General features: G+C 38.5%; 8 protein-coding genes and 1 pseudogene across 11 annotated transcripts; 4 read left to right on the top strand and 5 right to left on the bottom strand.

The window, feature by feature from the left end:
• Positions 1 to 5,361: 5,361 nt before the first annotated feature.
• Positions 5,362 to 24,008, bottom strand: LOC139724797 (ribosome biogenesis protein BRX1 homolog). Its single transcript, XM_071635914.1, has 10 exons — positions 23,862 to 24,008; positions 19,397 to 19,496; positions 18,508 to 18,619; positions 16,604 to 16,647; positions 15,931 to 16,001; positions 15,195 to 15,244; positions 14,402 to 14,526; positions 8,153 to 8,254; positions 7,283 to 7,411; positions 5,362 to 6,117 (listed from the first exon to the last, which is right to left on the bottom strand). The coding sequence occupies exons 1-10, from the start codon at positions 23,999 to 24,001 to the stop codon at positions 5,935 to 5,937; spliced, it is 1,056 nt and encodes a 351-aa protein (XP_071492015.1). The 5' UTR covers positions 24,002 to 24,008; the 3' UTR covers positions 5,362 to 5,934.
• A 25,064-nt stretch (positions 24,009 to 49,072) lies between these two features.
• On the bottom strand, positions 49,073 to 70,856 carry LOC139724793 (small glutamine-rich tetratricopeptide repeat-containing protein alpha-like). 2 transcript variants are annotated; one of them, XM_071635910.1, is made up of 11 exons: positions 70,805 to 70,856; positions 67,895 to 68,061; positions 65,110 to 65,231; positions 63,909 to 64,029; positions 62,319 to 62,523; positions 59,819 to 59,957; positions 59,057 to 59,164; positions 57,080 to 57,117; positions 55,308 to 55,388; positions 52,295 to 52,474; positions 49,073 to 51,057 (listed from the first exon to the last, which is right to left on the bottom strand). In XM_071635910.1, the coding sequence occupies exons 2-10, from the start codon at positions 67,992 to 67,994 to the stop codon at positions 52,318 to 52,320; spliced, it is 1,071 nt and encodes a 356-aa protein (XP_071492011.1). In that variant the 5' UTR covers positions 67,995 to 68,061; positions 70,805 to 70,856; the 3' UTR covers positions 49,073 to 51,057; positions 52,295 to 52,317. The 2 variants fall into 2 exon arrangements, with proteins under 2 accessions (XP_071492011.1, XP_071492012.1); XM_071635911.1 differs by having other exon boundaries at positions 52,299 to 52,474.
• Positions 70,857 to 76,586: 5,730 nt separating this feature from the next.
• LOC139724796 (ATP-dependent Clp protease proteolytic subunit-like) lies at positions 76,587 to 93,316 on the top strand. Its single transcript, XM_071635913.1, has 7 exons — positions 76,587 to 76,701; positions 85,910 to 86,020; positions 86,478 to 86,549; positions 89,503 to 89,599; positions 90,479 to 90,666; positions 91,608 to 91,713; positions 93,189 to 93,316. The coding sequence occupies exons 1-7, from the start codon at positions 76,684 to 76,686 to the stop codon at positions 93,314 to 93,316; spliced, it is 720 nt and encodes a 239-aa protein (XP_071492014.1). The 5' UTR covers positions 76,587 to 76,683.
• A 5,268-nt stretch (positions 93,317 to 98,584) lies between these two features.
• Positions 98,585 to 115,170, bottom strand: LOC139724792 (leucine-rich repeat-containing protein 40-like; annotated as a pseudogene).
• A 15,024-nt stretch (positions 115,171 to 130,194) lies between these two features.
• Positions 130,195 to 151,326, top strand: LOC139724791 (small glutamine-rich tetratricopeptide repeat-containing protein alpha-like). 2 transcript variants are annotated; one of them, XM_071635909.1, is made up of 11 exons: positions 130,195 to 130,246; positions 132,988 to 133,154; positions 135,818 to 135,939; positions 137,012 to 137,132; positions 138,518 to 138,722; positions 140,440 to 140,578; positions 141,233 to 141,340; positions 143,282 to 143,319; positions 145,011 to 145,091; positions 147,925 to 148,100; positions 149,342 to 151,326. In XM_071635909.1, exons 2-10 carry the CDS (start codon positions 133,055 to 133,057, stop codon positions 148,079 to 148,081), a joined length of 1,071 nt encoding a protein of 356 aa, XP_071492010.1. In that variant the 5' UTR covers positions 130,195 to 130,246; positions 132,988 to 133,054; the 3' UTR covers positions 148,082 to 148,100; positions 149,342 to 151,326. The 2 variants fall into 2 exon arrangements, with proteins under 2 accessions (XP_071492010.1, XP_071492009.1); XM_071635908.1 differs by having other exon boundaries at positions 147,925 to 148,104.
• A 4,925-nt stretch (positions 151,327 to 156,251) lies between these two features.
• Positions 156,252 to 158,265, top strand: LOC139724794 (E3 ubiquitin-protein ligase TRIM33-like). The gene is made up of 2 exons (XM_071635912.1): positions 156,252 to 157,828; positions 158,181 to 158,265. Exons 1-2 carry the CDS (start codon positions 156,396 to 156,398, stop codon positions 158,263 to 158,265), a joined length of 1,518 nt encoding a protein of 505 aa, XP_071492013.1. The 5' UTR covers positions 156,252 to 156,395.
• A 10,959-nt stretch (positions 158,266 to 169,224) lies between these two features.
• LOC139724790 (ribosome biogenesis protein BRX1 homolog) lies at positions 169,225 to 184,551 on the top strand. Its single transcript, XM_071635907.1, has 9 exons — positions 169,225 to 169,370; positions 176,853 to 176,964; positions 178,817 to 178,860; positions 179,469 to 179,539; positions 180,225 to 180,274; positions 180,932 to 181,056; positions 181,960 to 182,061; positions 182,805 to 182,933; positions 184,101 to 184,551. The coding sequence occupies exons 1-9, from the start codon at positions 169,260 to 169,262 to the stop codon at positions 184,281 to 184,283; spliced, it is 927 nt and encodes a 308-aa protein (XP_071492008.1). The 5' UTR covers positions 169,225 to 169,259; the 3' UTR covers positions 184,284 to 184,551.
• A 7,725-nt stretch (positions 184,552 to 192,276) lies between these two features.
• On the bottom strand, positions 192,277 to 216,120 carry LOC139724800 (UMP-CMP kinase-like). Of its 2 annotated transcripts, none has more exons than XM_071635919.1 (7): positions 216,022 to 216,120; positions 203,051 to 203,173; positions 201,319 to 201,462; positions 198,905 to 199,042; positions 196,920 to 196,996; positions 194,644 to 194,740; positions 192,277 to 193,894 (listed from the first exon to the last, which is right to left on the bottom strand). In XM_071635919.1, exons 1-7 carry the CDS (start codon positions 216,055 to 216,057, stop codon positions 193,850 to 193,852), a joined length of 660 nt encoding a protein of 219 aa, XP_071492020.1. In that variant the 5' UTR covers positions 216,058 to 216,120; the 3' UTR covers positions 192,277 to 193,849. The 2 variants fall into 2 exon arrangements, with proteins under 2 accessions (XP_071492020.1, XP_071492019.1); XM_071635918.1 differs by lacking the exon at positions 216,022 to 216,120 and adding an exon at positions 208,319 to 208,475.
• A 4,573-nt stretch (positions 216,121 to 220,693) lies between these two features.
• Positions 220,694 to 230,143, bottom strand: LOC139724789 (UMP-CMP kinase-like). The gene is made up of 8 exons (XM_071635906.1): positions 230,021 to 230,143; positions 229,774 to 229,832; positions 227,423 to 227,497; positions 225,539 to 225,682; positions 223,288 to 223,422; positions 222,014 to 222,090; positions 221,345 to 221,441; positions 220,694 to 220,867 (listed from the first exon to the last, which is right to left on the bottom strand). Exons 1-8 carry the CDS (start codon positions 230,067 to 230,069, stop codon positions 220,805 to 220,807), a joined length of 699 nt encoding a protein of 232 aa, XP_071492007.1. The 5' UTR covers positions 230,070 to 230,143; the 3' UTR covers positions 220,694 to 220,804.
• Positions 230,144 to 232,260: the final 2,117 nt, after the last annotated feature.

Genomic DNA, 232,260 nt, shown 5'->3' with positions numbered 1-232,260 from the left:
TGTGTCATAAATTTATATAGATTGTCAATGTATTGTAGAATTAACAAATAATAAAGATCTTCAAGGTTCCTGTTCACAGCCACTCATGATAACTGATTTCCATGACATGGTCTCGTGTCATTTACTGTGTCAAAGGCTTGAAAGTTAACATGTGCAATCACTCAACCATTTGGTGTCTGTTTTGCATTTAATGCATAAATGTTTCCCAACTTTCATTTCCTCTTTTTCATGAAATGCAAGTGTGCATTTCAAGCAAACATAAGAATCATGCATCAGGAAATAGGAGATTTCCCTGTTTGTTCCATTTTGTGTGTGTCTTTGACTCCCAAGATGGCCCCAGGCATTGGGCACCAGGAACAAAGTATTGCTATGAGCCAATGGTCTAGATACCAGTGGAGGCAAATTTGGATGGTGCACAAGTGCCTTAGTGGATCAGGGCCCTGTTTTATGAAGAGTTATTATTGATTATATACACGCTTTAGCTGATTTCTATGTTAAGTCTATGGCAGCCGGTGTGGTAAGGAAATTTATAATCGATCAGATCTTTTGATAAAACGGGGCCCAGGAATGGTTTGCAAGGGCAGGTACCCAATTGCAAAACATGACTTTTATCAAGATTTCCACCATGGGTAGTCATCTTTGGATGCAAGTCTTTCTTATATCCAGGCCCAGGACATATACTGTACTGTCAACCCTTCAATAGCTGTAGTCGCGTAAGGTGAATTTTGTGTCGGTCAAAGTAAATGTTCAACGAAATATGATCAGTTAACGTTAATTGCTTCATGAAAGTCATATATACATACATTATATTCCCTGAAGTCAAAGCTTGTTTTCTCCAGTGTCGTTAGGTTTGACCTGTGCAAAGCTGACTGGAAATTATCTTCCATGAAACTATCATAGGCCTACATGTACTTGTATACTACAAATATAGTTCACATGTGGTAACTGTAGTATGGTGCTTCGGAAGTAATATTGTACTGCTCAGGTGAGCACAGGATCCTCTGGGCCTCATGTGTACTCTACTGTAGAATGGGATACACTAGATACTGTGTAAAAAAAAAAAAAAAAAAAAAAAAAAATCACCTCTATACAATTGTAAACCACTTTGATTGGATAGATTCAAACTTATATTGAATGGGGTCCTCAAAAGGTACTTGCCATAGAGAACATATTCACTTTCATCACTAGTGTGTGTGAAGATGTTGCTTGAATATCTTTGGGTGGTCTTTTTATGTCATCATTATTTCACCCCTACTACATGTCCTGGTGACCAAAGTATTAACATGTACTCGTAACACATGTTTTGCAGTATGTACTGTCCAATACCATTGTGACTGTATGCTTGTTTTACATTCCTATAGCTGTGAAGAGAAGTTTCTTACAAATGGGTTTATGTTCAAGCTTTCTTTCTTCCTTCTGATTTTCATGTTCAGTTTGGATAGAACACTTTTAGTGCAGATTTGAAATAAGTGAAATTGTATCAGCCTTTTGTATCAGTATCAAGAAAGGGTATTGAAAGACATACTTGGCAACAGGAATACATGTACATGCATGGTTATATTTTGCCACAGCCCAGTGTTGAAACAAGAGGAGACTTTGGGGTATGAAGTTTGGAGAAAGTCTGGAGAGAAATATTGATTGCTTTTTCCTACTGCATGTCTTGGCATAAGAGAAATGCTCTGTTCCCACAGAGTTTGTTTGTTTTGTTTTGTTTTTTTTTCCAGTTCACTGTTGTGGGTTGATCAGTGAAATGATGTTGATGTCAAGGTTCATAGTTGGTACGAACTGGAAGCTCCCACAAAAACAATACATTAGCAAGACTGGGTATCTAGCCTTGCCAGTATCAGAATATTCAAAATGATAACATTTCGGCACTATCTGATTTTTTTAAATTGAATAATTGTTTGGATGGCATTTGTACCTTTAAGGGATGGTACAGTTTTGGTTGAGATGGGGTTTGATTCAGGTTTTCACATTTTGTGAGAGAAGTAGAAACCACTTATATGAACCTTTAAAGAACATGCAATTCTAAGAGGAATTTAAAGTTTAGTTGATGAAAATTGGCTTTTAAATGGCAGAGATATCCAAAACCAAAGTGAAACAAAGTGGTCCTAATAAAAGGCAGGGATGCCAAATTCAAAAAAATTTTATGAGTGAGATTTTCATGACTCGGCATCTTGGCATGCGAATGTGCGTGCGAGCGAGGGTGTGGGAGGGTTTTTTCCCCCCTTTGGCCTCTACGGTAGGGAGCTTTTTAAATTTTTTGACGAAAGGGAAATATACCTTCAATTGCAACTATCTCTTTAATCTTTTGAGCTATTACGCTCATTATTATAGGCCCAAGTTGCAGACTTCGCCCGATGCGTGAGAAAAATGGGTGCCATGCGTGAGATCGTGAGATGGCCCCTAAATGCTTGAGTCTCACGCAGAATGCGTGAGACTTGGTAGCTCTGAAAAGGCAGAAACCACCTTTCATTAGGAACTCTTTGTTTTTTGGATATCTCAGCTATTTCAAAACTGAATTTCATCAAATAAACTTTAACCCATTGAGGACGGGCTGATTTTGCTACAACACGCATTTCCCATAGATACTTGCCCGAGTATATTTGGGACTCATCCTAAACGGATTAAATTCCTCTTTAACATTTCATAACATGGTTTCTAATTATCTCGCAAAAAGTTAAGAGCTGAATTCCCATCTCAACCAAAACTACAATTCCTGGAATGCATATGTAATTCACAGTGCTGCATCAAGTATGAAGTCCAATGTATGTAGTTGATTACATCTCTGCCTTCCTCTATTTCTACCGACTGTAGAACACATACATGTTCAATATAAATAGTGCAGTATTTTTTTTTTTTTAACCATTTCTGTTTATGGTCCTGCACGTGGATTACTAAATTGAGTTGTGGTTATCATGCATGCTTGCTTATTGTAACTCGCCGACTGGACAATGATAGAAACTAGCTCATTATGTTGTGTTTGTATGGTTTAAAATGATGTACATGTACTTGTTACAGTGTGTAGCATTGGCATTCACCTGTGTTTTAAAAAGCTGTATAATAATTACTTTCATCACATGTGATTGACCTGTATGAATGTCCAGAAATTTCTTCATGTGGAAAAAAAAAGTATGAATAAACATGAATAGTTAAAAATGAAACATTGTGCTTCATGTGTTGTCCATGAAAATCTATTGGTATTTGTATCTTTGCGCTACAATGTGGGTCTCAGTTGCAGTAAGTTATGGGAATGATTACTGATACAGTTGCATCCCTTGTGTTCTGGTCAAGGCAGCAACAAAATGTTGTACACGCTATTACACCTCTTTATTTCCTGCTGTGTTTTATGCGCATCAGAGTTCCATACACGTAACATATGCAATGCAAACTCACAGCACACCCTTGTGTTAAAAAAAAAAAAATCAATTCATGTTTAATTATCTAGCACTGCTAGGTAGGTTCTAGTGTGTTATAACATGGTGTCTTAGTGGCAAGAAAGTCTATCAGACAAAATAAACCTTGGGATGTTTTTACATATACAGTGTATGTGTACTATTAACAAAGAATATTTGGCATTGTGGACAATTCTGCAAGCTCAACTACGTACAGTCAACCTTGCCCAAGTCGAATCTATTTCAACAGGAGAAAAAGCTTCGACTATGAAAAAATTAGACTTATGAGGAATTAAAATCAATAGAATATAAAGAGAAGAAAACTTGACAAGATCTTCGACTTAGGCAATTATTCAACTTATGCGAGGTTGACTTAATGCCAAGGTTGATTGCATTTTATCAACTATTAAACAACTACGAAAAAGAGAACATATAAAAGTTATTGGAGGTACAATTTGTATAATTAAGATAACTTCATTGAGAATGACCAATGACCAAAAAAAAAACCAACAAATAAAATAATAATAATAATATCACTATTTTTCCACTTGTACAGTAAACCATGTACATAGATATTAATGCACCATTTCTGTTTTTCCCTTCACACGAACATCCACACATATAATGCACTACCAGGATAAAAATTATTGTTAAGCCTTCTCCAGTATGGCAACTCAAGAACTACCACTCATTATTACAGGAATATCATCATTCTATCCTCCACGCAGACACACTAACCCACACCACAAATGCTTGGATTTACTTTATAGCTTACCACTTCTGTTTTCAGTACAGTAGAATAAATAATATGCACTTGCCAATACATCTATGCACAAGATATACTTTTTTTTATTGAAACATCCTTCCCAAAGCTGAGAGCAAGCTGTATACAAATGATGCACAGGACAGTGTGGATTGGCGAGAATTGGATGCCCGAGTTTAACTTTGGATATGTTTAAACCACGAGCGCAGCAAGTGGGTTATAGACAGTTTCCAAAGTTAAACGAGCATCCAAATCTCATTGATCAACAAAACAGGCCTTCGCATCATTTGTTTTATAAAATGGGCCCATAAATACATGAAATTCAATTTTTTTGCCTCATAATGTGAAAACCTTCGGATTTTACTGGACGCATGGAACAGTAAAAATCAATGCATGATAAGTGACCAATCAGATTGCAGAGATTCTAAAGCCCATTTTACAATAGGGTAAGATGAATGGCACACCCCAACACTGCCTCGTACTAATAACTTGAAGCTGAGTCATGATCTTCATGGGCCCACGACATTGTGCATAAAAGCAAATAATGTATTCACTTTGGAAAGTTTGTAAACATGTGAAGTCAGGCTATTCATTGTATAACACCTCTTCCAAACCATACAAGACTTTATGTAATCTGGGCTACAGCCTAGACTTGTCTTTGGAACCATTACATGTGTTTCCACAAATCATTTATGCTGTAATTGGTGGAAATTTGGGATAGATATTTTATTGTAAGTTGCATGAGAAGTAAACAGCTCATTGCAATTAATATGGGCCAAAGGGGGGGGGGGGCATAGAGTAACACATTCTAAGCTGGCTCTATACTTGAGAATCATTACATCACAGACACCACGCACGAATATGATTTTCTCTTCGGTGAGAATCATGGTTAAAATTCACTCTATGTATGCATACATGTATGAACACACACTGATGCATAAACAGTGATGATCTTGCAGAAGTGAAGAACTCGTCATATACCTACATGTGATGTCAGTTAGCTAACATCCCAGGCAGTCTACAGGTGGTAAAATATATTAGTTTGACAAATAAGGGATTTTGAAGAGCTGAGTGACTCTGGCTTGTTGAGCACGAGGGAAGATACTGTAAAACGAGAAATTTTCGCGTGCATTTTAATTTCGCGTGCATTTTAATTTCGCGAATTTCGCGAGCGCCAAAATTCGCGAAATTAAAATGCACGCGAAAGTTTTTGTCTACACTACATGCATTGAACGCCAGTGGCAATTCGCGAAAATTTCATGCCGCGAAAAAGGCTGTCAGCTCCAATTCGCGAAAATTTCATGCCGCGAATATTTCATGTTTTACAGTAATTTAGAAAATATGCTGAGCTTTGGTCCATATCAAGTTCTCATTGACACCCATTGGATTTCTTGTGCACACATCGTCCATCACAGACTTCAAAACAAAATATGTGATTTGTCTCACTCAAACATAAGTCTAGGAGCAAGTGATTCCTGTATGAGGAAAAAGAATGTCATAGTCCTATGTGACATGCCCTATCAGGGTAGTAACATGTCTAAAGTACTTTGTCCAGGAGAGACTTTCTGATGTCAAGACGCTAGAGTTGTCTCACTTTGGTGGGTATGCGACTGTGCCTTCATTCTCATCAGAGGACGGGCTAAGACCACACAACGCTGAATGCCGACTTCACATTCCCCTTCACGCAGTCCTATGATTGTTGTTGACACTGTCCATTTGAGAGTGCACTTGGTCCTTTTCCACAAGCAGCAGGCGAATACACCTCCATCTTCGGATTCATTTTCGGAAGAAGGTCATCTTCTCAGCTCCTTGTGCATCTTCTGGTCTGATGGTGTGGAAGACCTCCTCCAGGGTGTCCATCTTGTAGGTCTCTGTCTCACGCCTCTCCTCTCTACCCATCCTGGCTTCCACCCTGTTCTGGTACTTCAGTGATGCTTGCTTCTTCAACAGACTCCGATGCTGTCATTTGTGGACAAATCACAAAGAGGAGCTTCAATGATTGGGTGCTCATTGAAGCAGAACAAAAGGAGAAAGCATGCATAAATTCTACACAGGTGAATTTGTTAAGCATGGGGTATTGTGATGGAATTACTATGCTTTATTACTAGAATATATGAGCCTCTATGTCCTCCATGTTCAGAGTAATTTGTTTTTGGTTTCTTAAACTATTGATTTATCTGTTCAAATACCACAATATATCCCACAAATCTATATACAGTTGAACCTCTCTTATCCGGCCTCCCTTTATCCGGATCTCTCTATTATACGGACGCAATCTCGCCGTGATTTTTTTTTTTTTTTTAATTACGGGAGGAAAGGGGGATTCCCAACTCCTTGAGAACTCCTACACAACACACATGAATTACATATACTTGATACATTTCTTAATAATCATTTAGGTAAATCATCCCAAGAATTTATAAAAGAAAATGATTTCATTCTTGCAAACACAAACCTCTATTTTGGGGTCTGTTACTGAGTGTAACAATGAAAAGGTTGCAGGATGCACATTACTACATGTGGTACTACAACGGGCTACATCAGTACATGTGTATGTATGTACATGTATAAAGCATCGAGTCTCCCGTATCCGGCCAAATCCCTTATCCGGATGAGCCCCGCTCCCGACTTGTCCGGATACGAGAGGTTCAACTGTACATGTATGGCACTATTGATTTATGTACTACATGATGTAAAATTATGAAAATCGTCTGTTGCAAAACTTTGTGAGAGAGAATCTAGGATACAAATGGTTTAATGCAGTTGAACGGCACCCAATATTTATTTTGAAGATAAGACAACATCAAATTCTCGTTTGACAATCTACTTGTGTATAAATGCTATTCTGCCATACACTGATACAAATGTAGTGTAGACTTGTTTCAGGGACAATAGGAGACTTTTAATGCAATGGCACCATCACTTTCTCTAATTTGAAAATGATATACACAGGAGTTGGACATATATTGCTGTTATGTAGCAATGTGAAACTTTCCAAACATCTTTACCTAATGCGTTTAATAATCCAATGACAGTCTAATTGCCCTCTTTCCCTGATTTACCCTCTTTCCCCAAGTCGTACTGAATAAGGACTTGTACATCACTGTATAATTTATCAACATACCTGATTGGGTGAGACGTAGTGAGGATTTTCATAGAGTGTAGGACCTACAAAGCTGCCACCAAAGACCTTGATGAGATTGAGAACAAGACGAGGACCAATCTCAGCCAGAGAGCCATCTTCTTCCACTATCTGTAAAACCACAAGCAACAGTAGAAAATAAGCCAGATTACCTTTAGAAGAAAGTATTGAGATTATTGGTATGTGCAATTCTTTAATAGATACATCGTATCTCACAGGGCTGCACAATACCTCAGGTAACCCATTTTTTTTTTCTACACGTTCAACATGTCCCTGTCGGACCATTAGATACCAAGTTTTTCCTTTCTTTACTGGTCCAAAGCTAAAATTTATTGGTCTTGGTTCTTTTTCGAATGGCCCCACCAATGTATTTTCATTTATTTTTTTTTTTTAAACCGGTCATGTCAACCAGTAAATTTTGCAATTCCTAAAAAGTTACTGGCTGGACAGTTATTTTTACTAGTCAGGGACCATTGGACCTGCACCAGTTTTAAAAAGCATTGCCTTACAATCCTCAAATCTTATGATTCATTCAGCTATGTGTGTATCAATGTTGGTATGCATTCATGCATGACAAAAGCAATGACAAAAGTACCATTACTAATTATCTTAGAAAATCTTCTGATGAAAGATGATGGATGAATCCATTGTGGAATCAAGACTTCTGAGGGAAAAACCTTAACAAATTTATGGTGACTGAATTTTTGTTTTCTGGCTGTCTCTATCACCACATATCAAAGCTTTTGATGTGGTGCAACATGAATGCTTTATCATATCTGTTATGTTCTAACCAGAATTTACAATAGCATGATGAACGACAGAATACTTCAGCATGAACTATTTCATATTTACCTGGTAATTTCTAAACCATATTCTGTTGTCTAGAATGGTGAAGGTGTACACATTGTCAGTGAAGGGTTGGCTCTTTGGGTGTAGGTGAGGTGTGCTGAAAATCTGCAACAAGAGAAACAAAAAGCCCCCATTTATTGTCCTCTAATCTACATGAAGCTGTCACCTCCATCAAGATTGTCTCTTTGTATACAAATATCTACTGCAGATTGAACGAGAAATATCACTGATGATGATTAATGAACCACCAGCATCATCATATCACTTTGTACACTATGTGAAGAACAATCATAGCTATATAGCATTGCTGCTATGATAATACCTTGCACTACACACATGAAAAGTATGTCTTCCACCACCCACTCCGTGTGTATTAGGTTTAATCTCAACTGCTAAAAATGAAAACCAAAGAGAAAAAAAGTTTGAGTAAATTGATTAATACGATTTAAAGCAATAAATCATGGTTGACATGGCAAACATCATGTCTAACTTTCATGGAAAATAAATAAATTAAACGAGAACTTACCTGTTTGAAGTTTGATATTTATTATTTGAGTAATAGGAGTGTGAGTTAATATGAGATCCCACTCGTACGCATGCGCAGTCAATATTCGTCGCCCAGGCAAATCTCCACCTAAGCAATCAGACTGTCTTCCGACGTCTAATACATAATGTCAACTTAGGTGAGAGAACTGAACCAAAGACCCAACTGGGTCAAGTGAGATTTGCCTGATCCATGAGGAAATGCGACCACTGTCACAATCCCACAATCTGGAATACACTGTAAATTGACGGAGTAAGAACATTACCTTGAAGTTTGAATTGAGGGTGGGAGTGGAGGGCATATTAACTCACACTCCTATTACTCAAATAATAAAAATCAAACTTCAAACAGGTAAGTTCTCGTTTAATTTATTTATTATTTTTCGTAATCTCCGTTGTTCGTTAATATGAGATTTTGAAGCAAGTGGTCGCATTTCTGCAAAAACCAAGCAATGTATGGTGATAAGAATGACATAGTAGCTCACCAATAATACTCTTTCTCTTCAATGATTATCCAGTACCGCCATGGAGAACCTACATGTAGGTCCTGCCCTGATCGACGGCTTATCATAGAACCTGTTGAAGGTTTCCTCATTAGACCATCCGGCCTGTTTCAGAATGTCCGCTATGGGCACATCTGCTGTCTTTGCAGTAGAGACTGCTGCAGCCCTTGTAGAATGCGGTTTGAAAATTCTAGTGTCGATACCCGCCGCACTCATTGTCTCCTTTATCCACCTGGAGATGGTTTGCTTACTGGCTCGTTTGTGAGGTTTCCTATGACATATGAACAGGTGCCTTTCCGTATTCCTCATCACTTTTGTACGCTCAATGTACTTTTTCAGGTAGCGTACCACACAGAGTCTCTTCTCTGAAGGATACTCTTCAATTGTAGTCGTACTCCCTACTCTGTCGGAGGTCTTGTTCTGTTTTACCAAGTCACTGACATGAATCTCTACGCTATTATCCTTCCAAACCAGGCCATCAATATGAATGTAGAACAAAGTCTGTGCCCTTTGTGCCGAAGTGAGTGCGAGCAACATACACAGCTTATGAGTAAGTTCACACAAAGATAGCTTACTGGCTGGTGACATTTTGCGGAGATGATCTAACACGATTTTAACGTCCCAGATATGGTTGTACCGTGGCAGCGGAGTTCGTAAATGAAATACACCTTTCATGAATCTTGTCACCAAAGGATGTGTACTAATTGTACAGTTGCTGTTCTCCAACAGCACCACCGAGGCCAAAGCACTTCTGGCACAGTTAATAGCACTGTAACTCAACTTATGTACATGAAACAGATAACTCAAAATTCTATAACACTTTCTACAGCAGTGCAGTGACTGTTCAAAGTTTCCTGTCTGCAATACTCTTGCCATTTCTTAATGTAAGTTCCATATTGTGTGCGTGTAGACAGTCTCCAAGATGCACACAACACGTCCACAGTCCTGTCCTGTAGTCCCTTTATCTCGAACTGTGAACGCCAATCCTGCAACAAAGAAGATCGAGTTTAGTGCAGAGTGGGTGGGTAGCCTTAGATACTGGTTGTGTCAGCAAGGATTTGCTTCTTTTCAAGATCAAAGGTTCTTCACTCATCATACTTGTCAAGAGAGGGAACCAGGCCTGTGTAGGCCAATTTGGTACCACAAGCAGGCCATGTGCATTGTCTTCTTGTATTTTCTGTAGGCATTTTGCTACCAAACAGAAAGGAGGGAAGGCATAAAAGAGTGCAAATTTTCCCCAGTCTAGTGTGAATGCATCAACTGACTCTGCATTGGGATCTGGCAACCATGAAATGTACCTAGGTAGCTGAGCATTTAGTCTGGATGCAAACAAATCAATTACTGGTGTACCATACTTAGCCACAATCTTCTCAAAGCTATTCTTATCTAGCATCCACTCTGTTCTGTCATTAAAGTGTCTAGACATGAAGTCTGCCTCGTTGTTCTGGCACCCAGGTAAGTGAGCTGCTGACAGCCATATATTGCGTTCTATACACCAATGCCAGATGTCTAACACTACCTGATTGCACGTTTCTGATTTCAGCCCTCCCATGTTATTAAGGTAGGCAACAGCCGTAGTGTTATCAATCCTCAATAGGACATGTACATTTCTCTTATCTGCACAGAAGGATTTCAGAGCCAGTCCAGCTGCCAGTGTTTCTAGGTAATTAATACCCGATGTTTGAGCTGAATGTACTTCCTCTGTGGTCCACCTGCCACCTGTGTGAGAGGTTAAGTCTGTAGCACCCCATCCCTCTGCACTGGCATCTGTACGTAGCTCCAAATTGACCTTTTGTCTGACAACATGATTAAATGACTCATGAATATGTTCTTTCCACCATATCAATTCATGTCGTGCCTCCATGGAAAGAGTCATGGGCCTATCAAAATGACCACAAGCTGCCTTAAGGGCCTGTACCTTGTCTCTCTCTAGATATCTGTAATGCAGTGGGCCATACTGTACTGCAGGGAACGTGGCAACTATTTTCCCTATGACCCTAGCAACCTTTTGAATGGATGGGGTGGCAAGGGATAAGAGGGAGGTGCAAACCTCATAAATGTCATCTTGTTTTTCCCTTGGCAAAGTAATGTGCATTGACCTAGTATTCAAATGAAACCCAAGGAACTCTAGGTCTAGGCCTGGGCTAAGTACTGACTTCTCAGGATGAATTAAGAACCCCAGCTCTGTTAGAAGCTTAGTGGTAGCTGAAACAGCCCTTTGGGTAGCATCCTTAGATCTCCCAATTATCAAAGTGTCATCAAGATAACCCATAACTACATGTCCTTCTGTTCTAAGCTGGGCAAACACTGGCTTCAGCATTTTTGTAAACAGTCTGGGAGCCGAGCTGAGACCATTAGGTAAGGCCTTGTATTGGTACAGTTTACTTTGCCAATAGAAACGCAAATACTTTCTCGATGATGGATGGACGGGAACTGAATAGTATGCATCTTGTAAATCAATAGATGCAATGTAGCAATTTGGGCTGAGCAGTGACAAGGCTGTATGTATGTTGTCCATTTTGAAATGCTGATAAAGGATGCCTGTATTAAGATCAGAAAGATCAAGGATAACTCGTAAGGAACCATTCTTTTTGGGTCTCGTGAAAATATTGGAGATGAATTCTCCATTCTCATGTTCGCAAAGTTCAATCACATTTTTAGCTAAGAGGCGAGAAATCTCTTCCTCTATTTGACTGTTAAGCTCTGAACTGCGAGATAAATTATACAACTCTTTCCCTCTTACAGTAGGGAATTCATTAGGATCAAATTCGAGTTTGTATCCTTTGACAGCATTCAAAATGTATGGATCTGAAGTCAGGCTTCTCCATTTGTCATAGAAATTTTTCAGTCGTCCACCCACCATTGAACAAGCAAGATTTATGAGAGGGCATGTACTCACCTCTGCAGAGGATGAGGAGACTGTTGGTTTAACATGCTCAGTTACTTGCGGGCCCCCGCAAACCCCCGGTATTGAGGGCTCTGTCGGCCGCTGCCCTTGTTGGGTCTGGTCATCGGGGTGGCAGTGTGTGGCTTCCACGAACGCTGGCCTAAAAAAGGCTGCTGTACCGACCCAGCCTGTACGGTTGGCGTGGTCCACCCCGCTGATCTCATTCTACGGTAATTAGCTTCCGTCTGTCGGCGGTAAGGGTGATAATGAGACTGTGACTGCGAATATGGACGCTGACGGGAGTTACCTGTTGAGAAAGGTTTTGAGCCTTTCACAACACCGGCTGCTGCTCTTTGTTCTTCCTGGATGTCTTTGACTTTCTTTCCTAAGTCATCACCAAACAGCTGTTTGGTCACAGGGTTCTGAGGCTTGCACAAGTGTGCAAATTTTGCATTCAAGCCAGGTTTAATGAGGTCCTTCCTCAAGGCGTTTAGCTCAAAATTAGAGCTACACAGGAGTCCGAGAGCGTCCTGCTGTTTTTCTGACAGCTCCGAAACAGAAAGGGTCTGCGCAAAAGCAGTGATGCCTTTTACAAGAGCGCTCTGAATACGCTGTAGCTTCAGGTCCCTAGCCCGGGTAGTAGGGTTGAGATTCTCCCAAATTGTCAAGCTGACTTTGGGCACGTCAAGTAGTGGACAGTTTTCTGGGCTAGTGTACTTCTTACCAGTCTCCTCTAGGGCAGCCTGTTCAAGAGTGTGGCTGACAAGGTAGGATACCGACCCAGCAATATTCTCATCTAAGGGTTTCCCCACGCTGAGAGGCACTGCGAATTTTGCTGCGATAGCTGGGATGGCTACATTCTTGCCAGAGGCAGGAGTAGCATTACTATCTTCAGTGCTTGTTTCAGCACTGAAATCAGAAGTCTGTGAGTCAGACGTTGGTGTAAGTTTACAGCCAAAAGGCCCATCATCTTGATCGCAGTCATACTCATAGTCAGATAAAGGGAGATTATCATCCTCATCTCCGAGACTTCTCGTGTCATGACTACTACGAGTCTGTGGATGAGAAAGTGGCAACTGATCCACCAATTTTCCCAGCATCTCTTCCAGTTTATTCAGACGATGTTCAAAATTTGAGCCACCAACACTAGTGCTTGGTCCCGACTTCGAGGTCGTGGTCTGTGGAGGCTCTGCACGAATGCAGGCCTGACTGTCCTTCTTTGAAATAGGATCTGCACGAATGCAGTCCTGGACAGCCCGAGAATCTTTGGCTAATATCTCAGAGTCAATCATGATCGAGGGCTTCTTAATCAAAAGGTCTGAGACCTCAGAGGTAGCAGCCGACTTGGCGAACTTCCGTGCAATCACGGGAGGAGGAGAAGTAATCTTCGCCGGTGCTTTGCCTTTGGCTTTCCCCGTGCCTTTACCACCGCGGCTAGCCGAGCTCGCCGCTGCCGTCTTACCCTTTCCCCCCGGATCGCTGCCGGGGGAGGGACCCGCTCGCGGTCCGCTGGCGATGCTGGTGGAACCCGCATCGCGAACCAGCTTCTCGTGCGGGAAATTCGGCTTCGTGGAAGAACCCGAATTCGCTTCCATCACTCTCCAAAAATACTACCAAACGATCGGGGAGGTAAAATAACCTATTAAACCCCGAAAACTAGAACGCGAAAGATCGCAAAGTGAAAGAAAATCGGCGAAATTTAGAGCTCAAAATGGCGACTTGACCGCTAAGAAACACACGCTACGAATGAATTGTCTGCGCATGCGTACGAGTGGGATCTCATATTAACGAACAACGGAGATTACGAAAAATAATAAATTTTGCCAATCTATACCTCAATGTCATTTTGTAAAACCAAGTTTAGTCTAAGTAACTCAAAATAAGCTGCCAAAGCAGTTTGTTCTACAAGATTTTTGTAACAAAACATAGAGCAACCAACTAGCCCTACACTGACTCTTACATACAACTGTATACCCCTTCATTTTTTTTTTTTTTGCATGGTGGGAATGCAATATCTAGATGAACAGAACAAATAATTACAGCAGTCACATCTGTAAAGATACATTGTAGGTTTATCCCTCTGGATACAGAATTAATACATACGTGTACATAAATGCGCACGCAAATTGATCTAATTCAATATATGCTGTACTTTTAACACATGTATACATTTCTTCCGAAAATTTCACAACATTGAAGAAAAAGGCTATTCACGGACTATGGTATGTTGATGACTAAGAAATCATCATAAATGCGATCTCTTGTTGTTCTGTAAAACACTTGCCACTTCTATATTATTGTGAGTAAAGCATCACCAACCTGTGTGAAGAGCTCCTTCAAGAGTCTGTGATGAGCTGTCTCATCAAACTTTGGATCGAAGGAGAGAAGGGGTCGTGACCCCTTCAGACAGTTTCCTGTCAGCTTCAGTTCTGCCATGGTGTGAACTATATGCAAGGGGGGCGAGAAGAGAGAAAAGATTAGGACATTGGAAAGCTCTTTGGATGAGGAAAGAGCATCTTTCACACATCACTTCATCTTTCATACCCTGTGCAGGGAGCTGAATGGCTGAAGTTGTAGTCCATGCTGGCCAAAGCACTGAAACTGCCTGGTATTCAATATCACACGGTTCTGCTGATGGCAAGCATCAGTGACTTTTTCTTTCTTCTTAAAATTAGAAAGGCCTCATGGCTGGACAAATGAACAGATGCCCAACCAGAGAATCCCAATGCCTCAAGCACATATGCAGAGGTGGCATAGAACAGTCAAAAACAGTAAATTTGCTATAACAGGCATTTTCCCCGAGTATTCCCCGAGTATACTCGGGACTCGTCCTCAACAGAATAAATTCTCAGAGAGGGGGAAAACACTGAAGGAAATCTACTGCCAATGAAATTCACAAATGCCTTTGAAAATCGTACATGGACTGTGAACAAAGAGCAAAGGAAAATCTACACATACAGGACAACAATATTTATACAATTTTACACATATCGATAATATGAATTTTGAAGGGGAAGGTTAACAGAAGAAAAAGGCACACTAAGTGATTAATAGGATCAGAGTTTCCTTGGCAGGAATCAAGGAAGTACAGGTAAAAATGGATGAAACTTACTGTTTTCTACCAGAAACTTTGCTGATGGTCCATGTGGTATATTTGCAAACCTGTTTGAAAGAAATATGAAGGACCACTTCACTGTAACTTAATACATACTGTAGAAGATGGGAGATGGCAAGCACCAATTCATGAGTGTTTACAGCAAATACTGTATGACATTTCTTTCTTGAATCGAAAAAAACAAACAAACAATAATCTTGTATCATCTTTTACAGCTGTAAGGAATAAATGCCATTTAGTGGGATGAATTGAGCCTTTCTCTTCTTTGCTACCTTACAGAAATTACTTTTCTCTTGCTATCATAGAATTAAATCTATGCCTGATCATAATGTATCAACTCGTCTTAAGCATAAAATCTTACAGTATTTAACCTATCCAAAGAAAGTAATGAAGAATACAGCTGTATATATACATTAGCATATTGCTGTTGGTCAACATTAGGCAAAACATACCACATTGCTTATAGGACTAACGATACATGAACTCTCACAGCGCTTTGAAAAGGTACGCACCATCAGTACATCCTTATACTCGTCAAAGCTCATTCAAATTGTAAAGGCAAGGCTAAAACTCCCTTGTAGTCACAGGGTACAGCAACTGCAGGATTCTCTGATTATATCACTGATGAAGTTCTTGCTTGCCTGAAATACTAACAACTACTAATAGTAAGGCTTGAAAGTATCCTGCAGTAGGCACCATTTCACTATCAAACATGATAAACAATATAACTTACCAAAGATACAGGTCCATCTTCTTCCTTGCTTCAAAGAAGATGCACTTATTGCAGTTTCTCATCTCACAAATCTATAGGAGTAGACACATCAAAAATACATATTTCTTTTTGTAAGTATGACAGCGTACTACAGGTCGGGGTCTCATGGCCATCATCTCAAAGACATTTAATCTGTTTGTGTATCTGAGTTTAGAGGACTATTTGCAACTGAAGCGTTGAACCTAATTAAGTTGAGCAGAACTATGCTCCTCACAGTAAAGAGAGAGAGAGAGAGGACAAAGAAAACATTTTAAATATATAATGACTGCACAATAGCAACATTTACACATACAGAAAAAAAAAACTACACCTCAAACATTGTGGAAAAGACTTAAGAACTAATACTGAATTCTGCACAAGTTGTATCTGAATCAAAAGGGATACAGAGGAAAACTCAACCCTGTTTCAACCTATCAGGAAACATCTTTGAGACTCTGATAGACAATGACACATTGTACTTGTGCTGCAGAAGTTGGTGCCAACGATATCATGATCAGTCTTTTGTTGTTATCAGAGCTATGTCCAGTGTCCAGATGACAGTTAGCATTACTTCACTCACTTTCATATCATTTTATGAAGGTCTACTCATATGATTACAGAGAAAGAAAGAGAAGCTATTAGCAATTTCACTCACCTCATTTATCAAAAAGAAATTGTCCTTCCTATCCATCTTGGAATCTGTGAAAAACAAAAGAATCAAGTGTACCATTGAATACATGAAATGAGAAGGGTAGCAAAGTGATTCCTGAATGCTAAGATATATGAGCACTCTCTACACATAAAACTTGAGATAAAGTCAATCATATCTTATGATATGGGCAAATTGATACTGGGCTATCTAGTAAACATGACCAATTCGAGGTACTGCAAATATGCAAAGCATCATTATACAGCCCTGTCAAAAATGTGCTCTGGGTTAGCACAAGTAGCACTGTCACTTGTGGTTGTCTAGCCTATGTCTTCATCCATATACGCTGCAATGCTATCAAAGCATGCATTTTGTTCATCACTACTCTTTACCCCAGTTTGATTTCGGCGAAAAAAAAAAAAGTCAGAGGAGTCACTGGGTCATCAAGCTGCAATACTGCTGCAATGTGCCGGTAACACTATGATGAACAAGAAATTTTTATAAATACCCTTGGATGACAGATGTGATCTGGGTTGGTTGGTTGGCAAGCTTTACATGTTTCTTTCCAAACTCATCTCAGTCAAAGGGCTCTTTACTAATCAAAGCCGTACTAGCATGTTTCTGCTGCTTTCACAACCAGTGATATAAGATCACACTTGTGTACACAAGTCACAAATGGAATCATAGAAATTAAAACAACAAGGAAAAGTAGAAATTACGCGGTGCGTAACATATGTCCCCGCCGGAAGTAGCATTTAGTGACAAAATGTACAATACAGGTAAAAAATCAAGGTCAAAGGTCAAAGAAGTCAAAGGTCAAAATTCTGTGTAGAAGTTTTGAAGCCCTCACCTAGTGCCATCACATAAAGCAAACGGAATCAAAATCGGGTTAGAAATGGCGAAGGAGTAGCATTTTGTAGCAAAATGTACAATATAGGTCAAAAATCAAGGTCAAAGGTCAAAGAAGTCAAAGGTCAAAATTCTGTGTTGAAGTTTTGAAGCCCTCACCTAGTGCCATCACATAAAGCAAACAGAATCGAAATCGGGTTAGAAATGGCGAAGGAGTACAGAATTTTGAAGCAAAATGTATAATATAGGTAAAAAAATCAAGGTCAAAGATCAAAGAAGTCAAAGGTCAAAATTCTGTGTAGAAGTTTTGAAGCCCTCACCTAGTGCCATCACATAAAGCAAACGGAATCGAAATCGGGTAAGAAATGGCGAAGGAGTAGCATTTTGTAGCAAAATGTACAATATAGGTAAAAAATCAAGGTCAAAGGTCAAAGAAGTCAAAGGTCAAAATTCCGTGTACCAGTTTTGAAGCCCTCACCTAGTGCCATCACATAAAGCAAACAGAACCGAAATCAGGTTAGAAATGGCGAAGGAGTAGCATTTTGAAGCAAAATGTACAATATAGGTCAAAGGTCAAGGTCAAAGGTCACAACTGAAATTCTGTGTACACTTGTAGAAGTTTCAAAGCTCCCATGTAGTGCTATCATATAAAGCAAACAGAATCAAAATTGGCTCATAAATGACAGAGAAGTAGCAAATTGAACATTTTGATCACACACGGACGCACAGACGGACGGACACACACACGTACGGAGCCCGTTTCATAGTCCCCTGCTCGAACTCGTTCGGCGGGGACAATTAAGCGATGGCTGACAAAACAAAAGTTCTAAGGAAATGCTATTTGTACTAATGTAGCCTACATATTTTGTACATTGCAATCATGACACAGTATGCAAATTACACCAGACCCAAAGTTTTGCATCAGCATGGTGCTAGCACATGCAACTGTTCAGTTGTGAAGGTTTGGTGGTAGAGGTGGAAATTAGAGTTTGGTGGAGGTAGGTGTGGAAATAAAGGTTACTTATTGTTGTACAAGTAACATACAAATGTAGTCCACTTACCTGCTCTTGAATGTGGCATTAGTGTTCGCAGGTCATTCATCAGATGTCGCCCCCTGTATGACACCCCCCTCGAAGCAAATACCAATACCCTCTCCTTGTTGGTCCATTTTCCCTGAAAGAAGCAACATCATTCACGAGTTTATTGCCAAGGCCAGAGAAAAAACAAAAACAAATGTGAGGCATAATGGGGTATTTGTTCCAAGTTCATCATGTCACTATTAAGCAATGACTGCAACTTATTCTGTTCTACTGTGCCTCTTCTGCATGCTGCCCAAGCTAGCTACCAAGGCATTACTGCAATACTGTATGTCCTGAGGGGTGGCAGGTTAAATCAAAGCTGGTTCTTTCTTTTTGACCTGGCCTGTATAGAACATGCAATCCTAAATGTTAGTGAGCATCAAATCAAAAACACCTCATTGCCTACTCTCTCTGCTCTGCATAGTTCTATTAGTATAAACATCATAGTCTAGACCTCTATGTGACTTTAGATGCTTTTTAAATGTTTGAATGGTTTCTGCTGATAGGATCCTCAGATATGTCTCAAATGGCAATGCTTTAGATCTACTGTTTACTATACTACATTACCCTAAAGTTACTAGTATTCTAGTACCTATACACAGCCCAGTCGCTGTATTGGGCTTCGCATGGTGTCTGGTCAGGCTAGTATTCTAGCAGGCTATGACACGCTTTGGCCAATCATATCTACAGTTGTTGTTGTTGTTGAGTTTTTTAGGCACTTTTCAGTCAAACTTGACTATTTACGTCACTCTGTACGGTGCATTTGTTGTGCTTGTACAGTGGCCTGGTCGTTACCGCCTGGCTTGGTCTCTCGTTAATTGTTGGTTTATTATTCCTTTTCTTTTGTTTAATTAGCTTATTGCACACTGACTGGGCTGAGGCGGGTTGTATGGATTGGCTTGTCGAGTCTGGCACCATGGTTCATGTGTGTCACGTCCTCACTGTGCTGGTTGATGTCGTTTGATGGCGCTCTTTAGTCGGGGTCCTCGCGCAGCAGCTCCCGGCGAATATATAAAATGGTTTTTTGTTTTTTTTTTCTGCATAAATAACTTGAGTTTTTGTGGTTGATTAAAACAATTTATCAACCTCTAACAAATTTTGGTTTTGAACCATACACACTGGGCACTACTCTAATCTACATTAAACTGTTATCTTACTTATAACATTCATTTAATTTACATAAAAATCAAATAAGAAAACCTACAAACAACAAAAGATATATAAATATCATACGCATTATGTATACGATAAACAATAATAAAACATAACAATTTTACCTTTTATCATTATACATACTATTCAATAAACTTGTATCATCATGCTATAATATCAATACAAATTACAGTGTAGATCTATATCAAATATTTACCAGTGCATTTAACAAAACAAATAATACACTTTTGTTGAGGATGATGCAATATACTACTTATACTAAGATTAGTTACTCCAAGATAATATTGTAACTGGTTTCTGTATTCTTTGTAACCCGGACATTCTAAGAGGAAATGTTGCACCGTTTTTGATATACTGCACTGAGAACATTTACCATCAATATGTTTTCCTAATTCAAAAGTTTCATTCAGTAAACAACTTCCTACTCTTATGATCTGTGAAGTATATTCTCATCACGTCTGCAATATAGATTGCTTTTTAGTTTTACATGTCTGCTTTATGTTTGGCTGTATGTGAAAAAAAAAATCGACCTCTTTCAGAGTTTTCCCATTGTAGTTGCCACTGTTTCATATAACTTAATGGTTAAATACAGTATAATGGCATTCATCTCACTTAAGCTGCTACGGACTTGTTTCCCCAAGTGTTTTTCAGCAAGTTTTTTGCTAACGTGTCGACTTTGTCATTCCCTCTGATATCACAGTGGGAGGGGATCCATTCAAAATTACCATATCTGACGGTTTCATGAAATTTCATAGTCAATTACAGAAGAAAAGTAGCTAATTTTGACTCAAAAGTACGCTGATCGACGGCTGTGTCAGCGTACAGAATGGATGATCGATTATGTGGAAGAGCGATATAACGATGATAATCGATTGTTTTAGTCTGTGATAAGCCGCTTGTTTGGTGTTTAGCCACAATAATTATGTCGGCTCGACAGTAAAATGTGGAAGAAAGAATGTGATCTTGATGCGTCTGTTTATCGTTTTAGTTAATTTTCTCCATGCGTGTGACTGTATATCTATCAACATTTTTTGCTGACTAAGTGATGGATGGATAACATGTGTACAAAACAGTAAAAGATATATGAAAAATGGAAATCATCCATCATGAATATTGCACAATAAAATGGATTTTTACTACAAAACAAAAGCAAATACTGGGGTTGCAGTTTTTGTATACATGACTTTAAAAATGAAATGAAAAAATAAATACTATCATAAAAACAATTACTTTCTACTATAAGTTGAACTTATCAATTAAAAACATATTACCATTTCAATTTCAATATTCTGTTTCTTTTTAGGCAAAATGAGCACTTTATGAGAAGTCCACGATATTAGTACATGAATGTATAACACAATTTTTGTAATACTATTCTCATTAATTTATTGAATTAGGCCTATGAATTATGTAGATTACTAGAAACAAATCCCCTTTGAATTCAACTTCCAGCTCATCTTCTTTTCTCTCTCTTTCTCTCTCCCTCCTAATAGCCTAACCTTTTTCTTCCACTTTTCCTTCAACCTCATTCTATTCCCTTCAACACTATTCAAATTAGATTATAATATTATTATCAGCTTTTCTTGATCTTGATCTTGATGGTGTACGTTGATCAGCCCTGGTAGAGCAACACTCAACTTTGGTTCATAGGTCATGGTAGAAGGGACATTACTCAAAATGTTTGAATAATGTATCTTTAAATGAACGTGGATCAGCTATATTGGTTATTGCTTGTGGTAAGGAATTCCAGTATCTGGTGGTTCTTGGGAAGAATGAGTATAGATGGAGATCAGTTCTGGAAGTAGGGAGCTTGATTTGAAGAGGCTTCCAACTCCTGGTCCTTCTAAGTGGTTCAGGGTTGAATTCACCATGTCTTTCGAGGGGCAAATCAACCAGGCCATAGATTATTTTATGCATGGATATGATACTGTTCATGTGATGCCTATGTTCCAGGGTAGGTAGTTTGATATTCTGGAGCATGGTTGTTACAGAGCTTCCATAATTGTAATCGTTGGTTATGAAACGGGCAGCTTTCCTTTGTATAGCCTCTACTTTTTGGATAAGCCTCAAAGTGTGCGGGTCCCAAACAGGGCTACAGTACTCCAGGTGAGGGCGGACTAAACTCTTATATGCTTGTACTTTGACATTAAGAGGGGCTCTATGGAGGTTACGCCGTAGAAATCCGAGCATACTGCTTGCTTTGTTGGTGATGTTGTCAATATGTGTATTCCAATATGTGTATTTGTCATGATAAAATCAATACTTGCCACAATTTTTAAAGAAAGGATCAATGCCTAATGCACTTGTCAATGTAATGACTCACCCCACTACCCCTGGACATGGGTGCGTCATTTCCTCGTTTGGTCCGTCAAATTTGTGACCCAGGTGTGCGTCATTTTACCAGCTATGTCCGTCAAATTTTTGACCGAGAGGTGCGTCAAAATCCCATCATTGTCGTCAAATTTTTGACCGAGGGGTGCGTCATGGTACGTCACTTGGCTATGGAAAATAACACGCATTATTCTGAACCGAGGGGTGCGTCATGGTATGCACTTGGCTATGGAAAACTGCACGCATTTTTGCACGCTACCAGTACCGGATACACGTACGTACCGCGAGTGAATTTACAGTGAGCGCTTTCCCGCGGCAAGTGAAAATCAAAGTCAGGAAGCGTTTTGGAGTAGGCCTAAGAGGGAAAAATGCTTGCCCAAATCTCGCAAGCAAATGATTTTAAAGCCACCCTTTCTCCTCACATTTTCTTTCCAACAAACTCATGAAATCACGCATACTCAATCTCAAGCCAGACGGACTGTTTAGCGATATAACGATTTCAACCTCACAGTACTAAATAGTAAAATCAAAGATCGTATACGGAATTCCGTATACGATCTTTGGTATACCGTTGCGTGGTGCGTACTGCGCGTACCTGCAGTATAGTAGCAGGCAAGTCGAGTGTTAGTGGTGCGCGACTCGCTCGCTAATGCTGTGCAATTCGCAAGTGAGCAGCGTGCTCGTTATTCCTCATCGAACGTACATCGTCCATGTGTTGCATTCAACCGGACTAGAAATGGCCGCGCACATACAGCGCACCTGCAGACAAGTCATGGCCAGGTGACTATGGATTGCATGCACATACATTCGGAATATCGTAGCAGCAGAGTGATGTACGGTGAATGACGGTACGGTGCTTACAGGGCGCGGGTAAGGGAAACTTGCCGAAACTTTGACAAATTGTGTTTACGAACCGAAAGAAAATGAAATTGCGTGAATAAAGCGTATGCAAAAATCCTTTCAGTATTTACGGGGTGCGTCAAATGTACCGAGGATGTCCGTCAAGAAAGTGACCTAGGTGTTCGTCAAAAACCCCGTGTTGTCCGTCAAAAAAGTGACTGTGGTGTTCGTCAAAAACCCCCTGTGGTCCGTCAAAAAGTGACTGTGGGGGTGCGTCAAAAACCCCGTGTGGTCAGTCAAAAAATGACCATGACGCACCCATGTCCGGGGGTAGTGGGGTGCGTCATTACATTGACAAGTGCATAAATCCTGGTATGAATAATCTGTATCAATAATTTGAATAGTGATAATCATGATGGTGGCAATGAAAACAAAGAACTATCACAATAGCTCACTTGAGCCTTCGACTCCAGCTCCGGTGAGTTAACAATAAGAAAAAAAAATACGAAAAAGAAAGTAGGGGCTACACATATTGCACGAGTCAAGTTCGACATAATGTTAGCAAGCTGCTAACTAGAGACTACCAGAATCGATTATAATCGTTGACATCGTTCTCTGCGAAATCAGTGCACCACTTTACGTCGGAGACTATGTTCGCGACCGACGTACTTTTCAACTCCGATTTCTCATTTTTCTTCCCTTTTCGGCTTTCTAATTCCATGAAAACTCTCCGATATGGTTCAATTTAGCATCTCCAATAGCTGCTCAAAATTTGATTTACAAACGGCGATGTGAACGGTAGGTGTGCATTTCTACATGGTTACCACAATTTCTGTCTTATCTCAATAGTAAAATGGGATGTAATTTTATTTAAATCTTTCAAATCACACAGAATCATATCTAACTACTGTTGTTACAGTCTCACCAACATCATTATAAGCATATGGGACTATCTAAAAATCAAATAACGTCCGTCTATCTGCCTACACTACAAAGGAAAAATATCAGCAAAGTCTTTTACCGGAACTTTCTTATTCGAGATGTCACTCTCACAGGGTTCACTTCCTTCAGAATCCGCTTTCTTTTTCCTCTTGTTCTCCAAAATTTGTTGCAAGTATTTTCTTTTCCCCATTTTCTTTTCTGTTCGGTGGGCTTTTCGACTCTTACAAGAAGTACAGCATGATGTAGTGTATTTAGTCCCTTCAACACGTGGTGCAGCAGCAGTGCATCATGCGATGCACGCGCGACGCTCACGTACCGTGTGCGTACGTACCGGTGCACAGTGGCCAGAATGAGCTCAAAGTGCGCCAAAATTATATTCAGTGGTTTCTTTTTACCCAAATTTGGTGTCTTAGGGTAATTAGGGGCGTAGAATTGATTGAACATAATTTCAAACTCATATGACGTCACTGTGATGCTGTTTTTTCATTGGCTACCAAAAATCTGTCTGTAAATGACGAATAAAGCAATGCAAATCTTAGGCTGTTATTTTTTTCTTTAAACATTAATTTATCTTTTCACCTTCACTGACACTGCTTATCTACTACCATTGAATACACGACGCTTACATGTCAAAGAAAGTGTATAAACATTCGGGTTTCGTTAAAAGAATCGAATTTATGCTGAAAGTTCCATATTACACACGTACTGCAAAATGATACTGTTGTCCGTGTAAACTAATTAGAATATAAGTTTATGACGTACGCTGTACGTTTGGGTGAATTTATTCACTTTATTCTATAGCAGGACATAAATGCGCGATATAAAATCAATCTCCGATATAGTTCTTATCTCTCTACTTCATATATAACCTTAGGCCTATGCCATATCAATTCATACAAGCGCAAAAACCATTTTGTCTAATTTAAATGGAAGGATAACAAATTGTGAAGTCAGTAATCAGGAAAATGAAAGGTTATGACTTAGCAGCTAAGAATGAGTCTGCCGTGTATGAAAGTTTACTTGGAAAAGCTAGAATAATAAGATTTTTTTTTAATGAAAAATTTATCGAAATCACAATCATATGAAATTATAAATTCATCCACGTTCCACAGTGATTTTTTTTTCTCATCAGACGTCGGAAGCAAAGTTTTTTTGCTTCCGACAACCCACAAAGTGTATGGGATCACAGTCTGATGAATCCGACTTGTATTGGTCGCCTATCAGGTCAATGTCAGACATGTCAGGCATGATCCGATGAGGCAAGATCGTCCGATGAGGATCACGCGAGCAATGTCTGACATTGACCTGCAATCGGATTCACAAACTGCGATACTATACACTTTGCTGAGCGGCCGGAAAGCAACAGTCTTTGCTTCCAACGAGCAGCCGATGAGAATAAAATCTCTGTGTTTTGGTGTTTAACGGTTTATCTGCATATGTCAAGAGTAGCATCGAAGTACATGTATTTAGGTGTCCATAAAATATGTATCGCAGTGGGAATAGCTATGTTTACAGTAGTGGCTATGACAATTATGGACAATATGGCTACATGGCCTTGGCTATGTGCAATTATGTACTCTTTTATCTTCGGAGGAGGGGTCTTTTAGGTGCCGGACTAGCCCTATACATGTATTTTATAACTCTGTTTGCCTCTTATTCAGTGTTATTCATGTTTCTGTGTCTTTAACGTGCGAGAAAAAAATAAATGAATAAAAAAAAATGCCGCCCTCATGCGGCCCCGTATGATATAACAGCATTCCTAAGCGGCTGCAAGGTCCAAAATAGGCGTAATGTGTCGCGGAAAATCGGCTCTAACACAAAAAGTGGCAAAAGGTGGCAGCCAAATCTGGTATCAGCTTAAAGCTGAGACATCAGGGAATGTGGTGGTAATAAAATTTAGTTGGAAATCCGTGGCAATCTAAACTTTTCATTAGGATATATTAAAAAAGACAAATAATTAGCCTCTTTTCCAGGATATTTAGCGTAAAATGTTCATGAACATTAAGTTTCTTTGCATTTTTATGGCATTCATAACGTAAAATGAACTCTAAGAAATATGTGGGAGAAATTACAGGTTGATATCTCAAAAACTACATGTTGAAATTATTTATTTATTAAAGAGGTTACAATTTGCTTTGAAACTCTTAAAATATTGTATTTTGCTACTTCAGGTAGGAAATATACCCCTTTAAAGTACATACCTGATTCAAATATTTTAATGATATATTCTTCAAAGCATTACCTCTCAAGAGCGCATGTCAAAAATTAAAAAATCCCAAGTGCCCAAAGTGACTTTTGGCGCACTTTGGTATCTCTCTGGCCCACTGTGCGATGGTACGTACGTACGTCGCAGAATTAACTCTGAGCCGACCTACCACCGAGCAAGTAGCAGCCGCTACCACAGAACTCAGCATACTACCCGTGGTCCTCAGGCGCTGGGCCTCGTAAATGGCGTGGCGATAGCCTCGATAGGGATATGGTACAATGTATCTTGAAAATGTCCTAACGAAGAAGAAGAAGAAGAAGAAGAAGAAATAGAAGAAGGAGGAGGAGGAGGAGGAGAAGAAGAAGCGCTTGGCGAAACTATGTACGCTTTCATGAAATGTACTGAGGAACAAACTTCCTTACTTGTATCTTCCATGAACTACATCTTTTTTTTTTTCTTAGCATAAGATTCTTCATCCCCGTACACCTAGCTTATTCTTAGGCGTTATCCAGTATGATAATCGAGTCATGTCTAACAAAAATGTGAAAGTGTCTTTTTGAATACAGCTTAAGTCAAATAAAACTTTTTGTCGACATTTTTGACATAATTTCGAAAGAGCAAATATTGCCCTTTCGTGATGTGATGTGGCAACAGCGACGTCCGGATTGAATGAGATCCTAGGTAAGTCAACGTGCATATGGACAGTGCAATACAAATTGTTCCTTTAATGCCCATCAAGAAGACCTTTCGCATCTTGGGAATGTTTCTCTTTGTTTGTTTTTTGTTTTGTTTTGTTTTGTTTTTGTTTTGTTTTTGTTTTTTTGTCAGTCGAATAACCCGGAAGTGGCACCAAAAAAGGTTAAGTCCCTTTTCTTCTTCGTTCTTGTTTTAGTTTTGTTTGGTTTTGTTTGTTTGTTGTTGTTGTTGTTATTGTTTTGTGTGTGTGTGTGTGTGTGTGTTTGTTTGTGTGGTTTTTTTTGTTTTTTTGTTTTTTTGCTCGTCAGCCGATTTTGGGACACATTTATCCGTCATCCAAAATGTCTCCCACTTCATCCTCACAATGAATCGACGTCCCTGTTCAAACTGGAACTCCTCACTTTTAAAAACGCAGCGCCGACGCTGCGTGGCGTTATAAGTTATCGTCATTGTGGGCGGCTGAATACCAGGGCGACTGTATGAAAAAAAGGGAGACTCCAAGTATCATATCGAGAGAATACTTTTAACGGAATCTTCTTTTCTACAAAATACTCAATATTATAGGAAGTATTAGAAGATGATTTCAAGTCCTTTGATGAATAAAAGACAAATAAAATGAATCTAATACATCTATATTGCCAAATTTTATAACTGTTTAAATGATACCTCCCGGATTTTAGATTATAGTGATCCCAATGAGTGTTACAACTGTTTTATTGATCAAGTTTTTATGATATATACAATGATTGCACTGCAAGAAGTGTCCCGGAAGCAAAAAGCAATAATTAATAAACCATCAATTACTAAAGCGTTGTCGAAAATAATCAGAAAGAAATGGCAACTGTATAAGAAATATGTGAAAAAACCCCACTGATTATAGGAAAATCACCATGTTTATAAGAAATACAGAAATATGGTTAATAATAAGATCAAACAAACTCACACTTTCAGAATTATTTTGAAGTACTAAATCTGAGTTTTTGTTTCACCTGCAAATAGCAAATAATGCCTTGAATACTTTTTGCCGACGACACAGCGTGTTCATGACTATTGTCAAACAGCGATATAACAATTCCTTTAATGAGGAATTGAGAAAATTGAATAAACGGGTGGTTAATAATAGATTAGTTTTGAATAGCAAAAAAAAAAAACCCACCGAAATATATGTTATTCACGAACAAAAAGGTAAATATCGATAGTATAACCATTAATTTTAATTAATTTTAATTAATTTTAATGTTTCTATAAAGTTTTTAGGTGTATATATTGATAATAAATTAACATGGCGAAAACACGTTGGTGCCGTCTGCAACCGCGTAGCAAAATGTATTAATGTGCTGTATCATCTTAGACATTTTCAATAAAGCATTTTGATTATAATATATTATGCTTTGATATTTTCTCACATCAATTGCTGTAATGTAGCGTGGTCTAATTGTTCTGATTCTGTCATATGAAAAGGTTATCTGTATTCCAAAAAAAAGGAGTTCGATTAATTTCGAATGCCCCGTTTAATGCCCATACATTGCCAATTATCCGTGAATAACCATTATTAAATGTAAATGAAAAACACGGCCATGTTTATATGTGTACTTGTGTTCCACAGGTTTACTACCTGTAATTATGTTATAGGAAAGTTTAAGATGATTAATAATTTTCATGATTATCAATATACCCGAAACTGCGGTCATATCACCTTCCTTTCGTCGTGGAACAAACGCTTATAGAATCACTATCTTTTTTTAAAGGTCCAATCCTTTGGAATGGTTTACCGCTCGTTCTTCAAAATATCCCATTCCTTAATGGTTTCAAGCCTGCATAATATAGATCATGTTATGAGTTTGTATTCTTCCCGTTACTGATTATTGATTTTGTTTGAATGTTACTTTTGTAATGGTATCTACTTCCAATGTTCGTACGGATGTGTCTGTGTTTTGTGTCGTTCTTAATGTCTTATTATTTTTGTACTTCTGGGGTTAACGTGTCATAAGACTTTGACGTTCTTTTTGTTGATCCCCATTCACATGAAATAAACTCAACTGAACTAAATATCCACTTTGACTGACTGCGGTTCACATTCGCAGATATCGCCATCGATCACGCATCACGCACTCATGGACTCACACCAGTGACACACACGCACATACACACACACACACACACTTAGATCTATTCTCCAGTCGTTTTCAGTAACACTCGACGGTGCAGTTTTTATTTCCATTTCGTTTATGTTACTTCTTTTTTTTAATTGAGATCGGCCATAGAGATGACAACACGGCTGTATATTGTTATGGAATATAATTTATTTCGGTCTATCACTGAAACGGAAACACGCCTGTCTCTTAGTCGTATGGAATGTAGTGCATTTCTATCTGCCATTGAAAAGGCAACACGTCTTTCTCTTGTGAAATACAATATTACTATAGATTTGTTATTAAGGTGGCTGTCTCTAATGGAATATACTTATATGTCACTATGAGATGGCAGCACGGCTGTCTCTTAAGGAATACAATGTATTTCTAAATGTTATTCAGATGGCAACCCGGCTATCTCTTATGCAATATGTACTTATCTGTCATTACGCAATGATAACATGGCTGTCTCCCATGAAATACAATGCATAAGATGATGGCAACACGGCTATCTCTTATGAAATGAAACGACTGTCTCTTGTGGAATATACTTAATTCTCTGTCGTTATGAGATGACAACACGGCAGTCTTATGTATATGCAATATACATCGTCTCTGTCATTATGAGATAGCAACACGGCTGTCTCTGTATCTGTGAAGGCAACACTGTTGTCTCATATGAAATACTGTATACATTGCATAATCGTTAATGGCATTACGGTTTTCTCTGACGGAATACACTTATATACTCCTCTGTCTTCTTTTAATGGCAACAGGGTTGTCTCTTGTGAAAAAGAACTAATTCTGCACATCACTTAGATGATAACACGGCTGTCTCATGAAGTATTAGGCTGATCATGCGTTGAAATTTAAATGAACCATGCATGAACAGAACAGCGAGAGTGCTAACCTCTAAGTGAACCTTCAATCAGATGACACAGGTAACACGGATAGGCCTATAGGACTTTATTGTGACGACGTGTACCACTGAAGTAGTTCATTGCCTAAGTTGAACGAAAAACAAACAAAACAAAAACAAAACACAACACAACAAAACACGGTCGATCGCGGAAAATCTGAGCGATAAATTATCTATATTGAGGAGAGCAATGGACTTTGGCAGTTTTTTAAACAAACAATAATATTATAGCATCCGTATTCCGTCCCGTAGAACTCAACTCCAACTGCCAGTCCATGCATGGGTCTTTCCCTTAGAAGCCTGCAAAATGCCGAAGTCTGTTAATTTGTATTGTATATACTCCAGGGGATATCCCATTGCGTATTGGTATTATAGAAGTAGATTCACAGGAAGAAGGCCAACTTCAGTTTTTAGGATCATGGATATTTTTCAGTGGGAAATCTATATAATGAAGTCTTTGATTATGTACAAAATAAAATCAGTGAAAAAAATGCAGAACATCGACCGATTATTGGTCCGTCTGGCGTACAAAGTTTCCATGCATGTCTGATATCTGTTACCTGCCATGAGATTCAAGATAAGTCTTCATACACTGAATAAATCAAAACTCGATGTATTATAGACACTATGACAGACAGAATCATATTAAGCCGAGGGTCACACATTGCAGCCGTATACATCTACCGCAAAGAGATGGTCACCTCGCGTTTTTCCCACATTTATTGGGAAGCCAATATTGTTCAGCTTATACCAGATCAAGACTATCGCTGGTGACTAACCACGCCCTTGACTCCACGTTAGAACGCGAGTCGAAGTGGACAACAAAAACTGAACCAGTCCACTGTATATAACCGTCTGCCATAACCAGTGACCATGAGAAAGCCGTAAGTAAGCTTCGAGTCCAGATCAATTGCTCATCTACTCATGGACTACAATGAAGAAAACAACACAAAAAGTATTAAAAGATGATGTTGTAAAATGTAGGAAGGATTCAAAGATAGAGCCACTCCTTTGCCAAATATATTTTTCAGTTATTTCTGCTTGAGAAAGGAAATCTCACATGGAGATCAATTATGTTTAATCTCCCTCGAAATGTCCTAAAAGTTGTATGAATATATACACGTATATATATATTTTTGGTTTATAGAATAATAATTTTCATAATGATTGTTAGTGTTAAATATTATTGTTGATGTCGCAATAATTTCACGGACGTCATTTGTAGTGTATGTTCGTAAAATTGTGATTTTTCAACATTCTATGTATACCTGCAATTATCTGAATGGATAATTGACATTGTTATGTAACTGTGTTTAAAGTTTTCTACAGTATAAAGGAATGATTCATTTTTTTTTTTTAAAGTAGTTTTACGTACGTAATGTGCCGGGCTCTCCGCGTGCTCGCAAATAGAGCAAATCGCATGGAACCACGATTGAACAAATTATGAAGTTATAGTAAAAAAAAAAATAGTGACCAATATCAAACAACCAATTAATGACAGGGATCTATTCAGGTGCTGTACGACTGGCGGTATAGCGGACAATATTTAATACTTTGCAATATGGCAAGCCAAAAATCCCATTATTCGAATACGTGGTTTATCGAATACCAAATAGTAAACTGGGTTTATTGAGAGAAACTCCGTTTATCGAGCGAAAAGCTAAGTTTATCATGATAGATTTTGCTTTCACTTGATAAATTTAGTTTATCAAGTGAAAAACTTGGTTCATTGACCGATCTTTAAGTTGTTGGTTTTTTTTTTTTCGGCGAAAAACTTAGTTCAGTGATATCGACAGATTTTTATGAAAGGTATGTTGGTGCGAGAAAATCGGATTGTGTAGGGTGACCTTTGTCGTCGTGACCAGGCTATCCAACAAGTAGTCATGTTGAAGGTCATGAACCATAATAAATAAGAGAAAACCCTTAACACAAACCTGCAGTCTTGTATAGGCTGACCTGCTTATTTGACCACTTTCATTGACAGGTCTCATCCATTATCAGTGAGATGCTCAGTGTTACTTCATGATTACGCTCAAACTTGGAAAAAGCGCGACTTGTCATTGTTGTCTTCAAAGTTACTTTGCTCAGTCATGCGTGACATTTGTCGACATGATTGGGTTTTATATTAAAGGCTAGTAATGATCAGTGGGAATGCTGGGGGATGATTGTTCGAATCCTTGTGGGATTCATTTAAGAGTACATTATATATTTATTGTTGTGTGAAAATTATTTGCTTCAGAATAGTCTCATATTCAAGTAATGGGCAGTTCAATGTTTCCAGGTTAGCATGCCTGTATAATAACAGCGACCCGACACTGTACAGGCATGCTAACCTGGAAACATTGAACTGCACATTACTTGAATATGAGACCATTCTGAAGCAAATAATTTTCACACAACAATAGATATATAATGTACTCTTACATGAATCCCACAAGGATTCGAACAATCATCCCCCAGCATTCCCACTGATCAGTTACAGTACTAGCCATCCCCTTTAATAGTCCGGGAGCCAGCGGGGGTCAGCCTAGCTGAAAAGGTTACCAATTTTTATGTGTATAGCAATTTAGTACATATGCCCCTGAGTATGGAAATGCACGTCTGGCTGGTCATTGGTGGTGGGTGTGGCCAGGAGGGCCACAAAAAGGACCCCCCAAAATTAGGCTAGCCTAGCTGGAAAAGTAACCCCATGAAAACAACTGGAACTTGTTCGTTACACTTACAGGATAAATGAATGACCATTGCCAGACGTTTTAAGTGGTGGGGGGTAGCCGCCAGACGCTCTTAAAGGCCCAACTCCAGCTAGGCTAGCCTAGCTGAAAAAGTAACCTCATGAAAACCACTGGAACTTGTTCGTTACACTTACAGGATAAATGAATGACCATTGCCAGACGTTTTAAGTGGTGGGGGGTAGCCGCCAGACGCCCTTAAAGGCCCAAATTTTTCCAGCTAGGCTAGCCTAGCTGAAAAAGTAACCTCATGAAACCCACTGGAACTTGTTCGTTACACTTACAGGATAAATGAATGACCATTGCCAGACGTTTTAAGTGGTGGGGGGTAGCCGCCAGACGCCCTTAAAGACCCAAATTTTTCCAGCTAGGCTAGCCTAGCTGAAAAAGTAACCTAATGTAACCCACTGGAACTTGTTCGTTACACTTACAGGATAAATGGATGACCATTGCCAGACGTTTTAAGTGGTGGGGGGTAGCCGCCAGACGCCCTTAAAGACCAAACTTTTTTCCAGCTAGGCTTGCCTAGCTGAACAAGTAACCTTGTGAAACCCACTGGAACTTGTTCTTGTGATACACTCAAAGGATAATTGAATGATTGTTGCCAGACAATAGCCGCCAGACGCCGCAAAGACCAAACTCTTACCAGCTAGGCTAGTCTAGCTGAAAATTAGGAAAGTAACCCCATGAAACCCACTGGAACTTGTTCTTACACTTACAGAATACATGCATGACCGTTGCCAGACGCTGTAAGTGGTGAGGCGTAGCCCCCAGACGCTCTCAAAGACCCAATTTTACCAGCTATAAAGTTCAAATATTTCAGAAATGATAGCAGTGTAATTCCATAACAATACCGCTTGCTTGCGAGTTCACCAGTCTATAATCTATGCATGCCTTATTCTTTTGTTCTGCTTCCTTGACCCCCACCTCATGCATTCTTATGGTGACTCTCCCATGTCATCATCCTTTTTCATTGCAATTTGTTCTATTTTTTGAAAATATTCTTATTCTTCATCCCAATTATCACAAATTCTGAAACTCTGTCCTCAGTATAACTAATTCATAGTTGTACAAATGTAAAAATCTGAGAATCACCCGGAGGTCTCCTTTAATGGGGGAGTTTCTTGAGCGCACAGGGAAACATGCTTTGAAATATCAATAGGGCAAGTGTTGAGACGAAATACTGTAGAAATATGAGAATATACAGTGCTGTGGTTTTGGTAGAAGAAAAAGGGTATCTGTATTTGTCCTCAGTGATAACCAAAAAACTTATTTGGAAAAAATAATAGACATAAAAAAATTGCCCCAATCAAACATGTCGGGATTTTTCTCAAACATCAGTGTTCTCATTTTCTTTGCAGTGTAAAAAAACAACAACAAAAAAACAAAAAAACAAAAACAGGGCCGGATACAGTTATATCCGGATGGAAATTGGTGGGATGGGCGTAAACCCGCGGGTATTATAACATACTGACGTGAAAAAAAAAAAAGACCAAAAACTACTTTCTTTCTGTGCCCTGGGGAGAAATATTAATCAATTGCATTTTGGAAATGTTGAAAATCACAACTTTTGATGAAATTGTCAGTATCTCTTCTTATATGAAGGCTTTTTTTATAATTAAGTTTCTTTCCTCTATGACCATGATAAAACAAACCCCTGATGATTAAAACAAAAGACAATTAAACTTTGCAAATGAACTCTTTGGACATTAGCAAAAGGGAATACATTAACAGTTTTTGCAAACACTTTATACAATTGTCTAATACTCCATGAAGCTCATAAAAAATACAATTCTACTGCAACAAGAAATCCATTCAGTGAGACTCGTCCTCGGTGTACATAGCTTAAAATGCCAACTTTTTAAAAATAATGCCCCAGCTCTTAAATTTACTTTAAAAAGGGGAAGTAAAGCTCAACACCTTTGGCCTATGACTTTTTAGGTACCGTATCACCTTACGGTTGAGGAGATGGGTAAAGAAAAATTATTAACGAAATAAAACTTATAGGAACATGCTTCACATGACCTCACCGTTTTCTTCTCTTAAGAAAGAAACGAAATCTGAAAATTGTTTAAGAGTGTTTTTGAACATAGTACATTGCAAAAGCAGAAAAAATCAGTGTTTTTAAGAAACATAACTCACAACAACAAGGAATTCCTGTCGTATCTAGTATTGCACGTTTTGGGTTTGGAGGGTTTTGGATGCTAATATTTCAAGACAAGTTTATGCTCCGGCACTTCAATAAACTTAAATGTAAACTAATGATCAACCTCTCTTGCCAATAAACTCAACATTTGCTGTTCTTCAGTAAAGCATATGACAGAAACATATGAGAAACATGTCTAAAATTCATATGAATAAGCTCACAGCAACAACAAAAATATTATGTTATCTATAAACTAATACTGCATGTACTTGGTTTCGAGGGATTAAGATGCAAAATGTTATGACAAAAGCCCCTACGTGGCTACCAGCAATTAAACATCCTTCAACTTCTTTAGCAAATGAGCTCATGTGTATCATCTTCTTGTTGAGAAGACGAAGATGAGTATTGATAAAATAACCAAACTATCAACTTTCCTTAACATGTTTTACATGAAATCATTATTGCCTTCTCGTAACGAAATTGAAAAAACCAGAACATCTGAAATTGTTCAAAATCGCTTCTTGATAACGAGGAAAGCAAAGGAAACTTCGTGTTTGTAACCACTATGACACGTGTCTACAGATCTGTCATGCTCATAAGAAACGTAACTCACAGGAATATAATTTTATACAGTAAGTACTTGGTTTGGAGGACATTTAGATGCCAACTTTTCAAGAATAATACACCAGCACTGACATTAACAGATGAAAAAAAAAAAGCCAATGCTCAGCTTCTTTATCCAATTAGCTCATAGGTAATTCCTTATAGTTGAAACAAAACGAGTACACATAAAAATATAGACTTCCCGTAACATGTATCACAGGTCATGATCTCCACATTTGCTCCTCTTAACTTAAAAGAAATAAATATATATTTAGATTTGTTTTAAATGACCTTTAAACAATATGAAGAAAAAATTCTGTGTCTGCAAAGGCTTGACACGTGTCTAATGCTGGGTCACGCTCATATTAAACGTAGCTCACAGGAACAAGGAAATCACGTGTGTATAAAATAATACTGCAGAGAGGGTGCAAAGTTGAACCCTTTATTGAGGGTGCGAAAATGTTCCCTTGGGTACATCTTTCCACCCACACTAAGTGGTGCTAGATTGCACCTCTTCTTGAGGGTGCATCTTTCCACCCACACTAAGTGGTGCTAAGTTGCACCTTTCTTGAGGGTGCGATCTTGCACCCTTTACCTTTCGGCGCACCTTTACACCCCGTGTAGCCTTTACATCTTGGTGCAACTTTACATCCTTTCGTGAGGGTGCAAGGAAACACCCAAAGTTCAAAGATTGTGCCTTGTTTTGAGGGTGCAATCTTGGAACTGTGGGTGCTACTTTGTACCCGCAAGAAAGGGTGAAAGTTACACCCTCGGGAGCAACTTTGCCCCCTTGAAAAAGGCGCAACCTCGTACCTTTAGGTGCAACTTTTCGCCCGAAGGATGCAAGAATGTACCCTCTCTTGAGGGTGCATTCTTGTGCCTTATTGGTATGATGTTGCACCTATGTGGTGCTTATTTGCTCTATGACTGCTGCAAAATTGCTCCTTTAAAGAAGCAAGTCAGTGTCAATGCCTGCTCCTTTATAGGGACAATATTGCCCATCATCTCAAGGTGCAACTGAGCATCACATAATCGGGTACGATTTAGTTCCTTAACTACTCTAAACCTTGAATAGTGCGAACTGATGTAAGCCTATTTGCTCAGTATATAACTTATTTTGTTGTTGCACTCTGCAAAGTAACTAGGATTAGTGTAACTTGGATCTTGTGAATCATGAAACTGTGTGCGTGTGGAATTTGTGAGTTGTGAAAATGTTGATGTAAAAGTTAACTTAGTTGTGTTTGAATATTATACTGAAACCAAAAATTTTACCCAATTACCTTTTCAATAAGGTGAGCATTATATCTATCAAACAGTTAACCTTCTCGGCAAGAGTATACATCTGCATGAAGGAAGAGGTGAAAATATGATATGCAGTTGTCTGGATACGTTTTATTCAAAACGTTCTTGAATGCGTAATTATTCATTCACATAATATATAAGAATAACATATGCTTCTTACCAGTACTCAAAGCCTCTAAAACAAGAGCATGCTTCTTACACTTCTAAAGTATACACCATATCTTAAAAACAAAATGTAAGAGGATTTAAGAAGCTGTTTGTACGCATTCAAACGAATCCATATTTCTATCTAAAATCTGAAACGTGTCTTGTAAAATGGGAATTCGTTTTATAATGACGATGCCAATTGTCTTAAAGTCCTTATCACGACATGTCTTGGAGTTCACGCTTATTGAAAACATGAGATTCTTGGCACGTAGATTACAACTATGGTTTAAAGAGTTAACTGAGATACGCATACCGTATACGGGCATTTAAATACAAGTTACTGTAAATAATATGAAAATCAAACTTGATACCAGCCCTTATCGGCAACCAATACAGACTATGGAGGACTGCAGTTACAATTGTGTTCAGATATTGTTTTGGGTGATACACGCATGCCGACTGATTTGGGATCAATTCGAGTCCCTCGAGCTGAGATTCCGGAACTGCAATGAGCAAACCATCATTATGCATAACAAAGTGACTGAGAATAATGCATGCACCAGTTTCTGTTTCGTTGTTCTATACACAGAAAGTTGTTTCGTTTTCCAATCCTGTGCAGGCACACAGAGATTTACAGAATTCAATCATCTTTGGCTATAACGCCATGGTCGCGTGCAAAATGAATGCAGCTTATCTAACTTAACCTGTAGTTACTGAATAGGGGACTACTGTATATTCAATTTATACACTACAATGTATTGATCGGATGATAGAACCTGTCAAAGAGTAAATTGCGGATATCATATGCCATTGTCAAATTCACTTTCTGTTCTATACATAGTATCAATGGAATGTTATGAACCACTTCAGCATTACCAATCATCATAATTATTTCCCTGAAACGGCTGCATTTGTATGAGCGGGAAGAGTTTGGCATCATACATAGCAAGAGTCGTGACTACAAAACTAAATAGGGCCTACATGTATTATACAAGGTTTTAGGACACTTTGAATCATGCCCCCCCCCCCAAAAAAAAAACAAAAAAAACAAAAAAAACAAAAAAACAACAACAACAACTTAGTGAAATGTTGTACAATGTATGCCCTACTTCCATTAACCTATGATCTTTGACCTTTGAATACATGACCCGCATTTTTTCAATAGGCATTTGGATGCAACGTAGGTATTATATAAAAGAAAAAAAAATGTTTTAGGAAAATACATTTAACCACTTCAGAAATAATTATGAAACAAATAGCAAAATATTGACACGTTTACTTCTTCCGTAATGACATGACAGAAAACTTTCCTCACCGAATCGTTCTGCCGTAATTCATGAGCAAGTCATGGATATATACTTAGTTCGATTAAAAGTATACATTGAGTCATTGCAAAAGCATTTAATGAAAAGTATGCTTCAGAACTACATCATTGTCATTTATTCTATAACACTGATAATATAGAGCTATTGGTCCGCCATATTGCCTAACAGGTCGTTGTCCTCCTACCACATTAATTGTTTAGCAAATAAGGCACAGAATTTAATCTTGCACTTGTTGCCAAAGACTCTAATCTTCTTTACCGCTATTCTCAGACATGTATGCTGGTGCTGTATGAATTAGAAACGGAAGCTTACAAATATTCACCATCTAACAAGGCAAAAGCGAAGTGATGTCTCATCCACGTATCGACTTTGTGATTACAGAGATTTTCAAATGGCATAGGCCTAGTTCATTGACTTTTTGACTGTTGTCGTAGTCGGACTTCACCAATATTAACACTTGACAGCAATCATTAGATGATCTGAGGAGTGAATTTGGTGGTCATATAGCTCAAAAGTGTGGAAAGTTATTGAAAGAACACCAGAATACTATGTCGACAGTGTTTATCAGGTGAGATACAAACATAGAACAAGTTCCAGTGGGTTTCAGGAGGTTACTTTTCCAGCCTAGGCTAGTCTAGCTGATAAAACTGGGTCTTTGAAGGCATCTGGCGGCTACCCCCACCACTTAAAACGTCTGGCAACGGCCATGCATTTATCCTGTAAGTGTAACAAGTTCCAGTGGGTTTCATTAGGTTATATTTTCAGCTATAGGCTAGCCTAGCTGGAAAAAGTTGGGTCTTTAAGGGCGTCTGGCGGCTACCCCCCACCACTTAAAACGTCTGGCAATGGTCATTCATTTATCCTGTAAGTGTAACGAACAAGTTCCAGTTGGTTTCATGAGGTTACTTTTTCAGCTAGGCTAGCCTAGCTGGAAAAATTTGGGTCTTTAAGGGCGTCTGGCGGCTACCCCCCACCACTTAAAACGTCTGGCAATGGTCATTCATTTATCCTTTAAGTGTAACGAACAAGTTCCAGTGGTTTTCATGAGGTTACTTTTTCAGCTAGGCTAGCCTAGCTGGAGTTGGGCCTTTACGAGCGTCTGGCGGCTACCCCCCACCACTTAAAACGTCTGGCAATGGTCATTCATTTATCCTGCTAGTGTAACGAACAAGTTCCAGTTGTTTTCATGGGGTTACTTTTCCAGCTAGGCTAGCCTAATTTTGAGGGGTCCTTTTTTTTGGCCCTCCTGGCCACACCCACCACCGATGACCAGCCAGACGTGCATTTCCATACTTAGGGGCATATGTACTAAATTACTGTATACATAAAAATTGGTAACCTTTTCAGCTAGGCTGACCCCCGCTGGCTCCCGGACTATAAGGCAAAGAGGGAGAGTTCTCCTCTCCTCTCAAATAACATTGCGCTCTCTAGATATATAGTTTACTCATACAGTATATAGGTGGATTACCTTTTTTCTCTTTTTTTTAAATGCACTGTATATAACATGGTGGCTGCCATTGACCCTGTAAACGCAACATCGGGGGCAAGCAATCCCATAATAGGGGTTCAGATTTGACGTTTACGTTAAACTCATGTCCAAAACTCGAGAAAAAAAAATATATCGGCAAGAAGTGTGGGTAGTATAGAGCACACATAATCAGACCCTAGAAATCAACCTTACTGCGTACAAGCGAGGGCACTTGCACTTTAAAGTTTTAGGCAGCCAGATGTTCTTGATGATACACCTCCACACCGAATTTGACCGTAACTCGTAAAGAAACGCGGCCAGTATCGCGAAAAAAAAAAAGGCGCGGGGTGGCGGCGGCACCGCGTAAAGATCTCGGAACACCGAGCACGGTAATGGGCTCACACCTGTAAATAAAATGGAATGTCCCAGACCCCTTCACAAATTCGTACCAAAGAAACCAAAATGAATGAAGAAAAAAAAATCAATTAAAAATCAATAATGCAGTTTGGTACAAAACTCAATAGCTGCAGATATTGAGTATGAATTCCTCTACAAACTGCATTTTGGTTTGAAGATGAAAGCTTTTCTCATGGAATTTGAAGGGACTATATTTCATTGGCTGCATGTACAGAAAATATGTGATTTTTTTGAGTGAAAAGAACTCCTAGTCTGGATTTGCGGACTCTTTGACAGAGTTTGAGCTGAAGAATCCGCCTTGGAAATTTGATGGATGACAGGGTATAGCTCACTTATCCAGGTTAGTGACGATGAAACACCTCATTTCTCCCAGCTATTTTACAGAATTTTTTGAATTTTGAATTTTAACCACGTCTCTACGGGGAATTATTTACCCGTGTGAGCCCTAATGGCATCGGTCCAGTTGTTTGCTATGGTGCGCCAAAAGGAACCATGTCTGGCTCTGTTAAAAAAAACAAAAAAAAAACAAAAAAAAAAAGATAAAGATACAACAACAAAATAATTCGGTACAAAATCACCCAAAATTGCATTTTTATGTCAAAATCAAGAGCAACAAAATAACCAGTTGAAGATTTATTTGTAACAAAATTATTAACGGGGAAGTAATATTGTAACAGAACCAGCCATGGTTCCTACTGGAGCACCATAGTAAAAAGACAAAAACAAAAACAAAAAACAAAAAAACAAAACGGACCGTTGCCGTTACCGTTACCGTGCTCGGTGTGCCGAGGCCTTAATACTGCTGAAACCAAAGTATCTCCCTGTACACTTACCGGGGGATTTACACCTTTTACTTATAACAAACTGTATCCTGTGCAAATGCACTATTTGAACTATTTGTTATGTACACAAATATCCCCAATTGACCCCCATACGATCATACATTCCCCTTGGAATCGCAATTAATTGACTTTGGCCCAAGCACGTACGGAATTGAGGTTCATAGTCAAGGTCTATTCTATTGGATTTGAAGCCGTTATAAAGATAACAATAATATTCATATCTATAGGGCTGTTTTCATGTACATCATACCATGTTCAACTAGTATGCGCTTTACAACGGAATCATTAGACCACTATACTTCAATAAAGCATAATTCTTTCTTAGCGTCACTGATCTGCATTCCAGTCATGTACGTGATACATGTAGATGTTCAAATTTCAAAGTGTGTCAGCGTGTATCATCTGCAGAAGTACAGACGTTTTGATGGCATGGTCAAAACCAAAACCACGTAATTTTTCAGCTAGGTGATAAATTGCACCTTTCATTATACGCTGCATCCCGCAGTAGCTTAACGGTTTCTGTGTCAGCCTGAAAATGGCACATCACACGGTAAAAAAGAGAGAAAAAAAAAGAATTAAGAAGACCCGTATGCACGCATATCACATTTGAGAGTAATGAAGGCAAAACAACATTAACATTTTGCATGAGAGCAGCAATCTTTGTCTTTCTTGAAGACTATGAACAATATTCAAACCTTCGCTCATGGACACAAAACATTTCAAGGAGTGACAACTTCATTATCATATTTCTGCTTACTGCTTCTTAGAACAAACCCCAGTTCCACGACGTTTCATCAAACTGAATAATCACGTATCAGGGTGAAATGGGGATTACACTGTACTGGGTTAAATCTTCGGCGAATTCTCGGTAAATACCAAACAGGTGACATTACTAGGACAACTAGATAGAGGACGAATGTGTACTGACATGGAGCTTCGTCCGCCATTTTGTAAAGGGGCACCCAAATCGCCCGGCGCTGTGCCGATTATGAACTGTTCTTGGACTGGAGGGGGGAAACACTATACTGCACTTAGATGTGTATTTGCAACAAAAATTCGTTTAATGCAGAAGTTGCACAGAGTATCAAAAATTATTCATCAAACTGATAGGAATATAATGCAAAAAATGTATCGAGTCGAAATATAATTATTTGAGACTTTGTATACCACAAAAGTACACTGTAATTATGGCACATACATCTTCATGGTAAATACGGATTGCGTGTGTATACATATTTTTCTATCATCTCTGACAAAAGATCGTAAATGGTACCCTGAAATCACGAACGGATATCGACAAACGCACCCTAAGTTGTCGCGTAATTTTGTGCAGTAAGATTACGAAATCTATAGTCTAGTACATGCATCTCATTCTTTATTCATTACAGGTCAATGACGTCCTTGGAGTTGTCATTAACTTCAGCTCGAATACTGATAGCATTGCGTCCGTACAGATGACAATCTTTCCTGGAGGCATAAAGGCAATATGACGGACAGGATCACCTGTGATCGGAAGTTCTTGGGAATCGCAGACTTTGCCGTTGGTCAAGAAGTATCGCGTAAGCACAGCATAGTGGGATGCACGCTTAGACACCAAAATATAGAGTATACCGCCATAAACGTCGACTGTAGTGTGAATGATTCCCTTCTTAAGACTCCAGATTTCTGAATCATTACCAGTAAGGACAGACACACGCTGAGAGGATGAAACCACAAAGTTGGAGTCTGTTGCATGGATTCGAAGAGGGGGAAACTTCGTTGTTATGGTATATATTGGCTTTCCACCCTCAGGCCTGAACACATGAACGGAGTTAACGAACATTTCTCCCACGTAGATATTGTTCGTCGAATCTGCATCTAAAGCCCAAGCCTTGGAAGGTATGACGAATTGAGCTTCACTGGGATTGCCGTCGAAATTGTACAGGCGAACTTGGCCATCTTTATCTACAATAATAACCCTGCCATCATTCATAACAGAAAGTCTCGTCACTCCAGCACGAGAGATCGCTGGTAAGAATGGAACATACTCGCATGACTCGTATATTCCAAGGGCCTGGTTGCTCCAAAAGCCTACAACGATACACCCAGACGAGAGAACAGATAGAGATGTTGGGTCGTGGTAAGGTAAGGCAATCACGTATGCACTACAGTCAGATATGTCAAGTTTAGACCACTTGACATCAAGTTCACTTTGCAGGTTGGGTGTCGGCTCCATTTCTACTTTACTTACAAATTCTGACTTGGGTTCATCATATCGACTGATTTGCTTTCTGTCTGTCAACTGGTCTGGAAGATTTGATGTCGGTTTGCTACGTACAGTGACAATTTTCCCTATTTCTAGACCATCCAGACTCCGCTCAAATTCGACATTCTTCGCAATGAAACTCACACTTGTGACTGTCTCTCTTGATGAGGGCAAAATGGCATCGTGCTCCAATATCGTTTGTAACTGATTGTAGAAGTAACAATGTACTCTATAGCTGGCTTCATCCTGGGCACTTTGCTTCCCGTGTTCGACAAGCTTCGAGGAACTGGCGAGACGATGTGAGGTTTCGATAAGATCTCCTTTGATAAAGTCTAATTTTAAGTCAAAGTCATTCTGTGATTGAAGAAGAGTATCAAAAAGAGTATCTCTTCTCTTTTCAAGGCGCGACATTAACTCTTTGTATGCATGAAATATATCGCATCGCGTTTTATCGTAAAAATCCCGTACACAGTTTCTTTCTTTCTCAATTTGACTAATTAGACGTTCGATGCCTCGCTTCTTGTCAGTGGCTTCTGTTAGAAGTTTGTTAACTTTCTCCATCAGTTCTCGCTGGAACTCGCGTCGATCATTGAAAACATGGTCAGGACCTTCGTGACTGCTCAAGACACATGTTCTACACACAAACATCTTACATGTACAGCAGTACATATCGCTATTTTCCGTCCGGTGATCTTTGCACTTTTCAACTTTCAACCCATCCATCACCCCAGTACTGGTCTTGGCCCCAAACTCGATGAGGAAATGGCGAGCAAAGACTTTACTCATGCGTTTGTGACCCGCTAGGCAGAGATCACACATGTATTCATTGCAGTCTCTGCAGAACGACACAGCATTCTCAGAATCAGAACACATGGAACATTTGATTTGAAGTTCAAATAGACGTCGAAAGCCGTACTCATCCTCGGACTCGTGTGCGTCGTCAAAAGGAGAATCTACGATATCTACAGACGGCAAGCCTCGAGTTCGATGAAGGTCTAGTGTAGTCATTTCTTCACACAGTGGACAAACCAGATGTTTAATACATGAACTTGCAACATCATAGTGTTCCAGGCATGTATGGCAGAAAGTACAACCACATGAGAGTTGTTTAAGATCGTGCTGCGGTTGCAGGCAACACAGACATCTCGGATAATCCTGTGCATTGCCCTGTGCCATTTTGATTCTGTAGCCCATTACAGCAGAATGAATTGCGTCTGACAGCACGGAATCGAAAGCAAGCTGGCATCAAGTCTCATATCATCCACAGAAGTTATACTGGTTAACAGGAAGACCAAGCATGTATACACGACCACAAATAGGAAGTGGGATGAAAGTCACATAATATGACAATCGTGATTCGATGCATTAATGGCCCCATGCCAGAAGCAGGGGTAGCGATATGTTTGTTAGTGTGTGTATTTGTTTGCTTGTTTGTGTGTGTGTGTGTGTGTGTGTGTGTGTGCGTGCGTGCGTGCGTGCGTGTGTGTGTGAGTGAGTGTGTGTGTAAAATCGACTGGGAGAATGTCGGGAGGAACCCTCGAAAGTCAATAAATTTCCTCCTTTTTTTCGTTTTCGTTTTCGTTAATTTGTTTTCCTCTTTGTATAGGTCTATAGAATCAGGACTATTTACGTGGTGGGATCTGAACGAATAATATTTGGTCGATGATTAGATTTGGCGGCATGCAGGTAGTGAATTGAGCCTTTTCACTGCAGGCATGATGCATCTCAAGAGATATCTACATGTATATAACTGAGTTTGGATTAGTCGACCAGAGACTCGGTGGTATAGCGCTCATTCGAATATCACTAAATAAAGCTTTAAAAAGGCATATTTTTGGTGTACATTTTTTATTGTTCTTTTAGTTAATTTAAGTGGAATAAATGATTTATCAAAAGTTATGTCTTAATTATTTATTGGGTTTTTTTTTTAAGGGATCGTACAATTTTGGTTGAGACCTAATTTCGGGTTTCTAACATTTTTTTTTGGTGAAATAATGAGAAACCTCTTATGAAATATGAAAGAGCATGTAATTCTATGAGGAATTCAATGTTTATTTGATGAAAATTGGTTTTGAAATGGCTGAGATATCCAAAAAAGAGCGATTCTAATAAAGTGTGGGACCCACACTTGATTACGATCACTTTGTTTTACTTTGTTCTTGGATGTTTCAGTCATTCCAAACCCGATTTTCATCAAATAAACTTTGAATTCCTCATAGAATGGTATCCTTCGTGTTATATCATAAGTGTTTTCTTGGTATCTCGCAAAAAGTTAAAAGCCCAATTTTCATCTCCACTAATACTGTACCATCCCTTTAATCTCCTACTTTTCGACCACTTGTTTTTTTTTTTATTGTTTTTTCGATAAGATTTATCGGCGTCAGTTCTGAGTATGAAAATATTAATTGATTTTTATCAAAAAAGGAAAAAAATAATCATGCTTATGAAGTTTGAATGTAAGCACAGCTGGCATTGAAATTGTAGGCCTACATGAATTTCACAGTTTTGAGCAATTATTAGTCCAACATGCATGTACTTTATGCGAAACTTCGGAATCGCGTGCCTGGGCGTCACAAATTTGGTGTCAAAAGATGCGACAGGCTCGAGAGAAGTCATGAAACATCACTGCGATAGCTTTTTGTGATGACAACATCTAGCGCGGAATGTTGGGGGGGGGGGGGGGGCTCCCAGCTGCCACCCCCCACCCCCACCCCGTTAAGATTAACTTGTTTCACTGTCATTCTATATCATTCAACAACTGTTTTTCATTCATCTACTATTGTCTACATCAATTCAATGGCATGTCATGAGATAAAAAACGACCACAGGTACCCATATTCAAATTTTCCCAGATACTTGTTAATATGTACAGCATACTGTACACACACATTTTATTTATGAAATCATGTCTGAGACACTGTCGAGACACATCGATAAGTTGCAGTCTGAAATATTTTCTCCAACATATGAGTGGATGCACTCCAGGGGGGCATTTCATGAAGCATTTTGTCCGACAAAGTTGTCAGACAAATTTGCTCTCAGCCAATCAGATGCAAAGATTTCAGTAGCTTGTAACAGTTTGTCAAAAAAATATCCGACCAAAATGCTTCATGAATTGCCCCCCTGATATCAAAGTAACTATTAATACAAAGCAATACATAAACACCAGATACTGTAGCTGGGATGTTTGCATCTTACACAGATGTAATAAGTATTGATCTGACCAAAATGACAAATGTACAGATAAAATAGAAATGTCACCATAGCGACTGGTATGCTTCCACCATATAGCATGGTTCTCCCAATAGGTCAATAATACATCTTTACAATTTAAGACAAATTTTACATGACTGGCAACCCCCCTCCCCCCCCCAAAAAAAAAGAAAAACAACAACAACAACAACAAAACGTCATATTTGAAAGTTTGGCACAACCACAAATGTGCTGAGTGTTTACATTCGTTGAACCAGGTTTCATTTGGATGACTAAATTGTTTCAAAAAGTGAGTATTTGGGACGTTGGGCCTTTACACTTGACCTTTGACCCTTGCCTTTGACCCTATGGCCCACAATTTTCTACAAATACATTGTAATCACTTACTGGTAAGTTCTAATTTTCACGTTATTTGAGCTATGCATTTTCAAATGTGGGAAAACTATGACATTTTAAGATTTTCACTTGACCTTTGACCCAATGCCCCAAATCTTTCCCTACAGAATCATTGTGCAGTAATGCAAATTCATGTACACACATAATGCCTATAGTTCAATTAAGTGTATGCATTGGGTTTTAACATCTTCATTGAATGGAGAAAATAGTGTAATTTCAGCATCAAAAAGAATTTTTGCATTCTAACCTGAACTTTGACCCTTGACCCAAAAATTCCAAAGAGAATTATTGTCAGGCAGTACATGCATATGTTCGAAGTTTCATGACAAGACTTTTGGTCGTTGTCAAGATATGGAGAAAAGAGTGAAATTTTAGCATTTTCTCTTAACCTTTATCCTTTAACCTTTGACTCCATGGCCCCAAACTTTCCCTACAGAATCTTTATCTGGTATGCACACACCAAGTTTCATGAAAACACCACCAGGCATTACAGAAATATGGGGGGAATAGTGGAAATTTTAAGAATTTGAGCTTGACCTTTGACCTTGAGCATGTGCAACAGAAAGTTGATAGGCACAACTTTGTCCCCTCAAACACACATACCCAAGTTTCTGTTGGATACCCTTAACAATTACACTATTCACAAAATTGATAACGGATGAATGGACAGGACAGACGGACAACCTGAAAACATAATGCCTCTGGCAACACTTTGTCATCGAGACATAATGCACCTTTGTTTGGTGCAGTTTTCAATGTGGAACATTGCAGCCACATGGGGAAAAATAGATTCACCATTTGTCAAGAAAACATCTATAATGCATTTGCACACATATGTTTCCCATTGAAGTTGAGACTTTACACATTGCATCCTACAAAACTCAAATTAGATTGATTTATCATACCTAAAGCTTGTATCACATTGTAACACAATCATCATTTCTTGTGTGCTGTACAAACATAACAACAACATTACATTAAGAAACAAATGATGTCTGAATGTCTATGTAGAGTAGTCTATGTTAAAGTGCTCGAATCCAATCAAGCAAGCAACATTCTTCAATCAGCACTGCTTGTGTTATTTTAGGCTCACATAGGCACAGTGGCGAACTTCAAACTAATTTCCAAGCATCAAAAATAAAACAACAAACACAAGATCTTTCATACTTCTTTATTTTCAGCGTACTTGTCATGCTTTTAGTTTTTAAAGTGAAGGCATTATAAAATTTGGAGCCACATTACCATTGAGCAGCAACCCATAAAATTTTTCTAATTCTAGAACCAAAAAAAAAGATATTGAAACAATAATATCAATTTAATCACTTAATTCCTAACATTGAGATGTTTCATGAAATGCTGGAATGATTTTCTGCACTTTATTCAGAATTTGAAGAAAAATTATATGAACACAACAACAACATGAAGTTTAGTTACATTTCAAAATGGAACGCTAGTGCATGTATCTGCTTCACAGATCAAAGGATAGATGATGCAGCCTTCCAGCTGCATGTAGTTATGTAATTGACCACTCCATTGGACACTAGTCATCACGAAGTAATATACTCATGTGGAGTTCCTTGTCCAATTCCAGCACCAACAAACTGTGGCATGCAACCACAACATTTATAAAACTCTTGACTTCCACCTCCGACAACATACATGTATTATGGACAATATATTGCAATGCTGAACTTCCTGTAAAAAGGATTTCTATACACATACATGTACACAAAGTCCCCACTCAGGTTCAGTGTACAACTGTTTTTGGATGCCATGAAAGACACAATGATAAACAACACTGATGAATTACTGTCCTCACAACACTACGCATCCACTGGCAAAGGGTTAAATGGCCTCCAGCCTTTTGAATTTAAGGTCAAACTATGAAGAATTTATCCCTCAATGATCTTGGCAAGGGGAGATCACTGATCCATCTATACATTCACAATGCATAATTAAGTAATCTAAACATTTTCGACATTTACAGAAAATCACACTACATGTATATTCTAAAACAAGCAGAAAAATGCTTATTTAAATGGAAATTAACAGGACAAGATACCCTTTCTTAATTACATTTCCCTTTATAATGATTTCCCTTTATTATGATGTGCAAAGTGAAAATTTTGAGATAACAAACATTAAAAATGAAAACAATATCTTTTGCTCTTGAACATATAAATAAAGTAAAAGTATTTCATTACAATATCATATGTCGTTCAGCATCATGCCTTATTTCATTTTCCTGCAACCTGACAGCCACATGCTTGAATAAGCAGCCAGACACACTTTTCTTTCACAGTCTGGTACTGTAAAATGAGGAATGTTCACGTGCATTTTAATTTTGCGAATATCGCAAGCGGCAACATTCGCGAAATTAAAATGCAGGCGAAAGTTCTTGCCTGCACAATATGCATTGGATGTCAGTGGCAAGTTGTGAAAATTTCATGCTGCCAGAAAGGCCATCAGCTCCCATTCACGAAATTTTCATGCCAAGAATATATCGTGTTTCACAGTATTCAAGCCACACACTACCATAGATTATTTGAAATGCATACTGTTTTTGGAAAATACTGTGAGAGCTCTTCTATTGATTTGCACTCCTCAAAATCTTTTTTTCTTCCTCACATTTATACCAAAGCTGTAAGTTTAACAAAGCTTGTAAAATAACCTGCAACTTGGATATTGTAGTTACAATCTTGAGACTTGAAACTAGGAGGAAAATCCATTCAACAATAAGAAAAGATGTTCAACTTACGAAACATAATTACAGAGCTCCAGACTTGCAATCATATCCCCTATTTATTGGTGGGAAATGCATGACAAAAATGGAGCAGTTAAACAGTTGTGACACAGTCAACAGGTATGCCTCAACTTCTCAGGCAATCATTATATTTACCATCAGGACATGGCCCTTGTTTACATTTTGACTTTTTGTCGCCTTAATAATCATTTGTGTTATTTCTATCGCTCTTCAAAAATATCACCAATGAATATTCTTAGCTAAAGCTATAGCTTAGAAAAGGCATTTTCAACAAATTTAAAGTGACATTTGATCTTTACCTGTCACCCCGTTTACATTCAAGCATTAGTAATTTTCAATTCACTTCTACAGTGTCCACTGACTAACCTCATGGAAACTCATAACTGAATTAATGAATTGAACTATTTTTTTCCTCTGGCAAAAGTACAGTGGCCTTTGGGTTTACAGCACTAATACTTCATGGAAATAACCCTCTTCTTATGCTCACTCTTCCTCCCAAACTCACCTTGATATTCTTTAATGAAATTTTAGCAAAAAAAAAAGAAAAAAGAAAAAAAGAAAGAAAAATCAGTTTCTCTTGACCTTCGACCTTGTCTGGTATTATCTACACCTCATATAGCATACCTGGGCCAGGTACCTGAAAATCTATATTGTTTGTAAACAAGATGTTCAGCCTTCTCTAGTCAAGGGATTTTTTTTTTTAATCTATATGTATCCATTATCATTATTGGACCCACAAGTGGAATTTATGACCAGAAAATGACATTGCAGCCACAGTTTGATGACATTTAACCTTTGACCTCTGATCTCATCTTGTCACTTCAGTCAACAGATTGCTTATTCATGTCTATCCTTCTTGCCAGATATTGTTGATACTGGATGACTGTCTAAAATCATAGCTGGAGAATGACATTTTCAATGGATGATTTCTTTGACTTTGACTTGTGATCCATCACTATTATGTTCATGCAAATACTTGTCAATTCATTTCAACCCTGTGTACTAGCATATCAACTGGACGATCTTAGTTGAAGCACTGACTAGAGATGACTTTAAAAAATAGTGTCCTTTGACCTTAACCTTCTACCTTTTACCACTATCATTTGAAGGAATTTCTATGTATATTCATTTATCTATACCTGTCCTACTATGATTACCACTAGACATTGCTGTACTATGTGATGCTACTGCAAAATGTAATTTTGACCAAAATTCAGTGATCTTTGGCCTCAACAGATTTGGCCTAAAACATATACACGAAACTGGAGCATGCACACCTCAAATAGCATACCTGGGCCTTGTACCACAAGGCCTTATGCTCCTTTCCTGAAACTCGTGGACGGACAACCCCAAAACATAATGCTTCCAGTACCATGTGGGGCAGAACCGAAAACTCCTTTGTCTGTGCCATTTCCTCATAACTATTTCACATACTCTGATTTCAGTGGCATCTGAACAATTATATCTTATATTATGCAGTTAACAACACCAGAGTAATCACTGTGTACTCTATAACACTTACTTTAAACTTTGCAGGCATATACATGTTATTCACCAAGACTTAGGGAGCACATCCAGGGCATGCCATGGTTTTCCCCATGTCATCATAATACTTGCTGGAGAAGGCGCAGTGGACTGTGATCTTGATGGAAATAGAAGTCTCTGGCTGTTGTTACTCAAGAGCCACAAAGATAGTCTGCACAATTTAGAAAGATAATAATGAGATAGTGCTCTTTCACATTCATATCAAGGTATTGTCACTCTCAGAGCAAAAAATGCAACAGACTTGTCTTACAATTCAGAGACTGTCCTTAATTTATTTTTGAGAGGGTAGATTTAGAAAGCACTGCCTTTCATGGTAACCACAAAGAACATAATGCTATATCCCTGTATACACTTACAAACCATTACTGTATCAGGGTAGTTTAAAATGGACATATGAATGTATCTAGTCATTATTACGATATGATGTGTATTAGTTACAAATTGTTGACACACACAAACTTGCACATATTCTGGTAATAGAAAGGTACAAAAATTGAAATTCAGGAAAACAATCAAAGATTGAATTCAAATAGTGAGAGAGAAAAAATCATCTCATCGACCTGTCTTCCAGCTGTCTTAATCATACAGGAATCTCATGTGTCAGAGTGGCCCTAAGCGTCAAGCTTCCAACACAGGCAGTCCGATTATTTGCATGTTAAAACGTGTCCCTGACTTCATGAACTACCCATGATATTTCAAAGTTAGATTTATGAAAAGACTGAAAACCCATGCCAATGTAACAAGCAGTCATACCTACAGCCAGACAACAGTCAATCAAATTATAGCCAGGCAACCAGCCATCAATCCTATAGCCACATAGCAAGCAATCACGAACACAACCAAGCAACAATCAATCACACATTCAGTCAGACAACATGCAATCACAGCTACATGTAGAGAAGTAATCATACCTAAAGTCAGACAAGCAATTTTACCTACAGTCAGAAAACAAGAAATCATAGCTACAGTTGGACAATCACACCTAATCAGATAGCAAGCAATCACACCTTCAGTCAGGCAAGCAATCATAATTGCAGTCAGACATCAAGTAATCATCCCCAGTCAGATGAGCAATCACAACTACACAACAAGCAATCATACAAACAGTCACACATCAAGCCTCAATCATACCTATAGGCCTACTCAGACAAGCAAAAATACCTTCAGTTGGACAAGCAACCATACTTACAGCAGACTACACTTGCAGTCAGACAAGCTTTCATAGCTATAACTTAACAACAAGCAATCATACCAACAGTTGGATAAGCAATCACACCTACAGAGACTGTACAGCCAGATAGCATGCAATCATATAAATGTACCTCGAGTCAGACAACAAGCAATCATACCTATGGATAGATGACAAGCAACCACAGCTTCTTTCATACCTACTGATCTCTTGGCATCAGTCTCATTGTGAAGGTGACGACCCATCCTGGTTCCCACCTGTAGACCCATCCTGGTTGTTATTTGAAGCATTCGGGTCATTCCCACGATTCCTCATCTGGCGAACTTGCTCGACCAACTCTGGGTTTGTAGCCTGCATCTGAGAAGCTATTTGCTGTCCTCTGTTGGGAAGATATGGGAGACAGTACTCCATTAGATCCCCTTACAGTAAAAAGAATACATTAACATAAGACAAATGGACAACATGACAAGCAATAGATCAACGACCTTGTGCTACTTCATATTTAACTAAGGGAGCAAAGACACAAAAATGGCTTTCTATACAGTGCAACTTCACCACTCTCCCCTGATATCAACAATCTTAAGTATGGTGAACGAGAAAAAAAAGGACAATATTCATAAACAAGGTGATTTATACATTTCTTGAAACCTTAAGTCTCTAGGAATATGAATAATCAACTTTCAGAAGGTAAAAACGTCTCTAGAACGATGGAGAGATGGTGTTTTGAGACCCTTTTTAGACCACCTGATCCCGATCTGACAGTGAAATTATGACGTCACGAAATGAACGAATCAGCCCTGCGCTGATGCGCTGTGCTACGCACTCCATCCACACAGTGGGCTCCGTCTATGGAAGGCCGTTGCGGACATAATTCGTTTGGGGCATAAGTATGGAAACGGGCATACGTATGCAATTGCCTTTAGCAAACATTTGCTAATTGACCAATCAGCGAGTGTTGTTTGGCAAACGTTTGCACGGTGTCATAGCATACGTTTGCAAGTTTTTTTGTTAGCAAACGGATGCCGTTTTTATACGTATGCGCAGAATGCCAGTAAATTGATTTTCAAGGCAACCAGTTAGCTGTTAGAACCAGCTGATCACCTCAGTACGGCTCAGTACTGCTCAGATCAGCTCAATATGGCCAACAAAACTCAAGTGGAAAAGAACTGCGGTAAGTGCAAAAGTTTCCAAAAAAAATCTTCAGCTCACTGAAGAAGGCAGATTTAACCATGTTCCAGCTGAGGAACTAACAAGGTACCCTGTGCTCAGATCGGGCGTGAGTACCTACCGTGCACACAATATACACACATATACAAATGCATATTAAACGAAGTACCTGATTGGTCGATCAACTGCATACATATGCGCAGTAAATTAACATACGTATGGAATGGGGCATACATATAATAGATAACATGCAAACGTTTGCTAAACACCGCACAAACGTTTGCCAAACAACACTCGTTGATTGATCAATTAGCAAACGTTTGGTAAAGGCAGTTGCATACGTATGCCCGTTTCCATACGTATGCCCCAACGAATTATGTGCGCAACGGCCTTCCATATCCATCGCCTTTCCCTCGCTTCTTCTACCACCCCGACTTTGCCACTGTCATTATCAGTGTCATTGTCACTGTCATCACTCAATTCACTCTCGATGTCAAACTCAAAGTCTTTCCGCACAATATAAGGTAAAAATTGGACGTTTTAATGTCTCAGCCGAGAAAGCAGATGCGACTTAAGACAGGCCAGATATTGCATCCGCTCACCAAGAAATATGCGCTTTATGAATGGCGGCCTCGATGTCCCGCTGTATTCGTAAAGGGTTTTGTTCATTTCATGACGTCACATTTTAGGGCTTGAAAAAGACGGAGCGAAAATCGGCGAAGTAAATCAGTCAGTTTGAACTCGAGATTTCTCAGTGGCACAAATATCATTTAATAAGTCACAATAAAAATCTGTTTTAGGAGACATTTCCCTCTGCTTTGACACCTTCTTTTAAATGATTTTCTTGATTTTAATGTCTTGTTCACCATACTTTAAAGGCATAGTGTAGAACAGTGTTTTTATGTTCTGCTGAACCTACTTGCACATAAGTACTGCAAAAAGTTTTCAGTATTTTGCATTTTAAAAACTTCCAAAATAGAATTAAAATAGAATTAAATTAAATTTTGAAATTCATTGAAATCACAAAATACATAAATGCAGTTGTATTGAATTAATTAATGTACTATTGATGTGCTTATATTTGAGGATGGGGAGGATTGGGCTTTTAACTTTTTTTTTGCAAAATATCAAGAAACCACCTATGAAATGGTATAGAGCATACCAGTCTAAGAAGATTTCAAAGTTTATTTGATGGAAATCGGTTTTGGAATAGCTGAGACACCCAGAAACAATGTAAAACAAAGTAATTGTAAGAAAGGGTGGGTCCCTCCTTTTATTAGCATAACTCTGTTTTGGATATCTAAGCCATTTCAAAACCAATATTCATCAAATAAACATTGGATTCCTCTTGGAATTAGATGTTCTTCCACATGTCATAAGAGGTTTCTCATTATCTCACCAAAAAATGTCAGAAACCCTAAGTTAGGTCTCAAACAAAAGAATATGATCCCTTTAAGGTCACACAAAATAGCTAGGGCCTATTACATTAAGATCTATAGATCTTGTAAATAGAGGATTATTCTCTTCTGTTGCAAAATGTAAAACTTATATTCAAGGCAAATTAAAAGAAATATAATGATTATGTCAAGGGAGCTCGGCCTTAAAAGGTTTGTTGTTGTTGTTGTTGTTGTTGTGTAGATATATGCATCTAACATTTAATGTCTGAATGTGACCTACAGCCTCTACACATATGCAACCTCCGACCCTAGACATGATCAAATCTAGATTTTAAATCAAAATATCAAACTGTGTAAGCATCAAGTCTTCAGTTAAGTTTGCACAAATGAACTGCCATTCCTTATTATCATTAATTCCATCAAACCCCAAGTTAAACTTAAAACATATTCAAACTTAACAATTCATGTCACGTTGAAAAATGTGCCAAAATGCTGGCAAGTAATTTGATACAGGTTTTCCAAACTCTCACAGGGCCAGGGGATAGACGTTCATGGTAAGAAAGGAGACAGGTGCAAAAACAATGACTCTGTGGTCACATGACTCAAGGTGAGGTAGAATGATATAAATATGATGAAAGCAAGTCTTACACTGAGAGGAGGTTAGCCATACTGGATGGTTGGTCTGATTGGCCTCCAGACTGCATTGCTTGACCCATAAATGACTGCATCCTGTAAACAGACCACATCAGAGACAAGATAAACCTTCTTACATCCAATGCTCTGTATACACAGACATGAATGGTAATAAGACTGCCTGCTGCGTATGAAAAGTAAAAAGAATAAGATACTACTTGCTCTCTTCTCGCCCCCAAACATACTGCATGTAACATTTACCTGAGTGCATACACACTTCTCACTAACACCATCAACTGAAATGGCTGCACTCTACATATGATAAATGGATGCTTAGAAGAACGCTACACCCTCTACGAAGATGAATCAAAGATGTAGTGAAAATGCTTCTTACACACATAAAAGGATGATGACTCAAAGTGTGTGAAAGAAAGACAGTCTCATTTGGCATTCCACCTGAGATAAAGCCGTACGGCACACTAAGAATTAAAGGTCCAGCTAGAATCCAGTGGACTAACCTTTGACCCAAACCCCACATATTCTGAGTCTGGTATTGGACTGCAGTGTCACTTCATACAAAAGTACTGTATATACGCCATATATTTTTAGCGAGTCTAAATTTTCGTGAATGGGGACTTCCTGAAGACTTTGCAAGTGGTTAAATTCACGATTGTGGAGTGCTGTACTGAAAGGAGAAATGTACACGCGCACATCACACGAGAAAATTACCCATTCTATAAATCAGATGACGCACATGTCTTTTCGTGCGTCAGTCGGAATATAGTGTGCATGCGGTAACTATGGAATTTAGCCTAAACCCACTCGGCTTCGCCTCGTGGGTTAAGCATTCCATAGTTACCTTATGCACACAATTCCGACTGACGCACTCAGACCTGTGCGTCATTTGTATACTGACAAACATGTTATTGATGATTGTCAGGTGACATGTGCTCCTAGGACCCTGGTCTCTCACTGAACTTGGCACTGCTCAATAGGTGACCAACATGTCGCAATACAGTCTACTTTGTTACACTACCAAGATGGCTGTGCAGCATTTCAGTAAGTTCAGTAAATACATTTAACGACTGCGAGTTTTTACATTATGAGGTACATACATGTATAAGGGTACTCCCATCACAATGAGCACAGTTGTAATGACATTTTGATATAAAACAAGGAAACTGCCAGTCTCAAGGACTTTATTATAATGGCAGTCACCTGTATTATGTATATGCATACATTCAGACGGATACACAAGTGGTGAGTAAGACTGTCTGTAGCTCGCTAATATGAAAACAAACTGATGAAGCTCTGTACACTATGCATCAATACGGATAAGATTAATTACATTTTTAAATACATGCAGTGAAAAGAACTCGTCAAAGACAAGGTACCTGTAAAACCTGACTGCATTACACCTATAGACATGACGGTATGTTCTTGGTATTAGACCATGTGATTATAATAAACCCTACAGACAACTGACTGTGATTATCCTACACCACACAAACATTATGAGCCTTTAGGCAATATTCCAACATCATCCCAAGAAACATGTCAACATTTCCTGTCATTCTTTAATAATTGTATCTATTTTATTTTTCCAGAAAGGAGACTGGAAAAAAAATTATGTTACTTTTGGCTCTTTCCTAGTTCTTCAGATCAAACCATACACCATGAGATTTCCCTCATCACTGCAGACACAGTAAATACTGTATGTTGAACATCTCCTTTAATATCAACTTGCATAAAATTAAGTGCACTTTGGTGCAAAATGCGATACTCACATTTGCTGCATTTGAGGGTTCTGAAGAAACTGAGTTGCCTGTGAAGTGTACAAGGTACAAAGAGAATGTTGCCATTGCATTCCATTCCTTCGATGCATCATGCATTGTAACATAGCACATGAAATATTGTTTCATCCATTTCTCTGTAATAACGCCAACCACAGCTGCCATCAAAGTACCCCTCTAGTATCCCCACTCCAGAGATTTTTTTTTTCTCATCGGTCACTCGTTGGAAGCAAAGTTTTTTTTTGCATTCAGCCACCGACTGGAGTGTAACAGATCACAGTCTAATGAATCCAACTTGTGTTTCATACAAGATGTAGTTGACCATCAGGTCAGTGTCAGATATGTGACACGTGATCTGATGAGGCATAATCATCTGATGAGGATCATGAGCAACATGTCTGACACTGACCTGATAGTCAACCAACAGAAGTTGGATTCTTCAGACTGCGATATGATACGTACACTCCGGTGGGTGGCCAAGAGCAAAAACTGCTTCTAACAAATGACCAATGACAAAAAGTCTCTGTGGAATGGGGGCATAATGCTGGTCATACAATGCTATAAGCTACACTTCATTGTGTATGCTCGAGTGCATGCTCGAGTGCATCCTCATTAGCACATGCATGCACAATCCAGCATCACATGCACTTCACCACAATTAAGAACTTCAAACAGCATTTATGATTCATACAGCCCTCTTGGACGTGAATGTTATATAAGGCCTGGCCATTCCTTCAAGCTATGCTGGCATGTGGTACCCATCTGCACTTTCCAGCTATCATTAGTGATACCCAAGTTCCCACATAATGCAAGATCGAAGTCTATTTACATATATTCAGCTCAAGTCTTTTTACATAATATATCAACTCAAGTCTATTCATATATTATATGTCAACTCAAGTCTATATATATATTTTTGTTTTGAGTTACTGTTATTTCTGCACTTTATTGCATTTGTCTCCTCCTGCTGTTAATGAACTCTATATTGTAAAATGTTGTAGAATATGAATCATTATGTACTGAAAGTGCAGTAATATAGTCCTTCCTAGAAAAAGGAAACAAACCAATGAGTCAGTTTACATAGTGTGTGATTGTTTTGTACCTTACAGGAGTGAATGCGTATAACATGAAGTTTATTTAACCAACCACATGAGAATCACATCCTACATTCTCCTATCAATATTCATGTTCTTTCTAACCTGGCGCTTCTTCTCAACCATTGCCATGGACACTCAAAACATGCTTGGTGTCTCATACAACAGTGCCCCCAGTCAGAGAGTAGAAATACAGTCACATAGTATGGACATACAGACTCTTTAACAAGCTTCTTTGAGTAAAGTCCATTTTCTACAAAAATAGAAACATTCATCCCTCCACACTCTAACCTATGATATAATTAGGCAGTATTCTTCAAAAATGAATTAAATGGAGCAAGATTTAAACACAAGACTATGACCTAGATATCAAGGCATATGTAAAAAATCACTTGCTGCAAAAGCTGTCATTTTGCGGACATATCTTCACGAATGAGGAGGTCACAGCCATTTTTCGCAAGATGTTGTTTTCACGATTTGACTTTCATAAGTACACTAATGCCTATCCATAAATTCGGATGGCACTATTTTTGCATTTCGCAAGTTTGCGGTCATGTAGTGATTCATAATATTTGCGAAAATTACACCTCTGCAAAAATAGTTAGCTTTTGCAGGATTAAAGCTACCATTTAGTAATAATTTGGCATACCTTTGTTATCTCTTGAAAATAATTGCCATCTATTCACACTATTAGAATAGTAAAACAAACTCTTCAATAGAAAAAGAAAGGTCTTATAATCCTGTAGAAAGACCAACATTAGGCACGCTATACATGTACAAGTATGTGTGCAGTGGTCACAGCACGGCAGGTGTAATCTAATTTGCTTTAGATTGCATAAGTCAGGGTGTAGTATTTGATTTATAATTCCACACTTACAGCATTCATGATTGCAGGATTGTTGAGGAGCTGTGAGACATCCATCCCTCCCAAGGAGGGGCCCATTCCACCCACGTTTGGCACTCCTCCTGGTCCTCCTACCCCACCCTGTAAGAAACAAGCAACATGTTAGCTCATCTCCCTTAGCGGGGCAAAGAATCTCACAACAGCTCACAATGATTCTAGTACAAATATATATACAGTAGTCCACATCTCTCAGGAGACTTTCCTGAAAACTGAGACTGGTCACAAGCAATCTTCTGCTGCAAGCATCATAGGATAGAGAAGCAAAGACAATCAAGAAAGCCAGCATTTTTGTGGGACACGAACCTCCGGAAAAATTCAATAGTCAGCAATATTCATCATACAAATACACTGCATGACTCTGCTCATGAAAATGAGCAGAACTCTGATCTGGTCCTTCATCCTTTCTTTCCTTCTCATTTTAACCAAATATATACATAATATGTCTTATGACATCTGGCAGAGAAAAAAACAATGTGGGCAAAATCTTCATGGAGCAGACAATTCTTAACAAGAGAATTTCACTGTGCTGATGTCTTCCTGCATCCTTTCACAAGAGTTTATCAAAGTACATCCATACTTGTTTTGCAATTTGATGATCAATCACCGCTTTTTACCTATTTGATCCCTCACGTAAAATCAGACAGTCCAACTGTTCATTGGTTTTATGATGCAGGGTCACATTCACAGATTAGCAAATCGATTTAATATCACAGGCACATTGATAACTCAACTCACCCCAAGACTTGCTTCTCGTAGCTTCTGTTCTGCAATCTCCAAATTTGTTTGATATGTGGCATTTCCTGGCTCTAGATCTACTGCTCGTGTATATGCCTCACATGCCCTCTGAAATTCATTCATACTGGAATATGCCAACCTGTAGAACATATAGCAAATACATCCAGATGAGTATACAGCTATCTTTCTCTCACAAAAGCCTTTTATGAAGTTCTTTCCATCAAAAGCAGTCTTACTTTGTTGGCTGGCAAAGTAAGGGTTCAAGTTTGCGACTAACCACATTAAAAAAAAAATCTAAAGGAGGGTTAATTACACCCCCCTCCCCCCGCCAAAACTTGGTCTCAAATATCCAGCTAGAATAGGGTTGACTGCATGAAAATCACACTGTCAGAAGTAATGTAACATCTTGAATGAATGCACTGCAATGGTAATCATGACATAATTTGGAACTTGGATGGTATGAATTATCATTACTTTTATCACTTTTTGAGTGTATTAGTGAGACTTGAATCTCTTGATTGAATCTATAACGATGGAATTAGTGACGCATATATGATACATTTCAATAAGACCAACTGGGACAGACAACACCTGTTGAATGAAAATATGATTGTGAAAATTGGCTTTGCACTAGTAGTAAACATAAAATGAGCAAAGAAGCTGAGTATGTGATGTTTCTTGAAGACAATTTGCAAAATATGTTGTAAATGTTTGACCAATGAAGGAGTATGCACTGGTAAAATGTCTGAAGATCTGATCAGGAGGTCAGTGAAAGTACGCCGGGGAAATTTCTAACAATTCTGGTTGTTGTTTTTTTCTTTCTTTTCCAGTGCCTGTCCATCATATCACTGGTCTAAAATTGCTTCTGTGAAATGAATAAATTGAATACTATCCTCTGGAGGCTTTAAATGCATATCTTACACACAACAAGGCAATCGCCAAATTGTGTCTCGCCCATTCGCGCACAAGGAATTAATATTTTTTATAACTCCCAGAAGTTAATTGACCTGCTTATGACCTTTGACCTTGTGGTGACCTTGAACACCCTAAGGGACATTTACCATCCAAGTTTGGTCACAAACGGACAAAGGGATCAAAAGTAATGAGCCGTAATCGAAACGCGCCATAAAAACTTAACATCGGGCCCTAAAAATTTATTGACCCCTTTCTGTGACCTTTGACCTTGTGATAACCTTTAACTCCCCAAGGGACATCTACTGTCCAAGTTTGGTCACAAACGGACATAGGGATCAAAAGTTATGAGCCACAATCAAAACGTGCCCTAAAAACATAACATTGGGCCCTAAAAGTTTGTTGACCCCTGTCTGTGACCTTTGGGACATCTTCCATCCAAGTTTGGTCACAAACGGACAAAGGGATCAAAAGTTATGAGCCATAAACGAAATGCGCCCTAAAAACTTAACATTGGGCCCTAAAAGTTCGTTGACCCCTGTCTGTAACCTTTGACCTTGTGGTTACCTTCAACTTCCCAAGAGACATCTACCATCACCCAAGTTTGATTGCCATTGTAGCAACATGTGCTGAGTTACGTGTGATAAGAGTCTTGCAAGTAAACTTTAACGTATGACCTCAAATGACCTTTGACCTTATCATGTGACCTCTTACGGCACCATAACATGAAGGTACCCCCAGTGCATCCATCACCCAAGTTTGATTGCCATTGTAGCAACATGTGTCGAGTTACATGTGATAAGAGAGTCTTGCAAGTAAACTTTAACGTATGACCTCAAATGACCTTTGACCTTATCCGGTGACCTCCAACGGCACCATAACATGAAGGTACCCCCAGTGCATCCATCACCCAAGTTTGATTGCCATTGTAGCAACATGTGTCGAGTTACATGTGATAAGAGAGTCTTGCAAGTAAACTTTAACGTATGACCTCAAATGACCTTTGACCTTATCCGGTGACCTCCAACGGCACCATAACATGAAGGTACCCCCAGTGCATCTATGACCCAAGTTAGGTTGTAATCCAAGCAACTTATGTGAAGTTATTTGTCAAAAGAGAGTCTTGCAGGTAAACTTTAACGTAGAAAAGAGAGTCTTGCACATACTCTTTAATATATGACCTCAAATGACCTTTGACATCATCACATGACCTCTGACAACACCATAACATGAAGATACCCCTAGTGCTTCTATCACCCAAGTGTGGCTGCCATTGCTGTAACAGTTGCCAAGTTATGCATCATAAGAGAGTCTTGCAGGTAAACTTTAACATTTGTGACGGACGACGGACGGACGACGGACGACGGACGGACGACGGACGGACGACGGACGGACGACGGACGGACGACGGACGGACGCCATTTGGATCCCTTAGTCTCGCCTTCACCTCCGGTGGGCGAGACAAAAAGGAAAGTTGCAATATTTATTTCAACTGTTCACTTCCTTTGCTGTTCATTCATCTGTGTTTCTTCCACCTGTTTGTGTTTTTCATCACACAAGATGACACGAATGACTTGAGAACCCTTACCCCATCCGGCCGTATGCCTTGCTGTAGGTTGGGTCTATGCTGACAGCTTTCTGACAATCTTCCAAGGCCTTCTCATGGTTCTCCAGCTTGCTGTAAGCTGCTGCACGGTTGCTGTAATAGACTGCTTTGTGTGGGTTCAGGTTGATAGCTTTGGTGTACAACTCCATGGCTTCACTGTATTGGTCTTTCCTCATTAATTCATTTCCTGAGGAATAACAGAGATACAACTAGTACCTGGAAGCTGCTTGATTGCACAAGGCAAAACGATGAATACTAAGCCTCATGCAATTGCAACAAGGCAAGTGGCAAAATGTGTCTTGCCCACAAATGTACCACAACACATTTGTAAAATCTAACTTTGATTGTTATAAAGTGGAATCAAGGCAAAGTGTTAGTACAACGAGAGCTTTGTAACTTAACATTGGCCCCTAAAAGTTTGTTGACCCCTATTTGTGACCTTTGACTTTGTAATGATCTTCAGATCTTCATCTCCCAAACCACCAAAGTTTGGTCGCAAACAGTCATACCGAGCAAAAGTTTTAAGCCATAATCGAAACGCGACGTAAAAACTTAACATTGGCCCCTAAAAGTTTGTTGACCCGTCTGTGACCTTTGACCTTAAAGGACAAGTTCACCTTCATAAACATAAGGATTGAGAAAATGCAACAATATTAGTAGAACACATCAGTGAAAGTTTGAGGAAAACTGCACAATCGATGCAAAAGTTAGGAATTTTTTAAATTTTTGTGTTGGAACCGCTGGATGAGGAGACTACTACAGCTTGTGAGTCATATGCGTACAACAGTATAAAGAAAATGTAAAAAAAAATTCAACATATTTTCACTTTTTGGGCATAATAAAAGTGCACTTGACTTGCCTCTTTCTAAAGGCAGGGGGATTAATATTACCCATAACATTTGTCGGTAACGAGTCAGGGGAATGTGTACTTTTTTCAAAAGATGGAATTTTGTGAAATTCTCTTTATATTTTCCTTATATTGTTGTACGCATGTGACATCTAAGTTATTCATACACTGCAGTAGTCTTCTCATCCAGCGGGTACTGCACAAAAACTTCAAAAATTCATAACTTTTGAACGGATTGTCTGATTTTCCTCAAACTTTCAATGATGTGTTCTACTAATATTGCTACATTCTCTCAATCCTTATGTTTATGAAGGTGAACTTGTCCTTTAAGGTGACCTTCCTGTTTGTTAACATGTGTAACTTTGCATAAACACTCTTCATTCCAAGTTTGATTGACATTGAAGCACTCAGTACAAAGTAATTGAAGTTTTTGTAGCATTATAAGATTACGGACAGACGACGGACGGACAGACGCCGCAGGCGAGACCTCTAATAGTCTCCCCTCACCTCCGGTGGGCTCCACAAAAACTGGGCACAGAGGATCTGCCTCAGCATGTTTATATCTGCTGTGCTATATAACGGGATTCATCTTTATCTGCCATGTGCTGTCAGCAGTCATAATCTGCACATTTCTACCTAAATTTATGACAGGAAATTACCTTCAAAATATTTCATAAGTAATAGCTTTTAAAGGAATGCAGCGAAGGGTACAATGATTACTCTACCTTCATTTTTTAGTTTCTCGGCAAGATCCTTGTCAGCTTGTGGAGGTTCTGCGCAAGCTCCCTGGGGAACACCAGTCGCTGGCTCATCTGAAGATGGGCGGCTTCCCTGTGTCACGTCAGGCTGTATGTAGCAGAAGAATATAATAAATTCCTTTGCATTATTTTAGAGCAAACCAGGCTGTCACTTTCAGGCATTCAGTTATAATTCTGCAAGGCTTGGTCCTGGCCCCCATCACAGACATCCAGAGAACATTGTTATGGTACTGTAGTAGAGCTACAGTACCAAGACAACCTCTCCCTCTTGTACTCTTGACAGGTCCTGGTCAAATGTTAAGAAAGCACTTACCTCTGAAATGGCACAATTAGTAACCTACCTCAGAACCTTGGGACTTGACCCCAAAAGGGCCAACGTTTCGCGCAATAATTCTGCAACGCGAAAAGATCTCGTCGTGAGGCTTCTTGATTTTTTCTTAAAGTCTCGCGCAACTTTTGAAACCAAATCGGCAACGTCCGTGGGTACCATTATGAAGTCACGCCCATTTCTATAAAGGCATGTCACCCCAAAACAGGCACAATTTTGTGATTTTGTGTTACATTTCCTTTGGAAAACAGTGCTCTGCCATGAAACTCATAGAAACCTGACAATTTTTACTATTCATCACTTTGATTGATTAATTTCATGTTAAATACAGTAGAAAAGTGATCCATGACAATTTCCATTGGAAAAAACAAAGGAAAAACAAAAGTCATAAACAAAGAAATACACAAGAAATTCAGAAATTCAATGCAAAATAATGAAATGGATGCTTTCCCAAGTGTTAACTGAAGATGTAGCATTTAATACTGTTCAGATGGAATATTTTGTAGGCTCTCTCCCACAACATTCATCATCTGTATATCAGGGTGTATTTAAGCGCATCTACATCACTTCATCCAAACAGAAGGTGACAAAATTTGCCCAGTCTTGAGACCACTCTATCCATGGCAATGGCAGAAAAGAAAGTAATCAAGATAGCTTTTTTTTTTTTTTTTTTTTTTTTTTTTTTTTTTTTGGGGGGGGTCTTTGTTCTCAACCCCAATGTCATCTCATAACCTGGAAACTGAATGACTCATTGATATACACAAGCCTACAAGAAATGAAAACGTCTTCAGGAACACAGCCACTGAGAGAGTTCAGCGCATGTCTGTACATGGCACTTACCTGAGATTCTCCAACAGCTCCTGTGAATATTTCCAAAAGAGATCTGTCAGTTCGAAGCTGGCCAGCAATTAAGTCATCTTCTAGGTTGATGCCATATGCTGTCTGAATGCACTGCAGCCCAACTAATCGGGGAAAAAGGAAAAGAGTGCATGATGGCCAGAAGTCTATTCAATATATTTAGCTTGGTGTTTGAAAATTAACTTGATGCATTTCAATTGTAATACTGACTGGCAGATTGAGTTAATTCAATGCTTTTTTCATTGTAGTCTTCTGATCCACAGATGATATACAAATAGTGAATGGTCACGAGTGCAATGGTACAAGATTTCGCACGAAGTGAAAGATAGAGGCGCTCTATTCAACGAGGCGAAGTTGAGTTGAATAGTGTGCCTCATCTTTCACCGAGTGCGAAATCTGGTTCCATTGCACGAGTAAAGACCATACACTATTTGTTTTACACAACACCTTGAACGTCAACAGATTTGGTACTCACAGATTCTTGAATTTACTGTAAAAGTGGTTTCTTTCGCAGTGGTTTTATTTTCGCGCTTTTCGCGCTTTGAGGTTGAACCGCGAATTTAACATCACGCGAAAATGTTTTGAACTCGTTGCTTGTTACAACGCTATCATTACCGACCGCGAATTTAAACACACGCGATAAAGTCGGCACCGATGGAAACCGCGAAAGTTTCTGTACGCGAAAGATACCACTTTTACAGTAGCACAAAAATGGCAACCATTTTCCGTGAAAGACGAATGAGTAGCCTCACAGTCGCAGTCACCATGTATGTACATGTGTACGTACGTATATGATGCAATATTTGGTACCCTGGGGTACCAAATGAAAATTCGCCATTTTGTTGAATTAATTATTTTTTTTTTGTCAAAATATTTTTTAGTATTATTATGCACAAAAATGTTTTCTTATTTGTGATTATGCAACAATTAATGCATGCAACTGATAATTATTTTCTGCTCTGTTATAATCTTAATTGTTTGATATTATTGTACATATTATTGTTAGTACTGATTTTAAATTATGTTGAATTTGAATGAGATTGGAAAGTAAATTTTGTTTATGATCCAAGACAGTGTCAATTTGATTCATTAATGTTCTTGCATTGAGTGAATGAATGATCAAGTGTGTTTTTATTAAGAGAGCATAAAACATCTTACATACAAGAAAGAAACACAATGCTCTTATTGAATTTGAATCGAAGCAATGTTATTGTGGGCTAAATTTCTTCACTTTCAATTATGATCTCACAAATTTGGCATGACACAATTTTCTCAAAAACTTCTTTCACAGTAACGTTTCAGTAACAGGATGAATAAGAATGTATGCTTTAACACAGCTCTTCAATTGAAATAAATATATCAAATTATGAATAATAAAATTATGAATATCAAATATGAATACAAAATGAAATAAGAAAATCATTTAAATTAAATATTTTTAATGATAACATTAGAAATCCACGTAAGTATTCTATTAATCTAAGAAATAAATTCCAATTATTTAATTTAAACCTTTTTCTTTCGCATTTCATCTCTTATTATCGACCATTCACGCACGCGTAGAAGATTATAAAGATGGCAGCCCCCATGATCAAATTTTGAAGAAATACAGTCGATTTTGGGGTGAATTTTCTGGGCTTTCGGTGATTATTTTTTTTTCTGAAAATAAAAGTTATGGTAGATGATGTTTACAAAACGGTGCGGTGCTAGAAATTACTTCGAAAAACACCTATGGTGCTAGTTCATTGCGACGACTTTGCCGTATCCGAATTCGGAATCGGCGTATCTGAATTCGGATACGTATTATAAACAATGGGCATGAGATGGCGCTATACAACGCGGTACCCCGGGTTACAACGGTACCCCGGGTTACAACGGTACCCCGGTGTACGGCGTGCCGAATCATATAAGTAATCAATGCGAAACGAAGTTGTTTACAAAAATGAGTGACAAAAGTACGCTCTTGTAAGCGCGCTTGTAATTGTTGAGTGCGCGCGGCACATGTTTGTTTATTGTGACATCAGAGCGCATGCAATAAAACATTTTGGTCAAACAAAATTGCACTGCTGATACAGCCAGAGCGTGCAACGGAACTTTTCACAAAATGTCACTTGATGGGCAATCGACCAATTGGATAGCTACATTCTAAATACGTGTTATATAAAAGGAGATATTTCACATACAGTTAATTCATCTTGATTCTATTTCTTCTTCTTCTTTTTGTACTTACCATATGTTGCTCCAGTGTAATCCCATTACACTGAATGCACTCAACAAAGATAGGTTTGTTTTTTCACCAAAGTCTAACTTTTGAATATCAAAACTCTCTTGGTAATATAACTTCCTTTTCGAGCCAAATTTTTGTGTCATTCTCTGCAATGGGCATGGCAGAAACACAATGTGACAGTGAGAAAGGTGTAGGTAAACACCATGACTGCACACAGGGCTAGATAGAAACATGAATGATAGAGGATATGGATTGGAGGAGCTCTAGGAGAGAGGCTGTGATGTATGGAAAATGCTATGAAGGTGGGTGTGGTGTAGGTAAGTACAATAATGTATGGTAAGAATGAGCTGGATAAAGGGTAACAATACAGTGTTAAAGTGGGTGGGTAGGGGACCCATGAAGCTGAATCGGGTAATTAGGAAACCTTGGGCAAATGGGCAGGGTATAGATATAGACTGTAATAGTTGGCAAGGTATAGTGACAAACAATGATAAACGGGCAGGGTATGTAATACACATGTTCCACTAATCATAGGTCTACCTTCTAAGCTCTCGAGAGCTTCTCCTGACACTGCATTGGAGCGAACCTGATGATCCAGAAACTCCACTATGGCAAACACAAGACGATTCACTTGTGACATCCTGGATGGACTGAGTTAGTTCGTTCTTTCCGCAATCCTCGACTGGTGAACTTCCCTTTCTGAGCAACTGTTATAAATCATTAAAACAGAGAAAAATTATGCTATGACATGACATTCAACAGAAATAAATTTCAGTTACCCTGCACATAAAGCCAGCAAACAGTTTAATATCATCCAATTCGACAGACATATCGAGATAAATCATAGCAGCATGTAAGAAACAATATCCACAACACATTATAACAGAATGGTGTACACCATATATGCCATATATTTTGCAATTGATGTTCTTCTGAAATATTGTGAACTTTGCAAGTCAACTCATATAAATAAGAGTAGAATCACAGGAAGCAATCACCTCCTGTGACAAGAAATATAATGTACTGTATGTCAGCTCCACGAGGGAAGTAAGGATAGTGTCTACAGACAATAGTTGTTTCTCATGTTGTTGCCTTGGTTCTTGTTTACAAAGTCAAGAACATATGAAGCCATCTTAAATGTCCTGATTTGCAGGATATAGCATACGTTATCTACGCTTAGCTGCTGGGAATAAAAATTACCGACAAAACTATTGAAGGTTGGTAAATGTGGCTTAGAAACATTGGGTGATTTCAAGTACGGTGCTAGTGCTAGTGCTAGTGCTATCTCAGCACTAGCACCAGCGATAAAACCGAACTTGAAATCACGTCGGTGTTGGGATTTGACCTCAAAATTATGACGTATTTCCGGTTGCTGGTGCTGGGCTCGGTGTTGAATGTCATCTGCTGAACCAAGCTACGCCGTTTGTGCTAGCGATTTACGTGCTTTTTCGCCATTGACCAACACTAGCCCCTAGGGATTAACATTTTCGTCATTTCAAGTTCGGTGCTGGTTTTAGCGTTGCCAGTGCGAGACTCTTATTCACGTCCGTAATAGATGCACGTTTTACGTGCAAAGCCTATGCTAATGCAGTGGTCGCCCACGTAACGTACACGAACACTCTCGACATGGCTCTACAAATCTGAGCCTAAGAGCAAAATAAGGATAATTGTGATTTAAAGAAGTGATGAAATTTGTGGCATTTTAATCCATCCTCCTCACTATATGTCTAAAACTGAGCAATTTTAGCTACATTTTTTAGGATTTGACTGTAATGACACGCCATCACTTTTTTCGTTGCGCAATTCCCGCAGAGCTCGCGGTGCTGCGATTCCAACAACTGTGACCTAGTGCTGGTGATCGATAATTTTGATCGGTATCGCCTCGTTAATCTGACCGTCGGTGTTGGAGCTCAATTCAACGCTGTAATTTGGGAGCTAGCACTAGCACCGAACTTGAAATCACCCATTGAAGATTCAAGTAAGCCCTAGCATGTCAGTATAACTTTATTCTAGAGTTTGCTAGTTCTAATGACAGTACTCTCTTGTTAGATGCCTGATCCCAGCATAATCTGAGAGGATTATTTTGAAGCACAAAATGTAGTAAGACATATTTTCAAGCTCTACATTTAATCCCTTTTTTTTTCTAGCATTATGTGTCCAGCAAGATATACCGCATTTCACTTGCATATCAACGGATAACATGAGACTTAGATACACAAATCAGGGCCCTCTGTATCAAAGGCTGTTCAATCAATAACAAAATGTAAACCGAGCATGCTTACAGCTGTAGATGCTATGCGAGTATGCCATTGCTACTAGATCCTGATTGCTTAAAAAAGTCAAGTCAGCAATCAAACTGGAAATTCTAGTAACTTCTTCAATTTCATCTTTTTCCTCTTTTAATTCCATCTGGACACTGCAAGCCGAGAGAAATTCACTTATGAATGATGAATGAGAGGATGACTGAGCAGATTTAGAGAGTCAAGAAAGAACAATACACAAACTACAATTTACACTAATGGTACTACTGTCCTGATTTGGAAATTGTACTGTTGTACCAGGCCTAAGGACCAGCACCTCTCTTTCATTATAAATATCAAAATTTCATTAAAACCAAACAATCAAAAAATAGAATCTAGATCCTGCATGTATCTAGACCTAATAATTCCAGGACCTGAATTTGTACTTTGTCAAATAATGAAATTTTGTTATAAAAGCACGTTCATTCAGCACCCTGAAGTGTACAGACAGATAATTTACTAATATACTAATCTAGCATGTCAAATGCACTGTATTTGCAAGCCAGAGCAAGCCCTTGCACCTTCATGAAAATTTACCATGTGATATTAAAAGCTCAATGCTACAGATCTAGAGAGGTCGTCTCATGCAAAAATCCATCTTGTTTATTTCTATATGTACTGAAGTTGCATGCATATTGCTATGACCAGCAATGCAGCATGTCTGTCATCCGATTTTGCTCTGCTTTTTTCCCCATCTTTTTTGCTATGAGATGGATGGCATGGCGGTTGGTTATGCATAGTTCTACCAGTATTTTCATTATTCTTTTTCTTTCATGCTATAGAATTTGCCTAAATCGTACTTATTCTCTGATCTCTCTTCTGTTGGTTGCTGATGTTGAGTGATATTTTCTGATGATTGCAGTTCAGCAGCTTTTGGAGGCGGGAGGGCCCTGCGCTGACAAAATGTACGCCTGACGTTGCGGCCTGCGACATCAGCGCAGCTACGGCCACGGCCCCTGTAGCTGCCCTAGCTATAGTAGGCCTCGTCGAGACTAACCCTACAGTGACACGACTTACCACTCATTGTTCCAAAGCTCATCTAACGACTACTATAGCCAACATATATTATCAAAGTCTCAGACCTTCGACGCATACATAGAGGGCATCAATTCTATGATAATTCCACATTAGTACAATATGTGCCACTTACAAATTCGTCAAATTTTCCAGGCTGCCGGTAAAAAGAATGATCTCTTTGACTTGAGCAGTATACGCGATACTGTACGTGATCAGCGTTGCCAGGTCCCAACAGAGCAAAATCACCAAAAGGCTTGTAAAAAATCACCAAAAGCCATCAAAAATCACCAAATTTGGAAAAGCGTAGGTAAAGCTTCAATTTCAAGACAAAATTATATCAATAAACCTTTATCAAACACTGCGCCAGTCTCGGTGCAATTTTCGGCGCACCGTAGTCACACACACTAAGTGCAAAATGTGTACGATGTGTATGGATATTTGACTATGAGTGTTTGTGTGTGTCGCTGTGACCAAAAAAAAAAAAAAAAAAGGGGGGGGGGGCACATGTTATGTTTCTGCAGGAAATGAGGGGAAAACTTTGGGCAAAATGCATTTTCCTTTTCAATTAGTGTGATTATTTTTCATGGGTCTAAAAATCACCAAAAAGTTACCAAAAATCACCAAATTTTGATTTGGTTACCAGGCTAAAATTTTGTCACCAAACAACTTCAAAAATCACCAAATTTCACCCTTTTTGGTTCCCGAAATCACCATCTGGCAACACTGTACGTGATCCTACATGAGTAGTATATCGCCCTCTACGTTGACGTACTCACAGTGGTATGATTAATACACGTGTAGCAAGCGTAGAGTTCAGTGGTAGCTGTAAGCAAGGCCCAACGTTGCTGTACAGTGGGATAGGGTTTGACTTTTTCTTGTTTCGTCAGCAGCCGATGTTGGGTGTTTTAGAGGAGGGGTATCAAAAATTGTGAATCTTGTCAGCCGATGTTGGTAGGGAAATGTCATCTAATTTGAAGTGCGAAGCCTTTTTTCCCCCTTTTTTAAACCCCGGAAGTTGTACCAGAAGATGTTTTTGTCAGCCGATTTCGGGACACAACTAACTGTCATCCAAACTGTATTTCCCCCCCCCCCCCCCCCCCATCCTCGAAATGAATCGGGGTCCCTGTAGCTGTTCCCATAAACTGGGCCCCCTCACTTTTAAACGTAGAGCCGGCCTTGATGGGATTAACGAATCTTCGGAAAAATGAACCTCATTTATCTTAGTTGGAAATTGCACATTCGTAATCTTTTAAAGCTGTTGTCTAGAAATACAAGTGTAATATACAAATTGAAGTTTTATCTTCCAAAAAGCATTTTTAAAAATGTATATTCAACTTTAATCCTCCCATATCTCAATTATGGCATTCTTGCCTGGGGAAACCCACTTAAAACAGAGACAAGAAAAATATTTTTGGTTCAGAAGCGAGTTATTAGAATGAGTAGAATCATTAATAAATGCAGCACATAATGAAAACCTCCTTTATCAAAGTAATCTCCTTAATTATACAACTATCACATGGGCATTATAATGTATGAGTTAAATGCCGACCTTCTTCCCAAGGCGCTTTGTGCAATGTTCAAGAAAAACAACCAAATTCATGGATATTCTATTAGACAAGCATCTTCTTACCATTTGCCTTCTGTCAGAACGAAGGTTGCTTCTATTCTTTAATTTTCACTGGTCCAAAATTTTGGAATTCTCTTGATTCTGTATTTAGAGAGGCAGGCAGTCTGTCAGCATTCAAACGTAAACTAAAATATTGTCTTTTGAATAAATATTTTGTTGAGTCATGATATTTTCACTGTTTTTTTATGTTTAACCTGAATAACCTCTCCTGATTTCACTTATGCAGGACTTCAACTTTATATTTAAATTTATAAAGTCTACGTACATGCATGTAAACGATGGATAATGCTTATACAGTATTTCTTATGCTCATGATATGACCTCTGTAAATATTTTCATTAGTCTAAAGTCTTACTCCTTTGTAATCTCTATTTCATCTCTTCTTTTTTCACTTTCTATATTTTCCTTTTTAGGCTTTCTTATACTACTAGTATTGCTTTTTTTTTTTAAATATACAGTGTATATGTTTTATGTTTAAGCAGATCTATACTCTCTAAAAAAAATCGAGTGAAATTTTTCACTCTTGAAGGAGTGAATACAAAAAAGAGTGAATTTAGAGTGAAATTGGAGTAAATTTCGAGTGAAAATTTTCATTTTCAATCGTTTTAGAGTGACGTCAGGGATCACTCCAACATTTTCGAGAGATCCCTGAGGTCACTCCAAAGTGAGTGAAAATGAACGTTTTCACTCGAAATTCACTCCAATTTCACTCTAAATTCACTCTTTTCTTGTATTTGCACTCCTTCAAGAGTGAATATTTTCACTCGATTTTTTTTTACTGAGTAGGGCCTAGTGTTTGTAGTGTGTAGATTGCTTATTTAAGTCAATTTTATACTGTTGCCTATTTGAACTGATTATGTACTATGATAAGCAGTATTCTTTATCTATTTATCTATGTTCGGTTTGTTTTTTAGTTAAACCACTAATTTAAAATCATATACCTCTTATTTTTCAGAGGAGCCTTACAATACAAGCTCTGCTTCAACCAAGGCTGCATCGTCTCTCTTTCCTCTCAAACTCTACTCTGCCACATTCTTGTTTATTTTTGTTTAATTTCTGTATTGTGCATTGATTTCTTTTGCAAGAATATGTGTATTCTTTGTTGATATATCTTGAAGAGAGACAATAAATGAACTTGAACTTGACTTGACTGGTGTTTTCGGATTAACCCGAACCTTCGGAATAACGAACCCTGCTCATTAATGTAATAATGCCTCTCCCGTGTTAATACAGGTGAGTTGCTTTCCTGACAAGTGTCGACATATTGGAGATACCGTCCCAGATATTAAACATGAAAGCTATAGGTCTGTGAGGTCATACAATAATGCTATCAATATCTTTTTTTTTATAATAATACACTGCCATGGGCACGCATGATTTTCTGACAACAAAATTATATTCATAGATCTTATAGCGACTCCTGATAAGGCCTAGACCTCCTTCATCATTATGAAGAGTTTGTTTGCAAAAACCGATAAGTCCATATTTGCCAAATGGAGATATTTGCGATTAAAGGTCTAGAAAAATAAAGAGAATAATAAGAAAATGTTTGCTTCTTTTGACCATAACTTAAAAAAATGTACCTTCATATAGTGACCGATATATCAAAAAAGGTATTGTTTTGTACTTTATGACAGAGACCGTACTTCAAAATCTTCAAAAATGGACTTATCGGTTTTTGCAAACAAACTCTTCATATAGATCCATTGCAAAGATCAATGGCATCTATATGATTTATTTTTAACACAACATTCTCATGTGTCACAAACCCCTTGTGGGGACAAGTACATTGCTTAGTATAATTTTAAAAAAAATTGAACGAGGTTGATATTTACATGGAATGTTGCGTGGGGGACCTTGAGAAAGCACAGCTTGTTAAACAAGGTCCCCTCAAAAAAGAAATATTACATGCAGATGAGTGGAAGTGATATACAGTGTGTTGCAAAATGAATGAAGGGCTGAGGTGGGAAACAAAAAACAAGAGGAGGGAGGAAGAGAGGAAAAGAAGTAAAAGACGGAGAGTAGTGACATACAGTTCAAATAGGTGTAAATACACACATTGGTCATTAATTAAAAGTCATATTATCATCAATCAACGTAAGATGCAAGGAGATGTTTTTTCAATCTTTCCGCGCGATGTATCGCTTACGCGAAAAGCTATCGCCGCGACGTTTCATGACTTTTTTCTTTCGAGTCTCACGCATCTTTTGACACCAAATTTGCGATGCCCGGGCGCCCGGTTCCGAAGTTGCGCATAAATATGTACGTGCATGTCAGACCAAAAATTGCTCAAAAACGTGAATTCGTGTACAATTTCAATGCAAACTGTGCTTACAGGTAAATTTCATAAAAGCATGATTATTTTTTGGTTTTATTGATTAAAATCAATTCATAACATATTTTCTTGTTCGGAACAATGTCGCGGACAAGTTTCATCGAAAAAACAATGAAAAACATAAAGTCGAAAAAACAAAGAAATACATAAGAAATTCAAAAAACAATAAAATACTTAAGAATTTTTTTCTGATGGCACAATTTTTTTCTCTTATATTTGCTCAGGACTCTAAAAAGAATGTTTACACAAAAAATGTGCCAATTTTGAGCTTTATTTAGTGATTTATACCAAATTGTCTGATTTTATGCGTCATTATGCATAAATTAGCATAATTTAGCATAAAAGATTTTTTTTTTTAATTCAACTTTGTGGTACTTTAGATTACATCATAGGCAATGTGTGTGCCAATTTTCGTCGCGATCGCGCGGTCGACGGCCGAGATCTGGAGGGGGAGGGCCTGGGAGGCCCCCCCCCCCCCCCCCCCGGCTCTATGATCCACCTAAATAGCCCGGCCTAGTTAGGGTTAAGAGTTCTTACTTTCAAAATGTGAAAATTGTCATTTTTATTGGTTGATGACAGGCCTACCGAATTAGATGACATTTCAGGGGATAAACACTATTGTGGACCAAAAGGGCAATCTTTATAATTTTGTTAGAGAGCGTAAAAACAATTAACTCAAAAATTTCATCATCTTTTTTTCAAGAAGAAGAAAAAAGAGGAGACCACCAGTCTTTTATTCTCCATCGCATATAGTTATGGGACTGCATAATCATAATTTTTACCCCCTCCCATAAATTTCCGATAGAAAACCTGTTACTGTTCAAATATTTCGCCCAAAGTGTGCATCAGATTGTTGACTTTGAATTCTGAAAATCACCCTGGCAATGGGAGGGGATACCCTCTCCCACATCGCCCCCCCCCCCCGGCACTTTAAGATTGACAGATTTCCGAATATTTCACCGAAATCGTGCACCAGGGCCCCATTTCATAGAAGATGTTAGGATGACAACTCCTGGTGAAATGACAACTTCCAATAGCAACAGCTAATCAGAAAGCTGGATTCTTGTCGTTAATATGACAACTGTCATTCCAGCAAGAATTGCTATCATACCAACTTTTTATGAAATGGGGTCCAGATCTGTCACTTTAGCTATATAAAAAAATGCAAAATTTCCCTGCTGCGGGAGAAGATAATTATTTCCACGCTTGGTTTACCTCCATGGATTTATTATACCCTTAGGGATTGACAATTTCCCATATTCCATCAAAAAATGTGTTTACGAGATACTTTCTTTTGAATGAAAATTAAAGGCAATAAGCCTATATGCAGGTGGGGAGATTCCATCCTGGAGGGCAAGGGGGCAGCTTGCCTCTCCCACACGTGAAAACACTTAGAGGGGGCCAAACATATCATTCCCCAAGAATTCCCAAGATTACGAAAACTTTCTTGCTCTGTTGATAGAAAATTGTCTAAACATTAATATTTCTACCTATACACCATATCATTCAATTTCAATAATTCTCAAAAGGCAAAAATCTCCCTCCCACACCCGGACGCATTAAACGGGTCCTCTCTCATACGCGTAGTATACACACTTTTGAGGCTGACCTAATGTCCGAATTATTTATCACTTCAATTTAAACAAATTTCAAAAGTTCCCACATGGTGGGGGGGATCCTCTTTTATATTAGCTTTTCCCCACCCCACAAAGGGCCTACAGTCATCCTCTCCTCCCCCACCCCCATTTTCTCGGTCGCTCCTCTCCCTCGCACATTAACCAAGTTGGTTCCCCCCCCCCCCCCCCCCCGTGCCTTTGCCTTTATTATGCAACGCGCGCTGCACACCCACGTTCTCATGCTACTGGTTGTCCCTCGCATCTCCCATCATTACAGCTCTCGGTGCTATTGCAGTGCATGCAGCTAGTTGTTGTTGGCGTTGTACAGTGAATCTGATTACAATCTGACTACCGAACGAACGCGACTGGCTATACCCTTCTGACCACCATTGCTTGGCCGGACCAGATTTTATCCGTCAACACACAAAGGCAAAATGCTGAGGACGCTAAGTGTAGGTAGTAATTTAAGATGAATTATATGGTTAATATCTTTACGATCCACGCAGGCTTGTAGTGTAGTTACATCAACCGTAACTGCGACCAGCCCCAACACGCAGTGTTGGGGCTGCGCATTGTAGCAGACATGATCATGACAGGCGAAGTATAGCGCCTAAAAATCAATATGAAATCGCAAAAATTCTGCAATATGAAGACTTACAGGTGAAGATGTAATGTTGAAGACTGACTGCGTTCAACTTTTGGTTCTGGCAATAGTCCCTTTCTGCTCGGTTTGATGAGTTAAATGCGACTCGGTCGAGAGGAACTCGGGAGAACTACATCTTATACAGTCAATGGATTTGAGATTTGTGCGCATGCGCTGGCCGTCAAGTCGTGTAGCTTTGTGGCAAGGCCTTATCATACTGTTGGCAAACCCTCTCGCTGTATATTGCGTTGCTTTCTGGGTGGGTGCGCGCGCGCAGGCCTTGTCAGAAGGCTAAACGCATTGCGACTCCGCCAGCACATGAATATTTACGTGCGCAGTGTACTGCATACTGATTTCGAAAATGGTGAATGGGATGGGGAGCTAGGACTACGGACCCGTATATGGCCGTGAAAAAAACGTTTTTTCAAGATCATTGGACCAGTGTGAACAAGAACAAGGTGAACGAAGGGTATTAATTAGATAATAATCTTATGTATACTATAAAAGTACGTTTTTTCCTCGTGATATTCGAAACTTACGGAGGTGCGAAAATCTGTGACAGACTGTGTATGTTTTTCAAGCTTACCGATATAGCACTCTATTGACTCAGGACGCTCCCACAGTGTGTAACTGTATACGGAGCGTCCCGGGGTTACATCAACCGCATATACTGTATCTATATATGGACATGTGCAGTCCCATACATTTAATCTTGCGTTATATGTTTCTCTTGTATTGTAAGCGTCATGCAACAAGTGCACACGTCCTAGTAACTCCTACGAATAAAATACTAGTAGAACGGTTATAGACGTCTAGACCCTAGTATTATTAGATTCTTCGTGTGTCCGAAGTATTGGAAATTACATTTTGCCCTTTTTACCTGGTAGAAAATTGACCCATGATTTATTTTTTTATGGCAGTGTATACAACCACACGCGTGTGTCTTTACCATCCAGCCACATGAGTGTGGTTGTAGCCATGCCCATGGCCCTAGTCGCTGGATACAGCCACACTCGTCTGTAATGTACATCATCATATCCACACATACGGAGAAGCTTTAATTTATATTGCATAGCGGGGAACACGCCGTGTGGGTGAACTTACTGAACTTACTGAAGGGCCGCATCCGTCTTGGTAGTGTACCAATGTAGTGCGGCTAGGGTGAGGAGGGCTTTTCGCCCTTAGTAACCCATTGATAATCTTAATTCTGTTTTGAAGCTGTTTATTGATGTTGCGTGGACTGCTGCTGGGGGGAGATTGTTCCAGTCTTGAATTACCCTTTGACTGAACGTATATTTCCTGGCGTCAACTCTCATGTGTTGCTTCTGGATTTTGAGTTGGTGTCCTCTTGTGCTCTGGTGTGTTGCTAGTTGGAAGATCTCTGTTGGGTTGATTCTATCAATCTTGTTGAATATTCTGTAGGTTTGGATTAAGTCTGCTCTTTTGTGTCTGTCTTCTAGTGTAGTGAGGTGGAGTTTCTGGAGTCTTTCTTCGTACGGAAGGTGTCTTATGCTTGGGATGAGTTTGGTGGTTCTTCTCTGCACTCCTTCCAACAGTTTGATGTCTTTTTTAGATGTGGTCTCCACACTTGGATACAGTAGTCAAGATGGGGCCTGATCAGTGACTTGTACAGTTGCATGATTATTTCAGAACTTCTGTATTTGAAGGAGCGTTTGACCATGCCAAGCGTTTGGTTTGCTTTCTTGGTTGCTTCTGCACATTGTTTTGCAACTTTTAGGTCATCTCTTATCCAAACCCCCAGGTCCTTTCCTTCTGTTACACTGTTCAGTGTTTTTCCATTGATTTGGTACTCATGTTGGGATTGTTACGACCAATATGCATTACAGAACACTTGTCGACATTGAACATCATTTTCCATGTGTCTGACCACTCAGTAAGTTTGTCTAAGTCTTCTTGTAGCCGTTGTCTATCCTGATCTTTTGCAACTGAGTTGGAGAGCTTGGTATCGTCCGCAAACTTACTAACTGTACAGGTGGTCCCATCCTCCAAGTCATTCATGTAGACTATGAAACACAGGGGGCCCAGGACTGAACCCTGGACAACAGAGCTGTGTACTGCACTTTCTTCTGACTTTGCTCCCTGTATGACAACTCTCTGAGATCTATTTGCTAGCCATGTTTGGATCCATGCCAGTACTTGTCCTCCAATTCCATGTGCACTTAGTTTCTCTATTAGCCTCCTGTGAGGGACTTTATCAAATGCCTTGGCTAGGTCAAGATAGATGACATCAGTTGGCAAATCGTCAGCTGCATGTTTAGTTAACATTTCCATGTGTAGAATCAAGTTAGTTGCACATGACCTTCCTTTCAGAAAACCATGCTGTGTGTCCTTGATGAGTTGGTATTTCTCAAGGTGGTCACTAATGCGGTCACTGATAATCTTTTCAATGGTTTTACATACAACAGATGTCAGGCTGATGGGGGCGGTAATTTCCAGCCTCTGATCTATCTCCCTTTTTGAAAATCGGGGTTACATTTGCAGTTCTCCAGATTTCCGGGATACAACTTTCCTTCAGAGATGAATTGAATATCAGGGCAAGTGGCTGGGAGAGTTCTGTTGCTAATTCTCTCAACAATTTTGGTGCTATGTCGTCTGGACCGGCCGCTTTCGAGGGATCCAGCTCTTGCAGGTATTTTTCTACATCTTCTGGCGTCACCGTAATCTCTGTCAGCTGGAGTTTATCTTCGTAATGGAAAGCATTTTTTACAGGTGGTGGGTCGCCAGTCTCTTCTGTAAATACTGAAGTAAAGAACTTGTTGAGTTCGTCTGCTGTTTCTTTCCCTGGTGGTATGATGTCACCATTTTCATACTTCAATGGACCAACAGTGTCTTTGACTTTCCTTTTTGATCTCATGTATGAATAGAAACTCTTGGGGTTTTGCTTTATGTCATCGGCGATCTTTTTCTCAAAGTTGAACTTTGCTTCCCGTATTTTCTTCTTGGCTACTTTTTCACAGGACTTGTAGTACTGGTGGTCCTTCTTGCTTCCAGATACTTTGTACTTTGTCCATGCTTTCCTCTTTTTGCGGATTGCTTTCATTGTAGCTCGGGTCATCCACTTGGCTTTGGTTCGGTTTGTTTTCCTTTTCATAGGGACATACTTTTCAACTAGGTTGTTCAGTTCGTCATGTAGTTTAGTCCATGCTTGCTTGGTATTGCAGCCTGTGAATTCTTCCTCCCACTTTATACTGTTCAGTCTGTTTCTCATAACGCTGTAGTCACCTTTGTTGTAGTTTCTAGTATAAGACGTTGCTTCTAGTTGTACACTACAGATCATGTTAAACTCTATAATTCTGTGGTCACTGCTGCCTAATTTGTCCATGACCTGCAGGTCTTCAATCATACTAGGCTCTGACGTCAACACTAGGTCCAATATGGAGTCTCCCCTCGTTGGTGTGGTGACATGTTGTGTCCATAGATTTTCTTGAACAATTTCGAGAAATTGCTCTCCTTCTTTCGTCGTCCGGAGCAGTTCCCAGTCGACTTCTCTGAAGTTGAAATCTCCCATCACAACTGTTTCTTGTTTTCCCGCTTTTTCAAGATCTCGGTACATTTTCGCAACATCTTCATCTGAAACAGACGGGGTTTTATACACTACACCAATCAGCAGTTTGTCTCTGGTTCTCACAGATTGGTTTTTGTCACTGTTGTTTGCACTGTCCGTTCTGGTTTGGCTAATGTCATTGTTGGTGTCCCTTGTCGTCTCTCTCTCAATGTCACATAACTCCACCCAGACAGATTCATGGAATTCAAAGTCCTGTCTTTGTATCACATCAATGCTCTCTTTAACATATAATGCAGCTCCTCCACATCTGACTGTTTTACTTTTCCTGTCTGCCCGGAAAATGTTGTAACCTGGCAATTGTATCTCAGCATTGCTAATTTCACTGTCCAGCCAGGTTTCAACGATGCCTATCAGGTCTGGGTTTTCATTCTGTACTCTGCACTCCAATTCCTCAAACTTATTTACAATGCTTCTTGCATTAGTAAATAAACACTTCAATTTTGTCTGTCTTGGGAGCTTACATTCTCCATATTTGGGTGATAATTGGTCAGCGCTTTTTGGTGATTTTCCAAAGTTCTGGTACACAACTTCCTTTGTTCTGGTTTCGGGTACTGCCGGGTGGCTTTCTGCAGTATCTCCTAAGTGGTATTCTACTTGGGACTCCAATGTTTTGTCAGCACTGTGATAACTTTTCGCCTTGACTTCATAACTGACGTTTTTATGCTTTGTTCTGAATTCAGGAGCTGTTGGGTACCTTTCCTCAATAACTCCTTTATAACATTCCGCTCTAGACTCCGTGGTCCCGTCTGCACAGCGATGACTTTTCACCTGAGCTTCTTGACTAACTTTTTTGTGATTTTTTTTCCTTTTGTTGAGTTCGAATACTGTAGGGTGACTTTCCTTGATCTGGTGCTCAACTTGAAACTCTGAAGTCCTGTCTGCACGGTGATGGCTTTTCACCTCAGTTTCTTGACAAACTTCTTTATTCCTCATTCGAGGTTCAGGTATCGTGAGGTGACTTTCCTCAACAGCTCCTCTCTGGTGCTCAGCTTGAAATTCTGAAGTCTTTTCTGCACTGTGATGGTTTTTCACCTCAGTTTCTTGACAAACTTCTTTATTCCTTATTCGAGGTTCAGGTATTGTGAGGTGACTTTCCTCAATAGCTCCTCTCTGGTGCTCAGCTTGAAATTCTGAAGTCTTTTCTGCACGGTGATGGCTTTTCACCTGAGTTTTTTGACAGACTTTCTTACTTCTTGCTCTGAATTCAGATACTGTGGGGTATAATTCCTCAATATTTCCTTTTTGGTACTCATCTCTGAATTCCATGGTCTTGTCTGCATAGTGATGTCTTTTCACCTGTGCTTCTCGACTAATTTCTTCATGGTTTTTACTAAGTCCGGGTGCTGTTGGGTGGCTTTCCTCAATAGCTACTAACTGGTACTCATCTTGAGGTTCATAACATTCCTGAGTTTTGCCTGCACAGTGATGATTTTTCACCTGGGCTTTTTGGTCGGCTTCTCTTGATTTCAGATGTTTGCTGTTGGTGCTAGTTCTATTTACAGTGCACTGTTCTGAATTGGTTACAAACTGCGTCCTTCGCCTGGCGGGTCGAGAGTGGGGTTGTACATCACAATTTTCCCTCTCTCTATTTTCAAGTTTTTTTCTCCTTTTTTTCTTCTTCTTTTCAGTTCATCATGTAGTTCACTATCTCTTTGCCTTTGCTGGTATGTCATGTCTGGACGGATGTATACATTTCCATATGCAGGGTCACTACGTAGCCTGGATGCATTGCTGAGAATTTTCTTTTTCGCAGACTTTGTTTTCAATTGCACTTTCACAAGATTCCCTTTCTGAGTGAGTAGCTTGTCTATGGTAACAACCTCACTTGGCTCAACTTGCAACTTAGTCTGGAATAAGTCACGTACTGCCTTCTGAACTACCCTTTGTGTGCTGCTTGGTGTGGCTTCAGGCAGGTTACTAATGACTAGGTTCAACTGCCTTCTGTCCTGTTCGATAGCTTCTTTCACAATCTTGTTTAGTTCATCACTCTCTACAGGGGACTCTGATCTTGCCTTGTCTAGTTTGGAGATTTGATTTTTCACTGTTCTCATCTCATTCTCTAGTTTGTCTTGCCTTCGTCTGAGGTCAATCATCTCTCCTAACATGGCTTTAGCATATTTCCTGCAGATCTTACAGTGCCATGGAATATCACTTGATCCCTGTGTGCCATACCTGGCAATGATAGCAAACAGTTCTGCTGTGAGGCCCCCACATGTTTGGTGGTAATAGGTTTTGCATATATCACACTGTACTACAGCCGAATCATGAATCGTTTTGTCACAGATACCACATTTTTAGGCCTCAATATTGAAGTGTTTTGTGCCACTTTCACACTTTGGGTCTTGAAAATAACCACTTTGGTATTTCTGTAGACTAGTTTTCTGCTTGATAAAGGTGTACTTTAGAGGTGTACGCCTTTCAGAACTCGTTTCACTTTCCGGTTCACTCGAACTTGCCTTATCGTTCATGTCTATGGCGTCCGCCATCTTGGGTTCCACAATGGTCACGTACAGAAAAAGTAAGTCATCAAAATATCAAAATGGGTTACATATTTCATCCTCTACCCTAGCCAAACATTGCACTACAGTCTTAAGATACACTTGGTACTTGCGGTAGCTTGATATTTCCGTTTTCAGGCAGATGTAATCAGATTGGAAAATTGGTGTCAGGAGATCGGTCACAGTGCGTCCATCATCGCCAACAGCGCCCTCTACATCAAGACGCGATATGATGTACCACCGGCACCGCAAAGCGATGAACCTACAAACGGTGTACCTCCTAGATTAACATTTTTCTTTATTTGATGAGATGAATTTAAAATCAATAGCGAAGTTACGATTGATTTTGGACTTTTTATTCTAACGATTGATCATGCATTGTGTCGTAATTGAGACTTCGCCTTCGTTTGTTCGGGTACTCGCAAATCGTGCACCCAGCATACACAGACAGCCGGCGCGCGGGTCCCTGCTGGGGCGGGCGGCGCGGCACAACTGCGCTGGCTACAGCTGCAGCTGCGCTGAGCGATCGCTAGCACCATGCACCCGAAGTCACGAGGTAAGGCCTACCGCACCAGCAGTCTAGCGATGTCAATCCAAAGTCCCCCAATTTAGCGGCAGTAGTAACTTTGCTTTTAATTCTAAACCCATCGCATCAAGCAACACGATGACTATGGAGTGGAAAAAAAAGTATTTGTAAAAAAACAATATTAGAACGTATGAAAATGAGGTTACTTTCATCGCTTTGCGAACAAGCTTGTTGTGTGGTGTTCATGTGCTTGAGATGCCACACACGATGATCAGCTTCTGTGTGTGTGTATATACAATGTAAGTACACTGTACATTGCACACGAATGTGGCTGTATCCAGTGACTGGGGCCATGGCTACAACCACACTCGTGTGGCTGGATGGTAAAGACACACGCGTGTGGTTGTATACACTGCCTTAAAATATTGATAGATCTGGATAAACACTGGATTATTGAATACATCATTACATGATATGCTCGTTAACAAAATGGTATTTAGGCCTACTTCTCTAGGGCCAAATCTAATTAATTGTCACATGATCGACCAGATGACCATGATGATGACCAGGCCATGCCCATTAATACATGATTACGTGTAGATTATCAGTAGATCTAGGCCTTGAAATACATGTCTGATTGCCATGTTCAGATGTTATAATTGCCTGTACTTGTCAAGCAATAACGCGCTAACTCAGTCCGGGAAACTCGCTCACGAGAGGCCTGCTCTCCCGTATGAGCACTGCCCCACCTCATGAGGCCTGCCAAGAGCCTCATGAGGCCTCCTGGTGGAGAGCCTCAAGAAGCTCCCTATTCACTTTTTATTCATCTCACATCTGACATATAAATTGTCGCAACTTTGGACGGTGATTTTTTGTTACACACACATGTCCACTATCCATGATGAGAAGAAGAAAAAATTCTGTCTTTTTTTTTTTTTAAATCGAGTTTTAATCAACCGATGCAAAGCGACCCATAAAAACACGGGCGCCAGCATGTTCGCACAATGCAAGACTGCCGCACCTAGCGGCCTGATCCGACTAAATATTTTCGGTGCTTTTTTCTGCGGCTCTCACCTCTCCGTGCACGAATCAGCCTCGTGAAGCTGAAGTCTGACATCTTTTTACAAAAATTTGTAACGGGAAAAATAAAATCAGTACTAACCTGATCTTGTGCATATATTCCAAATTACTATTCCACACTGATAGAGTCAATTCGTCAATTCCGCCGCCCGCTAACCTTTGGGCGCTTTTTCTGGAATCATCCCGCGACGCGACGTCACATCACATCATTATCACGCATCCAGTACATACAGACAGTGTGCAAGCTGTGATATTTTGAGAGCGAGCTTGTGCACGCACCGGAGGATACTGTATCCTCCGGTGCGGCAGTCTTGCATTGTGGGAACACGCTGGCGCCCGTGTTTTTATGGGTCGCTTTGCATCGGTTGATTAAAACTCGATTAAAAAAAAAAACCACAGACAGAATTTTTTATTCTTCTCATCATGGATAGTGGACATGTGTGTGTAACAAAAAATCACCGTGCAAAGGTGCGACAATTATATGTCAGATGTGAGATGAATAAAAAGTGAATAGGGAGCTTCTTGAGGCTCTCCCCCGGGAGGCCTCATGAGGCTCTCGGCAGGCCTCGTGAGGCAGGGCAGTGCTCGTACGGGGGAGCAGGCCTCGTGAGCGGGTTTTCCGAACTGAACTTGACAAGTACAGGCAACATTTGAACGTGGCAATCAGACATGTATGTCAAGGCCTAGATCTACTTATAATCTACACGTAATCATGTATTAATGGGCATGACCTGGTCATCACCATGGTCATCTGGTCGATCATGTGACAATTAATTAAATTTGGCCTTAGAAAAGTAGGCCTAAATACCATTCTATTTTGTTAACGAGCATATCATGTATTAATCCAGATCTATCAATAAATAGATCTAGCGTGGATGTGTCTTCCTGGACATTTTGCTGACTAAACCATACAGATACAGATACTTGGAACATCAGACTGTAGTACCTGTACACTACTAGTGAACTTACTAGGCCTACTCTGAGTCTGAGTAAATTACCAGAATCTACTTTGGTAAATTTACTACTACTAGTTGTGCATGTGGAATGCGAATGTAGTCAAAGACTCGGTTCTGGGCTGGATGTCCTTATGTCCCCCACTCACATACCCTACCATTTGCCAAGTGTTTGTGTGTGCACAAAATAAGCCAAATAACAAGGGTAGAGGGGTGTAGGAGAGATAGTACAAGGACAATGTATGAGGTGCAGACATTTAAATCACCTCCATGCATCTGCAATGTAATTATGTGTACACTGTACAGCTGTATGTGATCCAGCATCAAGAAACAATATGATGTGCAATTTGTTTTATTTTTTCTTGTCTGCGCAGAGATTTCCTGTAGCTGCCTGCAGCCGTTGGGGCAGTGTACTTGTGCACAAGAATCTGCACACAGCTGGAAGTCTCTACACATCACTTGTTCCTATTGTCATTGAGCAAACAGTAAGTTCAGGGTACCTGTTCAGTGCATCCTCATTATATGGATATTTCAGTTTTATGTCATCAAAGCAATTGAATATCCACATGCCACTTTCATAACGTAAATCAAAATTAGTCAAAGCTTTGACCAAATGTGTTATAGCTTAGTTAGTTTATGTCTGATACGTGCACATATTGCATACATGTAAAGTTGAAGCATTATCTATACCTCATATATTTTTTCTTTTTGTCATAGCTTACAGCATGATGAATTACAGTGTTTTGATTTGGTTTGTAAAAATAATGTTTGTCAGATACAGTGATAATGCAAGTCATGCTGATACAATCAGTACATTTTTGTTGTTGTTGTTGTTGTGCCTGATAAACTTGTGATAATTGAACAGGGAACTTGTGGAAGAAAATATTTGTAGTAACATTTTCTGACTTGAACCCTACATTTTTTCTCTGTTCACTGTTCTAGGGCAGAGGTGAGCGGGCGTACGATATCTACTCCAGGTTGCTGAAAGAACGCATCATATGTTTGATGGGTCCAGTAAGTTATTCGTAGTTCTTCCAAGATGTACACTGTCAGTATTGCAGGTTTAGTCATCATAAATACAATTTCAAATTCAAATACAGGTCAACCCTGTTGCAATGAGGACCGTCCAACAAGATTTCATTCTGTAAGAACATTTTCCCAGTACAATTTTTTTCCCCTTTTTAACAGCCATGTCTATGGCACAACTCACTCAATTCAGGAAATAATTTTCCAACTCAAATTTGATTAGCAATTTCAGCTGATGAACAATACACATGTATTTCAAATGGTATCATGTACACTTCTATGGAAGAAAACTGCTACACAAAAGTTAGTTTATGTAGCAGTGGTGTAAAAATGCATAGCAAATTGCAGTGCAATCCCAGGATAATTATTCCCTGAAATATAGCGAGCCTATTTCGGAACCACATGATGAGATTTCATTAGTATGAGAGAATTTTATCCAGAAAACTGTCATTTTTCTTACTTGCATTATTTTTATGCCTCCGCCACGAAGTGGTGCCGGAGGCATTATGTTTTCGGGTTGTCCGTTCTGCAGTCCATCCGTCCGTCCGTAATGAATTTTGTAGGCAGCGTAACTAAAAAACCTTTTGAGGTATCCTAATGAAACTTGCCATGTATGTGTATTAGGGGTGAAGTTGTGCCTATCAACATTTGGGTGCACATGCTCAAGGGCAAAGGTCAAAAGGTCAAGGTCAAATGCTTAAAATTTCACTATTTCCCCCATATCTATCCAATGCCTGAAGATATTTTCTTAAAACTCAGTGTATAGATGTATTACCCAATTAAAATTCTCTGGTGAAAGTTTGGGGTCATGAGGTCAAAGGTCAAAAGGTCAAGTGAAAATGTTAAAATTTCACTTTTGTCTCCGTACAGAGGAAATTGTTCAAGGTATCTTCATGGAACATAGTAATTATGCATGTACTGACTGACAGTGATTATCTAGGGAGTTTAGGGTTCATGGGGTCAAAGGTCAGGGGCAACACTTCAAAATTTTACTATTTCCCTCATATTTATGCAGTGCCAGCAGGATTATTACCAGGGGTATTTTTTTTTACTTTTTGTATGCATAAGGTATAACCCAATAGAGATTCTCTGGGAATTTTTTTTTTTTTTTGCCTCAAAGGTCAAAAGGTCAAAGATCAAGTGCAAGTGCTGAACTTACTTCTTCCTCCATATCTCGGAAGTGGCTCAAGTTATCTTGAAACTTAGTACATATTTATGCATGTTCTGCCTGACAGTGATTCTCTTATGAATTTTAGGGTCAAAGGCCAGATGAAAATGGTAACAATTTACTATTCAATACAGAAATTGCACTTTTTCTCCATGCCATGAAAATTACTTGATGCATAAACTTATGAAAGGGTCAAAGCCAAGTCAAAGTCCTTAAATCCCCAAATACATGCTCTCCTATTCATCCAACCAAACCTAGGTCAAGGAAGGTGAACATTCAACACATTTGTGACAAACATGTCATTTTGATATTTTGCCAATTTTGTGAAAATGTACTGTAATCACTCATTATCCATGTGTACTATAGACCTATTAGGAGAATAATGCATTATGGCGGAGGCATACCAGTCGCCATAGCGACATTTCTAGTTTGTTTTTTGTTTGTACAGCAAGGTTGAAAGAAGTGGCGTGGGGTGGGGGGTACAGTGTATGTTCAACTTCCTATTACACACAGTGTGGACTCATAACCAGGTGCACATCTTGTGCACTTCTTGTACACATTACACATACAAATAGTGCAGTGTGTGTAAGTTTCCAACTGTGCATTTAGGTTACACTGTACTACTTACCAATTTATGCTCATGGTTGTAGGAGAGAGTGTGATTGCTATTTGGCTAATATTGTTAGTGGATGATTTCAGAATCTGGTGGTGGGAATATCTTGGTTTGCCTGCATTTAGCAACAACCAAACCCCCCCCCCCCCCCCCCAAAAAAAAAGGAATAAAATAGAATAAATAAATAAGTAAATAAATATATGAAAAATAACTATAAATTAATCAATCAGCCCATGATGCACAAAATGTACATCAAACATTTAGCTATTTCATTATTTTGCTTCAGTGGTCACACAACTTGGTCAAAAATAAAAAAAATCACATTTTTTAGAAGTAAACCTAATAAAAGTTTTAGGGATGTTGCCTCAATTTGAACACCTCTATATGTGACCCGCTACAACAAAAGGATCCTAAAGTCGCTGACGGCTGAGCCAAGAAAATGGAGTTTGAAGTCACATCATCAAAATTGGTCAAAACAATTGTATTTATGTTTTTGGCATAATTTTGTAGTCTAATGTTTTGTCTATCATCTGCCGAAATTTTGAAGCTAAATGATCGAAGGAAAGGCAAGAGATCAGCGTTTTTCTAAGCCATGATTTTCCGACTTTCAACGAAACAGAAACGTGTCCGAAGATTTGGATTTAGTGCCACAGCTAGACTCCGCCCCTAGCAACGAGGGAGTGATCTTATTGGTCAGTGCGTGGCATCCTGATTGCTGATTGGTTGTGCGTAGACCGCTGGCGCTAAGCTTGAATGAACATCGCGGAGGTCGCTAGGAGCGTGCCTTCTAATGTCAAGCGGTGAAAACTGTCTCGCCTCCCTTGATCATGATAGCGTCGAAAGGAAAACTTTGAAGGCGTTTTTCTCGAAACTCTGATTTCCTTAACCACTTGACATGCGCTAATAAAATCATCGATATCTTCGCAACAGAGTACTTGTATGAGTTGTGCTATATATGAAAATGAAGAAGAAGAGTAAGGGAATAATGTCATGCCAGTTTAAGGGATTTGTCCTTCCCCGACTTTTGGATCCTTTTGTTGTAGCGGGTCACATGTAGCATATGAACATTATCAAAACCTTGGATGTAGCTTTTTGAAGCCCTCGTGGTCTGAAAGCAGTGAGGTAATCTGATATCATCTTTGATGGTTATTGTTTGACAGGTGACTGACATGGTCTCCAGTGTGGTGATAGCCCAGTTACTGCACCTACAGTCAGAGAGCAACAAGAAACCCATTCACATGTACATCAACAGCCCAGGTTAGTGTTCCGCTGACATGTCTTATTTTGATGTTTGTGTTTGGAATGAAAAATATGCTTAAAGAATTTGTAGTGATGCCTACTGGAAATCTGTTATACAAATGTTAGATTGTACATAGATAATCACTTACAGCACATTGGTAAGATGTGTATCAGTTGCCTGTATTAGTTCTTCTACATCAGACATTATTACAGAGTACTTAGTATATCTGTACAAGATATACAATTTGTAATATGATATTGTTTGTCATATTTAAGAGGTGCTGACAAAGGCATGGTACATGATGTGTACCTTTTGTCTTTGCAGTGCTGCTTCAGTTGCTGTAAAAGTGGAAATTTTTCGTGCATGTCGCGCAATCAAAAGCTTGCGCAAAAATAAAAGCATGCAAATATTTTTGCATGCCATATATTCCAGTAGTTAATGTCCTCATTCCGCGGAATTAAAAACATGCGAAATCCAGCTTACCCGGCCGAGCGCGAAAAATAAAGTCGCGCAAAAATATCCACTTTTACAGTAAACAAGGCATTCTCTCAAGTTTCTTACACTTAAAAAGTCATTCCAGATAATCATTCATTGAATGTTTGTTGCTCAGAGAGTGTAATACACCATGAATTGTTTTGAGTGTAAAATGTCATCTGTCTACATATTTCTTATAATGATGCGTAGTTGGTTCCACGTAATGTAATGATAACATTATGGTACATGTATATGTTATATCTGTCTTACACTTAAAGGCCAGTCCTGTTCCCGTTTGCCACAAGTAATCCTAGATTTGAATGCTCATTGAACAAGTTATTTTGATGTCAATTTGTGTAGGCAAGCTTGACATTACTAGTTTCCTCTGATCACCACCCTTGTATGTACACCACACATTTCAGGTGGATCTGTAACAGCAGGGCTTGGTATCTACGACACCATGCAGTACGTGCTGCCCCCTATCTGTACGTGGTGCGTTGGTCAAGCCTGCAGTATGGGTTCACTGCTACTCACAGCAGGCACTCCAGGCATGAGGTCCAGTCTGCCTAACGCTAGGATCATGATACACCAGCCCTCGGGACAAGCAGTGGTATGATATCATAGTCATTTCTTTCATCCCAATTCCAAAGAGACCAGAGTCTCATGTATGCAAGCAGCACGGGCCCGTAGTTGTGGTACAAGCAATTTGGATGCTTTAACCAGATCTACAAAAAATGTACATTAATAATGCTTGAATGGATGTCCTCGCACTAGTTACATTTCACTTCAAAATCATGAAACTAGTTGAATTACTAAACATACTGCCAAAACACCAACAGCCATTAATTAACTTTACAGTTTGGATGGTGAGGAAAGTCCCAACACTCTTAGTGGATACTCCTCAGCATTAAACTTTAGGAGGAAAGTATAGATTTTGATTATGCAAACTACTGTATGAGAGGTATATTTCATGGTATTTTTAATTTTTGTGAATTTTGCTAGTGGACTGATATGGGTCTAGGGCAATTACCCCGGACCCTTCCCCTGGCCCTAATCCTAATCCTGAACCTGATCCTAACCCTAACCCAAACTCCTAACCCTAATCTGTACTCTAACCTTACCACTAACCAGTATTTAGCCAGGGGGTAATTGCCCGGATATGTGTGAAATTGACAAGTCACAGAAATGTTGCTTTCGACAAGATAAATGTGTTCTATATCGTCATCTAGGTGGGAAATGACCAACTTTTCTCCGGAATAGTGAGTGCTAATACATTCACTGATTCTCATGCCGTCATGGTTGTTCTCAATCATGAAAGCAAACAACATGTGTAATTGTCTTACTAGTCCCAGTTTAATAAAATGTTAGGAGTATGTAGTATTTGTGGTTAACCCTTGTCAAAAGACTGGATATGTTGGGACAGAATGAAATTGAGGTGTACAGTTTGTGTTACATACTAGCTGTGATATTTTGAATGTCATGCAGACATTTGGTATGCCCTTACAGTGTAAAAGAATAGGATTTTTTTTTTTCTGATTTTGCTATGTACAGGGACAAGCGACAGATATCCAGATTCAGGCAGAAGAGATTATCAAACTAAAGGCTCAAATCAACAAACTGTATGTGAAGCACACAGGAAGGACTCTGGATGTCATAGGTATGATACTCATCTCCATCATTAACTTCCAAAATCATACAATTAGAAATCTTCTTCACTTTATATCAAAGTAGCCAACTCAGTCTTGCAGCTGTGGGACAGTAATTACTTGAATTATACATTTTTTCAAGATACCATCGCCAATTTCGAACCCTGAAATATGATATGCATGGGTTCCTCCACTTTTTAAGGGGCTTACTTCCTTGATTATGTTAAGGATGTAAGAGAACATTGTGTCATGGGTGTGTTCAGCAGGGTCCCAAAGATATGGTCTCCTATTCATAAGACACAAAACAGCAACAATTTTCCTCTCAATAACATGGTAGGAATGTGACCCATTTGGGCTGCTGAGAGGATATTCAGATGAATAAGTTGATAACATTGAATTGGCTTAAATTTGATATTGTAATCACTTTAATTTGATGTTGTGGGCTCCCCTTCATCCATTCACATTGAGTAGACTAGTTTTCTTGAAGAGGTGTTATAAGGGAAGAGGAAGTTGAGAATAATAGCTGTGCATTTGCATCTCTCTTCAGGTAAATGGGAATTATGATTAAACATTAATTTGTATTCATCTGCAGATCCAGAACTTCTAACAAACTTGCCAAATAAGTTTAGGACTCTGAAAGATTATTAGTTTGTGTAATCTGTGGCGGATCCAGAAGGGGGCGCAAGCAGTGCACACCCCCCCTTTATTTTTCGTTAAAAACAAAAGAAATAAAAAGAAAAAATGAAATGAAACCCGGAAGTGGCACCAGAAATATTAGTTGCGCCCCCCCCCCCCCCCCCCCCCTTTTACAGAATTCCTGGATCCGCCCCTGGTAATACTGAAATTCATCTGCAGGTAAGATGGATGCAGATGAATATACAGTAATACTGTGTATTCATCTGCAGGCCCAGAACTTCTAAACAAACTCGCCAAATAAGTTTAGGGCTCTGGAAGATTATTAGTTTGTGTAATACTGAAATTCAGCTTGTATTTTCTAGATGCACAATGTAGAGACCTCAGAAATTGGAGTCACTGCTAGCAATGTGAGCATCTGACCTGGAGGGGTCCTCGTTATTCCCAAGGGTGACCAAATGATAGTAAGGGGGAGTTTGAGAACATGTTCTCCTGCAAAGCAGGAAAGTAGCAAGCCCGCGGATGGGATATGAAATGAATATCCCTTCCTTTGGATGGAAAATTCAATGAATATTCCACGTATTCATATGTGTGTTTAAGATCACATTCCTCCTCCCCCCCCCCCCCCCCCCCCCCCCCTTACAGAGCAGAATGTTCCATGTAGCAAAAGGGTCTAGTGTAGAGACTTGCTAATGCAGTGAATGCCAGGAGCAGGTGTATGGAAATATTATTGTACTTTGTGGCTCACAAATTATACATTATGGGTAAAGATAAACTCTTCAGATATTTCATACAGAGCATACAAGAGAAGTAAAACTGAATGGCATCCTGTGTTCATTTGATCATAATCCAGAGGCTGCAATGGAGCGGGATAACTTCATGAGTCCCCAGGAAGCCTTAGACTTTGGCCTTATTGACACTGTAGTGGAACATCCTCCACATGTGGGTCAGCCAGAGAAGGACAAGACAGAGGAGTCATAACACACACTGAACTCTGAAAGGGAAGTCGACCCTAAGCCCCGACTGAGTCTCAAGATATATCAACATTGGAAGGATGCAGCACTCTGATGGATGTACCATTCCTCCAAATTTACATGTATGACCCTCAACCTGTGACAACCCCAGTAACTTCATGAAATGTGGCTCTTCTGGCTTTCATATGCCTCCACTACAAAGAATGCTGGTGGTACTATGTTTTTGAGTTATTTGTCTGTTTGTCGTTTGTCCCACACGGATGTACCATGCCTCAGGATATACGACCCTCAACTGGTGACAACCCCAAACTTCATAATATTTGGCTCATCTGACATTATTGTGCCTCCACTACTGGTGCTGGTGGGATTATGTTTTAGAGATAATTGTCTGTTTGTAATCTGTCCAACATGTCTTTATCACAATTTATGAAAAACTGCTCAGTATCTTTTACTAGTACACTACCTGTCCCAGACATTCTAAAAGAGGTGTAAATGTGCTGTTTAGATTATAGGCAGAAATTCCTCAAGGTCAGAGGTCACTGAACTTTTCTGAATGTAACATTTTTGAGGCATAACCTCTACTGCTAGGAGCATTCCTTGTATTATCAACTGTCTCGCCTCCCCTTGATCATGGTAGTGTTGGAAGGAAAACTTTGAAGGCGTTTTTCCCGAAACTCTGATTTCCTCAACCATTTGACATGTGTTAATAAAATCATTGATATCTCCGCAACCGAGTACTTTTATGAGTTGTGCTATATTTGAAATTAAAGAAGAAGAGTAAGGGAATAATGTCATGCCATTTTCAGAAAATTGTCCTCCCCCGACTTTCGGATCCTTTTGTTGTAGCGGGTGACATATATGAGAGATGTGTTATTCTATGTGTTTATTTGGCCTTTTATTCCTGGTTGCCATCTAGTGTTGTAGCTGATTTACAGAAGACTACTACATTGACAATTCCAGAATATTTGCTACTTGTAATCCCATGAAGAGTCAAATTTTCCACAAGTCAGTATCCTCTCCTTAGCTTCAAGTTAGATTTGGGTAGGGCTAAAAAATTTGGCTGCATTTCTATTATAGCCACCTTAGCATGTTCAGCACCTCTTCTCAGTACTGAAAACCACCAAAACAAAGAACCTTTTTCCATCTGAGAGGCAAATGGGGCCATCAATTCAATTTAGTTAGTCAGGTAGTCTGACAACATTTATACTCTCTCACATTTTTGTCAGGTATAATGAAGCTTATTTTCATCTCTTACACATGTACATATACTACAAAACCAAGCTACTATAAAGCAAGATATTTTTGCAGCATGAAATTTTCACGAATTGCCACTGGCATTCAATGCATATAGTGTAGACGAGAACTTTCATGTGCATTTTAACTTTGCAAATGTTGTCTCTCGCGAAATTTGCGAAATTAAACTGCATGTGAACATTTGTGTTTACAGTATACTGTAAAACAGTTTGTTACATGACTTGCTGATAACAAATTTGTATCATTCAGCATTTGTAGATGTAGTTAAAGTCTGCACATTTTTCAGTGGAAGTAATGTAAGCCAAATTTCTTCCCGAACCCATGGTTCTCAGATGGAGATACATTTTATATCAGGTAACAAAAGCATATTTTGTATATCATATCAGTTAAATGTGGTCCAGGTTCAGGCTCACTCTTCAAGCTCAATAGATTTGACTTATCTTTGACTGTATTACTTGTCTTTGGTTTGACTGGAGTGTATCGTTGGGTACTCAACATCTTAACAAGGTACACCTGTATGTATTTTGCTTGGTGCGCCCAGATTTGTTTGTCCAATTCCATACTGTGAAACTTTAAATAAAGTTTAATGTCTTTTTAAGACATAAATGTGTGCAAGTTCTTTTCCACAAGCTTTTCCATGTGGCATATGATACAACATGTATAGTGGTATATAAGTACACTAGCATATGAGTAAGCATACAGCTGGCTATGCAGTAGGGCCTACATGAAAACAAGATCTAGCTGTTGTATTGTACCAATTGATTGTACTGAATACAGAAAAGCCACAAGTGTCACTTATAATCAATTGTAAAATTCATTCTCATTTTTATTCATTCAAAATTCATTTTCACTTTTAAGTGTATTCACACACACACAAATAGATACAAAGTACAAAAGATGATGATAATAATAACTGATTTACATAGTGCATGATAATTATCTATGATAATTTTCTTGGCCTTTCACATTAACATAACACATTGCAAAACTTGTACTGCAAGCTATAAAAGTTAGAACATTTTTCAACATGCAGGCTACTGCTTGTCACAGCAATGCCCCAAATTGACCAATATAACTGCAACCAGTACACTCTGGTAAATTGACTCCAGGAAGATTCTTCCCACGTGAAGATATTGGCGTGCCTGATATTATAATGTTAGCATATCTGGGTGTTCTCTTTTATGCCTGGAAATGCATGCAAAACTTTGTTTTGATTTCATTTTTAAAAAGCTAAAGTTGATTGTTTTAAAAGTAGCCTTGTTACTTTAATTATCATAATTATGTTGAAAAATTCATCACAAGTCAACTTAATTCAATCATGCTTGTCATGCATATATTGTAAGTTAATCAGTACCATTCCTATAGCCTTTTGAAGCTAATCTACATACATGTATTTGATTTGATGATACACGCACGGGTCACACATCTCTCTATTGCAATCTGAATCTAGGTGACTCCCATAATAACGAAGTCCTTGGGACTGGCAGTTTTCTTTTGTTATAACGAAACTTTGCTATATTCGAACAGTAAAGCACACTAAGATAGATATATAGATGAAAATTTTGGAACCTGAATTTTTACTTTGTTGAAACAAGAATTTTGTTAGCTGTGTTCATTACACGGGAGTGCACTGAATACATTTACATGTATTTACTACAATAATACACAAGACATGCAATCATTCTTTCAGAATGGAATATGATTGGTTGCAAGAATATTAAGAAACTTTGATTCTATCCATTATACAGTTTGCTTCTTGAAGAATTTATGCAAGCAGACCATTCCAGAAAATGAACATGAAACCTGTCTGAATGAAATTTTGAATAATTTAATTAACAGTATAATGTTGAATGACAACACAAGAGACCATATAGAGTGGGTACGCTTCACAAATCAGTTTCTCTTTGCCACTTCTAGACTTACTATGTTTGACCAACCACAGACCTTTCGAGAGGATAACTTGATAATCCCAGACAATGGTGAGACATACAGTCAACACATAATGCACAAAATGTGCATTTCTTCTTCGACCCTTGCAAATCTGAGATTTTATTTAAATGCTATATTTATTCATTCATTTCTGTTGTTGGCCAATAAGCACCTGCTGCTCTTGGACCTTCACAGGCAACCTGGAACCAACTAGGGCACCCTGGGCCTGCCACTGAGCAATCAATTGTCCCAACATAGGCACCTAACACACCACTTATACTTAAATCTGTAAGTTCTGAACCTCAACGAATGTTTGGAAAGAGTCAAAGCTTCATTCTGTGTACAATGGGTCTTTACCGTAGGGAACCTTCAATGGCTGGTGAATGATTTAAGGTAATTACGACCAAAATCAATAAGTCAGTGATATTTTTAGAAAATCAAGCCAATGTACAGTTTGTTATTGGTGCTGATCCCTTACAATCCTAAATTATGTCAATGAAAACATATGACAACTATTCTAACTAGTTTAATAATCACCCTTACCTCAGGTGAGGTGATATTATGTACTGCTCAATGAAGCGGCAAGTACGTGTGCATAGGTGACATGGGGATTTAAAAAAAATAATAATAATAAATGCCCTGTCTCATGGTGTGGTTTAGTATGTGACATATCACAGCCATTGGAGGATTTGATCAACATGCGAACGACAGTTATGTATCTTCTTTGGTGCTACTCTAGAAATATTTATAACAACCAACCCAGCAGCATTAATAATAAATGTTGAACAAATGGTTCTATTCATGTCCAATGGGCATATAACACTGACAGCCAAAATATCAGTAAACAGTGTAAAAGACTGTCACCATAGTAAAAACAAGTTTTTTATACCTTTTTTTTTTCTTCTTCATGCCCCTAAATCAAATATTAGAAGCAAACAACTACAATACACAATTTTTCTCATTATTGGACCACATTATAACAAAGTCTGTACTGTGTCCGTATCTGCATGCTTTTATGTTATTGTGTGGGTTTTTTTTTTCTAACAGAGAAATTGACATCAAAGTACTGGAACATAACACAATGGAATATAAAAACAATGTTATTGCAAAATGAAAAGTTAATCACCTATAACACAGATGAGACTTTGGACAAATGCGTGACTGGTGTAAGTCATGGCTATTCTGTAGTAGAATAATAAACTCGCTAGAGCAGTGCATTTGCATTGTGTTTTCCCTGCATAGGACCTGCTCTGGAATAGTTTGTCATGGGAAGGAAGAATGACAGGTCTTTACAGCCCTAGCTGAGAGGTCAACACCTAGTCTAAATGTTGATTTGCAGGGCCTAATTGAAGACCCGGTAGCACGGGGATTCACAGATGGTCCAATTCATTCACTGCCCACTGGGGTACAAACTAAAACCACAAATAGTAACAGCCAGCAAATATGAGCATCGAAGCGTACATTCATCAGTAACATTTGACTCTAGTCAAAATTCTGCAGCTGTGTGTATACTTACATAGAGATCAGTGATAAAACTCTACAGAATTTGTTACAGGGATTGTCAAATATATCCACACCAGGCCAGCCCTCCCACTCCATGAATGCCCACGCTACAGGGTCTTTAATAGATCAACCTACTATTCATTACCCAGACATCTCTCTTTCAGTATCACTGCAATACGAGTGCTCTATTCCACACCACACATAATCATGTACATGAGAGTGTGAGGAACAACAAGTTTTCCTTCAAATAGACAGAGACTGTTGGGAACATTTACAGGGGTCGCACTTAACTTTTTTTTTAACTAGCCAGGCGGACTACTTAGAATCAATTTTGACTCTGAAGCAATATTCTGGCTAGCCAGACGGACTAGTAACTTCAGAATTTTATGATATTTGGCTAGTCCAACGTGATTTTGGGTGGCCAATGGCCAGCGGACCATTGCCAATTTCGAACCCTGATTTAGTGACATTATCTCTCTTTCTCTTTCTAAAGCAACCTCATGATGGTACTGCTGATGATAGGGTCAAGTAAGAGGTCTGGAACCAGGATTAGATCAGGGTCTATGGACAGTTTTGGCTGTCACATCCTGAAAAGGAAACGTACATGAGTAGACAAGTAACCTTGCGTTTATATCACTGAGGCTTAGAGTTGCCAAGAAAAGGCTACAATTGGGCGTGTGGTTGAGACTGTCTCTGTTTCATGTTGGAATCCTGTCCCGAAGGTAAGCCAGTAGAGTCACAGTTCCCTTGTTGAGGATGGCTGGCCTCGGATTTCTGAAACAGTTTCCTGCCAGCTGAAGAGATCTGGGTCAAAAATTCAACACAAAATATGATGTCACAAAAACATGCATCAGCTGCAAAAACAACAACAAACAAACAGAAATGTTTAATTTCATACAACATATGCAATGTTGTCGTGTTATATTAATCATACAGGGTACTCTCTTTTTTTTAGCTTTCAATGTAGATGATATATATATATATATAAGTAAAAGTGTGGAAAATACTTGTTGTTTAAGATAACACATAACAGATATTTTTAATTTATACTTATAATCAGCAACTTTATTTTAATTCGAAAATAAACATGATTATAGGGACATCATAACCAACATAACCCAAAAGTAGACTAAGTTCATTCTGACAAAGCAACATTTGTGGGTTTTATTACACTGACATATTTATCAATTAAGTACAGTTTACCATAAAGATAATATACACGTGTATTATCTCCTGACAATGTCAGCATATTGACATTACCTGAGACTGGTGACGTTTCCCAACTCAGGAGGAACCTCTCCTATACTATTATTCTGTAGATCAAGTGTGGAGAGGTGGGAAAGTAGCTTCAGACTGGCCACATCAATACTGTTCACTTGGTTGTCATTGGCCAGAATGATTTCCAGCTTGGTCCAGCTGAAGACCACACCGGGCAGCTTGGTGAATCGGTTGTAGGAGATGACCAGCTCTCTCATCCCAGTCATTGTTTCAAACTCCGCTGGAATGTCGCTCAGTCCATTGTTTCTGGATTCACACAATATAAATATTCACTTTGGCATCACTGATTCACTTGTTATTATTTTCTCAGAAAGAATGAAATGTATTTACATGTAACACCAGTATTTAAAGAACTTGAATAAATGAGTATCTCTCGTTAGCAAGCTTTCGAAACTTTCTATGACTTTCATCTGAAATTGTTAAAGGATCTGACTAATATGGAAATATGAAAGAATTACTTTTATTCTTTATTCCCAGTGCACCAGGCATGTTCCAGTAACCTTAGAACTGTAGAAAAACTGTAGAAAAGGAAAATGACTTGCATGTTGTAGCAGTCTATATTTCTTGAAATTCTGTGAAAAGATTTGCAGAAGAAGGCTCCCATGTATACCATTGATCAACATGTAATCATTCAGAGTCTTGATGGGTTTTCCTACTTACACACAGTCTGAGTAAAAAGGGATATGAGCTGTGCAGTCATGGCTATCAAGCATATCAACTTTTGTCTGATTTTTGTTGAGGTGTTCTTCCTCGACACATTCATATAATCACTTGGTACGTAGGCAAATGCCTTCCTGCCTGAACTGCTCATATACCATCATGATCACAGAAGGTTCACTGAAGATACCCAAAGTAATAGCAATATTAGGCCCAAGTAGGCCTATACCAGGCATTAATCTTATAACCTCCCTAGTCTTTAGCAGGCATCAATATGTTAGGTTGTTTGTTCTTTAATCTGTGTAAAGCATTAACTTCTCAACTTTGTTTGTTTTGCTTTTTATATACAGCTAAGTCCTACCAATGTTTTCTATTTTAGTCTCCATTTGCATTACAGTAGAACTAGCATTACAATGTGTGAGTACACCATTGATTACACAGTGACATTGTTCACATTTCTGTACTGCATTCAACTACACTAATATTATTAGTAATGAATTGGATGGACTCAACCACTTCAGGAAAGACCATCACTGATTTTTGCACTTGTGACACTTTGATGATTATCAAACATATATAAACATTCGAGATTCATAACATTGGGTATAGTACAGAATTCCTGGAACACAGTCTGTGAGCAGAGAACTTACCCAAGATCAAGTCTGGTGATGTTAACCATCATCTGCATCTCAACAGGTAAGCTCTGAATCTTGTTACTACTTAGATTGACATCAATCACAGTCTTGTGCAGAAGTATTAAACTGTAAGAAAGAAAACAACAACAAACAAATTTGTAGTGGCAAACTGATCTCACAAACAGAATCATGGCAGTATTCCTACAGTTACAACTGATGTAATAACAATGGTGTACTGCACAAACATTTGACTTCATCCCCAACACATTTAATAAGTAGTAACACAAGATATGTGAGGCAATTAATACTCGTCTGAATATTCTACTTGTACACCAGAATACAACAAACAACATTTTTTATTTCCAGTATATTTCTAAGTGTTGCATGACAATCCTCATAATTTTAGGGGTATTCTCAACAAAGCAACATATTATTCTCCTGATTTTCACAGCTGTTTACAAAACAATCACAGTAACATGAAAGCCATGAACACATATTTGGCTTGAAGAAGAATGCTGTGCTTTAGTATTTGACTTACATGAGCACAAACATGATATGATAGAAATATATTCTTTAACAGGAACAGCTGAAAGGAACATTCTCTTCCATAATGGTCAGGATTCTGAGATACCACATCACCTTTTCTAAGGGTCATGAGATGAGACTTACTTCTCTGGTATTTGAGTCAAGGTATTCTTGCTGAAATTGACAGCAGTGACTCCACTCTCTCTGGCTGGCTCCCAGACTGACACAGGGATGGTGGCTGACTTCTGATTACTGGACAGATTAAAGAAACAAAATTCTCCAGTCAATCCTTATAGCGATTAAAATCACTTTTCATCGAACAATTATACACTTACAAACTCATGATCAGCAAAATTGTGCAAAAATCTTTGTTCACCGAAAAAGAGATAAGAAAAATGAATAATGTGTACATAATATCATATAAGTGAATGGAATGCAAAAGCCATCAATCACATTTTCACTAAAAACAGCCTTATCTACATGAGATACACTATGCACTTAACTACTAAGCCTTGCTCCCTTCTGCACTTCTCACCTGTAATCTAGAGTTTTGCCAGTGACAGCAACACTCCTTCCCAGCACACTAGAGGGGTCTGATGCCGATGGGCCACCACTGTCTGGGGTGTCTTCAGGGGATTCTTCAATCCGACTCCTCAGGTACTTCATCAGCTCCATGGTACCTCTCTGTTCAGTCCAATAAGGTCAGATGCCATAAATATCTCACAAAAATATATCATCTTTTAGTGATGGTGAATTGCAGTTCTGTAATCTGATTAGTCAATCAACCATGCAATGTATCCTGTATTATGTGAATGAGGTCATTGCACCAATTGTATTTCATGCTTTGCATTGTTCAAATTATTCATTTGTGCACATCACAGCTACATGCAGTTGAATTGTTACAATTTACTACCACTTAGCAGCATTGTACTGCAGCAGTTAGTTTATATGAAAGAAAGGCAAGGAAGCACAAGTGGTGGGTAGACCATAGTTTCCAAAATGTGAATTGGCGGTTTACCAAGGCATTTTTTATCGGAAATTTGCCAAAGAGATTACACTACAATATAAAATGGTTGCCTCCTGCTTGTTCTTATGTAACACACGAAATATCTACAGTCTGGTACCATAATCCATTTGGCCATTGACCTCATGGGATATGGCACCAGACTATAGATGTTATTTCCTGTGTAATGTGACAAGCAGGAGGTAATTACTTGTATCAGGATACAATTCATCATCAAATTAGGTATGTTTCTATCCGTCGCAATGAAGCTTTTCAATGGCACCTGAAGATAACATCAAGATATGGTCATTGCAACTGACTGACAAATTGCCCTACATGGACATAAATGAGCACTGAACTGATCAGTGTTTTAGTAGTAGCCATGATAAAAAAAAGAATCATTTTTTATCACGGCTACTACTAAAACACTGATCAATTCAGTGCTCATTTACGTCGATGTACTGCAATTTGTCAATCAGTTGCAATGAAAACATCTCGACGGAAGATTTTCATGAATTTGAATAAGATATTTCAGTCTATAAATATTGCACAGTAGTCTTGCTCGATTCCCTTTTGTTTCTTTTCTCTCTGAAACACAATGCAAAACTGTAATTGACTGGACAGCGACTCTTAGTCCCCAAGGAGAGGAATGGCAACTTACGTTAATGATGTCCCTTCGAATACTGCGGAGAGGATTTCCATCCAGTACCAGGGCTCTGAGTGATGCTAGGTTGCCCAGTTTAAAGGGAAGACTGTCAACAAATCACACAAAACATGTAAAAGTTGTATGTATGGTACAACAAATTTTGTGTATCTTTGATTTCATAGATGGTCCAGGACTTTGGCAGCATATACTATACAGTGAATGGTAGCTGGTCCGCAGTACAAATTTGCTCCCTTTTATTTTCATGCTAGTTTAATGCCACACAAAATGTGTGAAAATGTCTACTCTAGAGTACTACAGTGCACTGGTTGTGCATGGTTAACAAAATGGCTTCTCATCAGGAAGCAATACAGAAATAATCAAATTACGAAGATGTGAATCTACAGTTATTCAAACATGCTACAGTATATGAAAAGTATCAAAGTGTGAAAAAGACTCATTTTTTAACTATTGCATACAGAAGGAAATCTCAGAATATGTGGAGACACTGACCCTTGACCTTTTCAATTTTTTTTTTTCCAACAAATTTTGTCAGCAACGAGTGATCGCCCTCTTGACAAAATGTAAGTCTGTGGAGACATTGAAGACAGTTTGAAGACTAATACATCTCACACTATACATTGTGAATGTAGATAGATTTCAGTTTGAATACAGATCTGAAACTAGAAATATCACTGAAGGTGATTAATACCCCCGCCCCGTGACGACAGTCTTACCCAAGGAATGATCTTTCCTTGATCTTCTGCCATTTAAATGCCGTTACCATGGCAACGCAGCTTCCGACACGTCCGAAAAATATGTCTTGCACATCTTCCCACCAAGACTATTGTGTGTGCCACATTTCATAAGCTTTTGTCAAAAACTGAGGAAGTAGTTCAATCCACAAGATCTTTCCTTGATCTTCCGCCATTAATATGCCGTTACCATGGCAACGCAGCTTCCGACACGTCCAAAAAATATGTCTTGCACATCTTCCCACCAAGACCAATGTGTGTGCCACATTTCATGAGCTTCAGTCGAATACAGAGGAAGTAGTTCAATCCGCAAGATCTTTCCTTGATCTTCTGCCATTTATATGCCGTTACAATGGCAACGCAGCTTCCGACACGTCCGAAAAATATGTCTTCCACATCTTCCCACCAAGATCAAGGTGTGTGCCACATTTCATAAGCTTTGGTCAAAAAACTGAGGAAGTAGTTAAATCCGCAAGATCTTTCCTTGATCTTCTGCCATTAATATGCCGTTACCATGGCAACGTACTTTCAGGTACTGTCAAAAAATGCGTCTTGCACATCTACAACCAAAGGCACACATCTGTACCAAGTTTCATGGAAATTGGGCAAAAACTGAGGAAGTAGTTTGCAACACAAAATTTTCCATCATTTTGGCTCATAATATGTGAGCTGTTACCATGGCAACATACTTTTTGTCACTGTCAAGAAATGTGTCATGCTGACCTATATCCTAAGACAAACATTCAATATGAATTCCATGAGAATTGGAAGAACACTGATGAAGCAGTTTTGCCATGAAGCATTTTGCCCTATATTTTACCAATAACATGCCGTTACCATGGCAACGCACTTTTTCCACTGCGGAAATATGTGTCTTGCACATTAACATATTCAGATGAACATCTGTACCTAATTTCATAAAAATAGATCAAAAACTGTGGGAGGAGTTCGCGACGCAAGATTTGTACCCATTTTTGCCCATAATATGCCGTTACCATGGCAACGTACTTTTGGGTACTGTCAAAAAATACGTCTTGCACATCTACAACCCAAGGCACACATCTGTGCCAAGTTTTATGGGAATCGGTTGAAAACTGAGGAAGTAGTTCGCGACGCAAGATTTGCAACGGACCGACCGCCCGACCGACCGCCCGACCGACCGCCCGACCGCCCGACCGCCCGACCGCCCGACCGTCCGCTGATTCCTATATACCCCCTTCAAACTTCGTTTGGCGGGGGTATAAAAATCCCTGACACAGGTGTTCATTTCACAGAAGACATTGATGTATGTGAATCCTTGAGACATGGCAATATTAAAGGGATGGTATAGTTTTGGTCGAGACCTGGCCTCAGGTTTCTAACTTTTTTTGATGAGATGAGAAACCTCTTATAGAATAATGAAAGAGCATGTAATTCTAAGATGAATTCAAAGCTTATTTGATGAAAATTGGTTTAGAAATGGCTGAGATATCCAAAACACAGTGCACCTAACAAAAAGTGGGACCCACCATTTATTAGGGGCACTTTCAGCCATTTTAAAACCAATTTTCATCAAATAAGCTTTGAATTCATCTCAGAATGGTATGCTCTGTAACACTTCATAAATGGTTTCTTAGTATCTCACAAAATTTAAAAGCTCAATCCTCATCTCCATCAATACTATACCATCCCTTTAAAAACAGGTGATTTGTATCATACCTCGAGACATTATTGTTGGCAATGTTGAGTCTTGATAGAGTGGTGATCTGCACAATGCCCTCTGGAATGCAGCTCAGTTTGTTGTCTCTCACATCTAAGACGTTGAGGGATGTGATGCTTTCCAATAGTTCCTCTCCAAGCTCACTGATACAGTTGTTTCCTGCATGTAGCTCCTGTACACCACCAACAACATAAAAGGCAGCGTCTTTTGAACTACATATGCAGGTGAACAGAACATTTTGTCAAGTTCTGCCTGGATGAGGAAGATACAGTCAAACCTGCCTTAGCGGCCACCTGTCCATAGCGGCCACCTGTCTATAATGGCCACTGAAAAATCCCCCGAGAGAAAAGCCCTGTTAAAGACCCTGTGTATAGCGGCCACCTGTCTAACGAGGCCAGCGGCCACAAATTTTGTTTGCCACAGTAGATTTTAGCCTGTCTATAGCGGCCAAAGAGCCGATAATTTAGCGTGTTTTTCTGCATTGTAGCTGTGCCAGTCATTCATTGGCAACGTTTCGTGATCACCAGTATTATTAACCACGCTGCATTCATCACTCATTCAGTCATAATAATGCATTAGTGTTTAGCTTTCGTCAAGACTGTACACATGCTGATGTGGAACAATGTCATAAACACCGGCATTGTTCAATGCATGACACAAACGTGTGCATACATACACACATACCTGTACATGTAAGTACTTATAGGTGTATACAACGATGATACATGTACATGTAGGTGATGCACACAAAGTTGGATAACCTGTCTATAGCGGCCACCTGTCTATAACAGCCACTTTTTCCATCTCCCTTGGGTGGCAGCTATAGACAGGTTTGACTGTATTAACACTTGAAACCTAATTTCTTTTCAGCCACTGGCACGGCAATAATCCAAAATGCTGTTTTTGTTTTTTTGTTGGGTTTTTGTTGTTGTTTTTTTTTTTTTTATGGTTTAAGATGGATAACAACTGCTGGCTCCATCAAAACATTTCTTATCAAGCTATCACTAACAAGAGACCCGCAGGTCTAGCGCTCACCCGAGGATCGCAGGTTTACCTTTCACCACCTTTCACGCAGTCACTAATCTAAATTACACACAGATCTACCAAAATTTGACCAGGTATTCTCAAGAAGAAGACGAAAATGTACAATTAGGGCCCAAATTCGGACCCCCCCCCCCCCCCCCCCCCACTCATAGTAACAATTTTAGCTCTATTGTTTCGGGTTCAAGAGAAGAGCACTTTTTTTCCAGATTCCCCCCCTGCCCGCAAGGAGGGCACCCCTGAATCTGCTATGAATACACTTGAAACTACAGTCATTAATGTAATAACTCATAGTATTAACTTGGCTCTATCACTTCTGATTCTAGTAAAGATTTTTAAAGATTCCGTAATTAGAGGGGGGGGGGGGTTGGATCCCTTGGGGCCCTCCAGGTAGGACACGGTGCCCATTTTAACAAATTGAGATCTTATGCCCCTAGGGATGCTACCTGCCAAGTTTGGTGAAAATGGGTCATGGGGTTCTCAAGAAGATGAAAATGTACAATTTAGGTCCCATTAGGACCCCTCCACACCCCCCTCCCCTGGGTCCCAAGGGGGGGGGGGGGGCACCCCTGATTCCGCCATGAACAAACTTAAAACTACAGTCATCAATGTACTAAATCATAGTATTGACTTAGCTCTATCATTTCTGGTTCTAGAGAAGAAGATTTTTAAAGATTCCTTAATTTTGGGGGGTTTGGCCCCCACCCCCCACCCCCAGGGCCCCTTGGGTGGGGCATGGTGCCCATTTTCACAAATTGAGATCCTAACCCCCTAGGGATGCTACCTGCCAAGTTTGGTGAAAATCGGTCCTGGGGTTTTCAAGAAGAAGATGAAAACGTAAGAAGTTCACGCACGATGGACGCCGGACGAAGAACGATCGCAATAGCTCACTTGAGCCTTTGGCTCAGGTGAGCTAAAAAAGGGATACTGGAGCATTAACTTATCAAAGAAGCCACTAACATGAGTAGTCTGCAACTGCCACAGGTAATGCAAACAGTCCTTTGACAAAATGTAACACAATTCTAACTCCAGCCGATGTTCACCTTTGGCAGTTTGATGATGACTCTATATCCATTCGAACAAACATGAATGTAGCATTCCATAGGAGGCACTAAAGTAAACATGAATGTGGCAGATTACCAGCTACTGGGAATTGAAAAAAATTAGAATGTTTACACTGAGAAAACTACTTCTGTATTACCACAGTCTAAAGCCAAGAAAATTATGTCCTTAGCACATGTTTGTTGGTCCTCTGGTGTGTCTCACCTTGAGGTTCTTGCACTTGGTAAATGGAGGCAACGCAGTTATTTTGTTAAACTTGATATGCAGCTGTTCCAGCGATGTCATGTAGCCAATCTCAATCGGGAGTGAGGTCAATTTATTGTTGTTAAGTTCCAACATTCTGATTCCTGCAAAATTGAAGGTAAAACAGTAACTTGCCTTGACGAGAAAACACTAGACATACCAATCTACATCAGTCAAACATCTGCTTTTCCAATCTACACACCTCTGTTTATGAAACTACAACATCTCCGTTAAAGTTTACTGCAATCTTCAACACCACTTCACGATGTCTACGACATAATTTATATATTGCTTTCTCTAATGAGGACATGCATGAATGCTGCTCTGTACACACTGGTAGCTATAACCCTTTGGACCCTTTGGGGAAGGGGTATGAAACTAAATGTTGAGCATCAGAGAATATGATTCAAGTGGTACTGTTAATGCACCAAACTACTTTGAGTCTAACACTATATTCTTAATATTCCATGTGGCACAGACTGTAAGGCTATTTAATGAGCATAGCAATATACACCACTATCAAAGGTACCTTTCATTTTTCAAGAGCTTATTCTTACCTTTCAGATTGCCAATGTAGGAGGTCAAGGAAACAAGCTGATTGTCTGAAGCATTGAAACTTTTCAGTTTGTGTAAGCTTCCCAAGGAATCTGGCAGCTCAGATAGCTGGTTATTAGACACATCCTGGACAAGGAAGATAAGATACATCGAACACATCTGGTAACATTATTTGTCAAAAAATAAGGGCACTTTCCCAATATAGAAGCCTTTTGTTTATATCATCAACTTCCAGCAACACGGCACCTCACCCGAACAAAGCACACGCAAACCTCAAACATGTGCAGCTTGAATTCCCAACTTCACTGACCCTATCTGCAAAAGATTAAAAAATCCTTCAAAAGCCATAAAAATTCCTGCATCACTACCAAAATTTAATAATCTGTTCCTTGTGTCATTATCAACTTTTCCTGCTAGTTTTATTCAAATCCGCCCACAAACTTGAGTTATTTTGCACACAGACAGACAAACAAACAAACACCGATTAAAATATGACCTCCTTCCTTTCTTGGAGTGTGTTTTGACACACATCTGAGCATGGAAGCACACATCACAAATGTGTGTAAATCATCATACCATATGATATATGTGACCCTGCACCAAAAAACACACAAAAAAGTCGCCAGACATGGATTTCTAGTTTAGGGCAGATTCTGAAAGAGCAGACTCTAAGCTTTAAAATGATGTATAACTCAATTCAACTGGATTCTCCTTACCTATATAAATATTGGAAAGAAAGCACACACTGAGGAAAAGTGTGAACTGAGAAAAGAGGCTCTGAAGTACAGTGTGTATTCAAGCGCTTAATCTTTACCAAGCCGTGCTGCCTGTGCGATGAATGCGACAAAAAACAGGAAGTAAACCACCGGAGTAACGACAATGAAGGGATTATCAAATTGAACTGAAATTGAGCATGCCTTATTAACACACTCTGTGCATAATTAATGCCAACTTTCAAAGCAGTAGCGTCATCCTTTGAAAAGTTATTGAGAGTTGAAAGTGAAGAGTGTGCACAAGGTTTCTCAGAAATGAAAATTGGACTCTAAAGACACATCTACATCTAATCACACTATTCTACCAAAAATGTTCGACATAAACTGCTAAAAAAACACTTTCCTGACCGTTTCATGATCTCAAATTTTAACACAATGTAGAAGAAGACTTGCTCTTTCAGAAAATATGAAAAAGTCAAGATCGGCTAGGTTGACCCATTTCAACTATTTTCAGTCCTCACTCAAAATCATTGTGTGCGACTTTTTGATCATTTTGTGATGCACGGTCACATATAATTTTAGGCGTATCAGGAAATATTTTGACAAGAACAGTATGAAAATGATCGTCCAAGCATGTATTGTTAGTAAACTGGATTATTGCAATGGGTTATTATATGGACTCCCTGATTCTCAAGTTGGGCGCCTGCGGCGAGTCCAAAACTCCTGCGCAAGGCTTATCTGTAACAAACCCAGGTTTTCAAGGATTACTCCTCTTCTTCTGGCTTCCGATTCATAAACGAATATTGTTTAAGATTTTGTTGATTGTACATAAGTCACTAATCGGTCAAGCCCCCAGGTACATATCCGAATTATTAGTATTCAAATCTCATAGACACACTCACAATTTGAGCAGTTCTAAGGACACTCTTCTCTTACAAATTCCAACATGTAAAACAAAAGTAACACTGGGAGACAGAGCATTTGCCTGTGCAGCTCCCAAACTCTGGAATGATCTACCATTAGAAGTCCGGAAATCCCCAACTGTAGCAGTCTTTAAATCACGGCTCAAAACACATCTTTTCATTTAACTGTTCATTATTATCAAGCACATCAGAAGTTTTTGCAGCGCAGAAGAATATATGTCTATAGGTTTTGCGCTTTATAAATTGATATATTATTATTATTACAGAGACTCCAACTCTCCCGTTTTCGACGGGAGATCTCCCGCCGAAAACCCATTTTTGCAAAATCTCCCGTTCTCCCGCTTATGATTTAATTTCTCCCGCCCTGGCTCCGTGTCTCCCGTTGGAAAGGATTTCTTACTTATTGCTATCGTATGTTGAAAAAATAAGCCTTATATAGCACTACAGAGCATCTAGAACCTGGGAATTTCACGCTTCGCACACATCAACTTGGAATCTCCCGTTTGCTAGGAGTTTCAGGCAGGAGAATCTCCAGATTAGAAGGTGCTTTGGGTTGGAGTCTCTGTTATTATAAGGCTGAAACACATGGGTCACAATGCATACGGATTCACCGGACTCAATCAAATGCATCTCTTTCAACCAACTGTGAGGTTACAAGTCAATGAGCAGGATAAGTAAGAAAAGTTAGTCTGTACCAAGTTCTCCAAGTGACTGAGGTTGCCAAGATCATCATGAAGAGCGGTGATCTTGTTGTGCTGCATGTGAAGGAAGAGGAAAAGAATCCCCTCATTACCGGGTCTTATCTACTGTAAAACACGATATTTTTTTACCTTGTGTAGACAAGAACTTTAACATGCATTCTAATTTTGCGAATCTTGGCTCTTGCGAAATTTGCGAAATTAAAATGCATGCAAACATCATCACGCTTCAAAGTTGAAAGGAAGCAGTTTACCTTCCTGCTCTTACCTTATATTCAGTCTCTGTAAGTTCAGAAGTTCTCCAATGGATGATGGAAGTGATACCAGTTTGTTATCATGGACCTGTGGGTTGAAAAGAAGACAGGTATAAATCAATATCATGTCTCACTCTCTCTCGTCTTCAACTCAACTTTCCTCTATGCCCTGATGTTAACATTCAGGCAGTTCAGGCATCTTTTTTTTTCTACATTCTACATTCTACATTTTTTTATTACATCCAGGTGGGGTTTTTTTTCCCTTCTGACTGAATACTGTAAAAGTGGACATTTTTTAAGAGCTGAAATTTTTGCGCATTTCATGCAACGAGAAAATAGCATGAAAATAAAAACATGCAAATATTTTCACTTGCCATATGTTCCAGCAGTTGATGTCTTGATTCTGCAGAATTAAAAACATGCAAAACTCATCTTTCCGGGTCGAGCGCGAACAATTACTTGTGCAAAAATATACTCCTTTACAGTATTTCTTTGTTTCTCTGTGCTCTTTAGTATCAAATGTTCAGTTTTCTTTTATCATGTAAACAGAAGTTTAGACTTGAACACCTTACATCAAGGACAGTGAGAGCTGGTAGCTGCTTGATCTCATCTGAAAGCTGCTCTAATTTGTTGGATGCCAGGATCAGCTTGACAAGGTCTGTCTGCTCCCACCAGCGATCTTCTTTGTTGTCCAAGGAAACATTCTGCGCTTCAGGTGGGACATCGATGTTGATGTTCCAAACTGATTGGGGGACTGAATAAACATAAAAGAAGATCATGAATATGTAGTGATAGCACATTTCATGAGAATGCAACACATACACAGTGACTGCAAGATTCTATCAAAAGACTCTCAAAACCCTTGCAGCCAAAACACAAAGACAAGTGCACCAGTAGGCCTACATCTTTAAAGTTAAAACTGACTAGAACCGGAATCCACATCTAGATCTTGTGCGACATCATATAAAAATACTGCTCACAAAATCATCCATATGAATATTATGATTTGCAATCACCTTTAAAAAAAGTTTGTTTGTTTTTTAAGCTACACTTGTGTAAGCACATTATGAATTCTTCTACACAAAGCATGATTTTCTTTGACCTGCAATTGTCTGTGCAAAAAAAGTGTGTGTGTGTGTGTGGGGGGGGGGGGGGGGGGGAGCCCCCTCAGCCCTGAATTGTTCACTATTATTATATATTAAATTCTGTGTTTCACCATCAAAAGTTCAGTAAACCAAAGTGAGCTTGCCTCTGACTGGTAATGGTATAACATTGAAATAATATGGTATCTGGTGGTGGATCATTTCACACTTTAAAAATCAGACAAATATTCTGAATATCAGTGAATAGGCACCTAGACTATTAAGTATTAAAGTAGACAGAAAGATCCGTCTGTCCGGAGGACTCTTTTATATTTTGCCATTAACGCTGTCCTCCGTGGACAGACGGAAGGTATTAGTTCATTGCTGTGTGGATGTTCTTAACCACTGTCTCTATGGAAAATTGGGTGAGGTACCTCACCCTTCTCGATTGCGTCTAATTCACGGACCTAGGTCGGCAAATTTAAGCTTGTGAAAATCAACTTTTCAAGTATACACTACACTCACCAGATTAATGAATAATCCAACATTTTGGTAGAATTTTCAACGTAAAACACACATCAACCAGCTCGTCGCGTCGTCACATTCAAACTGCAGAAACATACAGTATGAATGTATTAGCCAATCACATGCGAGGTAGTTTCTACGTGTTTTTTTTTTACTAAAACACGTACCTCGCATGTGATTGGCTTACAGATTCAAAATGGCGACTTACAGCTAGCGAACGGCGATGTTGCGATATGGATAAAATTTCTGCATTATAACTGAGTTACTGTGAGTATTTCGATTGCACAATGTGAGAAATTTACCCCAAATATTGCTGTATAATGTGTCATGTCATGTCAAACTTGTTTGAATGTAAAAAAGCTGTCTGAAATTTGGTTTATCGTAACGTTTGATCTGTGCGTGACTGCTCCACACAGGAGCCAGAATCATTGACTTCGGTCTGTATACGGAGGGGATCCGTGAAGCCAGACTCAGTCTCCGCGGAACATTCCCGATGGACAGATACAGACCGATCTTTCGGTCAAGTATTAAAGGTGACTAAGTTTATATCTAATCTATATCTACTAGTAGTGAAGTAGAATTCTATTTCTAAACAAATGTAAATTTTAAAGATAAATTTCAAATTAAAATTTAGTTTACAATGCGAAAAACACTGCAGTCTGCACCCACGGCCCACTAAGCACTAGGGACAAGGGTCCTAACGTTAGACCTAGGTAGGGCCTAATTTACAGTGACAGTGATAATTTAAGAACGTGCAAAGCATCATCTCTCTAGACTCTAGATAGACTGTCATAGAACTTCAACATCATTCATCTCATATCTGTCATCGATGGCACCCACCCACTTTTAGTATTAACATCACACGAGATACGTCTACGAGACCCTTATTTATAAGGTCATACCCACGTCCCACCTACCCACCCACCATCGTATCGCATCGCGACATCACCAGGGCAATGCAGCTGCAGGGGCAGGGATATGGGGGTAAACGTTATGCACTTGTCAATTATAGTCCCGCCCCTTGGGTACCCGGGGATGGCCGGGACTTGCATCCCACTTGCAATTTTCGGATGTTACACCACCCGGCCAAGTCCCGGCCAAGTCTCCGACAGGTCGGGCAAAATTTTCACGGAAATCCCCCGCTACGTCCCCGGCAGGCCGGGCAAAATTGAAGTAGAAATCCCCGGCCAATTCCCCGACAGTCCGGGCAATATTTGTGCAGAAATCCCCGGCCAAGTCCCCGACAAGCCGGGCTCATTTGCATAGAAATACCCGGCCAAGTCCCGACCCTCAAGGCCCGGTCACACTGCCAAAAAGTCGCGTAAACGCATAAATCACGTAAGAAAATTGAGCCTTTTACGCGATACATGCGCGATTTGCGCATTTCATGAGTTTGTCTGACGTGAAACCTTCGTAGTTTTAGTCAGCCGATGTGCGCCGGATCGGCGCTTTACGCGATTCCGGGTCTTGAGCAGCTCAAAACTCGGCTTCGCGTAAAAGTATACGCAGTATTGCGCTGTTTTACATAATTTTTGCGTAGTTTGCGTGGTTCTCACGCGAACAATGCACGAAATATGCGAGGAATATCAGCGATTGTTCGCAAAAATGTTGCCGCTATCACGGTCACCGACGACTTTCCACTAACGATTAGGTAGCAGATATAAATAATGACGCATGTTTCACGCTTGTAACACCTACGTACATATCACTGAAAATCACTGAAAAAAAAAAAATATTGGCGTATATGTATCTCTAACAGAACACGCAAATAAGCACATGTAATACTTATGTCTAATGAAATACTGATCGATGAATCACAAACGTAGCCTATAATATCGGCGCTATATTAATGATTTTTGCGTGATCTTTCCGTAGTTCTTGCGCAATTCCTCGGTGATTTTCATTGCGTAAATCAGCAAAAATGGTCAAATTCTCGACGGACAAGCACGCAAAACCAAATTTCTTACGTGATTTATGCGATTTAAACGCGACTTTTGGGCAGTGTGACAGAGCCTGCATGGATCGCGTAAAGCGCTGATCCGGCGCACATCGGCGGACAATACGAAGGTTCCAACGTCAGACAATTAACAAATGAAATGCGCAAATCACGCATGTTTCGCGCAAGGCTCGATTTTCTTACGTGATTCATGCGTTTACGCGACTTTTGGGCAATGTTACCGAGTCCTCAATAGCGGGGAATTGCTAGTCAAGCGAAATTTTTATGGTCACATTACCGTCGTACTGGAAATGGCACAAATCACGTGGTGCACGGTCAACTCTCAAGCAAAATCCGGCACAATCCCGGCCAAAATCCCTGCCATTTGGTTGGAGCGAATTTCCCCCGACAAGCCCCAGTTTATTCCCCACCCACCGGGGCAAAATAAGTGAATCTCCCCCGACAAATCCCGGTCCATTCCCGACCCACCGGGGCAAAATAATTCAATTTCCCCCGACAACACCCCGGTATATCCCCGACCCACCGGGGCAAATTGAGTGAATTTCCCCCGTCAAAGCCCGCCCCGGTCTATTCCCGACCCACCCGGGCAAAAATACTACCCAGGGGCAGGGACTACAATTGACAAGTGCATTACGTCTACGAGACCCGCACATTTTCACCACATGAAACACAGTCTTAGGGACTATTACATTCAGAGCGTATTTACATACCACTGTTGAGTGACCGGTTCGATAAATTCAGGTGCCCACTAGCTCGAGCTTGCTTGAGGATGGCATTCGGAACGCCCGACTTTCCCTCCTCCGTATTTTTATTCTGAAACCCAACGCGGGTATTAAAAGGTGGTCTTCCACCTCTTCTCGACATTCTCTGGGTTCTTGCTCCGGTTTGACAGCTATACACCGAATATGTCTTCGAAGTTCCGGCCGAACGCAGCCGCACATTCACGTAAAGTGTATCGTGCGTTTTCGGCGATCATCATCATCATTCGCCAGGAACAGAGTGCAAGTTGCACAGCATCCAGAGACTCCAACTCTCCCGTTTTCGACGGGAGATCTCCCGCCGAAAACCCATTTTTGCAAAATCTCCCGTTCTCCCGTTTGAGATTCAATTTCTCCCGCCCTGGCTCTTTGTCTCCCGTTGGAAAGGATTTCTTGCATATTTCTATCGTATGTTGAAAAAAATAAGCCTTAGATAGCACCAGAAAGCATCTAGAACCCTAGGAATTTCGCGCTTCGCACACATCAACTTTGAGTCTCCCGTTTGCTCGGGGTTTCAGTCGGGAGAATCTCCAGATTAGAAGGTACTTTCGGTTGGAGTCTCTGCAGCATCAGCTAGCAGTGCTGATTGCCAAGATAAGGAAACGGACCTGGATCAGCTGCTTGCACTCAATAATTATACACGACGTCCGGGCCACGTTTCAGTTTTGACGTTATGATACAGAATTACTCATGAGTCATGGCGCTTTTTTTTTTTTTTTTTTTTTTTTTTTTTTTTGGGGGGGGGGGGGGAACCGGTCCTACTAATTGACGCAAACTAATTAACTTAATGCAAACTCAATGCAAACTACTAATTAAAATGCAAACTAATACAAACCGCTAGCGGTGAAAATTAGGATGAATTACGACACCTGGACCTGGCTCTTCCCAGCTGCTGGCCATCTCTAGCCCTCTCGAAACAGATAAATCCTAAATACGAAGCATAACAAATACAATATATATATATATATATATATATATATATATATATATATATATATGTTGATAAGGTAGTCCACGTGTTGGCAAGATAAAAAGATAAGTAACAAAGCTGCAACAAAGTTCATGCTGTATTCACCTACGGTTTATTTCTTTCTTGTGAAGAAATAAACCGTTGGTGAATACAGCATGAACTTTGTTGCAGCTTTGTTACTTATATATATATATATATATATATATATATATATATATATATATATGTTATGTTATATATATATACAGAGAGAGAGAGAGAGAGAAAGAAACACGAAATAGTACATGATAAATAATAAATAACTGAACATGCATGCAAAGTCAAACTGAAAAGAACAATCGTATTAAAACGTGGCATAAAACTGACTCAATTGGCATGATGTTAAAAACTCCAGAAACCTTCCCTGTTGCTACGTTCCCAGTCTATATCAAACATCTCAATTTTTCAATTCAATTCAATCTTTATTTCCGATTCAATATATAGATATATAAAAATACATGTGAATATGAGCAAATTGTACAAAAAGTGAGAGACGTCAACAAAATAAGGCGAGATTATGATAAAGACAAAAGAGTAAAAATGCACATGGGTTAAACAGATATCACAGGAACATAAAAAAACAGAAACTCATTAACATTGTGTGTTTGGTTGATCGGAAAATGGTATGCGCGTAGAAAGCCAGAATAGGCTTGTTATGTTGCACATACCCCGCGTTATAACCATTTTAAAATTACTTTTAAAAAATCAAGTTAATCATAACACAAAAAAACAACAACACCAACATAAAACACTATAATACAAATAGAAGAAAGACCAATATACCCATTTAAAAATTATATCTATATAAATCAACACTTACTAATCAATATTTTCTTGTACTGTCTTTTGAAAATATTATTAAACTGTATATCAAATTTGCTCAGTTCTAAAGTATTCCATAAAACGGGACCAGTATGACGCAACAAATATTTAGAATTGTCGGTTAAAAAACGCCATCGATGAAAATGATTTGACGATCTTGTATAATAATTATGTACATCAGAGTTCACAGAAAACATATTTTGTAAATAAGGTGACAGAGTTTTAGCATGAAAAACTTTGCATAAAAGAACATATTTGCATTTTATTCAAATCTTGCAATTTAAGAGTGTGTAATGATTTAAAAAGTTTAGATGTTGATGCTCTGTAATCTGACTTTGTACAAATTCGAATTGCGTTCTTTTGTGGCATAAAAAGTCTTTGAGTTTGGCAAGAATACGTGTTTCCCCAGATAGAATTGCAGTAAGATAAAACAGATAAAATATAAGCATTATAAAGAGCGAACAAAATGTAACTTGGCAAATCATATTTCAGTCGACTCAAAATTCCAATAAAACAAGAAATTTTTGTACAAACAAAATCAACATGATCATTCCAACTCAACTTATTATTTAATACAACACCGAAAATATTTACAGATTCATAAAAATTTCAAACGTATATCACCAATTTTCAAAATCATATCATCAGTATTATTCTGCACACCTCCGCGTTAAAAAAAACACACATTGCGTCTCACCTCAACAGTCAACAATAACTCGAAAAAAAAAAACATTTTATTGAAAAATCATCAAATTCATATTTTTGACCAAGCAGATGTTGTTTAGATATTAGTTTGCTTTCAATATTCAGAAAATGTAGAACAGAATGAAGCGCAGATATACGGACTGTAATGATCGATCATTGATGGCCGACCTACTAATTAATGCAAACTCAACGCAAACTCCAAACAGGAATGTCTAACCCATAGCTCCCTGCTCCAAGACACAACGCTATCCTAGGGTCTATCCTATGTGAAAACCAAGTAATATCGATTATCGATTGATATCGGAAAATAACATCCCGAAATACTAATTAACGCAAACTCAACGCAAACTGCAAGACACAGCGTTATCCTATGAGAAAACCACATAAATCGATTATAAATTTCAGAAAATGACACCCCGAAATACTAGCGTAATTAATGCAAACTCCAAGACCCAACGTTATCCTATGTGAAACTGACCTAAATCGATTACAAATATCGGAAAATGACACCCCGAAATCTTAATTAGTGCAAACTCAAAGACACAGCCACAGAACTCTTATTATGGACACAACGTTACCCTATGTAAAAACGACTTAATTCGATTACAAATATCAGAAAATAACGCCCCAAGATATAAAACAAATGTAGATTATTGACAACCTAGGTCTCACGGAAAGTTGCAACAATCAAGCATCAAATCTCACTCTAGCAGAAGCAAAAGCGTAGTTAGCGGCAGATTAAATTACATTATTTTATAAGGAAGAGTGGCGCAAAGACATGTCTAGAAGAAATTTTAATCCCCAATGTTTGCACTATCGAATTTTCAACCAGGAGCTTCATTTTAAGAAATACCTCAAGCACTTAAATGTTTCGCAAGGAAATTTTCATGCAAATTTTGTTGTGCTAATCACAAATCCCAACTGTTTCTTGAAGAAAATATAATCAATTCACTTCAATTCAATTCATTTCATTTTTATTGTTCGATAATAATAATAAAAAAATACAGGAAATTCAATGCGGAATTTTAACATAATTATATAAAAAGCATAACAAATACAATATATATATATATATATATATATATATATATATATATATATATATATATACGATGAAGACAAACAAGTTGACATAATGCATTTGATTCCAACTTCATTTATTTGTAAACCAAATTTTCGACCCTTGCACGGATCTTCCTCAGGGTAACTGTTACCCTGAGGAAGATCCGTGCAAGGGTCGAAAATTTGGTTTACAAATAAATGAAGTTGGAATCTAATGCATTATGTCAACTTGTTTGTCTTCATCGTCTTCATGCTCTTATTCCAATACGCGGATAATAATACCATTATGTATATATTATATATATATATATATACACAGAGAGAGAGAGAGAGAGAGAGAGAGAGAGAGAGAGAGAAACACTAAATAGTACATCATAAATACATAAGTACATCTAAATAGTACAAATCATAGATATCTGAACATGCATGCAAAGTCAAACTGAAAAGAACAATCGTATAAAAACGTGGCATAAAACCGACTCAATTGGCAAATACAACACAACAAGCAAATTAACACATACGAAAACAATATCAGTGATTATATCATCATCTACATTTCTTTCTACATTCCATCATTGTATAGCACATAATCACTTTACAATACTGAGATATACAAGATAACAAATATATTGTAATTATACGTCAATTTGCCAGAAAAAAAAAATATGAAGGGAGGGTTAACAGTAGAGAAAAGTAAGAAAAATAAGAATGGAAAAGGAAGTGGTGGTATAACAGCTCATAAATAACATAATCTATTTCAAACATCATCAGCTATTACATCATAAATCCAAAAACTGTAAAATCCCAAGATGGTGATCCCAGGTGATGATAATAATGACCCGTCTGTGGCAATGACTGTAAAAATGACAATGATTATGATGGTGAAGCTGATAATGAAGGTGGCGATAATGTTGTCATTGAGATGATAATGATGGTGATGAAAAACAAGCAAACATGCCGGATCTTCAGTGCAGTTTCAGTGTTTTACAATACCGTCCCAACCTTCCAACACCTTTCCAAACCATAAATCACCGCAAATTTGTCCCCTATCTATCACAATTCGCCCATTTGAAAGCCCAAGACTCCATCAAAAGACCCGCTCATCACAGAAACAATTCCGACACACTCCTGCTGACCCCTAACCTCCCTCAAATTACTCAATGACAGTAGTATTCCACGTGAAAACAGTGGAAACAGTTAAACACAAAATTATCAGATAACGGACAGGCAGACCTCTGGTAGCCCGTTAAAGGGGGCAACCTCACGGGTGGCCTCGGGTGGTTCAGCTACTAATGAGTTAACGGGTACTATTAAAAAGTCTAATTGCAAATGGAATGAAAAAATTCAGATATCGGTTTGTCTAGCATTTTGCAGACTGCCGTCGTTTGCCAGATCTCAACGAACAAAAACATTGATGAAGGGGGTGTTGGGGGTCCCTCAAGATATTCACTACTTTCCTAAGAATTTTCCTTTAATTTCTAGTAATCAAATTCCAATAGAAATAAAAGATTTTTTCCCATTGCGATGAGAATAAAAGTGGCGATGAATTTCATTACCTTTTCATTGCAATTTAACCTCCTAGTGAACATCGAAATACTGAATAAGATATCACAGGAAATACCCAAAATTAAGGGGGATCAATTATCTATTGTGAAAAGAGGGCAGCCATTTCTAGTTAGACCAAGTCTTGTAGTTATATAATGACACATGTTTAGATGACTAAGTATTTTGTGCCTTTCTTAGTTACTACATAAGACTTTTCACAGACTGTGACTTCTTTATCTGAAACATGTCTTTTCACTCTCCCCGTCTTTCTCTTCATTTCTCCTCCTCTCGCTCTCGTCTCCATTTTTCCTTCATTCTTTGTTCACTTATCATATGCATATATTTCCGTACGTCTTTGGGTCTCTTTTTCCCGTTGTTTTTCTCACCTATATGTGACTCGTATTTCTTTCATTCTAAATTTGTACAGCTGTAATCATGTCATCAGTTTTGTATCCTTCTCACTGTCCCCTCCCTTATATTTCTCCCCCCCCCCCCATATTTTCCTTTTCTTTTTTTCTTTTTTTTTGGTTCCCTGTATTGTGTATTAATAGATCTGCATTTATTGTATTTCTGTACATTTTCTTTGTTCTTTTCATCAATCGTATTTCACTCTCATTTACTCTATTATAATAGTTATTTTGTATATTTTCAAAGTTACTTGCAACTCTGTTTGCATTATTGAATTGATAACGTGAAATATGACTTAACATTGGACTCCGATACCAGAATGGGTTGTTGAGTGAAGTAAAATTTTAACTTTCCACTAATCACAGCACTGCAAACACGTGAAAGGAAGGTGTCGATTGATTAACAGGTTCTGAAATGCAAACTCCTGAGAGCAGTTGGTCTTACAATATGTTTCCCACAAATTACTGACAATTGCTGTACCGAAACAATCAAAATCACATTATCTATATCAATAGTTGCCTTTGTATGTTACTACTTCCATCAGTGTTTGTTCACAACAACAGGTAAAACTAAACAAATTTATATGCAACTTATTTGACACATCGATAGTCTATCATTTAATTCAAGAGACAATTTAGGAATAAAATATCACAGCAATGTTATGTTTGAAATGTTAAATCCTTCTGTTCGATATCCGCTCTCCTCTTCATTTCTTCTTTTCCTTCTAATCTCAACTTGTCTAATATATTCCTTCTGTTTCTTATCCTTCCATCACATTTTCTGTTATCAAGCGGGGCTTTAGTTTCAGTTGTTATTGTTATTGGATTTTTAAAAATACCATTATGGTATCAATAGTTTGTTGTAGTTGTTTTACACGTAATACATATTCTTTTATTTCCATGTGTAATGTAGTAGATATTGTGTTTCTCAATATTTTTGATTTCAGTCAATTAAAGCAATAATCCCAGGGGCGTCGATCCGTTTCAACGATGCTGATGGGAAAGGGAACTAGTATTAGTATGTCTCGGGCGTCATAATTTGTGGGTATTGTTCAGGATAACAGAATATGGAATATGAAAATGAAAATGATAGATTAGTTATGAAACATGAATGTAGGAGACATAAAAAGAAATTGCGAAAATAACTGAGGAATGAAATGGAAAAATAACGTAATAGGACGTATTAATGAGAGAAAGGGGTAATGAATATGAATGAGGTCACTAATTTTGATATTCATAAAGACGTCAGGAGCTTCACTCATTTCCATAGATGACGTCATAGGTTGCATTAAGGTGATATCGGGACATCCCCACCCCCACGGCGTGGCACACTCTAGCTCTGCACCCCACCCCTGGGTCCTCCACAAGTACAAGAAAAGGTGCCCCCACTACCCCCCCCCCCCCCAAATGGCACCCCACCCCCTGGGTGTGGCACACTCTAGCTCTGCACCCCACTCCCTGGGTGTGGCACACTCTAGCTCTGCGACCCCACCCCCTGGGTGTGGCACACTCTAACTCTGCACCCCATCCCCTGGGTGTGGCACACTCTAGCTCTGCACCCCACGTCAGGAGCTTCACTCATATCCATAGATGACGTCATAGGTTCCATTAAATATCGGGACATATCTGCACCCCACCCCCTTAGACCAGGAGCTGGCTGCTGGTCAATTTACCCCACCAAGCCCAAAAGGTTTGACCTCTCAGAGTTGCTGGGACCACCCCCCTCGTTGAAAAAATGGGCGTCAGTCTGGTCCCTGAGGGCGGGTTCGGTCCCCAGGGACCCCCCGAAAAGGCCCTCCGGCGGGTGTAATTTACCCCATGGAGCCCATGGATCAAACTTGGCCTAAATGAATGTCCTATGGGTGTACATAATCAAAATATAAAAACTGACAAAATATCTGGTTGGGAAAGGGGTTGCCAGACCGCTTGTTTGCAGGTACAAAACCTCGTTCTTGGCCACGGAGTCTGCGCCAAGACTACACTGTCCTATAGGCCCTGTACTGTAGCGTCTCCCAACAGTCTGAGGGACAGTGCCAGTTAGTGCATGTAGTAGTCTTGGCGCAGACTCCTTAACGCTCAACAAGGGTTTGTGCCTGCAAACTACCCGTTAAACCCTGGGACCCAGGGTAGTTTGCATCCAGAAATTCACCACACACACACACACACACACACACACACACACACACACACACACACACACACACGAACACACACACATGCACACACACACATGACTCTATGTATATACCATAATACCAAACATGTTACTTAGCTTTCTCAATACTATTAATTAACACAGACATTATATTTTGCACATAATAAATGTCAGGCCTATGAGATGTTCATACCTTTTGAATATTTTACATGGATACTATCAATACACCTATAAGGAACGCTGAAGAATTTTGCAATTTGTGTGAAGTTGTATTATGTTTATATTACTGGCCACCCAGCCTGCTTATTCTGTATGATGTATTCACCTTATGAGACACAAATACAGCTTTTCAGAAAATGCTGAAATAAAACCTTTGTTGCGAGTAGACTTCAGTTTCAGATCAACCACAACAGCACTGAAGGCCATTTGTATAACAGATTTAAGTAAACATTAATTTTTCATCAACAGTGCATTAAGCATGCCTTTAATAAAATTTATGTCAACAAGAGGAAGTCGGATTTAGCTTGGATTACTTTCTTTTTTCCTGCTTGATATCCTCTTTTGAATACAAATAACAAGTCTCAATCCTCATATAACATTTAAGATTCTTTTGAAAACCTCAAACTAAAAACTTGTTGTGTATATTTGTAAGTATTTGGCTGATATAAACCACCCTACGATGCATGAAATAGGCAAGGATTACAGCATCCATGGCAACATTTCCTTTATTTGACTCTAATAAATTCCAAATCAGAATAACTGCAACGTTACATTAAGAAATGGAGCTTAATGGTTTTGGAAATGATATCAATCGAATTTCATACTCAGTAGTGCATGTGACCTCATAGTTTTGGACAAATATCTGCATATCAATATAAGAGTAATGAACCTGATTAGATTATATACATGTATATTGCTGAACTTCCTTGAAACATCAAATAACAAGCTTCACAATAGAATGCTAACTTTCTGTAATGAAAATAACCAGGCTAAGAGCATTTACTTTGATCTTGTGTTCTCCCTATTTCTTCAGCACTTCTTTTTTTGTGGTCAACTTCTTATTTCTGGAGATACCTTTTTATTTGTGATAGTTCCCATACCCACACAAATGGTGCACATACTGCAAACACTGCCATTGACAGTGGCCAGTATAGGCCTACAAACCAAGTTAAAACATGAAATCATCAGCTTACTGAAATAGCTCTCTTTTTATATACAATTGTAGCATATAGGCTGAGAGCATTAACTTGGTCTTGTGGTCCCTTTATTCCTTTGGCACTTTTGTCAACTCCTTATTTCTGGAGATACTTCATCTAACCCCGGGACGCTCCGTATACAGTTACACACTGTGGGAGCGTCCTGAGTCAATAGAGTGCTATATCGGTAAGCTTGAAAAACATACACAGTCTGTCACAGATTTTCGCACCTCCGTAAGTTTCGAATATCACGAGGAAAAAACGTACTTTTATAGTATACATAAGATTATTATCTAATTAATACCCTTCGTTCACCTTGTTCTTGTTCACACTGGTCCAATGATCTTGAAAAAACGTTTTTTTCACGGCCATATACGGGTCCGTAGTCCTAGCTCCCCATCCCATTCACCATTTTCGAAATCAGTATGCAGTACACTGCGCACGTAAATATTCATGTGCTGGCGGAGTCGCAATGCGTTTAGCCTTCTGACAAGGCCTGCGCGCGCGCACCCACCCAGAAAGCAACGCAATATACAGCGAGAGGGTTTGCCAACAGTATGATAAGGCCTTGCCACAAAGCTACACGACTTGACGGCCAGCGCATGCGCACAAATCTCAAATCCATTGACTGTATAAGATGTAGTTCTCCCGAGTTCCTCTCGACCGAGTCGCATTTAACTCATCAAACCGAGCAGAAAGGGACTATTGCCAGAACCAAAAGTTGAACGCAGTCAGTCTTCAACATTACATCTTCACCTGTAAGTCTTCATATTGCAGAATTTTTGCGATTTCATATTGATTTTTAGGCGCTATACTTCGCCTGTCATGATCATGTCTGCTACAATGCGCAGCCCCAACACTGCGTGTTGGGGCTGGTCGCAGTTACGGTTGATGTAACTACACTACAAGCCTGCGTGGATCGTAAAGATATTAACCATATAATTCATCTTAAATTACTACCTACACTTAGCGTCCTCAGCATTTTGCCTTTGTGTGTTGACGGATAAAATCTGGTCCGGCCAAGCAATGGTGGTCAGAAGGGTATAGCCAGTCGCGTTCGTTCGGTAGTCAGATTGTAATCAGATTCACTGTACAACGCCAACAACAACTAGCTGCATGCACTGCAATAGCACCGAGAGCTGTAATGATGGGAGATGCGAGGGACAACCAGTAGCATGAGAACGTGGGTGTGCAGCGCGCGTTGCATAATAAAGGCAAAGGCACGGGGGGGGGGGGGGGGGGGAACCAACTTGGTTAATGTGCGAGGGAGAGGAGCGACCGAGAAAATGGGGGTGGGGGAGGAGAGGATGACTGTAGGCCCTTTGTGGGGTGGGGAAAAGCTAATATAAAAGAGGATCCCCCCCACCATGTGGGAACTTTTGAAATTTGTTTAAATTGAAGTGATAAATAATTCGGACATTAGGTCAGCCTCAAAAGTGTGTATACTACGCGTATGAGAGAGGACCCGTTTAATGCGTCCGGGTGTGGGAGGGAGATTTTTGCCTTTTGAGAATTATTGAAATTGAATGATATGGTGTATAGGTAGAAATATTAATGTTTAGACAATTTTCTATCAACAGAGCAAGAAAGTTTTCGTAATCTTGGGAATTCTTGGGGAATGATATGTTTGGCCCCCTCTAAGTGTTTTCACGTGTGGGAGAGGCAAGCTGCCCCCTTGCCCTCCAGGATGGAATCTCCCCACCTGCATATAGGCTTATTGCCTTTAATTTTCATTCAAAAGAAAGTATCTCGTAAACACATTTTTTGATGGAATATGGGAAATTGTCAATCCCTAAGGGTATAATAAATCCATGGAGGTAAACCAAGCGTGGAAATAATTATCTTCTCCCGCAGCAGGGAAATTTTGCATTTTTTTATATAGCTAAAGTGACAGATCTGGACCCCATTTCATAAAAAGTTGGTATGATAGCAATTCTTGCTGGAATGACAGTTGTCATATTAACGACAAGAATCCAGCTTTCTGATTAGCTGTTGCTATTGGAAGTTGTCATTTCACCAGGAGTTGTCATCCTAACATCTTCTATGAAATGGGGCCCTGGTGCACGATTTCGGTGAAATATTCGGAAATCTGTCAATCTTAAAGTGCCGGGGGGGGGGGGCGATGTGGGAGAGGGTATCCCCTCCCATTGCCAGGGTGATTTTCAGAATTCAAAGTCAACAATCTGATGCACACTTTGGGCGAAATATTTGAACAGTAACAGGTTTTCTATCGGAAATTTATGGGAGGGGGTAAAAATTATGATTATGCAGTCCCATAACTATATGCGATGGAGAATAAAAGACTGGTGGTCTCCTCTTTTTTCTTCTTCTTGAAAAAAAGATGATGAAATTTTTGAGTTAATTGTTTTTACGCTCTCTAACAAAATTATAAAGATTGCCCTTTTGGTCCACAATAGTGTTTATCCCCTGAAATGTCATCTAATTCGGTAGGCCTGTCATCAACCAATAAAAATGACAATTTTCACATTTTGAAAGTAAGAACTCTTAACCCTAACTAGGCCGGGCTATTTAGGTGGATCATAGAGCCGGGGGGGGGGGGGGGGGGGCCTCCCAGGCCCTCCCCCTCCAGATCTCGGCCGTCGACCGCGCGATCGCGACGAAAATTGGCACACACATTGCCTATGATGTAATCTAAAGTACCACAAAGTTGAATTAAAAAAAAAAATCTTTTATGCTAAATTATGCTAATTTATGCATAATGACGCATAAAATCAGACAATTTGGTATAAATCACTAAATAAAGCTCAAAATTGGCACATTTTTTGTGTAAACATTCTTTTTAGAGTCCTGAGCAAATATAAGAGAAAAAAATTGTGCCATCAGAAAAAAATTCTTAAGTATTTTATTGTTTTTTGAATTTCTTATGTATTTCTTTGTTTTTTCGACTTTATGTTTTTCATTGTTTTTTCGATGAAACTTGTCCGCGACATTGTTCCGAACAAGAAAATATGTTATGAATTGATTTTAATCAATAAAACCAAAAAATAATCATGCTTTTATGAAATTTACCTGTAAGCACAGTTTGCATTGAAATTGTACACGAATTCACGTTTTTGAGCAATTTTTGGTCTGACATGCACGTACATATTTATGCGCAACTTCGGAACCGGGCGCCCGGGCATCGCAAATTTGGTGTCAAAAGATGCGTGAGACTCGAAAGAAAAAAGTCATGAAACGTCGCGGCGATAGCTTTTCGCGTAAGCGATACATCGCGCGGAAAGATTGAAAAAACATCTCCTTGCATCTTACGTTGATTGATGATAATATGACTTTTAATTAATGACCAATGTGTGTATTTACACCTATTTGAACTGTATGTCACTACTCTCCGTCTTTTACTTCTTTTCCTCTCTTCCTCCCTCCTCTTGTTTTTTGTTTCCCACCTCAGCCCTTCATTCATTTTGCAACACACTGTATATCACTTCCACTCATCTGCATGTAATATTTCTTTTTTGAGGGGACCTTGTTTAACAAGCTGTGCTTTCTCAAGGTCCCCCACGCAACATTCCATGTAAATATCAACCTCGTTCAATTTTTTTTAAAATTATACTAAGCAATGTACTTGTCCCCACAAGGGGTTTGTGACACATGAGAATGTTGTGTTAAAAATAAATCATATAGATGCCATTGATCTTTGCAATGGATCTATATGAAGAGTTTGTTTGCAAAAACCGATAAGTCCATTTTTGAAGATTTTGAAGTACGGTCTCTGTCATAAAGTACAAAACAATACCTTTTTTGATATATCGGTCACTATATGAAGGTACATTTTTTTAAGTTATGGTCAAAAGAAGCAAACATTTTCTTATTATTCTCTTTATTTTTCTAGACCTTTAATCGCAAATATCTCCATTTGGCAAATATGGACTTATCGGTTTTTGCAAACAAACTCTTCATAATGATGAAGGAGGTCTAGGCCTTATCAGGAGTCGCTATAAGATCTATGAATATAATTTTGTTGTCAGAAAATCATGCGTGCCCATGGCAGTGTATTATTATAAAAAAAAAGATATTGATAGCATTATTGTATGACCTCACAGACCTATAGCTTTCATGTTTAATATCTGGGACGGTATCTCCAATATGTCGACACTTGTCAGGAAAGCAACTCACCTGTATTAACACGGGAGAGGCATTATTACATTAATGAGCAGGGTTCGTTATTCCGAAGGTTCGGGTTAATCCGAAAACACCAGTCAAGTCAAGTTCAAGTTCATTTATTGTCTCTCTTCAAGATATATCAACAAAGAATACACATATTCTTGCAAAAGAAATCAATGCACAATACAGAAATTAAACAAAAATAAACAAGAATGTGGCAGAGTAGAGTTTGAGAGGAAAGAGAGACGATGCAGCCTTGGTTGAAGCAGAGCTTGTATTGTAAGGCTCCTCTGAAAAATAAGAGGTATATGATTTTAAATTAGTGGTTTAACTAAAAAACAAACCGAACATAGATAAATAGATAAAGAATACTGCTTATCATAGTACATAATCAGTTCAAATAGGCAACAGTATAAAATTGACTTAAATAAGCAATCTACACACTACAAACACTAGGCCCTACTCAGTAAAAAAAAATCGAGTGAAAATATTCACTCTTGAAGGAGTGCAAATACAAGAAAAGAGTGAATTTAGAGTGAAATTGGAGTGAATTTCGAGTGAAAACGTTCATTTTCACTCACTTTGGAGTGACCTCAGGGATCTCTCGAAAATGTTGGAGTGATCCCTGACGTCACTCTAAAACGATTGAAAATGAAAATTTTCACTCGAAATTTACTCCAATTTCACTCTAAATTCACTCTTTTTTGTATTCACTCCTTCAAGAGTGAAAAATTTCACTCGATTTTTTTTAGAGAGTATAGATCTGCTTAAACATAAAACATATACACTGTATATTTAAAAAAAAAAAGCAATACTAGTAGTATAAGAAAGCCTAAAAAGGAAAATATAGAAAGTGAAAAAAGAAGAGATGAAATAGAGATTACAAAGGAGTAAGACTTTAGACTAATGAAAATATTTACAGAGGTCATATCATGAGCATAAGAAATACTGTATAAGCATTATCCATCGTTTACATGCATGTACGTAGACTTTATAAATTTAAATATAAAGTTGAAGTCCTGCATAAGTGAAATCAGGAGAGGTTATTCAGGTTAAACATAAAAAAACAGTGAAAATATCATGACTCAACAAAATATTTATTCAAAAGACAATATTTTAGTTTACGTTTGAATGCTGACAGACTGCCTGCCTCTCTAAATACAGAATCAAGAGAATTCCAAAATTTTGGACCAGTGAAAATTAAAGAATAGAAGCAACCTTCGTTCTGACAGAAGGCAAATGGTAAGAAGATGCTTGTCTAATAGAATATCCATGAATTTGGTTGTTTTTCTTGAACATTGCACAAAGCGCCTTGGGAAGAAGGTCGGCATTTAACTCATACATTATAATGCCCATGTGATAGTTGTATAATTAAGGAGATTACTTTGATAAAGGAGGTTTTCATTATGTGCTGCATTTATTAATGATTCTACTCATTCTAATAACTCGCTTCTGAACCAAAAATATTTTTCTTGTCTCTGTTTTAAGTGGGTTTCCCCAGGCAAGAATGCCATAATTGAGATATGGGAGGATTAAAGTTGAATATACATTTTTAAAAATGCTTTTTGGAAGATAAAACTTCAATTTGTATATTACACTTGTATTTCTAGACAACAGCTTTAAAAGATTACGAATGTGCAATTTCCAACTAAGATAAATGAGGTTCATTTTTCCGAAGATTCGTTAATCCCATCAAGGCCGGCTCTACGTTTAAAAGTGAGGGGGCCCAGTTTATGGGAACAGCTACAGGGACCCCGATTCATTTCGAGGATGGGGGGGGGGGGGGGGGGGGGAATACAGTTTGGATGACAGTTAGTTGTGTCCCGAAATCGGCTGACAAAAACATCTTCTGGTACAACTTCCGGGGTTTAAAAAAGGGGGAAAAAAGGCTTCGCACTTCAAATTAGATGACATTTCCCTACCAACATCGGCTGACAAGATTCACAATTTTTGATACCCCTCCTCTAAAACACCCAACATCGGCTGCTGACGAAACAAGAAAAAGTCAAACCCTATCCCACTGTACTACAGCAACGTTGGGCCTTGCTTACAGCTACCACTGAACTCTACGCTTGCTACACGTGTATTAATCATACCACTGTGAGTACGTCAACGTAGAGGGCGATATACTACTCATGTAGGATCACGTACAGTATCGCGTATACTGCTCAAGTCAAAGAGATCATTCTTTTTACCGGCAGCCTGGAAAATTTGACGAATTTGTAAGTGGCACATATTGTACTAATGTGGAATTATCATAGAATTGATGCCCTCTATGTATGCGTCGAAGGTCTGAGACTTTGATAATATATGTTGGCTATAGTAGTCGTTAGATGAGCTTTGGAACAATGAGTGGTAAGTCGTGTCACTGTAGGGTTAGTCTCGACGAGGCCTACTATAGCTAGGGCAGCTACAGGGGCCGTGGCCGTAGCTGCGCTGATGTCGCAGGCCGCAACGTCAGGCGTACATTTTGTCAGCGCAGGGCCCTCCCGCCTCCAAAAGCTGCTGAACTGCAATCATCAGAAAATAACAACATCAGCAACCAACAGAAGAGAGATCAGAGAATAAGTACGATTTAGGCAAATTCTATAGCATGAAAGAAAAAGAATAATGAAAATACTGGTAGAACTATGCATAACCAACCGCCATGCCATCCATCTCATAGCAAAAAAGATGGGGAAAAAAGCAGAGCAAAATCGGATGACAGACATGCTGCATTGCTGGTCATAGCAATATGCATGCAACTTCAGTATATAGAAATAAACAAGATGGATTTTTGCATGAGACGACCTCTCTAGATCTGTAGCATTGAGCTTTTAATACACATCACATGGTAAATTTTCATGAAGGTGCAAGGGCTTGCTCTGGCTTGCAAATACAGTGCATTTGACATGCTAGATTAGTATATTAGTAAATTATCTGTCTGTACACTTCAGGGTGCTGAATGAACGTGCTTTTATAACAAAATTTCATTATTTGACAAAGTACAAATTCAGGTCCTGGAATTATTAGGTCTAGATACATGCAGGATCTAGATTCTATTTTTTGATTGTTTGGTTTTAATGAAATTTTGATATTTATAATGAAAGAGAGGTGCTGGTCCTTAGGCCTGGTACAACAGTACAATTTCCAAATCAGGACAGTAGTACCATTAGTGTAAATTGTAGTTTGTGTATTGTTCTTTCTTGACTCTCTAAATCTGCTCAGTCATCCTCTCATTCATCATTCATAAGTGAATTTCTCTCGGCTTGCAGTGTCCAGATGGAATTAAAAGAGGAAAAAGATGAAATTGAAGAAGTTACTAGAATTTCCAGTTTGATTGCTGACTTGACTTTTTTAAGCAATCAGGATCTAGTAGCAATGGCATACTCGCATAGCATCTACAGCTGTAAGCATGCTCGGTTTACATTTTGTTATTGATTGAACAGCCTTTGATACAGAGGGCCCTGATTTGTGTATCTAAGTCTCATGTTATCCGTTGATATGCAAGTGAAATGCGGTATATCTTGCTGGACACATAATGCTAGAAAAAAAAAGGGATTAAATGTAGAGCTTGAAAATATGTCTTACTACATTTTGTGCTTCAAAATAATCCTCTCAGATTATGCTGGGATCAGGCATCTAACAAGAGAGTACTGTCATTAGAACTAGCAAACTCTAGAATAAAGTTATACTGACATGCTAGGGCTTACTTGAATCTTCAATGGGTGATTTCAAGTTCGGTGCTAGTGCTAGCTCCCAAATTACAGCGTTGAATTGAGCTCCAACACCGACGGTCAGATTAACGAGGCGATACCGATCAAAATTATCGATCACCAGCACTAGGTCACAGTTGTTGGAATCGCAGCACCGCGAGCTCTGCGGGAATTGCGCAACGAAAAAAGTGATGGCGTGTCATTACAGTCAAATCCTAAAAAATGTAGCTAAAATTGCTCAGTTTTAGACATATAGTGAGGAGGATGGATTAAAATGCCACAAATTTCATCACTTCTTTAAATCACAATTATCCTTATTTTGCTCTTAGGCTCAGATTTGTAGAGCCATGTCGAGAGTGTTCGTGTACGTTACGTGGGCGACCACTGCATTAGCATAGGCTTTGCACGTAAAACGTGCATCTATTACGGACGTGAATAAGAGTCTCGCACTGGCAACGCTAAAACCAGCACCGAACTTGAAATGACGAAAATGTTAATCCCTAGGGGCTAGTGTTGGTCAATGGCGAAAAAGCACGTAAATCGCTAGCACAAACGGCGTAGCTTGGTTCAGCAGATGACATTCAACACCGAGCCCAGCACCAGCAACCGGAAATACGTCATAATTTTGAGGTCAAATCCCAACACCGACGTGATTTCAAGTTCGGTTTTATCGCTGGTGCTAGTGCTGAGATAGCACTAGCACTAGCACTAGCACCGTACTTGAAATCACCCAATGTTTCTAAGCCACATTTACCAACCTTCAATAGTTTTGTCGGTAATTTTTATTCCCAGCAGCTAAGCGTAGATAACGTATGCTATATCCTGCAAATCAGGACATTTAAGATGGCTTCATATGTTCTTGACTTTGTAAACAAGAACCAAGGCAACAACATGAGAAACAACTATTGTCTGTAGACACTATCCTTACTTCCCTCGTGGAGCTGACATACAGTACATTATATTTCTTGTCACAGGAGGTGATTGCTTCCTGTGATTCTACTCTTATTTATATGAGTTGACTTGCAAAGTTCACAATATTTCAGAAGAACATCAATTGCAAAATATATGGCATATATGGTGTACACCATTCTGTTATAATGTGTTGTGGATATTGTTTCTTACATGCTGCTATGATTTATCTCGATATGTCTGTCGAATTGGATGATATTAAACTGTTTGCTGGCTTTATGTGCAGGGTAACTGAAATTTATTTCTGTTGAATGTCATGTCATAGCATAATTTTTCTCTGTTTTAATGATTTATAACAGTTGCTCAGAAAGGGAAGTTCACCAGTCGAGGATTGCGGAAAGAACGAACTAACTCAGTCCATCCAGGATGTCACAAGTGAATCGTCTTGTGTTTGCCATAGTGGAGTTTCTGGATCATCAGGTTCGCTCCAATGCAGTGTCAGGAGAAGCTCTCGAGAGCTTAGAAGGTAGACCTATGATTAGTGGAACATGTGTATTACATACCCTGCCCGTTTATCATTGTTTGTCACTATACCTTGCCAACTATTACAGTCTATATCTATACCCTGCCCATTTGCCCAAGGTTTCCTAATTACCCGATTCAGCTTCATGGGTCCCCTACCCACCCACTTTAACACTGTATTGTTACCCTTTATCCAGCTCATTCTTACCATACATTATTGTACTTACCTACACCACACCCACCTTCATAGCATTTTCCATACATCACAGCCTCTCTCCTAGAGCTCCTCCAATCCATATCCTCTATCATTCATGTTTCTATCTAGCCCTGTGTGCAGTCATGGTGTTTACCTACACCTTTCTCACTGTCACATTGTGTTTCTGCCATGCCCATTGCAGAGAATGACACAAAAATTTGGCTCGAAAAGGAAGTTATATTACCAAGAGAGTTTTGATATTCAAAAGTTAGACTTTGGTGAAAAAACAAACCTATCTTTGTTGAGTGCATTCAGTGTAATGGGATTACACTGGAGCAACATATGGTAAGTACAAAAAGAAGAAGAAGAAATAGAATCAAGATGAATTAACTGTATGTGAAATATCTCCTTTTATATAACACGTATTTAGAATGTAGCTATCCAATTGGTCGATTGCCCATCAAGTGACATTTTGTGAAAAGTTCCGTTGCACGCTCTGGCTGTATCAGCAGTGCAATTTTGTTTGACCAAAATGTTTTATTGCATGCGCTCTGATGTCACAATAAACAAACATGTGCCGCGCGCACTCAACAATTACAAGCGCGCTTACAAGAGCGTACTTTTGTCACTCATTTTTGTAAACAACTTCGTTTCGCATTGATTACTTATATGATTCGGCACGCCGTACACCGGGGTACCGTTGTAACCCGGGGTACCGTTGTAACCCGGGGTACCGCGTTGTATAGCGCCATCTCATGCCCATTGTTTATAATACGTATCCGAATTCAGATACGCCGATTCCGAATTCGGATACGGCAAAGTCGTCGCAATGAACTAGCACCATAGGTGTTTTTCGAAGTAATTTCTAGCACCGCACCGTTTTGTAAACATCATCTACCATAACTTTTATTTTCAGAAAAAAAAATAATCACCGAAAGCCCAGAAAATTCACCCCAAAATCGACTGTATTTCTTCAAAATTTGATCATGGGGGCTGCCATCTTTATAATCTTCTACGCGTGCGTGAATGGTCGATAATAAGAGATGAAATGCGAAAGAAAAAGGTTTAAATTAAATAATTGGAATTTATTTCTTAGATTAATAGAATACTTACGTGGATTTCTAATGTTATCATTAAAAATATTTAATTTAAATGATTTTCTTATTTCATTTTGTATTCATATTTGATATTCATAATTTTATTATTCATAATTTGATATATTTATTTCAATTGAAGAGCTGTGTTAAAGCATACATTCTTATTCATCCTGTTACTGAAACGTTACTGTGAAAGAAGTTTTTGAGAAAATTGTGTCATGCCAAATTTGTGAGATCATAATTGAAAGTGAAGAAATTTAGCCCACAATAACATTGCTTCGATTCAAATTCAATAAGAGCATTGTGTTTCTTTCTTGTATGTAAGATGTTTTATGCTCTCTTAATAAAAACACACTTGATCATTCATTCACTCAATGCAAGAACATTAATGAATCAAATTGACACTGTCTTGGATCATAAACAAAATTTACTTTCCAATCTCATTCAAATTCAACATAATTTAAAATCAGTACTAACAATAATATGTACAATAATATCAAACAATTAAGATTATAACAGAGCAGAAAATAATTATCAGTTGCATGCATTAATTGTTGCATAATCACAAATAAGAAAACATTTTTGTGCATAATAATACTAAAAAATATTTTGACAAAAAAAAAATAATTAATTCAACAAAATGGCGAATTTTCATTTGGTACCCCAGGGTACCAAATATTGCATCATATACGTACGTACACATGTACATACATGGTGACTGCGACTGTGAGGCTACTCATTCGTCTTTCACGGAAAATGGTTGCCATTTTTGTGCTACTGTAAAAGTGGTATCTTTCGCGTACAGAAACTTTCGCGGTTTCCATCGGTGCCGACTTTATCGCGTGTGTTTAAATTCGCGGTCGGTAATGATAGCGTTGTAACAAGCAACGAGTTCAAAACATTTTCGCGTGATGTTAAATTCGCGGTTCAACCTCAAAGCGCGAAAAGCGCGAAAATAAAACCACTGCGAAAGAAACCACTTTTACAGTAAATTCAAGAATCTGTGAGTACCAAATCTGTTGACGTTCAAGGTGTTGTGTAAAACAAATAGTGTATGGTCTTTACTCGTGCAATGGAACCAGATTTCGCACTCGGTGAAAGATGAGGCACACTATTCAACTCAACTTCGCCTCGTTGAATAGAGCGCCTCTATCTTTCACTTCGTGCGAAATCTTGTACCATTGCACTCGTGACCATTCACTATTTGTATATCATCTGTGGATCAGAAGACTACAATGAAAAAAGCATTGAATTAACTCAATCTGCCAGTCAGTATTACAATTGAAATGCATCAAGTTAATTTTCAAACACCAAGCTAAATATATTGAATAGACTTCTGGCCATCATGCACTCTTTTCCTTTTTCCCCGATTAGTTGGGCTGCAGTGCATTCAGACAGCATATGGCATCAACCTAGAAGATGACTTAATTGCTGGCCAGCTTCGAACTGACAGATCTCTTTTGGAAATATTCACAGGAGCTGTTGGAGAATCTCAGGTAAGTGCCATGTACAGACATGCGCTGAACTCTCTCAGTGGCTGTGTTCCTGAAGACGTTTTCATTTCTTGTAGGCTTGTGTATATCAATGAGTCATTCAGTTTCCAGGTTATGAGATGACATTGGGGTTGAGAACAAAGACCCCCCCCAAAAAAAAAAAAAAAAAAAAAAAAAAAAGCTATCTTGATTACTTTCTTTTCTGCCATTGCCATGGATAGAGTGGTCTCAAGACTGGGCAAATTTTGTCACCTTCTGTTTGGATGAAGTGATGTAGATGCGCTTAAATACACCCTGATATACAGATGATGAATGTTGTGGGAGAGAGCCTACAAAATATTCCATCTGAACAGTATTAAATGCTACATCTTCAGTTAACACTTGGGAAAGCATCCATTTCATTATTTTGCATTGAATTTCTGAATTTCTTGTGTATTTCTTTGTTTATGACTTTTGTTTTTCCTTTGTTTTTTCCAATGGAAATTGTCATGGATCACTTTTCTACTGTATTTAACATGAAATTAATCAATCAAAGTGATGAATAGTAAAAATTGTCAGGTTTCTATGAGTTTCATGGCAGAGCACTGTTTTCCAAAGGAAATGTAACACAAAATCACAAAATTGTGCCTGTTTTGGGGTGACATGCCTTTATAGAAATGGGCGTGACTTCATAATGGTACCCACGGACGTTGCCGATTTGGTTTCAAAAGTTGCGCGAGACTTTAAGAAAAAATCAAGAAGCCTCACGACGAGATCTTTTCGCGTTGCAGAATTATTGCGCGAAACGTTGGCCCTTTTGGGGTCAAGTCCCAAGGTTCTGAGGTAGGTTACTAATTGTGCCATTTCAGAGGTAAGTGCTTTCTTAACATTTGACCAGGACCTGTCAAGAGTACAAGAGGGAGAGGTTGTCTTGGTACTGTAGCTCTACTACAGTACCATAACAATGTTCTCTGGATGTCTGTGATGGGGGCCAGGACCAAGCCTTGCAGAATTATAACTGAATGCCTGAAAGTGACAGCCTGGTTTGCTCTAAAATAATGCAAAGGAATTTATTATATTCTTCTGCTACATACAGCCTGACGTGACACAGGGAAGCCGCCCATCTTCAGATGAGCCAGCGACTGGTGTTCCCCAGGGAGCTTGCGCAGAACCTCCACAAGCTGACAAGGATCTTGCCGAGAAACTAAAAAATGAAGGTAGAGTAATCATTGTACCCTTCGCTGCATTCCTTTAAAAGCTATTACTTATGAAATATTTTGAAGGTAATTTCCTGTCATAAATTTAGGTAGAAATGTGCAGATTATGACTGCTGACAGCACATGGCAGATAAAGATGAATCCCGTTATATAGCACAGCAGATATAAACATGCTGAGGCAGATCCTCTGTGCCCAGTTTTTGTGGAGCCCACCGGAGGTGAGGGGAGACTATTAGAGGTCTCGCCTGCGGCGTCTGTCCGTCCGTCGTCTGTCCGTAATCTTATAATGCTACAAAAACTTCAATTACTTTGTACTGAGTGCTTCAATGTCAATCAAACTTGGAATGAAGAGTGTTTATGCAAAGTTACACATGTTAACAAACAGGAAGGTCACCTTAAAGGACAAGTTCACCTTCATAAACATAAGGATTGAGAGAATGTAGCAATATTAGTAGAACACATCATTGAAAGTTTGAGGAAAATCAGACAATCCGTTCAAAAGTTATGAATTTTTGAAGTTTTTGTGCAGTACCCGCTGGATGAGAAGACTACTGCAGTGTATGAATAACTTAGATGTCACATGCGTACAACAATATAAGGAAAATATAAAGAGAATTTCACAAAATTCCATCTTTTGAAAAAAGTACACATTCCCCTGACTCGTTACCGACAAATGTTATGGGTAATATTAATCCCCCTGCCTTTAGAAAGAGGCAAGTCAAGTGCACTTTTATTATGCCCAAAAAGTGAAAATATGTTGAATTTTTTTTTACATTTTCTTTATACTGTTGTACGCATATGACTCACAAGCTGTAGTAGTCTCCTCATCCAGCGGTTCCAACACAAAAATTTAAAAAATTCCTAACTTTTGCATCGATTGTGCAGTTTTCCTCAAACTTTCACTGATGTGTTCTACTAATATTGTTGCATTTTCTCAATCCTTATGTTTATGAAGGTGAACTTGTCCTTTAAGGTCAAAGGTCACAGACGGGTCAACAAACTTTTAGGGGCCAATGTTAAGTTTTTACGTCGCGTTTCGATTATGGCTTAAAACTTTTGCTCGGTATGACTGTTTGCGACCAAACTTTGGTGGTTTGGGAGATGAAGATCTGAAGATCATTACAAAGTCAAAGGTCACAAATAGGGGTCAACAAACTTTTAGGGGCCAATGTTAAGTTACAAAGCTCTCGTTGTACTAACACTTTGCCTTGATTCCACTTTATAACAATCAAAGTTAGATTTTACAAATGTGTTGTGGTACATTTGTGGGCAAGACACATTTTGCCACTTGCCTTGTTGCAATTGCATGAGGCTTAGTATTCATCGTTTTGCCTTGTGCAATCAAGCAGCTTCCAGGTACTAGTTGTATCTCTGTTATTCCTCAGGAAATGAATTAATGAGGAAAGACCAATACAGTGAAGCCATGGAGTTGTACACCAAAGCTATCAACCTGAACCCACACAAAGCAGTCTATTACAGCAACCGTGCAGCAGCTTACAGCAAGCTGGAGAACCATGAGAAGGCCTTGGAAGATTGTCAGAAAGCTGTCAGCATAGACCCAACCTACAGCAAGGCATACGGCCGGATGGGGTAAGGGTTCTCAAGTCATTCGTGTCATCTTGTGTGATGAAAAACACAAACAGGTGGAAGAAAACACAGATGAATGAACAGCAAAGGAAGTGAACAGTTGAAATAAATATTGCAACTTTCCTTTTTGTCAATCAAACTTGGGTGATGGATGCACTGGGGGTACCTTCATGTTATGGTGCCGTAAGAGGTCACATGATAAGGTCAAAGGTCATTTGAGGTCATACGTTAAAGTTTACTTGCAAGACTCTCTTATCACACGTAACTCAGCACATGTTGCTACAATGGCAATCAAACTTGGGTGATGGTAGATGTCTCTTGGGAAGTTGAAGGTAACCACAAGGTCAAAGGTTACAGACAGGGGTCAACGAACTTTTAGGGCCCAATGTTAAGTTTTTAGGGCGCATTTCGTTTATGGCTCATAACTTTTGATCCCTTTGTCCGTTTGTGACCAAACTTGGATGGAAGATGTCCCTTGGGGAGGTGAAGGTCGTCACAAGGTCAAAGGTCACAGACAGGGGTCAACAAACTTTTAGGGCCCAATGTTATGTTTTTAGGGCACGTTTTGATTGTGGCTCATAACTTTTGATCCCTATGTCCGTTTGTGACCAAACTTGGACAGTAGATGTCCCTTGGGGAGTTAAAGGTTATCACAAGGTCAAAGGTCACAGAAAGGGGTCAATAAATTTTTAGGGCCCGATGTTAAGTTTTTATGGCACGTTTCGATTACGGCTCATTACTTTTGATCCCTTTGTCCGTTTGTGACCAAACTTGGATGGTAAATGTCCCTTAGGGTGTTCAAGGTCACCACAAGGTCAAAGGTCATAAGCAGGTCAATTAACTTCTGGGAGTTATAAAAAATATTAATTCCTTGTGCGCGAATGGGCGAGACACAATTTGGCGATTGCCTTGTTGTGTGTAAGATATGCATTTAAAGCCTCCAGAGGATAGTATTCAATTTATTCATTTCACAGAAGCAATTTTAGACCAGTGATATGATGGACAGGCACTGGAAAAGAAAGAAAAAAACAACAACCAGAATTGTTAGAAATTTCCCCGGCGTAAAACAGCAAGTCACTTTTTACTTTCACTGACCTCCTGATCAGATCTTCAGACATTTTACCAGTGCATACTCCTTCATTGGTCAAACATTTACAACATATTTTGCAAATTGTCTTCAAGAAACATCACATACTCAGCTTCTTTGCTCATTTTATGTTTACTACTAGTGCAAAGCCAATTTTCACAATCATATTTTCATTCAACAGGTGTTGTCTGTCCCAGTTGGTCTTATTGAAATGTATCATATATGCGTCACTAATTCCATTGTTATAGATTCAATCAAGAGATTCAAGTCTCACTAATACACTCAAAAAGTGATAAAAGTAATGATAATTCATACCATCCAAGTTCCAAATTATGTCATGATTATCATTGCAGTGCATTCATTCAAGATGTTACATTACTTCTGACAGTGTGATTTTCATGCAGTCAACCCTATTCTAGCTGGCTATTTGAGACCAAGTTTTGGCGGGGGGAGGGGGATGTAATTAACCCTCCTTTAGATTTTTTTTTTAATGTGGTTAGTCGCAAACTTGAACCCTTACTTTGCCAGCCAACAAAGTAAGACTGCTTTTGATGGAAAGAACTTCATAAAAGGCTTTTGTGAGAGAAAGATAGCTGTATACTCATCTGGATGTATTTGCTATATGTTCTACAGGTTGGCATATTCCAGTATGAATGAATTTCAGAGGGCATGTGAGGCATATACACGAGCAGTAGATCTAGAGCCAGGAAATGCCACATATCAAACAAATTTGGAGATTGCAGAACAGAAGCTACGAGAAGCAAGTCTTGGGGTGAGTTGAGTTATCAATGTGCCTGTGATATTAAATTGATTTGCTAATCTGTGAATGTGACCCTGCATCATAAAACCAATGAACAGTTGGACTGTCTGATTTTACGTGAGGGATCAAATAGGTAAAAAGCGGTGATTGATCATCAAATTGCAAAACAAGTATGGATGTACTTTGATAAACTCTTGTGAAAGGATGCAGGAAGACATCAGCACAGTGAAAGTCTCTTGTTAAGAATTGTCTGCTCCATGAAGATTTTGCCCACATTGTTTTTTTCTCTGCCAGATGTCATAAGACATATTATGTATATATTTGGTTAAAATGAGAAGGAAAGAAAGGATGAAGGACCAGATCAGAGTTCTGCTCATGAAAATGAGCAGAGTCATGCAGTGTATTTGTATGATGAATATTGCCGACTATTGAATTTTTCCGGAGGTTCGTGTCCCACAAAAATGCTGGCTTTCTTGATTGTCTTTGCTTCTCTATCCTATGATGCTTGCAGCAGAAGATTGCTTGTGACCAGTCTCAGTTTTCAGGAAAGTCTCCTGAGAGATGTGGACTACTGTATATATATTTGTACTAGAATCATTGTGAGCTGTTGTGAGATTCTTTGCCCCGCTAAGGGAGATGAGCTAACATGTTGCTTGTTTCTTACAGGGTGGGGTAGGAGGACCAGGAGGAGTGCCAAACGTGGGTGGAATGGGCCCCTCCTTGGGAGGGATGGATGTCTCACAGCTCCTCAACAATCCTGCAATCATGAATGCTGTAAGTGTGGAATTATAAATCAAATACTACACCCTGACTTATGCAATCTAAAGCAAATTAGATTACACCTGCCGTGCTGTGACCACTGCACACATGCTTGTACATGTATAGCGTGCCTAATGTTGGTCTTTCTACAGGATTATAAGACCTTTCTTTTTCTATTGAAGAGTTTGTTTTACTATTCTAATAGTGTGAATAGATGGCAATTATTTTCAAGAGATAACAAAGGTATGCCAAATTATTACTAAATGGTAGCTTTAATCCTGCAAAAGCTAACTATTTTTGCAGAGGTGTAATTTTCGCAAATATTATGAATCACTACATGACCGCAAACTTGCGAAATGCAAAAATAGTGCCATCCGAATTTATGGATAGGCATTAGTGTACTTATGAAAGTCAAATCGTGAAAACAACATCTTGCGAAAAATGGCTGTGACCTCCTCATTCGTGAAGATATGTCCGCAAAATGACAGCTTTTGCAGCAAGTGATTTTTTTACATATGCCTTGATATCTAGGTCATAGTCTTGTGTTTAAATCTTGCTCCATTTAATTCATTTTTGAAGAATACTGCCTAATTATATCATAGGTTAGAGTGTGGAGGGATGAATGTTTCTATTTTTGTAGAAAATGGACTTTACTCAAAGAAGCTTGTTAAAGAGTCTGTATGTCCATACTATGTGACTGTATTTCTACTCTCTGACTGGGGGCACTGTTGTATGAGACACCAAGCATGTTTTGAGTGTCCATGGCAATGGTTGAGAAGAAGCGCCAGGTTAGAAAGAACATGAATATTGATAGGAGAATGTAGGATGTGATTCTCATGTGGTTGGTTAAATAAACTTCATGTTATACGCATTCACTCCTGTAAGGTACAAAACAATCACACACTATGTAAACTGACTCATTGGTTTGTTTCCTTTTTCTAGGAAGGACTATATTACTGCACTTTCAGTACATAATGATTCATATTCTACAACATTTTACAATATAGAGTTCATTAACAGCAGGAGGAGACAAATGCAATAAAGTGCAGAAATAACAGTAACTCAAAACAAAAATATATATATAGACTTGAGTTGACATATAATATATGAATAGACTTGAGTTGATATATTATGTAAAAAGACTTGAGCTGAATATATGTAAATAGACTTCGATCTTGCATTATGTGGGAACTTGGGTATCACTAATGATAGCTGGAAAGTGCAGATGGGTACCACATGCCAGCATAGCTTGAAGGAATGGCCAGGCCTTATATAACATTCACGTCCAAGAGGGCTGTATGAATCATAAATGCTGTTTGAAGTTCTTAATTGTGGTGAAGTGCATGTGATGCTGGATTGTGCATGCATGTGCTAATGAGGATGCACTCGAGCATGCACTCGAGCATACACAATGAAGTGTAGCTTATAGCATTGTATGACCAGCATTATGCCCCCATTCCACAGAGACTTTTTGTCATTGGTCATTTGTTAGAAGCAGTTTTTGCTCTTGGCCACCCACCGGAGTGTACGTATCATATCGCAGTCTGAAGAATCCAACTTCTGTTGGTTGACTATCAGGTCAGTGTCAGACATGTTGCTCATGATCCTCATCAGATGATTATGCCTCATCAGATCACGTGTCACATATCTGACACTGACCTGATGGTCAACTACATCTTGTATGAAACACAAGTTGGATTCATTAGACTGTGATCTGTTACACTCCAGTCGGTGGCTGAATGCAAAAAAAAACTTTGCTTCCAACGAGTGACCGATGAGAAAAAAAAAAATCTCTGGAGTGGGGATACTAGAGGGGTACTTTGATGGCAGCTGTGGTTGGCGTTATTACAGAGAAATGGATGAAACAATATTTCATGTGCTATGTTACAATGCATGATGCATCGAAGGAATGGAATGCAATGGCAACATTCTCTTTGTACCTTGTACACTTCACAGGCAACTCAGTTTCTTCAGAACCCTCAAATGCAGCAAATGTGAGTATCGCATTTTGCACCAAAGTGCACTTAATTTTATGCAAGTTGATATTAAAGGAGATGTTCAACATACAGTATTTACTGTGTCTGCAGTGATGAGGGAAATCTCATGGTGTATGGTTTGATCTGAAGAACTAGGAAAGAGCCAAAAGTAACATAATTTTTTTTCCAGTCTCCTTTCTGGAAAAATAAAATAGATACAATTATTAAAGAATGACAGGAAATGTTGACATGTTTCTTGGGATGATGTTGGAATATTGCCTAAAGGCTCATAATGTTTGTGTGGTGTAGGATAATCACAGTCAGTTGTCTGTAGGGTTTATTATAATCACATGGTCTAATACCAAGAACATACCGTCATGTCTATAGGTGTAATGCAGTCAGGTTTTACAGGTACCTTGTCTTTGACGAGTTCTTTTCACTGCATGTATTTAAAAATGTAATTAATCTTATCCGTATTGATGCATAGTGTACAGAGCTTCATCAGTTTGTTTTCATATTAGCGAGCTACAGACAGTCTTACTCACCACTTGTGTATCCGTCTGAATGTATGCATATACATAATACAGGTGACTGCCATTATAATAAAGTCCTTGAGACTGGCAGTTTCCTTGTTTTATATCAAAATGTCATTACAACTGTGCTCATTGTGATGGGAGTACCCTTATACATGTATGTACCTCATAATGTAAAAACTCGCAGTCGTTAAATGTATTTACTGAACTTACTGAAATGCTGCACAGCCATCTTGGTAGTGTAACAAAGTAGACTGTATTGCGACATGTTGGTCACCTATTGAGCAGTGCCAAGTTCAGTGAGAGACCAGGGTCCTAGGAGCACATGTCACCTGACAATCATCAATAACATGTTTGTCAGTATACAAATGACGTACAGGTCTGAGTGCGTCAGTCGGAATTGTGTGCATAAGGTAACTATGGAATGCTTAACCCACGAGGCGAAGCCGAGTGGGTTTAGGCTAAATTCCATAGTTACCGCATGCACACTATATTCCGACTGACGCACGAAAAGACATGTGCGTCATCTGATTTATAGAATGGGTAATTTTCTCGTGTGATGTGCGCGTGTACATTTCTCCTTTCAGTACAGCACTCCACAATCGTGAATTTAACCACTTGCAAAGTCTTCAGGAAGTCCCCATTCACGAAAATTTAGACTCGCTAAAAATATATGGCGTATATACAGTACTTTTGTATGAAGTGACACTGCAGTCCAATACCAGACTCAGAATATGTGGGGTTTGGGTCAAAGGTTAGTCCACTGGATTCTAGCTGGACCTTTAATTCTTAGTGTGCCGTACGGCTTTATCTCAGGTGGAATGCCAAATGAGACTGTCTTTCTTTCACACACTTTGAGTCATCATCCTTTTATGTGTGTAAGAAGCATTTTCACTACATCTTTGATTCATCTTCGTAGAGGGTGTAGCGTTCTTCTAAGCATCCATTTATCATATGTAGAGTGCAGCCATTTCAGTTGATGGTGTTAGTGAGAAGTGTGTATGCACTCAGGTAAATGTTACATGCAGTATGTTTGGGGGCGAGAAGAGAGCAAGTAGTATCTTATTCTTTTTACTTTTCATACGCAGCAGGCAGTCTTATTACCATTCATGTCTGTGTATACAGAGCATTGGATGTAAGAAGGTTTATCTTGTCTCTGATGTGGTCTGTTTACAGGATGCAGTCATTTATGGGTCAAGCAATGCAGTCTGGAGGCCAATCAGACCAACCATCCAGTATGGCTAACCTCCTCTCAGTGTAAGACTTGCTTTCATCATATTTATATCATTCTACCTCACCTTGAGTCATGTGACCACAGAGTCATTGTTTTTGCACCTGTCTCCTTTCTTACCATGAACGTCTATCCCCTGGCCCTGTGAGAGTTTGGAAAACCTGTATCAAATTACTTGCCAGCATTTTGGCACATTTTTCAACGTGACATGAATTGTTAAGTTTGAATATGTTTTAAGTTTAACTTGGGGTTTGATGGAATTAATGATAATAAGGAATGGCAGTTCATTTGTGCAAACTTAACTGAAGACTTGATGCTTACACAGTTTGATATTTTGATTTAAAATCTAGATTTGATCATGTCTAGGGTCGGAGGTTGCATATGTGTAGAGGCTGTAGGTCACATTCAGACATTAAATGTTAGATGCATATATCTACACAACAACAACAACAACAACAACAAACCTTTTAAGGCCGAGCTCCCTTGACATAATCATTATATTTCTTTTAATTTGCCTTGAATATAAGTTTTACATTTTGCAACAGAAGAGAATAATCCTCTATTTACAAGATCTATAGATCTTAATGTAATAGGCCCTAGCTATTTTGTGTGACCTTAAAGGGATCATATTCTTTTGTTTGAGACCTAACTTAGGGTTTCTGACATTTTTTGGTGAGATAATGAGAAACCTCTTATGACATGTGGAAGAACATCTAATTCCAAGAGGAATCCAATGTTTATTTGATGAATATTGGTTTTGAAATGGCTTAGATATCCAAAACAGAGTTATGCTAATAAAAGGAGGGACCCACCCTTTCTTACAATTACTTTGTTTTACATTGTTTCTGGGTGTCTCAGCTATTCCAAAACCGATTTCCATCAAATAAACTTTGAAATCTTCTTAGACTGGTATGCTCTATACCATTTCATAGGTGGTTTCTTGATATTTTGCAAAAAAAAAGTTAAAAGCCCAATCCTCCCCATCCTCAAATATAAGCACATCAATAGTACATTAATTAATTCAATACAACTGCATTCATGTATTTTGTGATTTCAATGAATTTCAAAATTTAATTTAATTCTATTTTAATTCTATTTTGGAAGTTTTTAAAATGCAAAATACTGAAAACTTTTTGCAGTACTTATGTGCAAGTAGGTTCAGCAGAACATAAAAACACTGTTCTACACTATGCCTTTAAAGTATGGTGAACAAGACATTAAAATCAAGAAAATCATTTAAAAGAAGGTGTCAAAGCAGAGGGAAATGTCTCCTAAAACAGATTTTTATTGTGACTTATTAAATGATATTTGTGCCACTGAGAAATCTCGAGTTCAAACTGACTGATTTACTTCGCCGATTTTCGCTCCGTCTTTTTCAAGCCCTAAAATGTGACGTCATGAAATGAACAAAACCCTTTACGAATACAGCGGGACATCGAGGCCGCCATTCATAAAGCGCATATTTCTTGGTGAGCGGATGCAATATCTGGCCTGTCTTAAGTCGCATCTGCTTTCTCGGCTGAGACATTAAAACGTCCAATTTTTACCTTATATTGTGCGGAAAGACTTTGAGTTTGACATCGAGAGTGAATTGAGTGATGACAGTGACAATGACACTGATAATGACAGTGGCAAAGTCGGGGTGGTAGAAGAAGCGAGGGAAAGGCGATGGATATGGAAGGCCGTTGCGCACATAATTCGTTGGGGCATACGTATGGAAACGGGCATACGTATGCAACTGCCTTTACCAAACGTTTGCTAATTGATCAATCAACGAGTGTTGTTTGGCAAACGTTTGTGCGGTGTTTAGCAAACGTTTGCATGTTATCTATTATATGTATGCCCCATTCCATACGTATGTTAATTTACTGCGCATATGTATGCAGTTGATCGACCAATCAGGTACTTCGTTTAATATGCATTTGTATATGTGTGTATATTGTGTGCACGGTAGGTACTCACGCCCGATCTGAGCACAGGGTACCTTGTTAGTTCCTCAGCTGGAACATGGTTAAATCTGCCTTCTTCAGTGAGCTGAAGATTTTTTTTGGAAACTTTTGCACTTACCGCAGTTCTTTTCCACTTGAGTTTTGTTGGCCATATTGAGCTGATCTGAGCAGTACTGAGCCGTACTGAGGTGATCAGCTGGTTCTAACAGCTAACTGGTTGCCTTGAAAATCAATTTACTGGCATTCTGCGCATACGTATAAAAACGGCATCCGTTTGCTAACAAAAAAACTTGCAAACGTATGCTATGACACCGTGCAAACGTTTGCCAAACAACACTCGCTGATTGGTCAATTAGCAAATGTTTGCTAAAGGCAATTGCATACGTATGCCCGTTTCCATACTTATGCCCCAAACGAATTATGTCCGCAACGGCCTTCCATAGACGGAGCCCACTGTGTGGATGGAGTGCGTAGCACAGCGCATCAGCGCAGGGCTGATTCGTTCATTTCGTGACGTCATAATTTCACTGTCAGATCGGGATCAGGTGGTCTAAAAAGGGTCTCAAAACACCATCTCTCCATCGTTCTAGAGACGTTTTTACCTTCTGAAAGTTGATTATTCATATTCCTAGAGACTTAAGGTTTCAAGAAATGTATAAATCACCTTGTTTATGAATATTGTCCTTTTTTTTCTCGTTCACCATACTTAAGATTGTTGATATCAGGGGAGAGTGGTGAAGTTGCACTGTATAGAAAGCCATTTTTGTGTCTTTGCTCCCTTAGTTAAATATGAAGTAGCACAAGGTCGTTGATCTATTGCTTGTCATGTTGTCCATTTGTCTTATGTTAATGTATTCTTTTTACTGTAAGGGGATCTAATGGAGTACTGTCTCCCATATCTTCCCAACAGAGGACAGCAAATAGCTTCTCAGATGCAGGCTACAAACCCAGAGTTGGTCGAGCAAGTTCGCCAGATGAGGAATCGTGGGAATGACCCGAATGCTTCAAATAACAACCAGGATGGGTCTACAGGTGGGAACCAGGATGGGTCGTCACCTTCACAATGAGACTGATGCCAAGAGATCAGTAGGTATGAAAGAAGCTGTGGTTGCTTGTCATCTATCCATAGGTATGATTGCTTGTTGTCTGACTCGAGGTACATTTATATGATTGCATGCTATCTGGCTGTACAGTCTCTGTAGGTGTGATTGCTTATCCAACTGTTGGTATGATTGCTTGTTGTTAAGTTATAGCTATGAAAGCTTGTCTGACTGCAAGTGTAGTCTGCTGTAAGTATGGTTGCTTGTCCAACTGAAGGTATTTTTGCTTGTCTGAGTAGGCCTATAGGTATGATTGAGGCTTGATGTGTGACTGTTTGTATGATTGCTTGTTGTGTAGTTGTGATTGCTCATCTGACTGGGGATGATTACTTGATGTCTGACTGCAATTATGATTGCTTGCCTGACTGAAGGTGTGATTGCTTGCTATCTGATTAGGTGTGATTGTCCAACTGTAGCTATGATTTCTTGTTTTCTGACTGTAGGTAAAATTGCTTGTCTGACTTTAGGTATGATTACTTCTCTACATGTAGCTGTGATTGCATGTTGTCTGACTGAATGTGTGATTGATTGTTGCTTGGTTGTGTTCGTGATTGCTTGCTATGTGGCTATAGGATTGATGGCTGGTTGCCTGGCTATAATTTGATTGACTGTTGTCTGGCTGTAGGTATGACTGCTTGTTACATTGGCATGGGTTTTCAGTCTTTTCATAAATCTAACTTTGAAATATCATGGGTAGTTCATGAAGTCAGGGACACGTTTTAACATGCAAATAATCGGACTGCCTGTGTTGGAAGCTTGACGCTTAGGGCCACTCTGACACATGAGATTCCTGTATGATTAAGACAGCTGGAAGACAGGTCGATGAGATGATTTTTTCTCTCTCACTATTTGAATTCAATCTTTGATTGTTTTCCTGAATTTCAATTTTTGTACCTTTCTATTACCAGAATATGTGCAAGTTTGTGTGTGTCAACAATTTGTAACTAATACACATCATATCGTAATAATGACTAGATACATTCATATGTCCATTTTAAACTACCCTGATACAGTAATGGTTTGTAAGTGTATACAGGGATACAGCATTATGTTCTTTGTGGTTACCATGAAAGGCAGTGCTTTCTAAATCTACCCTCTCAAAAATAAATTAAGGACAGTCTCTGAATTGTAAGACAAGTCTGTTGCATTTTTTGCTCTGAGAGTGACAATACCTTGATATGAATGTGAAAGAGCACTATCTCATTATTATCTTTCTAAATTGTGCAGACTATCTTTGTGGCTCTTGAGTAACAACAGCCAGAGACTTCTATTTCCATCAAGATCACAGTCCACTGCGCCTTCTCCAGCAAGTATTATGATGACATGGGGAAAACCATGGCATGCCCTGGATGTGCTCCCTAAGTCTTGGTGAATAACATGTATATGCCTGCAAAGTTTAAAGTAAGTGTTATAGAGTACACAGTGATTACTCTGGTGTTGTTAACTGCATAATATAAGATATAATTGTTCAGATGCCACTGAAATCAGAGTATGTGAAATAGTTATGAGGAAATGGCACATACAAAGGAGTTTTCGGTTCTGCCCCACATGGTACTGGAAGCATTATGTTTTGGGGTTGTCCGTCCACGAGTTTCAGGAAAGGAGCATAAGGCCTTGTGGTACAAGGCCCAGGTATGCTATTTGAGGTGTGCATGCTCCAGTTTCGTGTATATGTTTTAGGCCAAATCTGTTGAGGCCAAAGATCACTGAATTTTGGTCAAAATTACATTTTGCAGTAGCATCACATAGTACAGCAATGTCTAGTGGTAATCATAGTAGGACAGGTATAGATAAATGAATATACATAGAAATTCCTTCAAATGATAGTGGTAAAAGGTAGAAGGTTAAGGTCAAAGGACACTATTTTTTAAAGTCATCTCTAGTCAGTGCTTCAACTAAGATCGTCCAGTTGATATGCTAGTACACAGGGTTGAAATGAATTGACAAGTATTTGCATGAACATAATAGTGATGGATCACAAGTCAAAGTCAAAGAAATCATCCATTGAAAATGTCATTCTCCAGCTATGATTTTAGACAGTCATCCAGTATCAACAATATCTGGCAAGAAGGATAGACATGAATAAGCAATCTGTTGACTGAAGTGACAAGATGAGATCAGAGGTCAAAGGTTAAATGTCATCAAACTGTGGCTGCAATGTCATTTTCTGGTCATAAATTCCACTTGTGGGTCCAATAATGATAATGGATACATATAGATTAAAAAAAAAAATCCCTTGACTAGAGAAGGCTGAACATCTTGTTTACAAACAATATAGATTTTCAGGTACCTGGCCCAGGTATGCTATATGAGGTGTAGATAATACCAGACAAGGTCGAAGGTCAAGAGAAACTGATTTTTCTTTCTTTTTTTCTTTTTTCTTTTTTTTTTGCTAAAATTTCATTAAAGAATATCAAGGTGAGTTTGGGAGGAAGAGTGAGCATAAGAAGAGGGTTATTTCCATGAAGTATTAGTGCTGTAAACCCAAAGGCCACTGTACTTTTGCCAGAGGAAAAAAATAGTTCAATTCATTAATTCAGTTATGAGTTTCCATGAGGTTAGTCAGTGGACACTGTAGAAGTGAATTGAAAATTACTAATGCTTGAATGTAAACGGGGTGACAGGTAAAGATCAAATGTCACTTTAAATTTGTTGAAAATGCCTTTTCTAAGCTATAGCTTTAGCTAAGAATATTCATTGGTGATATTTTTGAAGAGCGATAGAAATAACACAAATGATTATTAAGGCGACAAAAAGTCAAAATGTAAACAAGGGCCATGTCCTGATGGTAAATATAATGATTGCCTGAGAAGTTGAGGCATACCTGTTGACTGTGTCACAACTGTTTAACTGCTCCATTTTTGTCATGCATTTCCCACCAATAAATAGGGGATATGATTGCAAGTCTGGAGCTCTGTAATTATGTTTCGTAAGTTGAACATCTTTTCTTATTGTTGAATGGATTTTCCTCCTAGTTTCAAGTCTCAAGATTGTAACTACAATATCCAAGTTGCAGGTTATTTTACAAGCTTTGTTAAACTTACAGCTTTGGTATAAATGTGAGGAAGAAAAAAAGATTTTGAGGAGTGCAAATCAATAGAAGAGCTCTCACAGTATTTTCCAAAAACAGTATGCATTTCAAATAATCTATGGTAGTGTGTGGCTTGAATACTGTGAAACACGATATATTCTTGGCATGAAAATTTCGTGAATGGGAGCTGATGGCCTTTCTGGCAGCATGAAATTTTCACAACTTGCCACTGACATCCAATGCATATTGTGCAGGCAAGAACTTTCGCCTGCATTTTAATTTCGCGAATGTTGCCGCTTGCGATATTCGCAAAATTAAAATGCACGTGAACATTCCTCATTTTACAGTACCAGACTGTGAAAGAAAAGTGTGTCTGGCTGCTTATTCAAGCATGTGGCTGTCAGGTTGCAGGAAAATGAAATAAGGCATGATGCTGAACGACATATGATATTGTAATGAAATACTTTTACTTTATTTATATGTTCAAGAGCAAAAGATATTGTTTTCATTTTTAATGTTTGTTATCTCAAAATTTTCACTTTGCACATCATAATAAAGGGAAATCATTATAAAGGGAAATGTAATTAAGAAAGGGTATCTTGTCCTGTTAATTTCCATTTAAATAAGCATTTTTCTGCTTGTTTTAGAATATACATGTAGTGTGATTTTCTGTAAATGTCGAAAATGTTTAGATTACTTAATTATGCATTGTGAATGTATAGATGGATCAGTGATCTCCCCTTGCCAAGATCATTGAGGGATAAATTCTTCATAGTTTGACCTTAAATTCAAAAGGCTGGAGGCCATTTAACCCTTTGCCAGTGGATGCGTAGTGTTGTGAGGACAGTAATTCATCAGTGTTGTTTATCATTGTGTCTTTCATGGCATCCAAAAACAGTTGTACACTGAACCTGAGTGGGGACTTTGTGTACATGTATGTGTATAGAAATCCTTTTTACAGGAAGTTCAGCATTGCAATATATTGTCCATAATACATGTATGTTGTCGGAGGTGGAAGTCAAGAGTTTTATAAATGTTGTGGTTGCATGCCACAGTTTGTTGGTGCTGGAATTGGACAAGGAACTCCACATGAGTATATTACTTCGTGATGACTAGTGTCCAATGGAGTGGTCAATTACATAACTACATGCAGCTGGAAGGCTGCATCATCTATCCTTTGATCTGTGAAGCAGATACATGCACTAGCGTTCCATTTTGAAATGTAACTAAACTTCATGTTGTTGTTGTGTTCATATAATTTTTCTTCAAATTCTGAATAAAGTGCAGAAAATCATTCCAGCATTTCATGAAACATCTCAATGTTAGGAATTAAGTGATTAAATTGATATTATTGTTTCAATATCTTTTTTTTTGGTTCTAGAATTAGAAAAATTTTATGGGTTGCTGCTCAATGGTAATGTGGCTCCAAATTTTATAATGCCTTCACTTTAAAAACTAAAAGCATGACAAGTACGCTGAAAATAAAGAAGTATGAAAGATCTTGTGTTTGTTGTTTTATTTTTGATGCTTGGAAATTAGTTTGAAGTTCGCCACTGTGCCTATGTGAGCCTAAAATAACACAAGCAGTGCTGATTGAAGAATGTTGCTTGCTTGATTGGATTCGAGCACTTTAACATAGACTACTCTACATAGACATTCAGACATCATTTGTTTCTTAATGTAATGTTGTTGTTATGTTTGTACAGCACACAAGAAATGATGATTGTGTTACAATGTGATACAAGCTTTAGGTATGATAAATCAATCTAATTTGAGTTTTGTAGGATGCAATGTGTAAAGTCTCAACTTCAATGGGAAACATATGTGTGCAAATGCATTATAGATGTTTTCTTGACAAATGGTGAATCTATTTTTCCCCATGTGGCTGCAATGTTCCACATTGAAAACTGCACCAAACAAAGGTGCATTATGTCTCGATGACAAAGTGTTGCCAGAGGCATTATGTTTTCAGGTTGTCCGTCTGTCCTGTCCATTCATCCGTTATCAATTTTGTGAATAGTGTAATTGTTAAGGGTATCCAACAGAAACTTGGGTATGTGTGTTTGAGGGGACAAAGTTGTGCCTATCAACTTTCTGTTGCACATGCTCAAGGTCAAAGGTCAAGCTCAAATTCTTAAAATTTCCACTATTCCCCCCATATTTCTGTAATGCCTGGTGGTGTTTTCATGAAACTTGGTGTGTGCATACCAGATAAAGATTCTGTAGGGAAAGTTTGGGGCCATGGAGTCAAAGGTTAAAGGATAAAGGTTAAGAGAAAATGCTAAAATTTCACTCTTTTCTCCATATCTTGACAACGACCAAAAGTCTTGTCATGAAACTTCGAACATATGCATGTACTGCCTGACAATAATTCTCTTTGGAATTTTTGGGTCAAGGGTCAAAGTTCAGGTTAGAATGCAAAAATTCTTTTTGATGCTGAAATTACACTATTTTCTCCATTCAATGAAGATGTTAAAACCCAATGCATACACTTAATTGAACTATAGGCATTATGTGTGTACATGAATTTGCATTACTGCACAATGATTCTGTAGGGAAAGATTTGGGGCATTGGGTCAAAGGTCAAGTGAAAATCTTAAAATGTCATAGTTTTCCCACATTTGAAAATGCATAGCTCAAATAACGTGAAAATTAGAACTTACCAGTAAGTGATTACAATGTATTTGTAGAAAATTGTGGGCCATAGGGTCAAAGGCAAGGGTCAAAGGTCAAGTGTAAAGGCCCAACGTCCCAAATACTCACTTTTTGAAACAATTTAGTCATCCAAATGAAACCTGGTTCAACGAATGTAAACACTCAGCACATTTGTGGTTGTGCCAAACTTTCAAATATGACGTTTTGTTGTTGTTGTTGTTGTTTTTCTTTTTTTTTGGGGGGGGGAGGGGGGTTGCCAGTCATGTAAAATTTGTCTTAAATTGTAAAGATGTATTATTGACCTATTGGGAGAACCATGCTATATGGTGGAAGCATACCAGTCGCTATGGTGACATTTCTATTTTATCTGTACATTTGTCATTTTGGTCAGATCAATACTTATTACATCTGTGTAAGATGCAAACATCCCAGCTACAGTATCTGGTGTTTATGTATTGCTTTGTATTAATAGTTACTTTGATATCAGGGGGGCAATTCATGAAGCATTTTGGTCGGATATTTTTTTGACAAACTGTTACAAGCTACTGAAATCTTTGCATCTGATTGGCTGAGAGCAAATTTGTCTGACAACTTTGTCGGACAAAATGCTTCATGAAATGCCCCCCTGGAGTGCATCCACTCATATGTTGGAGAAAATATTTCAGACTGCAACTTATCGATGTGTCTCGACAGTGTCTCAGACATGATTTCATAAATAAAATGTGTGTGTACAGTATGCTGTACATATTAACAAGTATCTGGGAAAATTTGAATATGGGTACCTGTGGTCGTTTTTTATCTCATGACATGCCATTGAATTGATGTAGACAATAGTAGATGAATGAAAAACAGTTGTTGAATGATATAGAATGACAGTGAAACAAGTTAATCTTAACGGGGTGGGGGTGGGGGGTGGCAGCTGGGAGCCCCCCCCCCCCCCCCCAACATTCCGCGCTAGATGTTGTCATCACAAAAAGCTATCGCAGTGATGTTTCATGACTTCTCTCGAGCCTGTCGCATCTTTTGACACCAAATTTGTGACGCCCAGGCACGCGATTCCGAAGTTTCGCATAAAGTACATGCATGTTGGACTAATAATTGCTCAAAACTGTGAAATTCATGTAGGCCTACAATTTCAATGCCAGCTGTGCTTACATTCAAACTTCATAAGCATGATTATTTTTTTCCTTTTTTGATAAAAATCAATTAATATTTTCATACTCAGAACTGACGCCGATAAATCTTATCGAAAAAACAATAAAAAAAAAAACAAGTGGTCGAAAAGTAGGAGATTAAAGGGATGGTACAGTATTAGTGGAGATGAAAATTGGGCTTTTAACTTTTTGCGAGATACCAAGAAAACACTTATGATATAACACGAAGGATACCATTCTATGAGGAATTCAAAGTTTATTTGATGAAAATCGGGTTTGGAATGACTGAAACATCCAAGAACAAAGTAAAACAAAGTGATCGTAATCAAGTGTGGGTCCCACACTTTATTAGAATCGCTCTTTTTTGGATATCTCAGCCATTTCAAAACCAATTTTCATCAAATAAACATTGAATTCCTCATAGAATTACATGCTCTTTCATATTTCATAAGAGGTTTCTCATTATTTCACCAAAAAAAAATGTTAGAAACCCGAAATTAGGTCTCAACCAAAATTGTACGATCCCTTAAAAAAAACCCAATAAATAATTAAGACATAACTTTTGATAAATCATTTATTCCACTTAAATTAACTAAAAGAACAATAAAAAATGTACACCAAAAATATGCCTTTTTAAAGCTTTATTTAGTGATATTCGAATGAGCGCTATACCACCGAGTCTCTGGTCGACTAATCCAAACTCAGTTATATACATGTAGATATCTCTTGAGATGCATCATGCCTGCAGTGAAAAGGCTCAATTCACTACCTGCATGCCGCCAAATCTAATCATCGACCAAATATTATTCGTTCAGATCCCACCACGTAAATAGTCCTGATTCTATAGACCTATACAAAGAGGAAAACAAATTAACGAAAACGAAAACGAAAAAAAGGAGGAAATTTATTGACTTTCGAGGGTTCCTCCCGACATTCTCCCAGTCGATTTTACACACACACTCACTCACACACACACGCACGCACGCACGCACGCACACACACACACACACACACACAAACAAGCAAACAAATACACACACTAACAAACATATCGCTACCCCTGCTTCTGGCATGGGGCCATTAATGCATCGAATCACGATTGTCATATTATGTGACTTTCATCCCACTTCCTATTTGTGGTCGTGTATACATGCTTGGTCTTCCTGTTAACCAGTATAACTTCTGTGGATGATATGAGACTTGATGCCAGCTTGCTTTCGATTCCGTGCTGTCAGACGCAATTCATTCTGCTGTAATGGGCTACAGAATCAAAATGGCACAGGGCAATGCACAGGATTATCCGAGATGTCTGTGTTGCCTGCAACCGCAGCACGATCTTAAACAACTCTCATGTGGTTGTACTTTCTGCCATACATGCCTGGAACACTATGATGTTGCAAGTTCATGTATTAAACATCTGGTTTGTCCACTGTGTGAAGAAATGACTACACTAGACCTTCATCGAACTCGAGGCTTGCCGTCTGTAGATATCGTAGATTCTCCTTTTGACGACGCACACGAGTCCGAGGATGAGTACGGCTTTCGACGTCTATTTGAACTTCAAATCAAATGTTCCATGTGTTCTGATTCTGAGAATGCTGTGTCGTTCTGCAGAGACTGCAATGAATACATGTGTGATCTCTGCCTAGCGGGTCACAAACGCATGAGTAAAGTCTTTGCTCGCCATTTCCTCATCGAGTTTGGGGCCAAGACCAGTACTGGGGTGATGGATGGGTTGAAAGTTGAAAAGTGCAAAGATCACCGGACGGAAAATAGCGATATGTACTGCTGTACATGTAAGATGTTTGTGTGTAGAACATGTGTCTTGAGCAGTCACGAAGGTCCTGACCATGTTTTCAATGATCGACGCGAGTTCCAGCGAGAACTGATGGAGAAAGTTAACAAACTTCTAACAGAAGCCACTGACAAGAAGCGAGGCATCGAACGTCTAATTAGTCAAATTGAGAAAGAAAGAAACTGTGTACGGGATTTTTACGATAAAACGCGATGCGATATATTTCATGCATACAAAGAGTTAATGTCGCGCCTTGAAAAGAGAAGAGATACTCTTTTTGATACTCTTCTTCAATCACAGAATGACTTTGACTTAAAATTAGACTTTATCAAAGGAGATCTTATCGAAACCTCACATCGTCTCGCCAGTTCCTCGAAGCTTGTCGAACACGGGAAGCAAAGTGCCCAGGATGAAGCCAGCTATAGAGTACATTGTTACTTCTACAATCAGTTACAAACGATATTGGAGCACGATGCCATTTTGCCCTCATCAAGAGAGACAGTCACAAGTGTGAGTTTCATTGCGAAGAATGTCGAATTTGAGCGGAGTCTGGATGGTCTAGAAATAGGGAAAATTGTCACTGTACGTAGCAAACCGACATCAAATCTTCCAGACCAGTTGACAGACAGAAAGCAAATCAGTCGATATGATGAACCCAAGTCAGAATTTGTAAGTAAAGTAGAAATGGAGCCGACACCCAACCTGCAAAGTGAACTTGATGTCAAGTGGTCTAAACTTGACATATCTGACTGTAGTGCATACGTGATTGCCTTACCTTACCACGACCCAACATCTCTATCTGTTCTCTCGTCTGGGTGTATCGTTGTAGGCTTTTGGAGCAACCAGGCCCTTGGAATATACGAGTCATGCGAGTATGTTCCATTCTTACCAGCGATCTCTCGTGCTGGAGTGACGAGACTTTCTGTTATGAATGATGGCAGGGTTATTATTGTAGATAAAGATGGCCAAGTTCGCCTGTACAATTTCGACGGCAATCCCAGTGAAGCTCAATTCGTCATACCTTCCAAGGCTTGGGCTTTAGATGCAGATTCGACGAACAATATCTACGTGGGAGAAATGTTCGTTAACTCCGTTCATGTGTTCAGGCCTGAGGGTGGAAAGCCAATATATACCATAACAACGAAGTTTCCCCTCTTCGAATCCATGCAACAGACTCCAACTTTGTGGTTTCATCCTCTCAGCGTGTGTCTGTCCTTACTGGTAATGATTCAGAAATCTGGAGTCTTAAGAAGGGAATCATTCACACTACAGTCGACGTTTATGGCGGTATACTCTATATTTTGGTGTCTAAGCGTGCATCCCACTATGCTGTGCTTACGCGATACTTCTTGACCAACGGCAAAGTCTGCGATTCCCAAGAACTTCCGATCACAGGTGATCCTGTCCGTCATATTGCCTTTATGCCTCCAGGAAAGATTGTCATCTGTACGGACGCAATGCTATCAGTATTCGAGCTGAAGTTAATGACAACTCCAAGGACGTCATTGACCTGTAATGAATAAAGAATGAGATGCATGTACTAGACTATAGATTTCGTAATCTTACTGCACAAAATTACGCGACAACTTAGGGTGCGTTTGTCGATATCCGTTCGTGATTTCAGGGTACCATTTACGATCTTTTGTCAGAGATGATAGAAAATATGTATACACACGCAATCCGTATTTACCATGAAGATGTATGTGCCATAATTACAGTGTACTTTTGTGGTATACAAAGTCTCAAATAATTATATTTCGACTCGATACATTTTTTGCATTATATTCCTATCATTTTGATGAATAATTTTTGATACTCTGTGCAACTTCTGCATTAAACGAATTTTTGTTGCAAATACACATCTAAGTGCAGTATAGTGTTTCCCCCCTCCAGTCCAAGAACAGTTCATAATCGGCACAGCGCCGGGCGATTTGGGTGCCCCTTTACAAAATGGCGGACGAAGCTCCATGTCAGTACACATTCGTCCTCTATCTAGTTGTCCTAGTAATGTCACCTGTTTGGTATTTACCGAGAATTCGCCGAAGATTTAACCCAGTACAGTGTAATCCCCATTTCACCCTGATACGTGATTATTCAGTTTGATGAAACGTCGTGGAACTGGGGTTTGTTCTAAGAAGCAGTAAGCAGAAATATGATAATGAAGTTGTCACTCCTTGAAATGTTTTGTGTCCATGAGCGAAGGTTTGAATATTGTTCATAGTCTTCAAGAAAGACAAAGATTGCTGCTCTCATGCAAAATGTTAATGTTGTTTTGCCTTCATTACTCTCAAATGTGATATGCGTGCATACGGGTCTTCTTAATTCTTTTTTTTTCTCTCTTTTTTACCGTGTGATGTGCCATTTTCAGGCTGACACAGAAACCGTTAAGCTACTGCGGGATGCAGCGTATAATGAAAGGTGCAATTTATCACCTAGCTGAAAAATTACGTGGTTTTGGTTTTGACCATGCCATCAAAACGTCTGTACTTCTGCAGATGATACACGCTGACACACTTTGAAATTTGAACATCTACATGTATCACGTACATGACTGGAATGCAGATCAGTGACGCTAAGAAAGAATTATGCTTTATTGAGGTATAGTGGTCTAATGATTCCGTTGTAAAGCGCATACTAGTTGAACATGGTATGATGTACATGAAAACAGCCCTATAGATATGAATATTATTGTTATCTTTATAACGGCTTCAAATCCAATAGAATAGACCTTGACTATGAACCTCAATTCCGTACGTGCTTGGGCCAAAGTCAATTAATTGCGATTCCAAGGGGAATGTATGATCGTATGGGGGTCAATTGGGGATATTTGTGTACATAACAAATAGTTCAAATAGTGCATTTGCACAGGATACAGTTTGTTATAAGTAAAAGGTGTAAATCCCCCGGTAAGTGTACAGGGAGATACTTTGGTGTCAGCAGTATTAAGGCCTCGGCACACCGAGCACGGTAACGGTAACGGCAACGGTCCGTTTTGTTTTTTTGTTTTTTGTTTTTGTTTTTGTCTTTTTACTATGGTGCTCCAGTAGGAACCATGGCTGGTTCTGTTACAATATTACTTCCCCGTTAATAATTTTGTTACAAATAAATCTTCAACTGGTTATTTTGTTGCTCTTGATTTTGACATAAAAATGCAATTTTGGGTGATTTTGTACCGAATTATTTTGTTGTTGTATCTTTATCTTTTTTTTTGTTTTTTTTTTTGTTTTTTTTAACAGAGCCAGACATGGTTCCTTTTGGCGCACCATAGCAAACAACTGGACCGATGCCATTAGGGCTCACACGGGTAAATAATTCCCCGTAGAGACGTGGTTAAAATTCAAAATTCAAAAAATTCTGTAAAATAGCTGGGAGAAATGAGGTGTTTCATCGTCACTAACCTGGATAAGTGAGCTATACCCTGTCATCCATCAAATTTCCAAGGCGGATTCTTCAGCTCAAACTCTGTCAAAGAGTCCGCAAATCCAGACTAGGAGTTCTTTTCACTCAAAAAAATCACATATTTTCTGTACATGCAGCCAATGAAATATAGTCCCTTCAAATTCCATGAGAAAAGCTTTCATCTTCAAACCAAAATGCAGTTTGTAGAGGAATTCATACTCAATATCTGCAGCTATTGAGTTTTGTACCAAACTGCATTATTGATTTTTAATTGATTTTTTGTTCTTCATTCATTTTGGTTTCTTTGGTACGAATTTGTGAAGGGGTCTGGGACATTCCATTTTATTTACAGGTGTGAGCCCATTACCGTGCTCGGTGTTCCGAGATCTTTACGCGGTGCCGCCGCCACCCCGCGCCTTTTTTTTTTTTTCGCGATACTGGCCGCGTTTCTTTACGAGTTACGGTCAAATTCGGTGTGGAGGTGTATCATCAAGAACATCTGGCTGCCTAAAACTTTAAAGTGCAAGTGCCCTCGCTTGTACGCAGTAAGGTTGATTTCTAGGGTCTGATTATGTGTGCTCTATACTACCCACACTTCTTGCCGATATATTTTTTTTTTCTCGAGTTTTGGACATGAGTTTAACGTAAACGTCAAATCTGAACCCCTATTATGGGATTGCTTGCCCCCGATGTTGCGTTTACAGGGTCAATGGCAGCCACCATGTTATATACAGTGCATTTAAAAAAAAAAGAAAAAAGGTAATCCACCTATATACTGTATGAGTAAACTATATATCTAGAGAGCGCAATGTTATTTGAGAGGAGAGGAGAACTCTCCCTCTTTGCCTTAAAGGGGATGGCTAGTACTGTAACTGATCAGTGGGAATGCTGGGGGATGATTGTTCGAATCCTTGTGGGATTCATGTAAGAGTACATTATATATCTATTGTTGTGTGAAAATTATTTGCTTCAGAATGGTCTCATATTCAAGTAATGTGCAGTTCAATGTTTCCAGGTTAGCATGCCTGTACAGTGTCGGGTCGCTGTTATTATACAGGCATGCTAACCTGGAAACATTGAACTGCCCATTACTTGAATATGAGACTATTCTGAAGCAAATAATTTTCACACAACAATAAATATATAATGTACTCTTAAATGAATCCCACAAGGATTCGAACAATCATCCCCCAGCATTCCCACTGATCATTACTAGCCTTTAATATAAAACCCAATCATGTCGACAAATGTCACGCATGACTGAGCAAAGTAACTTTGAAGACAACAATGACAAGTCGCGCTTTTTCCAAGTTTGAGCGTAATCATGAAGTAACACTGAGCATCTCACTGATAATGGATGAGACCTGTCAATGAAAGTGGTCAAATAAGCAGGTCAGCCTATACAAGACTGCAGGTTTGTGTTAAGGGTTTTCTCTTATTTATTATGGTTCATGACCTTCAACATGACTACTTGTTGGATAGCCTGGTCACGACGACAAAGGTCACCCTACACAATCCGATTTTCTCGCACCAACATACCTTTCATAAAAATCTGTCGATATCACTGAACTAAGTTTTTCGCCGAAAAAAAAAAAACCAACAACTTAAAGATCGGTCAATGAACCAAGTTTTTCACTTGATAAACTAAATTTATCAAGTGAAAGCAAAATCTATCATGATAAACTTAGCTTTTCGCTCGATAAACGGAGTTTCTCTCAATAAACCCAGTTTACTATTTGGTATTCGATAAACCACGTATTCGAATAATGGGATTTTTGGCTTGCCATATTGCAAAGTATTAAATATTGTCCGCTATACCGCCAGTCGTACAGCACCTGAATAGATCCCTGTCATTAATTGGTTGTTTGATATTGGTCACTATTTTTTTTTTTACTATAACTTCATAATTTGTTCAATCGTGGTTCCATGCGATTTGCTCTATTTGCGAGCACGCGGAGAGCCCGGCACATTACGTACGTAAAACTACTTTTTAAAAAAAATGAATCATTCCTTTATACTGTAGAAAACTTTAAACACAGTTACATAACAATGTCAATTATCCATTCAGATAATTGCAGGTATACATAGAATGTTGAAAAATCACAATTTTACGAACATACACTACAAATGACGTCCGTGAAATTATTGCGACATCAACAATAATATTTAACACTAACAATCATTATGAAAATTATTATTCTATAAACCAAAAATATATATATACGTGTATATATTCATACAACTTTTAGGACATTTCGAGGGAGATTAAACATAATTGATCTCCATGTGAGATTTCCTTTCTCAAGCAGAAATAACTGAAAAATATATTCGGCAAAGGAGTGGCTCTATCTTTGAATCCTTCCTACATTTTACAACATCATCTTTTAATACTTTTTGTGTTGTTTTCTTCATTGTAGTCCATGAGTAGATGAGCAATTGATCTGGACTCGAAGCTTACTTACGGCTTTCTCATGGTCACTGGTTATGGCAGACGGTTATATACAGTGGACTGGTTCAGTTTTTGTTGTCCACTTCGACTCGCGTTCTAACGTGGAGTCAAGGGCGTGGTTAGTCACCAGCGATAGTCTTGATCTGGTATAAGCTGAACAATATTGGCTTCCCAATAAATGTGGGAAAAACGCGAGGTGACCATCTCTTTGCGGTAGATGTATACGGCTGCAATGTGTGACCCTCGGCTTAATATGATTCTGTCTGTCATAGTGTCTATAATACATCGAGTTTTGATTTATTCAGTGTATGAAGACTTATCTTGAATCTCATGGCAGGTAACAGATATCAGACATGCATGGAAACTTTGTACGCCAGACGGACCAATAATCGGTCGATGTTCTGCATTTTTTTCACTGATTTTATTTTGTACATAATCAAAGACTTCATTATATAGATTTCCCACTGAAAAATATCCATGATCCTAAAAACTGAAGTTGGCCTTCTTCCTGTGAATCTACTTCTATAATACCAATACGCAATGGGATATCCCCTGGAGTATATACAATACAAATTAACAGACTTCGGCATTTTGCAGGCTTCTAAGGGAAAGACCCATGCATGGACTGGCAGTTGGAGTTGAGTTCTACGGGACGGAATACGGATGCTATAATATTATTGTTTGTTTAAAAAACTGCCAAAGTCCATTGCTCTCCTCAATATAGATAATTTATCGCTCAGATTTTCCGCGATCGACCGTGTTTTGTTGTGTTGTGTTTTGTTTTTGTTTTGTTTGTTTTTCGTTCAACTTAGGCAATGAACTACTTCAGTGGTACACGTCGTCACAATAAAGTCCTATAGGCCTATCCGTGTTACCTGTGTCATCTGATTGAAGGTTCACTTAGAGGTTAGCACTCTCGCTGTTCTGTTCATGCATGGTTCATTTAAATTTCAACGCATGATCAGCCTAATACTTCATGAGACAGCCGTGTTATCATCTAAGTGATGTGCAGAATTAGTTCTTTTTCACAAGAGACAACCCTGTTGCCATTAAAAGAAGACAGAGGAGTATATAAGTGTATTCCGTCAGAGAAAACCGTAATGCCATTAACGATTATGCAATGTATACAGTATTTCATATGAGACAACAGTGTTGCCTTCACAGATACAGAGACAGCCGTGTTGCTATCTCATAATGACAGAGACGATGTATATTGCATATACATAAGACTGCCGTGTTGTCATCTCATAACGACAGAGAATTAAGTATATTCCACAAGAGACAGTCGTTTCATTTCATAAGAGATAGCCGTGTTGCCATCATCTTATGCATTGTATTTCATGGGAGACAGCCATGTTATCATTGCGTAATGACAGATAAGTACATATTGCATAAGAGATAGCCGGGTTGCCATCTGAATAACATTTAGAAATACATTGTATTCCTTAAGAGACAGCCGTGCTGCCATCTCATAGTGACATATAAGTATATTCCATTAGAGACAGCCACCTTAATAACAAATCTATAGTAATATTGTATTTCACAAGAGAAAGACGTGTTGCCTTTTCAATGGCAGATAGAAATGCACTACATTCCATACGACTAAGAGACAGGCGTGTTTCCGTTTCAGTGATAGACCGAAATAAATTATATTCCATAACAATATACAGCCGTGTTGTCATCTCTATGGCCGATCTCAATTAAAAAAAAGAAGTAACATAAACGAAATGGAAATAAAAACTGCACCGTCGAGTGTTACTGAAAACGACTGGAGAATAGATCTAAGTGTGTGTGTGTGTGTGTATGTGCGTGTGTGTCACTGGTGTGAGTCCATGAGTGCGTGATGCGTGATCGATGGCGATATCTGCGAATGTGAACCGCAGTCAGTCAAAGTGGATATTTAGTTCAGTTGAGTTTATTTCATGTGAATGGGGATCAACAAAAAGAACGTCAAAGTCTTATGACACGTTAACCCCAGAAGTACAAAAATAATAAGACATTAAGAACGACACAAAACACAGACACATCCGTACGAACATTGGAAGTAGATACCATTACAAAAGTAACATTCAAACAAAATCAATAATCAGTAACGGGAAGAATACAAACTCATAACATGATCTATATTATGCAGGCTTGAAACCATTAAGGAATGGGATATTTTGAAGAACGAGCGGTAAACCATTCCAAAGGATTGGACCTTTAAAAAAAGATAGTGATTCTATAAGCGTTTGTTCCACGACGAAAGGAAGGTGATATGACCGCAGTTTCGGGTATATTGATAATCATGAAAATTATTAATCATCTTAAACTTTCCTATAACATAATTACAGGTAGTAAACCTGTGGAACACAAGTACACATATAAACATGGCCGTGTTTTTCATTTACATTTAATAATGGTTATTCACGGATAATTGGCAATGTATGGGCATTAAACGGGGCATTCGAAATTAATCGAACTCCTTTTTTTTGGAATACAGATAACCTTTTCATATGACAGAATCAGAACAATTAGACCACGCTACATTACAGCAATTGATGTGAGAAAATATCAAAGCATAATATATTATAATCAAAATGCTTTATTGAAAATGTCTAAGATGATACAGCACATTAATACATTTTGCTACGCGGTTGCAGACGGCACCAACGTGTTTTCGCCATGTTAATTTATTATCAATATATACACCTAAAAACTTTATAGAAACATTAAAATTAATTAAAATTAATTAAAATTAATGGTTATACTATCGATATTTACCTTTTTGTTCGTGAATAACATATATTTCGGTGGGTTTTTTTTTTTTTTTTTGCTATTCAAAACTAATCTATTATTAACCACCCGTTTATTCAATTTTCTCAATTCCTCATTAAAGGAATTGTTATATCGCTGTTTGACAATAGTCATGAACACGCTGTGTCGTCGGCAAAAAGTATTCAAGGCATTATTTGCTATTTGCAGGTGAAACAAAAACTCAGATTTAGTACTTCAAAATAATTCTGAAAGTGTGAGTTTGTTTGATCTTATTATTAACCATATTTCTGTATTTCTTATAAACATGGTGATTTTCCTATAATCAGTGGGGTTTTTTCACATATTTCTTATACAGTTGCCATTTCTTTCTGATTATTTTCGACAACGCTTTAGTAATTGATGGTTTATTAATTATTGCTTTTTGCTTCCGGGACACTTCTTGCAGTGCAATCATTGTATATATCATAAAAACTTGATCAATAAAACAGTTGTAACACTCATTGGGATCACTATAATCTAAAATCCGGGAGGTATCATTTAAACAGTTATAAAATTTGGCAATATAGATGTATTAGATTCATTTTATTTGTCTTTTATTCATCAAAGGACTTGAAATCATCTTCTAATACTTCCTATAATATTGAGTATTTTGTAGAAAAGAAGATTCCGTTAAAAGTATTCTCTCGATATGATACTTGGAGTCTCCCTTTTTTTCATACAGTCGCCCTGGTATTCAGCCGCCCACAATGACGATAACTTATAACGCCACGCAGCGTCGGCGCTGCGTTTTTAAAAGTGAGGAGTTCCAGTTTGAACAGGGACGTCGATTCATTGTGAGGATGAAGTGGGAGACATTTTGGATGACGGATAAATGTGTCCCAAAATCGGCTGACGAGCAAAAAAACAAAAAAACAAAAAAAACCACACAAACAAACACACACACACACACACACACAAAACAATAACAACAACAACAACAAACAAACAAAACCAAACAAAACTAAAACAAGAACGAAGAAGAAAAGGGACTTAACCTTTTTTGGTGCCACTTCCGGGTTATTCGACTGACAAAAAAACAAAAACAAAACAAAAACAAAACAAAACAAAACAAAAAACAAACAAAGAGAAACATTCCCAAGATGCGAAAGGTCTTCTTGATGGGCATTAAAGGAACAATTTGTATTGCACTGTCCATATGCACGTTGACTTACCTAGGATCTCATTCAATCCGGACGTCGCTGTTGCCACATCACATCACGAAAGGGCAATATTTGCTCTTTCGAAATTATGTCAAAATGTCGACAAAAAGTTTTATTTGACTTAAGCTGTATTCAAAAAGACACTTTCACATTTTTGTTAGACATGACTCGATTATCATACTGGATAACGCCTAAGAATAAGCTAGGTGTACGGGGATGAAGAATCTTATGCTAAGAAAAAAAAAAGATGTAGTTCATGGAAGATACAAGTAAGGAAGTTTGTTCCTCAGTACATTTCATGAAAGCGTACATAGTTTCGCCAAGCGCTTCTTCTTCTCCTCCTCCTCCTCCTCCTTCTTCTATTTCTTCTTCTTCTTCTTCTTCTTCTTCGTTAGGACATTTTCAAGATACATTGTACCATATCCCTATCGAGGCTATCGCCACGCCATTTACGAGGCCCAGCGCCTGAGGACCACGGGTAGTATGCTGAGTTCTGTGGTAGCGGCTGCTACTTGCTCGGTGGTAGGTCGGCTCAGAGTTAATTCTGCGACGTACGTACGTACCATCGCACAGTGGGCCAGAGAGATACCAAAGTGCGCCAAAAGTCACTTTGGGCACTTGGGATTTTTTAATTTTTGACATGCGCTCTTGAGAGGTAATGCTTTGAAGAATATATCATTAAAATATTTGAATCAGGTATGTACTTTAAAGGGGTATATTTCCTACCTGAAGTAGCAAAATACAATATTTTAAGAGTTTCAAAGCAAATTGTAACCTCTTTAATAAATAAATAATTTCAACATGTAGTTTTTGAGATATCAACCTGTAATTTCTCCCACATATTTCTTAGAGTTCATTTTACGTTATGAATGCCATAAAAATGCAAAGAAACTTAATGTTCATGAACATTTTACGCTAAATATCCTGGAAAAGAGGCTAATTATTTGTCTTTTTAATATATCCTAATGAAAAGTTTAGATTGCCACGGATTTCCAACTAAATTTTATTACCACCACATTCCCTGATGTCTCAGCTTTAAGCTGATACCAGATTTGGCTGCCACCTTTTGCCACTTTTTGTGTTAGAGCCGATTTTCCGCGACACATTACGCCTATTTTGGACCTTGCAGCCGCTTAGGAATGCTGTTATATCATACGGGGCCGCATGAGGGCGGCATTTTTTTTTATTCATTTATTTTTTTCTCGCACGTTAAAGACACAGAAACATGAATAACACTGAATAAGAGGCAAACAGAGTTATAAAATACATGTATAGGGCTAGTCCGGCACCTAAAAGACCCCTCCTCCGAAGATAAAAGAGTACATAATTGCACATAGCCAAGGCCATGTAGCCATATTGTCCATAATTGTCATAGCCACTACTGTAAACATAGCTATTCCCACTGCGATACATATTTTATGGACACCTAAATACATGTACTTCGATGCTACTCTTGACATATGCAGATAAACCGTTAAACACCAAAACACAGAGATTTTATTCTCATCGGCTGCTCGTTGGAAGCAAAGACTGTTGCTTTCCGGCCGCTCAGCAAAGTGTATAGTATCGCAGTTTGTGAATCCGATTGCAGGTCAATGTCAGACATTGCTCGCGTGATCCTCATCGGACGATCTTGCCTCATCGGATCATGCCTGACATGTCTGACATTGACCTGATAGGCGACCAATACAAGTCGGATTCATCAGACTGTGATCCCATACACTTTGTGGGTTGTCGGAAGCAAAAAAACTTTGCTTCCGACGTCTGATGAGAAAAAAAAATCACTGTGGAACGTGGATGAATTTATAATTTCATATGATTGTGATTTCGATAAATTTTTCATTAAAAAAAAATCTTATTATTCTAGCTTTTCCAAGTAAACTTTCATACACGGCAGACTCATTCTTAGCTGCTAAGTCATAACCTTTCATTTTCCTGATTACTGACTTCACAATTTGTTATCCTTCCATTTAAATTAGACAAAATGGTTTTTGCGCTTGTATGAATTGATATGGCATAGGCCTAAGGTTATATATGAAGTAGAGAGATAAGAACTATATCGGAGATTGATTTTATATCGCGCATTTATGTCCTGCTATAGAATAAAGTGAATAAATTCACCCAAACGTACAGCGTACGTCATAAACTTATATTCTAATTAGTTTACACGGACAACAGTATCATTTTGCAGTACGTGTGTAATATGGAACTTTCAGCATAAATTCGATTCTTTTAACGAAACCCGAATGTTTATACACTTTCTTTGACATGTAAGCGTCGTGTATTCAATGGTAGTAGATAAGCAGTGTCAGTGAAGGTGAAAAGATAAATTAATGTTTAAAGAAAAAAATAACAGCCTAAGATTTGCATTGCTTTATTCGTCATTTACAGACAGATTTTTGGTAGCCAATGAAAAAACAGCATCACAGTGACGTCATATGAGTTTGAAATTATGTTCAATCAATTCTACGCCCCTAATTACCCTAAGACACCAAATTTGGGTAAAAAGAAACCACTGAATATAATTTTGGCGCACTTTGAGCTCATTCTGGCCACTGTGCACCGGTACGTACGCACACGGTACGTGAGCGTCGCGCGTGCATCGCATGATGCACTGCTGCTGCACCACGTGTTGAAGGGACTAAATACACTACATCATGCTGTACTTCTTGTAAGAGTCGAAAAGCCCACCGAACAGAAAAGAAAATGGGGAAAAGAAAATACTTGCAACAAATTTTGGAGAACAAGAGGAAAAAGAAAGCGGATTCTGAAGGAAGTGAACCCTGTGAGAGTGACATCTCGAATAAGAAAGTTCCGGTAAAAGACTTTGCTGATATTTTTCCTTTGTAGTGTAGGCAGATAGACGGACGTTATTTGATTTTTAGATAGTCCCATATGCTTATAATGATGTTGGTGAGACTGTAACAACAGTAGTTAGATATGATTCTGTGTGATTTGAAAGATTTAAATAAAATTACATCCCATTTTACTATTGAGATAAGACAGAAATTGTGGTAACCATGTAGAAATGCACACCTACCGTTCACATCGCCGTTTGTAAATCAAATTTTGAGCAGCTATTGGAGATGCTAAATTGAACCATATCGGAGAGTTTTCATGGAATTAGAAAGCCGAAAAGGGAAGAAAAATGAGAAATCGGAGTTGAAAAGTACGTCGGTCGCGAACATAGTCTCCGACGTAAAGTGGTGCACTGATTTCGCAGAGAACGATGTCAACGATTATAATCGATTCTGGTAGTCTCTAGTTAGCAGCTTGCTAACATTATGTCGAACTTGACTCGTGCAATATGTGTAGCCCCTACTTTCTTTTTCGTATTTTTTTTTCTTATTGTTAACTCACCGGAGCTGGAGTCGAAGGCTCAAGTGAGCTATTGTGATAGTTCTTTGTTTTCATTGCCACCATCATGATTATCACTATTCAAATTATTGATACAGATTATTCATACCAGGATTTATGCACTTGTCAATGTAATGACGCACCCCACTACCCCCGGACATGGGTGCGTCATGGTCATTTTTTGACTGACCACACGGGGTTTTTGACGCACCCCCACAGTCACTTTTTGACGGACCACAGGGGGTTTTTGACGAACACCACAGTCACTTTTTTGACGGACAACACGGGGTTTTTGACGAACACCTAGGTCACTTTCTTGACGGACATCCTCGGTACATTTGACGCACCCCGTAAATACTGAAAGGATTTTTGCATACGCTTTATTCACGCAATTTCATTTTCTTTCGGTTCGTAAACACAATTTGTCAAAGTTTCGGCAAGTTTCCCTTACCCGCGCCCTGTAAGCACCGTACCGTCATTCACCGTACATCACTCTGCTGCTACGATATTCCGAATGTATGTGCATGCAATCCATAGTCACCTGGCCATGACTTGTCTGCAGGTGCGCTGTATGTGCGCGGCCATTTCTAGTCCGGTTGAATGCAACACATGGACGATGTACGTTCGATGAGGAATAACGAGCACGCTGCTCACTTGCGAATTGCACAGCATTAGCGAGCGAGTCGCGCACCACTAACACTCGACTTGCCTGCTACTATACTGCAGGTACGCGCAGTACGCACCACGCAACGGTATACCAAAGATCGTATACGGAATTCCGTATACGATCTTTGATTTTACTATTTAGTACTGTGAGGTTGAAATCGTTATATCGCTAAACAGTCCGTCTGGCTTGAGATTGAGTATGCGTGATTTCATGAGTTTGTTGGAAAGAAAATGTGAGGAGAAAGGGTGGCTTTAAAATCATTTGCTTGCGAGATTTGGGCAAGCATTTTTCCCTCTTAGGCCTACTCCAAAACGCTTCCTGACTTTGATTTTCACTTGCCGCGGGAAAGCGCTCACTGTAAATTCACTCGCGGTACGTACGTGTATCCGGTACTGGTAGCGTGCAAAAATGCGTGCAGTTTTCCATAGCCAAGTGCATACCATGACGCACCCCTCGGTTCAGAATAATGCGTGTTATTTTCCATAGCCAAGTGACGTACCATGACGCACCCCTCGGTCAAAAATTTGACGACAATGATGGGATTTTGACGCACCTCTCGGTCAAAAATTTGACGGACATAGCTGGTAAAATGACGCACACCTGGGTCACAAATTTGACGGACCAAACGAGGAAATGACGCACCCATGTCCAGGGGTAGTGGGGTGAGTCATTACATTGACAAGTGCATTAGGCATTGATCCTTTCTTTAAAAATTGTGGCAAGTATTGATTTTATCATGACAAATACACATATTGGAATACACATATTGACAACATCACCAACAAAGCAAGCAGTATGCTCGGATTTCTACGGCGTAACCTCCATAGAGCCCCTCTTAATGTCAAAGTACAAGCATATAAGAGTTTAGTCCGCCCTCACCTGGAGTAGGGCAAGTCCAAGATAAGGTCCCCTCAGAAGGCAAAATTTCATCTTTGCTCAATATTGACATGTTTGGTATCATTTTGAAGCTTATGAGTTGAAGTTTTGATTTCCGTGAAGGAAAAAATGATATTATGTAAATTTATGCAAATTTCAAGGGCTTCATTTGCATATGTGAAACACAGCGTTACGTATGGGACATTTATAAAAATTCATATTAATTCAAAGGAAAGCAAATAATATTTGATTAATATGTGGACATGAGAAGTTCATCACATAGTTTAACTTGGTATAAAAATTTAGGGATTATGCAAATGATTATGCAAATTAGCTCGTGTCCTATCATGAGATGTCCCATACGTAACAAAATGAGGTCGTTTTTTTAGGTTTTTTCTGAAATTGCTAAGGTTATTTTAATGCCCTTTTGGAAAGTTCTAATTTATTGTTTAGAGAAATTAAATACCTGAGGAAAAAAGAAAAAAAAGTAAAAGAAATATCTTTCATTAGGCATTAAAATAATGTTATGTATGGGACAAATGCGTTACGTATGGGACATCCTCATACATATTGCATGTGAATGCATGTAGCTAGCTGGGAAGGTCTCTCAGTACACAAATGGTCAATCATCATGAAGAAAGCATCCCAACATTGTAGCTACTTTTTGAGTTATAGACACTTGAAACAATACATGAACTTGACTGAACAATTTTCAGAAAGGGGGAGGGGAAAATGGCAAAATACACAATGAAAAATCAGCATTAAAGGGATGGTATATTTTTTTGTAGAAATGGGGATTCAGTTTTCAACATTTAAAGAAATGATTGGAAACCAATTATACGAATTACTTAAGAGCATAAAATCCTAAGACTAGAGGAATTCAAAGTTTATGTGATGGAGATCCAATTTGAAATGGTTGTGATATATATGGAAGAAAAAAAAAGTAAAATGATTTTTTTTTTATTGCAAGTGATACACAAATTGTCCTTATTCAGTTTTCAGTAGTAGCCACAACAAAATTCATGGGTATATATACTGAGTTGTGACTCGAATCAACGACCTGACTGCTAGACAGACATCATATATCTACTTCCACGCAGCAGGTATTGCTTATTTATTAAACTTAATATTTCTTGTGTCAAGTTGTTTTTTATTGAAACTAAATGGCAAACTGCCCTTCTTTAATGCAAGTAAACACTTTAAACTATTCAATTTTTCAGTAGTAACTATCCTGATAAAAATAGGGCATACATACTCAGGTTGGTCATAAAAAATATAGAATATGATTGAATGTGATTATGATGGTAAATATCTGGGGAATATCGTTCCCTTGTCAAGTATTTGAGTAATTTCAACTGATTCCACCTCAATAATTATGCAAAAATTTGTTTAAATAGGTATTTTGCAAAATTATTTTGCAAAATACCCATAAACATGGTTCTCCACACACTAAACGAATGGGGGACAAAGGGCATGCATACCCAGGTTGGTCATAAAAATATAAAAATAAGATTGAATATGATTATGATGGTGAATATTTAGGGAATATTGTTTCCTTGACAATCTGGACCAGTATTTGAGTAGTTTCAACTGATTTTACTTCAATAAAATGCAAAATACCCATAAACATGGTTCTTCACACACTAAATGAATGGGGGACAAACTGTCCCATACGTAACTGTCCCATACGTAACACGTCATGTCTGTCTTTAATTAGAACCTGTAATTAGAGCTTTTTACCTAATGACATGAAACTTACTTGTGATAATCTTGAGTGTTGTGACTTTCATCACAGTGAATTACAAGTTGTAGAATGATATACTTTTAGAGAGTTTTGAGGTTGAAAAAAATGTTCAAAAAAACAAAATTTTTCTGGTCCCATACGTAACGGCACATATTTTCTCTTCTAGAATATAATTGTCAAGGTCATTTTTCTCAATTTTTTACATGATTATACTTCTCCTAGATATCAATCACCATGATGAAGTTCAATATGATCAAAGGCCATTAACACTACTTTTCAGGTCATAAAAGTCTCTGAATGTCCCATACGTAACGTGCGCGTTATCTTGGACTTGCCCAGTACTGTAGCCCTGTTTGGGACCCGCACACTTTGAGGCTTATCCAAAAAGTAGAGGCTATACAAAGGAAAGCTGCCCGTTTCATAACCAACGATTACAATTATGGAAGCTCTGTAACAACCATGCTCCAGAATATCAAACTACCTACCCTGGAACATAGGCGTCACATGAACAGTATCATATCCATGCATAAAATAATCTATGGCCTGGTTGATTTGCCCCTCGAAAGACATGGTGAATTCAACCCTGAACCACTTAGAAGGACCAGGAGTTGGAAGCCTCTTCAAATCAAGCTCCCTACTTCCAGAACTGATCTCCATCTACACTCATTCTTCCCAAGAACCACCAGATACTGGAATTCCTTACCACAAGCAATAACCAATATAGCTGATCCACGTTCATTTAAAGATACATTATTCAAACATTTTGAGTAATGTCCCTTCTACCATGACCTATGAACCAAAGTTGAGTGTTGCTCTACCAGGGCTGATCAACGTACACCATCAAGATCAAGATCAAGAAAAGCTGATAATAATATTATAATCTAATTTGAATAGTGTTGAAGGGAATAGAATGAGGTTGAAGGAAAAGTGGAAGAAAAAGGTTAGGCTATTAGGAGGGAGAGAGAAAGAGAGAGAAAAGAAGATGAGCTGGAAGTTGAATTCAAAGGGGATTTGTTTCTAGTAATCTACATAATTCATAGGCCTAATTCAATAAATTAATGAGAATAGTATTACAAAAATTGTGTTATACATTCATGTACTAATATCGTGGACTTCTCATAAAGTGCTCATTTTGCCTAAAAAGAAACAGAATATTGAAATTGAAATGGTAATATGTTTTTAATTGATAAGTTCAACTTATAGTAGAAAGTAATTGTTTTTATGATAGTATTTATTTTTTCATTTCATTTTTAAAGTCATGTATACAAAAACTGCAACCCCAGTATTTGCTTTTGTTTTGTAGTAAAAATCCATTTTATTGTGCAATATTCATGATGGATGATTTCCATTTTTCATATATCTTTTACTGTTTTGTACACATGTTATCCGTCCATCACTTAGTCAGCAAAAAATGTTGATAGATATACAGTCACACGCATGGAGAAAATTAACTAAAACGATAAACAGACGCATCAAGATCACATTCTTTCTTCCACATTTTACTGTCGAGCCGACATAATTATTGTGGCTAAACACCAAACAAGCGGCTTATCACAGACTAAAACAATCGATTATCATCGTTATATCGCTCTTCCACATAATCGATCATCCATTCTGTACGCTGACACAGCCGTCGATCAGCGTACTTTTGAGTCAAAATTAGCTACTTTTCTTCTGTAATTGACTATGAAATTTCATGAAACCGTCAGATATGGTCCATCTTGACATTTCTGATAGCCACAAAAAGTTTTCATTGACAAATTCAGGAAGGACATCGTAAGTGTGCATGGTGTGCATTTCTACATCAGATTACCGAAACTGTATGCATTAACAAAACAACAAATACCAGTCAATTTTGAATGGATCCCCTCCCACTGTGATATCAGAGGGAATGACAAAGTCGACACGTTAGCAAAAAACTTGCTGAAAAACACTTGGGGAAACAAGTCCGTAGCAGCTTAAGTGAGATGAATGCCATTATACTGTATTTAACCATTAAGTTATATGAAACAGTGGCAACTACAATGGGAAAACTCTGAAAGAGGTCGATTTTTTTTTTCACATACAGCCAAACATAAAGCAGACATGTAAAACTAAAAAGCAATCTATATTGCAGACGTGATGAGAATATACTTCACAGATCATAAGAGTAGGAAGTTGTTTACTGAATGAAACTTTTGAATTAGGAAAACATATTGATGGTAAATGTTCTCAGTGCAGTATATCAAAAACGGTGCAACATTTCCTCTTAGAATGTCCGGGTTACAAAGAATACAGAAACCAGTTACAATATTATCTTGGAGTAACTAATCTTAGTATAAGTAGTATATTGCATCATCCTCAACAAAAGTGTATTATTTGTTTTGTTAAATGCACTGGTAAATATTTGATATAGATCTACACTGTAATTTGTATTGATATTATAGCATGATGATACAAGTTTATTGAATAGTATGTATAATGATAAAAGGTAAAATTGTTATGTTTTATTATTGTTTATCGTATACATAATGCGTATGATATTTATATATCTTTTGTTGTTTGTAGGTTTTCTTATTTGATTTTTATGTAAATTAAATGAATGTTATAAGTAAGATAACAGTTTAATGTAGATTAGAGTAGTGCCCAGTGTGTATGGTTCAAAACCAAAATTTGTTAGAGGTTGATAAATTGTTTTAATCAACCACAAAAACTCAAGTTATTTATGCAGAAAAAAAAAAAACAAAAAACCATTTTATATATTCGCCGGGAGCTGCTGCGCGAGGACCCCGACTAAAGAGCGCCATCAAACGACATCAACCAGCACAGTGAGGACGTGACACACATGAACCATGGTGCCAGACTCGACAAGCCAATCCATACAACCCGCCTCAGCCCAGTCAGTGTGCAATAAGCTAATTAAACAAAAGAAAAGGAATAATAAACCAACAATTAACGAGAGACCAAGCCAGGCGGTAACGACCAGGCCACTGTACAAGCACAACAAATGCACCGTACAGAGTGGCGTAAATAGTCAAGTTTGACTGAAAAGTGCCTAAAAAACTCAACAACAACAACAACTGTAGATATGATTGGCCAAAGCGTGTCATAGCCTGCTAGAATACTAGCCTGACCAGACACCATGCGAAGCCCAATACAGCGACTGGGCTGTGTATAGGTACTAGAATACTAGTAACTTTAGGGTAATGTAGTATAGTAAACAGTAGATCTAAAGCATTGCCATTTGAGACATATCTGAGGATCCTATCAGCAGAAACCATTCAAACATTTAAAAAGCATCTAAAGTCACATAGAGGTCTAGACTATGATGTTTATACTAATAGAACTATGCAGAGCAGAGAGAGTAGGCAATGAGGTGTTTTTGATTTGATGCTCACTAACATTTAGGATTGCATGTTCTATACAGGCCAGGTCAAAAAGAAAGAACCAGCTTTGATTTAACCTGCCACCCCTCAGGACATACAGTATTGCAGTAATGCCTTGGTAGCTAGCTTGGGCAGCATGCAGAAGAGGCACAGTAGAACAGAATAAGTTGCAGTCATTGCTTAATAGTGACATGATGAACTTGGAACAAATACCCCATTATGCCTCACATTTGTTTTTGTTTTTTCTCTGGCCTTGGCAATAAACTCGTGAATGATGTTGCTTCTTTCAGGCAAAATGGACCAACAAGGAGAGGGTATTGGTATTTGCTTCGAGGGGGGTGTCATACAGGGGGCGACATCTGATGAATGACCTGCGAACACTAATGCCACATTCAAGAGCAGGTAAGTGGACTACATTTGTATGTTACTTGTAAGTAACCTTTATTTCCACACCTACCTCCACCAAACTCTAATTTCCACCTCTACCACCAAACCTTCACAACTGAACAGTTGCATGTGCTAGCACCATGCTGATGCAAAACTTTGGGTCTGGTGTAATTTGCATACTGTGTCATGATTGCAATGTACAAAATATGTAGGCTACATTAGTACAAATAGCATTTCCTTAGAACTTTTGTTTTGTCAGCCATCGCTTAATTGTCCCCGCCGAACGAGTTCGAGCAGGGGACTATGAAACGGGCTCCGTACGTGTGTGTGTCCGTCCGTCTGTGCGTCCGTGTGTGATCAAAATGTTCAATTTGCTACTTCTCTGTCATTTATGAGCCAATTTTGATTCTGTTTGCTTTATATGATAGCACTACATGGGAGCTTTGAAACTTCTACAAGTGTACACAGAATTTCAGTTGTGACCTTTGACCTTGACCTTTGACCTATATTGTACATTTTGCTTCAAAATGCTACTCCTTCGCCATTTCTAACCTGATTTCGGTTCTGTTTGCTTTATGTGATGGCACTAGGTGAGGGCTTCAAAACTGGTACACGGAATTTTGACCTTTGACTTCTTTGACCTTTGACCTTGATTTTTTACCTATATTGTACATTTTGCTACAAAATGCTACTCCTTCGCCATTTCTTACCCGATTTCGATTCCGTTTGCTTTATGTGATGGCACTAGGTGAGGGCTTCAAAACTTCTACACAGAATTTTGACCTTTGACTTCTTTGATCTTTGACCTTGATTTTTTTACCTATATTATACATTTTGCTTCAAAATGCTGTACTCCTTCGCCATTTCTAACCCGATTTCGATTCTGTTTGCTTTATGTGATGGCACAAGGTGAGGGCTTCAAAACTTCAACACAGAATTTTGACCTTTGACTTCTTTGACCTTTGACCTTGATTTTTGACCTATATTGTACATTTTGCTACAAAATGCTACTCCTTCGCCATTTCTAACCCGATTTTGATTCCGTTTGCTTTATGTGATGGCACTAGGTGAGGGCTTCAAAACTTCTACACAGAATTTTGACCTTTGACTTCTTTGACCTTTGACCTTGATTTTTTACCTGTATTGTACATTTTGTCACTAAATGCTACTTCCGGCGGGGACATATGTTACGCACCGCGTAATTTCTACTTTTCCTTGTTGTTTTAATTTCTATGATTCCATTTGTGACTTGTGTACACAAGTGTGATCTTATATCACTGGTTGTGAAAGCAGCAGAAACATGCTAGTACGGCTTTGATTAGTAAAGAGCCCTTTGACTGAGATGAGTTTGGAAAGAAACATGTAAAGCTTGCCAACCAACCAACCCAGATCACATCTGTCATCCAAGGGTATTTATAAAAATTTCTTGTTCATCATAGTGTTACCGGCACATTGCAGCAGTATTGCAGCTTGATGACCCAGTGACTCCTCTGACTTTTTTTTTTTTCGCCGAAATCAAACTGGGGTAAAGAGTAGTGATGAACAAAATGCATGCTTTGATAGCATTGCAGCGTATATGGATGAAGACATAGGCTAGACAACCACAAGTGACAGTGCTACTTGTGCTAACCCAGAGCACATTTTTGACAGGGCTGTATAATGATGCTTTGCATATTTGCAGTACCTCGAATTGGTCATGTTTACTAGATAGCCCAGTATCAATTTGCCCATATCATAAGATATGATTGACTTTATCTCAAGTTTTATGTGTAGAGAGTGCTCATATATCTTAGCATTCAGGAATCACTTTGCTACCCTTCTCATTTCATGTATTCAATGGTACACTTGATTCTTTTGTTTTTCACAGATTCCAAGATGGATAGGAAGGACAATTTCTTTTTGATAAATGAGGTGAGTGAAATTGCTAATAGCTTCTCTTTCTTTCTCTGTAATCATATGAGTAGACCTTCATAAAATGATATGAAAGTGAGTGAAGTAATGCTAACTGTCATCTGGACACTGGACATAGCTCTAATAACAACAAAAGACTGATCATGATATCGTTGGCACCAACTTCTGCAGCACAAGTACAATGTGTCATTGTCTATCAGAGTCTCAAAGATGTTTCCTGATATATAGGTTGAAACAAGGGTTGAGTTTTCCTCTGTATCCCTTTTGATTCAGATACAACTCGTGCAGAATTCAGTATTAGTTCTTAAGTCTTTTCCACAATGTTTGAGGTGTAGTTTTTTTTTCTGTATGTGTAAATGTTGCTATTGTGCAGTCATTATATATTTAAAATGTTTTCTTTGTCCTCTCTCTCTCTCTCTCTTTACTGTGAGGAGCATAGTTCTGCTCAACTTAATTAGGTTCAACGCTTCAGTTGCAAATAGTCCTCTAAACTCAGATACACAAACAGATTAAATGTCTTTGAGATGATGGCCATGAGACCCCGACCTGTAGTACGCTGTCATACTTACAAAAAGAAATATGTATTTTTGATGTGTCTACTCCTATAGATTTGTGAGATGAGAAACTGCAATAAGTGCATCTTCTTTGAAGCAAGGAAGAAGATGGACCTGTATCTTTGGTAAGTTATATTGTTTATCATGTTTGATAGTGAAATGGTGCCTACTGCAGGATACTTTCAAGCCTTACTATTAGTAGTTGTTAGTATTTCAGGCAAGCAAGAACTTCATCAGTGATATAATCAGAGAATCCTGCAGTTGCTGTACCCTGTGACTACAAGGGAGTTTTAGCCTTGCCTTTACAATTTGAATGAGCTTTGACGAGTATAAGGATGTACTGATGGTGCGTACCTTTTCAAAGCGCTGTGAGAGTTCATGTATCGTTAGTCCTATAAGCAATGTGGTATGTTTTGCCTAATGTTGACCAACAGCAATATGCTAATGTATATATACAGCTGTATTCTTCATTACTTTCTTTGGATAGGTTAAATACTGTAAGATTTTATGCTTAAGACGAGTTGATACATTATGATCAGGCATAGATTTAATTCTATGATAGCAAGAGAAAAGTAATTTCTGTAAGGTAACAAAGAAGAGAAAGGCTCAATTCATCCCACTAAATGGCATTTATTCCTTACAGCTGTAAAAGATGATACAAGATTATTGTTTGTTTGTTTTTTCGATTCAAGAAAGAAATGTCATACAGTATTTGCTGTAAACACTCATGAATTGGTGCTTGCCATCTCCCATCTTCTACAGTATGTATTAAGTTACAGTGAAGTGGTCCTTCATATTTCTTTCAAACAGGTTTGCAAATATACCACATGGACCATCAGCAAAGTTTCTGGTAGAAAACAGTAAGTTTCATCCATTTTTACCTGTACTTCCTTGATTCCTGCCAAGGAAACTCTGATCCTATTAATCACTTAGTGTGCCTTTTTCTTCTGTTAACCTTCCCCTTCAAAATTCATATTATCGATATGTGTAAAATTGTATAAATATTGTTGTCCTGTATGTGTAGATTTTCCTTTGCTCTTTGTTCACAGTCCATGTACGATTTTCAAAGGCATTTGTGAATTTCATTGGCAGTAGATTTCCTTCAGTGTTTTCCCCCTCTCTGAGAATTTATTCTGTTGAGGACGAGTCCCGAGTATACTCGGGGAAAATGCCTGTTATAGCAAATTTACTGTTTTTGACTGTTCTATGCCACCTCTGCATATGTGCTTGAGGCATTGGGATTCTCTGGTTGGGCATCTGTTCATTTGTCCAGCCATGAGGCCTTTCTAATTTTAAGAAGAAAGAAAAAGTCACTGATGCTTGCCATCAGCAGAACCGTGTGATATTGAATACCAGGCAGTTTCAGTGCTTTGGCCAGCATGGACTACAACTTCAGCCATTCAGCTCCCTGCACAGGGTATGAAAGATGAAGTGATGTGTGAAAGATGCTCTTTCCTCATCCAAAGAGCTTTCCAATGTCCTAATCTTTTCTCTCTTCTCGCCCCCCTTGCATATAGTTCACACCATGGCAGAACTGAAGCTGACAGGAAACTGTCTGAAGGGGTCACGACCCCTTCTCTCCTTCGATCCAAAGTTTGATGAGACAGCTCATCACAGACTCTTGAAGGAGCTCTTCACACAGGTTGGTGATGCTTTACTCACAATAATATAGAAGTGGCAAGTGTTTTACAGAACAACAAGAGATCGCATTTATGATGATTTCTTAGTCATCAACATACCATAGTCCGTGAATAGCCTTTTTCTTCAATGTTGTGAAATTTTCGGAAGAAATGTATACATGTGTTAAAAGTACAGCATATATTGAATTAGATCAATTTGCGTGCGCATTTATGTACACGTATGTATTAATTCTGTATCCAGAGGGATAAACCTACAATGTATCTTTACAGATGTGACTGCTGTAATTATTTGTTCTGTTCATCTAGATATTGCATTCCCACCATGCAAAAAAAAAAAAAAATGAAGGGGTATACAGTTGTATGTAAGAGTCAGTGTAGGGCTAGTTGGTTGCTCTATGTTTTGTTACAAAAATCTTGTAGAACAAACTGCTTTGGCAGCTTATTTTGAGTTACTTAGACTAAACTTGGTTTTACAAAATGACATTGAGGTATAGATTGGCAAAATTTATTTTCCATGAAAGTTAGACATGATGTTTGCCATGTCAACCATGATTTATTGCTTTAAATCGTATTAATCAATTTACTCAAACTTTTTTTCTCTTTGGTTTTCATTTTTAGCAGTTGAGATTAAACCTAATACACACGGAGTGGGTGGTGGAAGACATACTTTTCATGTGTGTAGTGCAAGGTATTATCATAGCAGCAATGCTATATAGCTATGATTGTTCTTCACATAGTGTACAAAGTGATATGATGATGCTGGTGGTTCATTAATCATCATCAGTGATATTTCTCGTTCAATCTGCAGTAGATATTTGTATACAAAGAGACAATCTTGATGGAGGTGACAGCTTCATGTAGATTAGAGGACAATAAATGGGGGCTTTTTGTTTCTCTTGTTGCAGATTTTCAGCACACCTCACCTACACCCAAAGAGCCAACCCTTCACTGACAATGTGTACACCTTCACCATTCTAGACAACAGAATATGGTTTAGAAATTACCAGGTAAATATGAAACAGTTCATGCTGAAGTATTCTGTCGTTCATCATGCTATTGTAAATTCTGGTTAGAACATAACAGATATGATAAAGCATTCATGTTGCACCACATCAAAAGCTTTGATATGTGGTGATAGAGACAGCCAGAAAACAAAAATTCAGTCACCATAAATTTGTTAAGGTTTTTCCCTCAGAAGTCTTGATTCCACAATGGATTCATCCATCATCTTTCATCAGAAGATTTTCTAAGATAATTAGTAATGGTACTTTTGTCATTGCTTTTGTCATGCATGAATGCATACCAACATTGATACACACATAGCTGAATGAATCGTAAGATTTGAGGATTGTAAGGCAATGCTTTTTAAAACTGGTGCAGGTCCAATGGTCCCTGACTAGTAAAAATAACTGTCCAGCCAGTAACTTTTTAGGAATTGCAAAATTTACTGGTTGACATGACCGGTTTAAAAAAAAAAAAATAAATGAAAATACATTGGTGGGGCCATTCGAAAAAGAACCAAGACCAATAAATTTTAGGTTTGGACCAGTAAAGAAAGGAAAAACTTGGTATCTAATGGTCCGACAGGGACATGTTGAACGTGTAGAAAAAAAAAAATGGGTTACCTGAGGTATTGTGCAGCCCTGTGAGATACGATGTATCTATTAAAGAATTGCACATACCAATAATCTCAATACTTTCTTCTAAAGGTAATCTGGCTTATTTTCTACTGTTGCTTGTGGTTTTACAGATAGTGGAAGAAGATGGCTCTCTGGCTGAGATTGGTCCTCGTCTTGTTCTCAATCTCATCAAGGTCTTTGGTGGCAGCTTTGTAGGTCCTACACTCTATGAAAATCCTCACTACGTCTCACCCAATCAGGTATGTTGATAAATTATACAGTGATGTACAAGTCCTTATTCAGTACGACTTGGGGAAAGAGGGTAAATCAGGGAAAGAGGGCAATTAGACTGTCATTGGATTATTAAACGCATTAGGTAAAGATGTTTGGAAAGTTTCACATTGCTACATAACAGCAATATATGTCCAACTCCTGTGTATATCATTTTCAAATTAGAGAAAGTGATGGTGCCATTGCATTAAAAGTCTCCTATTGTCCCTGAAACAAGTCTACACTACATTTGTATCAGTGTATGGCAGAATAGCATTTATACACAAGTAGATTGTCAAACAAGAATTTGATGTTGTCTTATCTTCAAAATAAATATTGGGTGCCGTTCAACTGCATTAAACCATTTGTATCCTAGATTCTCTCTCACAAAGTTTTGCAACAGACGATTTTCATAATTTTACATCATGTAGTACATAAATCAATAGTGCCATACATGTACAGTTGAACCTCTCGTATCCGGACAAGTCGGGAGCGGGGCTCATCCGGATAAGGGATTTGGCCGGATACGGGAGACTCGATGCTTTATACATGTACATACATACACATGTACTGATGTAGCCCGTTGTAGTACCACATGTAGTAATGTGCATCCTGCAACCTTTTCATTGTTACACTCAGTAACAGACCCCAAAATAGAGGTTTGTGTTTGCAAGAATGAAATCATTTTCTTTTATGAATTCTTGGGATGATTTACCTAAATGATTATTAAGAAATGTATCAAGTATATGTAATTCATGTGTGTTGTGTAGGAGTTCTCAAGGAGTTGGGAATCCCCCTTTCCTCCCGTAATTAAAAAAAAAAAAAAAAAATCACGGCGAGATTGCGTCCGTATAATAGAGAGATCCGGATAAAGGGAGGCCGGATAAGAGAGGTTCAACTGTATATAGATTTGTGGGATATATTGTGGTATTTGAACGGATAAATCAATAGTTTAAGAAACCAAAAACAAATTACTCTGAACATGGAGGACATAGAGGCTCATATATTCTAGTAATAAAGCATAGTAATTCCATCACAATACCCCATGCTTAACAAATTCACCTGTGTAGAATTTATGCATGCTTTCTCCTTTTGTTCTGCTTCAATGAGCACCCAATCATTGAAGCTCCTCTTTGTGATTTGTCCATAAATGACAGCATCGGAGTCTGTTGAAGAAGCAAGCATCACTGAAGTACCAGAACAGGGTGGAAGCCAGGATGGGTAGAGAGGAGAGGCGTGAGACAGAGACCTACAAGATGGACACCCTGGAGGAGGTCTTCCACACCATCAGACCAGAAGATGCACAAGGAGCTGAGAAGATGACCTTCTTCCGAAAATGAATCCGAAGATGGAGGTGTATTCGCCTGCTGCTTGTGGAAAAGGACCAAGTGCACTCTCAAATGGACAGTGTCAACAACAATCATAGGACTGCGTGAAGGGGAATGTGAAGTCGGCATTCAGCGTTGTGTGGTCTTAGCCCGTCCTCTGATGAGAATGAAGGCACAGTCGCATACCCACCAAAGTGAGACAACTCTAGCGTCTTGACATCAGAAAGTCTCTCCTGGACAAAGTACTTTAGACATGTTACTACCCTGATAGGGCATGTCACATAGGACTATGACATTCTTTTTTCCTCATACAGGAATCACTTGCTCCTAGACTTATGTTTGAGTGAGACAAATCACATATTTTGTTTTGAAGTCTGTGATGGACGATGTGTGCACAAGAAATCCAATGGGTGTCAATGAGAACTTGATATGGACCAAAGCTCAGCATATTTTCTAAATTACTGTAAAACATGAAAATATTCGCGGCATGAAATTTTCGCGAATTGGAGCTGACAGCCTTTTTCGCGGCATGAAATTTTCGCGAATTGCCACTGGCGTTCAATGCATGTAGTGTAGACAAAAACTTTCGCGTGCATTTTAATTTCGCGAATTTTGGCGCTCGCGAAATTCGCGAAATTAAAATGCACGCGAAAATTTCTCGTTTTACAGTATCTTCCCTCGTGCTCAACAAGCCAGAGTCACTCAGCTCTTCAAAATCCCTTATTTGTCAAACTAATATATTTTACCACCTGTAGACTGCCTGGGATGTTAGCTAACTGACATCACATGTAGGTATATGACGAGTTCTTCACTTCTGCAAGATCATCACTGTTTATGCATCAGTGTGTGTTCATACATGTATGCATACATAGAGTGAATTTTAACCATGATTCTCACCGAAGAGAAAATCATATTCGTGCGTGGTGTCTGTGATGTAATGATTCTCAAGTATAGAGCCAGCTTAGAATGTGTTACTCTATGCCCCCCCCCCCCCCCCCCCCCCCCCCTTTGGCCCATATTAATTGCAATGAGCTGTTTACTTCTCATGCAACTTACAATAAAATATCTATCCCAAATTTCCACCAATTACAGCATAAATGATTTGTGGAAACACATGTAATGGTTCCAAAGACAAGTCTAGGCTGTAGCCCAGATTACATAAAGTCTTGTATGGTTTGGAAGAGGTGTTATACAATGAATAGCCTGACTTCACATGTTTACAAACTTTCCAAAGTGAATACATTATTTGCTTTTATGCACAATGTCGTGGGCCCATGAAGATCATGACTCAGCTTCAAGTTATTAGTACGAGGCAGTGTTGGGGTGTGCCATTCATCTTACCCTATTGTAAAATGGGCTTTAGAATCTCTGCAATCTGATTGGTCACTTATCATGCATTGATTTTTACTGTTCCATGCGTCCAGTAAAATCCGAAGGTTTTCACATTATGAGGCAAAAAAATTGAATTTCATGTATTTATGGGCCCATTTTATAAAAACAAATGATGCGAAGGCCTGTTTTTGTTGATCAATGAGATTTTGGATGCTCGTTTAACTTTGGAAACTGTCTATAACCCACTTGCTGCGCTCGTGGTTTAAACATATCCAAAGTTAAACTCGGGCATCCAATTCTCGCCAATCCACACTGTCCTGTGCATCATTTGTATACAGCTTGCTCTCAGCTTTGGGAAGGATGTTTCAATAAAAAAAAGTATATCTTGTGCATAGATGTATTGGCAAGTGCATATTATTTATTCTACTGTACTGAAAACAGAAGTGGTAAGCTATAAAGTAAATCCAAGCATTTGTGGTGTGGGTTAGTGTGTCTGCGTGGAGGATAGAATGATGATATTCCTGTAATAATGAGTGGTAGTTCTTGAGTTGCCATACTGGAGAAGGCTTAACAATAATTTTTATCCTGGTAGTGCATTATATGTGTGGATGTTCGTGTGAAGGGAAAAACAGAAATGGTGCATTAATATCTATGTACATGGTTTACTGTACAAGTGGAAAAATAGTGATATTATTATTATTATTTTATTTGTTGGTTTGTTTTTTTTTCTCAATGAAGTTATCTTAATTATACAAATTGTACCTCCAATAACTTTTATATGTTCTCTTTTTCGTAGTTGTTTAATAGTTGATAAAATGCAATCAACCTTGGCATTAAGTCAACCTCGCATAAGTTGAATAATTGCCTAAGTAGAAGATCTTGTCAAGTTTTCTTCTCTTTATATTCTATTGATTTTAATTCCTCATAAGTCTAATTTTTTCATAGTCGAAGCTATTTCTCCTGTTGAAATAGATTCGACTTGGGCAAGGTTGACTGTACGTAGTTGAGCTTGCAGAATTGTCCACAATGCCAAATATTCTTTGTTAATAGTACACATACACTGTATATGTAAAAAACATCCCAAGGTTTATTTTGTCTGATAGACTTTCTTGCCACTAAGACACCATGTTATAACACACTAGAACCTACCTAGCAGTGCTAGATAATTAAACATGAATTGATTTTTTTTTTTTTAACACAAGGGTGTGCTGTGAGTTTGCATTGCATATGTTTACGTGTATGGAACTCTGATGTGCATAAAACACAGCAGGAAATAAAGAGTTGTAATAGCGTGTACAAACATTTTGTTGCTGCCTTGACCAGAACACAAGGGATGTAACTGTATCAGTAATCATTCCCATAACTTACTGCAACTGAGACCCCACATTGTAGCGCAAAGATACAAATACCAATAGATTTTCATGGACAACACATGAAGCACAATGTTTTCATTTTTAACTATTCATGTTTATTCATACTTTTTTTTTTCCACATGAAGAAATTTCTGGGACATTCATACAGGTCAATCACATGTGATGAAAGTAATTATTATACAGCTTTTTAAAACACAGGTGAATGCCAATGCTACACACTGTAAACAAGTACATGTACATCATTTTAAACCATACAAACACAACATAATGAGCTAGTTTCTATCATTGTCCAGTCGGCGAGTTACAATAAGCAAGCATGCATAATAACCACAACTCAATTTAGTAATCCACGTGCAGGACCATAAACAGAAATGGTTAAAAAAAAAAAAATACTGCACTATTTATATTGAACATGTATGTGTTCTACAGTCGGTAGAAATAGAGGAAGGCAGAGATGTAATCAACTACATACATTGGACTTCATACTTGATGCAGCACTGTGAATTACATATGCATTCCAGGAATTGTACAGTTTTGGTTGAGATGGGAATTCAGCTCTTAACTTTTTGCGAGATAATTAGAAACCATGTTATGAAATGTTAAAGAGGAATTTAATCCGTTTAGGATGAGTCCCAAATATACTCGGGCAAGTATCTATGGGAAATGCGTGTTGTAGCAAAATCAGCCCGTCCTCAACGGGTTAAAATTTATTTGATGAAATTCAGTTTTGAAATAGCTGAGATATCCAAAAAACAAAGAGTTCCTAATGAAAGGTGGTTTCTGCCTTTTCAGAGCTACCGAGCATTTAGGGGCCATCTCACGCATGGCACCCATTTTTCTCACGCATCGGGCGAAGTCTGCAACTTGGGCCTATAATAATGAGCGTAATAGCTCAAAAGATTAAAGAGATAGTTGCAATTGAAGGTATATTTCCCTTTCGTCAAAAAATTAAAAAGCTCCCTACCGTAGAGGCCAAAGGGGGGAAAAAAACCCTCCCACACTCTCGCTCGCACGCACATTCGCATGCCAAGATGCCGAGTCATGAAAATCTCACTCATAAAATTTTTTTGAATTTGGCATCCCTGCCTTTTATTAGGACCACTTTGTTTCACTTTGGTTTTGGATATCTCTGCCATTTAAAAGCCAATTTTCATCAACTAAACTTTAAATTCCTCTTAGAATTGCATGTTCTTTAAAGGTTCATATAAGTGGTTTCTACTTCTCTCACAAAATGTTAAAACCTGAATCAAACCCCATCTCAACCAAAACTGTACCATCCCTTAAAGGTACAAATGCCATCCAAACAATTATTCAATTTAAAAAAATCAGATAGTGCCGAAATGTTATCATTTTGAATATTCTGATACTGGCAAGGCTAGATACCCAGTCTTGCTAATGTATTGTTTTTGTGGGAGCTTCCAGTTCGTACCAACTATGAACCTTGAACATCAACATCATTTCACTGATCAACCCACAACAGTGAACTGGAAAAAAAAAACAAAAAAAAAACAACTCTGTGGGAACAGAGCATTTCTCTTATGCCAAGACATGCAGTAGGAAAAAGCAATCAATATTTCTCTCCAGACTTTCTCCAAACTTCATACCCCAAAGTCTCCTCTTGTTTCAACACTGGGCTGTGGCAAAATATAACCATGCATGTACATGTATTCCTGTTGCCAAGTACAGATGTATGTCTTTCAATACCCTTTCTTGATACTGATACAAAAGGCTGATACAATTTCACTTATTTCAAATCTGCACTAAAAGTGTTCTATCCAAACTGAACATGAAAATCAGAAGGAAGAAAGAAAGCTTGAACATAAACCCATTTGTAAGAAACTTCTCTTCACAGCTATAGGAATGTAAAACAAGCATACAGTCACAATGGTATTGGACAGTACATACTGCAAAACATGTGTTACGAGTACATGTTAATACTTTGGTCACCAGGACATGTAGTAGGGGTGAAATAATGATGACATAAAAAGACCACCCAAAGATATTCAAGCAACATCTTCACACACAGTAGTGATGAAAGTGAATATGTTCTCTATGGCAAGTACCTTTTGAGGACCCCATTCAATATAAGTTTGAATCTATCCAATCAAAGTGGTTTACAATTGTATAGAGGTGATTTTTTTTTTTTTTTTTTTTTTTAACACAGTATCTAGTGTATCCCATTCTACAGTAGAGTACACATGAGGCCCAGAGGATCCTGTGCTCACCTGAGCAGTACAATATTACTTCCGAAGCACCATACTACAGTTACCACATGTGAACTATATTTGTAGTATACAAGTACATGTAGGCCTATGATAGTTTCATGGAAGATAATTTCCAGTCAGCTTTGCACAGGTCAAACCTAACGACACTGGAGAAAACAAGCTTTGACTTCAGGGAATATAATGTATGTATATACATGTATGACTTTCATGAAGCAATTAACGTTAACTGATCATATTTCGTTGAACATTTACTTTGACCGACACAAAATTCACCTTACGCGACTACAGCTATTGAAGGGTTGACAGTACAGTATATGTCCTGGGCCTGGATATAAGAAAGACTTGCATCCAAAGATGACTACCCATGGTGGAAATCTTGATAAAAGTCATGTTTTGCAATTGGGTACCTGCCCTTGCAAACCATTCCTGGGCCCCGTTTTATCAAAAGATCTGATCGATTATAAATTTCCTCATCACACCGGCTGCCATAGACTTAACATAGAAATCAGCTAAAGCGTGTATATAATCAATAATAACTCTTCATAAAACAGGGCCCTGATCCACTAAGGCACTTGTACACCATCCAAATTTGCCTCCACTGGTATCTAGACCATTGGCTCATAGCAATACTTTGTTCCTGGTGCCCAATGCCTGGGGCCATCTTGGGAGTCAAAGACACACACAAAATGGAACAAACAGGGAAATCTCCTATTTCCTGATGCATGATTCTTATGTTTGCTTGAAATGCACACTTGCATTTCATGAAAAAGAGGAAATGAAAGTTGGGAAACATTTATGCATTAAATGCAAAACAGACACCAAATGGTTGAGTGATTGCACATGTTAACTTTCAAGCCTTTGACACAGTAAATGACACGAGACCATGTCATGGAAATCAGTTATCATGAGTGGCTGTGAACAGGAACCTTGAAGATCTTTATTATTTGTTAATTCTACAATACATTGACAATCTATATAAATTTATGACACAATTTGATTTCTTTTCATTGCTACAAGGATTGTAGTCTCTACTGAAGAATACCTCAATTCTAACAATGCACAAAGCCTCAATTGACAGTCCTGCTTGAGACAGGCGTACATATAACATCATATTTTTATGACGTATGAATATTTTTTTTTCCCCACAGCTCACTATAGACAAGTTTTCTAAATGTTACATCATGAGACAGTCATTCCAAATTTCATGTGATGTCAACTATCATTTGACTTTGCAGGATGCACAGAAAAGTATAAGTAGGTTTAAGTCATAAGTGGGTCCTTGAGAACATACAAGTGTACCTTATATCAATTGAGAATAATAAATTGTAACACAAACACACACATAGAAATCCAGTGTAATATAAAAGAACAAAAATACCACAATTAGTTCAATTCAGGTGAAAAGAAATGTTACATTCACCTGTACATTTATGGGACACCTCTGCACATATATGCTATGACAATAAATCTGATTAACATCAGTCACCACCCATGTGGTCAATATTAGCTGATAAATCAAGGAACTTGCAGTAAAAATGTACAAGTACATTGCATCATTCTTACGACACATTAAACCTGAAATTCACACATGCATATATACAGCTGGTACCTATCACAAGGCCATATCATCTGAGTATGACAAGATTTTCTGTACATTATGATAACCTACATATTGACTTTCAATACCCAGTCAATTTACATCCAAGGAGTGACATAAACTTGTAATGAAGGGGGACAGTTAGTTGACTGAAAGCAAATGAATCACATGATAGGTAAACATCAATTATAGAGCTCAGCTAAGTTTATGAACATTATGTGAATATCAGCGAGATAGCACACTCTATGTCCTCTTGGGAACCACAAGAGTTACCTAGGTCGTGTGATTATTAGGTTGCTTCTCATAGTTTCTATTCTGTTCCCTACAAGAATATCAGTATAGATCCTTCTGGGTTTGTTTTGTTTTGTTTTGTTTTGTTTTGTTTTGTTGTTGTTTTTTGGGGGGGTTTCGTAGGACTACATAGTATTATGCTATATATGATTTATCCAATACAAATCCATTTACACAAGTTATCACCAGAATTGTAACATACACTGGTCTTCTTGAAGAACTAGTTTGATAATAAAAGTGTTGTGCAAGGGACAATGAAGACATGTGACAGAGGCAGCCTTTTTTAGTAGCCCTTAGAAAGTTCACTGCTGACAAAGAAACAAAGAGGCCTGGCAAATTCATTGTCACGCTTCTCTCATATTCACAATGACATGTTGTGTTTTGTGTCACAATCTCTCACATTTCAAAACAACTTTTGACTGTGGAGCAAGTTCTCTTGTCAGCACAGAAATGAAGAACCTTATCTTTGGAAGAATCACATCATTCTCCTAAAAATGCAGTACAATTTTCTTCAGTTCTCGAGTACAGGCAAGTGGCATTTGAACAGATTTCACAATAACTCCATTTCACAATATCACAAGCTCACAATATCATATCCAACTGTACCAATGCATAACCTGTTTGCCTGTATCCGCCTTACTACTGATCAACCTGTAAGAAAACTTCTCCCAACAGCAATCGATACTCATTCAATGAGCACATTTCCATCAGGCAACATTAATAAAGATGAACACAGGTTGTGTACTTCTTGACAGTTAAGTACCAGTAACAAACATGTAGTGAAGCAGAAACCTGTAGTAAAATCACTTTAATCTACAGAAGCCCAAATGATAGTCATCTTGTGCCACTGCACTACCTTATCATATATCGTATGTAATTTGCATTGTGGAGTTGTTTTTGCTTTGTTTTTTCTGTACACAGTGCCTCTGCTTTCATTGTTACAGTGGACTCCGTTATAACGAAGTCCTCGGAACCGGCAGTTTTCTTTCGTTATAGCCAAACAAACAAACAATAAAAATACATAGAGAGGAAACTGTTGCAGCCTGAATTTTTTACTTCTTTGTAACCAGAATTTCGTTATAACTGTGTTCGTTATAACAGGGGTGCACTGTACATCAAATTATCTACATCACAAACACAAGAATGTAGGCTTGTACAGGAATACACTTGCATGTATTTCACATCACATGCACTGAAGCTGCAATCCAGTCCATGTTGACATTGACTTTAATGCATACAGAAATATCAGACAAACAGAAACATGAATGTTTCATTAAAATTGGACATCCTAGTGTGATACAGTTTAGGATATTTTTTTTCTTTAACTTTACACTTTTTCAAGCACCAGCTATATCAGACTTTTATTAAAGAAGAATGTAAATTTAAAGAGATGACGATGCCGCCATCACCTCGTAACTCTTTAATTGGGTTTTGCATTGAACTGATTAAGAAAAAACAAATCATGTTCTTGGTTGATGAATTTAGTAACTGCAGCCTCTTCTCCCTTAAAGTTATCATTTTTAGGCATGCCAATCAGATTCTTTTGAGTTTCCAGCATCATCTCATCAAAGTTGCAAGTGCATTTTTGACTATGACACATACAATGTAACTCCTGTTTAATATACAAGATACAGTCCTAAATCTTCATGTAGTGTCCCAAATTGCATGACACTTCTACTGTTTTGTCTACTTCATTTATCAATTGATCAAAGTCAACTCAAACATGGACTAGCACAGCACTTCACTGACGATGAAATGTTACAATCAACTTAAAACGATGTCAGACCTAGATCTGAGCTGGTTGGTAACCACTGAAACGTGGAAAGAATTCAATGTACAACATACAAAAACGAGTTTTAACTCTAATGATATTCAATCAATTTGTATGAACAGAAAAAAACAAAATAATAGCAAAAACCTTTTAAACCACCATCAAAAGGTTGGCACACTGACAAAAAAAAAAAGAAGAATTATACGAATAATTTGCTACAACTGGGATTGAGTTCAATGAATCCTCAACTGTTTTGTTCATTTGTTTGTTGGGGTGGGGGTTCTGTTGTTGTTGTTTTGCCTCATTTGTACATACATGTAGTTTGGTCAGAATATTTCAACATGTTGTGCTGACATGGTACAGATCTTAAGCTGGAGTATTGTATCTTCCAACCAGGCATGTCATCGAAATAGTCCCATCTATGCATCGCAACTCACATGTGACTTTACAACTAGTATAACACTGGTCTCTACACAATTTCTGCTGACTAGACTATAATAACACATCACTTTGTCACATTGGGGCTGCCTATTGTACATTGAGGCAATGACCTGGAAATTGTGCATTCAGTCTGCCCTTGACTTACATTCACCTTCAATTTCAGAGCAATGAGAATTAAAATTGTGGAAAAAAAAACCATGAGATTCTTTTCACGTTGTTGTTAATGGAAAGTAATGCCTTCTCAACAATATTGAGGAAATACCAATGTATGCAGTATTAAACATGAAGATAATCCAACTGTAATCTAATGATTGTGATGCTTGCCATGTCCATGTATTTTCTTTCCTATCATTATGAATAGGTTGACTCAGTATGAACAAAGAAATGTTTGCTCCTTTTGCATCATCCATAAATATGGAATAAATAGTATGAAAATTTACACAAATATATATCTCTGATTTGATTCGCAATAAAAAGGTACCGAATGCATCAAGAACTTAGTCCACAGTGCCAGACCACAGTGTTTGAGTTGCAGTCAACCGCCATGCTCAGAGACCGGACTCCTGAAAAACTTGCATCACTGCTGAAAACACCTGTGCAAAGACAGAAGAGGCAGACTGTTCAAACAAAACATATTCTGGACCACATAAATCATGGCAGAAAATGCCATTTTTTAGCATTCATGCAGATTATTCCTCCTGGGGGGTGTTTCATCAACGTTTGTCAGCGCTGACAACTTGAATCACCATAGTAACAGTCAGTGACCAGAGCATCTCAGCCAATCAAAACCAAGGATTTTGCTGAAATTGTCAGCGCTGACAAACGTTGATGAAACACCCCCCTGATTTGCATTCATTACTAAGAAATTCATAATACTGTAGCTACACATTTCACATTAAATTTGTCTGTTCATGACATTCCTTTGCACTTGAAAATTTTCTGCTGTTGCCATTGGAACAAAATTCCATGTGTGATTTGGTGCTACAAAATTGCTTGCTATGTGAGATACACATCGCATGTATACATACTGAGGAAGTAGAATAAATGCAATAAGATTTTGCAATGGTCCACCAGACTGACCAAGAAGCCGACTCCTATCTACCTCCGACTGACTTTCTGTGGTTGGGGTGTACCACAGCCTCACAGAAAGTAAATATCAGATTGATATACCCTCCCTTGTCTATCTTCAACACTATCCCTCTGACTCAGCTACATAATAGAGGTATTAAAATCAGCAAAATGCCTATAACTGGCTGAAACTACACAAAGTTACAAAAGTATTCATGGTGTACTAACAAGGTTACGGGGAAAAAGAATCTGAAATTGCAGAATAATTACTTACATTGTCTGGGCCCTCCTCTGCGTTGATTTTCCTAACTTTACCCTGAGCGTCATAGTGGTCAATGATTGGTTTGGTCTGATTCCAGTATGTTACAAACCTGAAGTCATAAAACATAAAGTTGCACTGTCAATCATTGGGACACTGTAACATTATCGCTATTAAACATGTAATGCCCTTGGTGAAAGAAACATATCATAGAACACAAATTTCTATGCTCTTGATTGTAAACCGCATACCAGATCAAAAGCATTAACAACAAATAAATTCAGTAAATACTACGCAAAGAATGTGTGCACCACAAGTTACATATTAAGTAGTTACACAAATGCGGGTACTAGCTACAGTCATTCAATATTCTTTGGAGGTTCAAACTGACAATGTTGAACTGAAGACAGCTCCTGTATAAGCGCAGCTGATGAAAGATAGCGTACACATTCAGATCGCCGAGGAAGTGATAGTTTGTCTCATTGCCTGAAACTAAAAGTCTATTATTTGCTTTATATTCCACATCTAGGGTCCTAGAAATTCCCATTTTATTCCACATCTGAAACCGTTTGAAGCTGTCTTTAGGTCAATACCATTGTGACTTATGGGACAAAGTGACAATTTTCGGCAATTTCAAACCAGTATTTTGAGAAAATAGTTGCATCAAATGCATTTTTTGTCAGTTCATGGTTAGATCCATCATATCACAGTTTATGAAAACACCATACTTAGTTTGAAAAGTATCATTACATTATGTACAGCAACGAAAAATTGCTGTCGTGACTTATGGGACATTTGAGGACCACCGTTTATCACACGGGAAAGTAAGTTCTGAACTATTCTTACACACAGAGTCTCTGGAAAGGTATTTTCTTTCCTGAATGTAGCAAAGGGTTGGTGCTTACCCTGAGCCAAGTGGTATGAATATCTACTCATTGGTACAGTAGCAGGATAGGGAAAACCAGTGTGACTGATGGGACACAAAAACGTGACTTATGGGACGCTATCAACTACCACATTTTGAGATTGAGAGAATAATATTTACTGATGCCGGAACAAGTTCTAGAACATCATAAAACCAATATATGACCAAAGAACATTCAGAAAATAAGCCATCTGAGAATTACACAAGCTGTATTATGGTCATAATAGTGTATCAGAAATGATACATAAATTCTGCAAAAATTGGCAATTTTTATGAAAAATTAAGGTTTTTTGGACATAACTCCACTCCACATTCACCGATGTTCACAAATGAGGTATCAAAATATCCGTTGTGAAAGGCTGCTTTGAGTAAACAATACCAGATCATCTAATTAAGCTTCATTAATAATCTATACTCGATAGTTCGATTTTCATAAAATGCAACCTTTCCGTGGAATTGACCTTTAGGTATCCTTAGGGCTTAGGCTACGTGTGCGCGTAGATGACAAAACAATGAATTTGCTCCGCGCACCGCGCGGCACTGAAGTGAAAGTGCATTGCACTGTGTACTATCAAGTGACCTGGTTAAATGATAGTCCACAGTGCAACGAACTTTTATTTCGCGTGTATTCATCTCATATATGGACTGAAGAGATCAGCGAAACAAAAGGGACTATCAACATAGAGTGTAACGAACTTTTCTTCTCAGGTGATCTGATGGGCAAAACTACGCTTTATCACATGATCAGCTCTTGACCAATCTAATAGCAAGATTCTTAGTATGTGGAATATAACATCTGATAGCAACAAGTTCACTGGAGTGAGGACACGACTAGAATATGGAGCAAAAAAAAAAAGAGAGAATATCCCACCTACCAACGGCATAATACACTGTACATTTTGGGCAAAAGGGCCTGCTGTGGCCACCAGGAACACTGTGTGAACATAGCGTAATTATCTGCGTCTGGTTTAACATGAATTTACAATGCAGTTGGAGAAATATCCTACAGTGTGTATATTAGACATGCATAAATTTGTGCTGGGTTTCACTTGTCGAGTCAGTCAGTTTTGCCAAGAGATGCACTTAATAATTTCGTGAGTACTGCAAATGTGGATATTTTCACACGAGTAATTCTATGCCCTGGGCTGAGTAAAATGAATTTCACACATTCTTAATTGTGCAGAATCAAGACATTAATAGTGGTACCAATAACATGCAAAAATAATTGTGTGCTTTTATTTTTGCACTAGCTTCTGGTTGCGTGAAAAGCACAAAGATTTCAACACCTCAAAAATTCCCACTTTTACAGTATCACATTATGTGGCTAAGACAGTGGAAAACTGTCCAAAACTAAGAGTGGGCTTACCTCTTTTCTAAGCTCTCAACATTGTCATCTGAACGGCCACTTGTCTTGCCTCTCTCAAGAATTCTGTTTACGCATGTCTTTGGTTGGAGATAACAGAAGGAAAATAAAATATTGATTGAAGATTATTGCAATACAGGAATCTCATGATATCGTGGCATTACTCCTTGCATGCATACACTGTACAACACTTTAAGGAAACACAATCCCTTTAAAGTGCAGTTACAGCAGATGAACAAATGAACACACAAACAGACAAACTAGCCTTTATAGATTTCCTGAGTGGGTTTGTGCATACCATCCAGATATGACTCGAGCTGGGAAGCCACTATATACTCACAATCAAATTTCACACCCTAAAAAACTGTTAAGATTTAAAGTGAAGGGTAAATTTCTTCCTGAAAGTCATGTCTTAAATGGAAATCTAGTGATCTTTTTCTTATCTTTTTAAAACAAACAATATCCCTAGAAACATATAAAATGTGTGACTTTGATCACATTAATGATTTCAGAAAACATTTGGAGTTTCAAGATTCTATTACTTTCCAATATCTTTCATTCTATTTTCTGTATTTTATTTCACAAAATATATTAAAGTAACTGATTATGGAGTACATTTTGCTATGTCAAAAATTTGCCAGAAACATTTTCATTTAAAAATAAAAAAGTGATAGTGAGTATTAAAGTGCAGGTACACTGTAGTAATAGCAATGAATGGTACGGAACATGACTGTGTCTAATGTTCAGCTCAAGTGTTACAGGAGGATGATGACACAGCTGGAATATGCATAAAAAATGATTCAGAGGATCTTTTTAGAGGTGGGGCTGAACAGGAAGCAGAAAAAAATTAAGAAAAATGTTTAAATATGCATATTTTTGTGATGTATATCTAGTGATTTGCTTTTGTACAGACTAGTGTAAAAGGCATCAATAGAGGTCAAAATACATTCGGATTGCATGGGCCTTCACATTGTAAATTCCTGACTGGCCACAAAAAGATAGCCTTTTTGGAAATTTGGTGGCCTGACATCAATTTTTACTGGCTCTGGGCCACTGCAAATGTCGAGTTCTGGCGAGACTGAAATATCCTTCAGCAAATATAGCTTTAGTGTACTGGATTTGTGTGCTTATGCAGTTCCACATCAGCAAATATTATACTCATTTCCTGTGATCTTGTGTGTCTTTTTTTTTTCTTCAAATTGGCTAATGCAACAGCTGTGTTTGAATAAGTTTTGTCCAAATATGTTGAATTGAATAGTTGGCAAAGCAATTGGTTTCATATGCTGCCAGTTTAAGGCTCCCATGTCTCTACACATTCTCACATGGTAATTGTAGAATAAATCCTAGTCTGAACACTTACACACATTGCACATAGCATACTTAAAGGTGCACTGCAGTTGAACGTACACTTTCATTTGCCAAAATTTCACAATGGTTCTGGACATGTAAAACTTTGAAATGCACAAAACTTAACTTTACTGGGCCAAGAGGGAAAGGTGAATCACAGGAAAAATTTTACTCTGCAGTATCATGCTGAAATGGTCAGCCATTCAGGCTTCCACTCAAACATTATGAACACATGTGGTGTGTCATCACATTACTTGTATAAAGTAGGAGATCATAAAAGGAAGAAAAATGCATATAAAGCCAACTTTGGCAATACTACCTTCACAGTTTTCTAATTTTCAATTCTTTTTAAAAATATTTCCCTTGTAATCAAATAGGGCAAATTAATACCTTGTAGGCTTAGCATCTGACAATTCATATCTACCCAAAACTCCAAAAACATAATTCAGACATTATATATGGCTTTTGCGATGATGCATTACTTATGCGTGGCTTCAGTTCATAACTTTCCCATTCAGTATTTAACATACGTAAGACTGACGACACTGCATACAGAATTGTATCTTGAAAGTTGGTAATGATCATCATACACACGAAAGATAGTTACGAACAAGAGTATTGTGAGATTACATATCACTTACATCCTTTGAGCAATCAAAAAATAAGACAAACTTGAAGTCCACTTTGTCTGTCATTCTCTTGTTCCAGCCTGAGAGGTTGTCTTCATTCCTGGGAAATCCATCGATGAGAAATTTCTTTGTTGCACTCTGGGTCATGCTCTGCAAGAGAAATACATGTACACCATTGATTGCATTGCCATCTTATGTGGGGAAACTTCAGCAGAAATTGGTACATACATTTCAGCTTGAGTGGTACATTTACTATTTCTGTAGTTTGTTCTGTGGTTATGTTGCCATGTTTGTTCATGGAGGTGTTACTCAAATACTTCTGTTACACAAATTGGATTGTACAAAATTTTCAATCATACATTGTCCTCTTTGGTTACCTCACATCATAACAACTATGGATTAAGCTTCTAAATTGAAGGATTCTGAATAAATCTCTTTCAAGAGTATCAGATTGATAGGGTGAAAATATTGACCACAATGTACAAACATATTCAACTAATGTTACTTTCACCTTCAATACCATGTTAACATCAGCAGGCATTCATCAATGAGCAACTACACAACCAAACCATGTGCTCAACACTACCAACAACAAGTCTTTCCTGATTTCAAACTGATTGCATATCCAGCAGGTTGTGCACCAGGAAGTACTTCAAAGACTTTATCTGGACCGACAAATGTAAACCAAACCATTAACAAGTTTGGAGTGACTTGTACCAGTAAAAATGGCTATCATCAGAAGACTATTCTACTTTGATATTGCATACAAGGGTTGTATGTCACACCAAACAATAAATCTAGTGACAGAGACGTGATAAGGAAAGCTTTGCAGAAAGGACTGCATTGTCAATTTTTCTGTTCATCTGTTCACTTCAGTAATACATTCAAACATGAGGAAAACATCTTCAGAGAGGAAACCACTGAAATACATATCATATGTTTTCTATCCCTTCATTAAAGGGGCAGTCTTGATGTGGAAAGTGAATAAATTGGCTACAACCATCTCTCTCCCAATGGCTACAAAGTGTACTCACTTTAAACATCAAATCAATCAACCGACTTAGATTTGATGTGAATTAGTGCTAGTTTTTTGTTTTTTTTCTCTCTGCAAGAAGTTAAGCAAATGCACAGTAATGGTCCTTAACATCTCAAGCTACTAAGTAGTGAATTCTCGCTATCGCCAATGACGTAAAAAGTACCCGGATGTGGCTTTTTCGTCAAGATTTAGTGCACTTCGTAGCAAGAGCACTTCCGGCGCGGGGCATAATTTGCACAGCGCTAGCGTGCGCGTACGTGTACCTTACCTATAGCGCCGCGCCGACCACGGATACTACCGCCCGAGCCAGCGAGTGGCCAGGCCCGTCATACTCGTACACTGTTACTGTAGTCCCCGCATGCATTGCCCTAGGCCGGCGGCCGGCCTTGCATTAGCATGCACCATACACCACTAGCCACTGCACGCATAAGCTAACACATACCGGTACAGCGTACTGCTTGCGATCGATATGCACATCACAGATCAGTCATCTCTGCATACGCTGAAAATATGCTGGAAAATATTCACCCACCTGGATATCGTCGTGGAATGCCCATCTTTTTTTTTATTTGTTCTCTGTCGAAATGCCGCGAACACAATCGGGAACGAACCGTGATCTCGAACTTATCCTGTCTCCGAAGCAACTTCTTCCAAATAAGTACGTAGGCACTAGGCCTACTACCACTACTAGTAAGTCGCGCGTGCACGTACTGCGCTGTGGAGTCACCCGCAAACTTCACCCACGCGGCCACGTCACGTCTCGCATGCCAGTAAGGGTCCTATTTCTGCAGATTTTTTTTCATTTATTGTCGTGCGAACAACACATGGCAGCTTCGCAGCAACAACTAATAGTCGTATTAACAGCAATTTCTTAAGAATGGAGAAATTTCAAATCATATTAAAGCTGTAATTCAAGTCGAGAAAACCGGAAGTACACGTAGAATACAGTCGGTTGTGTGTGTAAATAGCATTAGTCACGTCTCACGCGCGTACGAATGGAAGTGACTTTGCTACCGGACTATCCCATAATGCACCGTAAATGACGCTTAAATCAACATCCGGGTACTTTTTACGTCATTGGCGATAGCGAGAATTGCACAACCCACTGTATGACTGCTTGTAACACATAAAAATGGTATACCGACACACATATTTCATTGATCAGACTTTGGGTTCAGCCTCAATTAGATCAACCTTCTCTTCATCTTTTTCCCTGATTGAATTTGAACAGTGCATCCGAATGTAAAATTGGTGATTCAGGGAATTTGATTCACCCACGTTTGCAAACATTGCGGTATAACGCACACTGAACTGGCTTCTTTATGGTACCCCCTTCAATGTGTCCCCATAAACCAGAAAAATTGAAATTCTTGATAACTGTGTGACTTACCCTCTCCAACAAACTGAGTGTAATCTCCACAGGAACTATCTTTCCATTCTTGATGTAGTTTTCGATGAGTTCACCATCTGCAGAGCCACTTTTCCTTTCCTCTCGCAGCAAGTCTCCAGCTGAAAGGTGAACAAAGCCATATTTCTGTGGAAAAAGATGATAAGTTGCAATCAAAATACATGGTAATAGACTTGGAAATAAAAGACATTATAATGAAATGTAAGCAAAGTATGCTTCATGGCGTGCAACAGCAGAAACTTAACTAACACTGTGGTTATTTGTCAGTTCACAGATACAAATGTACAAAGTTCTTCTTTGATAATACATCTGTACTGAAACCTGCTGGACAACTATACCTGTATTGCTGGGTTCAGCTTCACGTAAAACTTAACTGGGCACGTTGCACAATGTAAATGGACATTGTAAGGGAACAATACAACTGCACTTTCAAAACCCTTTTCAGTGCTGAGGTGACAGAGTACAATAAATCACACTGTACAACATTCTCAATATACAGTACATGATATTCATATACCTGTACATCACCCTCGGTTGGCAAAACAAAACAAAACAGAAATGGGGGAAAGAGTACTCTGTTAAAAAAAACAATTCAACACTTACTTTTGGATTGACGTTACTACGTATGCATAAGGTGTTGCCATTTTTTATTTTGTAAGTACATGTACTAGGTCATCATTACATACTGTACATAGTACTTGCTATCCATGCCATGAACTTGTATGCATCAACAACAGATTACTTGACCTTACTGGAGCCAATAATGGACTTTGAATGAAAAAACATGTACTGTTTCATTTTTGTTATTTTCTTTAAAGTCTATGCAAGCGGTTTTTCAAGGATAATACAGGCTTGTGACAAATTTTAGACAGTTTCTTAAGTGAGAAATGACAAATGACAAAAGCACTTTGATTTTCTTTTGCTTCAAAACTATTCTCTAAAACTTAGTGAGGAAATTTAGTGGCATTTCAAGAGCTGATTTTCTTTAAATGCAAGCGAACACTGCAATTAGAACTCTCAAACAGCTTCTGCTTACCCTCATTATTTGTATTAATGTTTGATATTAATGTTCTGTGTTTTTGGACCCTGCTGTGTTATTTAAAGGACAAGTTCACCTTCATAAACATAAGGATTGAGAAAATGCAACAATATTAGTAGAACACATCAGTGAAAGTTTGAGGAAAATTAGACAATCGATGCAAAAGTTATGAATTTTTAAAATTTTTGTGTTGGAACCGCTGGATGAGGAGACTACTACAGCTTGTGAGTCATATGCGTACAACAGTATAAAGAAAATATAAAAGAAAATTCAACATATTTTCACTTTTTTCGCATAATAAAAGAGCAATTGACTTGCCTCTTTCTAAAGGCAGGGGGAATAATATTACCCATAACATTTATCGGTAACGAGTCAGGGGAATGTGTACTTTTCTCAAAAGATGGAATTTTGTGAAATTCTCTTTATATTTTCCTTATATTGTTGTACGCATGTGACATCTAAGTTATTCATACACTGCAGTAGTCTTCTCATCCAGCGGGTACTGCACAAAAACTTCAAAAATTCATAACTTTTGAACGGATTGTCTGATTTTCCTCAAACTTTCAATGATGTGTTCTACTAATATTGCTACATTCTCTCAATCCTTATGTTTATGAAGGTGAACTTGTCCTTTAAAGTTGAGGATTTTCATTGCTATGATAGTCCTATTCTCACCTCAACAATCTTCTGGCACTGGGTCCCCTTTCCAGCTCCTGGTCCACCCAGCACAAAGACCACTAAAGGTTTGACACTAGCCATGACATCCGACCGCACACCAACAGCTGGAGACTGGACAGCCTAATATTGAATAGAGAGTGTGAAGGTAGATTTAATTATATCTGTACACAAGTGGAAAAAAAAAACCTGTCAAATACATGTACATTATACATGGAAGACAAAATAGAAACAAATAATCTCACAAGAGAAAGATAATGCGGTGAAATAGGAACATGAATCATTAGTCTACCGTACAGCATACGATACCTGATCAGTGATACATTTGATATTTCATCTCTGGAATCTTTCAAAATCTGCCTGAAGGCACACAATCATGCTCTCTCTGTTTCTTTGGGGGGGGGGGGGGGGGGTGTTCTCAAGCTGTGTCTCACAGCACAGTATCTATCAAGGAGGAGCTAGCACATTATGCCATCATCATTACTAATTCTGTTATTAAATCATTATTATGACCATTATCACTTCAGACACAAAATGCAGAAGGAGAGAAAAAAAGAGCTGTAGTATGAGCTCCAGCTGTACCTTTGATACATATTCAAAGTATAGGAGGGGAAACAGGTACCCGGTACTGCTTTTTAAATGCAAGGAAATTTCCTCAATAGAAAAATTCTCACGCAATGATAGAAAAAAAACCACAAAAACAACCTCTTCCAACCAAAGTGAGTGAAAGTAGACATACTACACTAGTGTACACCACAATCATACAATGTACAATGTTCGAAGTGTCTAATCATAGAAAACCCCGTTTTAATAGAGTCTTTTACCGCAACTACATGTGGGTAGCATCAAGGTTACTTTTTTTTTACCTTGCCTTTAAAAACGGTCCTTGCAAAATGATGCTCAGACGCTGTCGGGTAACTTTTGCCAAATTCTACCCTAGCCAGCAAGGGTAATTGCCAGGACATTACCTGGGTAACCCCTCTGTTTAAACTTAAGTGCAGTACATTCCTTTGATACACTCAACATGTGACAAACCATGTGCCAATCATGTGCATGAATTGTATCCTGTAAAACACGATATATTCGCGGCAGGAATTTTTCGCAAATTGGAACCGACAGCCTTTTTCGTGGCATGAAATTTTCGCGAAGTGCCACTGGCGTTCAATGCATATAGTGTAAACAAGGACTTTCGCGTGCATTTTAATTTCGCGAATCTTGGCGCTCGCGAAATTTGCGAAATTAAAGTGCACGCGAAAATTCCTCGTTTTACAGTACACTGTATTCAAAGTCACCAATCGCCATGTAGTCAAGATCAGTAATTGTCATGTTTTGTTTACAGACTTGGGACACTGGCCGGTGTAGCCGCATCAGTGGACACACCCCCTTCTTAGAAACCTATCCAGAGCAGGTTTTTGGTGTGTGTCTGTTAAAATGGTACCCTTACTCTCTCCTGCAGTTTTACTGCCTGAGGTGAGGAATTTTGTTCTCCGCATCCCGACGTTGTCGCGGTAAGGTCTGTTAAAACAGGGCCTTAGATAACTCAGAATGAATACCAAGCCATGTCAGATCTGGGTCCCATTTCATAAAAAGTTGATATGATAGCAACTCTTTCTGGAATGGCCATTGTCATGGTAACGAAAAGAATCCAGTTTCCTCATTGGCTGTTGCAGTGGAAAGTTACCATTCCACAAAAGTTGCTATCCTACCATCTTTTATTAAATGGGGCCCTGTTGTCACCTACTACACACATAAAATCTACAGGATAGTTGGAACCAACTACTATACATTGTAACTCCAGGAAGGCTTGTTTCAGTGGCAGAATGACTGTTCTGTTATAGGCACTAAAGAGTGATGACACAGGGTATCCTCCCATGTCTAAAAGCTTTGTTGCTACAGAAGCACCCCCCAACACACACACACACCTACATGTACACACACAATGCCATGAACAAAATTAATGCACACTATCTGCTATGACCTCCTGTTAATACAAATGCTTCTTTCAAGGTACAATCATGGAGGTTGCATAGCACCCTCTTGGTACAATGTACATATAAGAGCTAGTGTTAACAATCAGGAATAACAATATGTTTTGATGACGAGGAAGTATCATAAATCCTACAATGATGTAGTTGATACACAGTTCCATTGTGAATCAAAACCCTGTTTGCTTGCGAATTCAAAGTGAAAATTCTTCTTTTTAAGGCTTGGCTTCCTGTTTTTAAACACACTGTGTGTTTTTTTTTTTAACACAGCTGTAGCATGGTGATTACTCATACTGGCACTCATATGATCATATGATACCACAGGAATGCACGAAATAATCTCACTTTCATGACAACAGAACATACAATTGTTCTATTGTCTGAAGTTTCCACACTACTCCACACTACTCCACACCACACCACAGTTATCAATTATTGTACCATTGTATCACATGTATTTTTCTTTTCTTTTCTTTTCTTTCTTCTTCTTTTGTTACTGTTAACGCTGATTTTGTTAATGTTATTGTGTTTTCTAATCTATTTGTATGAGTAGCAAAGTGCGCTTAGAAACGTCAGTATGAAGCGCCATATAAATGCAATTATTATTATTATTATTATTATTATTATTATACTCACACTCACCGCAAGAGCAAGTTCTAGTAGGCCTACATAAATGTAATCCCATTTGTACAGTACTTATAATGAATACCCAGTTTAAAAGGCTAGAATTATATACTATTTTACTTGATCACTCAATATGCAAAATTCGACATGAAATACAGTTTGTGATATGTTCCTAGGATTAAGAAAACCAAAGATATTTGGTTTTCATTATATGCAGCGTCATTTGATGAATCCTCATAATTTTATGACTGGATGAAATAGACTTATATACTTATAAAGGAAGGATAGTAACTGATCAGTGGAAATTGGTGGAAATGCTCGGAGATGATTGTTCCAATCCTTATGGGATTCATTCAAGAGTAAGTTATAGGGCCTATATCTATTGTTGTGTGAAAATTATTTTCTTCAGAATGGTCTCATATTAAAGAAATGTGCAGCTTAATGCTATCCAGGTTAGCGTGCATGCCTGGTCAGTGACGGGGCATTAAGCTGCATATTACTTGAATATTAGACAGTTCTGAAGTAAAATATTCACACAACAATAGATATAATAATGTACTCTTAAATGAATCCCACAAGAATTGGAACAATCATCCCTCGGCATTCGGACTGTTTCCCACTGATCAGTTACTAGTCATCCCCTTTAAGCATAAATTCAACAATTACCCATGCAGCAGCTTCATAGTACCCGAACTGCCCTTGCCAAATGGCCCTCATAGCACTCATGAAACTGCCCTCTTTTATGTATAATGCAGGATATGTACAGAGTACAAATGTTCAAGGACATGTGTAATGATGGAAATGCCAGGCTTACATAGAGCACAAGCATGAGAGGTGACCCTTGTGCAGAGTGTTCGCAATGGCAATGGCCTGGCCTTTGTACAATTGTACACAACAATTTGTTCTCAATTTATAACACTAGTAGTGTGTGAATCCGAGAAGTACACAACACACACATGTGTAGCAACCACTGAAACAACCTGACATGCATTGCAATTAGTACAGAACATACCTTGTACAATATGTACATTTTAGTGCAATTTTACTAGGTGTATGAAAAAGATATGGACTATAAACACTTGCATTGGTTTCCATCGCACATGAGATGACCACTGTTGTACAGGTATGACAACACCTGATGTGTGAACTGGTTAGCGCCATCGTAAACGATCATGTAAAATTTCATTTATTTTGATATTATTGTCTCTTGGGATATCAACTCCACGCTACGATCCTTGGGGTGAGCTTCTCTGGTCACAGCATAGAGATGAGATTCCTGGAGCAATAATATCAATAATGCCCTCAAAAAGCAGTCCATGTGACTTTTAAAGGTCATTCACTCGTTTCCACCATGCTTCTGATAGACTCTGAACAGACTGTGTATTATAGGGCTTACTCAAGGCTACCAGATGATAATGGGCTGAGACACATTCCACAACGTGATGTCAGGGAGAGAAAACACAGGAGGCCTACAACTCCCCATGGCAAACTCCTACATGCTATACACCTTCACATAAAACCAACCGTACTGTTTAAGTGACATCTTTGCAATACAAAAATAACATGCTGATTCAAATGCCAATTATAAAATTGTCTGCAGTGAATTACACATGTACATATTGCTCACCAGCAAGGCAAAGCATTCATGACTGGAAAGAAAATCCATGAAACTGTATTGGATGTAAAGTGTACACATAATTATACTTGTAGTACACAGGGTGAATGACAGAATTGTGTTTACAAATCTATCAGGGAAATTGTTAGATAGTGTCATACACAAGTAGAAAAGAGGACTCACTGAAGATTGTTTTTGGGATCCAGTATTTTTAGGCATACATTATGTACACTGCTGGATTTTTCAATGATCAAAGACACCCAGGTATACTACACAAACTGATTTCACTGGTGTGCAATGTAAAAGGGGGCTACTGACCAACACTATTTTACATGATAAACCTTGAACTCTATAAACCCTATCCTGATTCTGAAGAGTGCATGCACTATCTGATAGGCACATTCCCTATAGAACTTAAGATCAGCTCCACAATATACACATCATTACAATGTACCGATACATAACAGTATAAATGCAGCACGTGCAGGGATCCAATGAGTACCATGTGTGCATAATTGCATGGTGTCAGGCAGCTGGGACTGTATTCCAAGCCAGACAGATTATTTTTGGGTGTAATGCTGGTCACGTATATTGTATCATGTATGGAAAACTTTACAAATTATAATGTTGCCCATTGGGGTCAAGTCACTGTCCTACATGAAGCACATGTACGGTACCTAAACACTGTCATCTGCAACAATCCTCAGAGTGATGCAGTTTTATGATTTCTCTATCATATCATTATGAGAAATGCAGCTAGAGGATAAACAAATGAAGACAGTGAATACTAATCTTACTGTAGGATTCGCAGCATGAAATTTTTGCGAAATTGAGCCGACGTCCTTTTTTGTGCCACAAAATTGTCACAAATTGCCACTGGCATTCAATTCGCATAGTGTAGACAAGCACATTCGCATGCATTTTAATTTCATGAAATCTTTCGGCTCTCGTGAAGTTTGCAAAATCAAAATTATGCATTGGAGGAAATTCCTGGTTTTACAGTAAGAACAGTTTACATGAGAAGTTCATAGGGAGATATCATACCTCAACATCGATGTTGGTCTCTGTTTTCTCACCAGGCCAAAAGTAGGAAATAATAACACCCATTCTGCACCTCCAGTTATAAAGTGCCTTGCAAAGAGATGTTTGCTCGCAGTACTGAACTGAGCAAGTGCAGTTCTGGGCAACAGTTGATCTACCGGCAGCAGTACAACTGTGGAAAGTAATGTCCTTGCTTCAATGCTGTCCCACAAAAGCAACTTATCCAAACCAATCTAGGGTGCTGGAGTCTGCACGATGAAAAGTTACAATCCAGTTGCCACACTTGCCTGACTCCAGTTTAATAGTATTAAGCCTGAGAGGCCTCTGTATTCTCCCAATCCTACCCCTGTGGTTCCATTTACTTTCTACCCTAAGCCTCTGCCACGTATGACGACAGCCAAGCTGGTACAAAGCCAGGGTTATTAGGACGCAACGAAAGGAGTTTGTGGACTGTTCTATTTTTGAGGCCTGCTCTTCTGATGGAGCCAGCCACAACACATGTTGCCAACTCATTTCTGTGTTCCTACTCCTCCCCCCCCCCCAATACCCTATGAATGGATTCCATTTGGTACACCTGTGCACCAGAGTGTGGATGGAGCACCAATCAGTGCACGCAGAATGTGTGTGCGTGGGAGGGTGTGCAAGTGCACACATGTGTGTATTCAGTATTTGATTACTCACGTTCCTACTATAGCTTGCCACTTCCAAGTGCACTCCTGGGCTCAATGGCAAATAACAGTCTGCCAAATCAGACGCAGGTAATTGGTATCAGAGCTTTCTCCACATACAGGAATTAATACAGGAGTGCAGTACCTGTACTTTGATTGCCATCTTAAATCCCACCTTTTTAGTGGAATTGTGATAACCTTGTTAACAGTGGTTTTAAACCTCCTTATCTTGTTTATTTTTCCCTGTTAATGCAGGAACAAAGGAATGAATGGCTTTATAGTAACTTCTACAATTCACAGAAATGTTGTACTGCTTATAGATTTAGAAAAGGTAACAAAACAAGATTACAAACAATTCAGACTACTAAAGAACAGGAAAATATTTTGGACAGTATCATACAATAAAGTCAAATTATATCATACATTAAATACTTAGATCAGCATCATACAAAATACATGATAAATAACTAAACTCTGATATACTGTATGAGTGAATGGGCTGCTATACGAACATGATGTTTTATACACTCTAGCTTGAACTTGAATGGCAGCACACCAAATTGCCTTCATTCATGGGGCTCACTTTTTGTTTTGACAGAACTGTTGGGTAAAAGTATGTATTGTGTGACTGTTGACTATACAGCAACATCAGCTATATCAATGTAATACCTCTGGAGGCCTGTATTGTACCACACAGAAGGTGGTGCACTGACAAGCACTATCTTTGATAACAGAGCATCAAAATCCCTCTGGCATAAGTATGTTTGTGATTACCAGACCATATATATGCATTGTACGTCAATGGAAATTACACACACTTTACAAAGTTTCTGTAAAATTCTCCATCAATGTCAAAAACAACTTTTCAACTTTTTCTTTTGCCTTTTGTTTTGCTACTCATGTAAAATTCAGTCTGGAGCCAGCAAAAATACAACACGAATGCACAATTGCAGCTAAGGAAAATGAGAAAAAGCATTTCATTGGATGCTCGGGTTCCCTGCCTAGCTCTTGATTGGACAGCGAGAAAAACGAAACAATACCACACTACAAACGGGCAACAAGTGCACATCCAGGTCGTCCTACTCGGTGGTCTTGTTTTGAATTACCAGGCTTTAGTTTGGAGTCAGCCAGTCACAAACCTGGAATACTGAAATTAACATACTGGAATCCTGAAATGAACATTTCACTATATAATATTTTTGATAATACAGCGTGCTTTATTATTTACTCAGGGTCAAATTAAAAGGATATTTTGAGTTATAAAATATGAAGAAAATATCATTGGACTTTTACAGGTCTACTTAGAGTATTGTACTATAATGCAGTATATATTTTTTTTCTTCTTTTTTTGACAGAAAATAACATTTTAGCTAAAGTTTTGTAATATTTGACCTTGACCTTTGATCTTTCACCTCCCTCATGTCATGAGAATGATTGTTGATTTGCTTCCATCCTGCTTACCAAATGATATTTCAAATGGACATTCTTAGTACCATAAAGTTATGGCTTAGGAAATACATGAATTTTTACTAAAGCACAGGATTCCCTGATCTTGACCTCTGACCTACAGCTAGTATTACCACTATCTTGCTCATGATGGAAACATACTTAATAACTTAATTCCATCCTATACAACCAACTTACATTGGTGACTGGTCATTACAAACTGCAGTTATGAATGGAAAATCTAATCGTGCATCTACAATGTAGTCTCTACACGTCATTTTGCATAAATACGGCAACATGGTGCTGGACATATGAACCATGGAGCTACAGTACAGTACTCTCCGCGTAATCGGGTATTGCTTAAATGGGTACTCCGTTTGGGTAGTAATATCAAAATCAGTTCCAATGCACATTAAAATTACCTGATAATCGGGTTGCCTCTCCGCATAAAAGGGTAAATAATTTTCTTCTAATCTTATTTCTACCCACATTTTATCGCAGATACAATTGTATAACACTACAAGAAATCATGTGTGTCAATTGTGAATTAGAAGTGTTCTTCTGTTAATCGAGTACTCCGCTTAATCGGGTAAGAAATGCTCTGCTTGAGCCTACCCAATTATGCGGAGAGTACTGTACTAGTAGTAGCTCCATCGATGGACAGGGAGACGGACAACCTGAAAACATAATGCCTTGCAGTTACAAGTTTAGTGGAGGAGACATGTACAGTACTGTACACTGGAAGAATCAACATTTGCCTTGGAGGCATTGGTGGCTCATGATAAGGGCAGGGAATTAAACTAACATAAAGTGTACGTAACAATTTGGTGTACTGAAGATGACAGGTAGATCAACCTACATTACTATCTTCCTAATCAGCACACTGTGGATTGTGTAAGTCCATCCCACTAGAGGAAGACATGCTTTGGTGTTTATCTTTACCCTCTCACATTAATCACTGGTGCATAAAATAAAGAACAAAGTGCAATAGACGATACATACATTGTACATGTATAAAATGTTGTACTTTGGGAGCATTACGTGTATGTACACATCCCCTGAAGTATACAATGTATGCACAGTTGTATGACCTACAAGTAGACGGAAAATTCTCTCAGTATAAAGTTACAGTAGACAACTGGATGAGGTTCATTGGCAGAGTACAAGTGTAATCTGTGTGCAAAAGGCACAAGTTGTCTGGGTCTCCTTTTCTGAACTGTTCATTGAAGCCATATGAATTAAAAAAAAAAATCTGCTTTTCAATATTGCTGTTATTACCAGTAATTCACTAACTCTCGACATAGTGTACACCTGAATATTTTCACTGTACTGTCAATGATAACTTCAACTGGTCTTGGATAGTCGGAAGTGGACCTGATAAATGACACATCATTCAATGAATTCAGTCAATCTTATTAACATAATACAGAGAAACATGAAAAGCACCATCATATTCAAGGACACAACAGAACAAAATGTTATAACATTTAAAATAGCACAGCAATCAACAACAGTCACAACAGCAGTCAGGCAATAACTGTAAATTTGTCTGACACAACCTTGTGAAGCTAATATTCCAAATGACATTTTGTAAAATTACCCACACACATGGGCAAGATACAAATTGTATGCTCATTCCATGCCTGGTTGCATCCATGGACTAACTTTAAACTAATGGATTTGATTTAAACTGCCATTGTGAATTTTTGTGTAAGTTTCTAATGGAAGAAAAACAACAACAACAATAATCAAACAAACAAGCAGTGAGGTGGCATCATGTTCACGAAAAGAACAGGCGCTGTCAAATTTACCACATCTCATTCGAGGGCAAGAAGGCAATGTGTTGCAACTTGCCTGCAGGTGGGTGTCTTCCTCTGAGAAGAGACAGCTTTTCGATTTTTGAAATTCTGCTTCCAACTTCCAACAAGGGTGCCTTTTAAGACAAAAAAGGTCCTTGGTGAGTTTTAAAATAGACTGCACTGTAGAGTATAAGTTATCTTCTCTACTAGTACTAGATGTTCATTAGAGAGAGAGAGTGAGAAAGTGTACCGAATCTATATGGAGGATGACCGAGCAAGAAGAATTCCAAAAGGTTAAACCCTCTTTCCCTTCACTGCTCTCTTATATTCGTGTTAAATAAAAAACAGAGTACAACATCGCCTTAAAAAATTGTAATCTTGGCATCTACTTTAGTATTAAGTTCATATTTAATGTGGAAAGCCTGTTTGATTGTATCAAATTATAATGCATGTACTGTTTTGTTCCTGTTTGTATATCATGTTCTTTTTTTTAAAGAAAAAAAAGAAGAGGATCGGAGCTGGATAAATTATTCCCCTCCCATTCGAGGTAGCTTTTGCATTTTTAGAATTGAAATTCAACGATCTGGTGAACACTTTTGGTGGAATATCCAGAAATTTGTATCAGAGAGGTGTAGTAAGTCTGCCATCAGTTGAGGGAGATCAAGCGGGGAAGTATTAAAGTGGGAAGACATATCCTCTCCCACAAGATGAAACTCTTGCATTTTTATGATTGCAATTCAATCATGTGGTGCACACTTTTGGTGGAATATTTGAAAACTGTCAATCCCCAAAGTGTAGCCATAATCAATGCATGGGAGGGGAGGCTAATATAGGGGGGGGGGGGGGTGTGGAAAGGGGTATCTCCCAACTCCTCCCATGCGAGGTAACCTTTGCATTTTAAGAACTGAAATTAAAAATATTGTATTGCTTTTTGATGAACTGTTCAGATATTTGTCAATTTCAAAAGTATACTAAGTGTATACAAAGGGGACCTATTATGGGAGAGGGTTTGGGAAGGGGGTACCCCCTCCCATGTAAAGGGAGATTGAAGTTCAATGATCTGGTGCACACTTTGGGTGACATATTCAAACAGTTTTTCATCAAAAAAGCAAGAAAAATTTCTGCATCTTGGGAATTACTTTGGGGCAAAATGATAACTTTGAATATTGTACCCCCAATACTTTCATGGGAGTTGGGTAACTGCTCCCTTGCCCTCCAGGATTGATGAATCTGTATACAGGAGAGCTTTTGCAATTTTAGAATTCAAATGAAAATATATCACAAACATCTACGTATTTCTGATTAAATTTGGGAAACTGTCAATCCCACAAGTGCAGCGGTCAATGGAGGGGAACCAAGCAGGGAAAGAGTCAATGAAAAGGAGATAATCCCCTCGTACAAGAGGGAACTTTTGCATTCTTTGAACTGAAGTGACAGATCTCCAGCACGCTTTTGATGGAACATACATGTATGAAAATTTGCTAAAATAAAGGTACGGGTACTATTAAGTCTATAGGAAAGGACTGAGTGGGGGAGGATGTGGGAAGAGGTACTGTATCCGTGCTAGTGATATTTTGCAAGTGCTTTCAGAAATGAAATTCAACAATCTTGCGCACACTTTGGGTGAAAATTTGTAAAGGTTTCTGTTAAAAAAAAAAGCAAGAAAATGTCCACATCTCGGAAATCATAGGGGGGGGGGGGGGGCTGGGATGGACATCACTCCTACAGTGCACTCCCATTATAACGAACACAGCTGTTATAACAAAATTCCGGTTACAACGAAACAAAAATCTAACGTTAGGTCACAAAGTTATGGGCTCTCGAGTCTATGTTTTTTATTGTTTAGATGATCCATTTGTTCGGTTGTAACAAAATTTGAATATCACGAAAGTAAACTGCCGGTCCCAAGGACTTCGTTATAGCAGGAGTCCACTGTACCACTACCAGTATAGTGAGGTGCCCGAATACCGTCACCCCGCTTAAAATTGTTTTAAGCGCACTAAACAAAAATTTATGACCGGGACTGTGTTCAGTACACTTGAAACTTGGCAGGGCCACCACAACCAAGCAAATTGTGGTGAAAACCGAACAGTTTTTCGCGAAAATCTGAAATTTAATCGGAATACGTGTTATAAGTATCACCACTGTCCCCGCACGCATCTTTTACGTGTATGTCTATGAGAGCATCACGGTCACCCGCACATGTCTTTTACGTGCTTTGTCTCTGGGAGTGCGGGTGACGAGTTGCGGGCCCCTTCCTTAGCGCACAACTTTTTCGCATCGATCGCGTTTGACGACGATAGCAGCAAATTTTTGATAACGATCAGTGAACTTGTGATTCCATTGAAATTTTCAGCATTTTTCCTGTATGTGAGTTGGATTTCAAAGAATTCCAGTGGCGAAATGTGATTCAAGTATGCGCAAACATTAACTACTATAGATGACGAGGTGCGGGTCACCCAAGTATACAAACAGCGACATGAACACCTCCGTCATGTGATGTTCTACAAGATCCATGCCCAGCTTGTAGTGTTCAACTGTGAGGCTTTTTCATCATCAAATCCACCAGACCATCCACAGGTGTGAACATTCATGGTTACAATGTACCTCATCTGCATCCCACAATGCACAGTCATGGCCTCTGCAAAATCAAATCTCATTCTTTCCTAACCGCAGCAGCGAACCCAACACGTACTGAGTAGGGCTGTTACTGGTTACAGTGCCCCGCGCCGGGGTTAATTCTTTCCTAGAACGGTAAGGTCAACACTCAACAACGACAATGTTGTGATGGCCTAGCTCCTCAGTCAAGGGCAATGCTTTTTGTCTCCTACTGACGGAAGGCAGCATGCAGCAGCTTTGACCGAAAGATCGGTCTGTATCTGTCCGTCGGGGAATGTTCCGCGGAGACTGCGTCTGGCTTCACGGATCCCCTTGTCTACGGAGGACAGCGTTAATGGCAAAATATGAAAGAGTCCTCCGGACAGACGGATCTTTCTGTCTAGCAGCAGCTATGATACCTTGTTATTGGCTCTTTTCCTGCTAATGCTTCTTGATGCAACACTTTATGAGCAAGTGGATGGATTCTACATCTTGAGAGTTCTAACGTTTAGTTCTACCTTAGCCTGACCAGAACGCTGTTGCTTCGCGACAGCAGCTTAACAGCAGCTGCGTGTAGTTAGTTCTTTACCTAACGTTACATTGACTTATTGTATGTAACCTAGACTAGGTCTATATTATATTAGACTCTACTCCTAGCACCTAGGTAGGAACCTAGCCCCGGACGCGTTTTTTTTAAAGACGGCACAGATTGGGGCATGGTGCGTGTTAAACCTATGGGAAAAACGTTGGGTTAGGGTTTTTAGTTATGGTTAGGGTTAGGGTTAGGGTTAGGGTTAGGGTTGGGGTTAGGGTTAGGGTTAGGGTTAGGGTTTGATGGTTAGGGTTAGGATTAGGATTAGGGTTAGGTTTAGGCATAGGGTCCCCGATAAATTTGTAGTTTCCCCAATCTGTGCCGTCTAAAAAAAACACGCGCCCCGGAGACCGCGCACTGCGTGTGGCGGCTGTCGCAGTTATTCTGTAGTAGGAACCTAACTGTTCATGCTGTTAGGCCTAACCGTTAAACAAAATTGGGCAATTGGCCCAAATGGCAAAAGGCAAGGTAAAGTAGCCTTTCTTGACACTTGTAATAGGGCCTAACACTAACAGCGACACTTCGAGTACTTCCCAGGGCAGGGGCAGGGCTGTGTAATTTACATACAATTACTGAATTAGTAAAATGTGCTCGGAAACGTACTTTTGAAGCAAATCCCTTGAAGAGTCGTAGAATCATCCACAGTTTCCCCAGTAACTCAGCTCAGAGGTCATTCACTGTCCGAAAGATGAGTTTGAGTCTTTTGAGTTTAACACCTCAGTGCTGCTGCGGTGCAAAATCACTTGAAGATGAAATCAAAGAACTTGACTGCAGCATGCAGAGTCTCAGGTCTCTCTCGGCATGAAAGTTGCGCGAAGCGAGCCGCCGGCCGGATACGATACCCGTGGCGTGGGATCAGGGACGGTGGGCGAGTGAAGGCCAGTAAGGTACTCGTAGTTTACGCGTACGCGACGTCAGTTCGATTCAAAGTCACGCTAGCGCTGCACAACCTACAGAACTGGCAAAAAAAAAAATGAACGCTGATATGATGGGTACCGGGTTTTACTGTACAAGGGCGATGGGGGCGCTAGTTATATTGCCGCCACAGTGCCGTTGGACCAGAGACGAGGATTCGTCAGTCGGATTCGTCAAACCAGTATTTGTTGTGCAAACTTAATTTTTTTTTTTTTTTAATGTCAAACATTGTGTTGCCGTGGTAACTGCATTTTTAATGAAATTCATAGAAATTTATTTATCTATCTTACTCAGGTTTTGAGCACTTGACTTGAGATATGACACATGTGACTGTAATCAGTGAGCAAAATATACATTATTCAGTGTTGAACAATACATTGCCATGGTAACAATATCTTTTTTTTTCAATAAAAAACATACAAAGTAATTGCTGGTTGAGCTAACTCCTCCAGTGTTATGGGGGTATTAATCACATTTAGTCGTTTTCACATCAGCCCGATGTTTCGAAATAGCGCGCTATTTTTCTGACTTGGGACATTAAAAAATATCTCGAGCTTGGATTTTTATCGGGCTGATGTGAAAACGCCTAGTGAGTGACAGTTCTATCAAGGAGGTTCGAGAAATGGAGTCACAACAGTCTTATTCGCTTTGATCCCATGCTCGAAGCCGCCACTCAAAATATTTGAAGTATGTGTCAAACTGGATCTGCCGCTCAGATGCGAAGACAATTGACTCGTGACTCACTGCATAATCACCAGCCACTTTCCAAGGAAGATATGTCTTTGTGATGATAATTATACTTTTCGCTATCCCGACTTACAAACGATGGGCGGTAGACAATGGTAAAGGCACGGGGGTGCGCGAATAGAAATTGCTCAAATATTGCTGAAATAGATATCAAAATAACTCGACTGTACGCGTCTGTACTAATCTGACATATTAATTTATAAAGAACTTTACTTGAAGATGATACTATATTAGTTTAATTTTGCGGAAATAAGGAGAAAAGTGATAAAACCGGCTTTCCATGAGGGTAAAATTTCAAACACTTTCACAAAATACAGCTCAGATCTACACTTTTGCAGATATTTTCGAACGGAATTGACTTTTGTTTCATAAGCTCTATCATGTTAGGTGAAATTTCATTGCATTATATCATAAACGCGCAGCATACCCGATATTATGTTAGCGTTAAAAATTAATCTTCAGATTGCTCAGAAAAATGGCGGCTTCAAGCATCTAACATCAAAGGCACAAATGCACCTGTGGAATTCTTTCGTCTATCCATAGAAAACTGACAGCTGATTGAATAATTATAGTCAGTTGTAACTCAATCTCTCAAACCTCCTTGGTTCTATTTAAATATTTATTCTTATGTGTATCAAAACTGTTTCTGTTGATATTCATTTACTGTTGGTATTTATTGTTTCGATGTTTAAAAATACATGTGTATTATAAAAACGAAATTGTACATTTATGCGTGCTCTCAATTATATTGTGAATGAAGTTTCTTCTTCTTTAATTTCTCTTTCTTCTCTCCCTCCCTCTCCATATATATATATATAATCATATATATAATATATATCATAATATAAATACATTATAATATATTATGATATATATCATCAGCATCAATTACTGTAAATCAATGTCCAATTCGTGAATTCGCAATATATATATATATTTTTTCTTTTGTAAATACAGACAGAGAAAGAGGCATTAGTTAAAGTGTGGCAAGTTTATTATCTCCTCATCAACTGAAATACAATCTACAGGACACACTTGTATGGAACACGACGATGTACATTGCAACTGATTGACAAATTTCCCTATATACATAGATGTAAATAAGCACTGAATTGATCAATTTTTTAGTGCAGTGGTATCGTAGATAAGACGCCTGTCCGGAGATCAGGATGTCGCAGGTTCGAATCCTGCTCGAGTATGTTTGCACATGATTTCTTTTGTCATGGCTACTAAAACATTGATAAGCAACTAAGTGCTTATTTATAGGTCGATGTAGGGTAACTTGGCAATCAGTTGCAATGAAAACAACTCGCCGCATACAAGTTCACTGTACTTACGCAAATGTTTCTGCATGCACAATGTCTATAAACAGAACAGAATGGTTCTACAGGTATGTCAGATGGCATGCTTGCCTAAATAAAACACTATATACGAATAAATAATTTTAATATATTGTGATCTATGATAAAATCTATATGAAGTATATTGCAAAGAATAGTTACCAAAACCTTAACTAAAATATTGCAAACATACCCCTTTCACTATTCTTTAAAACAAGACATTCAAACTCTGACGAGGCCTAATTCACCAAGTATTTCAACGAAATGTTCAAACAGGGGAGACTTCCTAGTTCACTGGTAGCGGCATTCGGTTAGATGAAATTAACATGTATCCATTCAAAATACTGACAAAGGGCAGATATTATAAGAAATTGAACACACAGATTATATAAACACAATATATTATGATAGTGGATTGTAAATAACAAACTATACAATCAGATTATGTAGACGTCTCAAGCTATACGTTTCATTATTGTGACGTTATAATGTTCTGGGCACCTGTTTGTTGTGGACATGGGATATGACAGGTTATTGAACTTATTTGATATCATCATCACACTTTAAAATGCTCGAGATGTGTAATAACATCTAGGCCTAGAAAGTTATAAACATAATGCATCCGCCTTATACATGATTCATGACTATGCTCATTTTTGGGGTTTTCGATTCCCCTTATGCTTCTCCTTCTGTTTATTACAAGAAATATCATTGAATAATTAGGTAATGTAACTGTCACAATTAATGCCATGTAACCAGGTCGCACCAAGACCAAACCTGTTTTTATTATACCCTAAGACGGCATGACTTTCGTATAGGTATGAAGTCACTGATCTTTCGCCTTCACTTGTTTTTTTTTTTTTTACAAACAAAGACAAAAATCACTCTTCATTGCACTTGCGTCGAAACAACAAACCTGTAACGTCTCTTTACATTGTCGAAGAGAATTCGAAGTGATTTTTTTTCTCTCCTTGTGTTCACTGCTATGTTTTGTCTTTTTATTTTTGAATAGATGAGATGTAATAGTTTCGTTGTAATATTTTTTTTTTTTTTTTGCGGGTTGTACTACCAAACAATATAGCCAAAGAAGCAATTCACACGAACTGTGAGTCTTGCAATCTTCCTCCCCCTCCCCACATTATGACATGAAAGAAAAAGCACAGTAACAATTGCGAAGTTATGTGCCTAAACAGTCCAGAACCACTGCGGCCAACTAAAATAGAACGTAAAGCCATATACTGTTCATGTATATGTTATAATAGTTTGATACTGTGGTCTATACTTATAGAACATTTAATACAAATAAGTCTCTGTCAAGCGGAACCATTGCCTCAATACATAGACGATTTGAACTTGATAAATATTCTCAATACATGATGAAAGTGGAAAAATACGATATATTATCGGTGAGTATTGCACTTCACGGAATATAGCGTGAGAATCTATAATAAACGATTTATATATGTTAATAATCTTTCGGTCCATCAAGCAATATTACTTGACATATAGGACTTGAATAGAATTGTGAATATCTAAAAATATTTGGAATATACCATCGCTAATAGAACTTGTTCGAAAATAGAACTTCAGGTTTACAGTGACGATTGGGTTTCCCTTGTTGAAAAAAAAAAAATCATCACCGAGGGGCGCGTTGCATGCATGTTTGCTTTTGAAGCGATATTCGCTGGATTCATGACCTTTCCCAATTCGTTTCAAGTCTGATGTTTATGAACAGTCGGGATGCAGTATACATCGCAAGTACAACTATTTTATATTTTCAGTTGTTCTATATAAATACAGTACGTCGGTAATTTATTGTTGCACACCATAGCTTTAATCAGAAAATGCCGTGGAAAGTCCGTATATGATGACGAATAAAATGCAACACATATTATCTGCACGGACATTCATAAGAAATACAGATATGAGGAACATATTTTCATTGTCAGTGTCGGCAGTTGAGTCGATGCTATGCTCCTAAGGACCCTAACTGCATGAAACTGCGGCAGGGTGTTAGTGATAAACTATCCCGTGAGATCAACGGATGAAGCTAATTTTGGATATGACATTTTAAAATAAGTGTTTGGACATAAATACATATAAGCTGCAAGTATAACTAATAAAATGATTATATGAAATAACATGATCACACCTATATACATACAAACTGGATTGATTGATCACAGCTCTTCAGCTTTATTATACGTATACCATGGTAATCACGGATTTCTATATTTCCTAGCTGGTCGATTATAGGGCGAACCACACTCGGAAATATCGCTGAAATGAACCCCTAACACGAAATTGCCAGAATCAGCTCTGCACAACCGTAATGTTGATAATTATTATCATTCCGTGCTCCATGCTGTCATCACTTCAGACGATCACAACGGTCCACTCCTATTGTATCCAGCGTCCCGGAAAACGGTAGTCACGGCTTTGAACACCTGGTAAAATGTAAAAAGTAAGACAGTAAGAATAGCTGGCCCCCACATAATTTCTCAGGAATAGTATTTTTGCCCTTCTACCAAATCATGATTGTGCTCTTTGGCTATTCCTATACGTTTTTATACGGCTTATTATTGCAATACTAAGAAAATGAAGTGAGATTTTGCTGCAATATAATCCGCACATCTATACCCAATGTATAGCTCACTCGAGTTAGGCATCCATAACCATAAAATAACATAATCGAGATGAAATGGATGTGGTACATTCTTAGGGATGAGCCAAAAACTGCAAGAATATCTCCGGCACTCATTGCGGCGGAGGTAAAAGAAAAATGGGAAAAAATAAAGTTGGTTATAGTCATCGTCATCATCAAAATTTGAGCGACTGCCTCAACCTTAGATTGCATAAATTCAAGAGAATTTTTTTCCTTCTGTATTCTTATTGAGTAATGACCAAGACCTAGTATTCGATACCTCATCTGCACTCTTTTCTGCGTCGATCTTTCGAACCTTGCTCAGCTTAGCAAGTTCATCAATCACGAGTTTGGACTCCGCACGGTATGTAGAATGCCTATCAACTCAAGGAAGAGATAGAGAGACAGAGAAGACATTGAGAGAGGGAGAGAGAGAGAGAGAGAGAGAGAGAGGGGGGGGGGGGGGGGGGGAGAAAGAAAACGTATAACAATGTGAAAGGATGATCTGCTCCCTCACAATACTATTCTCACATCCTGGATCGATTTAAGAAGACAGTTCTTTCCCCTTTGTTTATTTGAGATCGATGGATCTATATTATAGCTCAACGTGTGAGGATGGAATGAGATGAAATTTATGCTAAAACACGGATTAGCGTATTTTGGCTTTGTCAATCAGAATCAACTAGGTTTTGACAGCTTATTTCCTATCAACACAAAGGACCAAAATGTTACGTATTTCCTTTAAATGGTTTATGCAATGATCACTCAACATAATTACTTCTCTCATAAAATTGAGATCAGCAATTAAGAAAAGAAAAATAAATTGTCTGAGTCATGGTGCTTATAGCATGATATGTGGCAGATGTCAGACAATTTTACTGGTTGTTTTAATAAGATTCACATAATTTTGCTTGTTTTTGGTGGCAAAAAACAGCATTGTATACAGTACCTTAGCCTTATTTTCTCTGTGCAGTCATCCAGTCTCTTTCCTGTTTGAGCCCTGCTCAGAATACGGGCTTCCGCCGTCTGTGAAAATATGTCAGAAAAAAAAATATTTTGTTCAACAAAAGAACGTATAAAACTTAAATATTACGCTCATGAACACATCTTCTTAGTGGGACCCTCCACTTCCATCCTCATCCTTAGTTGACTTGTATTATACGCTTTATGTATATATTAACAAAGATGTAATCGCATCTACTTCTCATTTTCATGTGTACCTTGTCAAATTATGTTCTGTAAGTATTACAATTATCCTGTACATAAATTATGCAATGTACATAATTTCTTTTTTTATTTGATGAAAGTGGAAATAAAGTTGAATCTTGAATCTTGAATCTTGAATCTTTATCATTCTCATGATATCTTCATTGCAATGATGATTTTATTGAATTACAATCTCATCACATCACCATAGCTACATGTAGTTAGATGCCTCTAAACTGTCTTCGGTGACGAGGGACAAAGATTGGAAAAACATAGATGGCTACAACCAGCTCTGGAGAGTCTGCATTTGTGTATATTTATAGATTTATATAGCACGAATCGCCTACATTGACTATTATAGTTAATTCATCTCTTTAGCAGAAACGACGGGGTCATCCCGTATCACGAGACCGAAACCCACGAGTTCGACATTGAATAAAGGTCCATGAGTCATACAATCCATGAGTCCTACAGCCCATGAGTTCCACACTAGGCAAATAAGACCCATGAGTCCGACACTATAGGCAAACAAGGCCCACGACTTCTGAATCATACAATCGACGAGTCATACCCATGAGTACGACAATAGGCAAATAAGACCCATGAGGTCGACACAAAGCAAAAAGGCCCACGAGTTCGACATAAGGTAAACACGACCCACGAGTTTGACATTACATCACGGGTCTTAGTGTGACGGTCTCGTGGGCCTTTTTTGCTTGTAGCGTCGAACTCGTGGGCCTTGTGTCCCTGGTGTCGGACTCATATGGGCCTTATTTGCTTAGTGTCGAACTCATGGGTTGGATGACTTGTGGGCTGTAAAACTCGTGAACTGTATGACTCATGGCCTTATTACTCGTGGGCTGTATGATTCGTGAGTGTCAAATTCGTGACGTGCATCTGATCCGAAAGGACGTGGTGTTCCATGCAAGCATGTAATGTAACTTCTGACTACAATACGACGACTGGCAGAAGTGTATATTTTACGTTCATATTGATCTACATAGCTCCAAACATCACCTTCTCTTTGCAGTCAAAAAACAGAGCAAATTTAAGGGGCATTTTGTCAGCCATTTCCGAGTTCCATGTTCTCAGATTTTCCGGGTTTCCCGGGAATGCGTCGATGATAAATGTCGACGGATTGTCCTCCATGCTCTGGAGAAATAATTGGAAACAACAGTTTAATGTTTGGGTTTTTTGCCCACCACTTTATCTCTTATTGATCTACTAGGCCAACATTGCTAAATGATAGATTTATGATAATACATATAGGTTGAGGGCAAAATCGGATTCGACATTGCACCTGCATTGCACCACCCCCCCCCCGTCAAATGCCCGTCGTTAGACGGTACACGTCTAAGTGGCAATTATCAACGGTACAACGACAATCACATATACTTTATGGAATTGAAGTATGGGGAATTACCTACAGAAGCCACTTAAATTGTATATTTTTAGCTCAAAAAATGGCCGTGAGAGCAATCACATTTCCCCCCTTAAGAACAGGTTCTAGGCCATTATTCACCAGTCTAGTGATAGATGTTTTTGACCTGCATAAGCTGGCAGTGTCAACCTTTGTATATGATCTACACAAGGGACATTTACCACATTCTGTAACGCAATATTATGAGCCAATGAATCATGCATACAGGACTAGAGGCAAAGATCATTCCATGCTTAGACTCCCGAAATGTAAAACGACACATGGTACATTTTCTATATCTTTTGTCGGATCAAAGTTTTGGAATAGTTTGCCCAAAATTGTTCAAGAGGAAAGAACAAGATCTTCATTTCGGAGAAACCTAAAAAATCACTTGTTAAAAGAAGTTTAGTGATGAAAAGAAATTTCAGTGTTCAGTTTAATGGACTTCTATAGTACAGTTACTTTAAAAGAGTAGACCTTGCAATAAGCAGCTTAAATATACATGTAGCTATAATGGGAGAACCATTCTCGACTAGCACTTGTGCTAACTTTTGGTTCCCCGTTTAACAACATTGTCTTCTGTTTTTCTATTATTTTTTTTCGATTATTTTTTTCAGAACCTCTGTCTATGCATATATGTCTACATTACATACTTATTCATTCTCTTTGCCTTTTCAATGAGAAATGTATCACAACGAAAGTAAATCTATTATAACACATGTATTCTTATGTAAGGTAGATATAAGTATGTAAAATATATGCTTGCAAAGCTGTAAGAACCATGTACAAAATCATTGTATTCTCATAAAAATTTCATGCTATTGTATCTTACACTGTGGAATTTCATGTTATCATGTTATCATATTCATATGTATGTTGTTAATAAACTCAACTCAACTCAACAATGACATTGCAATCTACATGTACATCTATCTGCCTTCTCCAACGTAAATGACATGGGCATTACAGATATGAATGTGATGACGAGGATGTGAAAGTGTGGTCCCATCAGCATGGATGATACTGTTTTCAATAATAATTATTGTCAGACTTTCCTAAACTATTGATAAACAATTGCATTGAATGAAGGTTTAAGCTCTCGATTTGCACAACCTAACATTTTTCGTATAGTTGAAGTCACACTGTACATAAAGTTTGAGGTCATAATATCCACATAATATTGAAACTGTTGTTCCTCCAGACAAGGCGACAATATTCTCTAAGCTCAAGTTGTTGGCATACATTTTTTTTGAATGAGGATATTATTTGATTTACAAGCTCAAATTCCAGTCAATTTCTTTAAGAACAAGATAACAAAGAAACTGTCACGACGAGAAAATGAACCAAGACTTAATGCAGAACATTAATTTCCACTTCATGGTTTATTGTTTAAGTCAGTGGAAGTGACATGATAGCAACAGAACATGCAGAGAATTCAGATGAATAACACAACAATTCTATGAATAAGATAATATGTAAGAACATCATATTCTTGATGTCGGAAATGAAAAGGGTTTCTGCTGAGCACTGTCGTACGTGCTAACAAAGTCATAGTCACGTGACCAAAGATGAACCATCGATGACACTTTCATCGATCTTTCATGGGTACATTTTTTTTTATTAAAAAACAAACGACAATCATACAAACCGAAAACAAGAAAAAAAAATCATAAAATGCCAAGTGCTTTTCTATAGCAAGTCAGAATTTAATGGGACTATAATCATGTTGGAACATATGAAAAGCCAATGGTTGCCAAATAGCTGTGAAAGAGAAGGCGTAGACAGGTATCAGAGTAGGGAGGTATAGATCAATGACTATATCTAGATATCACACACATGAAGCCGTACCTGCTTGATGAGTGAGACAATATATTTCGACGGGAGGAGCTGACCCTTGTCTAGGAAGCCCTGCCAATCTTCTTTCTCATCGAAATCTTCTTTCATCTTATCTCGCACTAGCTCACCCACGGCTATGTGACGGAAGCCGAATTCCTAAAAAATGATTAGGCCAGACACAAGAAAACCAGCAAAATGACATATTTTCATTACGCTCAGCGCAGAGACAAGAAACATTAATATGCCAATGTAATCGGGGCCAAGGAATATTTTCATATGGGCCAAATGGAACACGCCCCCCCCCCCCTCCCTCCACCTTACTGGTTGCTGGTAGAATTATACACCCCTCCCCCATCCGAATCTATAGAGCAGAGCCTCAGTTCAGTTATTATTCCATGAAATAGTTATAACACAGATTTTACTGAAACGGCTGTTAAGAGCAGAAAGCTGCAATGGAACAAAATACTGCCAATGTAGAAAGGTATTATTAGTATACTATTGTGATATTTCTATATAAATGAAGAGAAGCAGCACAATCGTGATTGTAATAACTTATGGCAAAGATGAAATTTAGCGGGAAAGAAGTTGCAGTTGCTAAACTCTCAGCTAAAATCATTTAGTTCATGAATACTAATATTGTGTGCACATAGTTTTTTAAGAGAGTTGTGAGGTGATGACATCGTCTCGGGTTCACGTGTGTTCACTGAAACACGTGACAATTCAAAATGCTTATTATATTTCCTAATCGATGTCGGATTTAGATGATACTTCTGTCATTTTGTTTGTCTGATTATAACTTATAATATTTATTATTCATTTACTTAAACATAATACACATTACATTAGTGGAACTGCACTTTATGCTAAATACATCCAATATCCAGACTTATACATGGTCAGCACGGACTGATGAAAATGTGAATTCAAGGAGCTTTGTTATTTCATTATACGTAAAATTATTCATTGTTCGTGTAAGAATCTCTTTTGAGCATGCAGTTTAATACATGTATTATGTATACGTAACGTCACAAAGAACATGAAGGATGTTTGGAAAAAAATTACAAAATCCCTAAAAAACAACAACAACAACAGCACAAACAAACATGGGGTTATCTATACGATTCCATCACCACATGATTTTAACCGGATACCGTCTAATACAACTATTCAATATATGTTCTGCGTTTTGTATGTGTCTGTCTGTCAGTATCTCTTTTTATTTGACGTGAACAGTCAAAACCTGGCAAACCTTTGCATCTTAAGTTTCCATCAAAATCTGTGATATAATCATTTTCTTATCTATACGATTTGAATCGGTCATAAACTTCCCAATCAAATTATCAATTACAATCAGGCCTTTGTCATTGGTGCACTTTGCCATAGTGATAGAACGCCATAAATATCACACTAATAATATAAAATATCTTTGTTATCAATGCCACAGCAACTTCTGAAACTCTATCAAACCGATCCTTAATCATAATCTACAGTGAATGTAACTTTTGTCATGGAAACTCCAACAGTTATCATATATATACCGCTTGTCTTTATCTCCTTAGTTTGTCACTGACTACTTTCAAACTTTGACATATTCATCTTTAGTTTTGTTCCACTTGTCCATTTTGCACACTCTGGCAATTGCCTCACTTCGTGTTTCATTTTTTGAACCTCTGGTGCATGGTTCCCTTGTGCTGGTAAGCGAATCGGGTATTACTTACTGCTTGACGCCAAACGTACACGAAGTTCCTGTTTCACTAATTAAGCTATACGAAATTTTGAAGGTATGTAGCTAATGTGTATCGTGCTGCCTAACCTAAAATGATGAAAGTTCAACAGTGACGACATCATGATTAAATTTTACATGATTACAACGCAAACAATCAAAACAGGACAAACCTTTGCGATTTTCCTGCACTGCGTGGTTTTCCCGGCTCCTGGCATGCCCAGAGCAAATATCACGTCATGTTGCATCTATTGAGGTATACAAATAACAGAGTAGGCACAAACAACAAAATTAAAAGCTAGAAACTCATCCTGTCAAATCATTATTCCAAAGTAACTGCCCTCTCATGAAAGGGAAGACAGTGAATAGAACGATTTGGCTACTTAAAAATCCTGTTGTTTTTCATCACAAACCGCACTAATTTACTTTAAAAAAAAAATCAGTTTTTATCAATATTTCTTGTCTAATTGAGCGATCGTGGAGAGAGAAAAATAATGAGGACAAGTTACACACTCCCATCCTAACGATTAATAGACCAGTCGTGTGTATAGGGACACGAGAATTTGCTTCAAAGTTTCGTCACTATACAAAGAGAACCGCGGGGGTGGGGGTTGAAAGCAAGTTCCCGTTGAGCGTGGAATTTTGAAAAGGCGACGAGTCTGAATAAATGCATAAACTTTAATAGGATTGAGGGGGCATGAACCTCGTTCACGTCGATCGACCATGCATGTTATTTATGGTCGACTACTTCTTAAAGGGAAGATATTGTTTTGGTTCAGATAGTAGTGGGGATTCAGATTGTTACTTTTTGCGAGATGACTTATTAGTATGAAATACGAAAGAGCATATACAATTTGAAGAGGAATTCAAATTTTATTTCTTGAAAATCGGTTTTGAAATGGCTGAGATATCTAAAGAAACACCAAAGTAACATAAAGGAGGCCATAATTAAAAGGCGGGTCCCACCATTTATAAGCCCCCTGTGTTTTTGGATATCTCAGCCATTTCAAACCTAATTTTCATCAAATAAACTTTGAATTACTCTAAGAATTGTGTGCTTTTTCATATTTCATCGGAGGTTTCCCATTATCTCACAAAAAGTCTGAAACCCGAAACCCATCTCAGCCAAAACTTCATCATCCCTTTAATGCAAACTGAAGCATTTCCATAGACAACACTTCCTAATCAATGAAATTATAAACGCTTTGCAATCCAGTGTAGGCCTAATCCTTGGCAAATGCATACACTATACGCAAAACACTCACACAAGATCTTTCATTTTCCCACAAGATCTTTCATTTTCACACATAAGTCACAAACACCAATTAAGTCAGGGTGTGGCAAAGTAATGTATACCGGGTGTCCCAAAAAAAGCGGAACGGTGGATTTTCAGTACCTTGCGTTCTAAAAGTGATATATTTTTTGACATCATTTGAAAGAGCACCTTCCGCAGAAGACCATGATACCAAAATCATTAAATTTGGTTCAGTACTTTTTATTCTACGCCAATATCTGTAAATGCAGTCATTTTCAATTTTTTGCGACTTATGAGATAATAATTTGGGTGCGACACGCGTTCCATACGGTGAATTGTGTAAGCTCGTTGATCCATGTCAACAAAAGATAACGCTTTCATATTGGGCGCGCGCGCACACACACACACACACACACCGTTTTTTCCTGGCCCGTGCCCAATGTGAAAGCTGTATCTTTTGTTGACATGGATCACCGAGCTTACACAATAGTCACCGTATGGATCGCGTGTCGCACTCAAATTATTATCTCATAAGTCACAAAAATCCGGCGAAATTTGACAATGACTGCATTTTCAGAAATTGGCGTAGAATAAAAAGCACTGAACCAAATTTAATAATTTTGGTATCATAGTCTTCTGCGGAAGATGCTCTTTCTAATGATGTCAAAAGATATATAACTTTTAGACTGCAAGGTACTTAAAATCCACCGTTCCGCTTTTTTTTGGGACACCCGGTATTAATACCTGTCTACAAGTTAGAGATTTGTCACCTTTCCCAAATGCAATAAAGTTATCATCATCATGAGATTATCATTTTCCACAGACAGTGACAGAGAGTGCGCAATTATGAATGGATGCATCGATCTGCTGTACATCTAGATCATTTATGTATTATATATATATATATATATATATATATATATATATATATATATAAATCATGTAAGATCGCTTCTCACAACAATCGAGAATTGAAGGACACAAAATTGTCAAAAAAAAATCAGTATAGATGTCAATTGATAATTAAAAGCCGTATATCCATATAATTCCGAAATGGAATACACGGAACGTATAGCTTTTTGGTACACTGAAGCTCTTTAAATTCCTGAAAGCTCCATCATGATTCCTGAATATTCCATGCACACTTAATTGAAAGCCAAGGCAGATACCCGTTGATCATTTTAGCTGAACGAGAAGAGTGTGTTGTTTGTAAGGAAGGGTTATTTCCTCTTTGCCACGAATAACATAACACAATACTATGATTCTTACCTCTTTGTAGGCTTCCATCTCCAGATGCTTTGGCCAACAGCGATTCCAGCTCCAGCGGGCTATAAATATTTGTCCAAAAATACAATCAAACAGAAGATATGATTCACTTTATTGTTGAGGTTAATATCACAGATGCAATGCTGTGTATGTCATGAAATCATTGAAAATTCTTGCTGATGTTGACTGCCAAAAGTTGTCGCTAAATGCAACATCAATGATTTCGTCTCGAATCTCGCTCATTCAATACCTGCCACGCAGCATGAAGAAACTCTGTTGATATGAAGTGACATGGACATCCAGAATATGCTATGAAACAAATACGTTTTATGTGTTAATATTGCGGTGCCGGAGCAATGATTATGTGTAGGCGTTCCTTGATCAGCTGTTGTTTTGTAATGACAGTTACCCTGCTAGGGTGATTGCGAAAGCGCCACCCATCAGAGCATGCCTTCGCGACTTTGAATGTGGAATTCCCCACACCGCCTTACAAAATGTACATCGGCTGTGTTGTGGAGTGAGCATTTAGATGTAGGGCCTACTCTGTATTTATCTCAGTGGAAGGAATGACAACGTATTTAAAATGGGTGAACATTTTTGTTTTACGATGATGCCATCGACATTGCCTGTGTGTTGTTGCCCTCTCCATTCCACTGTACAAGAAAATCTGGTCAACTGTGCAAGATGTAGCATGAAAATTGAGACATGTTGTGTGAAGTAACTACTATACGGTATATGCGTGAAATAGCTGTCGGTGTCGTTTCTTTTGTTTTATCTCCACATACGAGCTTTCATTGTGATCTGTCAGGTAAAGTTTTTTTAATGATATTTTTATTAGAATTGCGTTTGATGTCACCATAGTTTTCACAATGAAACGAATACAACATTCAACTAAATCAACGTAATCAAACTGAAAAACTTTTGCTTAATCGCACAAGATATACAAATGAAAGGACAATATGACATGAAAGCCTGCTTAATGGTACAAAATAGACAAATAATGAAAGGATAGCATGGCGTGAGAGCCTCAGTAAAGTAAAATCTCAGAAGCATTCTTGAATTGATCAAACGAAATCCTTTTTTTTAAAACATCAAAATCATAACCCATGTCAATAAATCCACCCTAACCACGAATCCCCCACCCCTCACACTACAAAACTCATCCCTGTCCACACATATCACACACATAGGCCTACACACACAAACACACACAAACACAAACACACACAAACACACCCACACCCACACACACACACACACACACACACACACACACACACACACACACACACACACACACACACATATAGTTCTTTTTATTCATATTGGTCAGTAACGGAGCCTGCATTCAGCTTCTTATACTTCCCCTGGGGTATCGCATCCACTGTCAGCAGAGGTAACCTATACAGAGCGAAAACAAACACTCATTGTATAGTGTCTTTTCTAAAGGGTTTGTGAATCTCTCTTCATTATAAATGCAATGTGTTCTTTTTGTTTGCTAACTATGCGGGGGGGGGGGGGGGGCGCACTGGTCTACCCAAGTGAAAGGGTCTACTGGGGGCCCCGTCGTAGGGCCTACTGCTCCTATAAAGTGGGGGAATCGACGCCACGAAGCCGGGTTAAGTATAGAGCAATAGAAAGAGAATCAGGGTTAGGAACCCTCGGAATTACCGCAGTTTTTCGTGGGTATGTATCGTCCCTCATTTTAAATGCGTATTCTATGTAAATTTCTTTTTGTTTGCTGAAATTGTACAGATACGTGTTGTATATCATTATTAAGCCAGATCTCTTATAGCTATGGGCCTAGAGGGTGTTGGCGTGGGGCGCATCCCCCTGACGACCCTTACAACCTATCATTCTAGATCTGCAAATTAAACGAATTGTGGACAGGTTTATGTGCAGAAACTTTCATGTGTATGTGGTTAGTTGTTTTGCCCTTTAAAGAATAAAATCGCTCCAAAAACAAATCAACTTCAAAAGAAAAAGAAAAATATTTCCCACAGAACTATACAAAAATGGAAAAAAAATCAGAAAAGAAATTAGAAAGATATGATATTTTGAAATTTCATCTTTTTCGGGAGACATTTCTTGACCAATACTTCAGCAAGTTGACGATGGACGGTCATGTTCTCACAATTTTTTTTTTATCAATTTCGTATGGGCCTATAGAAATGACAAAAATCTCATATTTCAAAATCCAAAATTGAAAAAAAGAACAAATGTTAAATCTGACATATATCTTTGTGTGGGAACCTCTTTGTATTAGCTAAACATAACATTTCCCCCCGAATTTCAGATATGACATAGGGCCTAAATGGAAAAAAGAAGAAGAAATGTTCGAGTTACTATGTATCACATTATTTTGATGCTTAGGGCCTACGCAAAGTTAGTTGTATCCCGAAACATTCCTACGATATAAAAAAAAAATGCAATGAGGAGATATCAAGACCGAATTTTCTCGATAAACCATAAGAAATGATTTCAACTATT

Source organism: Diadema antillarum, unplaced genomic scaffold, assembly GCF_040938485.1.
Source record: "Diadema antillarum isolate AM-2024a unplaced genomic scaffold, OU_Dant_1.0 scf00000230, whole genome shotgun sequence".
In the NCBI taxonomy this organism is placed as follows: Eukaryota; Metazoa; Echinodermata; class Echinoidea; order Diadematoida; family Diadematidae; genus Diadema; species Diadema antillarum.
The sequence above is the reverse complement of the archived record's forward strand: the minus strand, read 5'-3'. Positions and strand labels throughout refer to the sequence as shown.

Bases quoted from the DNA above. Each gene is read 5' to 3' on its own strand.
- LOC139724790 (XM_071635907.1), top strand. From the start codon at position 169,260: ATGGGGAAAAGAAAATACTTGCAACAAATTTTGGAGAACAAGAGGAAA. The intron at 176,965-178,816 runs GTAAGTGGACTA...TGTTTTTCACAG, and splicing joins AATGCCACATTCAAGAGCAG to ATTCCAAGATGGATAGGAAG. The intron at 180,275-180,931 runs GTAAGTTTCATC...CCTTGCATATAG, and splicing joins AAAGTTTCTGGTAGAAAACA to TTCACACCATGGCAGAACTG.
- LOC139724793 (XM_071635910.1), bottom strand. From the start codon at position 67,994: ATGTCACAAGTGAATCGTCTTGTGTTTGCCATAGTGGAGTTTCTGGAT. The intron at 62,524-63,908 runs GTAGAGTAATCA...GTTATTCCTCAG, and splicing joins CGAGAAACTAAAAAATGAAG to GAAATGAATTAATGAGGAAA. The intron at 52,475-55,307 runs GTAAGACTTGCT...TCTTCCCAACAG, and splicing joins ATGGCTAACCTCCTCTCAGT to AGGACAGCAAATAGCTTCTC.
- LOC139724794 (XM_071635912.1), top strand. From the start codon at position 156,396: ATGACTACACTAGACCTTCATCGAACTCGAGGCTTGCCGTCTGTAGAT. The intron at 157,829-158,180 runs GTTCGTTAACTC...TTATGCCTCCAG, and splicing joins AATATCTACGTGGGAGAAAT to GAAAGATTGTCATCTGTACG.
- LOC139724789 (XM_071635906.1), bottom strand. From the start codon at position 230,069: ATGTCCATGTCACTTCATATCAACAGAGTTTCTTCATGCTGCGTGGCA. The intron at 223,423-225,538 runs GTACGGCTTCAT...TTATTTCTCCAG, and splicing joins TTGTCTCACTCATCAAGCAG to AGCATGGAGGACAATCCGTC. The intron at 220,868-221,344 runs GTATCGAATACT...ACATTTTACCAG, and splicing joins CAGAAAAGAGTGCAGATGAG to GTGTTCAAAGCCGTGACTAC.
- LOC139724800 (XM_071635918.1), bottom strand. From the start codon at position 208,381: ATGGGTGTTATTATTTCCTACTTTTGGCCTGGTGAGAAAACAGAGACC. The intron at 203,174-208,318 runs GTATGATATCTC...ATTCAATATTAG, and splicing joins AGACCAACATCGATGTTGAG to GCTGTCCAGTCTCCAGCTGT. The intron at 194,741-196,919 runs GTAAGCCCACTC...TTATGACTTCAG, and splicing joins GTTGAGAGCTTAGAAAAGAG to GTTTGTAACATACTGGAATC.
- LOC139724796 (XM_071635913.1), top strand. The intron at 90,667-91,607 runs GTATGATATCAT...TGCTATGTACAG, and splicing joins AGCCCTCGGGACAAGCAGTG to GGACAAGCGACAGATATCCA. The intron at 91,714-93,188 runs GTATGATACTCA...ATCATAATCCAG, and splicing joins AAGGACTCTGGATGTCATAG to AGGCTGCAATGGAGCGGGAT.
- LOC139724797 (XM_071635914.1), bottom strand. From the start codon at position 24,001: ATGGGGAAAAGAAAATACTTGCAACAAATTTTGGAGAACAAGAGGAAA. The intron at 8,255-14,401 runs GTTGGTGATGCT...CTCTTGTTGCAG, and splicing joins TGAAGGAGCTCTTCACACAG to ATTTTCAGCACACCTCACCT. The intron at 6,118-7,282 runs GTATGTTGATAA...CACAAATGACAG, and splicing joins ACTACGTCTCACCCAATCAG to CATCGGAGTCTGTTGAAGAA.
- LOC139724791 (XM_071635909.1), top strand. From the start codon at position 133,055: ATGTCACAAGTGAATCGTCTTGTGTTTGCCATAGTGGAGTTTCTGGAT. The intron at 138,723-140,439 runs GTAAGGGTTCTC...TATGTTCTACAG, and splicing joins AAGGCATACGGCCGGATGGG to GTTGGCATATTCCAGTATGA. The intron at 140,579-141,232 runs GTGAGTTGAGTT...TGTTTCTTACAG, and splicing joins TACGAGAAGCAAGTCTTGGG to GGTGGGGTAGGAGGACCAGG.